Source organism: Apodemus sylvaticus, chromosome 3 (genome assembly GCF_947179515.1).
Source record: "Apodemus sylvaticus chromosome 3, mApoSyl1.1, whole genome shotgun sequence".
Taxonomy (NCBI): Eukaryota; Metazoa; Chordata; class Mammalia; order Rodentia; family Muridae; genus Apodemus; species Apodemus sylvaticus.
In genome coordinates this window covers 114342676-114590360 of record NC_067474.1, presented here as the reverse complement: position 1 = coordinate 114590360, position 247685 = coordinate 114342676, and the positions used below count along the sequence as shown (strand labels likewise).

The window sequence follows — 247685 nt, the reverse complement described above, 5'->3', positions numbered from 1 at the left end:
AGAGCTGTTGTATAACAAAACTTTTTCTGGGGAGAGGCAGCACTCGTCTACTCACCCTAGATGGTGAGCCTGTGACAGACCAAAGTCTGTGTTACAAATCTGCGGGGAATGGTTTCCCTGTTGGAAGTGTTTCAGCTCTGAAAGAGAAAGGTATCCTAGCAGTCTAGAGCCAAGGAGTACCCCAAAGTCACACTGTACAACAAACCGCACACAAGGGATTATGGGGAAAGACACAGGAGGGTGGCTGCCTTTGCTCAGAAGAGAAACAGCAAAGAACTGAGCAGGAAGCTGGCTTTGTGGAGGGTTTCTTGGAGGCAGAGTTTTCCAGACTCTGTATTTCCAGGGTGGGGATAGGTGGGACTTAAAGTCCTGAGCTTGGGGTGGGCCCAGGGATTGATAGATTTTGAGCTTGTTAATTGGGTTTTCGAGTTTAGGGATTGTGGATTTCAAGTCAAGGATTGGTAGGTTTTTTTTTTTTTTTTGTATTTTTTATGTTTTACGAGACAGGGTTTCTCTGCGTAGCCCTGGCTGTACTGGAACTCACTTTGTAGACCAGGCTGGCCTTGAACTCAGAAATTCGCCTGCCTCTGCCTCCCAAGTGCACCACCACCGCCCAGCTGATTGGTGGGGTTTCAAAACCTGGAAGTAAGGTCAGACTTTTTGACCCTACAGATACCACCAAAGTCCAGATTGGCAAACCAATGAGTTTAATTGGTGTTATTACTAATATATGGGTGAAGGGTTACTCACAGGAGCAGAAACGACAACAGCTGCATGACCAAAGCCCACCCAGCACAGGCTTGGAGAGCTTCCTGTCAATGACTGATCGGGTTCGGCTGGTTTCTGCTTCTTCCAGGCAGCTGGTCTGGTCTCAGTCTTCTTTGTGGCTGGTCCCGGCTTACTCCAGCATGGAGGGGCCTAGTGAATCTGGTCAGTTATGAGGATTTGCTGAAGCTATTGTGAGTAGTTTACCTTCCCGTTTAAGAAGCTTCCCAGCAAGATGGAATGTTTTTACATCTGGAAGGAAATTGTTAAACAAGAGCCTCAAGGTTTCAGCCCTAGTTGAGGAGCTATGTGCAGCCAACAGAAGGAGAGTCAGCTTTTTCCCAGGATAGCTCTGATAGGGCACCACACCCATGGGCGCTCAGTCTAACACCCAGGTACAAGTCCGACGCTAATTGGACTCAAGATGGATAGATACAGATAAGTGATAAGTAACATACATATCAATAAGAATTGTAAAATATTTGAATTTGAGAGAAAAGGGTGGGTCAGCCAAAATGATTCAGGGTGTGGAGATGAAAAGACATGATGAAAATGTACTGTAATAAATAATAAATAGCCTGTGATATCAGATTAGATTTACCCAGATAATCTGTTTTGCCCTATAATGTGTAATATAACAGTTCATGGAAGTGATATTCACACTCACAAGAAGAGGACAATGAGCTGGAATCTGAAGAACAGAGGTGGGAGTGGGGAGGGGTGGGCCCAGGGATTGAGTCTATGTAGTCTTTAATTCCCCATTCCTCCCTGCCCTCCCAGACTGTTCTTGGAAACCACGATTCTCTCTTCTATGAATTTAATCAATTCTCAGAGAATTGGAATCACACATTTTCTTTTTTCTTGTCTCAAATTTATTTCAGTTAGCATAATGCTGTTAAGGTTGATCTTTGTCGTAATATGGCAACATACTCTGAAGCAGACAAATACCGTGATCATACTGGCATGTTGAGTAGAGCTTACTGTAGCTATTGTAGTTGAATAAAAGGAAACCATTAAGTGAAACCAGCTAGGCAGGCAGAAAACTGGTAGGCCTGCTACTGAAGACAATAGAGATGGCTGAGGTGAGTAGAACTCAAGACATTTTTAGAACAAATCAATAATATGTAATGGTTTGTAGATGGTAAGTAAAATGAATGGCATCTCCCAGCAACTTGGGGTTAGGAATATTAAAAAGACAGAGCTGTGGGTTGTATATTGTATGCGTGTGAATTAACTTTTGGACATATAAAGTTTGAACTGTCAGTCATGTACCCAAGGAGAAATAACCATAAGGTGTTAGACACACAGGTCTGAACTTAGGAAAGAAACTTTGCCAAGTGTTATAAATAGTGTATCAGCATACAGTATATAAATTACATTTGAGGACATGAGAATGGATGAGATCTCTGAAAGAAGAGAAGGCTTTGTAAAGTGTGGAGGCTGGGAGGAAGGTCCACTTTTGAAAGAAAATTTATTTACTTATTTATTTATTCATCATTCATTCCTTCATTTATTTATTTATTATTGTGGTATATGTAGTGTGTGTATGTATGTGCGTGCGCATACACACACACACACACACACACACACAGAGCATGCATGGAGGTCAGGGGACAACTTTGGATGAGGGTCTTTAGGTGCTTTCTACCTGTTTTGACTGAGGCAGGGTCGGTCTCTCCTTGGCCTAGAACATTGCCAAGTATGTAGGGCTACCCTGCCAGTGTGCTTCCAGGCCTCCGCCGCTTTCTGTCACCTGACTCACCATTGCCAGGATCGCAGGCACATGCTACCTCATCAGGTGTTACAAGGGCTATGGGATCAGAACTCAGGTCTTCACACTTGGCCATCTCCCAAGCCCTGGAAAGACAATTTAATTAGAACCACTGAACCAGCATCAAGAAGAGCCAAACATGTTTTTAAATATACTATTTAGCATAAAACCTGAGGTAACAAGTTTGGGTTATATTCAAAAGCAAGGGAGATCTAACTTTTTAAAACTTATTTTTATGTATGTGTTAAGTGTATGTACGTGTACCAAGGTTATGCAAGCACCCTCAGAGGCCAGAAGAGGGCATCAGACCTTATAAACTGCCTTATAAACTGCCTGATATGAGTGCTGGGAATAGAACCTGAGTCCTCTGCAGGAGGACTGTGTGACTTAACCTTTGAGCCACCTCTCCAATTCTGAGATCTGTTTCTTGAGAAAACTATGTGGCTTTGGAACATGTTTATAGCAGAATTCCCAGATTTAGTTAGCTTCAATCAGTGAAAGCATAGCACTTCTGAATCTCTCTTACTTACATATAAATGTATGCAGCACATGGAAGGCAGATTAAATGTTGGGTAGATAAAAATATCATGTTTGGTCCAAACAGTGTTCATTAAAGAAAGTTTTTCTTTAATTCTTCACAAACAACTTACACTCCTATTTTTATGATTTAAGGAAATTTATTTGCTGTAATTATTAAACTTTGTAACTGAAACAAGTAGCGACTAATAGTATATGAAATTTATAATAAAAAGGATGTATGCAGAATTACGGTGAAGTGCAGTTACCTTATGGCATTAGCCCTTCAACATTTACTTAATACATGGTTCATATACTGAACAAATTATCAAGGTAAGAAACACAGAAAAAATAATTCATTAGCATGTCAACAAAGCCTTAGATGGCTAAAGCATAACTCCACATTGTGGAATTATTGTTATCTGATGACACCAAGAGATGGCAGGGCAACCATACTTTAACATATATGATCTCCCATTTAACACGAGAATGATGATTCTTAATCCTTTTCCTACTGGGCAGTTCTACTAGGCCTGCACAGCATTCTTTTAATTAAAGCATGCATACACACACACACACACACACACAGAGAGAGAGAGAGAGAGAGAGAGAAAGAGAGAGAGTAACAGGAGTCAGTTATCATTTCCTATAAGAATTTTTAAGAATTTATAGCAGATATGCGAATGATTTTATATAAATCCAAGTGAATACTTAATTGTTGCAAATGTCAGTTTACTCCATTTGTTAAACCATTGGATGTTCCCAAATTCAGGCTTAATTAATTTATCGCTGTCTAATCTATCTGAGTTTTTCTAAAATAGCAACTTCATATTGAACTGCAGACATTCAGCAGTTTATATATTATGTATGTAAGCTACAAGTTGTATCTATATGTTATCAAGGTATTTGAATTTTTAATTTGACTACGGTTAGTGACACTTAGAGAGCGTCATTCTAAATGGAAGCTTTATCCTGTGCCAAAACAGTTGAGTTTTAATGCATGTTTCACTATTGAGAGATTACTCATATGGCTGCATGTGAAAAGTCCTTAGAAATGATGAATTGGATTTCTTCCTTTGAATTCATTTTTGGAACTTTCTGTAAAGCATATCAGTCTAAATTAATTTATATAAATATTTGATGTGCAAATATTAATATTTTAAATGGCAAAAGATAAGGTTTTTAAAAATACAGATTATAAAGGACATTTTTCAGAAATAATAAATGTGTTTGGTATCCTATCTCATCAGCGTTCTCAGCTCCTTGTTAGATCCTAGGGGAGGCTAGTAATACCATTGTCCCAGACTGCTCTGAGTTCTTACACCTGGAACCAATGAGCATTAGCTTATATGGCACTACAGGTAGAATTGCATTAAGGATTTAGGGATAGGGAAACTACCCTGGATGGCCCAGGAGGACTTATTGCAATCACTTAGTGTCTGCCCTTTGCAAAGAGAAACCCAAGGTAACTGGGCTGCCACATTAGTTTGCTGTAGCCACATGCCTGACAAAACTACTTTAGGGAGGAAAGGTGGTTTTGGTTCATGGTTTCAGAAGCTTTAGCCCATCATGGTGAGGAAGGCATAACTGAGGTCATGGTAGAAGTGAGTGTGTGGCTAGAGTTCACAGAAGGATGGCAGACAAGAAACAGAACTAGCCAGAAGTAGCAGTGGATGTAACCTTCACTCTTAGTAAACTGCCAGCTAGACCACACTTTCCAAAGGTCCTCTACCTCTCCAAACAGTGGCACAGTCAGGAACCTCATGGTGCAAGATTATGAGCTCACAGGGATATTTTAGATTTAAACCATAACAATTATAGAAGAGAAGGCAATATGACAGATCTGTGATGTAGTCACTGATCAAGGAACATACACAGCCCCCAAAGGCTGAAAGAGGCAGGAATGCAGCCTCCTCCAGAACTTCCCAAAGAAACACAGACCTGCTGCGCTTTGAAATCTTCCCAGTGAAACTAATTTTGAACTTCTAGTCTCCACAACTATGAGGAATTCAATTTACTTATTTATTTTATGTAGCTGTTTTCAGACCTACCAGAAGAGGACATCCGATCCCATTACAGATGGTTGTGAGGCACCATGTGGTCAATGGAAATTGAACTCAGGACCTCTGTAAGAGCAGTCAGTGTTCTTAACCACTGAGCTATCTCTCCAGCACAATTTATTTGTTTTTAAAGGAGAGAATTTTTGGCAACTGTTACAGCAACCATAAGTAAGAAGATTAACAAGAATAATTTACTTTTTTGGAGGGGAACAAGCCAAGAAACTTAGATTCCTATTCTCCAGCAGCATAAAAAATTGTGACTTTAGGTAGCTAAAGAAACTGAATACCACCCACCACCACTACCAAGAACAACAAAGCCATAAGGACTTAGCAATAAATAAACAGCAAAGAAATATAAATCAAGAATAACACGTAGCACACATACAACAAAGATAACAAAAAAGAATAAGGAAAACCACAGAGGTAGTTATTCCTAAATAACTCATTTGCTTAAAATATGTAAAGAAGGTAAAAAGATTTTTTTCCCGTGAAATTTCTAAAAAGTATTTTTTTATTTATTTACTAGAGAGAATTGGCTCCATTTTCCGAATACCAGTACCCTACCTCCAGATACCCAGGTCTCACTGCAAAAATAACACAACAATTGAAAACCAAGACAATGCCTCTTCCAAAAAACATCAGTCCACAGTAATGTTCCTGGAAGAAAGCAAGTCAGAGGACACACATGACGATAGACTCAAAAGAGAAATTATAAGTATGTTCAAGGAATTGAAATAAGATATGAATAAATGTCAGAATGATGCCCTCCCCAAACATGGAAAATAGTTGAATTAAAAAAAGACAATTCAGGATATTAAAATACAATTCAATGAAGAGATAAAAATTTTGAAGAAAATTCGAAACAAAATAAAGCTTTAAAAAGCTCAGTTGGTCAAATAAAAAGTTTGTTGGAAAGCTTCCTCAACAGACCAGAGCACATGGAAGGGGAATATTAAGATATAAAGACAAGGTAGAGAAACTGAATTATTTAAAGAAAATGGTAACTTTACAAAATGAATGGAATTTCCAGACACTATAAAAGGACAAAACCCAAGAATCACAAACAAACAAACGAACGAACAAAAAGCAGAAGAAACACACACACAAAGACACAGAAAATATTTTCAATGATGACAGAAGAAAATTTCTCAAATCAAAGGTAAGGGTTGCCTCTTCAGGTTCAAGAGCACATAGAACACCTAATACATAGGGCCAGAAGAGAAATTCTCCACAGCATTTGACAGTCAAAACACTACACATACAGAACAAAGATTTTGAAAGCTGCAAGAAAATGTTACCAACAAGACAGACCTATTAGAATAACAACGAATTCTCAAAAGAGATGCTTAAAAAGTCTTGGGCCAATGTACTACATGCTCTCAAAACCTATAGATGCTAGCCTAGACTACTACACCCAGAAAAACAACCTGTAATACTCTAAAGAGAAAGAAAAACTTCCTACAATAGAAGCAGGTTAAAGGAACTTATGACCATCAAGCCAGCCCTACAGAGAATACTGGAAGGGATACTTGAGACTATAAAAAGGGCAAGCATGCCCAAGGGTGACAGGGAAACAAAATAAAATAATGTTAAGTCAGCAATTAAACAGAAGAAGGACTAAAATACCATAAAATCAACAAGATGACAAGAGCAAATGCACATCTTCAACATTAGCTTTGAACATTGATAAACTCACCTTCCTAATCAAAGATCACACATTAGCAGACTGGATGAGAAAAATTAGCATCTATTATATTCCTGTCTCCAAGAAACATGTTGCACCAAAGACAGAAACTATCTTCAAACAAAATGTTGGGCAAATATTCTGTCTGAATGAAACCAGGAAACAAGCAGGAGTTGTGATTCTAACATCCAACAAAATAGTCTTCAAATTAAAAATCAGGAGAGATAAAAAGGTCACTTCATACTGATCAAGGGAACAATCCACCAAGAGGACATTACAATCCTAAACATATATGCACCGAACTTGGTGCGCCCAAATTTATGAAACAGATGCTACTAGACACAATGCAGCACATCAGCACCAACACAGTAATAGTAACTGACTTCAACACCCTACTTTCACCAATGGACACATTGTATAGATAAAAAATAAGCAGAAATAATAAAGCTAAATGACATCATATATCAATAGATCTAACATATTATAGAAAATTATACCTAAGTAGTAGAGAGGACACTCTTCTCAGAAGCCCATACAACTTTCACTAGAATAGACCATTTATCAAACATGTCTCAATAAATATCGGAAAATTAAAATACCTCCTGGTGTTTTATCTACTCACAATGGAATATTATCAACAGCAATAGAAACTCCAGAATTTATGTTGTTTATGGAGATTGAACGATACAGTACTGAACGGATCGCTTTACCGTACTTAATGGATTTTTGAGTGAATCATAAAAGAAAATTTAAAAAACAAAACCAAAATTTCTAGAACTGAATGAAAATTAAAGTCCAAACCTGACAAACTCCATGGGATACAATGAAGGTGCCCTAAGAGGAAAGTTTACAGTTCTAAACGTCCACATCATAAATCCAAACTTGATGATGTGCCTTAAGACCTTGGACAAACAAAAACTTCCAAACACCCAAAAGTAGACAAATAGAACTAATCAAGATCAGACAAAAAATTTAGGAAATAGAAATATAAAAGGAGAAGAATCAATGGAATGTAGTTAGTTCTTTGAAAAGATTAATATAGCTGACAAACTTTTACCAAGTTTACCCAAAGAAAGAGAAAGAAAACAAAAGCTTGAAAACTTAGAGATAAAAAGAGAGGCATCACAACAGACACCAGTGAAATCAAAAGGACTGGAGGAAACACTTCAAAAGTCTGCATTCTAATAAGTTACAAAACCCAAAGGAAATGGAATTTTTAAATTTATATGAGTGTTTTACATATATGTATGTGCACCAAATGTGTGCTAGTGTCTGGAGGCCAGGAGAGGGTGTTGGATTCTCTCAACCTGGAGTTGAGAGATGGTTATCAGCTACATGTGGGTGTTGGGAACTCAACCCAGGTCTTCTGCAAGTGCAACAAGCACTCCTAAATGATGAGACCATGAATGAATTTCTTAATGCAGATGACCTACCAAGGTTAAATTAAAAAGAGATTAATTTTTGGAAGCAGGTTAATAACAGCAACAAGATTGAAACAACAATAGGAAGTCTCCCAACTAAGAAGAAGCCAAGGAGCTGATAGACTCCCTACAGAATTTTACCATGCCTTTAAAGAACTAAAATAGATGCTTCTCAAATTATTTAATTAAATAGAAAAGGGGAAAATGTTTCCAAGTTCTTTTTAAGAGTTCAGCAATACACTGGTACCTAAATCAGATAACACACACACACACACACACACACACACACACACACACACACACACAATGGTAATCTAGATGATGAACATAGGATGCAGAAAGTCTCAATTAAATGCTTGAAAACTAAATTCAAGAACATATCAAGTCAGCTGCATCCCAAAAATGTAGAGATAGTTCAAGACATGTAAAAACATAAATGGACTCAAGGACAGAAACCACATAAAAATCTCTAGATTAAGAAAAGGCCTTTGATAAATCTAACATCCATTGACAACATAGTCTTGGAGAGACTAGGAATGAAAGGAGTACATCTCAAATAACAAAGTCAATACAACAAAGTCATGCCCAACAGTATACCAAACAGAGAAAACCTCACACAATTTCCATTAATACTGGGAACAAGGCAAAAATATACTCTCTCAATGTCTGTTCAATATAGTTCTTGAAATATTAGTTACAGCAGCTAGACAAGAGTGAATAAAAGGGGTCACCATATGACCCAAATTTTCATCTCTAGCTATCTGTGGGAGAAATGAAAACCTGCATTTATATAAAAACTTCACAGGCATTATTAGTGTAATGTAGTGTAATAATTGCTTTAAAACACTGGAAACAAGACCAGCAGATAAATAAATAAAATGTGGCACAACTATACAATAAAATATCATTAATAAACTATTAGTTTTATATCTATCTGTCTGTCTGATACCTATCTATCTGCCTCATTTTACATGAAACTTTAGTCCTTTTGTCAATCTAGAAAAATGAAAGAAGAAAGTTATGGCAATTTTTAACAATTTTTAAGAGTCTGAAGTAGGGCCAACAAGATATAAAGGTATTTCTGCCCATCCTGATAACCCAAGTTCAGTTACCAAGATCCACATGGTAGGAGAAACTGACTCCCAAAACTAGTCTTATGATTTTAACATGTGGGCTGGTCTTTCTCTGTCTCTGTCTCTGTCTTTGTCTGTCTCTCTCTGTCTGTCTCTCTCCCTTTCTCTCCTGTAATAATATTAGAATATCTGAAATAAAAACCCTACAAGAAAAGAAAGATATTAAAATAGAAGCTCAAAGTCGGGAACACATTCTTTTAGGCTGAGAAAAGGCCTACAGTTTCATGACAAATGAGGCATTTTAAATATGTATGTTAGCAGTTCCGCCTGTAATGCTTGTTCACGATCTATCTTCTCTGATAGGCTATGTGAGGTGAGGGCCGAAATAATGTCTGACTTATTCACCTCTGCATAGCAGTATCTAAAGCAATGTTCTGCACATATTAGATACACAGTAAGTACCAGATTAATTGACCTATTGCATATTACATCAGATACAGTAATAGAGAGCTGTAGGGAAAGTGAAAAACTGAGAAGAGCCACCTTAGGTTTCCCTTTCTCTTTCTAAAGCTTTCCTATCCCTTCATGGTCAGTTAATGTTATAGTCTGTCCTCCTGCCGTTTCACATGTATTGCATGAATTTTCCTCAGGGAGACTTACCCCAGATAGGCCACCCAGGACAGATCAATATACAATAACAAGAAACCTAAGGAGTTTTGGACCTTGTAGTGTCTATTCCTGGTTGTCAACTTGACTATATCTGGAATGGACTACAATCCAGAATTGGAAGGCTCTCTTGTGATACTAATCTGGAGGCTGAGAGGTACAAGTTTCTGACCTGGATCTTGGCATGGAGATCTTGAGGCACAATGGCTATGAATTCCAGATTAAGACAGGGAGATCTCTGAGTTCAAGGTGTGGTGTCACACACCTTTAATCTGGGCCACACCCTCAGCTGGAGACCTACACAAGGACATTGGAAGATTTACTCACTCTCTTCTTCGCCTGCTTGCCGTGTGGGACTGAGCAACTTCTTGAGTAGGAAAGAAAGGGTTTATTTCATCATACTTCCAGGTAACAGTCCATCACTGAGAGCAAGCGAGGCAAGAACTCAAGGCAGGACTAGAGGCAAAAACTAGGACAGAGATCACGGAGGAATGCTGCTTGCTGCCTTTCTTTCCCTAGCTTGCTCAACTTGCGTTCTTTTTCTTATACCATCCAGGACCATCACTCCCAAGTGATCTGCACCCTCCCACATTAATTGTTAATCAAGAAAATGCCCTACAGAACTACCTACATTCCCACCATTCGACCGAAATGAAGAAAAGCCACAACTTAGGTTTTAAAATGTAGTTAGTTAAGAAATCCTTCTGTATGTATCTTTCAGAAACCTATGTCATTTTCTTGGATTTGAGATGGAAATGTAAAATTCCATATATTTTCACCATGTACCAATGAAGGGTGCATTGCTTAGGTCTATTTCCATGATCCTTTCTGAGGTCGAATCCCCACTGCTCACATCCACTAAGGGACTTTGGAACCATGGTCACATCTGGAGGAATAGCTGAGAAGGGCCAATTTAGAGTGGTCATATTTGCAGAAAGACACCACAGGTAGCAGGTACGTGAGCAGAGCGCTACTGAGCTTACCTTATAAGGATTTAACTAGAAGATCACACTTCAGCTGCCCTTCAGCTTAATCTGGTGGATCTTGATTATAAAGGACAATAAAATAAGGACTGTGTGTATATAAAATACTAGGTAACTGTGAATTACATCTAAAAGAAATGGGAAACATAGTTTAATTTTTGAAGGCTGAAACAATATTCCAGATCCTTTTATATCCAGGTGCTATCTTTACTACTGTTATTTTGAGAACTATGTAAAGTAAAAGAATCCTCCCCTCCCTGCCTTCTAGTGATCGAAGTGACTATGAGAGCACTCAACCACTGAGCTGAAGCCACAGTTCTGTAAGTGTCTAAGTTAAAGTCCACACTGACTTTAATTACAAATAAAGGCAGGTTATAATTAATTAAGGTAGCTGGGTGGTGGTGGCACACACCTATAGTACCAGCACGCTGGGAGGCAGAGGCAGGCAGATTTCTGAGTTCGAGGCCAACCTGGTCTACAGAGTGAGTTCCAGGACAGCCAGGGCTATACAGAGAAGCTCTGTCTCGAAGAAAAAACAAACAAACAAACAAACAAACAAACAAACAAACAAACAAAAAAGAAAAGAAAAGAAAAAGAATTAAGGCTACCTGTTCTTGATTTCCCTAGATAGAATAGCTACATTTAGCAAATACAAATCCACCAAAGCAGGCCAAAGCAGGCCAAAGCTTGTTCCATTAGACTGGGCAACTATTACTAGTTCCTGGTCCTTAAATTCTCTCCCCCACACAGATCTTACTTATTTCCTTTAAATCAGCGCATTCATTTACTTCATTTTCTTCAAGGTATGATGTAGTTCCTTCTTCTTTTCCTTAGGAATTAAGCAGGCTGGATAGCAACAATAGAGATTTTACACCATATTAAAGTTAGCCATATATGTAACTACATCTTATAACTACATCTTATAACTACAGTCATAAAGAACTGCAAGCCAGCACGTTTTAAGAGAGAAGACTTGGTATTCATTTGAGCAGGAACTGTTTTCATGTAGTTTCCATTCAGACAAAGTACACAGTTCATCAAAGGAGCCTTGTTAGTAGTCAGAGCTTAACAGAGTTGAAAACTCCCCCTTCTAATATGCACTCACCCCCTAGTGGCCAAAATCAGAAATACAGTTTTATTTTCCTGGTTTATACCCAAAATATGATTAAATATCAAGTTTCTGCTGTATATTTAACCTACACAGATTTAAGAGAAGGACATTAGCTTAAAAAAAACTTTGTCTATACCAACATCTAGTAGAAAATCAGGCAGTGATTAAGTACAGTAATTTAAGACCTTCTTACGGTAGTATATGAAACCTAACAAATCAGTTTTAAAATATCAAAACTATGGAATGTTAAAAGTAAAAATAAAATTTAACTGAGATGGAAATACTAAGATAGTGAGCCCCTACCCCAGCTCCAGCAGAGCAGAGAGGTCTTGTGAGACAGGTCCTGCTCCAGTGCTCCATGGTCTTTTTCTTGAGTCTCCATGTTTATGAGATAATACTTCATGAGACCTATTATCTGATTATAAAACCCCTATACTACTTTAAACAAATGTAGCAACTTTATTATATGTTTTTAGCATCATACACAATTTTCTGTAACTCAGTATGAGGTGACATGAGATATATGGCCACAGCTGTTGAACTTGTAAAGCATTTGACAATAAACAAAATAATGGTATATTTCACTACTTTTAATGAGACATCCATCTGAAGAGTTTAAGCAGTAAGGTAATGAAACCATCTTACATATATTTAAATTAATGGTCCAAATTCCAAGGAACATTTAAACTATGTGCTTGCATATAGTAGGCAAAATAATAGTATCTGCTAGATGGTACTCATATTTCCAAGCTGAGACTGGCCAAGTACTCTGTTACTGACAGTTTTTAATTGCTTGTTGTCATTTTTCATGTCACACACTGCCTCCTTAACTGCTACATATGCTTAATTTTGACTGTTCCAGTGTAACCTCTGTGAAAAGCAACCTACAAATAGCCAGTGGGAAATATGCTTTTGGGACAAAATATCCCCGCAACTGCCAACAGGTTTTAGCTTCCTATCTCACCAAATACCTTTCTTCAGTTCCACTTTACCTTTTAAACAATTAGATCCTAAAATAGCTGGGTTTGTATTTATATTGTCTTTTAGTTTTTTTTATAAGACAAACCAAAAGCTTTGAAGAAGTCATTGAATATTATTTTTAAATATCTTAGCTATAGTTTTCTTTTCATCAAAAAACAAAAAAGTACTTACATTTCCAACTCAATTAACAAGACAGTCACATACTTTTAAAACACTATTTATATTTTAATAATAAAATATATAACATGGACATAAAATATAAATGCATAGAAATGAAACAGATTATTAAGTATACCAGTTACATGGAAAAGCATGTAGTTAATAAATAAAATATTCGATCTAGAATACTTCTTAGTTTGATAGCTCCAAATGGAATTATTTAAGATACAAGAGAATACACACAACAATATATCCATTCTTGTTGTTCATTCAGGGGCATCACATGTTGACAAACCTGCATAAAAAAACAGAGATCTTTTATTTTTGATAATTTATTGTTATTTGCTCATTTTCAATACAACATTTCTAGGCCTAGTATAATAAAAAAAAAATCTGTGAAACTAGGTACTAGGTGTGCACACCTGTAATCCAAGCATTCAAGAGACAGGAAGATATCTGTTAGTTCAAGGGAAATCTGGTGCTCTACACAGCACATTCTAGGTCAGCCAGGGTTCCCCAGTGAAACTATTGCCTCAACAAAGAAAATAAATCCCTGTGTGCACAAGTGTGCACATATTCATGTGGGTGAACATGATACATGCATGCACATATGTGTAAGGAAGAGGCCAAGCTTAATTGTCATTCCTCAAACACTGTCCATCTCAGGGAGCCTGTCTGGCCTGTTTCTCTTCCTAGAACTAGGCTTACATGCTATGCAACTTACAGGGTTCTGAGGATGCACAGCAGGTACCTTACACACTGAGTTAGCTCTGAAGCCCATTTCCTAAGTCTTCATTGGAGAAATGTAAAGAATAATCTAGTTTTACTTTTTATCTTTAAATCACTCAAGAAGGTTGTGGAATTTCACAGAAAACATGGGTGAGGTTGTAAAATATACACTAGTAAGCTTTTTCTCTGTTCCTTCACCAGACACTGGGGATCTGCTGATCCATTCTTCCCTTTCAATTTGTGACCCCATCAGAAAGACAGAGTCTGCTACACTAAGATTATAGCTATTTCTGACTCTTGACTTAGTTGCTTATTTAAAACTTAGAGGTGTTCCATTTCTCAGGTAATATTGAACAATCTTAATAGTATAGATAAGTATAGTTTGGGTTATTAAAATAACTTATTAGTCATAATATTTGGCATTTCTCCATATGTTTAAAAGTGCTTTCATGCATATAATTTTATTTTTGTGAAGGACTTAACCAACCTAATGATATTACTTTAATTTTACCCTTAAACTGGACAGAGCTGGCAGATGGCTCAGCTGATGAAAGTGCCTGCCACGGAACAGGACCCTGGAACACATGTGGTTTCCTTACAAGTGTCCTCTTACTCTGCATTTTGTGGCATGAATGGGAATGGATGCATCCACATGTGCACACACACAATGTAAAACAAATTTAAAACAAACTAGAACAGAGAAGGTTAGATGACTATCCCATAGTCGCTCAATCAAACAGTGACAAGACTGAATTAGAAGGAAAACCTAGCCAGACATAGTGGACTAAAGACCAGGAGTTTAAAATCAGTCTTGGCTACACAGTGAGTCTGAGGCCAGCCTGGGTTAAATGAAAAAATAATCCAAAGCAAAGTAAACCCCGATCTCACTGCCCCTCCTATAGAAGAAACGGGGTACTTAGTGCTATGAATGCCATGCTTAAATAACTTTGCACTTCATTTCAGGCCACAAGTTTATTGATAGGTAGCATTGATAGTAAGTGATTTCTTTCCCAAAGGCTTTAGTTAGGGAGCAACACTTACCATTGTAGATCTGGGTGCCACTTCTACTGCAAAGATGTTGAGTCCTCTGTTGTTGACGCAGTTTTTACTCAGTTCATTATTGATGTGAATAATCACTTTGTCATCTGACTGTAGAAAATCAAAAGTTTTTTAGTTTTCAAAAATAATACAGATATAAACCTGAGAATAAGACCTGAGCATCTGTTTCTAGAATGCAGTCCATTACAAATTCACACAAACCAGCTCAGTGCTTCAGGTTTCCTTTTTTGTTTTCTTTCATTAGATATATGCTTTATTTACATTTCAAATGTTATCCTCTTTCCTGGCCTCCCCCACAAAAAATCCCATAAGCCATCTCCCCTTCCCCAATCAACCCTCCCCTGCTTCCCTGTCCTGGTATGCTATAGTGTAGTGGAATTTCCTTCTAAATGACCACCAATGATATCAGCAGCTTTCTTTCAAATGAGTTTTAATTTTCCCTTTGATTTCATTTCCAGACCACTGTGGACAGTAAGAGCAAGTTAGCTCATCCTTGGCTTACCATAGCAACAATGTCCATCTTCCACTTCTATTTTTCTAGCACCCATTCACTTGGATCCCACCTTCCAGCCAAGATGCCTGAAACGTCCATGTAATTGAGATCCTTTCTCATCCACTGACTCAATAAGCATGTGTCCTGGATCCACTCCACCATTGATTTTGACTTTCCTAGTAATCCTTTGTACTGTCCCTTCCCCATGTTTTTCTTCTGTTTGCTTTGCTTCTAAAAATTATCTCTTAGTACATCTAAACCTCAGACAAAGCTAAAGTCCTACTCTGCCACCCTCTTTCCCCTCATTACACATCATCCCCAAGTTCCTTGGTTTAAACCATTACAAGACACACAAACTACTAAAACTGCTGTACATGCAAGCAGCACTCCATGGCTTAACATCTACTTATCCTATCTTCTCTCAGACAGTTTTTGTCTTTCTAAGTATCTCAATTTGAGATCAGAGTATATTTCATACTTCCTAGTGGTTTTGCTGTGTAATAATCTAATAGATTTAAAAAATAAAATCTTTTATAAAAACAAAAATTACAGCCTTATTTTGTACCTAAGTTATGCTGATTCTTCACTGATCTCCAAATTTAACTTTCATATTTTAAAATAAAAACTATGGTCTTGAGTTATTATAAATAACATAAAAGTATAATTCCAAGTTTGGTTTATATACACTAAAAAGAATAATTGCTCATTATAAATGTAAAAATATAGTAGGATGTTTGGCCGCAATGTAAGAAGAAAGATAACATTATTATTAAACTGAATACTAAAATAAGGAAAACTACCTCATAATCAATACCTTATTTTCAATTAGCAATAGTCATGCCTTGGATAAACCTCACTGGCTATGATACTGCCACTGTGCAAAACTTTAGTACCTTATTTTCAATAATTGATGTTATCCATGTGTCATAATTGCAAGTATGTACGATTATATTTTCATAGCCATCCATGACTTTAGCATCACTTCTGTCGAGGACAGATTTGCAAATGGCCTTCTCGAGTTGCCCACTGCACGCCTCCATATGGACAGCTTTGATTCTTGGCTTGCACCTTTCAGCATAGACATTGATGACAAATGGGCATGCCTGATGAGAGAAACAAACAAACACTTCGACTAGCCTCCTGGTAAAATTGTAAATAAATAAACTTATTATAAATGCTTATCCCTTAAGCTTCATTTGGCCAGGGGTAGAAGTGCTTTCCAGCAAACCTGACACTGAGACACAAGCTAGAAAAAGGGTAATCCTGTCCTAGTCAGGGCACGGTAAGAACTTGTGAGAGTTCATCATGCTACTCAGAATAGAACTTAACTTAGGTTGTAGCTTTTTGTTTTGATTTTAAATTCTAGATTCTTTGGATTAATATTTCAGACTACAATAGATTACAAATACCTAAAACTGTAGACAAAGGAAACCAACTATAAACTCTTTTGAATAGAAATCTTGTGGGAAAACTCCCACTGCATTTTTAGGAGTTATACAACTCTAACAGTTCATCAAAAACATTTTCTTTTGTTCAATGGAGAACAAAAGAAATGGCTCAATGGTTAAGAGCAATTGTTGTTCTTGGACCAAGAAGCCATGCTGGGCATCCTGCAACCGCTTGTAACTCCAGCTCTCTGGAATTCAGTGCCTCGGGCCTTTGTGGGCACCTGCATGTACATGCACATACTTGCATACACACATACACTCACACATACAAAATAAAAAGTTTAAAACCTTTTTCTTATGTTGATGGACATAGTAATTAGTATAGCCTAAGACTTGAAGGCAGGGCAGATCAGCTCAGATTCTTGAATTCAAACAATTAAATCAAGCAAGCCTTGGAATTTCTTTTGACAAACCTAAGTAAAGCCTGCTCCAAATCTCATGCTTCTCGCTGAACATGGATTAACATTACAGGTAAATGAGTTTTTATCAATTAAAAGATATATTAAAAGGCTGCATGAGGTAAATCAGGGAATCCTTGGGACTTGTTTTCTTGTCCATACCTGGGAAATGTGGACAGAGGATCTTCGATTCACTTTTTTTCCCCCTCCTTTTTTTTCTTTTTCAAGACAGGGCTTCTCCGTATAGCCCTGGCTGTCCTGGAACTCACTCAGTAGACCATGTTGGCCTCGAACTCAGAAATCTGCCTGCCTCTGCCTCCCAAGTGCTGGGATTACAGGCGTGCGCCACCACCGCCCAGCTTTTGAGTCACTTCTTATAACATGTCTTCTTTGTTAGAGGTTATGCTGCTGCTGTTTTCCCTTTTATCTTTTACTTTTAAAGACGGGGTCTTGCTATTTATTCCAGGTTGTTCTCAGTTTCCTATGCAACCCAGGCTAGACTCAAACTCACAGGCCTCCTACTTTTCATCGGCTTAGTACTTTCCCAGGTGGTAAGATTTTAGACATACATAGCATGCCATGTAATCTCAGACTTTAAAAACTACTGTCCAGACTTTTAAAAATAAAAGCCATTGAGTGCCAACCAATCAACACAATTAAGAATTTCCCACATACAAACATATGTTTCTCCAAAGACTGTCAAATTATTTATGACTTTAATACTGAAAAGTAATTCCTTGACATCATGGCCTCCTACATAAAACAAACAACAAGCACAATGTTCTATGTAGACCAACTGTGCCTGCCCAGCATTGCTCTCTCTTATAAACAACAGATCACGACTTATCTTTCTTTAGTTAGAGTGGTAGTCTCATCATCTATGCTGGGGAGAGGGTTGTAACAGTCTCATCTATGCTGGGTAAAGGGTTGTGACAGTATCATCTATGCTGGGTAAAGGGTTGTGACAGTCTCATCTATGTTAGGTAGAGGGTTGTGACAGTCTCATCTATGCTTGGGAGGGGGTTGTGATAGTCTCATCTATGCTGGGGTGTGTGGTAGTCTTATTTGTGCTGGGGATGTTTTGTCAGCTTGACACAAACTCTAGTTTTATCTGAGAAGACAAAAAGTCAAATGACAAAATGTGTGCCTTGTCACATTGGCCTGTGAACGAGTGTGTGGGACATTTTCTTGATTAACAATTGGTGTGGGAGGGCTACCCCTTGAGCAGATGGTCCTGGGATATATGAGAAAGCAGGCTGAACAAAGCATGGAGAGCAAGCAAGTAGGCAGCACCCCTCCATGGCCTCTGTCTCAGATCCTGCCTTCAGATCCCGCCCTGACTTCCCTTCAAGGCTTAGAAGTGGTAAATATGCCCTTTCCTCCCCCATTTGCTTTTGGTCATGGCTTTTGTCCCAGCAACAGAAAGCAAACCAGGACAACATCTGCTGACATGCTCTGCTGCATATGGTCTCTCCTGCTATATTTTATATCTGACTGGCACACATTACCGTGCCCAGTTTATATAGCCTTGGGAACTGTACTCAGAGCATTGTGTACTCTAGGCAATCACTCTTACCAACTGAGTACAATCCTCAGCCCATGTCTCTTAAATTTCACATAGAGCCGGGCAGTGGTGGTGCATGCCTTTAATCACAGCACTTGGGAGGCAGGCGGATTTCTGAGTTCGAGTCCAGCCTGGTCTACAGAGTGAGTTCCAGGACAGCCAGGGCTACACAGAGAAACCCTGTCTCGAAAAAGCCAAATTAAAAAAAAAAAAATTCAAATAGAGGGAATATGTTATCTATTTGATGTTATAAATAAAATTTACATCATAAAAATTTACCTTATAAGTCTTTCTTACCTATTTCAAAGGTAAGTAATCTTAATAAATGGTTTCAAATTATTTTATTGATTTAATTTCTATTACATGAAAACAAGTATGACAGAATACTGTTTATACACTAGAAGTAGCTTTTACAACCATGGTTCAAAATGTAAAATTCACAAAATATTAGGTTAAAGAGGGATATTTAAAAATTACAGAGGGCTAGAGAGGTGACTGAGCAGTTAAGAGCACTGACTGCTCTCCCAGAGGCCCTGGGTTCAATCACACGGCGGCTCACAACCATCTGTAACTGGATCTGATGCCCTCTTCACTGTGTCTGAAGACAGTGACAATGTACTCATACATAAAATAAATAAATAAATCTTTTAAAATGACAGTAACTCCACTGGGCTGTGGTGGTGCATTCCATTAATCCCAACACTCAGGAGGCAGAGGAGGTGGATCTCTATATGAGGCCAAGCTGATCTTCAGAGCTCACTGCAGGACAGCTAGGGCTGTTACACAGAGGAACCCTGTCTTGAAAAACCAAAAATAAATAAAAAAAAAATCATGGTAACCCTTCACACTCAATAAAAATGAGGTACTTAAAAGGGGGTAGAAGAGAGAGGGAGGAAGGGAGGAAGGGAGGAAGGGAGAAAAGGAGGGAGGGAGGGAGGGAGGGAAGGAGGGAGAGAGGGAAGAAGGGAGGGAGGGAGAGAGGGAGGGAGAGCACTCAGAAAGTACACTTCTGAGGAATACTGAATGATATCAAAAATAGGGATTTGGTCAAAGTACTTACATTTTAAATGTTATTTCTAGTACTACCCTTCTAAGCAACTGAAGTGTGGGCTGGAGAGATAGCCCAGCAGTTAAGAGCACTGGCTGCTCTTCCAGAGGACCTGGGTTCATTTCCCAGCACCCACATGGTAGCTCACCATCATCTGTGATTCTAATGCTAAGAGATCTGACACTTTCTTCTGACTTCTATGGACACAAGGCATGCATGTGATACACAATGATACATGCAACAAAATATTAAATATTAAATAAAGTAAATATTAAAAAGTTGACTGATATGAGAAAATTAATACCAGGTTAAGAGTATAAAGAAATCTTATTACTTAGTATGAGAGTTGAGCTCAAACTCTTAAATCCTATATTTTAAACATGACACAGGATTTAAGAAGGCCTAATTTCCCTCCTCCTTTGGACTTACAGTATTATTTAACTTTGTATCTGCTCATTACATCATTGACTAGGACATCACATACAGAGTGCTTTGGATCAGTCAGTCACTGGTTCAGTGTCTTATAAATATTAACCCAAGCAGCACTATAAAACAAACACCAAAACAAAACAAAAAACCAAGCATTCCCAACTCTCTGCAGACACATCTTTTTTATTCTCAGAGAATCTTCTTTCTCTTAGGATAAACTTCCTCTATAAATAAGATTTTGACAATTCAAGAAGCCGTCTCCAATTTAAAATAGGTTGGTGGCCTGAACTTGGGAAAGCGGGGCCTAAAAATGGGGCACACGAAAGTCTCATGCACCAGTCAACTTTACTCAGAGCATCAGCCAACTTAACCTCTGAGAGTTACGAAGAATCACACGAGTAAGATGTTCAATCAATAGGACAAGCCACACGAAGCAGAACCGCATTTTTCCGTAGAGGCATGTAAACAAATAACAGCAGCCAACAGGAATGAATAATCTGAAGTACACTCACTCCTAGCAGCTGCACCTGGGTGAGGCACAGAAGCACATTCCAAGAACAACTCCGTGTTTTTGAAGAAACTGAAGTCACAAGACTCTTGTTTTCTTGGAGTTTTCTCAGGAGCACTCAGAATTCTCCTCACACAACTCCTTTCTTGGGCAGTGTTCCAGCAAAAATATATACATTTGAATTACTAATTTCCTTCTTCACATCAAAGATCAAACTTTTTGTCTCTGATTAATCATGGTTGACAATAAGAACATTTCAGTAAAGAGCATGCTTCAGTAGAATACTGGGAAGTGCCTGGGAGTCACCTTACCCTACTCAAGCTCAAGGCCTAGAGTGTCTAGATGTAAAAGTCACGGATCAGGAGAATGCTCAAGAGCAAATACCATGGAGACCAAGGCCCCAGTCAGCACTTATGCATCTTACCTCTGTCAGCTCCAGAGCTTTATTGTAGCCCATGGAGTGCAGGGTCACCCACAGGTCAAGAGGATCTCCTTCTCGGTCATTTGCTTCCATCAGATGCAAGTCCATAAAGCCCTGCCTTGTTAATTCATTCTTCTTTGTGTCAAAGTTTTCTGTAAACACAACCAACATTTCTTCCATACATTATTTAAAAGTCCATGTGTTTAATGTCTACACTATTAATTATAAACTTTCAGTTGTCAGCAATAACAAGAAAATTAAAAGTCCCTCAAACTTGCTTTTTTTTTTTCTAATTTCCCACAGCTCAAAACAGATACCATCATAGGATGTGGTTGGGGTTGGGGGGTGTTGTTTCTGTTTTGTTTTGTTTGTTTGTGTTTTCCCCCAAGATATTGGCATACTGTAACAAATGCAAACACATTCCAAGTTAGATGAAACTAATTTTTCCAACCTGATCACTCATTAAGAATTTATATTAATATTTCATAATGCCCCCTTAAGCCCACCAGAACCTGAATGATCTTGATATAACATATCCCAGACTACTGGAGTTTGAGAAAGGGAGAACGGAAAGTGTCAGGCTTAAGGAGACTACTACTACAAGTATAGTTTCTCTAACAAATTGTTGGTAAGTCCTTGAAAAACTGTTAGATAATGAAAAATCTGTATTTCTGAAGGGAAATCTAAATATGCTTATTTAACATTATTTGTGAGTAAAAACTAAAATTGCCAGTATCTAGACATACATACATATACACACATATATATATTCATACATATACACAAACATATGTATATATATATATATATATATTTATGTGTTTAATAGCTCCTATCTACTGACCTATATATCATATGATTGTCCTGAAATAAATCTATGGATAATAAATACCATCAATGGGTTATATTTTGGCAACTTCCTACAACAAGAAAGATTTCCCAATTCCCATCTGTACTATAGTCTACAGAAATGAGACAGCATCTCTTTCCTATGCCTTATTATGAGAAAACAAAAGACATACTTGATTGACCAATATTTTAAAATGTTTTATAACTGAAACAGATTCACAGGATTTTTATGGAAAATTATCCAGATTAAATCAGAGAGAATAATAATAGTAATATACTGTCTAGTAAATATTTGATATGTATTACAAAGAAACTATTAAAGAAAATGTATCTTTAATACTATACTATGTGAGCCAGCAATAACTTGATGATGTTTTAAACTTAAAATTCTTAATTCTTATTAATTTTTCAAATTTATTATAGGGCTGGTTATAAAGCTCAGTGGTAAAGCACATCTCTAGCAGATATGGTCCTAGTTTTAGCCCTTAGTCTACCAAAAGAAAGCAGATTATACTATTAACCTGACTCAAAGAGTTACATAAGACTATGATAATCAAAACTGGTATTAGTGAGAGAACTGAATATATCCATATTACTGATAAGTAACAAAGGAGGAAAGCAACACAATGACTAAACAAGTCTTTTCAAAATGTCCCGAAACATGCAGATATCCATAATAAATCTAGGCAGAAACTTTAAACCTTTCACAAACAGTAACTTCAAAAGAATCACAGATGAAACTGTACTACACAATACTATGAAATTTCTATAAGATAACAGGAGAAAAATCTAATCTGACTTGTGTTTGGTGACAAAATTTTTAGAAACAATTTTAAAAGCATACAAACCAAACTACTGTAGTGAATCAGGCCTATAATCCTCAAATTTGAAAGATAGAGGCATAAGAATTAGGAGTTCAAGGCCACCCTTGATTGTGTAGCATGTTCAAGGCCAACCTAGGCTACATGAGACCTTGACTCAATAGACAACAACAACAACACAAACATGTTTATCTTATTTCTCTGCTATTGTGATAAACACTGGGACTAAAAGTGAGCTGGGGAGGAAAGGGTTTATTTTAGCTTACATGTCACAGCCTATCATGAAGGGAAGCCAGAGCCAAAAGTCAAAACAGGAACCTAGAGGCAGGGTTGCTGCTTGCTGGCTTTTCTTTCCCTGCTTCTGATTATCTAGCTTCCTTATAGAAGCCAAGACCAGGGGTAGCACTACCCACAGTGTGCTGGGCCCTCCCCCATCAATTAACAATCAAGAAAATGCCCCACAGACATGCCCATAGGCCAATGTGGTAGAAGCAATTCCTCAGTTGAGGTTCCTTCTTTTAGGTGTATCAAGTTGACACCTAGAATAGCTATCACAGCATACAAAACACAACCTAAAAAGAATATAATTTCTTAACAAGTTTAAGCCCTGTGGATAATATTGCTAGAAGAATAAAAATATTAATAACTGACTGGGAAAAAATACTTGCAAAACATACATCTGATAAAAGATATGCATTTATAACATACACAGACCTTTTAGAACTCAATCATTAAAAAAAAAAAAAGACAAAAATTAGGCAAGAAAACCTAGACGTGTTGTTGTCACACTGCTATAATCCAAGCACTAGGAAGGCTAAGGCAAGAGGATGGGAAGCCAGAGGCAGTCTGGGTACCTTATGAGGTTTATGGTGAACCTTAGCTACATAGGAAGACAGAAGTAAGAGTTGGGCACCAACAGAGACATCATTAAAGAAGTTACAAGTGATGGAAAATAGATACAAAGATGCCAAATGTCAAAAGATATTAGGAGATTACAAAAAAATGAGATCCTATTTGAATGCCTAAAACCTAAAAATCTGATGGCATTTTTGGTGGTGACATGTGGCACAATGGGAATGCTAATAATGGTTGGTGGGAATCAAACCTGCTGTTATAAAACAGCACTTCCTTCAAAGCTAAATACTGTCTCAGCATTCAGCTGAAACTGAACTGAACTGAAATATAAATGAGTTGAAAGCTTGTTTGTATACAACCCTGATCGCAGTGTGTATAGCGGATGTATTCAGAAATGTCCCAGACTGGAAGTCATAAGATCACCTTCAATAGGGGAATAGAAAAACTCAAACTGTGATATTTTGATATAATGAAATACTATCCAGCAATAAAGAGAAATTAACTATCAAGCCATGAAATCTGGAGGAAAACATGCAATTTAGTCATACAACACTCTTTAAGAGGTAAAATTACACAGTAAAAAGATCATTTATTGCCCAAGGTCTGGGGGATGACTACACAGGGAAAAACAGGTGGAGTGCAGGGGACTTTAAGAGTACTGAAGCCATTCTTTCTGATACTGTGATAACTGTATTTGTAGGATGAAACAGTTGTCAAAAACAGCTACTGTATGACAGAAGTGAACCTTAATAATAGTACATAACATAGCAAAACGTCCTCATGAATGATAACAAATGTACCACACTAACAGACATTGCTGATAATATACAGAAATTGGTGGAGGTGGAGTGGAAAGGATGGATCCCAGGGGTCTCTAGATCTTTTACTCAGTTCCCCAATCAATCTAAACCTCTTTTAAAAAGCAAATCTATTACTGAACAAAATAGAAATAAAAGTATTAAGTCCAAAAAAAGCATATTGAGGTAAATTTACAATGAGGTAATGTATTTTAACATCAACAGGAATGTGTAAAAATTATCTATGATGAGAAAGGAAGCCACTTAAGAACCTAGAAATTTTACATATATACATGTGTGTGTCTGTGTGTGTCTATGTGTGTGTATGTGTGTATTATGGCTGTTACTGAAGCAATTATGTCCCCCAAATTATTTTCAGTGCAATAGTTTTAAGAAACATTTGATTGCATAAAGTCTGTGGTGTTGGAAGCCGATTGTCTGGGTCTGAAGCCTAGTTATGAAGCTGTCATGCTTACTGGTTAAGCTACTTAATCGCTTTGGTTCTACATGCTTAGGTGTAAAATGAGTGCTGTTCCAGGGCTACTTGACAAGCTGGTATATTAGCTTAGGTTAGCACCTGGTACATGGTGAGCTCTCAAAACAGTTGATGCTAAACATCAAGCCTGCTAATTAAATAGACTTTATTGACTAATAATTTTGCATAAGAAAATCTTAATTAGGGGCTGGGGAGATGGCTTAGTGGAAAAACATGCTTGCATGAAGATGGTAAATTTGAATCCCAGTACCCACATATAAAATCTGAGTATGGATATGTGCATGCCTGTAACCCAAGTACTGGGGATAGGCAGCCAATAGGAGGCTTGCTGGGGCCTCCCTGGTTTCCAGTCTAGGTCCCAGCTCATTGAGATCCTGTCTCAAAGCAATAAAATGAACAGAGATAGAAAAGAACACCCAACATCCATCCCCCTCTGACCTCTTTATGTGAATGCATAAGCATGGGTCTACACACACACACACACACACATACACACACACACACACACACACACACACACACACACACAGAAAACAATTTTGATAATGGTTCACTTCCATTGAAATAGAATAATGACAATTATTATTCTAGAAATAATAGAAACCTTAGAAATAAAAAGCTGTACTAAAGTCACAATATAATTATATCTTATAGATAAAACTGTACTGTATATATTATCAAGTTAATAGAAGTTTAATATTAAATAAAATATAAATAAAAATATTTAATAAATATTTTTATTAAAAATAAAACCTTTATAGTAGTATCATATTTTTACCCTACTTACTGTTAGAAAAACAGACTCTTACCTAGTTCACATACTTTACAAATTTATACCATCATAAGAAACATACATTATGCCACTCCAATGATGGCCAGTTCCTCTTTCCACATTTTTTGTTCTGTAATGTATAGTTGGCTATGGCTTTCGGGTTTTCCCCTTTGACTTTTCAAGCTTTGGCTTAAGCATGCAAACCTTACAGTAATCTCAGATGCTTACTAAGTGACAACTGATTCTGCCTCCTCAATGATGTTCCATTGTGCTTTTGGTTTCTATCTCACCTTTGATGGGCTTTCCTAATTGAGCGCAAATTAAAAAAAATAGCAGAGTTTTGTTGTTGTTGTTGTTGTTGTTGTTGTTGTTGTTTGTTTGCTGACAAGGTCTCTCAATGTGGCCCTTTCCTGGAACTCTACAATGTAGAGCAAGCTGGGGCCCAATTCACAGAGATCCTCCTGTTTCTGCCTCCCACATGCTGGGATTAAAGGTGTGTGGCACCATGCCCAGTTAAGAATTGTTAACATGTATAAGCAACTCTCTGGAAATCTTTTAATTTTTTTTTTAAGTGAAACTAACTTGTTAACTCTTTGTTGCCCTTTTCAGAACCAGTACATAGCCTAGTGATACCAAGTACTGGGAAAATAGTTTCCTTTTTTTAAAAAATACAGGTATCCTTCATGGGTGGACAATGGTTTCTTGAGAAGGCATGGGTTATTAAATAAAAATCTCAGTGTCAAGTATTAGACATCCTCTCATGAGTTATTTATTGGTCAGGGGAGCTCTAGAGGCCCCTAAAATATCATGGGCTATTGCCACTTATGGTGGTTTGAACGAGAATGGTCCTTGTAGGCTCATGTTTGAATATTTGGTCCCCAATTGATGGAACTGTTTGGAAAGAATTAGAAAGCATTGCTTTGTTGGAGGAGCTATGACACTGAGGGTGGCCATAGAAATTTCAAAAGCCCACACCACCCTCAATCCCCCCAACCTCACTCACTGCTGTTGGGTCAAAATGTGAGCTCCCAGCCCTGCTATAGCACCATGTCTACCTGTCTACTATGGCACGGACTCTAACCTTCTGGAACCATGAACCACAGACTAAATGATTTCTTTTATAAGTTGCCTTGGTCATGGTATCCTATCACAGCAACAGAACATAACTAAGACACCATTGCCATTTATTGTCTACCTTAACTAGATGTTAAGACCCTATTTTTGAAGACACAACTTTTTTTTTTTTTTTTTTTTTTTTTTGGATCCAGAACAAGGAGAAATCAATTTGGAACTTACTTAGAAAATTGTTCCCTGCTAGCTAGCATGCACTGTGCCAGAAGGTATTACATAGGCTACTCTACTAGGGAGGGGGAGAAAAACCATCAGTGGTCTTACCAGTAGTACCTTTGAATGCTGTAATACCAATTTTTGCAGGCAAGATACTCCCACTGATACAAATGTGGCATGGACATTATGGGAGTAACCAAGGACTTTATTACTGGATTTGAGGCCTGCTCCACAGAAAGGAATTCACTTGTTACTATAAACTTGTTAAAAGTCCACGGCTTAGAAGATAAAGCATAGACCCTAGCAGGGAATCTACTACTGTTGTTTTAGTAAAATGGACATGTTATCAAAACTGCCTCCTGAATATTTACTTTTATGCCCATAAACTTGTGTTGTTCTCAACCCTGGCATTTCAACAGAGAAACTTTCTGTAACAGGCAGTAGTTAATACAGAGCCTTATAACTGATTAAAGTACTTAAGTGATGTCACAGTACATCAGGACTGTTAAGCCTTCAGGGAACATCCCCATTCCAAGCAATACTCAGAGGACATGGTGGAAGGGACGGAAAGAATCTAAGAGCAAGAGGATGGAGAGGAGTTCTTCCTTCTGGACACGTGCTCCTGCACTCCTGAATTCATTGTATGTGCTTACCTTCCTTCATAAGACCAGCACGAGATCAACTCAATAAGAAGTCAGTATTCCAGTAGGCAGAACTAACTGGCCTCAGTAGAGAAGAAGAGAAGGAGGAGGAAGAAGGAAGAGGAGGGGAGAGAAGTAGGAGATAGAGAGGAGGACGAATAGGAAGAAAAAGGATAGGACATGAAGGTAGGAAGGAGGCATGTTGGGCGTGTATGGGTATAGATATGGATGAAAACCATTGTATACATATGGTGGAAACTTACGGATTCTTTGGAAAGTCAGTTGGATAGTGTTTTGCTGGGGCAAACACATGTAGGGACATTTTGTTAAAGTGGACACGGGTGTGAAAGGTTAAAGCAGACTCGTGGAAAGAATGTTTCACTGAAGCAGACAAAAAGGATGTTCTGCTAAAGCAAGCACGTGAAAAGGACACATGATGAAGTAGTTTTTGCTAACAACACACATGTACTGGTCTGCCTTACACTGTGTAGTTGAGCTCCATTTGTCAGGACTCCATAGGAAGAAACACACCAAAAAACTCTGTACTGCAGTTTCTTGCTGATTAGATGCATGTGCTGAAGCAAGACCTGAGACAAGACACGTGCTAAGGCAAGGCACATGGAGGACACGCAATGTTTGGATAGGACTTGATGACACAGTGACTGAGAGAGAGCTTGTCTTGCTGGTACAGCTAGCTGTACAACACTTGTGTGTCTCAAGTCTTCGCCGATCTTCACTTTCCTGAGAGAGGCTTCTCCTGATGTCACTCCAGGTCCCTCCTGCTGACTGGAGCAGAGGCTGAGGCCTGGCTGTCTCTGCTAGGTCATGTCTCTGCTGTTGCTAACCCAACTCTACCTAACTGGACTGCTGGTGTAATGGTGAAGTATTTGCGAATAGATTGAGCTGCCACTGCCTGCTAACCTGTGAAGTAAACTGCTGATTTCCAGATAACACAGATGGGAGCTGCTCCATAGAACCTTTCTAAACAAGTCCACTTCCCCCACCCCCTTGCATCCTTTCTTTGCTACTACCTCTGGTGGGTGGTGAGCTACAATGGCTAGGAGGTTAAGGGTTTAAGAACCATCATTAAAAACAAGATTGGAAAAAATTAAAATTACATATACATGTACAAGTTGTCAAATAAATAAATATTTTAAAGTTTTAAAAATATATTTTAAGCCCCCAAAAGATGAAATAATCTTTTATTCATATCTTTTAACAAGTATACCAACTATCACTTTAGGAAAAATAAATATTCAAGTTTAAAAAAAAGAGACTTACTTTTTAAGAAAAATTATTTGTATGTGTGTTTGTGTGTGTGTGTTTGTGTGTGTGTGTGTGTGTGTGTGTGGTGTGTGTACCTGCATGAGTTTATGTGCACCATGTGAGTACAGATGCCTGTGAAGGCCAGGAAAGGATGTAGAATGCCTTGAAGCTGGAGGTAGCTGCTTGAGGTGCTGGGATCTAACTGAGGCCCTGGTAAGAGCAATAGGTTCTTTTACCCTCTGAGCCACCTGTCCAGGGCCCCCCACTATCTTCCATGTTATAATACCTTCCACAAAGGATCTGGCTTGTTTCTGAGAATGAGGGTGCCACACTCTTCTATCCCTCTATCAGAAAGGGACAGCACTCACCTCTGCAGACAGCCCAGGCATCCTCATCACACTTCTCACCACTTGTTCTCAATTCGAAAAAATTGTACTCTTCAAGGCTGATCAGACCATTGCCATCTAGATCAATCACTTCAAATATCTCTGACAGGGTTGACCTAGAATGGTAAAAGTTGAAAATTATTACTTTTAAAACAAAACATCTAAAGAAAGGAACTTTTTAAAAATGTGTGTGTGCGTTGCCTACACATATGTCTATGTACTATTGCATGCTTGATGTTGGCAAGACCAGAAGAGGCCACTGGATCCCCAGGGACTGAAGTTACAGAGGGTGTGGACTACCACATGTGTGCTAAGCCTTGAACCCAAGTAGAAGAGAACCCAGTGACCTTACCACTGAGCAATCTCTCTAATCCTAAAGGCAGTTTTTTGAAAACGAGTTTCAAAGGAAGTAATAATGGCATTGAAGAATTTTTTCTGAGTTATATTATATCACATCTTGATTTGTCTATGGCCAAATCCCATTGTGAGTATCATCTAGGACACAGGAAAACTTATGGGTTAGACTTCAATCTGACAGTCATCAAGATCAAGAATAGAGGGAATAACTCAGCAGTAGAAACTTTGACTGCTAAATTGAGAGTGCAGCTAACAACATCTACCTTTAAAGGCAAGGTTTAGTGGAGAAGAACCTAGTAGAGGCATACATTTAGTATGGACAAGTGCATAGAACCTACATATTAATGATAATCCTAGCCTTGCAAATACAAAGTCATTCTTGGTTACTTAGTGAATTTTAAAAATATATATTTACTCCTCGTGGCATGCTTTGGTATATGTGTACACATGGAATGAGTAACTCAAGGTAAATAATATATCTATTATTGTACATATTTGATTTTTATCATGAGAACATGGGTGAAATCATGAGGTATTGGTCTTTTGTTCCTCTTCCATATTTTTAAGCACACTACCCATCATGCTGTGGTAAGATGCTGAATTAAAGCAGAAGAAAGGGATGGGAGTTGGCCAAAGAACATAGGTAAAGGCAGGTGACTGATTTATATTCTATATTGCATGGCAGTTCTTGCATTGATAAAACTTACCTAAACTCACTTGTAAGAGATAATTCCCCTGTTTCATCTCTATGTACAAGTTGAGCTTCTTCTGTTACTGGTTTTGTTTCTTTTTTTAGCCTACAGCCAGTTGTGGAAGGAATTAACCAATAAATTCCTGGCTCTAGTTCACCAGTCCATCCAAACACCTTTTATCAAAAGAATTAAAAACAATAAACAACAAAATCTTTTTTTTATTCGATATATTCCTTATTAACATTTCAAATGATATCCCCTTTCCTGGATCTCCCCTCCCTGAAAGTCCCATAAGCCCTCTTCCCTCCCCCTGTTCCCCAATCACCCCCTACCTGCTTTCCTATCCTGGTATTCCCCTATACTGCTGCACTGAGCCTTTCCAGGACCATGGGCCTCTCCTTCCCTCTTCTTTGGCATCATTTGATATGTGAATTGTTTTTGGGTATTCCGAGCTTCTAGGCTAATATCCGCTTATCAGTGAGTGCATACCCTGTGTGCTCTTTTGTGACTGGGTCGCCTCACTTAGGATGACATTCTCCAGGTCCAACCACTTGCCTAAGAATTTCATGAATTCATTGTTTTTAATAGCTGAATAGTATTCCACTGTGTAAATTTAACACATTTTCTATATCCATTCCTCCGTTGAGGGATATCTGGGTTCTTTCCAGCTTCTGGCTATTATAAATAGGGCTGCTATGAACATAGTGGAGCATGTGTCCTTATTACATGCTAGAGAATCCTCTGGGTATATGCCCAGGAGTGGTATTGCAGGTTCCTCTGGTAGTATCATGCCCAGTTTTCTGAGGAACCACCAGACTGATTACCAGAGTAACAACCAAATATCTATGTACCTCCTAGGAGCTTGCTGGAACCTCAATATTTCTTATAAAAACCAGGGACCAACTTGTTATCATCTTAACTCTATATATTCCAGTTGTGGATAATAGCTAAGTGCAGTTACTTGTGTTATAGTACACAATAGCCACCAAATAGTGCTAAAATATTACTTTCAAATCCTATGTATATTTTAGGCCATCCTGGAGGTTCATAAACAAGTTACTCATCTCAGTTCTAGATTTAGTACTCTTCCTGACGGATTATCCAGTTGCTCATCTTAGTTCTAGATTCTTTCTGCCTGATTATCCTAGAACCACAATCACTCTGAGGTTGGCATCAAGCTCTATTTTGATAGAATAATTGATTCAGTGTAACTAAGATCATTATGAAGATTAAACTACCAAATCCATGCTTTGGGTATGATAATTGTTTAGTCTGGCCATATATGGGCTGACATATAAGAGCTAAAAGATATCTAACCAGGCATGGTGGCTCACATGTTTAATCCCAGCACTTGGAAGCCAGAGGCCAGAACTATGAGTTTAAGGCCAGCCTGGTCTCCAGATTAAGTTCCAGGACAGCAAGAGCTACACAGAGAAACACTGTGTTAAAAAACAAACAAATGAATAAACTACATATATTTATATACAAATACATATATATACATATATATATAGTATATGCACTATTATGCACATTGCTACTTCCTAATGTGTGTTATCCCATAAACTCCCCTCCCTGCCCAATTACACTGGTTAAATGCCACTATGAATGGCAAGTGGAAAGTTCTGAGGTACAAAACTCTCCTTAAGGAAAAGAACTGTGATGCTAAAAGTACTGGTAAAAATCCTTTGTAACTATGACATATTACAGATGCCCAGAAGCATATAAAGAGGTGCACAGAAACTCAGTTGCAACGCAGCCTTGCTGTGAATGATTGTTTTTACACATGCAATCTTATAAGAGAGTCATTTTACCCAAAATCAAACTGGAAAAGCTATTGTTTCTGACACTGCTTTATCTTGAACTTCACTTTGTAGTCAGCTCTGAAGAAGAGCTTAGTAAAAATGTTAACTTCTGCCATTTTATGTGGTTCTGGCAATAACCACCCTGCTCTGTTAGGAAGCTTCCAATAAATACTTTGGTATAACATTCCATCAGGAAAATGTTTGTCTGTCGCTGGCCCAATATAAAGATTAAATATGATATTAAAGTAAGTTTTTGGATAGTATTATTTCTGTGCTTGTGTGGTAGATTGTATTTTTTGTAGTCTTTATAAAATAGTCACATGTGTATATCTACTACCATATTTGGCCTCTGAGTAAATACACAATTAGAAAAGACCAGAACACCTCAAGGGCAACATATAAAAGCATTTAAAATCATTTCTTTCCATCAGACTATTTTTGAGCTCTGTAGCACGAGTCAAGCCCAAGGGTAGTGATTTGGAAGCAGTCCTGTTGTCTAGTAGAAGTGTAAGTAAGGCAAACGCCAAAAGCAATGTTTCCAGGAGCTGGGAACATGTGGACAGTGAGGATGATCTAATGGAACTCTTTTTATTGAATACAACAAAAAATATTTGCATGAGATGCATTAGGGCACTTAGTCAATCAATCCTCAATCCACCCCTCCCAAAAAAAACCCTCAGAATATAAGAAAAAGACATTTATAATTAATGAAACATATATAGTAGCATAATGATTATGCTATTATATATGCTTTCCTATTTTACATATACTTGCCTATACTTTCAGTAGAGTACAGAAAATTTGAGTTTAAATACTAGTGAACAGCTATTTTCCTCAACTTGATTTTATATTACATTCTTAAACATTAAAAAAAAAATATGTATACTTCTCTGTTTCGTAGTTCGGTAAAACACATGAGCTGTGGCTCTGCTGGATTCTCATTTTTCTTAAGAATATACAAGGCTGTGTCAACCGATAACCAGGGGGAACGTTTTCCTAGAAACACACACAACATCATCACCAACAAAACCCATCTCAGGTCAGGCAAATACTACACAATCTTTTAAGCTCTTTAATCAGTAGATTTTTAAAAAGAAATATACATTCCATTTTCATATACAAATATCTTAATATCTATAATATGTCACTACTATATTTAATTTTATGAGAAACATTCTCTCCATACTCAGTTTCTGAAAAGAATAATTTCTTGTAATCATCAAAGATCCATTTCAAGGGGGCCATGTCCCCATGAGAGAACTCTCACTTAGCATGTACGAGGCCTCGGGTTTGATCTCAGTATGTTCTTCTTAAACAAAGAGCAACGAAAATTAACAGCTGAGGTACAAGACCAAGTCAAACCCGAAGTGAAAGCAAAGCCTTTAATGAAGGAAGGGTGGGCCCAGTGCTGACCCTGCCCTGGGTGATCACAGGAGAAACAATCTGTATCCCTAGATGGACAGGTCACACAATGTCCTACTTAAAATCCTCTGCGGAGATCAAGCTGAAAGTATGTTGTACTGCCAATAAGAAAAAGTGGATCAACTATAAAAACTTATCAGACCTGAGAGCATGTCACAACTAAACAGCTAAGGCCCTTTCCAAGGGAGACAAGGTGACAGCAGGGCTGCAAGCCCTGGGTTTTCTATGGTGGAGCCCAGCAGGAGGTGTTAGGAAAGAAAGAAGGCCTAAGAAATAAAGGGAGAGGATTTTTCAAAAGCAAGAAAGGCAACAAATCTAAGACTCTCTGAGAAGTCACAGAAGATAGATGGCAAACAGTGTACTAGGCCATAACAGAATCAATAACAAAACTCAGATACATATTCAAAAATCATATGCTTGAAAAATCATAATAATAACCAAATATTTTCACTTCTAAAATTTCATTTCTCTTAGTTAAAAAAAAAAAAAAGTTCTCATTATAGCGGAAATCTCTTACAGTTTATATTCTTATGATCATCCCCTGACAACTTCTTGTTTACTCCTCCAGGCCAGGCCACTTACATTCTAAGATTGATTTATTTTATGTGTATGCCTGTCTGCCTGCATGAGTTTATCTGTACCACATGTGTGCAGGAGCCAGGCCAGAAGAGGATGTTGGATTCTGTGGAGCTGAACTTAGCAGCTGCTGTGAGCCTCCTTTTCCATGCTGCGATGGAAGAGCAGTGCATGCTTCCAGCACTAGTCCATGTTTAGCCGCACAGCCCCCAGTCTGTACCCCACACTACACCAGAGCCTCTGACTGCATCATCTGGAGTGCTCAGCCACCTCCTCTGTCCTTCATTTATCCATCCAGGACAACAATGCTTGCTCCATTGCCTCCTGTGAGAGGGCAGCAAAAATGGCTGCCCTCTCTGCATTCACAGTCCTTTACAACATAATTAGACTGCTTCATCAAGAGATAAAGTTTACTTTTCAGTCTTATTGATTTGGACTCTGGGACTTAGGAATAACAGAACTTAACAGAAGTAACATTGTGTAGTTCTGAGAAATCAGCTATTAGGACAATATTCTATGCTTCCACTTTTTTTTTCCCTCCTCAGATTCCTGTCACAATATAAGAAAGTAAAAAAGTACATGCTTGCGTGGTTCACTGGAGGATGAAAGATCATATGGGGCAGTCAAACTGTCCCAGATGGGACTTCACATATAGGGGAACATAGACAATTGTAAAGGCAGTCATTAAGTAACCTGTCACTGACTGCGACCTGAATGGACCCTGCCCAGAAAGGCCCTAACTGGCTCAGACTAAAGTATCCATCTAGCAGTCCAAAGGATCCATAAATGAACCAACTCTTAATTGTTTTAAGCCATTGAATTTGCGAGTATTTTAATTTGTAGCAGTTGATAACTGACATACCTTCTTTAAAATTCTTCCTTCTTAATGAGTCATGTACTTAAACAACTCCATTGGAATGGCAGTCAACACTTCTCAGAACACAATCTTTCTATGCTTTTTATTTTCTCTTCATTTTTCCTTTTGGGATGTGTGTGTGTGTGTGTGTGTGTGTATTTGTGTGTGTACATGTATATACATCTGGAGAGAGAGAGAGAGAGAAAGAGAGAGAGAGAGAGAGAGAGAGAGAGAGAGAGAGAGAGAGAGAGAGAGAGCGCAGAACTTGGACCAAGACCGACTGACTGACTCACGCTTCAGGAGGCTTGGTGACCCTAAACTCACTATGTAGACTACCCTGGCTTTGAACTTGGGCCAGCCCTCCAGCTTCAGCCTCCGGAACACTGGGATTGTAGGTGTGTTCTGCCATCATCACTCCCTTTTTTAGACAATGTCTCATTGTGTATCCCAGGACAACCTGGAACTCATCCTCCTGCCTCAGCATCCCCAGTGCTGAGATTATGAGTGTTCCAGTATGCCAGTTCCTTTTACTGTTTGCGCTTTTATTGCTTCTTCTACTAAAATCTAAGTCCTTGAGAGTAGGTAGGTACTTCAGTCTTTTATGTACTTGAATAAACTGACGGTTAATACCTAGGAATCTCACTAAATATGTGGTGAATATATTAACAAAGGAACTTTCTCCACGAGACTAGAGGACGGACACGGAGCTTGCATGGCCTCTGCGTCACTCATTAACTGATGCTGTCATTATTATTTAAAAGATGTAACAAAAGAAACAAAACCTGCCAATAAATAGGCAATGAATTTTACAATTAAAAAAAGAAACACAAATGGTTAATAACTATTTTATAATTTTATGTCCATTTGTGGTTTTGCCTACAGGTATATTCCAGAGGGTGCTGGATCATCTAGAACTGAAGTTGCAGACAGTTGGGAGCTGCCATGTAAGTGCTGAGATTGAACCAGGTCCTCTAGAAAAGCTGACAATGTCTTACCTGCTGAGCCATCTCTCCAGCTCCATAACTATTTTTAAGAGTTCAATATACCTAAGCCATTGGGCAAATGCAAATTAAAGCTTCTTAGAGAAACTAGCTCACTCCACTTAGAATGGCTCTCTCCAATACTAGAGAGTTTGTGGCAAGAAAGGACTCCTGTAGTCATTGCTGCTGGGTACAAATTACTTAAGCCATTCTGAAAAGTAGTTTAGAGATTTCTTAAAGAATTAAAAATATAACTACCATTTAACTTTCTTTCCTACTCTCGGACATACAGCCAGAGATCTCCATGCCCTACCATAGATACTGGTCCCCATATTAACTGCTGCTTTATTCACTAGTGCAAAGAATTGGAATCAGCCTAGATGTCCATCAACAGACAAATGGATAATGAAAATCTGGTATGTGTTTATGCATATATATGAGTAACTATTCTTTAAAGAAAAATGTAGTCACAAAACTTGCAGGCCTGAGAAGTTTTTTTCTTTGCAATATTTTCAATATCAACATTTAAAATTAAAAATAAAATAAATAAGTCTTTCCAGAACCAGGGGCCACTCCTTCTTTCTTCTTGTACCTCATTTGATGTGTGGATTATGTTTTGGGTATTCCAGTTTTCTAGGTTAATATCCACTTATTAGTGAGTGCATACCATGATTCACCTTTTGAGTCTGGGATACCTCACTTAGTATGATATTCTCTAGCTCCATCCATTTGCCTAAGAATTTCATGAATTCATTGTTTCTAATGGCTGAATAGTACTCCATTGTGTAGATATACCACATTTTTTGCATCCACTCTTCTGTTGAGGGATACCTAGGTTCTTTCCAACATCTGGCAATTATAAATAGGGCTGCTATGAACATAGTAGAACATGTATCCTTATCACATGGTGGGGAGTCTTCTGGGTATATGCCCAGGAGTGGTATAGCAGGATCTTCTGGAAGTGAGGTGCCCAGTTTTCGGAGGAACCGCCAGACTGATTTCCAGAGTGGTTGTACCAATTTGCAACCCCACCAGCAGTGGAGGAGTGTTCCTCTTTCTCCACACCCTCTCCAACACCTGCTGTCTCCTGAATTTTTAATCTTAGCCATTCTGACTGGTGTAAGATGAAATCTTAGGGTTGTTTTGATTTGCATTTCCCTAATGACTAATGAAGTTGAGCATTTTTTAAGATGCTTCTCCGCCATCCGAAGTTCTTCAGGTGAGAATTCTTTGTTTAACTCTGTACCCCATTTTTTAATAGGGTTGTTTGGTTTTCTGGAGTCTAACTTCTTGAGTTCTTTATATATATTGGATATTAGCCCTCTATCTGATGTAGGATTGGTGAAGATCTTTTCCCAATTTGTTGGTTGCCGATTTGTCCTCTTGATGGTGTCCTTTGCCTTACAGAAACTTTCAGCAAAACCAGAACGGGGAAGTGGGAAGGGGTGGGTGGGAGGACAGGGGAAGAGAAGGGGGCTTACGGGACTTTCGGGGAGTGGGGGGGCTAGAAAAGGGGAAATCATTTGAAATGTAAATAAATTATATCGAATAAAAAAAAGAAAAAGAAAAAAATAAATAAATGAATGCTTATTTCTAGATAAAGTTTAACACATAAGAGACCCTAAAGACTCCATTAGAAAACTTGTAAATTTAATAAAAACTGTCAGTAAAGTAGCAGTATACAAGCATACAAAAACCAGTAGCCATCTTCTATACTAATAACAAACATGCTTAGAAAAGAATCAAGAAAACAACCAGTTCACAATTGCCTCAGACCAACAAGAAACCCTAAAACATACCTAACCAAGGGGCAAAAGGCCTCTACAATGAAAGCTTTATTTTTTTTAAATGAATATTATTAGTAAAAAAAATAATTGCAAATAAATAAAAACTTCTTTGTAACTTTAAAACAAAAGATACTAAAGACAACACTGAGAGAGGGAAAGATCCCCCCCCCCCCCCCCCGTGGCTACTAACTGGAAGGCCACATTAATACCTTACCTACAGTAGTCTGCAGACTCAAGGCAATGCCCTCCTGACCTGCAATGCCATTTTTTACAAAACAGAAAGCACAATCTTTGTTTTTCTACATCCTTTGTTTACATTCAAAATGATTTACCCTTTCCTGTGTTTCCCCACTCCCCATGAGTCCCAGAAGCCCTCTTCCCTCCACCTGTTCCCCAATCAACCCCCTCCCACTTCCCTGTCCTGGTAATCCCCTACATTGCTGCATCAAGCCTCAGAAAGCACAATCTTAAAGCTCACAGAGAAGCATAAAACATCCTGGACAGAGAAAATCCTGAGCAAAAAGAATACCTCTGACAAGGATGCAAGCAGAACCGTTATAAACTGCTGGTGTGAGATGCGAACCAAGACACACAGGGAAGTCAATATGGCGGTTCCCTGTGACTCTCAGACTAAGCCTACCATTTGACCCACACGTGTGTCCAATGACAAGAACAGATATATGTAGTATAAATACACATGCAAATACACAGAGGAAAACTCGTTTTTAGCTGTAAAGAGCAAGGTTATGTTGTCTGTTAGGTAGTTAAGTATAATTGGAGATAATCATAAGTGAATTATCATCTCTTTTCTCTTAACTGTTGCAAGATTTTAATAAAAAGCTATTATTAGTTTGAATGTGTGTGAGAGAAAAAAAGACTTGGAGAGGGTCACATGGCAGAGGGCCTGTGTGGAAGTCACAGGCAAGTCCATGGAGTTGGCTCTCTCTCCACCTTTCCAGGGTGGAAGTTTACACTAAATGCTGGGCATCAGGCTTGTGAGGAAACGTCTTTACACGCTGAGCCACACCAATACAGTTCCTAAATCTAATACAGACACAGAAGAACCTGTATGTATATATGTCATACAAGTAGAAGATAAAACTGCTTAAGGTAACAAAAGGAACTAGAGAGAAATGGAAAGGAAAGAAGGAAATTTGAGGGGGGATTTCTTTAATGTATAGAATATTTTCATCAAAATATTCACATGTAACTAAACATATATGAAGAATAAATGTAAAAACTCAAAACTAAATGAAACCATACATTTTGTCACAGAATATTTTCTTACCTAGAATGAGAAAATACAAAGTATTTTTAGGGAGGATATAACTTGGTATTTAAAAATAAAAATAGATGAGTCTTGTGGCATACTCCTTTACTCCCAGGTGGATCTCTGTAAATTCAAAGCCAGCCTAGTCTACAAAGTGAGTTCCAGAACATCCAGAGGTTTACAGTAAAACCCTGCCCACAAACAAACAAACAAACAAACAGGAAATATGAACTTGCCTTCAACTTGACTCAGATATAAAGGCTTAATTGTTAGGAAAAGCACAGATCTCTGAGCTATGTGCATTTTGTACTGATGACTAACGACTTCACCATCTTCTTCTAAAAAGAAGCAGCCTTTTGACTGTGCACACTGCCAATCCTGAAACAAAAGGAAATGATTTCAAACAGTAGTTATTAAATGTTCCAGCATGCGTACTGAAGAGAAGCCAAGGGATGATCTAAAGGAAATGTCCAATAGAAGGAAGCTATTGCTGTCTGGGAGTGTACAACCATAGAAGATAAAGTCCAGAAATGAATAAATCAATCATTATTATTAGTGGTGTGTGTGTGCATGCATGTGCGTGCATATTAGAATCTGCATGCATATTTGAGAGAAAGAAAGAAAGAGAGAGAGAGAGAGAGAGAGAGAGAGAGAGAGAGATTATTGTGGCTAGGTTAAGAAAGAGAATACACACAAAATTACTATACTCCCAGTTCCAAAAAGAGTGCCTAGTACAATGTTGTTGCTCAATAAATATTTGATTGGTGGAAGGCAATGATATAAACTGAGCAGGTGACAACAAACAATTATCATTTCCTATATTCTATTTTTAAAAATATTTATTTTTATTTCTTAAAATTATGTATATGTGTATGAGTTTATGCCAACAAGTACAGTGCCTGTGAAAAGGAGAGTGACAGACACCCTGCAGCTGGAGCTGCTGTCAGTTGTGTGCAGCCTGATGGGAGTGCTGGGAACCAAATGTGGGTCATCTGTAAGAGTAGGATGTGCTCTGGGAACCAAATGTGGGTCATCTGTAAGAGTAGGATGTGCTCTGAGAACCAAATGTGGGTCATCTGTAAGAGTAGGATGTGCTCTAGGAACCAAATGTGGGTCATCTGTAAGAGTAGGATGTGCTCTGAGAACCAAATGTGGGTCATCTGTAAGAGTAGGATGTGCTCTGAACAGCTGAGCCATCTCTGCCGCTCTAATCACCATTATTTAGAGGATAAAAAGTTAGGAAAATGCAACATGAAAGACAATTACAAATATACATCTGTCCCAGTCCAGGTGAGCTCAGCGTTAGGAGCATAATAGTAATGAAGAAGGATTACTAAAATGAAGACAAAAAGGGAAAGGAACAAGAGTCTGTACTTAAAAATTAGTTACACAACAACCCACATAGCCATTTCAATTTTGGTAAGCAGAAATGAAAGTTTATAAATTAAAGTTTCATTGATACTAAAAATACACTGAAAACAGGGCCTGGTAGGGTCCCCTGAAATCCTGCCACTCAGGGGCTAGAGCAGGACTGTGCTCTGAGACAAGTCTGGGTGCAAAACCTTGTCTGAAACTTTTTTCTTTTTTTTTTTTTAAGAAAAGGGAGGAGGGGGATCTGGTAAAACTGTCAGCTGGCCAAATCCCTTCACTTCACAGAAATTAAGTAAAATTTGAAAACACCACATTGGGCACATAGTACAAGACAGTTTACTGAGCTATCAAAATTTGTCATTACCATAAATGTGTGGAAATGCTTTTCACTTTAGTTAGTGAACTCATTAGAAGACATATTTCTGTACTTTTCCTTTTGATCTCCAAAAACTAAAGTACTGACGAGGACTGAAGTGACTTTATAATAAAATTCTGACTACTTCTCTGAAGGATATTTAGATATCTGTAACTTCAAGGAATTAATAACATTGATAATGATTCAAAAGATCCACATTAGACATAGAGTAATAACTCACACTATGCACAATGAAAAAGCAAGACTAAAAATTATTTACATCAAGAATACTTGCTCACTCTCTTCTTTTCTTTTTAGCTCCAGCTGTCCTAGAAACTACTGTGTAGGCCAGGCTTCCTTGAACTCACAGACATCTGCCTGCTTCTGCTTCCCAGAATCGGGGACTTAAAGCCAAAGGCATGGGACACCACACCTTAATTGCAAAAAAATCCTTAAATGCAAAGCTGTGCTAGTGTATATTTATATAAAATTTTTATTATGTAAGTAATAATTTCTTTTGTTTTTTTGGGGGGGGTTGGTTTTTTTTTGTTTTTTGTTTTTTTTTTTGTTTGTTTGTTTGTTTGTTTGGATTTTTTTGTTTTTTTCAAGACAAGGTTTCTCTATGTAGCCCTGGAACTCACTCTGTAGACCAGGCTGGCCTTGAACTCAGAAATCTGCCTGCCTCTGCCTCCCAGATTGCTGGGATTACAGGCATGTGCCACCACCACCCGGCTATTTTAAATATATTTATATATTTAAGACAAAATTTAGGATAAAAAGTCCCTATAATTCTGCTAGCGTATTGTGATTATAAGATAATCTTTTCTAATACAAACCTTTATAGAAATCAAGTTTTATAGTATAAAAAACGCCATGTTCTTCTGGTTTTTAAAATTTAATCCTCCCCTTTAATCCCAGCACTCGGAAGGCAGAGGCAGGTGGATTTCTGAGTTTGAGGCCAGCCTGGTCTACAGAGTGAGTTCCAGGACAGCCAGGGCTACAGAGAGAAACCCTGCCTAAAAAAAAAAATAATAATAATCCTACATAAAAATATTTGCTGTTGAAAAATAAAGTATTAGACATTCAGTTCATTTCCAATTTCTCATCAGCAAAAAGTAATCTTCACATGAATACTGTTTTATTTAAACATTTTTCTCCTAAAAAAATAATTTCTCTAAAAAGAAATCCTAGAGAAAAAGTATAGTTTTAAACCTATTAATATGCATCCCATAATTATAACTTGCTTCCGTGGCATTATGCTATTTTTATAAGACCACCAGTGGTATAAAATATAATAATTTTGTAATAAAACTTGGTGAAACTATGTTATGAAAAAAATTGAGGATTGTGGAGAAAGATTTTCTAATCAGAGCATGGGAACATAAAACAGTGTTGTGCTTATTTTATATGTCAGATGTGACTGACAGCAAACAATGGGATTTTAATAACTTTTACATTAATTAGAATTTCGATTATACTTTCAGAGATTAACATTCTGCCATGTTTTTAGTTTTTTGTTTCTTTTCATGTGAACTGCCTATTGATCTCCTAGTTTCAAACTTATATTGCAGACTTGGCAATTTCTTATAATATTTTAATAAATTATTTTAGATATCAATACCTTTGTAAGCACTGATGTATCTACTTGTTATTTTTTATTTTATGCTTGGTTATTTCTCAGTTGATGTAAATCCACCCTTTTTGGGTCAGCACCTCACTTTATAGGCAACACTAGCCTTATACTTACAGCAATCTTTCTGCCTCATCCTCTTGAGTGCTGATATAACAAGCATGAATTACCACATTTATCTAGTATTTTTTAACTTTCTTTTTATTATTATTATTGTTTTATAATTTATTGGATATTTTAATTTTTACATTTCAAATGTTGTCCCCCATCCCGGTTTTTCCTCTGCAAGCCCCATATCCCATCCTTCTCCCCCGCCTTAAATCTGGGTTAAAATTTTTGAGAAGGGTGAGTGGTCCCATACCTCAACCAGGGGCTGTGCATATCCACTGGATATGGTCTCTACAGGTTCTCTCTCCCCTGTGTTGGGTATCTCAGCTAATGTCATCCCTGTTGGATCCTGGGAATCTCTTGCTTCCCTGGCATCTGGGACTTTCTAGTGTCTATCCCCAGTTCCCCACCCCCTACTGTTACACATCTCTGTTCAATTTTCTGACCCTCAAATCAGTTTTGATTACAGACTCTGTTCCATCAGGTGTTCCTTAGGAATACATGCTTTAAATTTACCTACCTGCAGTGGTAAAGGATAATAAAAATTACATAATATAGGTTGAATATCTCTATCTAAAATCTTGTGGGCCAGAAGTGTTCCAGATAATGCTTTTTTTCTTCAAGTTTTGGAAAATCTGTTTACACATAACATAGTGTCTTTGAGGTGAGACCCAAGTCTAAACATGAGGTACTTTACCCATAGCCTAAGCATGTAGCACACACCTAATGCCCAAAGTACAACCATCACATGAAGTCAGGTGTGGAGCTTTGTCTTGTGGTAGCATGTTAGTGTTTGCAATTTGGGGGTGGGGTTGGATAATTTTAAATTTTGTGTTTTCACATCAAGGATGACTTGAAAAGGCAATTAGAACATCCTTTTTGGTAGATAGGAGAAGCCTCAAAAACAACATGGCAAGGATGATGATGGCATAGTTCTCAGTGACTTCAAAGGCCTCTCTCTAGTAGCACTAGATTTATTCTGGGTTCTGCTTTATTTTGCATTTAAATATATGCCATAACTATTGGGCATGGTGGCTTTGCTATAATCCTAATACTTGGCAGAAACAGGAGGATGGCAGCAACTTTGAGGCCACTTTGGAGTACAGAGTTCCAGGACAGCCAGGCCTGCACAGCAAGATCCTCCCTCAAAATTAAAGACACCAACAAAAGCACTACCATGATTTCCTAAAGTAGGCTTTAAACCAAGTCTCATGTTTATATTATAATCAAATCATCTGCAACATAAAATATACACAGTGAATTGTAGAATGATGGACCATTATCATTCTGAATGACCTCAACACTTAAGGGCTAGAACAAACTTAAGTGTTTCACTTTTTTTTAATTTAAAAAGTGAAAATGTTGGAAGTTAGTCACATTTTTTATATTTGTATCATAATCATGTGCATAGTAGCACTCCATATTTGGGGGGTTTGCTCCCTCCTTCCACTGGGGAATTAAACTCAAGTTGCCAAACTCTTACCTGCTGAGCCTTTTGAGCACCCTAAAGGAACTTTTCTATTTTAATTCACTGTGTTTAGTATATTAGAGGTTAGTGTGATTTGTGCCATCAGGAAAACTAATGAAAGAAGTTGTCTGTGGCAGACAGCTCCTTTGCAGGCCGTGCTGTGGGCTGATAGATGACTTTAAAAATCTTGCTGAGAAGGCTAACATTTTTATCAGAGACCTTTCCCAAGTTCCAGTTCTGGAAAAAAAAGCTACAATAGAAAATAATTTGTAAGTTTCAAAAAGAGGTTGGAAGACTGCCAACCTCCATACAGAGGGTAATAGGACTGGAAACAACAGGGAAAGTTATACAAAAGTAAGGAAAGTGCCACATGATTGACACCAAGTGAACACTAGTGAACAGTAACACTGTTCTGAGCAGGGCACATCACTAGGATATCTTGGAGCAATACCATTTAAAAAGAGACACTTGGTATCTTAAGATCTACAAAACTTATTACACACATAACTCTTATTCAATTTGAAATTTTTATTTAAAACAGGACTTTCAATAACACAAAGGGTTTTTTGTTTGTTTGTTTTTGGTTGGTTGGTTGGTTTTGGTTGTTATTTTATTGGTCATGGAGCCAGAAATGTTATGAATTAAAAGTTAAAAAAATACTAAAAATTTGCCTGAATTATTCAATAAATCAATTTGAATGGAATGTAGACCAGGTTGATAGTTTTAGCTTTTATGAGAGAAGAAAAGTACACTGATTTTAACATGTTTTTACAATAATAGAAAAGGAAATTCTATGTGTGACATTTTTTTCCACAAATAAAACAGCTTGTAATTCTTAGAGTGGGCATGAGGTGGTGCTAGATTCTACCAATTCAAGAGTTTTCCTATAAATGCAAACAACTGTTATTTCACTGTGGTTCACAGATTTTACTTATTTCATTCATAAGAAATAAGACAATACTAAAGGCACAAACTACAGATTTTAAATTTTAAAAAGTGATCAAAACAAACATACCAATTAAGTTACATCTTTCTGGGTCACTCTGGTAAACCCTGTCCTCACATGTAATTTTACATTATCAGCAATCTAGGTGAGCAATAGTTAGTAAGTGGATGTGCCACAGATCACAGCATGACCAAGATCCTTATGTCACATTTTTATCGGGAGATATTTGCTTTCATTGTGTTGAAGAAGTAGATAAAAAACATTGTTAACCTTTTTGTTATTTAAGAATACTTAAAAATATAAAAGGTTAAATAGATGATTTATAAAAGAAAACTAATATGGATTATCATTTAATTGACAGATTAAAGTGCTTAATGTTTTGAAAAAGAAACATAACTGGTACTTTGACCAAAATTAAGACTGAACCTCTTTCAATTTGTTTAATATATCTGTATACATGATTAGATGATATATATTGTTTTATAGAGAAATTTGTGTATATATTTCATATGCATATGGATTATAGACATATAACATCTTGTAAATACATATATCTTGATGCTATATATGTGGTGTATTATAAATATATATATATATGTGTGTGTGTGTGTGTGTGTGTGTATTTGTATGTGTATGTGTGTGTGTATATCATGTACCTATCATATAAAATATATTTCTAAGATACATATTTAGGCAAATCCCAATTAGGAGTATGAATATAGGCAGTGTTACATCTCTGAGGATACAACTGCTGACTGTGGCCTACTCTAATTTCAGTCATGCCCGATTTTATAGCAAGGAACTTAAAGCTACTAGTCTCTCAAGAGAAAATTCTTGACATTTCTTGAACATTACAGACCATAACTAGATAGAATTCAGGATTAAAAAGAGAAGGGTAATGCAGTCTTGAAGTATGACCAATAGAAGCCATGTATAGACAGTCTCTGTAAAGTGCTTATTTTCCTCCTGTAATTCAATTCTTTTATAAATGTATGGATATAGGATGTACAATCTGACTGCTCAGCATGGTGCCTATAGTTCCAGATACTCAAATATCTGCTTGATCCGGCAAGCTAGAGGACAGCCTGGACAAACACAGCAAGACCATGCCTTTAAAAGTGAACAAAAGCATAGAAGAAAGGAAGAAATGGTGGAAGGAAGGAAGGGAGGGAGGGAGGGAGAGAGAGAGCTGGAAGGCAGGCGGCAGGACAGGGTTTTAACTCTGGCTTCTGCTTGCCCCGCTGCAACAATTTCACACGTTTAAGCTGCTCGCCTTCTGTGCACTTTCGCACTTCTGTGTTCCATATAGACCAAGGTCACCATCTGGCTTAGAGTACTTGAAAAAGATTAATTTCGCTGTCTTATTAGTAATTTATTTTGAATTTTCATAACTGAACACTCACTAGAATGGTTATAAATGTATATAGCATCCTAGTACGCCCAGCCCATCCAGCGCTGGGGAGAGAAGCAGGAGGAACAGGAACTCAGGGCCATCCTTGATGACACAGTCTGCAGCCAGCCTGTAACAGGCTGTCACAGAAACCCAAAATAATAATAATTCTGGCTCACTTTATCTAAGAAACACCAGATAGAAAACAAAGAATATTGAAAAACACAAGGTAAGCATTTCTAAAAGAAATTAATATTTATATTAAAGTCATGGATTAAAAAGTTGACTCAGGTGAGTCAGGTGAGTCTCCCATTTCCATTCACAACCTAATACAAAGATCGCTTTCCTTCACGTAGACTTTCACTGTCTCATTTCCATAAAAAGAATTGTAGTCATGTCTTAGCTCTATAATACTTTCTGTATTTAAGAGACTATGTCCCTAGTACTATACTAAATGCTTTGAAAAAGATTTACATCTCTTAAAATACATAAAATAAAATTATTCCCAAGTCCCAGTTAAGGAAAGTCAGACTGAAAAAAAGAGGCTATTAAACTTACTCCATTTACATAATCATTAGGGGAACAGCCAGGATTTACTCTGAGGTCTGTTCATCCTGAGCTTGGAATTGATGAAGATCAATTCTAAGAAGACTCTTTTTACAAAGTATCCAATCAATAAATATTTATTATAAGAATCGTCATAACGATGAAATACTATGCCATACTACCTTGGCATATGACAGCTTATAATTAAATGGAAATTTTTAATTCAAGGTCTGTATTTTGAACTAAGAAAAATAATCGACACAATTTACTTGATTAGAAATTATTAGGTGGTGATGCCAGCATTCAGGAGGCAGAGGCAGGCAGATCTTTGAGTTCAAGGCCAGCCTGATCTACAGAGCAAGTTACTAGGTAACCAGAGCTACACAGAGAAACCCTGTCTTGGGAAAAAAAAAAAAAGAAAGAAAGAAAAATAATTATTTGTTGCATTGAAAAAAGTAATTGTATTTATATGGTTAATTTATATTATTTAATCTCTACATGATGACTAAAATATACTTTAGAATTAGGTAAATCATAATTAATCAAGCTAATATTTTAACATTTACCTTAATTATAAAATACCAAAAGGTTCAATTGGTGAAAACTAATATTGTTGGAACATGAAATCTGTGTGAGCCTACTGGACAGGCACACCAAATTGCTTAGGGTGTATAGAATCCTAAACAGTCAGAGGAAAATTCCTTAGAGATGATGTTTTAAAATTTTAATATAGAACAAATGTCACTGTCTAGCAATTTAAAGATATAAGGGACTTCAGAGTTCAATAACAAATACAGAGTTGTTATTTGAAACAAGAATGCAGCTCTGGAGAACAATCAGTTCAGTTCTCTAGCAGCAGTTAGAGTGTGTGGTCATAACCATTTCCCCCCTTCACAGAGGTCTCCAGGTGCACATTCTTAATGTATCCTAGCACTTTCCAGTTAATGTTTTATATTTCTGTAGCTATTATTTTCTGCTGAAAGAAAACTAGTAAAAGTTGAGTCTAGAAAGGGAAAACAAAGGAAGAAGATCAATATTAACACTCTACAAATATTGACTTAGCAAAGTGACTTTCTGGTCTTTCTCTCACAGGAATTGATATTGAATCAATGATTTATTTAAGAAGCTTCTAAGGAAAGTATTTGCCAAACAAAAAAAATTTTACTTGCTAAGGTCCACAGTTAATTAATCTATTTATCAATTTCAAAAACTCAAGAGTCACTATTTTTAAACTAAAGACCTTATATATAATAATATTCTTACTCATTATTTTTACTTTAAAATATCACAACCAGGGTCAGCAAGATAGCTCAGCAGACAAAAATGTCTACAGACAAAGCACACATCCAAGTTCCATCCCGGATCCCACATGTTGGAGGGTAAGAACCTACTATCACAAGCTGCCCTCTACCTCCACATGTGTGCCACGGATGCTCCTGCTGCCCCGCCACACAGATCAATAGACAGACAGACAGACAGACAGACAGATAATATCTAATTTAAAATATTACAAATAGAGATGCTACATTCTATAGAAAAAACTCAAATTAGTTCACAAACTCCATTGGTTCCCTGTAGACATTTAATGATTATTAATAATCTTAAAGTCAAATACTTTTCAGAAAAAGTTGTATTGTTCATTTAAAGTACTATACCTTTAAGTTTGGCTCAGTTAGCGTTGATTCTCGGTTATTGTTAGCACTCATGGTCATTGTGAAGGAAACAGATGTTTTGAACTTTCTAGTAGTTGACAGTAAGGCATGGCTTGAGTCACCTGTAAAGAGTAATGTCATTCGGTAAGCAGAAGCAGTGTATTTCTTTTTTTTTTTCTTTTTTTTTCTTTTCTATTTTTAGTTTTTCAAGACAGGGTTTCTCTGTGTAGCCCTGGCAGTCCTGGAACTCACTCTGTAGACTAGGCTGACCTCGAACTCAGAAATCCACCTGCCTCTGCCTCCCAAGTGTGGGGATTACAGGTGTGCACCACCACCACCCAGCTAGTGGTATTTCTAAACACAGTGTCACACTGTCTATGTATCAATGTCACTCTCTCTGTTCTTCCTATTTAAATGCAATCAGAGGTTTTATACTGACCAGGCTTTAATGGTTCTTAATTTATGTGCTACTAATATAAGATTCTTTATTTCAATATGTCACCTTTTAGTCTGAAATTTTAGTTTTAATAAAATATAATGAGCCTAGCCAAGTAAAGTTCCATAATAAAAATTTTATTCTAGTAGATTTTTACTGCTAGGAAAGTCTAGAAATGGTGGCTAATTCTTGGATTCTCAGTTACCTTATCATTGATAACCTGAGATGAAAGGACAATTTTGTTTGAATTATGAGCCACCATTTCTGATGAGGAAATTATTCGTACTGAGAGTAAATACCTTTGCTTGAGAATGTTTCTTGGTCATTTTTTCTTATGATTCTAGGTGATGGCTTTGGTGCTGGTGACAGAGCCCTTTCAGGGGACCCTTCGATGTGGCTTCCAAACTGTTGACGCCTCAGTTTACTGTCAGCCTCCAGTCTTTCTAGTGTAGTCTTGAGACATTGCTCACTGGTTGTCATGTATAATTTACAAAACTAAAGGAAATGGAAAAAGTCAGCTGTGGATAAAACGCTATGTTTGGTAGTCCTATATTTGGGAGGCAAGGGAGACAAATATACATTAGTAGGCAAGGAGGAGGCTTGTGCTGAAACGCATTTCTTACTTTACTTGGTGCTCATGCTAGTTTCCTGAACCAGACTGCCCAGCCCCAAGTGACTTACTGAAATGTAGCCATCAATCAGTGAGGTCACACTCTGAGTCAAAACAAATGGTACACCAGGAGAGGTGATATATATATTTTTTACAAGACACATAGACTTGCATTTGTTCTAAATAATTTTTATGAGTGTGCCACCATAGAAAAGGGTCATTTCTGAAGGGAGTCTCTATGCTTGTTTGTATACCTGTATGTGGGTGTATATGCATCTTAACTTGGTTGTACAGACAGAATGGCCCTTATTCAAAATGCTGGGACCAAGAACATTTTGGATGACTTCCGATTTTGGAGCATTTGCTGACATATAGTAGGATATCTTGATGATTCTGAGTTACTTAGGAAAATCACTTATGTTTCATATGGTGCATATACAAATAGCCCAGAGGGAATTTTGTCCACTATTTTTAGGAGGTTTCACATGCACTCACACATGGTATTTGGAGCATTTCATATGTTGCACATTCAGATTTGGGATGTTACCCTACATTATTTTTATATCATCAGTTCATAATTGTGGAACTCAAGAGGATAAATTGAAAGTATAATGGGCATACAGTACACAACTGTGTCCTTGAAAATATTAAAATAATAGTCATATAGGGACTGGAGTTGATCTTCATGGTACAGTGTTTATCAGGTATGAGGCCCAGGGTTGAATACAACAATAATGAGCCACTTGTTGGATGATGTCTAATCATTTCACAATGTATGTATAGGTCAAAAGCATCTTTGCATACACTGTAAATATATATCATTTTCTCAGTTATGCCTTAGCAGTGGTGAGGAAAATTAAAATTCCCTACAGAGCATGCAAGTTTATATCAATATGGACTTATCTACCTTAATGTAGTCAAACTTTCCATTAGCATTTACATCAGCCAAATTTATTACAGCATTTACTTCTTCCTGAGTCATCTTCTCACCTCTCTAAAAATAAAATAAGATTTATTTTAAAACAAGTAATTAATGCTTTGCTATTCAGTGATTGAATTAGTCAATAATTTACATATTCATAAAAAATATGTTTTTCATTTATGATAGTTTCATTATGTAGTCCTGACTGACATGGAAGTTCCTATAAAGACCTGGCTGGTCTGTAACTCACAGAGATATGCCAGCCTCTGTCCCTCATGTGTTGGGATTAAAGGCATGGGTTACAGGGCTCAATTGAAAATAAATTTTAATCCCTTCTACAAATAAGTTTGGATATGGTTTCATTGTAAGTCAAAATGAGAATTATATTAAGAAATAATGAGATTACATTAAATAAAATTTCACAAACATTTGTGAAAATATGCTTAATTTCCATTTTAAAATTTATATTACAGAGTCTGTAATAATGAATACTATAGTAAAGTAATAAGATCTTCTAAAAGTATTCAAGAAATAAAATAAGATGAGCTTGGTGATACACACCTTTAATCCCAGTGCAGGAAGGCAGAGGCAGGAGGATCTCTGACTTCAAGGCCAGCCTGGTCTACAAAGCCAGTTCCAGGACATCCAGGGCTACACAGAGTAACCTGTCTTAAAAAAAAAAAAATAACAACAACAACAAAAAAGAAACAAAATAATTTCTAATCACATTTATACTAACTTTCCTTTACTAATCACAGGAAGGACTCATTATGGATGGTCCAAGTTCTGAGCAGTAAAGAATTACACAGGTATCACAGAGACTGAAACACAGGCTCAATGTTTTACTTCCCGGTTTATTTACAAAGCACTTTTAATGCTTTATAAATACTACATACCACTATTTGAGAGAATACTTACTTTAATGTGGATTTTGGCAGCCAAAGCTTGACTCCAGTTGCTTTACAAATCCCCACAGTATAAAAGTCTCCCAGGTCTTACCTTTGTTAGATAGTTATGTAGGTCTGAGTGTAGAATAGCGCCATCGTCATTTATATCTAACTTTTTAAATGACTTTAGCAATTCTGCTTTTGAAGTAGGTTTTTCCTTGCTTAAAATTATACAAAAATCATCAAAATTTAGTTTGGCAGTTTGAGGAGTCCAATACTTATTAATGGTCTTTTGGGATGGATTTCTTCCTGCATGCTGAAGAGCTGGCCAATTAAAAAAAAAAAAGGATATGTTACTATAACATTTGGAATGATATTTGAGTATTCTTTTTCTTCAATCCCCATTTATTTTTAAGCATATCCAATATATGTTAGTACATCACCATTGTTGTTGATTATATAGTTAATTAAATGTATGTTTTAGTCTCTAAAGCAAATATATATATATATTTGTGTATATATATATTGTGTATACACACACACACACACAAACTAAAGAGAACTATCAAAGATCAGCTTTGGCACCAGAGGGTACACTGAGTCAGGCAGCAAGGTGTGGCATCAACAATTGAAGTCAGTGCTCATAGCAGCTGACCAGGGTCAGCCCTATTAGGGCTGACAGGAATTGGTCCTAATAGCGATCAATGGGGGCTGCTGCCTATGGCAGCAAGTGATTAGAGAAAAACATGGGGGCACAAACACACACACACACACAAACACACACACACACACACACACACACATACACGAGAGAGAGAGAGAGAGAGAGAGAGAGAGAGAGAGAGAGAGAGAGAGAGAGAGATTTTCTAAGAACAATCACCACAAAAGCATATTTTTCAAAAACAGATTAAAATCATTACATGAGAGGAAATTACAACAGGATTACTGATTATGTGTACCTTTTTTGAAACTCACTAAACAATTCTCATCTATCTTTTAACAAGCTGACTGTAACCCCAAAGCAATAACGCTTCCGCCATAGATTAACAAAGTTTAAGCAGACCAAGTCTATCGCAGTGACATTCTCCTGGGTCTTGGCTGACAATGATCTGTACTTACGGAGGAACAGAGTAGCGTCTATGCCTCATTTGTAAAGTCTTGATCAGCTAGGCTGGTTAATCATCTGGTCTGAGTTCTTATACCCATAATGGAATTATTTATTCTTTATTCATAATCTATTTCATGGTGCACACCCAAAACCTGTTAAGACATCCCTAGATCATAAGATCAAGGAACTCAGGCAGGCCCAACCTGGAGAGAATGCTTTGTGTGATCATTAACTTGCCCCAAGCTTATTTTTCTTGCTGCTACAATTCTGTGCTTGCAATAAAGAACGCTGCCTGCGCTCCTTTCTCTGACGCACACAGCTCTTGCCATTCTGTAAGAGGCACATGCTAGTCTTGAGTCTAACTTTAAACTTACTTTTTTAAAAAGATATATTTACTTTATCTATATGAATACACTGCTGCTGTTTTTAGGCACACCAGAAGAGAGCATCGGATCTCATTACAGATGGTTGTGAGTCACCATGTGATCACTGGGAATTGAACTCAGGACCTCTGGAAGAGCAGTCAGTGCTCTTAACAGCTGAGCCATCTCTCCAGCCCAACTTTAAACTTTCTATCAACTACCCCAACTTCCAAAAATTATTTAAATCAAGCCAACTTCCTAAAACTACTTAAATCAGATTAGGAATTCCATAAAATCATTAATTCATCTAAACAGCATTATCTCAAAAACTTTCATCTTCCTTTTGAGCAAGTTTCCCAAAGAAACTTGATCTGTTGATCTGTGGAAACTTGCTCAACAGAGTGAGCTATCACCCAGGAAGTAATCACATCAGATTGTGAGGTTCTCCCAGTTTCCACTCACACCAAACCAATAAATGAGAAATATGGCAATGACAAACTTGACAAGGCACATCAGTAACAAGAAGCAATCCTGGGACAAAGTCTCTGGGGCCATGCCTTTCCAAGTTGAACCCATTGTAGCCAAGCAACACAGTTGGCTGTCTCCAGGGAGCACACTTGTCCACTGAAGTTCTTCCTGCACGGTGTCTACCAGGGACTTGATATATTAGTGGCAGAACTGAATTGTTTTCTTCTTCTATCTGTTTTCAACCTACATAACTGTTATCTGGTTTACTTAAGGGCATTATTTTTTGAAGCAGGTTCTCACACTGTAGCCCAGGCCAGACTGGGACTCATTTAGTACATCTGGTTCCACCTTGAGCTTGATTTGATCCTCTTGCCTCTGCCTCCGAAGTGACAGACCTGCTGGGACTAGCCCTTCACCTGGCAGTTCCAGCTAGTTATATAAGAACTTTTAGAGAACACACAGTTCACTGAATTTTTTCGAGAGCACATTTTTAACCACAAAAAGCATAAATGAGTAGTTTTTCAGAATGGACAAATATTTTGATGAAGGGAAAAACTCATTTGAGAATTTTAATGTCAACAGGATGTAGTAGCTAAAATGCTCACCAAAGCTAGGTAGTAAGAGTTCCAGACAATCAAACATGTTCCAAATGTCAAATATATGCACAAAAGTATCCATTTTTAGGGCTAGTGAGATGGCTCAGCAAATGAAGGGATTTGTCACTAAAACTGACAACCTGAGTTCTCCCTCTAGGATCCACACAGCGGAAAGAACCAACTTCCATAAGTTGTTCTCTGACTTCTATCAGCTTGGGCACGTGCATGTGCACACAAAGAAGCACCACACAGGCAAGCGTGAGCATATGTGAACACAGACACATACTTAATCAAACATACTAATTTTAGGAAGCATCCATTGTAATTATGACTCTGTTAGAAATCAAAGAAAGCTGATAAACCTTGAAAAGAGTATCACAGAGACACTACCATCACATGGTTTTCATTTCTAACTGTATCTATGTCTGTAAAAGAGTTACAACCTCTGAAAGGATCTGTTTATTTACATATGTCACACAATACTAAACACAATTATAGACACTTTGTTCAGTTGAATACAAATGATATAATGATTTGTGAATGAACTTCTACATATTACTTTTATAACTATCTAACTATCTATAATGAACTAATGAATTTCTGAACCACCAGAAGGGAAAAATGATTAAATTTCTAAAGCTATGTGTTTTGGATTGTGCTACCAACTTTTATTATAAAACATTTCTAACTATTTTGGGTAGGAATATATAATATATATGTGTGTCATAAATCAACATTAAAATGATTATCTGAATTTTCTACAATTTAATCTAATACAGTTTAGTAAATAAGGCAATTCAGAGATATATCCATAAAGAAATATAAACTAGATCAACATAATAAATACAAATATTTGAATTAATTATTGGGCACTCATTGCACAAAATAATATATAGGGTGACTTTGTTTGTCCAGAGAAACAAACTTTTTTGGGTCCAAAGTTCTGTGATATAATTGCAAATTCTACATCTTTTAAAATATATTACAGCTTATATAGTTATTCTTGCAGTTATTATCATTATTCTTATTACTATTATTATTATATTATTTTTATTTGTATGTATGCCTACATATGCATGCAACAGCAAAAATATGGAGTTCAGATGACAACTGTAATTGGTTCTATCCTTCTCCCACGTGGGTTCTTAGGACTAAACTCAAGTCCTCAAGCTTTATGGCAAGCACCTCTACCTAGTGAGTCATTTCTCTGGCCTATGTAAAGTCTCCATGTTAAGAGTAACATTGCTACTTGTAATGATGACTTCTGCTTGAAGAACTCACATTGACAGTGTGTCAGTGTACTGCACTTAGAACTGAAACACACTAGAAGGGAAACAAGAATCACAGTCAACAGATTTAGGTTTTTAATATTATTTATTGTTGGCTGTGTGTGTGTGCAAGTGCATATGTGTGTAATTTATTTTCTCCTTCCACTCTGTGGGTCCCAGGGATGCAACTCCTGTTGTCAAGTTTGACAGTAGATACCCTTAGCCACTGAGTTATGTCATGGTCCTGTGAACAGCAGTTTTCATTGTAGTACCAATCATTGTCTGTCTACTTACAAGACCTTTATGGAAATGGAGAACATTGCACTTTTTTTTTCACATTTTGGATACAGAAAAAAATCATTATTATGCTGCCCTAGGAATAAAGAAAAAGTATTTGCCTAGTATGTAAACAAAAATGTAACCATAATTCATCTGCCAACAGAATTAGAGAAGTGGCACATGCATTTAGGAATGCATCCCCAGTCAACTCAACCAACTAGCATGGGAAATAAACGAGAACCTAGATGAAGCAGTAAATTGAAAGCTAAAAATCTGTTGGAGAAGGAAATTATTTTGGTCAAGACTTAGAAAAAACATCTTACAACGAAACAGAACCTCAGCAAACATCACTTGCTGCTATCTCCAGTAACAAAAGAAATGGTTGTCCTGTGGTCCTTGTTCATGCTGTGTCCATCGTCCCCTCCCCAGGTCAGCATCTCATACCTCCTGTTTAGAAGATCCATCTCCACTATAGCTCAGGCTGGCCTCAAACTTAAGATAATCCTCCTGCTTCAGCTTCCTGAGGGCTGGGATGATGAGCTGTACCTTCATGCCTAACTACTATAATTACCACCTAAGAGTCTTCTAGATGCGGGTTTTGTGGGTTTTTTGTTTTTTGTTTTGTTTGTTTGTTTGTTTGCTTTTCTGAAATGCTGAAGATTGGCCTCCAGGCCTGTGCAAATGTTCCTACCACTGAGCTCTATCACCAGCTCTAAAAACTATTAAAGATAATTGTCTCAAAATAAAGCTAATTATGCCAAAATATGTACTTAGAAGTAGATATCTCTACATCTGAGAAGAGTTTACTAAGTATAGATGTTTAAAGACTGACATCTATATATTAATCTTTTGTTTAAGTTTTTCCATGTATCTGTAATGTATTGTGCTACTGTGTCTGACTCTGAATGGAAATGTCAGAGCATTTATGTTATGTGCTAAGGAAATATACAGGGAAAATAGCAGTAAGAAGGACATATCCTATGCACATTATACCTTTGTAAACGCTATCGTTAGCCCAACAGTGTGACAAAGAACAATCCACTTTAAACCAAAACTACATGTAGCACTGGAAATGCTAAAACCTACCCATAATTTCACAGGATCAGCAGTATCTAATTAACACATTTTAATTAACAATTCAAGTACTACACTAAAGCAAGGTGTGCTAAAAGTTTTCAACTTAACAAATTCATTGTCTATTTTCAAAAGAACAAAAGCTTAAGTACTTTAGCAACAGCATCAAATTGGAATTTTAATTAACTGGATTTCTGCCTATACTATTTAATATATGCCAGTTAAATACAAATATTTAAAATTCAAGATGAAAGTTTGCTAATTTTAAAATTGCTTACACTACGTGCATTTGTTCTTAAACTACTTAATAAAGGTCTTTTATTTAGATAGCAAATATATTTTAATCTTGTCAATTTTTTAAACATTCCTCCAAATGAATTTTCTCAGAAAGATCATATGCATAAAAACCTAAGACATTTCTACAGAAACATAGCAGAATTTTAGTATAAGGAAATTAGTTCTAATGAAGGCAAAGAGTTCCATTTCTTCTTCTCATGTTAGCCTAGATAAAACTGCCAAGAGTCACATGCATTCCCTGCTATCACCATTTACCACTTGCTCCTGACTGAACACTGAGAGTACCCAGACCTCCAATAGCCTTGGAAGAATCAGACTCAGTGATCTGGAGGACTTTTGCAACCAGAAGAATTTTAAAATCTGATAATGGGTAAAATAAGAAATGAAACTACCCAACTCTTAATTCTCTTCTGAAACTTCATTCATCTCTGGTTATTTATTTTTTACAGTCATTAGACTCAAGTTTAGCATATTCATTATCTTTTCTTTAATGCCGGTCAAAATTCAGACTAGTGGGTGCTGGATAAATGGCTCAGTGATTGAGCACTGGCTGCCTTTTCAGAGGACTTGGGTTCAACTCCCAGCACCTACATGGCAGCTCACAATTGTCTGTAACTCTAGTTCCAAGGGAAATGCATATTCATGCAAGCAAAATACTTATACATAAAACAAAAGAAATAAATCTTTTTAAAAATAGTTTTTAAAAATTCAGATGAGTAAGACAGAAATGTTTTTATTTCATTATTATAAATATAAACCACATACCAACAAATAAAAACAGCAACAAGACACAAATCTGCCTGAATTCCCAGGGGACTGCTGACACCAGGGACAGCTAAGTGTGACCCTACCTCCAAGCCCTTGACTGCTAGGTCCCCTCAGGACACACCCAAAAGCAATGAACGACACCTACCTCCTCCGCTCTCCATTTTTCTAGCTCACAGCTCTGCAGGCATGCTCTGAGGCCTGCTGGCACCAGTGACAAGGAGATGAGATCCCCCTTATCCCAAATTCCCTACCTGCCAGGTCCCTCAGGAGCACGCCAATCAGCAGTGAGCTGCACCCTGTCCCCTGTGCTCCATTTTTGAGCCCCCAACTCTGCCTATATTCCTAGAAACCTGCCAACACCAGCAACAAACAGATGGCTAAAGATCAACTTAAGAACACAATAAACCCTTCAGGTTTCCGTCTGCACCCAGAGCTGTTCCTGTACCACAGCGCTCCATAACCAAATACCGCTGGGAGAAAGCTGATCTCCCAGGAGTGCTGGCCCACCTGTGAGCACAGGTAACAACACCACTTCTGCTCAAATTCCTGGCCCAAGAGGGACTAGCCCAGAATCACCAAGACACAGGAACCAAGGAACATCCAAAGACAGGATCCTTCAAGTTCCCCTCTACACACCAGACTGACCCTGCGCCACAGCTCTCCATACCCAAATTCCTCCCAGAGAGAACTTGTCTTCTACGAGTACTGAAACACAGGCTTGCAGGACTGGCAAGCCAAAGTCAGAGACAGCAAGACCAGATAACCAGATAACCAGAGATATCCAGATGGCGAGAGGCAAGGGCAACCCTACCAACAGAAACCAGTTCTCCACCACAGCAAGCCCCAGATACCCCAACACATCAGAAAAGCAAGACTCTGATTTAAAGTCACATCTCATGATGATGATAGAGGACTTTAAGAAGGACAAAAATAACTCCCTTAAAGAAATACTGGAGAACACAGGTAAACAGGTAGAAGCCCTTAAAGAGGAAACACAAAAATCCCTTAAAGAATTACAGGAAAACACAACCAAACAGGTGAAGGAATTGAACAAAACTATCCGGGATCTAAAAGTGGAAGTAGAAACAATAAAGAAATTACAAAAGGAGACAACCTGGAGATAGAAAACCTAGGAAATAGACCAGGAGTCATAGATGCAAGCATCACCAACAGAATACAAGCTAAAGAAGAGAGAATCCAAGCTGCAGAAGATACCATAGAAAACACTGACACAGCAGTCAAAGGAAGTACTAAATACAAAAAGCTCCTAACACAATACATCCAGGAAATCCAGGGCACAATAAGACCAAACCTAAGGATAATAGGTATAGAAGAAAGCGAAGATTCCCAACTTAAAGGGTCAGTAAATATCTTCAACAAAATTATGGAAGAAAGTTTCTCTAACCAAAGAAAGAAATGCCCATAAACATACAAGTATTCTACAGAACTCCAAATAGATTGGACCAGAAAAGAAATTTCTCCTGTCACATAATAGTTAAAACACCAAATGCACAAAACAAAGAAAGAATATTAAAAGAAGGGGAAAAGGTTAAGCAACATATAAAGGCAGACCTATCAGAATTACACCAGACTTCTCACCAGAGACTATGAAAGCTTGGAGATCCTGGGCAGATGTTATACAGATCCTAAAAGAAAACAAATGCCAGCCCAAGCTACTAAACCCAGCAAACTCTCAATTACCATAGATGGAGAAACCAAGATATTCCAGGAGAAAAACAAATTTACACAACTATCTCTCCACAAATTTAGCCCTACAAAGGATAATAGAGGAAAACTACAACACAAGGAGGGAAACTACACCCTAGAAAAAACCTAGAACAAACTCAAAAGAAGATAGCCACACAAACATAATTCCACCTCTAACAACCAAAATAACAGGAAGCAACAATCACTATTCCTTAATATCTCTTAATATCAGTGGACTACCTTCCCCAATAAAAAGACATAGACCAACAGACTGGATACATAAGCAGGACCCAGCATTTTGCTTCATACAGGAAATGCACCTCAGTGTTAAAGACAGATACTACCTCAGTGTAAGGGCTGGAAAACAAATTTCCAAGCAAATTCTAATATGGAATAAGATCAACTTTCAACCAAAAGTTATCAAAAAAAGATAAGGAAGAACACTTCATACTCATCAAAGGAAAAATCTACCAAGAAGGACTTTCAATTCTGAACATCTATGCTCCAAATGCAAGGGGACCCACATTCATAAAAGAAACTTCACTAAAGCTCACAGCACACATCATACCCCACACAATAATAGTGAGAGACTTCAATACCCCACTCTCAGCAATGGACAGATTATGGAAACAGAAACTAAACAGAGACATAGTACATGGTTTTAACAGATATCTATAGAACATTTCATCCTAAAACAAAAGAATATATGTTTTTCTCAGCACTTCATGGTACCTTCTCTAAAATTGACTATATAATCAGTCACAAAAACATCCTCAATTGATACAAATATATTGAAATAATCTCATGCATCCTATCTGATCACCACAGACTAAAGCTGATCTTCAATAGCAACAAAAACAACAGAAAGCCCACATACACATGGAAACTGAATTATGCGTTTACTCAATGATAGCTTGGTCAAGGATGAAATAAAGAAATCAGAGACTTTTTAAACTTATGGGACACAATGAAAGCAGTGCTAAGAGGAAAACCTGTAGCTCTGAGTGCCTCAGAAAAGAACCTGGAGACAGCATACACTAGCAGCTTAACAGCACAACTGAAATTTCTAGAACAAAAAGAAGCGAACACACTCAAGAGCAGTAGATGGCAGGAAAATATCAAACTCAGGGCTAAAATCAACCAAGTAGAAACAAAAAGAACTACACAAAGAATCAAAACGAGGAGAGCTGATTCTTTGAGAAAATCTTTCTTTATTTTTATTTTTCTCTCTGTCTGTCTTTCTTTCTTCCTTCCTCTCTTTTTTCTTTGGTTCTTTGTTTTTTGCCAAATATAGTCTAACAGGAGTCAAACTGAAAAAGGAAACTTCAGTTAAGAAAATGTCTCCATAGAGGCAGTCTGGGATCTCACAGCACAGCTTGCTCCTGTGGTACAGAGCTTAGGTTCCAGTCCTGAGGACTCTGGCGAGAGCCCTGAGATCTCTCCACTTCCGGATCCAGATCAGCCTGGGCAGCAACACCACATCTCCAGGTCCTGCAAGAGGCAAGAGGGGCTTCCGGGTGGCAAGCGGGGAGAAGTCGGTGTGCTCCGGTGAATCCAGCGGGCCCCAGCAGGAGCCTTCAGGTGCCTGCTTTGAGATCTGAACAGCCTGGGCCACAACACTCGGTCTCCAGGAAGTGCGGGAGACCTGGTGTGCACCCAGAGGCAGTCTGGGAGCTCACAGCACAGCTTGCTCCTGTGGCACGGAGCTTAGGTTCCAGTCCTGAGGCCTCTGGCAGGAGCCCTCAGATCTCTCCACTTCCGGATCCAGATTAGCCTGGGCAGCAACACCACATCTCCAGGTCCTGCAAGAGGCAAGAGGGGCTTCCGGGCAGGCAGCGGGGAGAAGTCGGTGCGCTCCGGTGAATCCAGCAGGCCCCAGCGGGAGCCTTCAGGTGTCTGCTTTGGGATCTGAACAGCCTGGGCAACAGCACCCTGTCTCCAGGCAGTGCAGGAGGTAAGCTGTGCTTACCACCTGGGAAGGGGCAGCGTGCACTGGTGAGTCCAACATTGACAAGACCAACTAACACCAGTGAGAACTAGATGGCAAAAGGCAAACGCAGGAACGTCACTAACAGAAATCAAGGCAATATGGCAACATCTGAACCCAATTCTCCTTTACCAGCATGTCCTGGATACCCCATCACACCAGTAAAACAAGATTTGGATTTAAAATCACTGGTCATGATGCTGGTACAGAAACACATGAAGGACATACTGAAAGAAATTCAGGAGAAAATGGATCAAAAGTTAGAAGCCCTTGCAAGAGAAACACAAAAATCATTGAAAGAAATCCAGGAGAATACAAAAGCCAATAATAAGGAAACGCAAAAAACACTTAAAGAAATACAGGAGAACTTTGGTCAACAGGCTGAGGTCATGAAAGAGGAAACACAAAAATCTCTTAAAGAATTACAGGAAAGCACAAACAAGCAAGTGAAGGAGCTAAGCAAAACCATCCAGGATCTAAAATCAGAAGTAGAAACAACTAAGGAAACTCAAAGGGAGACAACTTTGGAGATAGAAAGCCTTGGGAAGAAATCAGGGGACAGAGATGCAAATATCAACAACAGAATACAAGAGATAGAAGAAAGAATCTCAGATGCTGATGATACCATAGAAACCATGGACTCAACAGTTAAAGAAAATGCAAAATGCAAAAAGCTTGTAACCCAAAATATCTAGGAAATCCAGGACACAATGAGAAGACCAAACCTAAGGATTATAGGCATAGATGAGAGTGAAGATTTACAACTTAAAGGGCCAGCAAATATCTTCAATAAAATTATGGAAGAAAACTTCCCTAACCTAAAGAGAGAGATGCCCATGAATATACAAGAAGCCTACAGAACTCCAAACAGACTGGACCAGAACAGAAATACTTCCCGTCACATAATAATCAAAACACCACATGTACTAAACAAAGAAAGAATATTAAAGGCAGTAAGAGAAAAAGGCCAAGTAACATATAAAGGAAGACCTATCAGAATCACAGCAGACTTTTCACCTGAGACTATGAAGGCTAGAAGATCCTGGGCAGATCTCATGCAGACTCTAAGAGAACACAAATGCCAGCCAAAACTACTATATCCAGCAAAACTCTCAATCACCATAGATGGAGAAACTAAGATATTCCATGACAAAACCAAGTTTACCCAATATCTATCCACAAACCCAGCCCTACAAAGGATAATAGGAGGAAAACACCAATACAAGGAGGGAAACTTCACCCTGGAAAAAGCAAGATAGTAACCTTTCATCAAACCCAAAACAAGTTAACCAATCAAATTTAAAAAATAATGTCAAAAATGACAGGAAGTAACAATCACTATTCCTTAATATCTCTTAACATCAATGGACTCAATGCCCCAATAAAAAGACATAGACTAACTGACTGGATAAAGAAACAGGACCCTACATTTTGCTGCTTACAGGAAACACAGCTTGGGGTCAAAGACAAACACTACCTTAGAGTAAAAGGCTGGAAGACAATTTTACAAGCAAATGGTCTCAGGAAACAAGCTGGAGTAGCCATTTTAATATCAGATAAAATTGACTTTCAACCCAAAGTCATCAAAAGAGACTCTGAGGGACACTTCTTGCTGGTCAAAGGAAAAATACAACAAGAAGAACTCTCAATCCTGAACATCTATGCTCCAAATGCAAGGGCACCCTCATTCATAAAAGAAACTTTATTAAAGCTCAAAGCACACATTGCACCTAACACAATAATTGTGGGTGACTTCAACACTGCACTTTCCTCAATGGACCGATCAGGAAAACAGAAACTGAACAGGAACACAATGAAACTAATTGAAGCTTTGGACCAATTAGATTTAACAGATATATATAGAACATTCTATCCTAAAGCAAAAGAATATACCTTTTTCTCAGCACCTCATGGTACCTTCTCCAAAATCGACCATATAATTGGTCACAAGACAGACCTCAACAAATATAAGAAGATCGAACTAATCCCATGCCTCCTATCAAATCACTATGGAGTAAAAGTGGTCTTCAATAGCAACAAAAACAACAGAAAACCCACATACACATGGAAACTGAACAATATTCTACTCAATGATACCTTGGTCAAGGAAGAAATAAAGAAAGAAATTAAAGACTTTTTAGAACACAATGAAAATGAAGACACAACATACCCAAATCTATGGGACACAATGAAAGCAGTGCTAAGAGGAAAACTCATAGCCCTGAGTGCCTCCAAAAAGAAAATGGAGAGAGCATACATTACCAGCTTAATGACACACCTGAAAGCCCTGGAACAAAAAGAAGCTATTTCGCCCAGGAGGAGTAGAAGGCAGGAAATCATCAAACTCAGGGCCGAAATCAATCAAGTAGAAACAAAAAGAACCATACAAAGAATCAACAAAACCAGGAGCTGGTTCTTTGAGAAAATCAACAAGATAGATAAACCCTTAGCCAGACTGACCAAAGGGCACAGAGAAAGTATCCAAATTAACAAACTTAGAAATGAAAAGGGAGATATAACAATGGAAACTGAGGAAATCCAAAAAAATCATCAGATCCTACTACAAGAGCCTGTACTCAACACAACTGGAGAATCTGGAGGAAATGGACAATTTCCTTGACAGATACCAAATACCAAAATTAAATCAGGACCAAATAGATCATCTAAACAGTCCCATAACGCCTAAAGAAATAGAAGGAGTCATAGAAAGTCTTCTAACCAAAAAAAGCACAGGACCAGATGGTTTCAGTGCAGAATTCTATCAGACCTTCAAAGAAGACCTAACACCAATACTCTTCAAATTATTCCACAAAATAGAAACAGAAGGAACACTACCTAATTCCTTCTACGAAGCCACAATTACGCTGATAACAAAACCACACAAAGATCCAACAAAGAAAGAGAACTTCAGACCAATTTCCCTTATGAACATCGATGCAAAAGTACTCAATGAAATTCTTGCCAACCGAATCCGGGAACACATCAAAACGATCATCCACCATGATCAAGTAGGCTTTATCCCGGAAAGCAGGGTTGGTTCAATATATACGGAAATCCATCAATGCAATCCACTACATAAACAAACTCAAAGAAAAAAACCACATGGTCATTTCATTGGATGCTGAAAAAGCATCTGACAAAATTCAGCATCCTTTCATGCTTAAAGTCTTAGAGAGAACAGGAATTCAAGGCCCATACCTAAACATAGTAAAAGCAATATACAGCAAACCGGTAGCCAACATCAAACTAAATGGAGAAAAACTTGAAGCAATCCCATTAAAATCAGGGACTAGACAGGGCTGCCCCCTTTCTCCTTATCTTTTCAATATTGTACTTGAGGTACTAGCTCGGGCAATTCGATAACATAAGGAGGTCAAAGGGATACAAATTGGAAAGGAAGAAGTCAAACTATCATTATTTCCAGATGACATGATAGTCTACCTAAGTGACCCAAAAAACTCCACTAGAGAACTCCTACAGCTGATAAACAACTTCAGCAAAGTGGCAGGTTATAAAATCAACTCAAGCAAATCAGTGGCCTTCCTATACTGAAAGGATAAGCAGGCTGAGAAAGAAATTAGGGAAATGACCCCCTTCACAATAGCCACAAACAGTATAAAGTATCTTGGGGTGACTCTTTCCAAACATGTGAAAGATCTGTATGACAAGAACTTCAAGACTCTGAAGAAGGAAATGGAAGAAGACCTCAAAAAATGGGAAAACCTCCCATGCTCATGGATCAGTAGAATCTATATAGTTAAAATGGCCATTTTGCCAAAAGCAATATACAGATTCAATGCAATACCCATCAAAATCCCAACTCAATTCTTCACAGAGTTAGAAAGAGCAATTATCAAATTCATCTGGAATAACAAAAAACCCAGGATAGCTAAAACTATTCTCAGCAACAAAAGAAAGTCTGGGGGAATCAGTATCCCTGACCTCAAGCAATACTACAGAGCAATAGTGTTAAAAACTGCATGGTATTGGTACAGTGACAGACAGGAGGATCAATGGAACAGGACTGAAGATCCAGAAATGAACCCACACACCTATGGCCACTTGATCCTCGACAAAGAGGCTGAAAACATCCAATGGAGAAAAGATAGCCTTTTCAACAAATGGTGCTGGTTCAACTGGAGGTCAGCATGCAGAAGAATGCGAATTGATCCATCCTTGTCTCCTTGTACTAAGCTCAAATCCAAATGGATCAAGGACCTCCACATAAAGCCAGACACTCTGAAGCTAATAGAAAAGAAACTGGGGAAGACCCTTGAGGACATCGGTACAGGGAGAACGTTTCTGAACAGAACACCAATAGCGTATGCTCTAAGAGCAAGAATTGACAAATGGGACCTCATAAAATTACAAAGTTTCTGTAAGGCAAAGGACACCATCAAGAGGACAAATTGGCAACCAACAAATTGAGAAAAGATCTTCACCAATCCTACATCAGATAGAGGGCTAATATCCAATATATATAAAGAACTCAAGAAGTTAGACTCCAGAAAACCAAACAACCCTATTAAAAAATGGGGTACAGAGTTAAACAAAGAATTCTCACCTGAAGAACTTCAGATGGCGGAGAAGCATCTTAAAAAATGCTCAACTTCATTAGTCATTAGGGAAATGCAAATCAAAACAACCCTGAGATTTCATCTTACACCAGTCAGAATGGCTAAGATTAAAAATTCAGAAGACAGCAGGTGTTGGAGAGGGTGTAGAGAAAGAGGAACACTCCTCCACTGCTGGTGGGGTTGCAAATTGGTACAACCACTCTGGAAAGCAGTCTGGCGGTTCCTCCGAAAACTGGGCACCTCACTTCCAGAAGATCCTGCTATACCACTCCTGGGCATATACCCAGAGGATTCCCCACCATGTAATAAGGATACATGCTCTACTATGTTCATAGCAGCCCTATTTATAATTGCCAGATGCTGGAAAGAACCCAGGTATCCCTCAACAGAAGAGTGGATGCAAAAAATGTGGTAAATCTATACAATGGAGTACTATTCAGCCATTAGAAACAATGAATTCATGAAATTCTTAGGCCAATGGATGGAGCTAGAGAACATCATACTAAGTGAGGTAACCCAGACTCAAAAGGTGAATCATGGTATGCACTCACTAATAAGTGGATATTAACCTAGAAAACTGGAATACCCAAAACATAATCCACACATCAAATGAGGTACAAGAAGAAAGGAGGAGTGGCCCTTGTTCTGGAAAGACTCAGTGAAGCAGTATTCGGCAAAACCAGAACAGAGAAGTGGGAAGGAGTGGGTGGGAGGACAGGGGGAGAGAAGGGGGCTTACGGGACTTTTGGGGAGTAGGGGGCTAGAAAAGGGGAAATCATTTGAAATGTAAATAAAAAATATATCGAATAAAAAAATGTAATCAGCTAAAAAATAATAAAAAAATGAAAAAAACAAATAAAAATGAACAATCATCATGTATAGGTATAAATTATGCAAAAAAAAAAAAAAGAAAAAAGAAAATGTCTCCATTAGATTGGAGGCAAAAGATCATTGAGTATTTTCTTAACTGATGATTTACTATTGCAAGAGTCATCCCTGAACAGCTGGAACAAGAAATAGGTCTACACAAGATAGTAATTCTATTCCTTCATGACCTCTTCTTCAGTGCCTGCCTCCAAGTTCATGTTTGATTTCCTGTCTAGCTATCATTCATAATGTACTGTAAGATATAAGATGAAAAAACCTCTTTCTTCTCAAAAAAATAGAAGTAGTCTACCTGAAGTGCAGAGGAGAGTAGTGTTTCAGTGGCTATTGTTAATGGGAAATGGAGAGTTGCTATTAAATTAACATTACATTTTAGTCATGCAAAATGTACAAGTTTAGGGTATTCCTGACACAATATTGTGCCTATAGTAAATACTGTAATATTCATTCATAAGTTTACATAGTAGAACTTATGGTAAATGCCCTTATAAAAATAAAAAATTCATAATTAGAAAAAAAAAGAACCAAAAAACCAAGAGCCAGGGAAATATGGCACCATCAGAGCCAAGCTGTCATATTACAGTAAGCCCTGGATATTGTATTTTACATGCTGTAAAAATGCATTTTATTTTATGTATTTTGATTAATAAAATTGTTCAAGACCTGAAAATGGAAAGAAAAGCAATGAAGAAAACTCAAACTGAGGGAATCCTGGAGATGGAAAACCTAGGTAAGAAAACAGAAACTACAGACCCAAGCATCACCAACAGAATATAACAGATGGAAGAGAGCCTCAGGCATAGAAGATATGATAGTAGAAATTCATAGATTAGCCAAAAAATGTTATATCTAAACAGTTTCTGACACAAAACATCTAGAATATCTGGGACACTTTTGAAAAGACCAAACCTAAGAACAATAGGAATAGAATAAGAGATTTCCAGTTTTCAGGTCCAGAACATATTTTTGACAAAATCATAGAAGAAAATTTCCCTAACCTAAAAAAAGAGATACCTAAAAACATAAAAGAAGCTTACAGAACACTAAATAAATTGGACCAAAAGAGAAAATCTTCTGTAATATAATAATCAAAACAGTAAAAATAAAATAAAATAAAATGAAATAATAAAAACACCAAATGTACAAAACAAAGATATTAAAAGCCACAAGAGAAAAAGGCCAAGTAGCATATAAAGTTAGATCTATCACAACTACACCTTACTTCTCGGGAGAGACTCTAAAAGCCAAAAGGGCCTGGCAGATGTCTTGCAATCTCTAAGAGAGCCTAGACTAGTACATCCAACAAAACTTTCCATCACCATAGATGAAGAAAACAAGATATTCTATGACAAAACTAAATTTAAACAATATCTACCCACAAATCCTGCCCTACAGAAGTTATTAGAAAGAAACCTCCAACTGAAGGAAGTTAACTACATCCAAGAAAACAGGGAACAATTTTATACCAGCAAATCCAAAAGAAGGGGAGCACATGTGTGCACACACACAAACACACACTACTACCACCAACATCAAAATAACAAGAATTAGCAATCATTGGTCTTTAATATTTCTCAATATGAATAGACTCAATTCCTCAATAAAAAGACATAGACTATCAGAATGGATTAAAAATCAGGATCCATCATTATACTGCATAAACACACACACACACACACACACACACCTCAACATCAAAGACAGATATTACCTTACAGTAAAGGGTTGAAAAAAGATTTAAACCAAAATTAATCAAAAGAGATGGAGGATACTTCAAACTAATCAAGGGATTATGTATCAATTCTAAATGTCCATGCTGCAAATGCGAGGGCACCCACATTCATAAAAGAAACATAACTAAAGCCAAAATCATGCACTGAACCACATATATTAATAGTAAGAGACTTCAACATTGCACTTTCACCAAAGGACAGGTCATCCAGACAGAAACTAAATAATGTAAAATAATGGAACTAACAGATGCTATGACTTAATTGGACCTAACAAATATTGATAGAGTATTTTACCCAAATGCCAAAATACACCTTCTTTTCAGCACCTTCTCCAAAATTGACCATATACTTGGTCACAAAAAATGCTCCACCATGCCACAGGGCACATGTTCCACTATATTCATAGCATCCTTATTTGTGATAGCCATAAGCTAGAAACAACCCAGATGTCCCACAACAGAAGAATGGATACAGAAAATGTGGTTCATTTACACAATGGAATACTACTCAGCTATTAAGAACAAGGACATCATGAGTTTTGCAGGCAAATAGATGAAACTAGAAAATATCATCCTGAGTGAGGTAACTTTGGCTAATATCCACTTATTAGTGAGGGCATGCATGGTATATTCTCACTAATATGCAGATATTAGCAAAAAAAAAAAAAAGTACAGAATACCCAGGATACAATCCACAGAACTCAAGAAGGTTAACAAGCTGAAGGGCCCAAGTGAGGATGCCTCAGTAGCACTTGGGAGGGAGAAAAAAGCTATCACTGGGGGGTGGGGAGACCTGGGTGGGAGAGGGGACAGGGAGGAGAAAAGGGGAGCATGATCAGGTTTTGGGTGGGGGAAACAGGACTGAGGCCCTGAGGGCCAGCAGAAAGAATGGAAACAGGTAACCTTTGGGAGGTAGTAGGTGAGGGGACCCTCTAGAATGTATCAGATTTGGAATACATTGGATGAGGATTATCAGAGATTATCCTAAAGAAAGGACCTTAGATCAAATGCCCTACTGTGGGGAGAGGAGTCTTGTAGTGCCACCTCCAGCAGAAAGATAGGGTATCAAGTAGATGGATGGGGTTGCCTTCCCACAGTCAAAAACTCTGTCCCAGAACTGTTCCAGTCTGAAAGAACAGCAGGGACAAACATGGAGAAGAAACTGAGGAAAAGGAGGTCCAGAGACAGGCCCCAAGTGGGATTTAGTTCAAGCGGAGGCCCCAAGGCCTGACACTATTTTTGATGCTATGGTGTGCTCACCAAAAGGGGCCTACCATGACTGCCCTCAGAAAGACCCAACAAGCAGCTGAAAGAGTCAGATGCAGATATTTACACCCAACCAATGGACAGAGCTGCTGACGCCTGTACTTGAATTAGGGAAAAACTGGAAGAAGCTGAGGAGGAAGACCCTATAAGACCAGCAGATTCAACTAACCTGGACCACCAAGATCTCTCATTGAGCCACCAACCAGGCAGTATATAGCAGCTGTTATGAGTCCCAACACATATTCAGCAGAGGACTGCCGGGCCTGGACTCACTCAAAGAAGATGCACCTAACCCTCAAGACAATGAAATCTCCAGGAAGTGAGGAAGTCTGGAAGGATGGGTGTTGGGGTAGGGACATCTTCATGGAGACTGGGGAAGTGGGGAGGGGAAGAGGTATGGGATGTGGAACGGTCAGAGGGTAAACCAGGAAGGGGATAAAGTCTGGACTTTAAAAAAAAAAAGATTAAATTTAAATAAATAAATAAATAAATAAATAAATAAGGCTTGGAGAGATCAGGAGATACAAGGCACATATCTAAACACAATAAAGGCAATATATAGCAGGCCAATAGCCAACATCAAATTAACTGGAGGGAAACTTGAAGCAATTCAAGTTGGGACATGGCTCTCCAGTCTCTTCATATGTATTCAATATAGTACTTGAAGTTTTAGCTAGAGCAATAAGGCAACAAAAGGAGATCAAGGGAATACAAGTTAGAAAGAAAGAAGTCAATGTATCGCTATTCATAGATGATATGATAACATACATAAGTGACCCCAGAAATTCTACAAGAGAACTCCTACAATTGATAAATACCTTAAGCAAAGTGACTATATACAAAATTAACTCAAAAACTCAGGAGCCTTCTTTTATACAAATGATAAACGGGCTGAAAAAGAAATTCAAGAAGTATCATCCCTCACAACAGCCACAAATAATAGAAAATATCTTAGTGTAACTCTAACCAAGTAAGTGAAAGATCTGTATGACAAGAGCTTCACATCTTTGAAGAAAAAAAATTGAAGAAGATGTAAGAAGATAGAAAGATCTCCCATGCTCATGGACCAGTATTAACATAGTAAAATGGCCATCCTACCAAAAACAATCTACAGATTCAACACAATTCCCATCAAAATTACAACACAATTCTTTTTTTTCTTAAAATTAATTAATTAATTTATTTATTTATTTATTTATTTATTTATTTATTTATTTATTTTCATGTATATGAGTACACTGTTGATGTCTTCAGACACTACAGAAGAGGGCATCAGATCCCATTGCAGATGGTTGTGAGCCACCATGTGGCTGCTGGGAATTGAACTCAGGACCTCTGGAAGAGCAGTCAGTGCTCTTAACCACTGAATAATCTCTCCACCTCCCAACACAATCCTTTACAGACTTTGCAAAACAATGGTCAACTTTATATAGAAAAACAAAAAACTTGGAGTCATATGAGTAGAATCTTAGTGCACTGAGAATACTCCAAAAGATACAATCAGCTGCATGGAGGAGAAATCCAGCACAGCCTGCATCCAGAGTTGATCGGAGCCACAGAGCTACATACCAAAATACAATTACAAGAGAGTGGGTCTCGGCTGCCATCTTTGCTCCTATAACTGTATAACATATTGGTAGGCAGGGACTACCAGAGTAGAGGATCGCTTGGGACACACCTCACCAGGATTCCACCTGCACCCAGGAACTCGGCAGCACCACAGAAATTTGTGCCAGGGGAAAGCAGGTCACCCAGGGTTGCTGACATAGGCCTGCAGGCACTCCGGAGGGGTAAGCAACAGTCAGTGACAGCAGGACCAACTAACACCAGAGATAACCAGCCGGCAAAAGGCAAATGTAGGAATGTTGCTAACAGTAATCAAGGCAATATGGCATCATCTGAACCCAATTCTCCCACAACAGCAAGTCCTGGATACCCCAACACACCAGAAAAACAAGATTTGGATTTAAAATCACAGGTCAAGATACTGATGGAGGGCTTCATAGAGGGCTTCAAGAAGGACATAAATAACTCCCTAAAGAAATACTGGAGAACACAAGTAAACAGGGAGAAGCTCTTGACAAACTAAGGGAAAAACACAACAAAACAGGTGAAGGAATTAAACAAAGTCATCCAGGATCTAAAGGAGGTAGAAACAATAATGAAATCACAAAGGTAAACAACTCGAGACATAGAAAACCTAGGAAAGAAGTCAGGAGTCATAAATCCAAGCATCAACAACAGAATATAAGAGATAGAAGAGAGAATCTCAGATGCATAAGATACCTTAGAAAGCACTGATACAACAGTCAAAAGAAAATGAAAAATGCAAAAAGCTCCTGACCCAAAACATTCAGGAAATCCAGGACAAAATGAGAAGACCAAACCTAAGGATTATAGGTATAAAAGAAAGTGAAGATTTCCAACATAAAGGGCCAGTAAATGTCTTCAACAAAATTATAGAAGTAAACTTCCCTAACTTAAAGAGATGCCCATGAACATACAAGAAGCCTACAGAACTCCAAATAGATTTGACCAGAAAAGAAATTACTCCCGTGACATAATAATTAAAACACCAAATATACTAAACAAAGAAAGAATATTAAAAGCAGTAAGGAAAAAAGGTCAAGTAACATATAAAGGTAGATCTATCAGAATTACACCAGACTTCTTACCAGAGACGATGAAAGCCAGAAGAGCCTGGATTGATGTCATACAGACCCTAAGGGAACACAAATGCCAACCCAGACTGCTATATCCAGCAAATCTCTCAATTATCATAGATGGAGAAACCAAGGTATTTCATGACAAAAACAAATTTACACAGTATCTTTCCACAAATCCAGCCCTTCAAAGGATAATGAATGGAAAACACCAACAAAAGGAGGGAAAATACACACTAGAAAAAGCAAGAAATTAATCTTTCAACAAACCCAAATGAGGATAACCACACAAACATAAAAATTACATCAAAAATAGCAGGAAGCAGCAATCAATATTCCTTAACATCTCTTAACATCAATGGACGCAATTCCCCAATAAAACGACATAGACTAACAGACTGGATTCATAAGCAAGACCCAACATTTTGCTTGCATACAGGAAACACATCTCAGTGTCAAAGATAAACACTACCTCAGAGTAAAAGGCTAGAAAACAGTTTTTCCAAGCAAATGGTCCCGGGAAACAAGCTGAAGTAGCCATTTTAATATCCAATAAAATAGACTTTTAACTAAAAGTCATCAAAAAGGACAAAGAAGGACACTTTATACTCTTCAAAAGAAAAATATACCAGAAAGAACTCTCAATTTTGAACATCTATGCCCCAAATACAAGGGCACCCTCATTCGTAAAGGAAACCTTACTAAACCTTAAAGCACACATCTCCCCCCACATAATAATTGTGGGGGATTTAAACACCCTACTCTCTTCAAGGGACAGATCAGGGAAACACAGGTAAACAGAGACACAGTAAAACTAACAGAAGTTTTGGACCAAATGGATTTAATAGGTATCTATAGAACATTTCATCCTAAATCAAAAGAATATACCTTCTCAGCACCTCATAGTACCTTATCCAAAATTGACCATATAATTGGCCACAAAACAGACCTCAACAGATATAAGAAGATTGAACTAATTTCATGTCTCCTATCAGATCACTATGGAGTAAGGGTGGTCTTCAATAGCAACAAAAACAACAGAAAGCCCACATACACATGGAAGCTGAACAATGCTCTACTCAATGATACCTTGGTCAAGGAAGAAATAAAGAAAGAAATCAAAACCTTTTTAGAATTTAATAAAATTGAAGGCACAACATAGCCAAATTTATGGGACACAATGAAAGCAGTGCTAAGAGGAAAACTCATAGCTCTGAGTGCCTCCAAAAAGAAACTGGAGAGAGCATACACTAGCAGCTTAACAGCATACCTGAAAGCTTTAGAACAGAAAGAAGCTAATACACCCAAGAGGAGTAGAAGGCAGGAAATCATCAAACTCAGAGATGAAATCAACCAAGTTGAGACAAAAAGAACTATACAAAGAATCAACAAATCCAGAAGCTGGTTTGTTGAGAAAATCAACAAGATAGATAAACCTTATCCAGACTAACCAGAGGGCACAGAAACAGTATCCAAATTAACAAAATCAGAAATGAAAAGGGCGGTGATGGTGCACGCCTGTAATCCCAGCATGCTGGGAGGCAGAGGCAGACGGATTTCTGAGTTCAAGGCCAACCTGGTCTACAGAGTGAGTTCTAGGACAGCCAGGGCTATACAGAGAAACCCTGTCTTAAAAAAAAAAAACAAATCCAAAAAACCAAAAAAAAAAAAAAAAAAAAAAGAAAAAAAAGGAAAGAAAAAGAAAAAGAAAAGAAGGAAAAACAAGAAAAGGGGAGAAATAACAACAACAGAAACTGAGGAAATTAAAAAAATTATATCCTACTATAAAAATCTATATTCAACACAACTGGAAAAATTTGGATAAAATGGATAATTTCCTAGAGAGATACCAACTACCAATATTTAATCAGGATCAGAAAGACCATCTAAACAGTCCCATAACACCTAAAGAAATAAAAGGGGTCATTGACAGTCTTCCAACCATAAAAAGCACAGGACCAGATGGTTTTAGTGCAGAATTCTATCAGACCTTCAAAGGAGACCTAATACCAATACTCTTCAAACTATTCCACAAAATAGAAACAGAAGGAACATTACCCAACTCATTCTATGAAGTCACAATTTCACTAATACCAAAACCACACAAAGATCCAACAAAAAAAGAGAACCTTAGACCAATTTCCCTTATGAATATTGATGCAAAAATACTCAATAAAATTCTTGCCAATCGAATCCAAGAACACGTCAAAACCATGATCAAGTAGGTTTCATCCCAAGGATGCAGGGATGGTTCAATATACAGAAATCTGTCAATGTAATCCACTACATAAACAAACTCAAACAAAAGAACCACATGGTCACTTCATTAGATGCTGAAAAACCATTTGACAAAATTTAGCATCCTTTCATGTTAAAGGTCTTGGAAAGAACAGGAATTCAAGGCCCATACCTAAACATAATAAAAGCAATATACAGCAAACCAGTAGCCAACATCAAACTAAATGGAGAGAAACTTGAAGCAGTCCGACTAAAATTAGGGACTAGACAAGGCTGCCCTCTCTCCATATTTATTCAATATAGTACTTGAAGTTGTAGCTAGAGCAATTAGACAACATAAGGAGGTAAAAGGAATACAAATTGGAAAGGAAGAAGTCAAATTATCACTATTTGCAGATGATACGATAGTATACTTAAATGACCCAAAAAATTCCACCAGCAAACTCCTACAGCTGATAAACAACTTCAGCAAAGTGGCTGGATATAAAATTAACTCAAGAAAATCAGTAGCCTTCCTATACTCAAAGGATAAACAGGCTGAGAAAGAAATTAGGGAAATGACACCCTTCACAATAGCCACATATAAAGTATTTTGGTGTGACCCTAACCAAACAAGTGAAAGATCTGTATAAGAGGAATTTCAATTCTTTAAAGAAAGAAATCCAAGAAGACCTCAGAAGATGGAAAAATCTTCCATGCTCTTGGATTAGCAGGATATATATAGTAAAAATGGCCATCCTGGCAAAAGCAATACACAGATTCAATGCAATCCCCATTAAAATCCCAACTCAATTCTTCATAGAGTTAGAAAGAGCAATTCTCAAATTCATCTGGAATAACAAAAGCCCCAGGATAGCTAAAACTATCCTCAACAGTAAAAGAACTTCTGGGGGAATCAGTATCCCAGACCTCAAGGAGTACTACAGAGCAATTGTGTTAAAAACTGCATGGTATTGATACAGTGACAGGCAAGTAGACCAATGGAATAGAATTGAAGACCTGGAAATGAACCCACACACCTATAGTCACTTGATCTTTGACAAAGGAGCTACAACCATCCAGTGGGAAAAAGATAGCCTTTTCAACAAATGGTGCTAGTTCAACTGGAGGTCAGCAGGCAGAAAAATGCAATTGATCCATTCTTATCTCCTTGTACTAAGCTCAAGTCCAAGTGGATCAAGGACTTCCACATAAAACCAGACACACTGAAACTAATAGAAAAGAAACTGGGGAAGAGCCTTGAGGACATGGGCATAGGGGAAAAGTTCCTGAACAAAACACCAATAGCTTATGCTCTAAGATCAAGAATTGACAAATGGGACCTCATAAAATTACTGAGTTTCTGTAAGGCAAAGGACATTGTCAAAAGTACAAAATGGCAACCAACAAATTGGGAAAAGATCTTTACCAACCCTACATCTGACAGAGGGCTTATAACCAAGATATACAAAGAACTCAAGAAGGTAGACTCCAGAGAGCCAAATAACCCCATTAAAAATGAGGTACAGAGCTAAACAAAGAATTTTCACCTGAGGAATATAGAATGGTGGAGAAACACCTAAAGAAATGTTCAACATCCTTAGTCATCAGGGAAATGCAAATCAAAACAACCCTGAGATTTCACCTCACACCAGTCAGAATGACTAAAATCAAAAACTCAGGAGAAAACAGGTGCTGGTGAGGATGTGGAAAAAGAGGAACACTCCTCCACTGCTGGTGGGGTTGCAAGCTGGTACTACCACTTTGGAAATCAGTCTGGCGGTTCCTTAGAAAACTGGGCATGATACTACCGAAAGACCCTGCTATACCACTCCTGGGCATATACCCAGAGGATTCCCCAGCATGTAATAAGGACACATGTTCCACTATGTTCGTAGCAGTCCTATTTATAATAGCCAGAAGTTGTAAAGAACACAGATATCCCTCAACAGAGGAATGGATACAGAAAATGTGAGATATATATATACACACACACATACATACATACACAATAGAGTACTATTCAGCCACTAAAAATAATGAATTCACGAAATTCTTAGACAAATGGATGGAACTGGAGAATATCATCCTAAGTGAGGTAACCCAATCACAAAAGAACAGTCATGGTATACACTCACTGATAAGGGGATATTAGCCTAGCAGCTTGGAATACCCAAGACACAATTTACATATCAAATAAAGCCCAAGAAGAAGGAAGGAGAGGCCCCTGGTCCTAGAAAGGTTCAGTGCAACAGTGTAGGGGAATACCAGGACAAGGAAGCAGGAAGGGGTAGATTGGGGAACAGGGGGAGAGAAAAGGGCTTATGGGACTTTCTGGGAGGGGGAATCCAGGAAAGGGGAAATCATTTGAAATGTAAATAAAGAATATATCAAATTTTAAAAAAAGAAAAAAAAGAGAGAGAGAATACTCCAAGAAAAAAGAAGGAAAGAAAGAAAGAATGAAAGAAACAAAGAAAGAAACAAAGAAAGAAACAAAGAAAATAAAAGAAAAGAAAAGGAAAGGAAAGGAAAGGAAAGGAAAGAAAAGGAAAGGAAAGGAAAGGAAAGGAAAGGAAAGGAAAGGAAAGGAAAGAAAGAACAAAAAATCCAGGATAGCTAAAACAATCCTGTACAATAAAAAAAAAAAAAAAAACTTCTGGAGGTATCACCATTCCTGATCTCAAGCTGTACTACAGAAGAATCGTAAGAAATATTGCGTGGTATTGGTATGGAAACAGACAAGTTAATCAATGGAATTGAATTGAAGAGCCAGAAGCAAATCCACACACCTAAGAATTCTGGATTTTTGACAAAGAAGCCAAAACTATACAATGGAAAAAAGAAAACATCTTCAACAAATGGTTTTGGTCTCATTGAATGTCTTCTTGCAAAAGAATGCAAATAGATCTATAGATCTATAGATCTACAGATCCTGCCTAAAACTCAGGTCCGAGTGGATTAAAGACCTCAACATAAAACTGGATACACTAACCCTGATAGAAAAGAAAGTGGGAAATAGCCTTGAATTCATTGGCACAGGAAATTTCCTGAATAAATCACCAATAGCTCAGGCACTAAGATCAACAATTAACAAATGGGACCTTATGAAACTGAAAAGCTTCTGTAAGGCAAAAAAAAACTGTCAAAAGGAGCAAAAAAAAAAAAAAAGCAGCCTACAAATGGGAAAAGGTTTTCATCAACTCCACATCTGACAGAGGGCTGCCATCCAAAATATATAAAGAACTTAAACTAGGCATCAATGAACCAAATAACAAAAATTAAAAAATGGGGTACAGCTATAAACAGAATTTTCAACAGAGAAATCTTTAATGGCCATGAAATATTTAAATGTTCAACATCCTTAGTCATTGAGGAAATGCAAATCAAAACAACTCTGAGATTCCAGCTTACTCCTGTCAGAATGGCTAAGATCAATCCTGAAGAGGATGTGGAACAAGGGGAACACTCCTCCACTGCTTGTGGGAGTGGAAACTTGTATATCCACTTTGGAAATCAATTTGGCAGTTTCTCAGAAAAGAGGAAACAGATCTACCTCAAGCCCTATCTATTCCATTCCTGGGCATATAACTCAAAAGAAACCCGCCATCCTATAAGGACCCCTGCACAACTATGTTCATAGCAGCTTTTTTCATAAGAAACAGAAACTAGAAACAACCTAGATGTCCCTCAACTGAGAATGGACAAAGAGGATGTGGTATTTACACAATGGGGTATTATTCAGCCATTAAAAACAATAGCATGAAATTTGCAGGCAAATGGAACTAGAAAAGATCATTCTGAATAAGGTAACCCAGACCCAGAAAGACAAACATAGTATGTCCTCACTTCTAAGTGGATATTAGTCATAAAGTACAGGATAACCATGCTACAAACCACAGACCCAAAGAAGCTAAGTAAGAAGGCAAGCCCAAGAAGAGAGAGTAACAAACTTGAATCTCACTGAGAAGGGGAAATAGATTAGACACTGGTGGCGGATGAAAGGAGGGGACTGGATTCGGGACAGGACGGGGATGGAAACAGAAGAAATGAGGAAGGCAGAAGGAGAGAGTATTAGGGGAGACAACTACACTTCGGGAGGCATCTCCGGGATGAGCTAGAAACCTAGAACAACGAAAATTCCCAGGAATCTGTCTGTGATGGCAAACCTAGCTAAAAATCCTAGCAATGGGGGTTATATATGGAGCTGGAATTGATCATCTCCTGTAGCCAGGCAAGAATTCTAATGCAAGATGAGACATCAACCCAGTCACAAACCCACAATTTTTCTTGCCTACAGGATGTGCAGGGGTAGGTGATGAAGCAGAATTTGAGGGAAGAGTCAGTCAAGTGACTGACTCCCATACCATGAGAGGGAGCCCACCCCTGACACTATTGATGATATTATGCCATTCCTGCAGACAGAAGCCTAGCATTAACATTGTCAGAGGGGCTTCACCCAGCAACTGTTGAAGCTGATACAAAGACCTACAGTCAAACACTGAGTGGAGGTTGGAAAATCAATCCTGTGGAAGAAGGGGATGAAGGAGTGAAGGAGACAGAGGGGCCAGACACCAGAAGAAAACCTAGAGTCAGCTGACCTGGGCCTATGGGGGCCCATGTAGACTGAATCACTAACCAGAGAGCCTGAACAGGGCGGACCTAGGCCCTCTGCACATATGTAGCAGACGGGTCTTCATGTGGGACTCCTGAAGTAGAAGCGGGGGCTGTATATGACTACATTGCCTTTGGATCCCTTTCCCCTAACTGGGCTGCCTTTTCTGGCCTCGATGGAAGAGGATGTACCTAGTCTTGCTGTGGCTTGATATACCAGGGCTGGTTGATGTCCATGGGAGGCCTCCCCTCTTCTGGGAAGAAAGAGAGGAGGGGATGGTGGAGGAGGCAGGGGAGATAAGAGGGAAAACAGGGGAGGAGAAAAGGAAGGAGAATTTACATTTAAGAAATTTTTAAAGGAATAAAACAATGGAAATAATTCAATTGAAAAAACAGCAACAATACCAACTCTTAAGTACTAACTTATGGAAGCTTTGAACACACAATCCCATATATATATACATATATATATGTATATATATATATACATATACAGAGATTAGATAGATAGATGATAGATAGATAGATAGATAGATAGATAGATAGATAGATAGATAGATATAGAGGAGAGAGGAAAAGATACCTATAAAATTTGGAAGTCCCTAGAATATGCAACTACATAAACAGCTATTGTTTCTTAAAGGTCTTTTGCTTGTCTCACTGTGAAATTGGAATGATTTGATGATGTAATTTTAATTCAAACTTTTCATTCTATTAACTTCAATAAATAAGGGAAAATGTTCAACTTCAAAATATTTACCTAGATAAAGTTGATCTTTAGAAATAATGTTTTCCAAGCTGCTTTTGAAGATAGTTAAGTAGGCGGCTCTACAATTCATATAAAATACCTCCTGTTCCGTTAGAGGGAATGTCTTTGTTCGAGGGCTCCCCGAAAGCACTGACTTCTGAGTACCCAAAGCTGCATCACTTCCAGGACTGCTGGCCATTCTGTTAGAAAATAATGAAAAAAATTTAATTTATTCGATTTAAATCACCTAAAATGCAAATGTGCCACCATGGGGGAAGGGCATACTAGGTATTCAAGTTTTATATATAGAATAAAAAAGATAAATATTATAACATCTCTATGAACTTATATGTTAAGTAGAATAAGTTCTTAACAACTGATTTCTAATTATATACATACACAAATTATATAATTTTCCAAATATACAATGTATATTGATGTTGGTCAATGTATATTGATACAATGTATAATGATGTTGTATAAAACAAAAGAATCAGAACAAAGACAATGCACACTTGCATCATCTCAAAATAAGACTTCAGGGGAGACTTCACAGGGTTGTTAAGATTACATCAGTTCACAAATATGAAACATATAGAATACCTCAGGACACATACATGCTAACGAAAACACACATGGAGTGAAATTCCCCAACAGTGAGATTTTTTATGCAAATCAACTGCAGTTGGACCCACCCTCCATAGCAGGATTAACTACCATTTCATTCACATTTCTATAATACAGCTCATGTCAAATCACTGAATATTTGAAGTTTCACTGATTACAGTGGACTTTCTATAGTTCCTTTACTAGTAATAATATTTAGGGTCAATACAGCACATATGTTCATAAGACATCAATATACAATCAAACATCTTATTTGATCCTTTACTACACTGACCAGGTACTTTTTGTCCATTTTACAGATGATGAAATTGAGGGACAGAGATGTCACCCAGTCAACAATAAGTTGTGAAATTTCATTAGTTTCTTCTTTTAATGTGGATGTAGGTTTATTGAACAAAGGCTACTATGCAGTGCAAAATTGTTCTGGTGGTCTAATGGCTTCCAACCTTACTTTATCCTGCGTTGGCTTCTAAAAATACATTCCAATCTAATAAATTGAATAGTTCAAGTTGAGCAATAAGATGACACAGGTAGGGTCCCCTTCAGGACTCATTGGATTCTTACTCAGGAGGCCTAAAACACTGGCACCTTCTTGAATTATGTAGGTCTTTTACACTTGGGAAAGAAAGATAATAATCGCTTATCATGGATGAAGTACCCTATTTATAATACACAGACCGCCTGCCTGACACTTTCATATTACACCAGATTTAGAAGGACCCCATAGGGATGTGGTGTCACAGTCTGGTTACTGCAAATTGGTATCACCATAATTAAACATCGGTTTTAAACACATATGCGTGCACACCATCTCACAAAAGTGAAAGAAAACTATTCCAATAAGGAAGAACAAGCACTCAGTTTGCAGCAAGCAATTTAAAAACATTTTTAAGGATCTTCTTCAAATGCTCCTTCCAAATAGGGTTATTCTCACAGGAAAATCCCAGGGCAGAAATGTTCCAGAATTCTATTCTTTCCTTTCCTTTGAAGAGAGTCTAAACTGAAGCTTAAATAGATGTATAATTGCACCCCTAGGGCATGGAAACCACCTTTTATTTAAAATTCTAGCCTAAGTCTGAGACAGGGGCCTGGAGAGTATTGCAGCAAACGGCTCCATAAATAACCAGGCACACAATAAGCAGGAAAAATAAACGGTTAAAAGCGCCTAAGGCGTCTAAAGGGCGGAGTGAAAACAAAGCCATCCAGTCACCATCGCTGCTCTGTCTAACAGTCACAACTAACGCCATTCAAGCTCTCCGCGTTTTCTGTGTTCCTCTGGCCACAATGCTACATTCCCTTGTGTGTTTCGCGGCATGCACTGGCTCTTAGGAGGACACTGAAGTAAACGTAGCAGATGGGAGAGCAGAGTGAGGAGCGGAGTGAGCGATAGAGCAAGAGAGAGGGCTGGTTGCTACCTAATTTCAGCTCACAAACCAAGAAGAGCAGCCAATTTTCTTTAGTAGTTCCGCGAAACCTCTCAGCGCAAGCGACAGACCTCCGCCTTTTTTAGATTACCATAGCAACTACACTTCTCCACCACCGGAAATAAGAGGCAGAGCACCTTCCAAACGCTCCGACTAGAGATCTGTGGACCTTTGACCGAAAGAGAACAGTCCGGTATTGTAGCTTATCTGTTGCGAGGCTGGTTTATCCAGAATAGGGAAAGAGGTTCGTGTGCTGCACGCGGCTGTGGCTAGATAGGTTATGGCCTTAGACTCCCTGCACCCCCATTTCCTTGCACACGTTCGGGCTCTTTCTCGCGCGGAGACTGTTTCCGGCGAGCTGCATTCGATGTGACACTTTATCCAAGGCTTTCAACGCGGGCTTTTTATGCTTCCGTGTTTGAGGTTTCTCAGTTGGTTCTATCCAGCAACGGAGTCCCGAAATGCCGTAGGTATCCCTTCCCTAGATGTTGCTGTTTTACGGGCCCTCTATGAGCAAAAAGAATATGCAGGAAATGTATGCGGCTCCATGGTCACCTTGTCTTTTCTATTTCTATAAACTTGTCTCTGTTGACAGCGTCGGGATGCTTGGTATTCCTTACCCACCTCTACTCTTCCAACACTTTGACTCTCAAAACCTCCATCATTGTGTAAGCTGTGGACTAAATTTGAGTAATGTCTAACTTGAAATAAATTAGGGTTAACAGACTGAGAATAAAACAGTGTATTAACTAAATATGTCTCGTGGATTTGTAGAACTTTTAAATACTTGTTAGGTATTTGCGTAGTGAGTTCATTTAAAGTCGGGAAAGATTTCATGCACTGAATGGATTTCTTAAGATTCTCACTTAGCAACTCAGTAATAAGTTATTTACTTTTCTTACTTATAAAACTAAGCTTGTATTGGATCATCTTTAACAGCCCAACCCCAATAATGTGATTACGGAAAATGATCATAGTAGAGATGAGTCTTGTGTTAATATGATCTTGTATTCTCCTACCTTTTGGCTACCCTATATAGGATAAATAAAGCACAGTTAGCCATTGTACAAAAAGTTTTTTTAAGAGTCTTTAAAGAATTTGAGGGAGGAGGAAGGGCTAACTCTTGGCAATACTTCTTTGGCTATCCTTCCCCCCCTCCCCCCCCCCCCCCCCCCGTGCCAGGCTGATTTAGGTACTTCCTGGTACCTAAACATTTTCCTGCTTTGAGTAAAATGCAAAATAAAACATTAACGAGGGATACTTGTGTTAGATGTGACTGACATTTAAAAAAAGGACCTTCAGAAATAACAATATATTTATTAATGTATCATTCTAAAAAGATTTGTCTTTTACTGCATTAGAAAATTTTCTGTTATCACATTGCTGGCAAAAATGATAGAACAAAAAATAAGCAGGAAAAGAATGAAAATGAATTTGTTGTATGAACTATGTTCCTTATCTGCTTATAGAATCGAGGAACCAAAATCTATTAAAAGTAGATTTTTTTTTTTTTTTGGCAACTGGAAACTTGAATGTATCATTAGATGTTATTATATTAGAAGAGTTTTCATGTATCTGACAATAAGTACATTGACATCTCATGTATATCAGTTGTGTTGGTTTGTCCATTTTTTCTAAAAAGTCAAAACAAACAAAAAAGCAGGGCTTGTATAACCCAGGCTGATCTTAAACTCACTTTGTAGCTGAAGAAAACAACAAACTTCTAACTCTCCTTACACCTTACCCAGTGCTGGGATTGCATACTACACACTATCTGTGCAGGGCTGGGGATCCAACCTAAAGCTCTCTGTATAGTAAGTGAGTACTGTACCTAATGAACTACATCCTAAACCCAGTTTTACTGCTAATGTGTTTTAGCAAAGAAATTAAAGGCCATCTTAATAATTTAATGTATGTAGCGTAGTGGTCCTCAACCTGTTGGTTCTGACCCCTTTGGAGTTTGGACAGTCCTTACACAGGAATCAACCAAGACTGTCGGGAAAACATAGGTATTTACATTATCGTAATAGCAAAATTACAGTTATGAAGTAGCAATGAAAATCATTTTATTAAAGGGTCACAGCGTTAGGTTGAGAACCTCTGCTTTAGTTAAAGAGTTCCAACTTAGTAAGATGCTTTATTTTAAAATGTGATAAACTATAAAGTCAAAGTGGTACTAATACAAATAGTCTTCTTGAGAACTTCTTATGAAAGATAGTTAAAAAATTTTATAAAGTTTATGAGTGTTTTGCCTGCATTGTATGTATATGCACCACTTACAAGCCTGGGGTCCAGGGAGTCCAGAAGAAGGTATCATATCTCCCAGAACTGGAGTTAGAGATGATTGTGAGCCACCATACAGTTGCTGGGAACTCAACCCCAGTCTTCTGTAAGGGCAGCAAGTGCTCTTAGCATCTGAGCCATCTCTCCAGCCAGAACTGGAATGATTTCCAGTGATGTTGAAATGATCAAGTTTTGGTATACGTTTGCAAGGCTGTGTGTATGATGCAGTTGTAGAAAGCTGTGATATGTACCCGCCCATAATTTTCTTGAAATTTGACTGGAAGATACATTTAGTTCATTTTTTTCTTTTTTTTTTTTTTAATAGAGGCAGTTGGGGGGATTAGTATGGCCTGAATGAATCTAAAATAAGGGGAAAGATACAATAGATAGGATTTTAAAAAGTCACTGAAGGAACCGATTCGTGGAAGACTGCATACAGCCTTTAAGGCTTAAGGACATGCAAGATAAACATTTGGTTTTGGCTTATATATGTATGTGCTAAGATTTTAGCAAAACCAAAAGATTATGTCCAAAAGCAGGGACGTGGCATAAAATTAATTTTAATGCTTGCTGCATGGGGGAAAGTGGGCTAGAGAAGGAGCCATCAGGGTGTGTCCAGTCATGTTGATGATGCTGTTTCTTAAATAGTGTAATGAAATCTTTGGTTACATTAATCTTTAGTGTAATGAGTACTTGATTTTTTTTAAGTGGAACATTTGTTTTTCAGTAGTGGGAATCACCATCAACTTAAGTTGTTTTTTGTTTTGTTTGTTTATTAGATTTAGAGATTATCCATCTATGTTCTCAGTAAGTACAGTTTCTCTGTCATCTGTTAGAGCCTTTGGCCTTTTCTTGAAAAGAGAAACTGGTGAATCAACTAATTGCTGCTCCTATGCTCCTAATTTCTTTAGTCTGTCCAAGCAAATGAACTCCTGTTTTTGTAAAGCCAGAGGCAGCATGATTAGTCTAAGTTACAACATTGACTATTAGACTTGAAGTGGAAAAATCACTTGGACTAAAAAAAAATCAGGGTTTGAATCCTCATGAATAACATAGTTGATCAAGAATATTAAGTGACTGATAGAGTTGATGTTTAAAAAAAAAATCATCCTAAGACAGATGTGGTGGTAGTACCTATAACCACAGTGCTTTGGAGCTAGAGGCAGGGGGATAGATCAGGAGTTTAAGGCTAAAATCAGGCTCAGATTCGGCAGTCTTCTGCTGTATATGTGTTGGGGTGGGGGGGGGCTCATTTCAGCTGGTGTATGCTGCCTGGTTGGTGTTCCAGTGTCTGAGGGACCTTGGGGGTCCAGGTTAGTTGAGATTGCTGGTCCTTCTATAAGGTTCCCTCCTCCTCAGCTTCTTCCAGCTTTTCCCTAATTGAACCACAGGGGTCAGCAGCTTCTGTCCATTGGTTGCATGCAAATATCTGCATCTGACTCTTTTAGCTGCTGTTGGGTCTTTCTGAGGGCAGTCATGGTAGGCCCCTTTTGGTGAGCACACCATAGCCTCAGTAATAATGTCAGGTTTTAGACTTCCCCTTGAGCTGAATCCCAATTTGGGCCTGTCTCTGGACCTCCTTTTCCTCAGGCTCTTCTCCATTTTTGTCCTGTAGTTTTTTCCAAGAGGAACAATTCTGGGTCAGAACTTTGACTGTAGGATGGCAATCCCATCCCTCACTTGATGCCCTGTCTTTTTGCTGGAGGCGAGCTCTACATCTACATCGGGGCTGGCTTGCAGTCCTGTCATCAAGATGGGAAACCTAGCAGCATCCAGGCAGGCCTGATGCTGGAGAAGCTGAGGATTATACATCTTGTTCTGGAGGCAAACAGACTGGCTGACAGTCAGGTAGGAGGAGGGTCTCAAAGCCCACCTGCACAGTGACACACTTCCTTAAACAAGGCCACACCTCCTAATAGTGCCACACCCTGGACCAAGTATATTTACACCACCACAACTACCATCCATCTCTAGACTTATCTTGATCTTGTGAGACTGAAACTACTCTAATAAACAATGATTTCCCATTGCTTCCTGCCTTTAGCCTATCAGAGTCACCATTTTATTTTCATGTCTCTGAATTTGACTACTGTTATATGAATAAAATCTTCAGTTTATCCTTTTGTAATTGTTTGTTTAAGCTAGGGCAATACCTTCATCTATATTGTAATAGGTGTCAAATTTCTTTTTAAAAATTAAAATGTAATTACACCACTTCCCCCAACCCTTCATATGGCCCCTTTCACTCCCTTTCAAGTTGATGGCCTTGTTTGCTTGATTATTATTGGTATACACACATGTACATATAAATACAATCTGCTGGGTCTGTCTAGTGTAGTTTACTTCAGACCACTAATAACCACTGAGAGGGAGACTTAACTTCTCCCAGGGATGAGTGCCCTAATTGGCTAGCTAATGCAAAATAGTCAGGCCTGACTGATATCCACAATAGGTACCACATTTTGTGTATTAACTCATCTGCCACCAGCCACTTGGGCTGCTTCTTCTGTTTTGCCATTTGAAGACTGGTGCCTTGGTTCATGCATACTTGTTCATATCCTGGCTTTCAGTCCAAGTTGAGATGGAGCCCCTTAATCATATGATAATTCTATCATAACTGCTTTGAGGGACCATGATGTTCACATAGTGCCCTGCTGGTCAACATTCTCATCAGCAGTCTTCCCAGGCTCTTGTTTCTCTACATCTTTGCCATATTACTTATTTGGTATCTTGTTTGTTTTCTTCTAATGCCATCTTAGTAGTAGTCGTCGGTAGCCTGCAGAACCTCATGGGGTTGTTGTGGATGACTAGTGACCATTTGTTCATGCGCTTGCTGCTCATTCTTATGTCTTTAGAGACATGTGTATTCAAATCCTTTGCCCATTTCTTATAACCCTCCTTGCTTTCTTTTGTTATCCTGGGCTGTCTTGATACTTACTATGTAGCCCCGCCTGGCCTTAAACTCTGGATCCTCCTGCCTTGGCCTCCTGAGTGTCATAGTTATAAACATATATCACCCTATTTGCTTGCATGGGCCTTTTTTGTTGTTTGGTTTATTTATAATCAAGAGAGTAGCCTTAAGAGCCAGTTACTGCTTTAGAACTTCTAGAAAGATCCTTGCATCTAGTCAAATTTTACCTGTTCTTCCTAATTTGTCTCATTTATTTCTGCTCTGTTCCTGTTGACTTCAGAGTAATGTATTTAGTCATTTCATTATATCAGTTGTTCATGGGTAAAGGAATACTGGTTTCAGCTGTGCATGCTTAATTTAGTAATTGGTAACAATGCGTCCAATTCTGATCAAAAGGTAAGGATAAATTATCATAAATTCTAGTAAATTTGTTTTTCATTAAGTGATGTGCAATTTTCTCTCGCGTGGTTGGTTTGAACGCATCAATAATAAACTCTGAGACACCAATGATGAATCAGTATCAGTATTTTCTTTTTGAAAGAAATCAAAGCCCTTCTTCATGCCAACTAACCAGTAACAAACCCAGTTTTGAATTCTCCACTTTGTGCTTGCAGTGTCTTCTGTACTTCTTGGCTTTCTTTGAGTTTGAATCTGTGCCCGCCTAAAGGCTGTCTTGTGACTATGTCTGTCACAACAGCTTTGTATTTATAGAGCACAAAAATTATATAGGGGAGGGAGGCAGGGATATTATATGAAAGTCTTTAACAGTTTTACCAGGGATTAAGTCTCTGACTTCAGCTGACCATGACTGACAAGAATCATTGTTTATCAAGCAGTACCCAATTTTAGTGTTCAGCATTTGTGGTGGATATTCATTTATAAGATTGCTTTCAGCCTATGTACTGTTTCCAGCAAATGATTATCAGAACACACATGCATTACTCTGGGCAAGGGATATGAAAGAGTACATAATGTAAGATTACAGTAACACATTAGCTTAGTTGTAAAAGTTGATTGCATGGGAAATCCAAGGCATTGCCAAGCTACACAAACAAGCACAATAGGATAGCAGCCCTCAAGATGGATTACTAGCTTCGGCTATGAGCCCCAGAAAAGATTCAGGTCTCTTAGCATGGGAAAGATGCTTTTATCACGGACTCATTACCACAGATCTGAGTTTCCTCTCTGAAAACATGTCACAATGAGCAAGTTGCACAAACTTCTCTATAGGCTGAACTAAGTAATTTCTCACATATCTTCTCCTGTTGTCTATTAAATCTTCTTAGGATACGTATTACCAATTTACTTACTTCTCTATTATCTCCAGTAAATCCCATCTTTAGACTCTAAACAAACAAAATAGATTTTAGCCTATTTTAACTGACTTTTGTGACAGTTTAACATTTCCTTGGTCTTATAGATCCATTATTATCTAATCTGAAAGCTCTTCAAATCTAAACACTGAATTGCATTTTCTAAGAATTAGCCAATGATAATACAGCAGCAATATTTTGAGCAGTATCAGGGTAAGATTTATGTTCTTATAAAAGCCATTGTCACAGCATTTAAAAACAAAGAAAAATGCCCTTGTAATTTCCTAGGATCTTTATGTATTTTTAGGAGAAAGTCTATAAAACAGAACACAATGGAGTCTTTTACAGAATGCTTTTATTTTCTAATTCTTGAGGTAATTTCTTTCTCAGAGATCAAGAAGTAATTTTAATATTGCATTTGGAAAACCAGTTTTAATTTATATTGACCTTTTTCTCCTTTGAGCATTTAGCCTACAATCAATAAAAGGTTGATGACTGCTCTTTAGAAGGCAGCTGTATGGAATAAAGTATTATAAATATTCAACTTTCCTTTCTGAGCACTGTCACCAACAGCTGGGCATCCCGTTTAGCAGAACAGATTTTACCCAGAGAGAGCCTGGCACGTTCCTGAATCAGTGTAGTGAAGGAAACAAGAAACAGTTTCTTATGGATTGGGGACTTAGAAAGACATGGAGCATCTGTTCCCCTTTTAGGTCATAGTCTGTTTGCTCTGAATCATGTCCAATGCTAGGATAATGTGCAAAGCTTTGCCTTACAAATACCTGTACCACTTAACACTCTGTTCCCACAAACAGATTTTCCAGTGTCTCTATCAAAGATATTTAAATTGTTCCACTGTTATGTGTAATTTTTCCTCATAATATTTTAATGTAGATAACTGATTTTTTTACTAAAAATTTGTATAATAAAAACTAGTCTGGGAATGTGAATCAGTGGTAGAGATCTTACCTAGCAAGTACAAAGGCCTGGTTTTAGTAACCAGTACCACCACTGAAGAAGAATAAAACTTTAATATTTAAATATCAGGGTAGTTCTTGTATATAAGCTATATATAAAGAAATGATTCATTTAAATGTTTAATCAGGATCCCATATTAAAATAGGCTACTAGAAATAAATTGATCAAATAAAACCATTAAATCCAAATTTATCATCATATATATTTTTTTCCCCAATGTTGCATTTAGTTTTAAGAAGTAGTATAAAGGGGCTGGAGAGATGGCTCAGCAGTTAAGAGTTCTGACTGCTCTTCCAGAAGTCCTGAGTTCATTTCCCAGCAACCACATGGTGACTCACAACCATCTGTAATGAAATCTGATGCCCTCTTCTGGTGTGTCTGAAGACAGCAACAGTGTATTCATACATAAAAATAAATAAATCTTTAGAGAGAGAGAGAGAGATGCAGTATAAAATTTAGTTGGTAAAAATAAATTGTTTTCAATTATTTCTATTTAATCCTAAAATATTAGTCTAAAATAAAGCATGTCAAGTCTAAAATTTCTTTAAATATTTTATTTTCAGAGTTAAAAGATCGCTGAAACTGGATGATCAGTTTGAAGAAAATGTAAGTATTAGTTTAATAATTGTGATTGTAGGCTGGCTGTAGCACATGCCTGTAATCCCATCACATTTAGGTGAAGGCAGGAGTATGCTGAGTTCAAGACAGTCCTCAGGTACATGGCTATCTGGGTTAAAGAAAGGGAGGAGGGGCAGGGCAATAGGGAAGAAGGAGAGCATTGTGACTGCGTGATTAGGACTGTCTGTGTAACTTTCTCCTAATGATTCACCTAAGTATAACATTTATCAAAAACATGACCCAGTTTTCATTGATAGAATGTTGTCTGCATACAAAGTATTTTTCTAATATAGCATGTCAAAATTTCCAGTCAGCATGAAATAGACATATGAGAATAAATTAGTTTACAGGAGTTTACTACTTAAATGTATAAGAAACATGAAGTTGTAGAAGTAATTTAATATATTATTGCCTAGTAAAGTAATATCAAAACATCAGTGGCATTATATCAAAAAGTAATAATTTGCCTCAGCTATGTTGGCATAAATTAAATGATAGAGTACTACTAGTATATAAATTTTACCATAGTAATCACAATAAAAATAAAATTGTACTGTTGGTATACTTTTCTAAATCTAGTCATAGAAGATTACCAGTGCCAACATGTCACAATGTACACTAGCTAATAATCTAACATATTTATTATTTCTCTAATCGTAAATGTAAATAATTAGTAAAGAAATAAATTAAAACAAAATGCTTGTTAATAAGTGAACTTTTACAAAATTCCATGAGTCTGCCACTTCAAGAAATGAGTTTTAAGCTGGGCATAGTGGCATGTGTTTTGAATCCCAGCACTCCAGTGGCAGAGGCATGTGGGTCTCTTGAGTTTGAGACAAGTCTTCTCTACAGAGGGTGTTCTAGGACAGCCAGGGCTACATTGAGACACCCAGTCTTGTTGGCAGAGCTGGGAGGAATGATTTCTCTTTGGAAGACTCATTGGTTTTAGCAAAACAGAAAACCATTTTAAAACCTTACTGAGTGTTTTTTGTTTTAATTATACAAAGGTGGCAAAATACTGCAATGGCACTAAAAACACCATTAAAGATGTAATTAGCAATTTAAAATACCATTATCCAACTTGTGTGCAGAAACAGCTGCGACTGTAATTCTGCATCTGTCTCTCTGGTCAGAATGGCATTTTGGTAGATGGGTAGTCCAGCTTGAAGTGAAATAGTTCTTTCCTACCCCAAAGCTGTTTTTTGGGAGATAGACGCAACATCTGAGAGGGAAAGCGACCATTGTGAACCCATTCCTTTTGTGGGGCACAACTGCCTGCGCTGCAGGCTTTCCGTGTGTGTTTTCTTCAGATGCGAATGCATCCAAGTCAGTGTCACAGGAACTATCATGTGTTGGAAGACAAATGGCTATATTTGTTCTGGGTCTATACTTTTAAGCCAGTTATCTGAATATTAACTCAGTTTCTCTACTTACTATTGATTTATTCCTATTTTCTGGTTCTTCATGATTTAATCTGGCTGGACAGGTTGTATATCTTAGGCCACTTGTCCATGTCCAGACTATTTAGTCTGCTAACACAGACTCATTCATTCAATATCCTAAAGACTCATTTTATTTTCCCAAAGTCAAGGGCTTAAGCATCACTAGTCAGGAAATCTGAAATGCTCTTGATTTTAGAATTTCTAGCAGTAAATATGAAGTTATATTTCCTTTGTCTTTTGGTCAGCCTCTTGACTTTCTAAGGATAATGTTTATTGCATGACTATGTCCCTCCATGGTCAACATGGATACTTCCGTCTTCCCTTTCTTGGCCTTCTGCCAGGGACCATGCACACATCACTCAGTGTATTCACCGCACTTGTCCTGCTTGGGCTCAGTAACATAAGTTTACAGTGGTGTTGCAGTACAGAAATGAACTTCCCTTTCTCTTAGCCCCTGTGCTATCACACTTACCGCTACAGCAGGCAGGTCACTGGCTACAGATACTGTGAAAAAAGCCTCACTAATGGGTCATTTTAGAAACCAAAAGCCCAGAATTTTGAAAGGTTAAGTGTTTTCGTGCATTCATTTGTGGATAGCAGCACAGATGGGTGCTTAGGGGAATGTCACTAAGATGTGCTTATTTGACAGCTGATTTGCTCTACCAAGTATTCTCCTTTATGTTCATCTATCTCTAAGAACCTATGCTTACAATTCTTTTTTTTTCTCACACACAGTCATCGTACATGGCAGCTGTAACTGATTCACAGTGAAGGGTGACTGGCGTGTGAAGCTAGTTGTGTTCCCTACAATCAGATTTCCAGTAGAATCTTTTGTTACATGTTATCCAAATCTTGCCTTCCTCTCTAGGTCCTTCTGGCCCTGGTCTAGGCTATAAACTCTCTCCACCACATTCCTACTTATACTCATTTCCAGTCTCCCAGTAGAAAGAGACTAAGACTTTTGCCTGCCTACTAAAACCGAGCCTTGGGCTAGTGAGATGGTAACATGTAAAGATAGTAGCCTCATAAGCATGGTGAGCTGAGTTCAATTTGTGGAACCCATGTAAAGGTATAAAGATCCAACTCCAAAACATTATCCTGTGACCTTTACATATGTGCCTATACCCACATATGTTCATACACATAATAAAAAATGAAAATGACTCCCATGAAACATTCTTAAATTAGGAATTTCAAAAAGATGCAGCCCTTTGCAGAAAAGTCAGCCTTTATTAGAGAAAGTGTGGCAGTTCAGTAGACTATGTATCTCGTGTCCTGTCCCCAGCGTTGTTCAGATGACAGACAGAAGTGCTTGTGTGCAGCTCCCACACAGCTTGTGTTTTGCTTGTGTATCTGCGTACACAGTCCAGGCGTGAAGCCCTTTCATTAATATATGCAAATCTTAAATATTTATATTAATAAAAGCATTTAATATATAGGGTATATCATTTGCATACATCGGGTGTATTTGACCTCTTGAAGAAATTCAAAACAAAAGTGTTATCCAAAGGAAAAAATAATGTCACAGTGCCCAGGGTTGGTGGCAGTTACTTGGGAGTTGTAAATCTGTATCTCCCCTATTGCCTATCACACTCAGTGATCAGGAGAAGTCCCCCTCTGTCTTTGCTCCAACCTATTTAAGAGATTCCCTCCTGCAAGATGCAATGACTTGTGGCAAAGAAAGTATATTCCTAAAATGGAAAGTAACTTCACAATCCAAGACACACACACACACACAGACACAGACACAGACAGAGACAGACAGACAGACAGACAGACAGACAGACAGAAACAGGGAGGGAGAACACTAAAGATTGTGAGAGTGGAGCCTCAGCCAAAGCATGTAGGTTCTGTGGAAATTTTCTTGAGACTCCGTTGTTTGAATGACACTTTTAGAATTCCTTTTCAATTACTTTTCTCACAAAGCTAGAAGAGAGGGTGTAGCCTGAGACAGGGCATTATCGTCGGCCTCTGCCCTACATGCCCATCCCACTTTATTCATCGTGGTAGATAAGGAAAGAAACTCAAGTCCAGACAGATTTCATGTCACAGTAGGAAACTCCTGAACAGCAGGACCATTATGTGAGTTCTCAGGACTTGAAGGTCTTGTTCCATATACGTGGCTATTTTTTTGGTCTAATGACTTAAGTATCCCTTGACTCTTTATTCTCTTGAAAATTTTGGTTTACGTTATCTTTCATAGCTGCCTAAATGTATTAAACATTTTAAAATATTGTATTCATTCAATGTAAAAAGTATTTAATAAACAGTATCCATATGAAAAAAAGATTGAAAAATTGTATATGTGTGTGTATGTATATGTAGGTATGTATATGTATGTGAGTATGTGAGTATGTGCATGTGAATTCAAGTGTCCTCGGAGAGCAGAGGCTTCTGTACCCTCTGAGAGCTGGAGTTGTAATTGTGTGCTGCTCGTTGTAGGTGCCAGGAACTCACTCTATAGACCAGGCTGTCCTTGAACTCAGAGTTTTGCCTGCCTCTGCCTCCCAAGTAAATAAGTGCTGGGATTAAAGTTAGTCTTAAAGTTAGTCAAAAGTAAAGGCCTTTGGAGGAAAATATAAGAAAACATCTTTGTGAATCTATAGGAGCCAAAAATTTCTCAAGGCATAAAAATTAATATTTATAAAAGAAAAGTTAGCAGGATCTTTCAGAAGTGACATGCCCAGTTTTCTGAGGGACTGCCAGACTGATTTCCAGAGTGGTTGTACTAATTTGCAACCCCACCAGCAGTGGAGGAGTGTTCCTATTTTTCCACATCCTCGCCAACATCTGCTGTCTCCTGAGTTTTTAATCTTAGCCATTCTGACTGGTGTAAGGTGAAATCTCAGGGTTGTTTTGATTTGCATTTCCCTGATGACTAGTGAAGTTGAGCATTTTTTAAGATGTTTCTCCACCATCCGAAGTTCTTCAGGTGAGAATTCTTTGTTTAACTCTGTACCCCATTTTTAATAGGGTTATTTGGTTTTCTGGGGTCTAACTTCTTGAGTTCCTTGTATATATTGGTTATTAGCCCTCTATCTGATGTAGGGTTGGTGAAGATCTTTTCCCAATTTGTTGGTTGCCGATTTGTCCTTTTGATGGTGTCCTTTGCTTTACAGAAACTTTGTAATTTTATGAGTTCCCATTTGTCAATTCTTGATCTTAGAGCATAAGCTATTGGTGTTCTGTTCAGGAACTTTCCCCCTGTACCGATGTCCTCAAGGGTCTTCCCCAGTTTCTTTTCTATTAGCTTCAGAGTGTCTGGCTTTATATGGAGGTCCTTGATCCATTTGGAGCTGAGCTTAGTATGAGGAGACAAGGATGGATCAATTCGCATTCTTCTGCCTACCACTCCTGGGCATATACCCAGAGGATTCCCCAGCATGTAATAAGGATACATACATGTTCCACTATGTTCATAGCAGCCCTATTTATAATAGCCAGAAGCTGGAAAGAACACAGGTATCCCTCAACAGAAGAATGGATGCAAAAAATGTGGTATATCTACACAATGGAGTACTATTCAGCCATTAGAAACAATGAATTCATGAAATTCTTAGGCAAATGGATGGAGCTGGAGAACATCATACTAAGTGAGGTAACCCAGTCTCAAAAGATCAATCATGGTACGTACTCACTAATAAGTGGATATTAGCTTGGAAAACTGGAATATGCAAAACATAATCCACACTTCAAATGAGGTACAAGAAGAATGGAGGAGTGGCCCCTAGTTCTGGAAAGACCCAGTGTAGCAGTATAAGACAAAACCAGAACAGGGAAGTGGAAAGGGATGGGTGGGAGAACAGAGGGAGGGAAGGGGGCTTATGTGACTTTCGGGGAGTGGGGAACCAGAAAAGGGGAAATCATTTGAAATGTAAATAAAAACTATATTGAATAAAATTTAAAAAAAAATAAATAAATAAAATAAAAAAAAGAAAGAGGAAAAGAAAAGTTAATAAATTAGATTTTATTAATGTTAATTTTTTCTATTGATTCAGAGATCACATTAAAAACTGAAGAGACACAGTGATCTTTTTAAAATTTGAAATATATTTTTGTTTTATATTGTTTAAAATAAAATATTTCAAAATGAAAAATAGATGAAAGAAAATGAATAGGCAGGATATGGATTGAGAAGAAATATTTGTCATGCATGTATCTGACAAGACTTATGTGCAAAATAGATAAATAAGAGTAAATAAATAGAAAAAATATAAAAATTGACTGAACTGTTAATCCCACTGAATGAGAGTAAAGACAACTATCTAAATTCTTTGGTCAGATTATGCAAGCTTTATTTTCTGTCAGACAGTGCTATCTCCCTAAGACAGGATTTGCAAAAATATCTTCAAACATAGGAGAAGGTAGGGTTTATATAGCCCCGAAAACTGCAAGACTAGGGGGTTTTTCAAGTGTTGGGATTTCCTGAGTAATTTTGGTCACATAGGAACTTGGTTGAGCATTTCAATATTATTTGACAGAATATTTTATATCAGGAGTAGGTCACGTTATAGGGCGTTAAACATGTCAAATTCCAGAAAATGTGTCAAGACCTAGTCAAATCCATAAAGCTGATTTACATAAAACAGAAATGAACTTATTTTGACCTGAAGTCCAGCTGGTCCATCAAAACACTTAACAAAAGAAAGTGTTTAGATAATTAGCAGACACTGATTATCAGGAGAAGGATGTAGAATCACAAAGCAATATAACCATTCCCCCAACTAGAACCCAAAATAAAGGGCAGCACAACAAAACAATTTTGTGTTTCTCTAATGTTCATCAGCATGGCTAAGGCAAGCAAGCAAAGAGAGGTTGGTGAAAATGGGGACAGTTGAAACGGAAGTTTAAGTGATGCACACATTTTGGGAAGCTGTCAAACTAAATATGGGTATATATATATATATACTCTCTTATCCATCCTGTAACCTACCAATTCACTCTTAGCCCAATAAAGTAAGAGTCATAGATACACAAAAGCTGTGTAGGTGAGTGTCCTTAGCAACTTTCTTCCTATCTTAAGCTCACATGTCCATATAAAAGAAAATGGAAAAGCAAGTTATGGCATAGTTAAACAAAGGAATACTACCCAACAATGAAATAGCACATTATTAACATCTCAAGCACAAGTTAAGCAGAAGCCAAATAAACAGGTCATATGCTTCATATAGAGGAAGCTCTCAGGAGGCAGCAGCTGTGTGTAGTTGCTGATTTTGGGCTGGGAGGGGCAGAAGCAAAGGTGTGATGAGCATGCGTAGCTCAGCTAGAGGCATGTCCATGTAAACTGTCGGAACAAATCAAGTAAAACAAGATCTGCGCATGTTATGTAAATCATACTTCAGTAACTAAAAAAAATGTATTGAATGGACTTCACAACATTCTAGAAAAATAAAGGGATTTTTTGAAAGTATGATTAGAAATTACCATGAACATATTCATTAAAAAAATAAAAAGCTTCCTGAGGATTATAGTGTGAGATAGTAATAGTACAATAACATATATTCTTTGTGGTGCTTGGAATGCCTTTAAACTTAAAGATGGTAGTCTGGTTTCTTTAAAATTATGGAAGATGGGCCAGCAAGGTGACTCATCAGATAAGGGTTGTAGCTAAGGCTTACAAATAAAGTTCCATGTCTGGAATCTTCATGGCGGAAGAAGAAATACTATCCTGAAACCTACATAACGTAAACTAAATGAATAAATGGAAAAAATAAAATAAGCTGCAGGAGACAAATTAACATGCTGGTGGCTGTCCCACCGCCCGGCCCACAATGCAGATGCACTGAGAAGCTGAAGCCGGGAGGGTTTCCGTGAGTAGGAAGTGGCCTGAGCCACGAGGTGAGTTCCAGGGTGGCCTGTGCTACCAAGGAAGATCCTGCATCACAAACCCATAAACAGGCCAGTAAATAAACACAGTGCAGCACCTTCTTCAGCTAAAGGGTTGTTTTTCTTTAAACAAATGCTACATTTATAGATAATTAAATTCATAGATCTTAAGGGTACATTCAATGTTTGTTGGTTTGGTTTTTGTTTGTTTGTTTGTTTGTTTGTTTTTTTTTGGTTTTTGTTTTGTTTAGTTTTGGTTTGGTTTTTTAGTTTTTTGGATTTGGGTTTTTCGAGACAGGGTTTCTCTGTATAGGCCTGGCTGTCCTGGAACTCACTCTGTAGACCAGGCTGGCCTCAAACTCAGAAATCCGCCTGCTTCTGCCTCCCATAGTGCTGGGATTACAGGTGTGCACCACCACCGCCTATCTCATTTAATGTTTTTAACAATGTATAACCCAGGCTGGAGAGATGGCTCAGTGGTTAAGAGCACTGGCTGCTCTCCCAGAGGTCCTGAGTTCAAATCCCAGCGATCACATGGTGGCTCACAAACATCTGTAATGGGATCTGACATCTTCTTCTGGTGTGTCTGAAGACAGTGACAGTGTACTCATATACATAAAATAAATAAATCTTTAAAAAAAAAAACCAATGTATAACCCTGTGTATCAAAGACCTTATCAAGAATGTTTCTGTTACCATAAACCTAATGTATTTCTCTCTCTCTCTTTCTCTCTCTCTCTCTCTCTCTCTCTCTCTCTCACACACACACACACACACATACACACACACACACACACACACACACACACACACACAGCACACAGTCTGTGTAGCCATAGCTGTTCTGGAACTCACTGTATATAGGCCACACTAGCCTTGGCCTCCTAGAGATCTGCCTACCTCTGCTCAGCCCCTCCCATTGTGTACATGTGTGTTGATATTCTTCCCTTGACATCCCTATATGCTTTTGTACCCTGTAGCTACAGTAAAAGCAACAACAAAATCCCAGTGTCTCTAGCACCATTAAGAGTGATAATTGTGGCAGCTGATAAATGGTAGATCCCAAATGAAAATCACAATTAGTCTTCAGAGTTTCCTAATATAAATTCCAAACTAATACTGGTAATATTCCATAATTATATCATAGATGGGACATTCCAATAACCTTACCAACCATTATTATATAATGGGATTATTATTAGTTTACTATTAATCCCAACAGGCATAATGACACATATGTGTAATCCCAGCACTGATGAGGCTGAGGCATAAGAATCCTGGATTCGAGACCAACCTGGGTTATTAGCAAGATCCTGTTTCAAAAAGAAAAAGAGACAAAAGGCTGATCTTCCTTCTGCTGTCTTTTCTGGTTATCTGGATAATCTGCATAATCTGGATATTATCCTGGTTAACAGGATAGTACCTGTTTTAAGTATTCTAGTTATAGTAGTTAATAGTTCATAATAATAATTTTATATCCCATTTTTCACTGTAAAAGAACCCTTAGTTAGTACTTTCCAGACTGTTTATAACAGGTACAAAATCAATAAAATGCAGGCACCTTTTTGGTTGACCGTGCTTTAAACAAGGTGACAAAGCGAGCTACAATTCATGAAGGATATCAAAGGCAAATACTGCATCTATTTGAAATTATAGAGTGAGCATTGATTTTTTTCTTTTTTAGCAGAAAGATCTATGCTCGAATTTTAGTTTTGCTAAGATAAAAGGCTTGACCTCTTAACAAAAAGTACAGTAGTAGTGATTGGGCTGATAATAGACTAAATCTTATGTCACTCTTTCTTTGTTTAGTAGTAGTGTTAAATATTTCTAAGGTGTCAGTAAATATTCGAAGCAGACATAAATTATAAAAGTAGGTTAGTGTCTACCACATTTTGTTTGCAACCTGAATCCTTTGCCTTTTCTAGCTGACTCTAATCCTCTCACCTTTTCTTTGTCTTTTTTTTTCTAAAAAGATCAATAAATGGTACTCATCCTTGCTGACCTCTTAATTGGTAACCCAGTCTCTGTTAATCCCTTCCCATGATTGGAGGTAATGTGTAAGTCCCTTGGAACTTGGAGGACAGCAGAATGGAGTTCTCAGAATACTAGGATTGCTTGTTCTGAATTGGAAAAGAAGCCCTTGGAGAAGTTTGTGCACACGGCAGGGCAGTAAACTAGGATGTGTGATTGCTGTGGGATGCTTTGGTGAGACAGTAGGCAAGGCAGAGTCTCCATTTTCTCTGTGTGTGTGATAGTTCTAGATAAAACATTTTTTAAGCAACAGAAGTGACTGAGAAGAAGATAGGGGAGAGGAGGGAATTGTTGGTATTAACACATACATGTATACACACACACACACACACACACACACAAACACACACACACATTTCCTAGAAGCTATAGAACTGATGTCAAAAAGAAATATATTATCTATAGTTGCAATGTTTAGACATTTGGCAATTGGATAAAATAATTTTTGGTGAAAATAGGGAAACAGATGGACATAAACGTACAATAGACTAGTAACTTTCATTTCTTGTACATACACAGTGAAATCATTGTAGGCAATAAATTCTTGGAGAAGTTGAGTAGGGCTTGGGTAAATGTCATGGTTTATGACTGAGTACATATAAACAGGTGAGAACTCAATATGGAGAGGTAATGGTAACTACCTGATAAAGAGACTTAGAACCCTTTTCATCCCACAGGAAGGATTGCATTAGAGACATAACAGTACAATAGTTGGATTTATAAAGGTATTTTTTAAAAGATTCTGCTTACAATTTTGGCAACTGCAGATATATAAAATAAATGCCTTTGTTACCCCCAAACAATGTTAACTATAAAAAAATTTTGACCTATAGTTTCTCGGACAAATTTACTTTTAAAGGTGACACTGCTATGGGTGCATTAAAGGACACTTGACTATAGAGATATATGGAATTGTTTGAAGACAGCGACTAAGCTGAAATTGTTCTGAGCCTTGAGCCCTTTTCTTTATGCTCTTAGTTTATCCTGTGTGCTCAACACTCTTGATTTCAGATCCTTCGCCTGTCTCGATTTTTTCTGAAACAGGGTTTACTGTTTCTCAAGGTGGCCTCATCTGCACAGTGTAGCTAAGATGTCCTTGAACTTCAGATCCTTTTGCCTCCTCCTCCTGACTGCTGAGCTTTATAGGTATTCACCATCGTGCCCAGATTAGTCTTCCTAGGGATTGGACCCAGGCTCCCTTTCATGTCTTTTCTAGTCTGGTTTCAGCCCCAGTCTTCCCGCTCATAAGAAGCTTTCTGTAACATGTTACTGCAGCCCAGGTTGACAGTTCCTTCTTTTTGAATTTCTCACAGATATATTAACTTAAAACCTCATCTCAGGCTTGTTTAACTTTGTATGGCAGTCTTTGAAGCCATAGAAATTTATCTTTTTCTTTTAAAATCAAGAAAAGGGGGGAGGTGAGAAGGAGGGAGAATGAGAATGACCTCGCATGTATGCCGGGTCGTATGTATAGAAGTCAGAGAGAATGTGGGTGTAGGTGTGCAAAAGCTGGGATATGTGTGGAGAAGTCAGAGGACAGCCTTAGGTGTTGGTCTTCACCCTCTGCCTTGTTTGGGACTGATTCTCTTGTTTGCCACTGTGTTTGCCAGGCTACCTGGCAAGATTCTGTCTTTCAGGGATTCTTTATGTCTACCGCCCATCTTGCTGTAGAAGAACTAGGATTGCAGACATGTGCTGCCATGTCTGGCTTTATGTGGATGTGAGAATCTGATCTTAGGTCCTCTTGCTTACCGAACTGTCATTTCTCCATCTACCAACCTGTCATAAGAGGGCTGGGATTACAGATGGGTTTTATTTCATCTGGCGTTCTATGGATTACAGAAATGTGAGCTCAAGTCCTTGTGCTGAGTTATCCTAGCCCCTCGTTATGTTTCCTTATTCATATTAGTTGAGTGATCAATGAGCGAAATGGAAAACAAGGCTTAGAGGAATTGAGAGCAAACAGTTAAAAGAGTGATCATGGATATCTAGAGAAAGTTGTGTTGTTCCAGCCAGATGCTTAGGAGGGTGTACGTAGTAGTCTCACTTGTTTGCACACTGACTTAATTATTCTTAAGCAGAACACAGACACAAAAGTGGGAGAGGAAAGCAGTGAACTTATTTGGATTTTCCTTCTTGATCTACGTAATAAGTACCTCTGAGAGTTTTCCCCTGAGAGTTTTCCTGATCTGGCTTCCTAATTACACTTCACATTACATATTGCATATAGCATTGAGAATGTGCTGGCCAGACTCCTCATCTGTAAAACTGTTGGGACACATATCAGAAGTTAGCAATGCTTCATGTTGATAATCTTAATAATGTCAATGTATCAAATTGAGATTATTGTACAGATCTGAAGTAGCTAGCTCATTTGAGAGGAATACTGGTCACTTTGAAGGTGGTAAATGCATTCAAAATCTAAAAGAAAGAACAAGAAAAATGGTATTAATTTGAGTTTTCATGAGTTATTTAAGACATTTTCAAAGACCTGTAACTAAGTACTTCTCTTCCAAATTATTATTTATTTCTAGTCATTTAGTCCTTCAAAAATCATGAGGAAGAGAAGTATTACAACTTATTCTCCAACTACTGGAACTTGTCAATTGAGCCCATTTCCTTCTCCCACAACCCCCAAAGAACAAGAGCACAGAAACGGACCATCAAATGGTTAGTTGAACTCTTTTCCACTTATGGTAAGATTTTTCTAGTTATTGGTTAAATCAAGATTTTGATTTAGTAATATATAGCTCTTATTGCAGCTGGGTTTTCTCTCTTCTCAAGGAGTTTAACATAGAAAAGGCTAGAATGTAAATGTTACTTTGGACATAAATGTAAACTTCGTAGGCACTTATTTTAAAATGCCGCTGCTGTTCCCTTACCATCCCATCCATTAAGTAGGAATTATGGCCTGACTGCCTTCAGCTACTATCAATTATAATGGTTACAGATATGCCCTTAACAAGCCATCCATCATGTGCATAAATTAAAGGACATATAACTCAGATATTGCCACACTGCAGTTTAAGAGGAATACTTCTAAATGTTATTTTTATCCATACTGTCCATTTAACTTTACCCACATTTAGTAGTTTATATAGTTTATCTTTATTGTGTTGCATGCCCTTATTTTAAATATTTTTGTTTAAAAAAACTCAAAAAAATTTTCATATAGGATAACCTACCTATATAACCTAATTTTTATGTAAAAAAATTATTCATTTAATTTTGACATATTTTTGTTGTTCTCTAGTAGTTTATTGCTAAGATCTATATTTAAAGTCACAGGTCTCAATTTCACATCCTTAATTTTTTTATATTGTAAGAAGTCATGAATCAGTGACATGTCATTCTCTGAAGTATAAAATTTTAAATAGGCTCAAATTTAGTAAAATGTATTTTAGATATGCTGTGACTAACCTAATTCATATTTTATTGTTTAACACTTATTAGATATGAAGCATATGCTAGAATCTATATAGAAATTAGTCTTATTTTACCTAATTTGTTTAATGAAATACATTAAGCATATTGTTTTTTAGTCTCTGATTTTAAGTTAACCAAATACTTTTACCCTAAAACTTAATATTATGTTTGTTTTCACAAATTTATATGAAAGTCTATATATTTCTCTCAAGTTCTATAGTTTTTATATAGCAGATATATCTTCTTAATTAAAAAAATAGCTTAGAGATTGCATATATCTATGAAAATCTCAATAGATTTTAACTAGATACATATTCAATTTCCATATTGAAATTAAATATGGACTTAAGGGAACATTCCTTTTGCCCATAAAAAGATTGGTCACATGATTTCCTTTGACATTTATGTGAGTAATTATCACATTATAGGTACTAAGTATGCTCTTTTTTAAAAAGTCAAACTGCAAGGGTTTCTGAGGTGCAGGCACTATCTAGTTCTTGACTTATATGATAACTACTAATTCATTCCAGTTATTAATTAAAGTGACATATGTGTTTAATTTACTCTGATAGATGTATATGTATATTTACACACATACACACATAACATCACATCACATATAGAAGCCTCAAAGCAGAAATTTGTTAAAGTCCTGAATGAAATCACATTATAATCATACTCCAATCCCAATAAGTCATCTGTATGGTTTGGAAATAAGAAAGCCTGGGGCTAGAGAGATGGTTCAGTGGTTAAGAGCACTGATTGCTCTTCCAAAGGTCCTGAGTTCAAATCCCAGCAACCATGTGGTGGCTCACAACCATTCATAATGAGATCTGATGCCCTCTTCTGGTATGTTGGAAGACAGCTACAGTGTACTTACATAAATAAATAAATCTTTGGGCCAGAGAGAGCAGGGCCAGAGCAAGGAAAAAAAAAAAAAGAAAGAAAGAAAGCCTAATTGTTATCAGATATAATAAATTCCAAATTAGAAAATATAACTTAAAAAATAATTTAAAATTCTGATGAAATCAGGACCTCCTTTATATTTCCCTTTTTTAAAATATTGTTCAAAATCTAATGGGGAATTTTAATAACATCTAGAAGATGTTTTATTTCTCTTTGCTTCTTAATCTACTTCATATTAGACCCCAAATCCATTTACTTAGACTTTGCAATGTTCAAGTCTCCGAGCTCGAATGTGGCAGTCAGAGGGCAACTTCTGCACATAAATTCTTGCCTTCCATCTTACTTCACTTGTTTCTGCTGCTGTGCTGTGTTCTCTAAGCTGGCTGGCATGTGAGCTTCAGAGCCATTCCCTTGTCTCTACCTCCCATCTTTGGTTACAAATGTGCACCACCACACCTGACCTTTTGCATGTATTCCTGAGACAGAACTCAGATTGTTGGGGTTGTGTGACAAGCACTTTTACCCACTGAATCATCTTCTCAGGCCTGCAGACCCTTACTGGGATTTTAAAAGCAAGTCATCAAGTACCTACCCATGTTTCTTCCCATGTTTTAGCAGCTCTTGTCCTCTTTCCATACTTAGTCTTGCGGTGCCCTTTCTGACTTTGAATGTTTGGTCCTTCTGCCTCCACCTCAGGAGTAGTAGGACCGTGAACGTGCACCACCATCCCCAGCTCAGGTTAATTATTTCATGTAACTTGTTTAAAACAGTAGCTGGCCCTAATAGGTGCTGTATGTTAAACATTGTCGCTATCATCATTAGTTGTGCTTCCAAGCCTTATCTTAACTGAAAGCTTTTTTCATTAGTTAAGGAAAAGTTCCCCTGAATTCAGAAACTTCAAATACAATTCTGAATGTAGTCCATATTCAGTTATGACACACTAATAATTAGTGTTTTGTAAAAACTGTTCTTAAAATGAGTCAAGAACACAAATGTTAAAAACATATATGTAACCTAGAAAGAAAACTGCTGATGTAATGATGTGACTCCTTAGCCCTTTGTATATATTGGGGTGCTGTTGTTTGGTTTGTTTGGTTTGGTTTGGTTTGGCTTGTATTTTCAAGTCAGGATCTTTCCTTGTAGTCCTGCTGACCTAGAACTCACTCTATAGACCAGGTTGGCCTTGAACTCAATGATCCGACTGCCTCTTGCCTCCCAAATGCTGGGATTAAAGGTGTGTGCCAACAAGCCAAGCATAATATTGTGCTTACTTTTTAAGAAGAATATAATGAAGAGAAAACTATTAACTGAAAAATGTTATTTTGGATGTTATCTACAAAGTCCTATTTAGCAAGTGAAAAGTACTTGAAGACCTAAGAAAACTAAGAATTTTATTGGTCCACATATTATTTGGCAGTAATAAAAATATTTAGAAAGGCATTGAAAACCTAATAAAAATTCTACTAAAATAATCTAGACTGTCACTGGCTTCTGAGGATAATGAATTACAAATTAAGGAAGCAATCTTAATATTTGATTTTGGAGCTTTACTGCATATAGATAGCATAGTACCAAATTCAGGAAATTAATTTTTGGTCAAGATATTTTTCCTTTCCTACCTCCCCTTGTCCCCCCCCCCCTTACCTCCAATTCACCTTTTAGCAATCTAGTTCATCCTTTTGTTCTTGGCTTGATTCTCTACGCTGTGTCAGGCCATGCATGTCAGACTAGCCTCAATCCTTCCCACTCTGTCTTTCAAGTGCTGGAATTACAGGGAGCTAAAATTCGGCAAGTCAGTCGATTAAAATTTGGCAAATTGTCTCCTTAACTTTGTGTTCTTTTCCCATACAGGAACAAGAAAACCGAGTAACTTGAGCTCACCTGTAAGACAGGAGTGCACAGTAAAAGGCAGTGATGGGTGAGCTCGGCTTCAAAGTCATCTTCACTGAATATTGTTGAGAAAAAGCTGGACTCACTTTCAAGTGACAACTTAAGAAGTCATTTGTCTTTATAAATTAATAGTTTATTAGTGGGCTGAGTTATTCTATCTACATTTATTTTATATGATTTTCTTTTTTAACACTGTTGTTAACAAAAATGTTTGTGGTGTCTTGCAGTGCTCATGTGGTGGGAGTATATAAAGCTTTACTTTTAATATTCATTGAGGGCTGGTGGATAATAGACCGATCTTGGGTCAAACTAAGGAAACCTCCAGTTTAGGGTCGCGTAGGGAAGAGTCAGAGTGCTGTAAGCCTCGGGAGGTGAGGCAATAGTGTGCAGGCTCTACGCCCGGGTTATGAAGCACCACCAGCCACGTTCACACTGCCCTGCCACCAGTGCCTGTGAATGGAAGAGGTGTCAGAAAGCCTGTTTATGTATCTCACACGGGAGTGACTGAAAGTGGCTCATGTGTTCATCTCATTACCAAGTGATTTCTGTGTGCCATTTTCTGTGATGCAAACTTAAGTTAACCCACTTGGAGCTCATGGTCTTCTGTTGTAAGTTAGCATATCCTCCTCAACTTAGAAATTAGTTGCACTGGAAAATTTTTTCACGATCATTTATATGAAACTTAGATGTATTTTCCATTTAATAGTGTTAGAATCTGTAGTTTAAAACCTAAGATCAGATGTCTTTTATTTCGTAATGTAAATGACGAGTATTAGTTACTGAATGCTGTGTAAAATACTGTAGGAAAGTTAAGTCCCTGGGAAGCCTTGCGTAGTCTCCTACTGCACCTTATTACTTGCTTTCGGATTTCCTTTCCCTAACCACAAAATCCCCCCTGCCACCAAATATAGTCAAATACTATATTTGTACAGCACTGCTCTTGAAAATTCTTTATTGCATTTATCTATTGAGTGTATTTGTGTGTCTGTGTCTATGTCCTTGTATATGTGACTGCGTTAGGGGAAAGCATTTGCCAGTGTGTACTTGAAGTTCAGGGGATCTCCTCCAGGACTCCGTTCTCTCCTTCCATCTTGAGGGTTTAGGCCTTGAACAGGGATTGAAGCCATCAGACTGTTGGTAGGGACCTTTATCTGCTGAGCCATGCTACCAACCCTGCAAAGGGTTTTTGCTTCTTTTTCCTTCTCTCTCTTTTTTTAAATAAATGTTTTTAAAAGATTTATTTTTATTTTACATATATAAGTGTTTTGTCTTCATGTGTAGAAGTTCACTTTGAGAGTAGAGGCCAGAAAAATCCTCCAGATGTCCTAGAACTGAGGTTATGAATGTGAGCAGCCATGTGGATTCTGGGAACTTAACCTGAGTTCTCTCAAGAATAGCAAGTGCTCTTAACCACTGAGCTATCTCTCCAGCCCCATACTTTTTCTAATTAAGAATCCTAGTTCCTTAATGAAGCCAGTCTTGACTAGGTTTTAAGAATTTAACCATTAAAATAGGCAACATATATAAATAGCAAAGATCTGAAGTCATGTAGGAGGATGTGCAGTAAAAGCAACAGCACTTAACAATTCTAGATCACTGATACCAGTGTATTTGAAAGGAGATGGGTGCTAAGCTGGGTCGATCTCTGATACAACTGTAAATTGAAGCAGTTAGAAGTGGAAAGACTTGATGCCGTAATGTGTAGAGGAATACCAGGACAAGGAAGCGGGGGTGATTGACTGGGGAAGGGGAGATGGCTTATGGGATTTTCGGGGGAGGAGGAAACCAGAAAAGGGGGCGACATTTGAAGAATATACCTAATTTTAAAAAAAAAAAAGAAGTAACAGTGCACAATGGGAGAGGAAAGGGTTGACAAAGCAAGCCCAAACCACAGATGGCTTAAACTGCCTTCATTTCCTGTACTTTACTGCCCACCTCTTCCTTCTTCTGAAGTCATTATGTCTTTTTTTTTTGATTTATTTAATATATATAAGTACACTGTAGCTGTGTTTAGACATACCAGAAGCAGGAGTCAGATCTTGTTACAGGTGGTTGTGAGCCACCATGTGGTTGCCAGGATTAGAACTCAGGACCTTCTGAAGAGCAGTCAGCGCTCTTAACCGCTGAGCCATCTCTCCAGTGTAGTCATTATGTTCTTAACAGTGTTTCCCTTGGCAGTTTGCTTTCAGGTAGCAAGGAAGCCCCAAAACCTCCATCATGGGTCATTTAGGAATTGGTTTACGTTTATTTAATTCATTAATTCAATAAATTCATTAATTAATTAACTCATAATATCTTAAAACCATACCAGTTAGTGTTAAAATTATAGAATTTAAGTGGCGACGCTACTTTGAAGTGCTAAAAATAATGCATATTAAATATTTTTCCACTTTAAAATGTTTTAAATTCTTGTATGAGATCTATTTTAATGTTTTAAAGATTTCTTATTTTGGAAAACCACTATAAAAATTGGATTCTTTTTAATCGCAAGTTAAATGGAACACATTTATGAATTAGTTCTAAATGATCTTAAAATATTGTAGCAATATTCCCCCATTGTTTTTTTTTCTTTTGTGCAAAATATCATGCAGTGAAAAAAGGCATGGAAAAAAGAAGGTTCCTGTTCCCAGACTGTTCTGACTCTTATGAGGCCCGCAGAGGCTGTACGCACCACACCACAGTAGCTTATCTGTCTGCACTTGAATTTTAACTATGATTTTCATTTCAATTCAGCTACTAGAAAAGTATGAGTGTGACTTATATTTCTGTTATACTTTGTTGATATATATTATTAGAGAGTAAGGAAATTAAAATTAGAAAATAACCTAAAACAATTGCAACAATGAAGAAATTATTACATTATCTTTGGCTTGTTTATTTGATAGTATATCATTCAGCACTTAAAATTACACATTTAGGATGTGTGCACTTCCAAGAAGTTAAACAGCTATAGTGGTCGATGCCCAGAATTCTAGCACTCTAGAAGTAGAGGCAAGAGAAGTGCTCCATATTGGATGCCAGCCTGGTCTACAAAGCTATTCCAAAGCCAACCAAAGTTACATTTTGGTATCCTTTCTCAAAAACAAAGACACTCCTATTCCCAAAAAAGTTTGTTATGTTAAGAAAGCATGATTTAAATCAGTGGTTCTCAACCTTAATGCTGTGACCTTTTGATACATTTCCTCATGCTGTGGTAACCCCATAAAATTATTTTCATTGCTACTCTATAATTGTAATTTTATTACTATTATGAATTGTGATGTAATATCTTATATGTGACCCCCTCCAAAGGAGTTACAACACACAGGTTGAGAACCACTGATTTATACTTACAAAAAAAAAAGTTTAAATTTAAGCCACTGTTTTTTCTTTTCTTCACACTAAACTATGCAAGCCACTATTTTTAAGCTTCACAGTCTGATACCATGGTAAGCAAGTGAGCTTTGAAATATTAACTCAAGAAGGCATGTATGGAGAGGAAAAGACATCTATCTCTTTCCACTCACTCAACGGTGGGAATGAAGAGGGGGAGGGGAGAGCAGGGTCTTTGGAGGGTGTTTGATAACGTACATGTATTGTGACTAACTAGGAATGGCAAAATGACAGAGGAGCACTTACATGCACGGCCCCTTTAACAAGGAAAGAAAGGGTGAGCTAACCAAATCTGTCTCCTGGAGTAGAAGCACTGCTCTTTGACCTGACACACTCGCATGCTTATTCTCAGTTATTATATTTGTTTTTTATTCTTAGATTCATGATGTTGCTATCTAAAATTGAGAGATCATCAGAGAAAACCATGGAGATAATGAAAAATTTAACTAGTATACAGGTTTGTACTTTTTCTTACATATAATTTTCATGCCTCCACTATCTGTTTTGAAAAAGGAAAGAGTCCTATATTTAAGAATTCACTCCAGTTAAGAGTTTTTAGGGTATATAATTTATTTCTCATGGTAAGCTCCATAGTTGTAATATGTAATGGTTAACTATAATATTTTAGTTTTAGTTAACTTTTCACATTTAAAAGTAATTTGTAGATTATGAGATTGTGTTAGAGGATATATATATATATGCTGTTTGCTGAGGGCATTCTTTCAGAACAACATTTATTTATTTGTTTCTTTTATTGGATATTTATTTTTTCTTTTATTGAATATTTTCTTTATTTACATTTCAAATGTTATCCCTTTTTAGGTCTCCCTTCCGAAAACCCCCTATTCCATTCCCCCTCCCCCTGCTTCTATGAAGGTACCCACCCACCCACCTGCCTGCCCGCCCCTCCCGCCTTCCCACTGGGACGTTCCCCTATACTGAGGCATCAAATCCCCTCAGGCCCAAGGGCTGCTTCTCCCACTAATGACCAACAAGGCCATCCTCTACCACATATGTGGCCATAGCCAAGGATCCCTCCGTATGTACTCTTTGGCTGGTAGTCCAGTCCCTGGGAGCTCCAAGGGTCTGGCCAGTTGATACTGTTGCTCCCCTCCCCATGGGGCTGCAAACCCCCTCAGCTCCTTCACTCTCTTCTCCAACTCCTCCATCTGGGACCCCGTGCTCAGTCCAATGGTTTGCTACAAGTGTCTACCTCTGTATTTGTCAGGCTCTGGCAGATCCTCTTAGGAGACAGCAATATCAGGCTCTTGTCAGTAAGCACTTCCTAGCATCCACAATAGCATTCAGGTTTGGTGGCTGTATATGGGATGGATCCCCAGGTAGGGCAGTCTCTGGATGGCCTTTCCTTCAGTCTCTGCTTCACTTTGTCTCTCTATCTCCTCCCATGGGCATATTGTTCCCCCTCACCCCCCCCACCCCCATCTAAGAAGGGCCAAAGCACCCACACTTTGGCCTTCCTTCTTCTTGAGCTTCATGTGGTCTGTGAATTGTATCTTGGGTATTCTGAACTTTTGGGCGAATAACTACTTATCAGTGAGTACATGCCATGTGTATTCTTTTGTGACTGAGTTACCTCAACCGGGATGATATTCTCAAGTTCCATCCATTTGCCTGTGAATTTCATGAAGTCATTGTTTTTAATAACTGAGTAGTACTCCACTGTATAAATGTACCACATTTTCTGTATCCATTCCTCTGTTGAGGAATATCTTGTGGCTATTTTGTATATGCTGCTATGAACATAGTGGAGCATGTGTGCTTATTACATGTTAGAGCATCTTCTGGGTATATGTCAAGGAATGGTATACCTGGGCCCTTAGGTAGTACTATGCCCAATTTTCTGAGGAACCACCAGACTGATTTCCAGAGTGGTTGTACCAGCTTGCAATCGCACCAGCAATAGAAGAGTGTTCCTCTTTTTCCACATCCTTGCCAGCATCTGCTGTCACCTGAGTTTTTGATCTTAGCCATTCTGATTGATGTAAGGTGGAATCTCAGGGTCATTTTGATTTGCATTTCCCTGATGATAAAGGATGTTGAACATTTCTTTAGGTGCTTCTCAGTCATTTGAGTTCCTTAGTTGAGAATTCTCTATTTAGCTCTGTTCCCCGATTTTTTAATAGGGTTATTTTGTTCTCTGGAGTCTAACTTCTTGAGTTCTTTGTATATATTGGATATTAGCCTTCTATTAGATGTAGGGCTGGTAAGACCTATTCCCAATCTGTTCGTTGCCATTTTGTCCTATTGACAGTATCCTTTGCCTTACAGGAGCTTTGCAATTTTATGAGGTCCCATTTGTCAAATCTTTTTTTTCTTTATTGATATATTTTTTAATTTACATTTCAAATGATTTCCCCCTTTCTGGGTCCCCACTCCCCGCAAGTCCCATAAGCCCTCTTCCCTCCCCCTGTTCCTCCATCTACCCCTTCCCACTTCCCTGTTCTGGTATTCCCCTATACTGTTGCATTGCGTCTTTCCAGAACCAGGGGCCACTCCTCCATTCTTTTTAGACATCATTTAATATGTGGATTATGTCTTGGGTATTCAAAGTTTCTAGGCTAATATCCACTTATCAGTGAGTGCATACCATGACTGATCTTTTGAGACTGGGTTACCTCACTTAGTATGATGTTCTCCAGCTCCATCAATTTGTCTAAGAATTTCATGAATTCATTGTTTCTAATGGCTAAGTAGTACTCCATTGTGTAAATATACCACATTTTTTTTTTATCCATTCCTCTGTTGAAGGACACCTGGATTCTTTCCAGCTTCTAGCTACTACAAATAGGGCTGCTATGAACATAGTGGAGTATGTGTCCTTATTGCATGCTGAAGAATCCTCTGGGTATATGCCCAGGAGTGGTATAGCAGGGTCCTCAGGAAGTGTCATGCCCAGTTTTCTGAGGAATCGCCAGACTGATTTCCAAAGTGGTTGCACCATCTTGCAATCCCACCAGCAGTGGAGGAGTGTTCCTCTTTCTCCACATCCTCGCCAACACCTGCTGTCTCCTGAGTTTTTGACCTTAGCCATTCTGACTGGTGTGAGGTGAAATCTCAGGGTTGTTTTGATTTGCATTTCCCTAATGATTAATGATGTTGAACATGCTAAAAGTCTTGGAAAGGATAGGAATTCAAGGCCCATATCTAAACATAGTAAAAGCAATATACAGCAAACCGGTAGCCAACATCAAACTAAATGGAGAGAAACTTGAAGCAATCCCACTAAAATCAGGGACTAGACAAGGCTGCCCCCTCTCTCCATATCTTTTCAATATAGTTCTTGAAGTCCTAGCTAGAGCAATTAGACAACATAAGGAGGTCAAAGGGATACAAATTGGAAAGGAAAAAGTCAAACTATCACTATTTGCAGATGATATGATAGTATACTTAAATGACCCCAAAAACTCTACTAGAGAACTCTGACAGCTGATAAACAACTTCAGCAAAGTGGCTGGCTACAAAATCAATGCAAGCAAATCAGTAGCCTTTATATACTCAAAGGATAAGCAGACTGAGAAAGAAATTAGGGAAATGACACCCTTCGCAATAGCCACAAACAGCATAAAGTATCTTGGGGTGACTCTAACCAAACAAGTGAAAGACCTATATGACAAGAACTTCAGATCTCTGAAGAAGGAAATCGAAGAAGATCTCAGAAAATGGAAAAATCTTCCATGCTCGTGTATTGGCAGGATTAATATAGTTAAAATGGCCATCTTGCCAAAGGCAATCTACAGATTCAATGCTATCCCTATAAAAATCCCAACCCAGTTCTTCACAGAGCTAGAAACAGCAATTCTCAAATTCATCTGGAATAACAAAAAACCCAGGATAGCTAAAACTATTCTCAACAGTAAAAGAACTTCAGAGGGATTCAGTATCCCAGACCTCAAACTTTACTACAGAGCAATAGTGATAAAAAAAAAAAAAAAAAAAAACTGCATGGTATTGGTACAATGTCAGGCAAGCGGATCAATGGAATAGGATTGAAGACCCAGAAATGAACCCACACACCTATGGTCACTTGATCTTCGACAAAGGAGCTGAAAGCATCCAGTGGAAAAAAGATAGTCTTTTCAACAAATGGTGCTGGTTCAATTGGAGGTCAGCATGCAGAAGAATGCAAATCGATCTATTCTTATCTCCTTGTACCAAGCTCAACTCCAAATGTATCAAGGACCTCCACATAAAACCTGACACACTGAAACTAATAGAAAAGAAACTGGGGAAGACCCTTGAGGACATGGGCTCAGGGGAAAAGTTCCTAAATAGAACACCAATAGCTTACGCTCTAAGATCAAGAATTGACAAATGGGACCTCATAAAAGTTTCTGTAAGGCAAAGGACACTGTCAAAAGGACAAAACCGTCAACCAATAGATTGGGAAAGGATCTTCACCAACCCTAAATCCAACAGAGGGCTAATATCTAATATATACAAAGAACTCAAGAAGGTAGAACCCAGAGAACCAAATAACCCCATTAAAAAGTGGGGTATGGAGCTAAACAAAGAATTTTCACATGAAGAACTTCAGAGGGCTGAGAAACACCTTAAGAAATGTACAACATCATTAATCATTAGGGAAATGCAAACCATTTGTCAATTCTTGATCTTAGAGCATAAGCAATTGATATTCTGTTCAGGAAATTTTCCCCTGTGCCTATGTGTTCAAGGCTTGTCCCCACTTTCTCTTATATTAGATTCAGTGTATCTGGTTTTATGGATTTTATCAAATGCTTTCTTGGCATCTAATGAAATGATCATGTGGCTTTTTTCTTTGAGTTTGTTTATATAGTGGATTACATTGGTGGATTTCCTTATACTGAACTATCCCTGCATCCCTGGGATAAAGCGTACTTGGTCATTGTGAATGGTCGTTTTAATGTGTTCTTGGATTCAGGTTTGGGAGAATTTTATTGAGTATTTTTTCATTGATGTTCATAAGGAAAATTGACCTGAAGTTCTCTGTTGGGTCTTTGTGGTTTTAGCATCAGTAAAATTGTTGCTTCATAGAATTAATTGAGTTGTATTCCTTCTGTTTCTATTTTGTGGAATAGTTTGAAGAGTATCAGTATTAGGTCTTCTTTGAAAGTCTGATAGAACTCTGCATTAAACTCATCTGGTCCTGTGCTTTATTTGGTTGGGAGTCTTTTTAATGACTGCTTCTATTTCTTAAGAGGTTATGGGACTGTTTAAATGGTTCATCTGATCCTGATTTAACTTTGATATTTCGTATCTGTCTAAAAAAAATTGTCCATTTCATCCAGATTTTCCAGTTTTGTTGAGTATAGGCTTTTGTAGTAGGATCTGATAATTTTATTAATTTCCTCAGATTCTGTTGTTACATCTCCCTTTTCATTTCTGATTTTGTTCATTTGGATACTGTCTCTGTGCCCTCTGGTTAGTGTGGCTAAGGAGTTATCTATCTTGTTGATTTTTCTCAAAGAACCAGCTCCTGATTTTGTTGATTCTTTGTATAGTTCTTTTTGTTACTACTTGATTGATTTCAGCCCTGAGTTTGATGATTTCCTGCCATCCACTCCTCTTGGATGTATTTGCTTCTTTTTTTTTTTTTTTTTTTTTTTTTTTAAGAGCTTCCAGGTGTCCTGTTAAGCTGCTAGTGTATGCTGTCTCCAGTTTCTTTTTAGAGGCACTCGGAGCTATGAGTTTTCCTCTTAGCACTGCTTTCATTGTGTCCCATAAGTTTGGGTATGTTATGCCTTCATTTTCATTAAATTCTAAAAAGTCTTTAATTTCTTCATTTCTTCTTTGACCAAGTTATCATTGAGTAGGGCATAGTTCAGATTCCATGTGTATGTGGGCTTTCTGTTGTTTTTGTTGCTATTGAAGACCACCCTTAGTCCATGGTTATCTGATAGGATGGACTGGATTATATCAGTCTTCTTGTATCTGTTGAGGCCTGTTTTGTGACCAATTATATGGTCAGGTTTGGAGAAGGTACCATGAGGAGCTGATAAGAAGGTATATTGTTTTCTTTTAGGATGAAATGTTCTATAGGTATCTATTGAATCCATTTGGCCCATAATTTCTGTTAGTTTCACTGTGACTCTGTTTAGTTTGTGTTTCTATGATCTGTCCATTGCTGAGAGTAGGTTGTTGAAGTCTCCCACTATTATTGTGTAAAGTGCAATGTGTGCTTTTAGCTTTAGTAAAGTTTCTTTTATGAATGTAGGCGCCCTTGCATTTAGAACATAGATGTCCAGCTTCATTCTTGGGACCATTTGCTTGGAAAATTGTTTTCTAGCCCTTTACACTGAGGTAGTTTCTGTCTTTGACACTGAGGTGTGTTTCCTGTATACAGCAAAATGCTGGATCCTATTTATGTATCCAGTCTGTTGATCTATGTGATTTTATTGGGGAACTGAATCCATTGATGTTAAGAGATATTAAGGAATAGTAATTGTTGCTTCCTGTTATTTTGGTTGTTAGACTTGGAATTATGTTTGTGTGGTTATCTTCTTTTACGTTTGTTGAAAGAAGATTACTTTCTTGCTTTTTCTAGGGTGTAGTATCTCTCCTTGTGTTAGAGGTTTCCATCTGTTTTTCTTTATAGGGCTGGATTTGTGGAAAGATACTGTATAACTTTGGTTTTATCATGAAAAAAATGTTTCTCCACCTAAGGTAAATAAGAGTTTTGCTGGGTATAGTAGCCTGGGCTGGCATTTGTGTTCTCTACGGGTCTGTATGACATCTGCCTAGGTGAGAAGCCTGGTGTAATTCTGATAGGTCTGCCTTTATATGTTGCTTGACCTTTTTCCTTTACTTCTTTTAATATTCTTTCTTTGTTTTGTATATTTGGTGTTTTGACTATTATGTGACAGGAGGAATTTCTTTTCTGGTCCAATCTATTTGGAGTTCTGTAGAATACTTGTATGTTTATGGACATTTCTTTCTTTAGATTAGGGAAGTTTTCTTCAGTAATTTTGTTGAAGATACTTATTGGCTCTTTAAGTTGGGAATCCTCACTCTCTTCTATACCTATTATCCTTAGGTTTGGTCTACTCATTGTGTCCTGGATTTCCTGGATGTATTAAGTTAGGAGTTTTTGCATTTTGCATTTTCTTTCACTGCTGTGTCAATGTTTTCTATGGTATCTTCTGCACCTGAGATTCTCTCTTCTATCTCTTGTATTCTGTTGGTGATGCTTGCATCTATGACTCCTGATCTCTTTCCTAGGTTTTCTATCTCCAGGGTTGTCTCCATTTGTGATTTCTTTATTGTTTCTATTTCCATTTTTAGATCCTGGATGGTAATGTTCAAGTCTGTCACCTGTTTGGTTGTGTTTTCCTGTAATTCTTTAAGGGATTTTTGTGTTTCCTCTTTAAGGGCTTCTACCTGTTTACCTCTGTTCTCCTGTATTTAAGGGAGTTAATTATGTCCTTCTTAAAGGCCTCTATCATCATCATGAAATGTAATTTTAAATCAGAGTCTTACTTTTCTGGTGTGCTGGGGTATCCAGGGCTCACTGTGGTAGGAGTACTGGTTTCTGGTGATGCCAAGTAGCCTTGGTTGCTGTTGCTTATGTTCTTGTCCTTGCCTCTTGCCATCTGTTTATCTCTGGTGTTAGCTGATCTTGCTGTCTCACACTGTGGATTGTCCTTCCTGCAAGGCTGTGTGTCAGTACTCCTGGGAGACCAGTTCTCTCCAGGAGGAATTTGGGTATGGAGAGCTGTGGCATAGGGTCAGCTCCAGGGTGCAGATGTTAACCAGAAGGATCCTGTCTACTGCTGTTCCTTGGTTCCTGTGTCCTGATGGCTCTAGGTTGGTCCCTCTTGTACCAGGAATTTGAGCAGAAGTGGTGGTCTTACCTGTGCTCACAGGTGCGCTGGTATTTCTGGGAGACCATCTCTGGCAGATTGGTGGCACAGGGTCAGCTCCAGGCACAGATGGAAAGAGGATCCTGTCCCAGGCTGTTCCTCAGGTAGCAAATCTTTGGAGTTTAAGGCCAGCCTACTCTACATAAAGAAATTCTATCTCAAACCTTTACTACTCCCTAATCTGACAGAAAACAAAATTAGTCATTATAGAGCATGTAATGCGTAATGTACCAGGAAAACTCAAAATTCCTTATTTAAGATATTTTAAATAAAGAAGACAATGTATTATATTTCTTTTGCAAATAATCTCTTAATTGTAAAGAACTTACTTGATTCATTAAAAATAATTTTCTTTCAGGCTTTGGAGGGCAATAGACAACTTGAAGATCTCATTGGTGTTTCCCTAGTACCGTGCTCCTTAAAAAGTGAAGCAAAGAAAACCAAAGAACTAAGTAAGAAAAATTTGTGTATTTTTTAAAGATTTTTTTTAATTCATGTATTTTATGTATATGAGTATTTTGTTTGTCTACCAAACAGAGGGCATTGGATTCCATTATAGACAGTTGTAAGCCACCATGTGGGTGCTGGGAATTGAACTCAGGGCGTAGGGAAGAACAGCCAGTGGTCTTAACTGCTGAGACCTCTCTCCAGCACCTGGATTTTTAATGTTAAATTTTAGAGATAAACCTTCCAGTGTTTCTCAAGTTTCACACATATCCCAAAGCTGTCCAGATGGAAGTACTGTTAGCATCTTTAGAAGACTTGTGTTCTTTATCAGGATGTGTTGCTTTATGGCTTTCTCTTGAATTTGGAAAAAAAGATTGCACAGAGGAGGAGACTGCTAGCAGGCTTCCTTTACACTGGGCTCCTTTTCCAAGTAAGGTAGTAAGAGGGAACATCATTGTGCTTGATACCTATTGTCTCCATTGCTTTGATTATTCTTTTTCTACTGTTGCTTTTTCCAAACAATTAGACTATTAGTTCATATTCCTTTTTCGTTTGTTCACAGCACAGACTGTCCTGGATTCACTGTGTCCCCCAGGCTGTTCTTGAAGTCACAGCAATGCCCTCTTTTTTTTCAGCCTTCTGAATGCTGGGATTACAGGTGTGCACTAGCCACACCCAAGTATTCTATGTAAAGTCTTGAAAAAAAAAAGATTGTATGTGTTTGTGTTTGAGATTATCTATTCAATTGTGCACACCTGTGTGCAGGCATGGAGTGTTTTATAATACTGCTTGATCTTGTGAATCAGTATTTCTTCTTGAGTCCAAGACTTAGATTTTGTCATCTAGGCTGGACACCAGCACATCTTAGGGATTTTCCTATCCTTAGTCTACTTGAGATGGGATTCAGTCATGTACAAGATTCCCAGCTTGGTAAATGAGTACAGAGACCCAGATTCTAACTCTCACAATTGTTCAGCATGCTATCTCAAGCACTGTGCCATCTCCACAGCCCTTTATGTTACTTCTTAATGTGAGGGTGGCTTTGTTTTATTTTTTTCTCTTTTAGTGACAAAAGTAATAAAACAAAAGCTGCTTGAGAAGAAAAATTCAGGAATTCCTCCCAAAGGTAAGCTCATTACATGAAAAAATGTTTTCATGGGGCTGGAAAAATGGTTCACCAGCTGAAAGTCTTTGCCACTCCTTCAGAAAATCTGGTTTTGGTTCTTTACAGCCTATGTGGGCGCCTATAACCACCTAAAACTCCAATTTCTGGGGATTTGGTGCCTTCTTCATACCTATACAGGCACCAGGCACACATGGTCTTCAGACCTACATGTAGGCAAAACATTCATGCATGTAAAATAAATGTTTTTTTTTTTAAGAGAAGTGCAGGGAAAAAAGATGAGTACTTTTATGATCATTTCATGAACTACGATCATGTGTGTATGTAGATATTTATCCATTTTTAATTTTTTTCTAATTTAGTGAAATATAAGTACTTAATGTATGTCCTATTGACTTCCTGAATTCTATCGGTATATCTTGTAATGGCTTCCTTTTCGTCTCTCATTTCATTAATTTGAGTGTTGAGGCTTTTTTGTTTTTTTTTTTGTTTGTTTGTTTCATTTGTTTTGGGGGATTTGTTTATTTTTGGTTCTTTTTGCTAAGGATTTGTCAATTTTGTCTATCTTTTCAGAGAACCGGCTGTCTTATTGAGTCTTTATATTGCTGTTGTCTTTTCTTTTTAACTTTCATTTCATTAATTTCTGCTCTGATCTTATTTCTTTACCTCTGCTTTTTGATTTGGCTTGTTCTTGTTTTTCCAAGGCCCTAATCTACATCATTATGTTATCTATTTGACCTCTTTAACTTTTTAAAGTAGTTATAAATTCCCTTAATAGAGCGATTTTCATAGGGCTATTTGTATGTGTTTTTAATTTCATCCAATTCTTGGAATTTTTAATTTCCTTTTTGATCCCTTCAGTGATCTGTTCATCATTCAGCAGTGTGCCATCCAATCTGTATACGTTTGTATAGGTTCTATAGCTTTCATGTTGACTTGTAGTCTTATCCCTTTGTGGTCAGATAGCTATAAGAAATTATCTCAGCTTTCTTTTGTTGTTAGAACTTGATTTGTATTGTAGTATATAATCTATTTTAGAGAAAGTTCTATGTTATACTATGAAGAATGTATATTATTCAGTGTTTGGTTAGAATCTTCTGAAGTGGTACTCTGATGAGTCCAGCAGGCTCCTACAGGAGCCTTCAGGTGTCTGCTTCGGGATCAGAACAGCCTGGGGCACAGCACTCGGTCTCCAGGAAGTGCAAGAGACCTGGTGTGCACCCGGAAGCAGACTGGGAGCACACAGCGTGCTCCAGCACGGAGCTTAGGTTCCAGTCCTGAGGTCTCTGGCAGGAGCCTTCAGATCTCCGCTTCGGGATCCAGAACAGCCTGGGCTGCAACACCACATCTCCAGGTCCTGCAAGAGGCAAGAGGGGCATCCGGGAGGCCGGCTGGGAGGTGTCAGTGTGCTCTGGTAAGTCTAGCAGGTCCCTGCGGGAGCCTTCAGGTGTCTGCTTCGGGATCTGAACAGCCTGGACCACAGCACCTTGTCTCCAGGCAGTGCAGGAGGTCAGCTGTGCACCAGAGGCCACCTGGGAAGAGGCAGCTTGCACGGGTGAGTCCAGCTTTGACAAGACCAACTAACACCAGTGAGAACTAGATGGCAAAAGGCAAACGCAGGAACGTCACTAACAGAAATCAAGGCAATATGGCAGCATCTGAACCCAATTCTCCTTTAACAGCATGTCCTGGATACCCCATCACACCAGTAAAACAAGATTTGGATTTAAAATCACTGGTCATGATGCTGGTACAGGAACACATGAAGGACATTCTTAAAGAAATTCAGGAGAAAATGGACCAAAAGTTAAAAGCCCTTACAAGGGAAACACAAAAATCATTGAAAGAAATTCAGGAGAATACAAAAGCCAATAAGGAGGAAACGCAAAAATCACTTAAAGAAATACAGGAGAAGTTTGGTCAATAGGCTGAGGTCATGAAAGAGGAAACACAAAAATCTCTTAAAGAATTACAGGAAAGCACAAACAAGCAAGTGAAGGAGCTAAGCAAAACCATCCAGGATCTAAAATCAGAAGTAGAAACAACTAAGAAAACTCAAAGGGAGACAACTTTGGAGATAGAAAGCCTTGGGAAGAAATCAGGGGACAGAGATGCAGATATCAACAACAGAATACAAGAGATAGAAGAAAGAATCTCAGATGCTGAAGATACCATAGAAACCATGGACTCAACAGTTAAAGAAAATGCAAAATGCAAAAAGCTTGTAACCCAAAATATCCAGGAAATCCAGGACACAATGAGAAGACCAAACCTAAGGATTATAGGCATAGATGAGAGTGAAGATTTACAACTTAAAGGGCCAGCAAATATCTTCAATAAAATTATGGAAGAAAACTTCCCTAACCTAAAGAGAGAGATGCCCATGAATATACAAGAAGCCTACAGAACTCCAAACAGGCTGGACCAGAGCAGAAATACCTACCATCACATAATAATCAAAACCCCAAATGTACTAAACAAAGAAAGAATATTAAAGGCAGTAAGAGAAAAAGGCCAAGTAACATATAAAGGAAGACCTATCAGAATCACAGCAGACTTTTCACCTGAGACTATGAAAGCTAGAAGATCCTGGGCAGATCTCATACAGACTCTAAGAGAACACAAATGCCAGCCAAAACTACTATACCCAGCAAAACTCTCAATCACCATAGATGGAGAAACTAAGATATTCCATGACAAAACCAAGTTTACACAATATCCATCCACAAACCCAGCCCTACAAAGGATAATAGGAGGAAAACACCAATACAAGGAGGGAAACTTCACACTGGAAAAAGCAAGATAGTAACCTTTTCTCATCAAACCCAAAAGAAGTTAACCAATCAAATTTAAAAAATAATGTCAAAAATGACAGGAATTAACAATCACTATTCCTTAATATCTCTTAACATCAATGGAATCAATGCCCTAATAAAAAGACATAGACTAACCAACTGGATACATAAACAGGACCCTACATTTTGCTGCATACAGGAAACACACCTCAGGGTCAAAGACAAACACCACCTTAGAGTAAAAGGCTGGAAGACAATTTTACAAGCAAATGGTCTCAGGAAACAAGCTGGAGTAGCCATTCTAATATCAGATAAAATTGACTTTCAACCCAAAGTCATCAAAAGAGACTCTGAGGGACACTTCTTGCTGGTCAAAGGAAAAATACAAGAAGAAGAACTCTCAATCCTGAACATCTATGCTCCAAATGCAAGGGCACCCTCATTCATAAAAGAAACTTTATTAAAGCTCAAAGCACACATTGCACCTAACACAATAATTGTGGGTGACTTCAACACTGCACTTTCCTCAATGGACCGATCAGGAAAACAGAAACTGAACAGGAACACAATGAAACTAATTGAAGCTTTGGACCAATTAGATTTAACAGATATATATAGAACATTCTATCCTAAAGCAAAAGAATATACCTTTTTCTCAGCACCTCATGGTACCTTCTCCAAAATCGACCATATAATTGGTCACAAGACAGACCTCAACAAATATAAGAAGATCGAACTAATCCCATGCCTTCTATCAAATCACTATGGAGTAAAAGTGGTCTTCAATAGCAACAAAAACAACAGAAAACCCACATACACATGGAAACTGAACAATATTCTACTCAATGATACCTTGGTCAAGGAAGAAATAAAGAAAGAAATTAAAGACTTTTTAGAACACAATGAAAATGAAGACACAACATACCCAAATCTATGGGACACAATGAAAGCAGTGCTAAGAGGAAAACTCATAGCCCTGAGTGCCTCCAAAAAGAAAATGGAGAGAGCATACATTACCAGCTTAATGACACACCTGAAAGCCCTGGAACAAAAAGAAGCTATTTCACCCAGGAGGAGTAGAAGGCAGGAAATCATCAAACTCAGGGCGGAAATCAATCAAGTAGAAACAAAAAGAACCATACAAAGAATCAACAAAATCAGGAGCTGGTTCTTTGAGAAAATCAACAAGATAGATAAACCCTTAGCCAGACTGACCAAAGGGCACAGAGAAAGTATCCAGATTAACAAACTTAGAAATGAAAAGGGAGATATAACAACAGAAACTGAGGAAATTCAAAAAATCATTAGATCCTACTACAAAAGCCTATACTCAGCACAACTGGAGAATCTGGAGGAAATGGACAGTTTCCTAGACAGATATCCGACACCAAAACTAAATCAGGATCAAATAGATCAACTAAACAATCCCATAACACCTGAAGAAATAAAAAGGGTCATAGAAAGTCTCCCAACCAAAAAAAGCACGGGACCAGATGGCTTCAGTGCAAAATTCTATCAGACCTTCATAGAAGACCTAACACCAATACTCTTTAAACTATTCCACAAAATAGAAACAGAAGGAACTCTACCCAACTCGTTCTATGAAGCCACAATTACGCTGATACCAAAACCACACAAAGATCCAACTAAGAAAGAGAATTTCAGGCCAATTTCTCTTATGAATATTGATGCAAAAATACTTAATACAATTCTTGCCAACCGAATCCAAGAACACATCAAAATGATCATCCACCATGATCAAGTAGGTTTCATCCCAGGGCTGCAGGGATGGTTCAATATAAGGAAATCCATCAATGCTATCCACTACATAAACAAACTCAAAAACAATATGATCATCTCATTAGATGCAGAAAAAGCATTTGACAAAATTCAGCATCCTTTCATGCTAAAAGTCTTGGAAAGAACAGGAATTCAAGGCCCATATCTAAACATCGTTAAAGCAATATACAGCAAACTGGTAGCCAACGTCAAACTAAACAGTGAGAAACTTGAAGCAATCCCACTAAAATCAGGGACTAGACAAGGCTGTCCTCTCTCTCCATATCTTTTCAATATAGTACTTGAAGTTCTAGCTAGAGCAATTAGACAGCATAAGGAGGTCAAGGGGATACAAATTGGAAAGGAAGAAGTCAAATTATCACTATTTGCAGATGACATGATAGTCTACTTAAGTGACCCGAAAACCTCCACCAGAGAACTCTTACAGCTGATAAACAACTTCAGCAAAGTGACTGGTTATAAAATCAACTCAAGCAAATCAGTTAGTTGCCTTCCTATACTCAAAGGATAAGCAGGCTGAGAAAGAAGTTAGGGAAATGACACCCTTCACAATAGCCACAAACAATATAAAGTATCTTGGTGTGACTCTAGCCAAACAAGTGAAAGATCTATATGACAAGAACTTCAGGTCTCTGAAGAAGGAAATTGAAGAAGACCTCAGAAAATGGAAAAATCTGCCATGCTCCTGGATCGGCAGGATTAATATAGTTAAAATGGCCATCTTGCCAAAAGCAATCTACAGATTCAATGCAATCCCCATCAAAATCCCAACTCAGTTCTTCACAGAGTTAGAAAAAGCAATTCTCAAATTCATCTGGAATAACAAAAAACCCAGGATAGCTAAAACTATTCTCAACAACAAAAGAAATTCTGGGGGAATCAGTATCCCTGACTTCAAGCAATACTACAGAGCAATAGTGTTAAAAACTGCATGGTATTGGCACAGTGGCAGACAAGTGGACCAATGGAATAGAATTGAAGATCCATAAATGAACCCATATACCTATGGTCACTTGATCTTCGACAAAGGAACCAAAAACAGCCAGTGGAAAAAAGATAGCCTTTTCAACAAATGGTGCTGGTTCAATTGGAGGTCAGCATGCAGAAGAATGCAAATTGATCCATTCTTATCTCCATGTACTAAACTTCACTCCAAGTGGATCAAGGACCTCCATGTAAAACCAGACACACTGAAACTAATAGAAAAGAAACTGGGGAAGACCCTAGAGGACATGGGCACAGGGGAAAAGTTCCTGAACAGATCACCAATAGCTTATGCTCTAAGATCAAGAATTGACAAATGGGACCTCATAAAATTACAAAGTTTCTGTAAGGCAAAGGGCACTGTTAAAAGGACAAAATGGCAACCATCAAATTGGGAAAGGATATTCACCAACCCTACATCTGATAGAGGGCTAATATCCAATATATACAAAGAACTCAAGAAGTTAGACCCCAGGGAACCAAATAACCCTATTAAAAAATGGGGTACAGATCTAAACAAAGAATTTTCACGTGAAGAAATTCGGATGGCCGAGAGACACCTTAAGAAGTGCTCAACATCATTCGTCATTAGGGAAATGCAAATCAAAACAACCCTGAGATTTCACCTTACACCAGTCAGAATGGCTAAGGTCAAAAACTCAGGAGACAGCAGGTGTTGGCGAGGATGCTGAGAAAGAGGAACACTCCTCCACTGCTGGTGGGGCTGTAAGATGGTACAACCACTTTGGAAATCAGTCTGGCGGTTCCTCAGAAAACCGGACATGACACTTCTGGAGGACCCTGCTATACCTCTCCTGGGCATATACCCAAAGGATTCCCCGGCATGCAATAAAGACACATGCTCCATTATGTTCAAAGCAGCCTTATTTATAATAGCCAGAAGCTGGAAAGAACCCAGATGCCCCTCAAAGGAGGAATGGATACAGAAAATGTGGTATATTTACACAATAGAATACTACTCAGCAATTAGAAACAATGAATTCACAAAATTTTTAGGCAAATGGTTTGATCTGGAAAATATCATCCTAAGTAAGGTAACTCAGTCACAAAAGAATACACATGGAATGCAATCTCTGATAAGTGGATATTAATTAACCCAGAAGCCCTGAATACCCAAGGCACAAATTGCATAACAAATGACTCCCATGAAGAAGTATGGAGAAGGTCCTGATCCTAGAAAGGATTGATCTAGCATGGGAAGGGAATATAAGGACAGAGAAAAACAGGAGGGAGGTGATTGGAGAATGGATGGAGAGAAGAAGGTTTATGGGACATATGGGGAGGGGGGGATCTGGGAAAGGGGAAATCATATGGAATGTAAACAAAGAATATAGAAAATAAAAATATTAAAAAAAGAGAATTTTCTGAAGTGTCTGTTAGGTCCATCTGTGATCTCACTTAACTCACATGTTTTTCTTGTTTATTTTTTGTCGAGGTACTGATGCAATTAGGTTGTTGATGTTATCCACTGTGGTGGTTTGAATAAGAATGGCACCCAAAGGCTCATATATTTGAATGCCTGATCATTAGTGAGTGGCACTACTTGACAGAGATTAGGGGGTGTGACCTTTTTGGAGGAATCACTAGAGGTTTGGGGCTTTAAGGTTTCAGAAGCCCAGGCCAGGCTCAGTGGCTCTTTCTCTTTTTGATGCCTGCTGATCCTGATGTAGTGTCCCGACCCGCAGGACAGTTAACAGGGTTCCTTAAGCCACCTAGAAGAAAGGTGATGGGGCGACAAGACAGTAGAGAGAAGCCGAACAGCCTGTCTAGTCCAGATCAAGCTGTCAAACTTTAATTTTCACACAAGTCAATATAAAGGGAAGCATACAAGGTTTGGGAGGGGTAAAGGAGGAACAATCTCAGGGGGTTGACATCATTTCTAAGAAACAGTTTCTCATAATTTCTGGGTAAGGCTAGTTATTGCTGCTGGAATTTTGGCATGATAAAGGGGGGTCATGAGGAGGTGAAGTGGAAAGGGGTTGCTATAGTAACCTATCTACAGATGAACTTCAAAAGGAGGGGGTTTTAAGATTTACATAGGAATATTTCCTGGCATGGAGATCTAAGTGAGAATGACTCCTGGTATCGAGGTCTCCTGGCACTGAGAGCCAGGTGGGGCTGGCTCCTGGTACAGAGAGTTATTGGCATTGAGTTCTAAGTGAGGATGTCTCCTGGCAATGTAGAACTCTCAGACACCTCTCCAGCATCATGTCTCCCAACATACCATAATGGTATTGGACTAAACCTATGAAACTGTAAACCAGTCCCAATTAAATGTTTTCTTATTATGAGAATTGCCATGGTTCTGGTATCTCTTCACAGAAACAGAACATTGACTAAGATACCATTAATGTATTGGGATTCACCTGTGTCTCTACATGTAGTAGTGTTTCATGTGTGAAATTAAGTCACACATGATCAGTGCACATGTGTTTAAAATGGCAATGTCCTCTTGGTAGATTGTTGCTTTAATTCTTCCTTCTCTCTTTCAATCTTGCTTTGAAGTCTAGGTTGTCAGACATTAGCAATATCTGCTTGTTTCCTAGTTTCATTTTCTCCAAAAATGTATTTTACATTCTTTCACTTTTTCACTTGACTGGCCCTTTTTTTTTTTTTTTGAGACAGGGTTTCTCCGTATAGCCCTTGCTGTCCTGGAACTCACTCTGTAGACCAGGCTGGCCTCGAACTCAGAAATCCACCTGCCTCTGCCTCCCAGAGTGCTGGGATTACAGGCATGCACCACCACCGCCCAGCTGCCTGACCCTTTTCTTTTGTCTTGTTTTGTCTATGTGTGGTATACATACATGTGTGTATTCATTCATGTGACATTGGCTGCAGTTTGACATTGGCTGTCCTCCTTGATTGCTGTCCACCTAACATATATGGCAGGTCTCTTACTTGAAACCAGAGCTTGCCAGTTTGGCTAATCTAGCTAGGCAATTTACTCTTGCAGTCTCTGTCTTCTGTGCACAGGCATTACAGGTAAGCCACCATATTCTCCTGGCATTTACATGGGTACTGGGGATCCAAACTCTGGTCTTTGTGTTTGCCCATTGAGCCTAAATATTAATGTGTGATAGTCAAGTGTGTTCTTAGAGACAACAAACAGACGGACCCTGCTTTGTTATTCATCTTGCTAGGCTGTGCCTTTTGGTGAAGGCATTGAAACCATTACTATTCACAATTATTACTAAAAGGCATTGTAGGTGAGCCAGCATATGCTCTTGGCATTTACATGGGTACTGGAAATCCAAACTCTGGTCTTCGTGTTTGTACAGCAAGGGCTTTGCCCATTGAGCCTAAATATTAATCTATTGTATTTCTGCCATTTCTTTGATTTTTTTTTTTTTTTGGTTTTGGTTTTGTCGTGTTTAAGGTTTTTATAGTCTTTACTTGCTAAACTATTGTTCTAATGTGGTTTATTCTTTCCAGTAGCATCATGGATGAGTTTATCTTTGTCTTTGTTCCAATGAATTCCTTGAAGTATCTACTGTCAAGCACTGGACCTTGTGCATGGCACCAACTCCAATGAGTTGAAAGTAGAGCTATAAGGTGCCTAGCTGTGTATCATGAAATCCTTTAGCCTGTTTGAATCATGAAAAGTATTTCTTCTTCAATTATAGCAAATAGTTTCACTGTGTATAGTATTATGAGTTAGTTTTATGCCTTGAACATGAGGTTTTCCTCATTCCTCCAGCTCATGATTTATAGACTTGGTCTTTTCATAGGGTCTTCTATATTATGCTTATCCTTTCTTATTAATTCATCGCTGTCATTGTCTGCGTATTCCAATTCCTCTCTCTCGTCTTCAGCCCTAGTATTCTGTCCTCCTCCTGTTCTGTTCTACCAGTTGGTGAGTCACTCTGTGGAGCTTCCCAGTTGATGCAGTGAACTTTGAATTTCTTGCATTTTACTTGCCTTTTGTTTTGTTTGGGTGGTTTTGATTTTTTGTTTGTTTTTTTGTTTTGTTTTTCATTCTACTTTCATATCCTGCATTGGCTTATTTCTTTTTTGTTTTGTTCTTTTTTTTTTGTACATGCATGTAGTCTATGTATGTGCACATAGCTGTGTATGTTCATTTGAAGGCCAGAGGTCAACACCAGGTTTCTTCCTCTGTCACACTCCATCTCATTTTTTATTTTTATATTTATTTATTTATGGGTATGGGTATTTATGGTATGAGTTTGGCCTACATGTATGTGTGTATACTATATGTGTCAGTGTTCATGGGAGCCAAAAGAGTGGATTAGATCCCCTGGAACTAGAGTTAGAGGTGATTGTGAGCCTCGTATGGGTGCTAGGCTTCAAACCCAAATTCTCTGCAAGAGGAACAAGTACTTTGCAGTGCTGAGCCACCTCTCTATAGAGCCCCTCTGTATTATTTTTTGAGATGAGGCTTTTACTGAACCTGGAGTTCATTGATTTCCTAAACTGGCCAGCAAGCTCTCAGGATCTGCCTGGCTCTGCCCTTCCGGTACTGGGGATATAGACACACCACCATGCCTGGGTTTTAGTGGGTGCTGAGGATTAACTGGCTGAGCCATCTACCTGCTCCACACTCCTTTATTTCTTTTGGCTATTCGTGTTCTCTTATAATCCACTCAGGAGTTTGTGTCTTCTTTGAAATCTTTGAATAATTTATAATCATTCTTGTGAATTAAGTCTTTTGGATTTCATATAATTCATTCCCATTAAAGGGATAAATTTACTGTGGGATAAATGATTTTTGGAGAATTCATTCTGCCTTGAATTTTCATGTTTCTTGTGTTTTTGCACATCTGGAGTTAAATCTTTGGTTGGCTTCTTTTCTTTCTAAATCACAACTGTTCTTCGTGTGAAGTGTTTACAATGTAGGAGAGTGACTGGTTTGTAGTAAGGATATGGAGTTTTCTGCTAGGCTCCAAATCTAGCTTGGTTAGATCCCTCAGACCACATATTCAGGGCACCAGGCTTAATCCCTGATACTCTCCTGAAGGTAGAATACTGTTTTCAAAAGCAACCACTATCAAAGATAGACCAGCCCACTGTGAAAATAACAGCAATGGTCAAATTAAAAGCAGTCACAACCAAACCTTAGGAAGCAGAGGAGCACTGGTGGTACTGTGTGCACTGCAGTGCTCGTCAGTGTGCGTGAGTGGGAGGGCAGAGCAGTGAGACAGTGATTAGTCCTGGCTGGATGAGGCCAGGGGAGAAGAGGGGAAAGTCACAGAGGGACCAGTGAGGTCAGGAGGGGGGCGGTGTTCAAGGCAGAGTATGCAGTGTTGGCTAAAGTTAGGATGAAAAGAAATCCAGAAGGCCTCCTGCAGGAGGCTGCATTAGGAAAATTACATGCAAACCAAGCTGTTATGTTCTAGAAAATCTATCAAAAAAAAAAAAAAATGGGAAAAGACAGTCTTGAAGTGGGAAAAGAGAGCAATAGAAGATAATTTTTTCCTAAGAGGAAGCAAGAAGCCCTAGCCGACCCCTGCACACTAGCCCTTTATGCTCGGCCGAGCCTAGGTGAGCATGAAAAAAGGACAGCGAGTCCTCTGTACCTGCAGCTCCCCCCACCCCATGGCTAGCCATCATTGCCTTCCCAGTCCATTGCCACCTCAATCTTGGATCTTGGGTCTAAGCATAATCTCAGAGTCCTCTCTATTCTTGGGGATACTATAACCTCAAGGATGACACAGATATCTGTAGAAGAACTGACCTCCATCTCCTGAGAAACTGGAGGCAGGGGCAATATTGCCTCTCTATAATCGACTCTTGTCTAACCCATAGCATAAGAAGTGATAACAAACCAACTCCAAAATTTAAGTTCTCTTCAAGTCTCCTCCGGGTTCCTAATTTTTATCACCCCACAGTGTGGATGGGGACCCCAAGGGTGAACAGGAGGCTTCGGACATAGGAGCATGGCAGTACTTACTAAGGAATACCAAGTGTATTGGGGACTTGTGTCTGTTCCTCTACAGACCCTGGCTCTCAGCAGATCCCACCTTGCTAATCAGTGAGTTGATATGATTCAGGTCCTTCCTCATGGCTTTGAAGGATATTGATGGCTAGGTTTCTGCATATAGTCCCAGGATACTGGCTCTGAGGTTTCTGTAGGTGTGATCGGTAGAGGGCCTGGAACCACCAAGCCACTAAACGGCAGTAGTCTTTTTTTAAATGCCATACTCGGGCTGCTCCTACTGACTGTTACTTTGGTCAGGTGCCCAGCAGAGACCTCCTTGTTCTTTATGACCAACAATACTCTGTTGTGTGTAGAAGAATGAGAATTTTAAGATTATGCCATGAATGTCACTTAGTTTCTGTAAGCTCTTGACTAGTCATATTTTAGGCTACCATCCTTAAGTACAATCAACTACCATTTACTGAATACTGGTAATTTCTGTGTTCCCAGTCCTAGGCTCAGCAGATCTTTACAGCAATATTACAAGATAGTTATTTTCACTGTCATTATGGACAATAAACAAATACACAAAATTCATTAACTTGACCAAAGACACTGGCACTTAAGTTACAAAGCAGGGACTCATCTAAAGGTCAGATGGCTCAGAAAGTCTGGCCTTTCCATGACTTCATGTTTCTTCCAAAAACAAGTGAAGTCAGCTGATCACCCCAGTTTTCAGATTATACATAAATATAAATTGCACTGGATCAACCAGTCTAATATGTTTGAGTGGGCTTAACTTGAATAGTAACCTCAGTGGAAATACCAGATTCCAGTCAGATACAGAGGCCAGCTGCATTACACAAGGGTAACAACCAGGGCAAGATGCCTCCAACACTCTTGCAGAGAGAGGGGGAAGTGGGCTCCTATGTCTCCCACTTGCACTATGCCATAGGATCTCACACAAGGAAGCTGTTCACAAGATTGGGGTCTCCTCCCCTCCTTCAGCTTTTTATGGCTTAAATGCTGTATGTCACAGATTGGCTTTCCTAACCTGACAAGATTTAAATTATAATGTGACATTTATATGTTTATTATTTCCCTAGAAGTCTTCTATATTTTCTGTGCCGATGATTTATTTTTTTTAATCCACTCTTTCTTAAAAGTATTAATAATTAATTAAAGCTGGCATTTATCAAATTTTGAGAAATAAAGGAAAAAATCTCAGGTACTTAGTTAACAAAATTATTACATTTAATTAATTTCTTGAGGGGTATACTGTGTTGGTGTCTTGGGGATCAATCTCAGGGTATCAGGTTTTGGCAGCAAGGCCCTTCATTATCTCACTAGCCCTCAAGTAATTCCAAAGAACTTTCCAGAAGTATTAATACACGACTAAAAGCTTTAGGGGGTTGGATAGTATGTCATTCCTTTCAGTTATACACTGCACCTCAATTCTCTATGCATTTATGCAGGAACAGCCTCCTAGCTATTGTGTTATTTTTAGACATACAAACTGACTTGTTCATTGTCAGGCTTCTACGGGGTTGGATTTCTTTCATTCATAGAATAAATTGTATCACTAGATCATATTTTGGAATTTCCAGTAGGCATTAGTTATTTGTTGTGACTTAAATGGAAACTTAATTTAAAAACCCAATTTCTACCTATCTACCACTTATTTGCATTGATAATCCTCCATTTGCACTTGGCACCAGCTACAGTGGTTCTTTGTGTTCTCTAAAGGCCCTTCACTTCACAGCTCACAGCCACGTACTTCCTTGGAGTTTGAATCTAAGCTCTTGCACTTTACTGGGGGGAGGGGGCGTCCTCCTTCACACACCACACACCCCCACCTCCCCCCCCCCTCCTCCCCCGTCTCTGGTTCGTACTATGCATATTCTCAGTTTGGGGTTTTTGTCATTAAAGTTCTTAAAGATGGTACACATATAACGCAAACACATAAGCAAACACAGAATTTTTCTTACTGAATCAACAGCTCTCATCTCTTCTTAGAACAGACTGATTTAAGAAGCATTTGCTAATGCCCCAGCGTCTCCACGTACCCCCTGTGCGCTCCTTTGGAGAGTGTGCTTTGACTCTTATGAAGATTTTCTACTTTACTCTTTTTCTCTTATTATCCAGATTTGTTTAAATTTTAAGACATCTTGTGAATCTTCATAGCATCATAGTTTCTTTTAATCAACCCTTATGTTGGGTACTGAATGTGTTTCATTTCTGTTATCATAAAAATGGGAACTGATTCACTTTCAACAGCGTGTACCTAAGGTGGCATTTAGGATGATGATGGCATTTCCTCTTAGAACCCTTCCGTTTCCTCCAAGGTTTTCCTAGAATAGTTAAACAGGCAAGTGCAAGGGAATTGCAACATTTCTGCTGTCCTCGCCCTCCAAACCTTAGTGGGGTCCCTTCACTCCCTTGCAGCCGCTCCTGCAGGGAGAGGAGGACCCAGGGACACTCCAGGGATAAGTAAGTAGGCACTGGGCAGGGCCCTGGGAGGAGCTGTCAACGAATTAAGAGAAACCTGAAGAGGTCACTAACCCTTTAATAAGAATAAGACCTGTGAGTCACAATGCCTTGCTAGCCAGGCAGTGGTGGCACACGCCTTTAACTCCAGCACTTGGGAGGCAGAGGCAGGCGTATTTCTGAGTTCAAGGCCACCCTGATCTACAGTGAGTTCCAGGACAACCAGGACTACACAGAGAAACCCTGTCTTGAAAAAAACCAAAAAAATAAAAAAATAAAAAAAAGAATGCCTTGCTAGATTATGTGAACAACAGGCTCTCTTCTGCTAAACTCAAGGTTCTTGAACAAAGGAAGACTTCTTTTGGTTACTCAGAATATAGACTAAGTTCACTTTCCTTAATAATATTGGATTTATGACTATTAGGAAAATAATGAAATGAAAGATTCCTTTTCTGTTAAATTTTGATGTGAATTTTCTTAATTATTTTAAATTCGTTATGCTTAAGATCTAAGACCTCTAGCCAGGGGGTGGTGGCGTATGCCTATAATCCCAGCACTCTGGGAGGCAGAGGCAGGTGGATTTCTGAGTTCGAGGCCAGCCTGGTCTACAGAGTGAGTTCCAGGACAGCCAGAGCTATACAGAGAAACCCTGTCTCAAAAAAAAAAAAAAAAAAAAAAAGATGTAAGCCCTCTGCCTATTCAGTGGTCTGAGACTGATGATGGAGTCACACTCTGATCACATGGTGAGGCATGAAATGTATTTGCTTTACACAATCAACCTACTAAAAACAACCTCATACAGATATTCCTTAGTCAATAGAGGGCATTCTTTAGCACTTGGCATTTTCATTTTTTCTAGAGATATTAAAAAATGCCCCCATTGTTTGTCTGTGACAAGGACTTCCAGTAAACAAAATGTTTTTGAAAAGAATGTAAGCAAAGTGTAGAGCAGCTGCCAGGATAGGAAATCAAGAGACTTAGTTTCAGTCCAAAACACATTTTATGTTTTGAGAATAATTGTGTAGGTTGCAGAATGCATATTTCAAATGCTGCATATCCATCTGAACTTTACAATGTTCAAAAAAGTTGATTGTTTCAGCTATTTGTAAGAGAAACTATTTCAAAACTTCTAGCTCTGGTCTTCTGAAAAAAGCCCAGACTGTGTTTTCTTTAGTTAACTTGCATTGTAAAATTCATGTTGGCTCCAGGATTCTGAAGCTAATACATCCTTTAGGCTACAGGAGAAGCTGACCCCTGTACTGACACCACAGAGCAGTTTGATGTGGTCCTGCCCTTTCATTCTGGCCACCACCAAGGGATTTTTAACCAAATGTTATACTTATCGCAATTCAGTCTTGAAAAAGTATTCATCATCTTGGCCAAATCATTTTCCTTCTTGAAAGCTACTGCCCTTTGGCATTTCATCTTTTACCTTAAATATTGAGCAGCATCTTATTTTTTTTCTCAGATATTTACTTTTAAAAGCACTCAGATCTGAGTTTGAAGATTTTCCTTTTCCTGGATTTATTTGGAGATAGCTGTTAATTCTGGCATCACGGATACTCATTAATGTGCATCTCAGTTCTTGGTCCTTCACGTGGACTCGCTGTCATGCGTGCTGTTCGTGGGTCAGACCTCTCTGTCCACAGAGTTGCTGTTCTTGCCATACACCCCTTCACCATTGCCTGGGGACTCCTACTGAGTGCCAAGAATGCCGACTTAGGATTTGTCTTGGATGTAAGGAAAGCCAAACAGGGTTAGTACTTTTCAAAGCCTTTTACATAATTTTCTTCCATAATTTAAATTTTTATTCTTTACTTAAAGAATGATCATTTTTCTTTTGAAAGAAATCTGTAGCAAATGTTAAAATTATACTTTTGGACTCACTTAATAGCAATTATGTGTTTAAAAGGTATAAATAACTTGCAAGCAGACAGTACAAATATCCAGGTGTTCTTATGTGCTGATGACAACAAAATTGAAAGGAAAGACTGTAATAATTCTGACTGGTTTTCTCTGCAGAAGATATTGATTATTTGTGTGTGGTGAGAGATTTGGAAAATTCAATTAAAGGAGTTGTGCAAAGGTTTCATAAATTTCCCTTCTACAGCGTGTACACAGACATTGTTGCCTTTTAAATCAATGCAGCACTTCACAATATATTTTCTTTGAAACATAAAAATAAATAACATTTAAACAGTTCTGCTTACTACAGAAACAAATTTTATTTTCTGTGAAGCATTTAGTCATGTGCTACCACTGACTCAGATCCATTTGCCAGCTGTAACAAATTTTATAGACACTTCCCTGGAGACATAGCTCACGTACTATGAATTTTCAAATGAACAAATGGTGAAGAAGGGGTGTCAGCAATATAAAAATTGATCAGTTAAAAGATAAAAGCATAAGTAAAGAGATTTGTATGGTGGCCTTAATAGGTTTTATTAAATAAAAATACTATAAAAAGACAGTAATGACTAGACTGAGAACTGACTGTTCTTGAGGAGGAGAAGAATTATCCTGGCACATTTATAGAAAATGGTTTTTTGTTGCCTGACAGGTGAACATTTTCCATTTTAACCCTAAAAAGCAGTCAGAAAAACTAACCCCATCCCCAGGACTCACATCAAACTGTTCAGTGGCATACATATTTTAGACACATAAGTAACAACGTATATTTGCATTATTATATAGCTAATTATGTTAGGTGGTTTGCTGTCTATCAAAGTCTCAAAAGAGGAGGGAGGTCATTTGTATTCACACTTGGTTGCAGCCCACGGAATGCCCGGGCTCCTGCTGCTTTCCTTCTCAGAAGCTGCTTCTCTTCCTTCTCAGCCTCCACATTTCCTGCTAATCTCACTGTAAAGTCAAACAGGGCGTCTTCTGTGAAGCTCACCACTCTGCTAGGTGAAGCACAACTGTTTCATGTTAGGCTCCTGTGATCCTTGTCAACTGTTAACTGTGTGTAGTGCATTGTCACTCAGATGATTGGCCTTCTTGTGGCCTCAGCCAGAACCTGAAGAGAAAGAGCTAGGGTGTAACTACAGTAGAGCACCTACTTAGAACCCATACCAAATGTCCCGTAAGCAGTACAATGAATGAGTGACTGGGTGGATAAATGTCTAGTCTAAGAATTTGTAAAATATTATCTATCAAAACTAAATATATTACAGCACAAGAAGTGTTGCCTGATTCTAAGAATTATCTAAACATTTTCAAACACAAATTTTTTTGGTTTTGTTGGGTTGTTTGATGTGTTTTGAGACAAGGTCTCACTATGTAGTTCTGGCTAACCTAGAACTTGCTGTGTAGATTAGGCTGGCTTCAAACTCACAGAGATCCATTTGCCTCTGCCTCCTGGGTGCTGGGATTAAAGGTTCAAATGTTTATGGTTGCTCTATGTTCCTCATTAACTTAATGTTTACAGCATGCCTGTTATGAATTAGTCTTCTGGCCTTAGGGATGCCAACAAAACAACAAAATATGACGGACCTCCTCCTGCCCTCAGGAACATAGAGTCCAGCACAAAGGACAGGTAACCATAGTGATGTGTAAAAGAATAGTAACAGTATCATACTGATGCCTTTGGTATGATGTACAAGCCAGATCACCAATTTCCTGCTATTATCATTTTAAGATGTATATTCTGAAGTAGAGCGTATTAGATGTTGAAATAAAAATTATAAAGCCCAACCTTGTTTATTATGTAAAATAAAAGTTTTTTAAAAGATTTATCTATTTTTATTTTATGTGTCCAGGTGTTTTCTTCACATATGTAAATGTACCTCATGCATGCAGTACCCACAGGATACTGAAGAGGGTGCCCAATCCCTTAGAGCCAGAGTTGCAGATGGTTGTAAGCTGCTGTACCTGGGTCCTTTAGAAGAGCAGTGTGTACTCTTAACTCTCCAGCCCCCAACTTTATTTTAATCTCACTTGATTTGATATTAACGTTGTATCAGATAGTGTGGCAAGCTATTTTGAATTTTTTTCTGAAAAAAAATTTCTTTTTTCATATAGAACATCATCTTGACAGCTTTGAATTTCTTAAAGCCATTTTGAACTGAGGTAATGTCTTGCTTTTCTAACTCAACTAATCTTGTTAAATTTCACTGTTTTGTTCATGTAAAAGCATTTTACTTACATTGTAAAAATTAATTTGTTATAGCTTTCTTTTAAAGCAATTATATTGTTTTATAAAGCAATTATATTGTTTTATAAAGCAATTATATTGTTTTATAAAGCAAAAATTATCTTGTCTTTCTCGTATCTAACTGTACCATAAAGACAGTCTCACCATGCCATGCTAGGATGGGTTCAGAACATCACTAGCTAGAATAGCCTTCTTGCTTTGGGCATTTCCTTCATCTCATCCACACCTCTGGCTGGCCCTCACCCTGGTCAATAGAGCTTCCCTCCCAAGAGTAGACACAGCCTCAGGGCCTTGCTGTTTCAAGTATAGTTACTTCATCACTTCTCCCTCCTCAGTTCTTCTTCCTGCTTCCTTTCTAGGGTTTATAGCACTTAACTCAGCTAAAAAATAAAAATAAAAAAATAAATAAAAAACTCAAAACACATTCAGAAGTGCTATTATCTAAAAGCATTTTAGATGTGGGGACAAAAACATTTTTGAGCTATACTAACTCACAAAAGTTCCGACTCTTGGTTCTAGGTTCTGGCCCGCTGCACAGATACTGTGACTCACTGAGGGTCACAGCATCAGCTTGGAGAAACAGAATGTCCAGAGGGCAAGCCTCTCTGGCACAAAAGCATTAGCAATTAACATGGATCAGGTCGTAAAGCATAGCGGAGTCCCCTGAAATCCATATGGAATCTAACCTTGAACTCCACGTACTGCCCCAAACTGGAGGCAAAACTTAAGCTTAATTTTTCAGTCTCTGAAGACCACAGCCTGGCCTAATGTTCATGACTGCAGCTGGACTGGCGAGGACAGGGGAGTCTCCTGACCACGAGACAGGAAGCACAAAGGCCCATGAACTTGAAATAGGCAGTGATAGCGAAACTACACATGAGAAAGAATGGTGTGTAAAATTAATGACCTATAATATCAGTAAAATGTAGGCCAGTAAATGTTCTGGATTCTGCCTTTCATGAGGTATAGAGCCAAGGAAAAGTTGATAATGGTTATAAACACTGCTTCCTGCTCTGAGCACCAGTGAAGCAAAAGCAGTATTAGAAAATTCACAACAGACATACATCGACATGGGAAAGTGTGACAAGGTAGTTAGAGACCGAGGCCTTCAACCAGCTCTAGCCTGTGTAGTGCACACAGCTGTAACCCCAGCACTGGTGCAGCTGAGGTATATGCCTGAGCTTTATAGCATCGAGGATGTCTTAAAGGTAGGTGGGACTCTGCTGCTAATTTACTTACATTACCTCTGTCCAGGAGCACTTACAGTCTAGTGACAGATGCCATGTGCTTAGCAGATGGGTGAACTGAATATTGCTCTTGGTTTCTCCTTTTTAAAAAAGACAGGGTTCCTGGTTCTGGAAAGACTCAGTGAAACAGTATTCGGCAAAACCAGAACGGGAAACTGGGAAGGGGTGGGAGGGAGGACAGGGGAAGAGAAGGGGGCTTACGGGACTTTCGGGGAGTGGGGGGGGGCTAGAAAAGGGGAAATCATTTGAAATGTAAATAAATTATATCGAATAAAAAAAAATTAAAAAAAAAAAAAAGACAGGGTTCCATGATCTAGCCAGGCCTGACCTCAGCCCTCCTCCTTCACCTTCCTAAGGGCTGAAATGATGGGCTTGTACCAAACATATCTGGCTCCAAAAACATGGGCATTTTTGATAGGTTGTATTAATATTCAGAAAGAAGTATGTAAGCACAAAAAAAAATTAGAAAGCGAAACTAAGAGAAAGGGTTCTGACAACACAGAGAATCATCAGGCTCAGATAATCAGATAATTTCTGCTCAGCAGCAGAGATTGTAAGACAGCAAGTGTCTCAAGAATGCCTTAGAATATGTGGTTACTATGAAGAGGGAACACTGCCACAACCTGCTATACCATAACAGAAATCTTACTAAGTGTCTTGCTTGATCCTGTATATGACCTCAAAATCTTTTTCAGTAGGTCTCCCAACAACCAGTTGACTAACTATTTTTTTCAATGTTGTGTCTGGTGTAAGAAGAAGAAATAATAGCTTTTTAAAATGCAAAGATGTTCAATGCCCTCTCTAGCACTTAGTTTTGGCCTATACTTGACCTAGGTTCCCCTCATGCTGGGCTGTAAGTGGGAATTGAATTATTAGCCTAACTAGTATCTCCTTTGTGGTAACATTTTAATGAGAGCTTTTTCTCTCCTTTCTAGTGTTACCTTCAAGTCTGACAACTGTGCCAACCTACCTGGATACTAGTCAAGCCATAAGAATGCAGACCAGCCTGAAGTAGAGTCAGTGAAAGACTTTTACATTTGCAACCCTCTTAAAAGACAGGTAGACAATATGTTGATTATTCTAAATAGGAAACAATAAAGGCATCCACTGTGAACTGATTTGTGTGCAAAAATCTGTGTATATGCTGTGTGTGTGTTTGTGGGTGCAGGTATATATTTACCATGGCATATGTATGGAGCTCAGAGGACAACCTCAGGTGTCAGTGTGTTTCCATATTAAGACAGGGTCTCTTGTTCAAATATATACACCAGTTTATCTGTGAGCTTGTGAGCTTGCAGTGAGGGCTGGGAGTCTATGCGCATGCTACTGCCTCTGACTTTATATGGGTTCTAGCAATCAAATGCAGGTCTCACACAGAGCCATCCCCCAGCCCACTACTGTGCATGATTTCTAACTGCTGATGAAAACAAAGGAAAGAGCCACACGCCTGTAGGAAGGTTTCAGTCAGCAGTTGCTGCTACCTTCCCTGACACAGTGCTCCTAAATGAGATTCTCCGTCACCACTAGGAGTCCCCAGTGGGACACACTGAATAGGAATCTGTCATAGTCACCACACCCCCACTTCTTGGCAGCTGTTGAAGGAAGCACCTGCTGGAAGCCCCTTAAGGTATGTAGACAAAGGCATCTAAATTGTGTTTTCAGTGGGTCATACTGGAGTATCAAAATCCTCTCAAATGTATTTCTCATATTTCTTTACACAAAGTAAAGAATGTTGTCAGAAGAGCAGACAAATCTGTGAAGGTGAATCCTGCTCAAAAGACTCAAAAATGAGCAAATGGGAGTTTCTCAATGTCTAAACCAAGTACCAAATTGTATGGCAAATAGCATTTAAATCATTCCTTAAGTGATGTATGAGATGTATGTTAATTTGGAAATTCGTGATGATGTAATAACTATCTTTTATATCCCAACGGCACTTAGAAGAAATGCACTCACATTGCATGAACAGTGTCTGCATCTGCCTGATCATATTTAAAGCACAGAAGAAACGTGTGTAATTAATCTGCCCAGTAAATACCAACTTGTAGCACTAGGCAGGTGCAAGTCTAGATAAAATTTCTTGCAGCTAATTTAAACTTTCTGCACACACCAGCAGATAACCTCAATGTAAATAATACATTCTCCTGGACTCTGAGCCTTGCAGTACAGGAGTCTTGACTTATGTACTGTGTGCCACAGATGTTTCTATATACTTTTAACATTTCTGGTTAGAATTGTAACTCTAGTTTTGTAGAGTAATATACTTTACTGGAACTCACAATTATCCAGGTGAACCAGCAACCAGCTTTCCCATGTACAGTTCTAGCTACTTATTAATTTACAGGTTATTTTATGTCTATTGAAAATTTAGAAGTGTGTTGAGGAACTGGTGTCTTGGATGTGGACTATTCCACTCTAGGGACCATTGTTTGTGCTTACTGAGAAGATTATTGTGACCAATGTAAGATTTTATAAATCTAGAAAACTGAAATGAACTATTAATACAGACATCTAAATATAAGTTGGTTTTAAAGTAAATTCAAACTTCAATGAATGTAAAGAAAATACCTTTACTATTGGGCAAGCGCATGGTCCCTTCCAGGGACCATGTTTGAAGCATTAGCTTAGATGTGTGATTCTCTGTGGTTTGTGTTACAGTATACCATCAGGATAAAGAGGGGAAGGGGAGTCATCCCTACAACCTGGGTTCTAAAATATTTATACTTGACCTGAGCTGCAAGGAAAGAAATGCCTTGGCACTTGCACTAAGGCTTGACAAAAATACTCTAACATGTTACTTGAGTCTATGACATTTTGAAAATAAAAGCCTTGAATGGAAATGTGAAACAAAAATTAAGGTTAAAAAGAACTCATTTTTCACTTAGAAACATTTCAGATTGATATATTAAATTTTTTAAAAGTTATTACTATAAATGACATTGGCACTAAGTAGTAGTTCAATCAACTATTCAACCTAACTGCCTTCTAAGTTTACAGGAACTGTTTAAGCAAGATTCTTTTTATATGTGTCTGTGAAATATAAAGAATACTTACTGATATGTCTTCAAGTAAAATGTTAATAAAATATAGTAATATAAATTGTTCTAACATTGAAAACTAGGGTGCAAGGTAAAACATTTTATAAAGTACCCTGAATTTGAGAGTAAAGGGTTAAGAAGTGGGTTGGTTTCAGATGTAATGAGTTATGTAGGTATGTGCTTAAGGAGGTTACTGTATGTTTGACTTCTTGATACACTGAGCATTTGCCTTTCAGAACAGCTGGGTCTGCTGACAATCACTTCCCAGTTCTGTTCACTGTAGATCAGATGACTCTCGCTTTATCACCCTTAGAGGCCACATGAAGGACAAAGCAGAAAGATCCACATACAAAACTAATATTTATATGGAGGGAGGGGGAGAGGTGGACCTGGTCCTGATCCTCTACAAAACAGAAACCACTTGAGAACGGGAACCATTATGTTCCTCCCCACATTCTCGAGCTGTAATCTGTCCATCTTTTGGTCCCTCCATGGAACAGTGGGCTGTTTGGCCACCTGGACCTATAGAAGTACTTTGCTTCCTCCCTGTGGTTTATGATTTGGACAGAAAGGAAAATGATTCTGGAATGCTTTATATGGAATGAACCTACACCCCATTCTCTTCATTACCCAAGTCCATGAGGAGTGGAGAAAGCTGCACTTCCAACAATGCCTCTTTCACTCTAAAGTGTATCTGAAAAGAATAGAACTTCATCTTGACAAGGAAGAAAATGAGGCTTCTGATCTTTACTTAATTTAGTATCAGTATCTATTAAAAGATCCTATATCCTGATGTTCGTTGAGAGTCTGAAATTTTCAAGGGAGGATCTGGTGCTTTGGAAGCTACCTACAGCAAGCACAAAGCATACTTTGTCTGACTTTAAAAAAAAAAAGAATTGTTTATTTATTTATTTATTTATTTATTTACTATATGTAAATACACTATAGCTGTCTTCAGACAGACACACCAGAAGAGGGCATCAGATCTCATTACAGATGATTGTGAGCCACCATGTGGTTGCTGGGACTTGAACTCAGGACCTCTGGAAGAGCAGACAGTACTCTTAACCGCTGAGCCATCTCTCCAGCCCCCTGACTTTGTTTTTTAAAACAGGATTTCATGTAGCTCATTCTTGTCTCAGACTCATGCTGCTCCTGCTTGTAGCTCCCAAGTGCTAAGACGACCAGTGTGTACCAGCAGGCCAAGCTCATGTGCATTCTGACTGGTTTCTACTTGACATGAGTTCCTGAATTGCATTGCTCATTGTAACTCTTCTTTAAAGCTGATGGGAACTTGGTATGGTTAGACTAACTCATCTGGAAAAAAAGATGTATTTTTCTTGACAGAATTTATGTGCACAACAAACACTGAATCTGGCATTACATTATACTTATTAATACTTTTATTTTGGAGTTGCATTACTGAATTCCTGGGAAGTTAATGGAAATCAGCATTTTTGTGTTAAACTTAGATACATTATTATTAAAAGAAAAAAAAAGGTTCAAGTAAAAGCAGCCAGCACTCTGCGTGCTGGACCCAGTAAATGCAGATAGTGGTCATGGGCAATAGGGCAGTGACACAGTGATACTGCCTGCTGGTTCTGCAGCCACAAAGCTGCCTCTCCGTGCTGACCTTGCCCCTGAAGTCCTCGTGTACATTTGCCTTGTCAGACTGAGAAATACTTACTTTCTAGCATCAGCCTATTGTAGCCAAGCCCAGAGCCCAATTCTGTGCACCACTTTAGCATATGCCATTTAATGCTCTGGTGACTATATTATGAAAGAAATACACTCAAACGAGGCTCGTGGTAAAGTGACTTTAATTTTTGTGAGAGACTAAAGAAACAGCTTTCCTATGACAGTAAAACACAATACATGATTTTTAGGAGTTGTTATGGGTGAAGGGATAACCCTATCAACAGGACAAAGCCAGTGTGAGGTTTGATTTGAATGCATGTCAGTAGAAACCTTAAACGAGGTAACAGAAAGGGAGATGGAGTCCTTGGTATGGTAGTTTTAGATTAGAATGACTCTAGAAATTTACAACTAATTACCATGAGTAACTAAAAAGACTTCAAACTTCTTAGATTTATATTCAATAAAAGTTCTTTTTTAAAATGGCATCAAGAGATTCTACATTCTTGGAAACAAGAATACCCCTTAATCTATAAGCATCCAATTTTGCATATGCAAGAATGCATATTCAAATTTAAAATAGCATAATGTACCTTCTCACTAATTAAAAAAGTGTTAATTCCCTGAGATACTTCTAAAGATATATGTATATGAATATATATACATATATTTTATACATATCAGTATGATATTTTCAAGCACACCAGAAGAGGACATCAGACTCCATTACAGATGGTTGTGAGCCACCATGCGGTTGCTGGGACTTGAACTCAGGTCCTCTGGAAGAGCAGCCAGTGCTCTTAACTGATAAGCCATCTCTTCAGCCCAGAGATACAACTTCTAAATGAGATGTTTCTCGCTTGTATCCAAACAAGTCAGGTGCTTAATTCTTCCAATAAATTCATTTTAAATTTATTAAAGCACACTTTGTCTGACTTTATTTTTTAAAACAGGATTTTTATGTAGCTCAGTCTAGCCTCAAACTCATGCTGCTCCTGCTTGTAGCTCCCAAGTGCTGAGATGACCAGTGTGTACCAGCAGGCCGAGCTCACGTGCATTCTGATGGATCTTAAATTTTAGAACTACATATAAAATATATAGTTTTTAAAAGTTACACTTTATAGAATACATTCCATTATTAAATATTGGCGTAGAGGACACTTTTTCCTCTGTTTCACATAGCCTAGGCTAGCCTCAAAATTGCTATGTATAGCCAAGGATGACCTTAAACTCTAGGTACCCCTGCCTCTACCTCCTCGTACTGGGATTGCAAATGTAAGCTACTATGACCAGCTGGGGCACTTTTTTTCTCTTATTTTACTATTTAAATATCTATGACTATTACCAAAATCACAACATGCTTTACCAAAAAAATAATTAGAAAACAAATGCTTTGGTCTTTGTATAATTTTGTGTAAATAACAATACCCTTTCACCCTTTCTTTTCCTATAATTCCATGATTCTAAAGATGATTATGTTCACTTACACATAACAAAAAGATTGTGTTTGCTTGGGAATGTAGCTAGTCAATTTTCTTCCGATTTCTTCCATTTTTGGAATCCCACATGATTACAATATTAAAGTATACCAAGAAGAATACAAAGTTTACACAGGACACAAAACATATAAGTACAGAAAACAAGTCTGGTAATTTCTGAGGAGGGTCCAGTGTAACACTCAAAATCGTCAGAAGGACCATGGTGATGACTGAAGAAAGAAACTGTAAGGAAAAACAGAGTATCACTGAGTGGTACAGACAGTGCTGCTAGGTGTGCTGGCTGCTTTGCTTGTCAACCAGACACAAACTACAATCATCTAGGTAAAATAGAACCTCAACTGAGAAAAATGCCTCCTTCAGATGACCTTGGCCATGTCTATAGTGCATTTTTTTGGTTAAAGCACATGTGGGAGGGTCTAACACACTGGTGGTCATGTCACCATGGGCAGGTGAGCCTGAGTGTGTGAGGTCATGATGAGAAGCCGGTGAGCAGCACTTCCCCAAAGCTCCACGTGAGTTCCTTCCCTGGATATACTATAACCCAGATACATAAGCCAAATAAACCCTTTCCTCCCCAAGCTGCTTTTGGTCGTGGCCTGTATCACAACAGAAAGCAGAAGACAGGTTAGGAAACATTGATTTCATAGCTATATATTAACAGAACTGAAGAGAGCTGAAAGAATGTATAATCTGTCCTATAGGCAGATCTCAGCTTTGGCCGTATGTTGGAATTATCCGACAGACCATTAAAAACCTCCTTGCATATGCATAGGCCATACCCCCAAGCAATTAGAAATTTAAGGATAAGGGGAAATCATTTGAAATGTAAATAAATTATATCGAATAAAAAAATTTAAAAAAAAAAGAAATTTAAGGATAACCCTTAAATATAAATACCTGTTGCCAAAGCTCTTCAGAGGGTTCCCATATGAAGCTAAGCTTAAAAAAAAAGCTTTTTAAGTGTCATTTTTTTTAAGTGGGAGATTTTTTTGGGAGAGGGTAGGAGTACCCCCATGCCGTGTGTCGTGTGTGTGTGTGTGTGTGTGTGTGTGTGTGTGTGTGTGTGTGTGTAACAGAATTTGCTGAAGTCAGTTTTCTTCTTCCATCACATAGGTCTTCAAAGTTGACCTTGGATTTGGTGGCAAGTATCTTTACCTGCTAAGCCGTCCATCTTGGTGGTCCCAGAACCTGTCTTTTTAATGCATATTTTATTGCCTATATATGTACACCTGTTTGGGCACATAGTGTGTTCATGCACACGAGAACACAAGGTTGACTTCAAGTATCTTCTGTCACTCTCATATTTGCAGAACTTCAAATGCACCAGTTAGTCTGGCCAGCTAACTTCCTCCAAGGATTCCCTATTTCCCACCCCACCATGCTCACCCAGCTTTTACAACTTCTGAGAATCTGAACTCTGGACCCTAGCTTTTACAACAAGCACTTTACTTACTGAACCATCTCCCCAGCCCAATGTACATTTTGGTAACTAAAAACACTTTTCTATGAACACTTGGTATCCCACAAAGTACTAGGGAGAAGCTAGTGGCAGCAATACTAAGTATATCCTCCATGCTCTTAGCCATTGTGGCCTCACATAACATTAATCTGATTCCAGCCTGCTTGGATTTAATTTAGACCAAGTTCTAGACCTTTACTGTCCCAAATGTCACATAACACCAAAACTTCATCTTTCAACAAGTATGGCTTTGTCTGTCTCTGTCTCTGTCTCTCTGCCCCTCTCTCTCTCTCTCTCTCTCTCTCTCTCTCTCACATCTGTATAGTGGGCTACCTAATTCTTTACTCCCAAATATTTGAGTTGCCAACTAATTACACATATTTATAAGCATAATTTTAGAAGTTACTTAATTAGTCCTCATTAAAAATTGATCTTATGGGAGGCATAAGATTACACTATTAGACAATACAATTACACTATTAGACAATATTCCAAAGGCAGCGTTTCTTTCAATGGCCAATGATTGCATAATGAAAATGTAGTACATGTGCACTATGAAGTACTATTCAGCTGTTTAAGAAGTTGAAATTTTGGGGGCTGGAGAGATGGCTCAGAGGTTAAGAGCACTCACTGACTGCTTTTCTGGAGGCCCTGAGTTCAAATCCCAGCAACCACATGGTGGTTCACAACCATCTGTAATGGGATCCGATGCCCTTTTCTGGTGTGTCTGAAGATAGCTACAGTGTACTTACATATCATAAATAAGTGACTGTTCTTCCAGAGGTCCTGAGTTCAATTCCCAGCAACCACATGGTGGCTCACAATCATCTATAATGGGATCTGCTGCCCTCTTCTGGTGTGTCTGAAGATAGCTATAGTATACTCATATACATAAAATAATCTACAACAGCCATCTACCTGTAAGACAGTATGGTGTAACAGTGGCATGACTGCTGTGGAAGTAACCAACCTCTCTCTGACTGGCTCTGTCTGAGATGGAACCAATAGGTAACACTGCTAAAGTGACCAAGAACCTGAGACAAAATAGGTCATGAACCTACAGGAAAACACACTATGATTCTGCTAAAGGAATACAGCAATACAATAAATGGCTCCTGATCATATTCTACTGTACTCATAGGTTAATACCTCATTGAGCCCTTCTTCAAAGAAACAACTTCTTGCAGTAGATGAGATCATAGAAACCCACCACTGGACAATGCAGCAAATAGAAGACTTGGGAGCAATCATTCATAAATAGGATATCTTGCCGACTACCAAACCTCCCAAAGCTCAGGCTTTAAGAGGTAAAGGAGGCAGAAAGGTAACTCCAAGAAAACATGTCTTCCAGACACAATGTGACTGACACACATGTGAACTCACAGAGCCTGTGGCAACATGCACAGGGCCTGCACAGGTTCAAACCAAATGTGTCTCAGCACTGAGAAGGGGAAATGAACAAGGGTTCTCTCCCCTAACCAAGAAGCTATCAGCAACTGATACCTACTGGCAAAAGAAAAACCAATTTTCTCCAAAGGAGTCTCACTGAATATGTTAACCACACTTCAGGGCAGGCTACATGCCAAGTAGTAGTTGGCAAACATAAAACAAACTCATTATTTTTGTAGACTTTTTTCTCATTTTGTTTTGTTTGGGTATTTTTTTGTCTTATTAGTCTTTTGCTGCTTCATTTCCTTTTGTGTGAATAGGGGTTGTTTTGTGTTTCTTTTAAAGAGTGATAAAGCTGGGTGGGTAGGGAGGTGGGGAAGATCTGGGAGGATTGAGGGAGGGGAAAAACATGATCAAGAAAGAATGCAGCCTAAATACCAGGCGTGCTCAATATGCCTGTAATTCTAACCCTTAGGAGACAGAGGCAGGAAGATCATCGGTAGTTCAAAGCTAGTTTCATATACATAGTGAGTTCAAGGCAATCTTGAGCTATATAAAACTTTGTTTCAAAACAAATTGCATGTCAAAATAATACTGTAAAAATTGTTATATTATTTAAGGCAATCTGTATATTCAGCAACATTCTCCTTTAAATTTCTAGTGGCATTGTTCAAAGAACAGGGAAGGGGGGCTAGGAGAGAAACCCTAAACTTCATATAAATGCACAAAAAAATAAACAAGTAGACCAATGGAAAGAGGACCCAGAAATCAACCCAAATATCTGCAACCAACTCATCTTTGGCAAAGGTGTCAAAAGTCAACATGGGGAAAAAAACTCTTTAGAAATGGTGTTGGAGACCTGGATATGCACATGTAGAAGAATGCAATTTTATCCATATCTTATCCTTGGTAAAAATCAATTCAGAATGGATCTAAGACCTAAAACTTTGGAAATGAAAAGGAAACAGTCACCAAAGTAAAAAGAAGGCCTACAGGTGGGGGGCAGAGAAGATTCATATTTATAATACATAAAAAACTGCAAACATAAAACATAAAAAAAATCATCCAATAGTGAACCAAACATTCAGATCTCAAAACAAATACAAATGGCTAATAAATATTTGAAAAAGTCTTCAACATCTTAAGCCATCAGATTAATGCAAATTAAAACTCCTTTATGATTGTCATCTTTCCCTAGAATGACTGTCCTCAGGAAAATACATGACAACCTGTGGGTAAGACTGTGGGACAGTGGAGCGCATACACTGCTGGTGGTGAGAGGAACTAGAGCAGCCACTAGAGAACTGTGTGCAGGAGCGCTAAAAACAACTACAAACCAAAGCAAACCTATGTCATCTACCGCTTACACTCCTGCTCTATGTTCCAAAAGAATGAAAGCAGGGATTCAGTGTTTTGTACACAGATGTTCTTAATAGTATTATTCACAATACCAAAATCCACCTACTGCTCATTAATTGATATGGGGGAGGGGGTAACATATTAATGCAATATAATTTGGAAATAAAAAGAAATCTAAATAATAATATACGATTAAATAGTGATATAGCATAATGACTGTGCCATGAAAGAAACCAGTCATGAAGACCACATTTTATGATTCCATGTCATGGACCCAACTGTGTCCCACCAGCAAGATGACTCAACAGGTACAGGTGCTAACTCTGTCAAGCCTGACAACCCCAGATCTACCCCCCTGAATCCCACATGGTGAAAGAACTGAACTGACTCTTACAGGTTGTCCTCTGAACTCTACACAGGGGCTACAGGCACACACACATGTACTCATGCACACACACCAATACATGTAATAACAAGAAATTCACACATTGGAGCCTGAACCCCTTAATGTGACTATACTTGGACTTTGGCTTTTAGAAAGGCAATTATGACTCCAATCTGTATAATGAAGGAAGGGAGAGGCTGTATGAGGAAAAGCAAACTGGAGCTATGGCAGTTAAGAGCGGCCCAGCCCCGATGGCCAGCGCCTCCAGACTGCTGACAGTCAGCCTTCCCTGTTACAGAGCCTGAAATGACCGACATGCCCTTAATATGCAACATTCAGAAGAGGCACGTGACACACAAAAAGCAGATTAATACTGTCCACACTGGAGTTAGCAATGATGCTATAATGAGAAATGACTGCCACTGGGTAGGGACATTTGGGGGGAGGATGATTAAAACTCACCTAAAATTAGATGATAATGATAGTTATAAACGCCTGTGTACTTAACCCCACTAAAATGTGTAAGTTATATGTGTGCGTTATAGAACACATCTACAGATGTCTTCCCAGAATTGTATGCAAGGTATAAATGGCCTTTCAAGTCTATGATCCTAACACTTAAAAGGCCAAGGCAGGAAGAGCAAAGTTCAAATCCTGCAAATGCTACATAGTAAGTTCCAGACTAGCCTGGGCTACATAATGAATGTGACCCTATCCCAACAAAAACAAAAGTTCAATAATTTGAAGAAAAAAATAGTAATATGCTAAATTAAGAACCCGTAAGATGGATCAGCAGGTAAAGGCACTTGCCACCAGGCCTGAGTTCAGTCCCTAGGACCCACATGGTAGAAGAAAACAGCCAACTCCCAAGAGTTACCCTCTGACCTCTCCATGTGTTATTAGGTGGGTCCACATGCAAAAATTAAATGTTAAAAGCCAAGCTGCCGCCTAACTCACCAACCACTGCATGATTCTGGGAAGACACGTAAAGCCCGGAAGGAGCCTCCTCACAGAGGCCGCAAAGGACTGCAGCTGCAGCTTTTCTTCAGAAGTGTTTTCCGACATTGGAAAGAAAGTGGTACAAGCTATTACAAACGCCATCACTGTCACAACTGAGGGCAGTAGGAGTTCATCCTTTAATAGAAGAGGCAGCATGCTATAAAGGAAAATAAAAACAGCGAAAGCATCAATAGTTATGGTGTAAATTTTACAATGACTGTAATAATCGTACTGGAAATATTATATGGAAATTGGTTCGACTCACCTAAATGTTGAAACTAGTAAAAACCAGGTTGACATGAAAGGAATTTCAGTTAAAACTAAGCAAACGGGTCTAAAATGACAAGAAAAGGCATTTTAATGTTACAGAATATAATTCTGCCCCTAGCCTGGAAAAAATAAATATACTCTACATGTCTAATTTTCAAAGTTAGTTTAAAAGGTAAAAAGTTCTCCATGTGACTACTCAGAAGGTGTCGACTTCTCCACACCGTCTGGTCAACAACTGCTTGACTAGGTCACGAGCAAACACTCCTTCGTGTGCCACATGAACAGTGCCTTGACGAAAAGAGCAGAGAAAGCATTTCCTTCTATTTTGCAAACACAAAGTGACTCCTAAGGTAATCATTTTCAAACTTGTTACATGTTCCTCAGCCAGTTACAAACTAAAGTTATGACAAGCAGGATTGCCATGGAAATGGAGAAGGACAACAAAGGGGTCAGGTGAAAATATTAAACTAAAAGAAAGATGAAAGCTGAATAATTACAAGCTACGTGGGAAGGGCAAGGCCACAGAACTGCAAACACGATGCTGATGAATGGAGCCGCCACTTTTCTGGTGTCCATTTACCACAGCCTTTGTCGGATGCTTTCTGGATTTGACTGCATCCATGCTCAAGGAGAAGCAGGCTAGTTAGAAGCTCTCCGCCCTAGTTCCACAGCTGACACTTAACCATGTGACTCATGCCAATGATTAATTTCACTGTTCTCTGCAAGTATCCCTTAATATTTATTTTTAGCATTACAAAATAAAGTTTTCTAAGAGTGACAACTGGTGAATTACTGTTGCCCTTAATCTCCACCACCACCATCCCTTTGTGTTTAAACAGGTTCCGAAAAGCGTGAGCATTGTCCCTCTGTGTTGGTTTGAATGAGAGCATCGCCTATAGGCTCAGGTGTTCATACGTGGTCCCTACATGGCTGCACTGTTTGGGGAGGTTTAGGACATATATATGTAGTGTTGCTGAAAGAAGTATGTCATTGGAGCTGGGCTTTCACATTTAAAAAGGTGTGACCATCAAATGTGCTGTCCCTGCTTCGTGCTTATGATTAAAGTGCTCTGAGCTTGACACTCAGCCGCCACGCCTGCCTTCTCCCTGCTTCCCACCATGATGGTGATGGATGACTGTCCCTCTGAAACCATACGCTATATAAACCCTTCCTTCCATTAGGTGCCTTGGTCATGGCGCTTTTTCACAGCCACAGAAAAGTAACTAACAGAGCTCCTTTCTAAAAGGAATGGTGTTTTTCTTCATGTCGACTAGTATATAAGATTTAAGCTTGGAGCCGGTGGTGGTGGCGCACACCATTAGTCCCAGCACTCAGGAGGCAGAGGAAGACAGATTTCTGAGTTCAAGGGCAGCCTGGTCTACAGAGTGAGTTCCAGGACATCCAGGGCTACACAGAGAAACCCTGTCTCAAAAAACACCATAAACAGACAAACAAATAAAAGATTTAAGTTTGGCACTGAAAACCACTGGTTCCTATTAAGAAGTCACACCAGAGGAGTTTCACTGCAGTGCTTTGAAACGCTAAATCAGAAGGGGTTATCAGCACAAACATAGAAAGTACTCAAGAAATAAGGTTTTCTGAGTCTTTCTTCCCATTTACTCTGTCAGTATGTAATTACCAAACCAAGCACTAATAAAACTGTATTACATGTAGGCATTGCTCTGAAAATAATAAATACGGACACTACTCAGCTCTTAACCTCGAGGTGTGTCTAGGTAGCACACCCGCTATCCTCAGGGCCTCACGCCCTCTCCTCTTCATCACAGAAAACATGCCTGGCTCACCATTCCCTCAGAATAAAAACCAAGGTTTCTAGTAGCCAGTACAAGGTCCTGCAAGACCTGGACTATGGTCGCCTTGTAAGTGGTAAGCCCTAACCCAGGTGTGCGCTTCAGGGGCTAACACGCACACCCATCTGAGATGACCGTGCAGTCGCTTATGCCGCGGTGCCTTCCTCAGAGGCAGCATGGAGCTCTCTGCACAGGGCTCCACCTAAGAAAAGCAGAACCACTTCCCTCATCTCCCTGGTAGGTCCTGGTTTATCCTGGTATCTTCCACACGGCCACTGAGAGCACCAGGTAGGGCATGGCGTAAGGCAGCAGACAAATGAGACTGAACGGGAGGATGCAAACATCCCGTGCTATTCTAGGCTTATACTATTATAGTATAACACAGATACATGCACCAAACTATTATAGTATTAGGATAACACAGCCCCAAAATTTCATCCAGTTTTTTTTTTCTATGAAGAATGGAAAACTGTAATGTTCTTTAAAAAAATTAATCTCTATAAGGATTGCAAGGGGGGTCTGAAACCTTCATCTACAGGCTGTGGTGTAGGGGAGCAGAGGGCAAAACAACAGAACACAGCGTATGAAAGACATCATGAAGGTAAATGGAGAGAGTGAGGCTAACGGGCGAGATGAGGAAGTGAATGAAATACAAAAGGCAACGAGGAGAATCAAGAAAGCCACTTTGGGGGATGGATTTAGTATAGAGAAAATATGAAGACCTGGAAGACATGAGCATATGTCAATAATAAGTTTGTCAACTGTTTTGATTTAAATGTGTTTTATAAAGTAAAATTAAAGCATTTTCCTTCTGAGAATGACTAAGATAAATATATTCAAAAAATATTTTACATTTAAATTAACATTTTATAAACATCCTTATATAATAAACATTATAATAAATGTATAGTTCCAAGATTTCTACTTACAATGATACCAAGAGAATGGACTTTTCGTGTACTTGGAAAGAAAACAGAAAGAATGACAGTGCACAGCTCACCTTTAAGAAAGAAGAAGGTGAGACAGATTCAACAGTGTGAAAATGTATCACTGCAGTTACAACTCTAAATAAAACACCCAGTTCAAAGATTATAGTTACTACCTGAAGGTAAAAATCAAACACAGAATACACATATTACGTCACTAACTTTAAGAGTGTGAATTTAAAAAGCCAATAATAACTATTGAGCTGGTGAGAGGTTGTCGTGGGGATAAAGGTGCGAACCACCAGCCTGACGACCTAAATTCAAACTCCAGGACCCAGGACCCACATGGAGGAAGGAGAGAACTGGCTCCCACAATTTGTCCTTTAATCTGCTGTGGTACAAGTAAAGCCTCCCACCCCAAAAAATATTAATTAAATAATTGAAAAACAAACCAAAACTATTAAAAGGCTATATAGAACCATCTAAAATGGTTCTGAAACTCAGCTACTAATAAATAAAACTACCAAGTACAGGAGATAATACAACGATCTAACCTCATCACTTCTTGGAATTTGGAAAACTACCTAAACAGTATGAGGCCAGCAAGATGGCTCAGCCAGTAAAGGCCTGTGCTGCTCAGCCTGATGAGGTGGGTACCACCTCCATGACCCACTTGATAGCAAAAGGGAACCAACACCTGTAAGCTGTCCTCTGCTTTACACACACACACTATGGTGTGCACACACAATGCATACACACACACACAAAGTAAAATAAAGGTAAATTTGTTAAGTATGACAGACAAAAAAGATCAAAACAAAACAGATCTATTGTAGTGTTTTTAAAAAGCATGCCCCAAGAAACATAGTAACTGTTTTATGAAGTCCAAGTATGCCCAGTGAAACCCAGTGTTTTATGAAGTCATCTGTCTGCCTGTGTGGATCTGGCTGCTCCAGCACAACGTAGACCCTACACATCACTGTGAATGCACTGATACTTCCTACTGACAGCAGCCTTCCCCTTTGCTCCATTCTGCTTTGTCAATGCTGGCAAAGCAAGGTACATGTCAGATGGACCAGTACCCTAACCTAACTGGCCCTGCTACCTCTCACAGTAACTGTCTATCACCTAATACCCTTTCAACCCCCCACTGCCTTCCTAGTACAAGGAAATCTGGACTCCTGTGCAATCTGTCATTCCTAAGGCATCAGTTATTGTCTCCTTCACTCGACTTCACCCCAGCCACTTACCCTCCATGCTTTAAACAACCCACATGTTTCCATTATCTCCTCTTCCCAAACCTGTTTCTGTACCTGTCCTACACACACCTCTCAACCAAACATCTGACATCTTCTGAAATTCTCCCCGTTTTTTATCTTTTTCTCACCTATCCCTGGCACACAGAAACAGACAGGGACACATGCAGCATCCATTCCCAGCCTGCTCTCTGTCCTTCTATAGCTTAAGCTGTCTTCTGCCTTCAGCTGTCTGGAAGTTCCAAGACTTGTCTAGCTTTACAACGCTGACTGAAATCCCACTTGTTGATCAGGTCTACAATCCATCCTCCAAGATCTCTCCCTTCACCACCACATCACAGACTTGGTCTGTACCAGCAAAACAGTGCCACCCGCTCAACAGCATTAGACGGACATGTTCTTACCACCTTAGTGACCCTCATTAACCACTCAATACAAAGCAAAAAACAAGAGTTCTCGAAGTGAACTAAAGATTCTGGTTGCTCAGCCTAATGCCTAATACAGCATTTGCAATGGCAGTGTTCAGTGTGTCATATGATCAGGGTTTTGTTCTGCAGCCCACTCAGTCCTACCCCAAACAAGAAAGTCATTACTGATATCTTTAAAAATGTCAGTTATAGCAAGTATCTTAAGGAAAATGAGAAACTTACCAGAGTAAATCTGAATCCTTTAGAAGAGGGCTGAACTGCCAACTTTATGCATGCAGGAAGCAAGCTCAAAAATGTACAGCAAAAGCTAAAAAAAACAATAAAATGTGTTTGACTTAGAAATCTAGCTAAAACAATTACTTTTTAAAGTAGAAAGATTATATTACTTAACAATCTAAGATGATCTCAGATTAAACTATATTATTTATTAAATTTTAAACTAGAATGTGAATAAAGCATTCACATTCAAATATATATACACTTTTGTACACAATTCTGACATAATACAAAATCAAACAATACTAAGCATTGTATATGTTATTAGCATTTAATATCATGCATGATATATCATGTAATATGTACATGTAATAGCATGTATCATAGTTGCAGGTCAATTACCAAACACTAGAAAGTAAGAAAACACTATCAGGCCTAAGGAGACAACACTGTATTTTCAACACAAATATTCAAAAACTTTACTCCCAGGAGAGTCCTGGCCCTCACTCCACAAAAGTTAACGATCTTTTTTAACTCCAGAAAGAGCCAACCATAAGAGAGTGTGTTGTGGTTTAGTCTAATATTTGTATTATGTTAATTGGGTCCCCAAAATTATAAGAGAATCCACACATAAGACGCTGAGGGTCCCTGCCCCCAGTTGGTTTTGATTGGTAAATAAAATTTCTGGTGGTCAATGGCTGGACAGGGAGACAGAGGCAGAACTTTTAGCATTCCCAGACAGGGACTGAGGGGACAGAGAGAGCCACCATGCCAGGAGAGTAGATGTCAGACCTGAGAGATGCCAGACACAGAGCATAGCCCGGACAGAGGTGTTGGTGAACTCAGCCCAAGAGGCCTGGGTCTGGGGCAGCCAAGATAGAATATAGGATTTAGCAAGTAATAATTCAGAAATATTAGAGGGGAGAGTGTGTTAGCCATGTGGAGATTTAGAAGTGGCCCAGCCATTGAGCTGTTTAAGATATATTAAAATATAAGGCCATGTGTGTGTGTCTTTCATTCAAGAACCCAAACACTGGGGCAGGTAGTGAGGAATGTACCAGCACCCAGGTCGATTTAAATAGAGATTAATTGGCTATTACTTTACAGTTGGTGCCCAATGTGGAGCTCAAACCCATGACTCTAAGATTAAGAGTCTCTGACTACTATTATTACTACTACTCCTACTCCTACTCCTACTACTACTACTACTACTACAGGAGTGAGATGTCCAGCTTCTCTTAGATGTGACTGATGAGTAAGGAGGAGAAAAGCTAGACACAGCCACTTCAGCACTGTGACAAACAGCCCATAGAGCCTGAAGATGGATATATGTCTCAACACAGAACCTCACTTCCTCAATTTGGGTGGTTCTGTGACTTGTAAGTAGTGAGGCTTCAGTCCCCAACCTCCCTTTCTGCGCACTTCCTGAGAGGGTGGGCTACAGGGTCTGTTCTGAGAGTCAGAGCCCACAAAAAGGCAATCCTCATCTGCAACGATGTCTGCAATGGTGAGTCTGTCCTGGGGGCTCAGCAATCACCTGGAGCCCTCCTGATGGTCAGCTCCATTTCCTTCCCAAGATATCCCTGAGGTCTACCTTCCTTAACCAGACCCCCGCAACTCCTCACAACTGCAGTAGCCAATCCCTGGGATAAACTCACACATAAACAATAATCTCTAACTTGCTCTATGTTTTCTGGCTGAGGTTGGCTGCACACCTATAAAAATCCTGATTCTTTAAAATAATATTAAATCATATTTAATGTATGTTCTAAAGAAATCATATTTAATGTATGTTTAAAGAAAAATGGGACAAATGTTCACATAAAATAATTTAAACTGGAAAGGGGAAGAGGGGGAGCAAAGGAGAAGAAAAATCTGGGCATGGTGGTTCACACCTTTAATGCCAGCTGGGAGGCAGAGGCAGATGGATGGATCAGAGAGGCTAGCCCAGGCTTCAGAGAAAGTTTCCTACCAGCCAGAGCTACACAGAAAAACTTAGTTTTGGGGGAAAGGGGTACAGTACACAGAATTTTATTGTACTAAATAGAAAGTCACTAATAACCAGCTTAGATAAATACCTTAGTACTGTAGTATTTTTCAAGAGTGGCTTATAAAGTACTATATATAAACTTTGTTAGTTACCTGATTGCTATCTGGGTATGATGAGGCAAAATGTCCTTAATCTTCAGAAAAACATTAAGGCTGCACCAAATATTGGCTACTTTATCCTTTAAAAAAAGATTTGTTAGTTTTACATTTTGATATAATTGAAAGAAATATTAAACCCCATGAAGTACAGCCTATAATCTCCAGGTAATAAACTTTCAAGACATGAAACTTTCATTCACATTTATAAGAAAGTATATTAAACTCTTCAAGCACTAAAAATATATACTTACAGCCTTAAGCATTTTTCTTTTTTGAAATGCAGATTATGAAAAGCATTAGTAAACTACAATCTACATTCTAATAAACATTTAATATTTTTCAAAAAACAATGTAAGCAAAAAGCTCCCCAAATTTATAAAAATAAATATTAGTTACATTTGCCTCATTTTATTACAAATTTAACTTCCTGTCACATTATCTAATAGGTAGTAACAATGACAACACTAATTGCTAATAAATCAAGAAGTTTTAAAACATTAGCAATTGTGCTCAGCTACCTCAAGATGAAATTTGCTATTTCAGCTCCCCAGATAATAGAATCTATCCTCTCATAGCTGCAAATCTCACAGTGGTGCAGGCATGATGACATCAAGAGAGTGATGGCCTCTAACAAGTGTCCCGCCCACTTCCTCTTCCGAGTCAAAGACCACATGTAGCTGGTGGGACTGGCGATACACTATGATACTGACACCTGACACCATGCCATACTTAGCATCATGGACACTTTCTGAAATTGAAGATGCAGCAAATAGCAGGTAGTTTTTGTATTCAAAAAATAAAAAGCAAGTTTTTCTTTGCTGTTTAAGGGTATTAAGATTTGAAATCACAACTTTGCCACATAGCAGGTCTTTGAATGCCTGACCTCAGTTGTCTATCTGTATGATAGGGACAACCTCCATTTTAGAGCTATAGGGATCGTGAAAAACTGTGGAACAGTCGAGCAATGAATGATGCTAGCCACAATGGGGATTATCAACAAGATCTATTCACCCCTCTACCTTCACAACAATAAATATAATACCTAGTCTCTTCCCAGGTTCTTGTCCCACCCTCTTGTAAATCCACTAAAAATAGTTTATAGAAATTATCTCCTCAAAACTTAGAAATGCTTTCTAATTCTTTTCAAATTCTTTTCAAAAGAAATGTTATTCAAAAGCAAATTATCTATAAATATGTTGTCTCTAAGTTTATTAAAAGACCTTTTGTTCCAGAAATAAATGGTTTGTTTAGCTTAATTACTAATTCTAAATGATCAAATTATTCATGCAATAAAAGTTTAACAAGAGTGATTAAACTAGAATTAAATGAAAGGTCCTCATTAAAAATTACTACAGATGAAGGTTATATATTTCATAAGAAATGATGAGATCTTTCTGAGGCATACAGGATTATCATTTTAACAAATAATTGTGGCAAACTAAGAGGAGATCATAAACCAACACAGTGGCAGGCTTGTTAACTAAGACAGTGGCTGCGGCATCTAATGCTCTTCTATTATGGACCAATCTGACTAGAAAGAATATACAATTGAATCATGGACCTAATTATGGCAAAAACATTACATATTCATATAAGGCACTAAAAAATGCCAGATACTAGATGTAATTGCTAGGGGCAATGTAGAGCTAGGGGCACGACATTAGATTACATAACTGACTAGAGGAGGAAACAGAAGTTGCTGTTCCTGGTGTCTCCTACACAGGCTCCCCAAGGTTACAGAGGAGGTCAGCATAGAAAAGGATGGGTCCATTCAATCATACCTCAAACAATCCACGATCAACAGGGAAGAGTCTTCTTACAACCTGCAGGGCGTGCTCCCTTTCTGTCAAGAACGGCAACCAACACAGGAGGAAGGAAGCCACAACAGTACAGCCTATCCTAATCAACAATGCGAACCTAGAACAAAGAGGCGGGTGGGATGCAACAGCTACAAATGTAACAGTACTGTCTATCAATACTACCAAGAGAGATTTAAAATGGGACACCACTCACAACACAGCTGAAAATTTCACAACTGTTAAAAGACTCATTTCTCCAGCCAAGGACCCACCAATATCCTGATTAGCATTTAGCATAGATGCAGGGATGCAGCCATAAAGAGGAGTAGGAATATTTCTAATAAGCGGATAGCGTGACAAGCTCTAAAGTGACTGCCCTCTACAGCAGTGCTCTGGCAAACCTGCCCACACTGCCTCCAAAGTGTAAGCTGGTCAATCAGTCCTGTAGTTATAAAGATTTAAAAGAATACAGAACATAGCTCAACAGCTTTCCTCCCATTCACCCATGGCCAGCACATTTAGGAGAAACCACCAAAGCCAAAGACCACCTTCCTCCAGATAAGCATGCAAATAAATTCTCTGAAAAATTTTAAAGCTATGCTTTAAAAGTTACTTACCCCTTTCCTTTGAGGCCTTTTTTACAACACTTGCCAAGTAAAAAGCAAAAAAATGGTAGGGAGTGGTAAAGTTCCATCTGTTTATAATTTAGAGCTAAGCAAAATGCCAATGACCCTAGCAGGTCCCAGTCACAAGAAACTCCAAGAATACCCCACAAAGCAAAGCCTAGACTCACAGAATTATATATGTTCCCGTGTCAAGGAAATTAACTCAATAATTAAGAGACAGAGCTTACATTGTATAGAGCATATTTCTTATGTGATTTAAAAATAACATATATGTACAATGAAAGCTTACTTCTAAATAGGACCTGAAAGCATTAAAGTGATGACAAATGTCTACAAAGAATATATACAAAGCAGCCTTGAGTATACTAAATCGCTGTTCCACAGCAACTCATATGTTAAAGGCTATAAATATAAATATCATGGCCTAGTTCTTTTAAACTACCTCACAATAGTATTATAATAAAGTGCCAAATCTAGAGAATAAAACTATTCTGGTAGCAAGTTTAATTATGACAACAAAATTACTGCTGTCCCTGTATGCTGCTTTTATACTGTGTGTCAATCAGATAAAGAATCAAAAGAAAAAGGGGAGGAAGAGAAAGAAAATTTTAATTAGAATTTCAAAATACGTCTAAGAAGACAAATAGAATTGAGGTGTTGATGGCAAAGACAGAATAGTTTTCTATAAAGCACAAAACAGAAGGCAAACATGCATAAAAGGGACATAAAAAATAACAACTGGCTAATAAGATCAGAAAGGAGACAAGCAAGAAAGTTATCAAGGAAATTAGAGGAAGAAAATGAATGAACGAATCCACAAGCTGTCCAAAACAACCAGAAAGAGCACCTCCCTGTGCCTAAGGAAGTCACTGCACTGTTAGAGCCCACACTGGGGTAACAAAGAGGGTAATGAGGACCGGTGAGGTGGCCCAGCGGTGAAGGGGCCTTTGACCAATCCTGATACCTCAGCTTGATCCCTACAACCCATGTGGTGGAAGGAGGGAACCAACTCCTGCAAGGGGCCCCCTGATCTCCACACGCACACCCACATATACACAAAATAAATGAATGGAAAAAACAGTAATTATACTACTAGCAATAAATACAGTGTTCAGCATCTCCAAAGGATTATTATAAGTGTTTTACAAATCCTAATTTATTTAATTCTCAAAGCAAGCTCACCAAGTAAGAGTTAGTGTTATCCCAATTTAAAAATAAGGGAACAGAGCTAGAGAGGTGATTAAGATCCCTAGTTCTTCTTCCAGAGGATCTGGGTTCAATTCCTAGTACCCAGATGGTAGCTCACAACTATCTGTAACTTCAGTTCAGGGTATCTGTCACTCTTACACAGACACACATGCAAATAAAATACCAATGTACATAAAATAAAATATAACTTATTTTAACAAATGGAAAAAAATGCTGGGTATGGTGGTACACATCTTGAATACCAGGACTAGAGAGGCAGAGGCTGGTGTATCTCTGAGAGTTGGGGTCAGTCTGATCTACACAGCAAGTTCTAAGATAGCCAGGGCTACATGGAGAGACCCTGTCTTAAACAAAACAAAACCACACATAAGGGAATAGAATTCAAATAAAAATAAGGAAAAAATTACCATTTAAAAAGTACCCCCACAAAAATTACACAACTCAAAAGCTTTAAGATTTAATTCACACCTGACTTTTTCAACCCTATCATGTGAGAAGAGTTTATATAAGTAAGTATACTAGCATGTATGGCAACAGCAGCTGGCAATGCTATATGCAGTGAGCCTAGATCATAATTTGTAACTGGTCTCATGTCTAATTTAATAAAGGATACTGAAAATGTCCATAGTCGATAAGAATAAGACCTGGATACAGCAATATGCATAACGCAATAGCAATCTGTGAAGAAAAGCATGGTGGATAAGAGATCATTACTTCAGCAGTCTGTGCAGCTACATGGTAAAAACGTCCCTCTTCCTGAGACACTGGACTCCCTTAATCAGAATAGTCCACTTCACAAGTCATTATTAGTCATTAGTCACTTAGTTATTAAGACACTAAAGTTTTCATGGAGGCAATCGAGAATATTTTAATAAAAAGTAAAATTGCTGAAAGGAACTTTTTATCTGTTTGTTTGCTGACTCTTACTATGTAGCGCTGGCTGGCCTCAGACTCACAGAAATACACCTGCCTCTGCCTCCCACAATGCTGGAATTAAATATGCCTTCACCACCACACCCAGAAAGACAGTTCTAATCTAATGATTGGCTATGTAATCAATCTACGTAAAATTCTCGGGGAAGGAGACTGTGGACAGACACACAAACTTTCCAAAATGCCTTTTAGCTGAGTCCCTGTCACAAGCCAGCTCAAAATTCTGATTTATGAGCTTAGCTATAAGTGCAGCATGGTGTGAGTCAAAGGCATGGCAGTTCTGAAGTTCAATTCGTTCTGGTATCACTAGAGAGCACTTACAGTAAGCGCTGTAAGTTAAACTGTTGTTTGTTAAATGCAAATGAATCAATAGGAGATAAAATATTCATTATCCTATGTACTCCCAAAGAGTGGGGCTTCCTCAAAGTCGATCCTTAATAGGCGAGTAATGACACACTCATTCAGAGATGAACTGTCAAGCCAGGTTAGCAGTTACCTTTCTCTTAGCTGAGATTTCTTTTAAGGAGTAACAGTACAAGAGCACCGCGGGGATGTAAATGAGCAAATCAGCAGCGAGAACTGAAACACAAGCAGATGAGATGGGGTCATCAGGCTCCAGCAACCCTCTGTCACCATCCTCCTACAGCCTCCACCGTCCTCCTGTGTCTCCACTGTCCTCCCACAACCCCCACTGTCCTCCCACAGCCTCCATCATCCTCCTGTGCCTCCACCATTCTCCTACGGCCCTCACCATCCTTCTGTGTCTCCACCGTCCTCCCACAGTCCCCACTGTCCTCCCACAGCCTCCTTGTTCCTCCCACAGCCTCCACGTTCCTCCCAAAGCCTCCACCATCCTCCTACAGCCCTCACCATCGTCCTGTGCCTCCACTGTCCTCCCACAGCCTCCTCGTTCCTCCCACAGCCTCCACTCCCAATGCCTATGCCTGGTTATAAAGGCTGCATCACTAGCCAATGTCAGAGTCGTGCTCCTGCTGCTTTGACTTGGGCATCAAATGAAAGTTCAAGGAAAGCACAGGAAGACACAGTATATTCTATCTATATACTCAAAATGTTCTGCCCAAAAGAACAACTTGAAGGAGAACCTTTAGTGCTACTAGTTATAAAAATATATAAACTTTTATTAGTTAATGCATAGAAAAAAGTTGGAGAAAGTCTCATGAACATTATTTTACCCAACAGCAGGATGAAGCCTTGTGCTTCATAATGAGTTCTAGACCAGCTTTGAGACAATACAACATAGCAAAACCCCATCCAAAAAGAAAAAGAAAAAGAAAAAGAAAAAGAAAAAGAAAAAGAAAAAGAAAAAGAAAAAAAAGAGCTTGAGAGGCCTGGGTAAGGAAGAAAGTGGAACTACACACAAGGTAGGTGTGTGTGTGTGCACACGTGCGAGTGTGTGTTCAAGCATTGGATGGGATGGTGGGGAATAACAGAACAGGGACCAAACAAAAAGAAAAAAAAAAAAACAGTAGTCATTTTAGAACAAAGGACAACAGTGCTATCTAAAAAGTCTGTTATCCTGATACAAAAAAGAAATTTTTAATGCCTAGCACTTTCTTTAAGGCTGCCCTAAATTCTGTAACCCCTGGAAATGCAGACACTAGTTTGGATGCTGTGAACCACAAGATGAATATGCAGTCAAAAAAGGGTTAAAGCACTGAAAGGAGAAGAGATGTGAAAAGGACAGACAGACAGACAGACACAGTTCACCTCCTGGGCCTGAGAATCTATCACAGTTGACCACACTGCACCTAGGCTAATTAACAACAATAAGTGTGAGCTAGAATGGTATCTTAGTTATGTGATACTTTTACAGAAATCAAAGCTTGTTAATTTCAGTCTCCTAGAGAAGTACTCAATGATACTCAATAAACTTTGTTGACGGGGATATAGGTCAGTGGTAGTGGCTTGACTAACATTTTAAGTTCCTTTGTTTAATCCCCAGCACCCCTCAAAAAGAGAGGAGGGGGTGTCTTAGTGGATTGTTTAATGTACAACCCACACGATGTATGAAGGATTGCCTTAAGAAGGCTGAAGGAGCCTAGGATTAGTGCACTGAAGCAGCAGTATAAACAGTTACAACTTCAGTCTCTTCCTATCTGTCCTATGGAAGTTTCCCACCTCATGCACCTTGGTAGTTTCCTCAGCTTTAAATAAGAGTAAGACTATTCACTTCAATTGATTTCTCATAGGATCATGTGATACAATAAACATGAAATACCCATATTTACTCTTTTACTCTTGGCTTACAGGTTACATATACTTTTAATCTATAGCATTTACATATATACATATGCATAACTATAAATTTCAAATCCATTAGAACAATAGGTGGCAGCACTCAGGAGGCAGAGGCAGGTGCACCTCTGTAGATTCAAGGCAATCCTGGACTACATAGTACGTTCTAGAACAGTCAGAGCTACATAGTGAGACACTGTCTCAAAAACAAACAAAATAAGAATAAGACTTTATTCAATTGAGTACTTTTATCAATTTACCCCAATTATTATTAAGAACTGAAATTCTGTGCCAGGGCCAACTGCCATTTTACCTGTGGTGCGCATGAAGAGCTTGTGAGCCCGGCTCTCATAGCCCCGAGATGTGTGCAGAGCCACCCAGTCTGGGTCGATAAACTCTGCCCTGCAGACCAAACATATACACATGCACTTTATTCCTCTCAGGTTTAGTAACTGGGACATCTGAAAACACAGGACTTTAAGAATTATCTGTTGTGATAATAGGATCAAAACTGAAGCTTTGCTCCTTGTATTAATCAGGTAAATTCACTGAGAATATACAACAGCAGCTTCTCTGCCCTGCTCAGCTTCCAGTAAAACCATGTAAAGTGCAGATGTCTGACCTTCGCCAGCCTAGTAGAAAGCACAATCTGATGTCGCATTTCATTATTGAAAACATTCTCTTCAGGTACCATAGCAATGCCTTTAATAAACATATTCATCATGAATTTTATTAAAACTCAGCCATTATTATTGGTAAATGAAGCTTTTCAATCATAGATAATACCCCAAATACTACAGAGTATATATAACCATCATTAAGTTTAGGTGCTTTACTTTCGACCCATGACAATTTATGTTATAAAGCATAAAACAGTTAAAAGTTAAAATAATAAATCATGGCAAAGTAAAGAAATTCCTCCAATTTTTCCTGACACTTCAAGTCTAAGAGAAACTGTGCTACAGAAGCCCTCATCAATGAACCACTTCATTTAAAAAGTGGAGACGGGGAGCACCAATCATGTACGTTTTTAACTAAGCAGAGCACTTGAGAGGTCATTGGGACCTACAGTTTTGGCTACTCCAGAAAAATAAAAGCTGTCTTATATTAGACACTGCTCATGTGCAGTAAATGTAGCCTGTACTAACAAATGTAAGTCTTGCATTCTTTCTAGCATGTATGTACACAAGCTACAGAAATGTTCAAATTCTGAAAGAGATTCTTAAGCTTGTAAATGGTTGAAGTTACAAACAATAACTCTTTAATACGTCAAATCACATCTAAGAGCATAAATATTCAGTTATATTAAAAAAGAACTCACACATATGCACATAAGAGACTATGATAGGCTGTAAGAGGTGGGTAATCCAATCCCCAGTACTGTAAATTGTTATCACTACTGTTAAAATACCTGGAAAAATAAAAGGCACAATTATCAATATTCAGGACATAATTTAACATCGTATGCCATTTAATTAAATTATACTTAATGGTTTAACTAATTAAGACATTAACAATTACCCTATGACATCAAATACAAATGAGGCTGCCCCAGGTCCCTGGGATTTAGTGTTGCTCTATTCTTATTAGACTTTAGTAAATCAATTATACTCACACAACAAAATACATGCAACAAGGCAAGTCGTGTCTGATGCTGTAACAATTTAGAAAAACAGCACTTTTAATGCATAATCTTAAAAACTTGAAGGCTAGTTTCGAAGAACACATGAAGACATGGCTTATGGAAAGAGGAAGACTTTATATAAGAGTCTGTGAAACAACCGGGAAACGTGGTCTAGAGTCCATAAAGGTGCTGGATCCTCCACTTTAAGATGTGAAGGAATTATAAAAAACACCACTGTGCCTCTGAGAGGAAAATTAAGTTTATATGAATATATTTCTTAGTTGTGTCCTTTGTAGCTAAGCAACTCCTTCCAACCACTTTACTCTTCAGTCACAGGAGCAATTTACGACCGTAGTGGTTTGAATATGTTTGGCCCAGGGAATGGTACTATTTGGAGGTGTAGTCTTCGAGTAGGTATGTCATGGTGGGTGTGGGCTTTAAGACCCTCTTCCTAGCTGCCTGGAAGCTAGTCTTTTCCTGTTTGCCTTTGGATGAAGATGTAGAACTCTCAGCTTCTGCTGGACCAAGCCTGCCTGGACAATACTGGACTAAACCTCGGAACCTATAAGCCAGCCCCAATTAAATGTTTTTATAAGAGTTGCCTTGGTCATGGTGTCTGTTCACAGAAGTAAAACCCAAACTAAGGCAGAAGGTACCAAAAGTGGGGTAATGTGTGATAGGCCTGACCATGCTTTTGTTTAGAAGAAGGTGGATTTTGGGACTTTGGATATGGAAAGCAGTGGAATGCTTTAAATGGGGCGTAATGTGCTATCCTAGTAGGAAAATGGAAGACTTTGTCACTGACAGTGATTTGAATTGTGCAGACCTGGCCTAAGAGGTTTCAGTAGAGAATCTTAATATGTGGCCTAGAAACTGCTTTTGTGGTATTTTGGTGAAGATGTGGCTATTTCTTGCCCTTGTCTGAAGAGTCTGCCTGAGGTTAAGGCGAAGAGACTCAGATTAATTGCACTGACGAAGGAAGTCGCAGAAAGGCCATCATAGACTTTGTTCTCTGGTTAAGTCTCACGAAGAGCATTTTAAACAAGCACAGCAAGCTGAGAAAGGGAAAATATAAACTATATGGTTTGAGTATTAAAGGGGCAGCAGGAAGTGAAGCGGGGCTGAATCCTGTGTTCAAGGATATTACTCTGAACCAAGGGGCCTTGGGGCAAAGACAAACAGATCTCTGAGACAAAGGACAGCCTAGAACAGAGCAAATTCTGGGTGAATAAAAACTTAAATCCGGGCTTGGTGGACCACACCTTTAATCCTGGTGCTTAGGAGACAGGCATGAGTTCAAAGTCAGTCTACAGAGCAAGTTCCAAGGCAGCTGAAAAACAGAAAGCTGGTGATAATGTACAGAACAAGGGGGCCATATTCTAGCTCCAGCAAGCAGCAGAACTCAGCAGCTTCAGCCACGTGGCTCTGCTTTAGAGTCCAGAATAGAAGGGACTACTAGGACAATTGATGCTGCTTAGCTGGAGCTAAGAAATTAGCAGTGATTAAGAAAAGATCAGCAACACTGAGGTGAAATCTGGGAAGTGTTTTCTGAGAGCACAAAGAAGCTGTATTCCAGAGAGAGCCAATGAGAGTCACCCAGTACTGGTTTTGAAGGCATGAAGGCGCCATGAAGAACGGCTGAGGCTCGGCACTGTGAGAGGCCATGGCAGGCCATTGGTGAAGGTGCAGCCTCAGCTGTAATTGAAGGCCCAGGACTAAAGGGGTCATGGAAAGGAGTTGAGGCTTGACACTATGAAGGGAGCCTATGAGAGGCTATTGGTAAAGCCTAGTTGCAGCAGAAGACCCCAGTGTACTGGAGATGCTAGTACCAGGGGATGACCATCAAGAACAGCAGAGCAGTAGAATGGACCAACCAGAGCTAGACCACTGAGGTAAACATGTAAAGCTGTCAAATTACCACCTGGCAAAACCTAAGTACTTAGCAGTAGCTCTAATTTACCATTAGCCACCAAACTACTAGGATGGATACAGCAGTGGGAGATCAAGTACTTTGAAGATTACATTTTGACCAGAACAACTTGACTCGGTTTCTAGCTTGTAAAGCAAAGGCTGCTCCTCATTCACCTTAACCTTTAGATGCACTACAATTGGTGAGTGACAGAGGTGCTGAGATTAACAGCAAGCTGTCAACATGCACTCACACATCAGGGAAGAAGGGACAGGACGGTTAAGGACTATGCTCCCCAATCTTAGAGTAATTCCTAAGAAAGAGAGTCAGATTTCTGAGTTCGAGGCCAGCCTGGTCTACAGAGTGAGTTCCAGGATAGCCAGGGCTATACAGAGAAACCCTGTCTTGGGGGGTGGGGAGGAAGAAAGGGAGTCAGGCTGGTAGGCACACGGCCAGTAATCACAACTGCTCAGGATGGTAAGACAACAGAATTACCACTCCAGGCCAGCCTGGACTAGAAGGTGGGACTGTCCCAAGGAGAAGAGAAAAGAGAAGCATGGGAGAAGACAGCAGAGTCCCCAAGCGCAGCGGGTGGTGAGAACTGCTCATGCGCTCCCAGGCTTAGTTACCAGGAGTGGGACTGATCCAATCAGAGGGCCCAGGACAGGTGGCCTTGGAGGAAGTGTGTGGCTGAGGGGCTCGTAGGTTTCAAAAGCACAAGCCAGGCCCAGTTCTCTCTCCCGCCTGGAGAAACTAGAAAGGGAGCATGAAAGGAGAAAAGATCTTAAGGGCAGGAAGAGGGGAAGGAGGAGTGGGGGGCTGGAGAGATGGCTCAGCAGTTAAGAGTAAGTATTGCTCCTGGAGAGGATGGGGATGGTTCCAGTACTCATGTGAGAGGCTCACACCTGCCTCTAACCCCAGCCCCAGGGATCTAGCACCATCCTCTACACTCAGTCGTGTACACTCACTCACACACACACACAGCACCATCCTCTGTACTCAGTCGTGTACACACACACACACACACACAGCACCATCCTCTGCACTCAATTGTATACATGACTCCCACACACACACAGCACCCACACACAGACACGCACACAAAGTTTGAATTCCTTTTCAAAGGAAAGGGTAGTGGAATATGTAAGGCATGAAAGCAGAAAAGGGCTCGAGAGAAAGGGAACCATCAGGAGGCAAAGGGGGACACGTAAGGGCTGTGAGAACAGGCATGCGTGAAGTGCCTCAACAAAGCCCTTGCTGACCAGTGAAGTATGCTCATGATGCTGTTTTTAGCTTCTATCCATCCAAAGGGGTTTCCAAGAGATATAGCGTTCTCGTATCAGACTTGTAGTTTAGGGCGTGGCAAGATACCTCCATAGGTAAAAATGCTTGTACAAAGCCTGACAACCTGAATTTGATCCCTGGAACCTAAGACCAACACCACAGAGCTGTCCTCTGACCACGCTGTGACATGGGTGCAACCCATATCGTCACACATGATAAGAATAAATACAATTTAAAAATGTTTACAAATTAGAAGTTTTAGCTTAATAGCAAAACCTAGTTAACTGGGTGTGTATATGGATAATTTTCAGGACTGTGAAACTTCAAAGATGAGATCTGATACAAAAAAGATGAATAAAGTGGTGTTTGAACAACACCATATGAAGAAGTACCATCATATAATCTACATTAACTATAATAAACAATAATAAAACCAAGCCAAAATTACCCGTACCATTGTTTGACTGGTAAATTAAGGGTAATTTCTTGCCAGTGTCTCTGAGCTTCATAATCACCAAACATAGGCGGTTTTCCAGCACCTAGAATGAAAAGCAAAAAGAGAATAATAATGAACTTTTAGCATACTGCGTGGAATTTTTTTTTCCTTATAAAAATGTCCTATATTACAGGGATAACACAAGCTAGACAAAGAACGCAGGACTTACCAAGGTCAAAGATGAGGCCTGAATCCAGTACCGTAAGTCACCAAGTGACCCCATGATGAACAAGTTCCTTACCCTCCTTAAGCTCAAGAGCCACACAGCCTACTGAGAACCACTACAGCAGATACCAGATGGGTGAGCACCCAGTACAGAGCCCAGCAGAGCAGACACTCAAGAAGCAGGGCCACTGGAGCACCACTCAGTCTATTAGTAGTACAGTATGCACGATTGGTTTGGTTTGGTTTCTTCCATTTTAATTTGCTAGCACAGCTTTAATCTCAGCACAGAGGAGGCAGAGGCTAGATGATCCTCATGAATTCAAAGCCAGCCTCGTCTACACAGTGAGTTCCAGAACAATCAGGAATACATAGTGAGACTCTGTAATAAACAAACAAACACTCACACACACACACACACACATCATTGTTGGATGTGTGTGTGTGTATGTGTGTGTGTGTGTGTGTATGCATAATGTATAGAAATCAGAGGATGACTCTCAAGAAGTGGGTATCTCCTGCTACCTTATGAGATCCAGAGATGAGACTCGAGTTGTCCAGCGTGCATGCAAGCATCTCTACCCAATGATTCATCTTGCCAACCACCATGTTTACTTTGACTTCATGAGAAAAACTGCTACCAACACAGTGGTTTGTATATGAAATGTCCCCCAGAGGCTCACGTTAGAGCACTTGGTCCACAGCTGGGGGAGCTGTTTTAGAAGGCTGTGGAACCTTTCAAAAATAGATTTGAGGGGCTGGAGAGATGGTTCAGCAGTTAAGAGCACTGACTGCTCTTCCAGAAGTCCTGAGTTCAATTCCCAGCAACCACATGGTGGCTCACAACCATCTGTAATGGGATCTGATGCCCTCTTCTGATGTGTCTGAAGGGAATGGCATTGTACTCACATTCATCAAATAAATATATAAATCTTTAAAAAAAAAAAAAAAGAAAGAAAAAGAAAAAAGAAAGAAAAAAAGAAATAGAGTTGAGGAAATGGATCGATGGGGCAGGACCTTAAGGCTTGCTAGCCACACTCTACTCCAGGCCTCTTCTCTTCCCAATGGGGATTCAACGTGGGCAGCTTTTTCTCATTGCCGCCACAGTGCCTTCCCCACAGTGACTTGCCAACCCTCAAACTGGAGGGCAGATAAACTCTTCTGTGTGGTCTCATGTAGGTATTTGGTCACAGCAATAAGAAAAGTAACAATGCAAATACTTCAAAAAAAAAGTATGATAAATTAACTACAAATATCTGCCTTTACAAACTGAAAATAAAAAACGTAAGGTTGAACACAGAATTAAAAACAGGCTATGTATTGATAAGGGTCAGACTGCTATCAAATGATTTATATAAAAACTCAAAAGCTAATGAGATATCTCAGCAGCTAAATCAATCTGCCACCTCACCTGAGGTCAATCCCTAGACCACATATGGTGGAAGTGAGAACCAATTACTCAGTTGTCCTGACTTCCACACACCAAGCACTGCACACACAATAAGTAAGTAAATGTTGCCTGTAATTTGTTATCTTCAAAGTCATAAATAAGGGATAATAAACCTTTAATAACTAACATGTATGTCTAGTGCTAAATACAATGATCCCATGAACTAAGTGTTATAATTTCCGTATTTTGAGACTGGGGAGAGAAGAAATAGTCACTTAAGTAGTAGAAGCATGTTCTGGATCCCAACCACAGGTTGGCTCTAAAACACATTCTCTTTTTTTAATCTTTTTTTAGGAGTACATTTTTAATGTTTTTTTTTTTTTTAATGTGCAATGGTGTTTTGCCTCAGTGTCTGTGTGAGGGTATCAGATTCCCTGGAACTAGAGTTACAGATGGTTGTGAGCTGCAATGTGGGTGCTGGAAACTGAATCTGGGTCCCCTGGCAGAGCAGCCTGTGCTCCTAACTGCTGAGCCATCGCTCAGCCCTCCATTCTTCACTGCTACCCTGTCAGTCACTCCTACCCTGTCACTCCCACCCTGTCACTCCTACCCTGTCAGTCACTCCTACCCTGTCAGTCACTCCTACCCTGTCAGTCACTCCTACCCTGTCACTCCCACCCTGTCAGTCACTCCTATCCTGTCAGTCACTCCTACCCTGTCAGTCACTCCTACCCTGTCAGTCACTCCTACCCTGTCAGTCACTCCTACCCTGTCAGTCACTCCTACCCTGTCACTCCCACCCTGTCAGTCACTCCCACCTTGTCAGTCACTCCTACCCTGTCATTCCCACCCTGTCAGTCACTCCTACCCTGTCAGTCACTCCTACCCTGTCACTCCCACCCTGTCAGTCACTCCCACCTTGTCAGTCACTCCTACCCTGTCACTCCCACCCTGTCAGTCACTCCCACCCTGTCAGTCACTCCCACCCTGTCAGTCACTCCCACCCTGTCAGTCACTCCCACCCTGTCAGTCACTCCCACCCTGTCAGTCACTCCCACCCTGTCAGTCACTCCTACCCTGTCACTCCCACCCTGTCAGTCACTCCCACCCTGTCAGTCACTCCCACCCTGTCAGTCACTCCTACCCTGTCAGTCACTCCCACCCTGTCAGTCACTCCCACCCTGTCACTCCCACCCTGTCAGTCACTCCCACCCTGTCAGTCACTCCTACCCTGTCAGTCACTCCTACCCTTTCACTCCCACCCTGTCAGTCACTCCTACCCTGTCAGTCACTCCCACCCTGTCAGTCACTCCTACCCTGTCAGTCACTCCTACCCTGTCAGTCACTCCCACCCTGTCAGTCACTCCCACCCTGTCAGTCACTCCTACCCTGTCAGTCACTCCCACCCTGTCAGTCACTCCCACCCTGTCAGTCACTCCCACCCTGTCAGTCACTCCCACCCTGTCAGTCACTCCTACCCTGTCAGTCACTCCTACCCTGTCAGTCACTCCCACCCTGTCAGTCACTCCCACCCTGTCAGTCACTCCCACCCTGTCACTCCCACCCTGTCAGTCACTCCCACCCTGTCAGTCACTCCCACCCTGTCAGTCACTCCTACCCTGTCACTCCCACCCTGTCAGTCACTCCTACCCTGTCAGTCACTCCTACCCTGTCAGTCACTCCTACCCTGTCAGTCACTCCTACCCTGTCAGTCACTCCTACCCTGTCAGTCACTCCTACCCTGTCACTCCTACCCTGTCATGGCCATGGAGATATAAATCTCCATCTGGCAAACAGTAAGCACCTATTGAACAAGCAGTTTACCACTGAAATGTGAGGAAACCCAAAAAAGTACAATAGAGTCACAGGTTTTTAAGTCAAATCAAAATCAAACTAGCTATATATACTTCTAATCTAGTCAAAAGATATGTCACATTGAATAATGACAGACCCTGCTCACTGAAATCTAACCCAGATTTAGTAAAGGTGTTTGTATTTGCTAGCTAGATTCTACCAATGGCAGAATTTCTAAGGAGACGATCTATAATTATGGGGAAAGCAGACTAACAGTTCTATACACTATATGTACACATTTATAGACATGTACATGTGTATAGACAGGTACATGAGTAACTGGCACAAGAAATGACCCAGAGTTCAAACACACTTGTACATATGCAACTCTCTGTCTCTCAGAATGTGGTGACCTAGTGCCTCTCAACGGCACCTGGCAGAGTCCCAGTGACTGCTGATAGAGCAGAGACACTGGTGTAGTTAGTGTGACAAGCAAGGCTTCTAATTCAAGCAATGCGAGTCCTTCATTTCCCACTTACTCAACACTCAGCACCCATGTGTGATGGCAGACTGACTATGCTGAGGCTGTTGAATACAAAGGCCATGTACTAGCTCTTGCCCCCAAACACATATACGGTGTGGCACTTTATAACTTCTGTTCATTGTTTACTCTCTAGTCTCTATGTAACTTCTATCCTTGCTGCCTTCAAGAATCACCTCAGAGGACCAGGGAGAGGGCTCTGCGGGTAAAGTGCTTGACACTAAATCCTGCTGGTCTGAATGTGATCCCTGAAACCCATATAAAAAGCTGAATACAGTAGCGTACATCCATAGTCCCAGGATCTCTAAAGCAAGGGAGGAGGTAGAGAGAAGCATCCAGAAGCCTTTGGGCCAGCTAGCCTGAAACAGTCAGAGCAACCCTTCTTAATGAGGGAGTGGGGGAGAACACACTCCCTCAAGTTGTCCTCACATCTGCACTTACACTCGCACACAAAGTAAGTTCTTTAATCACCTCAGGGTTATGGATGTATCCTAGATAGAATGTGCGTAGCATGTGCAAGGTTCAAAATAAAATAAAATAAAATAAAATAAAATAAAATAAAATAAAATAAAATAAATAAATAAAGTTGAGTGTAATACAAGAATCAAACATTATCAATGAATGAGGCAAGGATGATAGCACACACCTTTATTTCTCTACTTGGGAAGTAGAGGTAGGAAGATCTCTGTGAGTTTGAGACCAACCCTGGCTACTTCAGGCCAGCCAGTCTGATAGTGAGACCCTGTCTCAAAACAGGGGTGTATGCTTATAATCCGAACATTCAGAAGTAGGAAGGCAGGAAGATCAGAACTTCAAGGCTGTTCTTGAGAACACAGGCTAGACTAGTCCAGCCTAGGCTACACAAGCCTTGTCTCAAAGTACAAAAAAAAAAAAAATCATTTTAATCCTAATCCCCCATGAGCCTCCCTTACAAACTAAAAAATAAATGGTTAATTAGTAACCTCTCATAATATGTATAATTTCTATATCATGTTTGTCATATAGCTATACTACTTCCTATGTGATAGCCAAGTATGAATTTTAGTTATTGGAAACAGAAAAATTTGTTTTCCACAAATCAAAGTAAGCATCGTGTTAGGCATGTATTAATCTTAACATATACTCAAACAAAGAGAAAAATAGAGAAAAAAACAAAGAGAAAAAAAAGAAAAATAATTTTTTCTAATAATTTCTTAAAGGAAAAGAATTCTTCAATAAGTTATTTACATTTTTTACATGTGTTTGTGTATGTGAATCAAGTTCAGTGAATACAACCACTGAATATATAGTTTCTTTGGGAAGACAAAAGGAGGGTTTCTTTTCTTATTTCAATGCTATTAGGATAATAAATTCAGAAAACATTTTGGTAATTCCCTATACCTGAAGAAGAAAAAAATCAAACTATCTAGATTTCCTAAAACTACTCTAGAAATCGTGCAGTAGATGTGGAAGAATTTATTACTGCTCTCTAACAAACAGAAGAATGGATAACGACTCTCTTCAGGGTTGGGAAACAAGTTTTTATCCAGAGTCTGACCTACTTCAATAAATTCAGCTGACACTGGCTATGGAATTAGTACATAAGTTTTTAAAACTGCTAAAGTGCCCTCAAAGCAACTCAGAAGGACAGCCCAACTGTGCCTGTGGGAGCTTCACTCAGAAGGGCAAAAGGATTCCTTCCACAGTGATTAAGTCTGCAAAGTTACTCACAGGAGAATGAGAACCACACGAAGACAACACACCGACCAACCAACGTGCACTCACAGAATGCCGGCTCTGTCACAGTCCCAGGGAAATGCAATTAAGGAGCACTAAAAATGTTCACTTTATTAAATGCTAACTTACTCACAATGGTGCTTAAATATAAATAAGCAGTCTGCCAACAATGTATACTTTACAGTAAGCTTTAAACTTTCTAAGAGAAGAGTCAACTGCAGTTTTTTATGAAGTTCTTCTCTTCTTTCTGGTAAGAACATGCAACCTTTCACAAATAGGAGTGATTAAGCCAAATGAAATCTATCAATTAAATCTCATGTTGTCATGGTTTTTAATAAATGATATTTTGCAAAAGCTGATTTTTTTAAAATGACTTTTTCCTTAGCTACCAATATGATTTGGGGTCAGAGTCAGGGGAGATAACAAAATTTAAATGTTGTTATAATACTTTAGGTAGAATGCAAGAGGCATTGTAAATCTCTGAGAAATGACAAACTAGTACTTAATAAAAACCTGTCTATTCCCCATAGCTTATGTCATGTAACATATAATATTCAGTATCTTACTTCTGTGAAAAAGCAAGACTAAAAACAAAATGGGGATAAATTTTAGAAGAAATTAAATTACAATAATGTATTTAAGTAGTTTCCTAAATGATGCACACATTTCAAAGGAAGAATAATTCAGTAAAACTGAAGAAAGCTCACCTGAATTGCTATACTTTAGTGTGACAAGGATTTGGACATGCTACCCAAAGTACAGCCCACGATATAATGCAGATGTTAGGCTGAAGGAATCAAGAAAAACAGCAGGCAGAGACAGGTCTCTCTCTAACCTTTCCCTAAAGCAGGTCACAAGACCATCAAGCAAAAAGTGTTCTGGTAAACTCTCTGTGAACCAACAATGGCCTTGGACTCCTGACCTTTCTGCTTCCACCTCCCCAGAGCTAAGACTATTGGTATGCACCAACGTGCCTAGCTTATGTGGCATCAGGGATTGAGCCTGTCTTCTCTTTTCTAGACCTACAGCAAAATACTCAGGATTACGGATTTCTTTGACTTCACATCTCCTTAGGAAGCTGCTAAGTTCTGCTGCTATAGTTAGGGAACTAGGAGGCTCACATGGCTCCTATACAACCCCTTTGTTCTGTTTGTTTGTCTGGTGGTTGACGTGAACCACATAGCCAGCTCCATCAAACAATACTCATAATAAACTTGGTGAGCATGCAGTGGCCACCGCACATAGATAATCCCATTTGCCTCTCCTCACCCAAATTCTAGGATGCTTCTAGAACTGGCTCCTAAAACAAGTCTGATCTTATGTCCTTTCTGCCCTCACAATCAGTGTGGCTGTCAGTCTGACCCGCTTGTCTCACCACACACACACTATTCTTCCATCCTTCTTGCTTTGTGTTATGTTTCCTTCCTTCAGAATGTTCTTCTCACCCATTTTCTGCCTAGTAAAATCTTTTAGACTATATTAAATGTTGCACTCAGATTTTCTCATCTGAATTAGAAAATGTCTACTGTTCCAAATCCAGTCACTTTAAAAGTGATATATATTTACATACCCACGCTGCCCACCAAGATGTTATCTTCTCTAGGAAATATACCATTTATCATTCTTTATTATTAAAACCTTAATAAATACCAAGATCTCTTTTTGGCTCCACAGCAAACAATAATATTTGGAGGGTTTGTTCTTTAGACAAGCTCTCATATAAACCAGGCTGGCCCTAAACTCACTGTACAGCCAAAGCTGGCCCTGAACTCCTGACCTTCCTGCTTCTACCTCCTGAGTGCTAGGATTACAGGTGTGTGACCACATCTGGCCAAGTTCAAAGTTGAATAATCTACTGTGATGATCGATAGAGGTGAGGCATGACCATGTGCTGACTCTGTTCCTACATGAGAGAGCACAGTTCATACTTCTTATTTGAATTAATCCCTCAAGCAATCTGCTGAAGTATTTACTGACACTCCTGCCTTGTTTAAAAGCTCAGAGAAATTAAATAACTTCCCCAAGACTAGGCAACTAATAGGTAAAATAACTAAGAATTGAGTCCATGTTTTACTGCACAACATTCAAGCAATTTTAAACTTTCTCAAAAGTACGAATTTATCTGAGGGGCAGGATAGCACAAACCAACATCCATGTTTGCATGTACGGGCTATCACAATGACTCAGCAGCTGTACCATCACAACACAACCCCACAGTTTAGCTGAGCTGGTCAGGGGCTCCTCTTCCTCAGAAACCTCAGAGAAGAGTCACGCAAGCACTGACTGGAATCAAGTGATCACATTTGAACCCTGTCGTCATTTAATAATTATCTTGGATTTTTTATTTTTAATTTTTTTGATATGTATGGATATTTTACCTGTATGTATATCTGTATACCACATATGCATGGTGCTTATGGAGGCCAGAAGAGGATGTTGGATCCTCTGAAAATGAAGCCACAGCCTGTTAGTAGCATCAAATTGGTGCCAGGAGCCAAACCGAGATGTCTTGAACCATCTCACCAGGCCACTTTAGTTCTTCTTCAAAATTATATTCAGATGTGTTATTCCTGGCGAATGATCAGTGCGGGCTGAATGTCCTGTGTCATAACCCTCCCTGCCCAGGACTGCCCCATTCTGTGTCTGTACATTTGTCTAGTCCCCATCTTCAGTGTTCTGTTAAACTCTAAAGTGCACGGTGCCAGTCATCGTAAATGCTCAACATGCACTTGCTACTACTTCTATCATGTCTCTTTACCTCTCACCTTTTTCCTGCCATTTTTTCATTACCAGAAAATTCTACAACCAGATTGCCTAGATAAATGTAAAACCAAAACTCCAGCCATTTCCAAAAATGGCGGTGCTGAGTTACACTGGATCTTTGTTCTCCCCAGGCTACTTCTCCACAGATACACGCAATCAATTTTTCATTTTTTCCTCCTGCTTTTATTCCTTTTGAAGACTTTTCTTTTTTAATGTTTACGGTCACTCTAACACTACATGCTGGTAGCTGTAGTCTCTTCGGTGTCCCTCCAACCCTTCAGTCAGACGTCTTACCTCAAACCCGCTCTGGTGTGTTTTTCATCAGTCGCTTCTGTTACCCTTGTACCTCAAACATAACTTACGTTATCACGGCTTACAATGACTGACTGTAAGGCTCTGCTCCACTGTTTCCTTTCTCAACCTAGTAACCTGCCTCTCCACCACAAACATCAACAAACACAAACCCTTGACTCTGAGACCATCTTCAAGGACTAACTAGCTGAAGACATAATTACACCTCAGTTTGTCACACTTCAAGCTAGAGTACACTTTGTCTTCTCATATGCCACAGTATATTTACCTCTTAAACTTTTTCATTATAATTAGATGTATATATTTCCTTAATCATAACAATAAAAACTCAAATTCTTCAATTTTAGTCAAATAGGACTATTTCCAAATCTTTGAGAGAGGAAGGGTGCACTACCTGAGTAAGAACTGAGAGAAACCGTCCACCGCACCGTGAGTCCTATCAGGACCACGACTGTCATCCAGGACCACATCTCCATAGCTCTTCAAACTCAGCGAGGAAAACAAAAGCCAGGGCCGCAATGCTTCCTCCAAAGTCAGCCACTTGTCTTCTCACAGAGCTGTCACCATCCCTGCAGTTGGGAGCTTGGGAGGATTTTAAACGATGCTTTGCTTTGGAACAATAAAAACATGTCTTTATAGTCTAGGGATCAAACAGAAACAACCAAGATTTAACCCAGCATAGCACCCCAACAAAGAACACATGGAGCCACTCAGAAATGTGGGGAGGTTTTGGAGAAGTGGGCTGGGAGGGTTACAGAGGGCTCCTTACCCCCTGGATTGAGATATATACTGCAAACAGTGGGCGCTTCTGTAAAACACGATGCAATGTGTCTAACGATAAGACAGACAAGGCTTGAGGGTTGTTTTGTTTTGTTTAATGGCAGGCTTATTGGAAGCTGCTCTCAGGTGGGTGAGTTCACTGGCCCCAAGGACCAAAGTCAGGGAAGTCGCCAAGGGGAAAGGGCAGGGGGAGAGGGGAGGGAGGGAGAGAGGGCCTTCTGTTCTGGACTATAACCTACAGGACAAAATAGCATTTCCCCTAAGATTAGCTATGGTTAAGGTGCTTATCAAGGTGACAGACAGCAAACTGAGAGTGATAACAACTAGGTTAGATGAACTGCCCTCTGTTCCAGATCATCTGATTTTCTAGGTGCTTCTTAGGGAAATTTTTAAAAAAACAAAAACAAACAAGCCTTTTGATAAGTTGAAATGTCAGCCTCATGAACCTACAAAAGCTAAAGCTGAGTAGGTGTCATGGCGCCACAGCTTGCCAGAAGCACAGTGGTGAAGACAGCTGCATGACCGATGGTCACCCAAGGCCAAAAAGGTTTCTCTAGCAACTATGGAGTAAATCTAACTCTAGAACTAACAAGGAGTTATACATTCAAATGCATTCAAAGCACTGTTCTTAAATGTATGTGTGTGTGAGGGGGTTGGAATCAAGTGTGTGCTCACTGTCAAGAAGACAATAGATAACTAACACTCTTCAGTTTTGCATGGGCCTATGAACGATGGCCCATTTAATAGACACGTTGATTATTAGTAAGAAAACGTGATAGGAGTATAGTCCAGTGGTAGGTCCTGGGCTCAATACCCAACATCAATACGTAGATAAACCCTGAGGCGCCCGTCTATGAAAATGAGAGCTGCCCAAACACAAACGGGTTTCTCAGGAAGGACACTCCTCAAGGTCAACCAAGGTCAAACAGGAACTGGCTGACTATCTGATGGTAGCATTTAGATGTATAGACAGGATCTCACTATGTTGCCTAGACTGGCCACCAACCTGGAATCCTCCTGCCTCAGATTCCTAAGCACTAGGATTACAGGGGTGTACTTATAGGAATCTTTAAGATTTGTGTGTGTGTGTGTGTGTGTGTGTGTGTGTGTGTGTGTGGTGTATGTATATGTCCACAAAAGTGCAGGTGCCCTCTGAGGCCAGAGGTGGCAGATTACCTGGAGCTAGCATTTCAGGCAGGTGCTAGGAATCAAACTCAGGTTCTCTACAATAGAAGTAAGCACTCTTAACTGTTAGACCACTTTCGCAGGCCCCCCAGAAATAACTTTAAGAGTCAAAATAAATGACTAATTTTTAAATTTTAATCAGTGTCTCCCAGGCACTGTTGACACTTCTACAGAGCCTCTCTGATGAACTAGTTCTTCTTACATCAATCATCAATCAAGAAAATGAAGTCAGGTATAGTGGCACATGCCTCCGATCCCAGCATTTTTGAGGCAGAGGCAGGTAAATCTCCAAGTTCAAGATCAACCTGGTCTACAAATCGAGTTCCAGGACAATCTGGGCTACACAGAAAAACCCCACCTTGAAATAATTATTTTTAAAAAAAGAAAGAAAAGCACCACAGTCTTGCCAACAATCCAGTCTGGTGGAAGCATTCTTTTAATTGAAGTTCTTTTCAATTAAAGTTTCTGACTCTAGCTTGTTGAACTGACTGTAAACTAGCCAGCACACCTATATGGTGCCACAAATTAAGAAAAAAATTTTACCTAAGGGGATGTAGGAAGGGTAATGTGGAAGGGGGTTTTCTGGAGAGGTCTTGTGAGATGCAGTGAATATTGTTATTTGAACTGAACAACAGTAAAAAGATGTGTGCACTGGGTAATTAATGAGCAACAATTTCCAGTACAGTTATGTACAGTATGGTTCTGCAAGCATGTATTCCAACAAAAGAACTTAGGAGGAAATGCCATTCACTTGTTATTCAGAAAAAAAATTGCTCTGCGAGCAAAGGTCATCTCTAGTCATTTCAATGTCCTTCCATCCTTAGAGCACGGACCCACTTGACTAGAGAGGATGGTGGGGATGGACAAATGCCGGCAGGAGAAGGGAGGAGAGAGTGAGGGATACTACAATTTCGGAAGTCCTGTGTGATATTCAGTGAAACACGGGGTCTCACCGTGTTGCTCTGGCTAGCCTAGAACTCTCTAATGTAGAACAGGCTGGCCTGAAAACCCGAGATCTGCCTGCCTCTGCCTTCCAGTGCCACCACACCGGCTATTTCCCCCTTAAACTGTGACTGCTGTGCTACCTGCAAGAACAGCTCTGCAACTTTCTCATGTAGCAGGCACATCCCGACAAGAGGCCAGGCCACCATGTCCCAGACTGCTTCTTTTTCCTGCTAAGGTACCCTCCTCGGGACATCCGCCTCGGGAGGGACAGACCCGCAGGACGGCGGGGACAGGTTCGCCGGGGCCACTCCGGCCAGGCCGCGTCACCTCTGCAGAACGGCCGCTGGCCGAGGGTCTCGGAGGATGGGCGAGGCCTCCCAGGAAGCCCCCGAGACGCCCGCTCGAGCGGACCTCCCCAACACTGCTGCCTTCAGACCTCCGCCACCCTAAGCTCTTACCAAGCTCTGGTCTCCGGAATTGGCGCCCGCAGAGAACTAGCGAATGCGCCTGCGCACTCACAGCCCGAGGAGCACGCGCGCCCCCAGCGGCCCTCACGGGAGCGAGCCCGTAGGCGAGGGGGCGGAGTGATGGGCGGAGTCATTGCGGGGGTGGGCAGAGCCAGGAGAGCGGGGTTGCCCAGTTTCGGGGCGGGGTGCAAGCCCTGGAATTCGAGAAGCTTGACGGCCGGGGTTAGGTCAGGGGCAGGTGGAAAGCCCCTTGCTCCTCTTTCCCGGGACCGCGGCCAAAGCTCGAGCGGCTGCTTAGCCTACGGATTCCTGTGAGGGGCGGCTCCTGCGCGCTTCGCAGTGGCGAGCTGTTGGCCAGTCCTCATCCCGAGTGGCAGGTCTTCCTCCTGGGCCAGTGCCCTCCAGCAGCTACCAAGCCAGGCCGCTTTCTTAGAGCTAAGCAAAGACTACTTGTCTAGTAAAGGCTGGGAAGTTGCTTCTAGTGAGAAACCGTTTCTAGAGGCTCTGGGTAGGGCCTATGAGCAGCAATAGCCACTCATTCTCGACATTCTCACCCCTAGGGAGGCTGAGGCAAGAGGATGGAGAGTTAGAGGTCAGCCTGAGATACATAGCAAGACCCAGTCCCCGACCCGCCAAAAAAAAAAAAAAAAAAAAAAAAAAAAAAGAAAGCTCCTTCCCAGAATAGACAGTGCATGCCACCTCAGGGAACTTGAACCAACCGTTCCCACATTTGCCAAAAATAATATTCCCCTCCATCCCTCACACCCTGCTTTTGAATTGTGCCATTTTGTAAACACCAACTCCAACATAAGTAAAGACAAGTATTTATGTAAAATAAGTATTTCTAGGACTGCTTTACTTGCTTGGAGAGGGAAGAAGAGAGAGAGAAGTATGTGTTACCTGTGTGTACTTGAAGAGGTCAAAGCCAGGTGCTGGCGTCCGCCATCCCTCCCCGCCTTACTCCTTTAGACAGTCTCTTACTCAACCAGGAACTCACCTGTTTGACTACACTGGATGGCCAGTAATCTCCAAGTATGTCTGTTGGTCTTTGCAATATGAGTCAACTTGACTACATGAGATCCTGTCTCAAAAGAAAAACAACTACCATAGAAATATGGCAAGCTATAAATCTCTGCTCTCATAAAATTTAATTCTTTTCAAAAAGCATTCCCCATGCAAAAATGATAAAAGGCAGCCAAATGAAGTGCATACTGTCACATTAGTGATGTACACAATACAACCCACAGGAGTTAAGACGAGACTTGTGTTCCGTGTAAACTATTAACTGCTAGGAAAGGCTTCTTCCTGAATGAGCCACCTTAGCTTTGAAAGAAACATCTAACGCAGGTAGATAAAGCCAAGAACATGGGTGTCTGAATCCAGACAATAGAAATAGTTGACACCAAAATCGTGCCAACTGAAAAAGTACAGAACATTTCTGTAACCACCAGCGTACACGTTGGTTAGTGAAAGGTGGTGTTATGAGGAACTCCAGGCTGTGGTGATGAAGTGATCCGTAAGGGCCCATTACTGACATTTAGCAGGGACTAGAGTGTATGCAGTGCTGGGCTGGATGGAGGAAACTTAAACTAGTGATAATGGATGAGTCAGAGGGAAAGATTATGGTTTGACAACGGTGAGAACTAGGAAGGGTCGATGGGACAGGGGATGTGTACAGGTCTTTGTAATGTACAAAGCGTGCAGGAAAACAAAGTGAAAGGAAAGGTTATTATGGGATGGGCCCCAAGCTGTTGTGTTGGGAAGCTTGGAGTTGGTTTGGAAGAAGATGCTACACTGTAGTAAATTTGATGGGATGTCAACATAACAAAACAGTAATACTTGTTTGCTACTTGTGAATGAGAACCTAGGAAAGTCGCTGGGGCTAAAGACAGACAGAGTAGTTGTATTTGCTGAAGAAATTAGGGAAATAATGGAGAAGGAAAATAAACAGCTGTACTGAAGTGAGTATGTGTTTAACCTGCAAGGAGGAAGATGAGCTGACGAAGTCTCTAGCATGCTTACACATGTTGTCTGAAGCCCAGCACATTGCAGGCTCTTTTATATGAAACTTCTTGGGAACAAGAACCATGCATGGCAAACCAAAATTCATGTGTTAGTGTGTTTAAGCTTCTGCCAAATGAAAGATGAATCATTGCTGGGTTGTGTCCCACTGAGACCAGAAGAAAAAGGCAAGCTACTATTTAAACTAGTAACAGTAATAAAACATGTAATTCCAAAACATGAACATGAAAACATATATCAAAGTGATAAAAAGTTATTAATGTCCTCTTCCTGCCTCTCAAGCCAAATAGTTTCTGACCCAGTATTTGTCTTAGAGTTGGTAAACTGTTTATTGCAGTAAGAGGAGTGTCAAAGCCTCCAATTTATAGCTGACCTGCCCCAGCATTGCCATCTACAACTTGCCTAGTCTCTTGCTCAGTAGGTACTATCCTTCCCCTCCGAAAGTGCCATGCCTAAAAATAACAGAAGCTAAATAAATTCATTTTGAATGATAACATTTACCATCAGAAAAAAAAAGATAAGATTTAGCACAGTTGTTAAGCAAATCCATTTTCAGACATAGAAAACAGTAAGTAGTTAAGCACTGTTATCTAGGGGCTGGAAAGATGGTGCAGCAGTTAAGAGCAGTTGTTGCTCTTCCAGGAGACCTTGGTTCAGTTCCCAGCACCCACACAGTGGCTTAGAACACAAGCATGAAGACCTGAGTTTAGATCCTCCACACCCACATAAAAGGCCAAGAGCGGCCCTGCATCTTGACTGGAGCCAGGAAATTACTGGGACCTGCTGGGATGGCCATCAGCCTAGCCAGAATACAGCCCCAGGTTCAGTTCTCCCTTGTCTCTAGGGAGTAAAGTGGGAGGGAATAGAAGAGAGTACTCAACACCTAGATGGAGGCTAACAGTCTCATTATCTGATCCTTGAAAAAGAGGGTGGGGCCCTCAAGCCCTTTCCCATCAAAGCCACTTGCTACTTGAGTTTTCAGCATCTCTGCATACCAGCTCTCCCTCAAACCGTGTCTGCTTCTGGGGACATAGCAGTTGACTACAGACTCCCTAGTTTGTTCCTTGTCACCAGGCCGCTGGGATAGTCAATAGGTTCCCTCTCAAACTGACACCCACACTTAGGTCTCCAAGACAGAAGTATCAAATGAGTATCTTCTCCTCTGCTGATCCCTGCCAAAAGGTAGATCTCTATGTCACAGGAACCCCAAAGACATTCAAGGCTTGGACATATCCTGTGGGTAGGACTGCCAGACTCTCACCAGGGCCATCTGGTTTACCTTTTGGATGAGGTTTCCACTTCCCCTCCCCAGGCCAGGAGCTGCACAGCCCAGCTCTGTACTGTTTACTGATTATTGCTTAGTTGACTTCATGTTTCCTTTCACTATTCCACTGTCTTATCACACGCTTTGTGGGGTGTGTGAGTATGCATGTACACGTGGGGAGTGTGTGTATATGCACATGTGGGTAGGGTGAATTAGGAGGGGTGTGTGTGTATATGCGGGTTGTGAGTTACTGTGTGTGGGGTATAGGTGTATATATGTGGTGTGTATATGAGTGAGAAAGGTATGAATGTATGTGTATATGTGTGTGAGTATGTATATGTACACATGACTGGGGTATGCACATGTATGTGCAAATATGCACATGTTGGGGGTGAGGGAGGGGTATGGGTGTGTGTGTGTGTGTGTGTGTGTGTGTGTGTGTGTGTGTGTGGTCTGTGTGTGACTGTGTAGGGGGTAAGTATATATGTGTGAAGTGTGTATGACTGTGGGGGGGGTAAATGTATGTGTATGTGTGTGTATCTATGTTGTGTATAAGAAAGGAGGGTGTGAATGTACATGTATGCGTGGGGTGTCTTTGAGTATGGGGTGAGTTTTGTGTGTATATATGGGAGATATGAGTGTATGTGTATGTGGGGAGTGAGTGTATATATGGGGGTGTGACTGTGGGTAGTGTAAGTCTGTGTATATGGTGGGATGAATGAGGAGTAAGTGTGTGTGTGTGTGTGTGTGTGTGTGTACCTTTCAGATTCCAGAAGATGCTCTAATACAGTGTCTTAGTGATTGTTACTGATTAGTTGCTTGATTTGTGGGATTTCATTTGTCATTTTGCTCCTGCATTTATGTTTCCCCTTTTACTATGTTCTTATTATTTTTACACCAGTTTTATTTTTAATAACTGAAAATAATATCAAATCCCTTCAATATGTAAATGAATAAATTATGTTGTACTGAGAATACTACTTAGCAAAATAAATCAGTGATACCCACAAACCCAGGTTAGGATCACAATGATTATTTCTGGTGAAAATAGCCACACACAAAAAATGGTCTTGTAAAAATTGTGTTAATTCATTTACATTTCTAGAAATGATATCACACGATAGTGGCAAAATCAGCCACTCCTGGACTGTGGAGAGAGGATGGGGATGGAGAAAGTAGGCTACATCAGTGAGCACACGAAGAAGTTATGAGTGACCGACCTGTGTACTCATTTTCAGATAAGAGAAATATATCAAATTGTATATTTGAAGTATTAGGCAGTTCATTATATACCAATTTTATTTTAATAGTGCTATTAAAGTTTCAGGTCCAGGAACTTAGATCCAAGACAGTATACTGTCTACTAGAAAATCCACTATATTCTCCAAGTCAGAGACAAGTCTGGTTCAGCAGATAGCCGTTAAGATAAGATTACTTCTTCCTCAATTGAGCCCAAAAAGAGACGTAGAGAAGGAGGAGGAGGAGGAAGGGAAAGAGGAAGGGGAAGGGGAAGGGGAAGAAGGAGGAGGAGGAGGAGGAGGAGGAGGAGGAAGAGAAGGAGGAGGAGGAGGAGGAGGAGGAGGAGGAGGAAGAAGAAGAAGAAGAAGAAGAAGAAGAAGAAGAAGAAGAAGAAGAAGAAGAAGAAGAAGAAGAAGAAGAAGAAGAAGAAGAAGAAGAAGAAGAAGAAGAAGCATGAACAGAGACAGATTAGAAATAAGCAAGTTTTGATGTACATATCTGCTTGAGAGAGGGTTAGGGCAATAGTGAGGGGGAGAGAGTGTGTGCAGAAAGCAGGGACAGCATTATTCCAGGTCCAGGGACAGAGAACACTGACCAGCACCCAGACAGCCTGGTGAGCAGCCAATCAGGAAGGGGCAGGTCTTCTACTGTCCCTACTCCCTTTTTTTTTTTTTTAAAGATTTATTTATTATATGTAAGTACACTGTAGCTGTCTTCAGACACTGTTTCTTCTCTCTAAAGGGGGGGGGGGCTTGCTTATTTATTTATTGTATGTAAGTACATTGTAGCTGTCTTCATACACTGTGTCTTCTCTAAAGGGGGGGCTTGCTTATTTATTTATTGTATGTAAGTACACTGTAGCTGTCTTCAGACACTGTTTCTTCTCTCTAAAGGGGGGGGGGCTTGCTTATTTATTTATTGTATGTAAGTACACTGTAGCTGTCTTCAGACACTGTTTCTTCTCTCTAAAGGGGGGGGCTTGCTTATTTATTTATTGTATGTAAGTACACTGTAGCTGTCTTCAGACACTGTTTCTTCTCTCTAAAGGGGGGGCTTGCTTATTTATTTATTGTATGTAAGTACACTGTAGCTGTCTTCAGATACTGTTTCTTCTCTCTAAAGGGGGGGCTTGCTTATTTATTTATTGTATGTAAGTACACTGTAGCTGTCTTCAGACACTGTTTCTTCTCTCTAAAGGGGGGGCTTGCTTATTTATTTATAGTATGTAAGTACATTGTAGCTGTCTTCAGACACTGTTTCTTCTCTTTAAAGGGGGGGAGGCTTGCTTATTTATTTATTGTATGTAAGTACACTGTAGCTGTCTTCAGACACTGTTTCTTCTCTCTAAAGGGGGGGCTTGCTTATTTATTTATTGTATGTAAGTACACTGTAGCTGTCTTCAGACACACCAGAAGAGGGCAACTGATCTCATTACAGATGGTTGTAAGCCACCATGTGGTTGCTGAGATTTGAACTCAGAACCTCCAGAAGAGCAGTTGGTGCTCTTAACCACTGAGCCAGAACAGTTAATAAGACCTGACTCTTGAAAGCCATCCTCTGCACAAACATGCACATACTAGATAGATGATAGATAGATAGATAGATAGATAGATAGATAGATAGATAGATGATAAATAGCTGGCCAGCTAGATAAATAGATGATAGATATAAATAAGTGAGATTTGAAAAGATCCTCAAATATGGGCCTGGGGCTGGTTTCTAAGCCAAAAGGATAAACAGACTGGAACTGGAATGAGACAAAAGACTCTGGATATAAGCAGGATGACGGAAATTATTAGCATTTATAGTGCACCTCTGCTGCATGGAGGAATGGGCAAGAGCTCCTCCTGCTGCAGCCTGGAAGAGACCTCAAAACAGCAGCCTGAGGAAAGGTGTCATGTCTAAATCATCACTACAGGCACTAAAGATGGCTGCCAGATCAATGTCTCAAGTTCACGGGCTACTGTGGTAGAAAAGAATGGGGGAAGGAAAGATCATGAAGGGCTCTACCCACACTGGTATTGGGTGTCCCTCCTGTAGGAGGAGTGGCAGGTCTGGCCAAATAAGTGGGGTGTTCCTTCTCATCAGGTGGGACTCCTACCCTACATTAGTTAGCCCGTCCAGACAGAGGCAAAGAGGATCAGAGGGGAGAGCCGGGAGCCAGAGACTGAGGGTTAGGGATTGTGGGGCTGTTTGGTGTGATGGAGGGTAGAGGAGTAACCTTGAGCAAGAGCTCTTAACCAAGAGCAACCTTGTCTGACAAATGTTAAGAGGCAGAAAGACAGGAAGTTGCAGTCCCTGCAGCAGGTGGGGAAAGGCTGGGCAGATGTAGGGCAGTTCGGGCTGCCACCACATGTGTATTAAGCCCCAAACACCTACTTTATCATATTAGATAAAGTATCTAATAACATATCATATAACATATTAGATCTTATTGTTATGACTCTCAGTGCTGCAGAGGTGACCAGGGCGATGCAGGGAAGCTTGGAAGGAGGCACAGCTCACCAAGAACTCCAATGTAGGGGCAGTAACAGCAGTGGGGATGGCAAGGGCGGCACTTGTCGGGCCTCCACACATGCACAGCCACACATGTACACAGATGGGTTTATTTACATGCTTGGGACATGAGTTTCAAACCAGGTTTTTCAAAGTTTTTATAAATTTAAACTATGAAAAGAATTAGTCATTCTAAGAGCACACACTACTCCTTCTGAGGACTCAAGATGTTGGATGACTCACAACCGCCTGTAACTCCACTTCCAGAGGATCTGACACTTCTGACCTCTGCAGCACCTGCACACACACACACACACACACACACACACACACACAACTAAAATAATTCTTTAAAAAAACAATTTAAATAAAGCCAAGCTGTTGCTACCTGCACAGTCTGCTTGCTCAATAATCAGACTCAGCTCTGTGCCTTAATAGTCAGGCAGTGGTGGAGCACGCCTTTAATCCCAGCACTTGGGAGGCAGAGGCAGGCAGATTTCTGAGTTTGAGGCCAGCCTGTTCTACAGAGTGAGTTCCAGGACAGCCAGAGGTACACAGAGAAACCCTGTCTCAAAACAACCACCACCAACAAAAATATCAAGCCACATCTGTAAAAGCATAGCTTTTAGATTAAAGATTTCTTAATGCCCTAAAATATCAAAGAAACAGTCTATCTTTAAAACTGAAAAATGATAGTGAATGTTATAAGATTATTGGTATATTTTTAAATTCTATTTATTAGTCTTTTAGCCTTAATGAGCTACAGCACTCCAGGATTCAGCATATTAAGGTCTGGCAAAGACCTAAACAAGATAAATAAATAGTAAATGATTTAAAAAGCAACTTTCTATTTCAAATCATCTGTCCCTCATCCAGTTCTTGGCCCTGTGACATGAGACTTTGGAAAACCCCAGTGGGTTCCCTCCAAACTCAGACTCTTGTGTCTAAGGAGAGAAGACTGTTGGGCTTGTGGCAATGTGAAATGAGAGAGGGAAAGAAGCCAAGGTCTCCATACCTCCTTCTAAAGCAGACCTCCATTTTTCTAACTTTCTTCCACTAGGGCCCTTCTCCTAAATGTTTCACCACCTCTGAGTGGAAGGCACATTTCAAATTCAATTTATAGCATCTATGTAGTTACAAGAATAGGAAAGCTAGAGTCTGACAAGAAGGCACAACCAGTAAACTCACTTTCCCACAAACCTGCTGAACTTAGTTTGATCCTGAATCCCACATAAAGGTGGAAGGAGAAACACATAGACACACAGACACACATGCACACACAGACACACAGACACACACAGATACACACACACACAGACACACACACACACACACATACACACATTGACTAGTTTTCTGTTGCTATGATAAAAACACCATGACCAAAAGAAACCTATAAAAGAGTTTATTTTGGCTTACACCTCTAGCCATGGTGACAAGAGTAAGTTTGTTTTGGTTTGGTTTGGTTTGGTTTGGTTTGGTTTTTTTGTTTGTTTTTTTGTTTTTGTTTTTTTTTTTTTGGGGGGGGGTTGTGTGTGTGTGTGTGTGTGTGTGTGTGTGTGTGTGTGGTTTTTTGGTATTTTTCGAGACAGGGTTTCTCTGTGTAGCCCTGGCTGTCCTGGAACTCACTGGAGACCAGGCTGGCCTCGAACTCAGAAATCCGCCTGCCTCTGCCTCCCAGAGTGCTGAGATTACAGGCGTGCGCCACCACTGCCCGGCCGAAGAGTAAGTTTGTATACCACACACATAAACAGAGAGAATGAACTGGAAATGTCACAGGGCATTAAACCCTTAAAACCTGTCCTGGACCCAGTGATTTACTTCCTCCAGCAAGGCTGCCCCTCCCCTACAACTTCTCCAAACAGCATCACCAACTGAAGACCAAATCTCAAACACATAAACCTGAGGGGACAGTTATCATTCAAACAGGCACACATATCGATAATAAATACAATTTAGATAAAATAGGAGCATTGGATATAGGCATGCATATGTACACAATAAAGAACACAAAATGATAGGAGAAAGTCACTTATGAGCTCAGGAGAGGGCTTGGAAGAAATCAACCCTCAGGGATAGTGGTGCAGCCCACTTGATAGAGGTTACCCCACCATTCGTGAAACCCTGGACTCTATTCTGAGCACTGAATAAGCTGGGACTGGTAGCCATGCATATAATTCTAGCACTCTGTAGGTAGAAGCAGGAAGAGCAGAATCAAGAGTTCAAGGTCAACCTAGGGACTCAAATTTGAAGCTAGCTTTGGCTACATAATACCATGTCTGAAAGTTGGAAAGAAATGAGAATGGTGGGAATGAATGAATGAATGAATGAATGAACAATAAACCTTGTGGATATTTTGTGTGGAATCTTAAGATTCCAGAACTCTTCTAGTATTTTTGAGTAAAAATTCTAGGGTTATAGTGGTATACCACAAACCTAGTGCCATGTTCTAGAATCTTGAGGAAATATATTTCTATTATTTATATAACTGGGCCTATGATATTTTGTTGCCTAAAACCATAGTTAATCTTATTGGAATTATTTTTCAATTATTTATATTTGTATTTTATATGTACTGGTGTTTGGCCTGCATGTGTGTCTGTGTGAGGAAGTTGAGTTCCCTAGAGCTGGAATTACAGACAGTTATAAGTTGCCATATGGGTGCTGAGAATTGAATGTGGGTTCTCTGGAAGAGCACCCAATGCTCTTAGCTACTGAGCCATCTTTTCTGCTGTCTGCACTGATTAATTCAAACTTCCTCACACAAATTATCTTTTTTCTTTCTTTGAGATAGGCCCTTGCATGACACAGGCTGGTCTCAGCCTTGGTATGTAGTCTAGGATAACATTGACCTTCAGCTCCTAAATGCTGGAAATAAGGAGGTACCACAATGTCTATCTACAAATCATGCTTTAAGAGTAGCTGTTAGTCTCTCCTAGGCAATTCCATTCACTAAGAACACAAGCCCTTTCTATATACATTCCAGACATCCTGATTTCTAGTGAGACCCATTCATCTGTTCACAATAGTTCCTTGAAATAGATTCTCTTTTCCTGTTAGTAGAGCTTCCTCGGTTGACCTTTGCTTGTCTTTGCCCATCCTTCTGAACTGCCAAGTCTCATCACACCCTTGCCCCCTCCAGGGCATGTGTCACCTAAATAGTGCAGAGTTAGAGTTAACTACATCCTCAAGAACCGTGCAGGACTTGACAAAAGTCTATTGTACACAGTTCACTTGACCTTCAAAGTGGCTTTGAAAGAATGCTAGATGGACATTATTAACCCCTTCCTACAAATGAAAAAACTTGAAATCCATTTTTACTATAGTGTGGCCCACAAAACTCTCACTTTGAGTAGCTGAGTCTACTGAAAACACACAAATCTTCCTTGTTTTTACTACTGAAGACTGAACCTAAGACTGTCTGCATTGTAGAGAAGCACTCTACCATTGAACTATATTCTAGCCCACTAAAATAATGTTCTTATTTTGGGTTTTGTACTTGTGCTATTTTTTAATAAATAAGTTAACAAATTTTATATTTATAATGCCTTTGTGTAGATCTGAGGTTAATAAAACTAATTGAAATCTCTGGGGTGGCGGCGAGTTAAGGGCCTCCCATATTCTATAAAAATAGAAACCCATTTTTATAATTGCTATATTCCTAACTCATCCTCATTTTTTCCTCTTAATTGACTAATTTTGAGATGTTGTCTCACTGTCTGTGGATGGCCTGGAACTCACTATGTAGACTAGGCTGTCCTTGAACTCACAGAAATCCCCTGTTTCTGCTTCCTAAGTACTGGGATTAAATGCATATACCACTCTGCCTAGCTTTTCTGTTTTTCCTCTTTTCCTTTCTTTTCTTTTCTTTTCTTTTCCTTCTTTCTTTCTTTGAGATGGGATCTTGTTATGTAGTTTGAGTAGACTCACTATGTAACTGAGGTAGGTTTGAATTCATGATCCTCTTAGAGTTCCAAGAAGCAATGATTAGATATATATGCAAATATGCTGGCATCCCTGGCATAGCCCTGGTTTTTCACTGTCCTTAGACCCAGGCTGGGAATCCAACCTGTATCAGACACACTAGAAAGTACTCTGCCATTGCTCATACCTCAACTTCTAGGCACTCATGTTTTTGTAATTCTATAAATATTTTATTTGTATCTATGTGTGTGTGCTTGTGTGTCTGTATGTGCACCATTTAAGTGCAGGTGCCCACAGAGGTGCGAAGGCAGCATTAGATCCCTTGGAACTGGTTTCAATGGTCGTGATACACTCAAAAATGACCAATTTCAATAAACAGTACCTCAGTCTCTACTCAGTTCCTGTCCAAGTCTCATAAAAGGCCAGTAGGCAGGACAATATAGTAGTGAGAAAAATCTGTTAGATCTGAGGGGGAAGGCCACACTGCATCAGCTTCTTTCCTCTCCCCCCCTCACCAACACGCTGCCCGGTGCATCCCCAAGGTCCTGCCAAATCCAGTGAGGCTGGCAGGAAGATTAACTAGCCCCACCTGTCAACTGACACCCAGTCAAATCATTTTAAAACAAAACTTTCCTCCCTTGCCTTTGAAGTGTTGTATTCATCTCATAATGTAAATTTTCATTTAGTCCATTTCTAAAAGCTGCCAAAGTTTTAACAGTTCTAGTGCTGCTCAAAAGCCCACAATGCAATCTTTTCTAAAACTCAACATAATTTATTAACTGTGAACCCCCATAAAATAAAAAAGCAAGGTGCCTGGAGAGATGTCTCAGAGGTTAAGACTGGCTGCTCTCCCAGAGGAGGTTCTGAGTTCAATTTCCAGCAATTACACGGTGGCTCATAACCATCTATAATGAGATCTGGTATCCTCTTCTGGCCTGCAGGCATATATGTGCCACAGAATACTGTATACATAATAAATAAATCTTTAAAAATTAAAATAAAAAGTAAGATACATACTTCCAGTATAAAATCACATAGGGCAAACATTCCAAACATCCCAAGAAAATATCAAATTGAAATAAAAACTCAGCAGGAAAAAATGCATCATGCAGTTCCATGTTCAGCATCTGGGACTCGTGGTGGAATCATCTGGTTTCTGACAGCCTTAAGTAGCCCTTCCCTTCCAGTTCTATCTGAATACAATCGGCTTTTCTCTTGAGCCAGTACTATCACATAGCTTTCCTAAGTGCATAGCCCACAGTCCTAACATCTGAAACATCCTAGAGTCTCCGTTGCAGGTTAGGCTTTCCCTCCCAGGCTCACTCACTGAACCCTCGTGATATTCTTTCAGGGAGGCTGACCTGGCCAAATGTTGCCTTGCCTATGCAGCTTTCTGGAAGATCGATGGTTTGATAACTCATAGTTTGCATGTCTACAAAATTAACACCATGTAGATGATTTCTCAAGTTCTGCTGGCAAGCTAAAGATGTATTCTGTCCCCTTCTACTATAACTGCAGTAACCCTCATGTGCCTTGCTGGATTAACCTAGATTCATTTCCCTAGATGACTGTTTTCCAATTGGAAGACCTGCAGTGGTTGGCCTGCTCAGTTATTGGAAGTTTCTTCCTTTCAGAGGAATTTACATTTTTACAATCTGGGACCTTCCATGAGTCAAGTCTTGTCCTTACTGGAAAACGTAATGTTCTTTCTTATTATACAAATATATTTAACAAGTACAGACGTTAAATTTCACCTCACTCAACTTGTCAGGGCATGAGTTGACTTCCAAAATAAAACAGGATCTCTACTCCATTTCCCACAAGTCTTTGCTCTCCTCTGAAACCTCATAAGTCCAGCCTCCATTGTATGGTTTTGCTTGGCATCCTGGTCTTCTGATCTCAAATCAGAACAGGACACTAAATTCTGTGTGTAACATTCAAGGACTTCTCTAGCCTGAAATTACAAATGCAAATGAAGAATCTTGTAGTGACGCTCATCCCTGTAATGACACCAGTCTGTGGTAGTAATTTCCTGTATTAGTTACTTTTATAATTGCTGTGATAAAATACTGGTCAAAAGCAACTTCAGGAAGGGTTTATTCTGGCTCATGGTTTGAGGGTACAGCCCAGAGTGATGGAGGAAACATGACCACAAAAGCACCTACAGATGTGGCAGTGGGAGAATGCTCACATCTGCAGATGTGGCAGTGGGAGGCTGCTCACATCTGCAGGAGGCAGTGTGAGGATGCTTACATCTCTGCAGATGTGGCAGTGGGAGGCTGTTCACATCTCTGCAGGAGGCAGTGTGAGGATGCTTACATCTCTGCAGATGTGGCAGTGTGAGGATGCTTACATCTCTGCAGATGTGGCAGTGGGAGGATGCTCACATCTGCAGATGTGGCAGTGGGAGGATGCTCACATCTCTACAGATGTGGCAGTGTGAGGATGCTCACATCTCTGCAGATGTGGCAGTGGGAGGATGCTCACATCTGCAGGTGTGGCAGTGGGAGGATGCTCACATCTCTGCAGATGTGGCGGTGGAAGGATGCTCACATCTCTGCAGATGTGGCGGTGGGAGGATGCTCACATCTCTGCAGATGTGGCGGTGGGAGGATGCTCACATCTGCAGATGTGGCAGCAGGAGGATGCTCACATCTGCAGTTGTGGCAGTGGGAGGATGCTCACATCTCTACAGATCAGGAAGCAGAGAAAGGGGCAAAGTGCTCAGCTGGCTTTCTCTGTCTTCTCTTTATATCACTCTAGCACCCCAGCCCTTGGGATGGTACCACCTACATTCAGAGTAAGTCTTCCCTCACAAACTGGAGATAAGTCTCCTAGGTAATTCTTAGTCAAGTCTATTGTCTAATCAAGTAGACAATAAAGATGAACAGTCACAATGCTGCAAGGAAAAATAATCTATTTTAAAATAAATAAAATATCTGTTGGTATTTGTGTGGTTGATTGGAATAGCTGTCCTGAAGAGTAAAGCAGGACAAAGGGAATTATTTCTCTGATATCTAAATGCTGTCCTTGAGGATTTCTTCCCACCCCCTTTGAGCTTTTGAGACAGGATATTGTGTAGTCTAGGTTATCTCTAGGTAGCCAAGGTTTATATTGAACTCCTGATCTTCCTGCCTCTGCCTTTCAAGTGTGGGGATTGCAGGCATGCACTACCATGCCTGACTGAGGACAATGATTCTTAGTCTGGAAAAATGAATTAAGAGGTAAAGATGTTAAAGAAGTTTAATATCAATATGAGTTCAGGGTATCCTTTACTAAATCTGAGAGGAAGAAAAGAAGAAAAACAGAAAGGGAAGGGAGAGAAAGGGAGAGAGGAAGGAAAAAATAAGAAAACATTATTTTTTTTTTTAGATTTATTTATTATATGTAAGTACACTGTAACTTTTTTCAGACACACCAGAAGAGGCAGTCAGATTTCATCATGGATGGTTGTGAGCCACCATGTGGTTGGTGGGATTTGAACTCAGGACCTCTGGAAGAACAGTTGGGGCTATTACCCGCTGAGCCATCTCACCAGCCCAACATATTTCTTAATGTATGTTTTGGATCTGGTTTCCGTGTATCCTTAAAGGAATTTTAGACTATAATTTAATCATTGTTGTGGATTCTTAAGGGATAGAAACTTGATCCCATTATGAGGTTGAGAAGTGAAACTTTTGGGATGGAGAGATAGTTCAGCAAATAAGAGCAGCTGCTGCTCTGGCAGAGAACGTGAGTTCAGAACCCAGCACCCACAACAGGCGTCTCACAGCTACCTACAACTCTAATTCCCGGGGAATCTGACCTTCTTCTGACCTTCTCAGTTATCCACACCCACTTGCACACAGACACACAGGCACACATATACATACAAATAAAATGAGTATTTTAAAAAATATGAACCTGACTAGGGTTAGATAAGTTCATCAGAATAAAGCCTGAAGGATCCTGAGTATTAGAGTCCTAAAAAAGGAAGGAGACAAGGAAACACATACACATGTACACATATACAAATACATACACATACATACACATACACACATATGTATACACACACACACACACACACACACACACACACACGCACACTACTGTCTCTTGTCATTCAATATCTTGCATTTCCTCAGGACTCTGCTGGCCCTGATATAAAGATCAGATACAGCCTTGTATCTCTACAACCATGCGCTAGAATAAATCCTTTTTTTTTTTTCTAATAACTTTCCTTTGTACTAGTCTATGATATTGTGTAATTAGGAACAGAAAATGTGCCAACATACCTGTACCAACATAGCAAATAATAATAGTAATAGCTGACTGGCCTGGCTGCGAAGGTGAAGCACACTCCCATGATCCCAGTTGTTTGTGAGGCTGAGGCAAGAAGATCATAAATTTAAGGCTATCCTGGGCTAGAGAGTGAGTGGAAGGACGAGATTAGTTTGCACAACTTAATGAAGACCCTGCCTGAAAACAAACACACAAACAAAAACCCAAAAACCAAACCAAACAAACAAACAAACAAAAACAGTATAAGAAGGCCAGCTGTGGTGACTCCCACTTTTTTTTAAGCCCTCACCCTCAGAAGACAGAGAAAGTTGGATCTCCATGGGTTCCAGGCCAGCATGGTCTTGTAACTTCAAGTTAGCCATATAAAACCTTCTCTCTCAAAAAAATGTGTGTGTGTGTGTGTGTGTGTGTGTGTGTGTGTGTGTGTGCTGGGGCTCTATAAAGCTCAGCAGAGTAGAGTGCTTGGCTAGTACTAACAAAATAAAATATGTATAAAATATTAACAAAATCAAGTTCGACCCTATAATAGTGAGCATTCCCAGCTTGTAGGCTATTGTGTTACAAAACCATTTCCTACTGAAAGGATCTAGGGATCCTAGGAGAAATACCAGACTACAGATATAAAAAAGAAAAAAACAAAATTAAACTCAGAACCTTTTGTTATATAGCAAAAAATATGGTCTAAGCAAACACTTGTAGGGTTTTGTCAAAAGGTCCTGGTAGAGGTCAGGGGTAGAGCGTTTGCCTCAGGTGTGTGAAGCTCTGGGGTAAAATGAAGATACTGTTGCTAGCTGTTCCAGTTAGCACAGGTATTACAATGGATCCAGACACAGCAGGCAAGTATGTCGCATTCTCAAGTGTGAACAAAATGATCAGCTGAGCTGGAGAGATGGGTTGGTGATCAGGAGTTCTCTGCTCTTTCAGAAGACCTGAGTTAGGTTTCTGGCTCCTGTCAGGTGAGTAACAACTGCTCTGTGAGTAACCACAGTTCCCGGGCATCTTATGCCCTCTTATGACCTCGGTGGGCAGCTGAATTCATGTGCACATACACGCAGACATACACATATTTTATAGGAAAAAGAAATTTTTTTCTTTTTTCTTTAAGAAAAGGAAAAGTGAACATCTATGGAGAAAGAAAGCAAACTCATTATTTTGAAACCTGCTAAATAACATAAAGAAGAAGCTATTTTTGTCTTATCTAAATGATTACACTAGATTGAAAATAAGATATCAACCTAAATTGAAAACTCAGTCAACCAAGTGTTTTGTAAACGATAATGATATTTACTTGGGAATAGCAGAACACTGCTGTCATTCATAGTAAATTGTGGGAATATTCAAAGAGGTGGAAGCCAGGGGAATATGTTGAAAACAAAATGACTAGGCTTGGTGAGGTAGAAATTCCTGGTTTCTTTAAAAATTCAGTTGTGTCATGTGATGTTTTTCTGGAAGCTGTCTTGTGAAAGGATGTTTTGCTGAAGCAGGCATGTAAGAGGGCATATGACATTTTGCTGGAGCAGATGCTTGATATGGGGCATCATGTTTGGAAAGAGTATAATTAGAAACCCACAGACAGTGAGCGGATGCGATTGCATGGTTACATCATGCAATGCTTCATGGGTCATGGCTATGTCATGCAATGCTTCACGGGTCTTCACTCACCGTGCAAATCTTCACTAGTCTTTGCTGAGCTTCCCTTGTAGTGACTTTGTAGAGAGAAACATGCCAAAGAACGTCTCGTGGTATTCTGGCTGCTTCCAGGCTGCTTGCTGCTATTTCCACGGACTCATGCTGATTTGGTGAGCCCCGGGGTTTCTGCTGGATTGAGCAGTTGCTACTGGTTTGTGGGTTTTTTTTTTTTTCCTATTGGACTGGATTGCTGATATCCTGACAATGAAGTTTTGAATCACCCCCAGAGAACTGCTTCTAAGCAGGTCCACAACCTCCTTGTCCTATTCATCATATTTCTCTCAGACCTTTGGTTAGTGGGCTAGAAGGGAGGTTGAAACATTAAAGAACCCACTAAAGTAGGTTTCAAAAAAAAATCTAAGCCTATATCTTAGGGATGGAGAGATGGCTCAGTATGTAAGGAAATATTATGAACCATAAAAGGGACTATGTATATAATGTAGAAATGATACCAGGATGTTCATTTATATTTAATTTATATCCATTCATTTATATTTCAAAATATATAAGATAGAAAAATATAAAACTATAAAGAACTCCAGATAAAATTTGAGATAGAAATCTAAGTTTAATAAAATCCTGTGGGCCACCCAAACACTGGAGTGGAGGCTCTCCCTAAAGGTGTAACCGGATGGTGGTGTCCATTCCCCAACAGGATTGCCTTGCCTAGTCTCAGTGGGAGAGGATACACCTATCTGACAAAGAAAAACTTGATGCCCCCAGAGTGAGAGGACACAGTGGTGTCACCCTCTCAGAGGAGAAGGGGAGGGGCTTTGGGGGGAGGGGCTGTGGGTAAGGGGCTGAGAGGGAGGCAGCATTTGGGATATAATTAAATATAAATTAAAAAATAAAATATGCTCCTACATCAAATAAATAAATAAATAAATTCTAAGATTTTTACCACATTTTTTTGTTTTTAGAGACAGTGTCACTTTGTAGCCCCTATAGGGGTGGAACTCATTATGTAGACCAGGCTGGTCTTGAACTCAGAGTTCTGCCTTTTTCTGCCTTTTGAATACTGAGATTAAAGGAGTACACCACCATGCCCAGCTTACACATCTGGCCTATTGCTCTGCTTTTTTAAAGTTCTTTAAAAATATAAAATGGTGCTTATATCTTTACAAAGAGAAAGAGTTCTTTAATGTGAAAATATAATGTCTTCACTGGTTCATGCACCCCAAACCTCTGGGGAGTATCACAAATCTGCACCTCTTTCTCTCTCTCTTACCCCAGGGTTTTGAATTTAAATACATGATACACAACTCAGCCTAAGATAGTTTTGGAGAACTATAAACACCTATAATTCCTGATATAAGTTCCAGGGTCAGGTCAGTGTTCAGACAGGTGTGTGATGACGATGTGATAACACAGATGCTGTTTTATGGCTTTGGCTCCAATGTCTTTTACAACTGGGTGAACTGTCATACTCTATTTTGTCGCACACACATCCAGATCAGCTTACAGCTGTCAGGGTACTTGTCTAAAACTGTCTTTGAAAATGAAAATTTGAGCTAAATATAAAGGAGGCAAACTGTTAGTAAGAACTATTCAACCCAAAGTGTCCCTGGGGGAGATGGTAAAAATTCCATTTTAAAATCGTTTAAGTCAAGAGGGCTGGAGGTTATGACTTATAAATTAACATTAACTAATTATATATGTGTGTGGGTTTGTAAACATACCTCAGCACATGCATGGTAGTCAGAGGCTAACTGGCAGGCGTTCTAAAGAGTCAGTTTTCTCCTTCCAACATGAGGATTCTGGGGATGGAACTCAAACCATCAACTTTGGCAGCAAGTTCTCTCTCTTAACTTGTTCAGCCCATCTCCCTAGTCCATAAAGTCAGGTTTTGAAATAAAATTATATTTATACAAAGAGTCTGGAGCAAGGACATGACTGACTGAGCAGGCAAAATACTTGACACAATAACAACACAAGTTCAGTTCCTGGAACCCCAAAGGTGGAAAGAGGGAGCTACTGAACCACCTGGCCTCCATCTTGAACCTGAAAGCTATCTAGGCTCATCTCTGTTTATGATTAAACCTCAGTTTCTCAAGGACTGGACTATTCCCCACCTGGAACCTTAACTACAAATGCCTCTGTACTGTCTGTTCCAGGAAATGGCAACAATATTTTTGTTTCAAAAAGTTGTTACAACCATCTTGCTACCCACCTTTGTTTCAAAAGGTTACTATAACCACCTATTGTTCTGACTAAGTTATGTAGCTCCTGTAACCCTCCTATTTGCCTGCCAAATTCCCCACTTGGAAACCCTCTTCCCCTAACAGATACATAAATTTGTACAATCTTGCTGATGCCCAGGGACGATCTCTTAACTTACCTTTAAGGGGAGTCAGCCCTGTACAGCAATGGGAAATAAAAAAAAGCTTGCTTTAATTTTGCTTTAATTGGCCTTGATGGTTTTGAGCCTGTGGTCTTTCCCCTTCTTCTGTTACCCTGTGGAATTAACAGAGCCACTGCATTCCTTGCATACTTTGAGCTGATTGCCAAGATAGGGCCACAGAGTGCTAAATCCTATTGAGAGAGGGAGAGAGAGAGAGAGAGAGAGAGAGAGAGAGAGAGAGAGAGAGAGAGAGAGGAGTTATTCTCCAAAACAGAACCCCATGAAATGCAATTTTGATTCATGAGGTACTCGGCGTTTTCCTCTCCAAAGAACTCTGCAGAATACTGTACTTTCCATGAAATGCACCAAAGCTGGCAGCTGGTTACATTAAATGCAATTTGAGCCTAACATTAGGTGCCACACACCTGTAATCCTAGCATTGGCAGGCCAAAGCACAGGAGCACTTCCACCTCAAGGTCAATTTGAGCTTTGTATTGAGTTGGCTAGTCTGTGGAGGGAGGGAGGGAGGGAGGGAGGGAGGAAGAGAGGGAGAGAGAGAGAGAGAGAGAGAGAGAGAGAGAGAGAGAGAGAGAGAGAGACCCTGTCTCAAGCTAATCCTGGATTTAGTGAAGTCCTTGGTTTCTTAGCCATATGCATTTATCAAGTGTTCCGCCCTCCCCCAGCATCAGGGGTGGGGAAAGCCTTTCCGAAAGGTACCCTCCATGGTCTTTTTTTTCTTCCTACCTTTCTTTTCTTTCTTCCTCCTTCCATCCTTTCTTGGAAGGGGCATTTTTGAGACAAGGTCTGACACATTGAGCCTCCTGCTTCTGCAGAGGCTGCAGGCATGCACCACCGCCCTGAGCCTCTTCTGTATTATCCTTGTTCCCTAACTTTTGTGAACTCCTCAGTCCCTTCCAGCTGTTTCCCCATCCAGGTTTGATTTCATTTTAGATTGCTTTTCTTTGGTCCTTCTTTTGTTTGAAATTGTCATCATCGTCGTCCTTGTTGTCATCATCATCATCTTTCTACACACACACACACATTTTCTTTGAATCCTGAGAGCTAGGATATTCAAACAAAAATTTGGAAGACCTTGTCTTTTTAATAAAGCTCTCCACTTTTTCTGGCACGTTTGTCTTACTTGGAATTAATAAAGTTTTGCTAGTTGTTTAAATAGATTAAATGTCACACCTTCAATAGAAAAAGAAGGCTCCACGTAAGTGACCTATTTTTCATCTGTGGTTTGGAAAAAGGCAAGATTAGCATGGATATTGCATTTTCAAGGACCTCACCACTATTAAATAGACTGTTAAGTGCATTTTATGGCTGAAGAGTCTGTTCCCAGTTCAGTCCCCAAGACATGTTAAGTTCATCTGCACCTGCTCCATTGAACATTCACTGACTCAGACCCTTCCTGCACTGGCATGTCTATGCTCTGTATCTTTTAAGTACATAACTCTAAATATTTTAGGATGAGTAAATGTTACTCAATAAAAGTCCCAAGGATGTGTTGTCCCTCCAGAAACACACACTGTTGGCATGCCTCAGAGACGCACAGCCTTTGCTCCATTAGCTCCTGTGTCTTAACTGCCAGATGCTGGAAAAACAACACAATCTCCCATAAAATGAGATTACAAATCCTATTTAAACCAAAGAAAGCAACCATGGCTGGTTAAAGTTCCATCCCTCACGTCGTCTCAATTCATTCTCAGGGTTTGGGACTGTGACAGCAGTTAATAGCCAGTGCGCCAAAAAGGGTTGCTAGCATACTCTGTATCCTCACAAATAAATTTAGGTTGACTGGTGAAACAATCAAACCAAGAAACACGCTTGCAGCTGGACTTGGTGGTATGGGCAATCTCAGCTCCTAGGGGGAGGCGTCAGCAAAGAACCTAGGCAGGTGTGAGGCCAATCAGGGCTGCAGAGTCAGATTTTTAAAAAAGGAGGGGTGGGGGTGGGGGTTCTAGAGGGAGGCTCAGTGGTTAAGAGCACTAGCTGCTCTTCCAGAGGCACTGAGTTCAATTCCTAGCAACCACATGGTAGCTAACAACCGTCGGTAATGGGATCCAATGCTCTCTTCTGGTATGTCTGAAGACACCTAAAGTGTATTCATATGCATAAATTAAATAAATACTTGTTTTTAAAAGAGGGCAAAGAAAAAAATTAAAACCCTGAAATCTAAAAAACAAGCAAGCATCCACCTAGCCACTTGTGACTTTGTTTCTTGCTTGAGATAGGACCTTACTTTGTAGCTGAGGCTGAATTTAAGCTCCATTTAAAGTTCTAAAAGCAACCCCTCTGCCTCAGGGTCAAGCCCTCATTTTGCCCTTTTTATTTAAGTAGTTTTGAACACAAAAGAAGCCATCCATAGATAAGTCCAAAAGCAAAAACATAAAGATTCTTCTTCAATTTGAACATTTTTCTGTTCCCTCCCCATCACAGAAGTAATGCCTGGCAGAGAATTTTCTCAGAGGCACTACTTACTTGTCTGCTTCTAATTCCCTCGTCATGCCAGACGTTTGGTCTGGTACAGACAGTCTCCATCTAATTCAGACACACATGCAGAGCAACAGTGAACAGGGTTCTTCAGCTCGAAGAGTCACAAGCTAGAGATGTTGATCTTGTCACATTCTCCCTGGGAGTAAAGAATAGGGAGGAGCTGCCCACCCGGAGGCTTCCTGCATCCTGAATGCGTCCCTTCTTTCGAGTTCTCCCCCTTAGTCTTCTATGAAGCAACTCTAGTGGCCACACTAAATACAGGGAAGGTCTCTTTCAGGTCCTCCTCCTTCTGCTGAGCTAATGAGACACCTGTGAGATTCTGAAGGTGTGTGTTGTGGGGTGAGTCCTGTCTTACCCAGTTGCCATTCCTACAGTCTGTTCTATACTCTCATTCTGAAGGAGTTCAGGGCAGACTAGGAAAGCGACTAGACTTCCTGATGGCAGCTTAGAGTGTTTGGAGGAGAAATGTTGGGGATGTATGGTGGAGGTTATCTAAAGGGAACTTAGAAGAGAAAGTGGGGAGAACCCCTTGGCCAAGCCAGCATTTCAGACTCCTAGACTTGACTTTTCCTGTGTTTTAGTTCGGGTTTTACTAATGAGAACAGACACCATGATGAAGGTAACTCTTGTAAGGACAACATTTAATTGGGGCTGGCTTACAGGTTCAGAGGTTCAGTCCATTATCATCAAGGCGGGAGCAAGGCAGTATCCAGGCAGGCATGGTGCAGGAGGAGCTGAGAGTTCTACATCTTCCTCGGAAGGGCAGCTAGGATGAGGGTTTTAAAGCCCAAGCTCACAGTGACACACCTACTCCAACAAAGATAGTGTCATTCCCTGGGCCAAGCATATATAAACCATCACATCCTATGTCAAACATACAAAGTTGTTACTTTCCTATCCTCCATGGTTTGATCTTCTCTTTCTTGGTCACCCCACCTCCACTGTCACCCACCTCCACTGTCACCCACCACTGTCACTCTCCACTGTCACTAACCTCCACTGTCACCCACCATTGTCACCCACCACTGTCACCCTCCACTGTCACTAACCTCCACTGTCACCCACCATTGTCACCCACCCCACCACTGTCACCACCTCAACTGTCACCAACTCCACTGTCACCCACCACTGTCATCCACTACCATCTTTCACTTATTGAAATCTCTCACCAGGGGATTTAGAATATCTAATCAAGGTCACACACTTGACTGAAAAGAGTAGAGACTCACTCAGAAGTGACTGTGACCCATGCAGTACTCCAAGCACCCCTTCCAGTTGAGGGGGATATCCTGCCCTGACCATGACTGGTACGATGGGAAACCAGTCAGTCCCCACCTCCCAGGCCTCTTCAGCTGCATTGTGGGGTGGATAAAAGTTCTGACTTTGCGAATGCTTTCTCCATGTATGCTCCCTTCCCATAGCCCAGGCTCTCCCATGGTCCTATTGTGTGTACAGAACTCAGCTGGCCTTGCAGGGGACCTTGGGTTCTAGAGGTTCCCAGGCTGACAGGGAAGCTGAGAAAAAAATGGTCACAGTACTTCCTGTGGGGTTTTCAGAGGGGTTGTGTGTAGGATTATCAGTAGGGCTGTGGGTGGGGGCTCAGGGTAGTATGTTTTTCTTAAGGACACAACGGCCATGAATTCCATCCCAAATACTAAATTTACATCAGCCCAGAGCCAGGTGCTAGATAAACTGCTGCCAGATAGAGGCAAGGATCTACTAGCTTAGGTGCTGCAGATCAGGGCTCCACGGGGTCTCCCTGCCTGCTCTTGCTGCTCAGAACGCCCCCGCCTGTTTTTCTCTATTCTCTCCTCCTCAATGTCTGCTTTTGTCTCTACCCATCGCAATTTGTTTTCACTTTCAAGTTACTGTGGCATAAAGGCCAAGGAAAAACAGTATTTCATATTCTCTAGATTATGGGTAAATCATTCACTCTGAGTGCTTGTCATGCTTGCTTGTACATTATAAATTGAGAGGTAAAAGGTCAAAGGTAATGTCTACTTTCTTTTTTCAATAATGGGTCTTATAAGATTAGGAATCTAGGGGGCTAGAGAGATGGCTCAGCGGTTAAGAGCACTGACTGCTCTTCTACAGGTCCTGAGTTCAATTCCCAGCAACCACATGGTGGCTCACAACCATCCGAAATGAGATCTGACCCCCTCTTCTGGTGTGTCTAAAGACAGCTACAGTGTACTCATATAAATTAAATAAATAAATAAAATAAATAAATAAATAAATAAATAAGATTAGGAATCTATTAAGGTTACAGGGTATTAAAGAGTCAGATCTCACATCAATGAGAACAAGTAATCTGAACAGGATCTCTCTCACTAATGAGAAATAGGATATGGGTACCAATGCCCATCTCAGGAAACCCTCCAGATGATGGATGCTCTGGGAAAAAGACAAAGATCTGGAAGATGTTCCCATATAGCTCCTTTGACTTACAATGGACAGTTATTAGCAAAGGCTCCTCTAGACTATGCCCTTACCCTTTGGGATCTCTTTAATCCACAGCCCTTGAGAAAGGGCAACATTAGTACTTTTCTACTCACTCGCCTGGCCTAAGTAACTCTCCACAGATGTGATCAGATTCTGGCATGGTGTCTTAGGGTTTCTATTCCATCATGACCAAGAAGCAAGTTGGGGAGGAAAGGGTTTATTGGGCTTACACTTCCTTCCACACAGCTGTTCATTACCAAAGGAAGTCAGGACTAGAACTCAAGCAGGCCAGGAAGCAGGAGCTGATGCAGAGGCCACTGAGGGATGTTTCTTACTGGCTTGCTTCCCCTGGCTTGCTCAGCTTGCTCTCTTATAGAACCCAAGAATACCAGCCCAGAGATGGTACCACCCACAAGGGGGCCTACCTCCTTGATCACTAATTGAGAAAATTCCTTATAGCTGATTCTCATGGAGGTATTTCCTCAACTGAAGCTCCTTTCTCTGTGATAACTCCCCCCTGTGTCAAGTTGACACACAAAGCCAGCCAGTGCACATGGATTGAGAGTTAGATAGGCTTGCTGGGTGAAGCTTGAGCAGCTCCAGGTCCTTGTGTTGCCTAAGAACTTCACAATTTCCTCCAAGTGTTTTCAATAAAGGAAGCACTTTGAAAGCCCCAGAAGCAACAGTGGTGTGCAAGAGTTGTATCAGAACCCACTCACTGCTGTAGGTCAGAACAAGAAGCGGTGTGAAGTCAGACTGGTATGCTTTGAGCACCTGGCGGATTTTCCTTCTAGGTTCTAGCTTCCTACTGTTAAAGGGGGGTGGGTTGGTTTTGTACCTAATTTCATTGCTTCCGGTGCTGCTTTTCTACCTCGGGCACCACCCTTCCAGGCCTGTTCATGATGGACAGCCAGGTAATATCAAGAGGATGAAGGATGCTGTTATCCTAGTGGCCAAGAGTATTCTGGCAGAGGTCTATGGGATATACCATGAGCCCTTCAGTCTTAAAGATCATTAGGACTATGGCCACTTTTCTTCTCAATTATATACCCCTCACCCTACCAGGAATGGTTTTAGCCCTCTCCCTGTTAAGAATCCTCCCACTCTGTGACTGCTTCCTGTGTTGAAAGTGCTATGATGATGAACCCTTGGCCTCATGGTTGTATAGTAAGATACAATGGGGAAAGTGGATATGAAAAGCCAGTTTCTGTTGAAAAATGGTCATGGATACAGCCCCGGGAAGTATAAGAAATCTTGCTGGCCGAATTTAAAAAGATCCACAAGCTATATGTAACTTGTTTCCATTGAGACATTAAATTTTGGGTCAGGTCACAGATATGAAGCTTAGATAAACAGCAGTCATCTCCCACAAAGGCCTCCAGCCTGTTCTCTAGGTACCAGGTAGGAATGTGATGGGCACCAGAGGCAAACCAGTGAGGGAGCACCAATCCTGTCTATCAGCTGTGACTATCAAGGCTAGTAGCCCTAGGTTTGTGGAAGTTAGAGTCCATTAAAGACTTTATCAAGATGGTTTCTATGATCTGTAGTTATCTGGGGCTAAAGAATCAGCTGTGATTAATAAAAGACCAGAAGCACTGAATTGAAACCTCTACTTTACTGAACAATTAACTCTGTTAAGTATACTGACTAGGTTTTTTTTTTTTTTTTTTTTTGGTTGTTTTCTTGTTTTTTGTTTTTTTGTTTTTTTGTTTTTCAACTTGACACAAGCTAGAGCTTTCTGGGAAGGGGACTCTCAAATAAGAAAATGAATGACCCCTTCACACACACCCCAGATTGGCCCATGAATTTGCCTATGGGGCATTTTCTTGACTGATGCTCAATGTGGGAGGGCCCTGCTCATCATAGGCAGTGCCTTCAATGAGCTGGTAGTCCTGAGTACTGTAAGAAGGGAGGCTGAGCAAGCCACAAGGAACCAGCTAGTAAGCCGCATTCCACCATAGCTTCTGCATCAGCTCCGGCCTCCAGGTTCCTGCCCTGAGTTCCTTTAGTGAAAGAGTATGACCTGAGAAGTGTAAGATAAAAGAAACCCTTTCCTCCCCAAGTTGCTTTTGGTCATGGTGTTTTATCTCAGTAATAAAAACTCGAAGGCATTAGGGTTGACAGATAATCTGTGATTGAGAGAAGACTAGCATCATTGAGGTGAATCTTCTGATGCATATTTCCTCAGGGTCAGCCCACAGAAACTGTAGTCAAAGAGAGCAAACGTTGCCTCTCATGCTAGCAGATGAACTTGGCAATGTGTTAAGAGTCTCTCCCACAGTGAGACTGTGTTTGGGTGACATAAAAGCTGCAGGAAGCACCAGGACAGTAAGATAACCACCAGGGACAGCAGCACATGTAGAGTGGACCTAGCCTGAGTCTATAGGATGAGATATGAGTGTTGGGGAGGGCAAACCCAGGAAGTGGAGCCCTCCAGGCCCTTTGGATCCCAGAACATCAGGAGTGAGTCCCAGATGTCGGACACTGAGTCCTGATTATAACTCTGACCTGGTTCTTGACTCTTGGAGGTGTTCTAATTGTTTCTCTTGAACTGTTTGCAAAGAACTACTACTTGGGGGATTTCTGGATAGGTAGGTAGATAGGTCCTAAAGTGAAGCAGATAAATCTTGGCTCGTGACCTTCCCCAGGCACAGCCCCTGGTGATTTGTACACTAAGCTAAGGATCTGGAGACTGCTTGCCTCTGTCTCCAGCTCTGTGACTGATCCCTCGATCATGAGAGACTGTAGCAGAGCAGCACCCATTACACAGCATGTGCTCAATGGACTTGTGAGATGGGCTTCTGCCGTCTCCCAGAGCCTGTGTGGTTGTCACATACTAGAGGAGGAAACTGGGAGAAGGCAAGGGACTAAGCCACAAATGGGTTCAGAAATCACTACTTAGTCTGACAGAGTAGAAATGTCCATCCATGTAGAATTAAAGGTAGAGAAAGGGCAACCTTGACCCAAGACTTCTCTGTCTTCCTCCATCTGACTTTAGATGGGGAGATTCACAACTCCCCATCTGAACAATTCACAACTAATTCCAAGATTCCTCAAAAATTTTCTCTCAGTTCTCTGAGAACACTAAGACCTAAGCATGTTTTGTCTCACAATGTTCTCTAAAGCTCTCTTTCCCAAATTAAACTGATTCAGCCTGACTCTGTGACTTAGAGAAAGGAGGACAAAACAGCCAATGATCAAAGGCCAGTGATCTGTATCTGCTACTTATACTCATTCAAAACCACTGCCCAGTTATATTAAATCACTTTACGTGCTATGTAAAGACTGTCTTGTGTTCTCTGTGAGGTTTCCCTGGGAATTCTCCAAGCCTGGTAGTTTGACAGGGGGTATTAATTTTTTATGTATCCAGTTTTATTGAGCTAGTGTTACTTAGCACTATCTTCCAAGCCAAACCACTGCCGTGACATCAGCTGTACCAGCTCAGGAAAGATCCCCAGGACCAGACTTGTTGATTCTTGATTTACTAATGTATTTACATCTCATAAGATGCCTGGATGTTTTTCCAGAATAGAAAAGAAATCTGGAAAGCTTAAGCAAGTTATAAAGGCCTGGGCAAGATATGGAGAATATCAAAGTCCAATACATTGATATCAAACCTCTGCTCAAACCAATGGTTATTGAACTATTACTCTACATGACAAGGACTAACCTAAAGAACAAAAAAAAAAGTATCTAACAAAAGTTTGTTTGGCTTTTACTCAAATTTTATCTAAATATTACATAGTAGTTAAAGTACCTGACCAATGTAAATGACCTTCTGGATGTTCGATAACTATTCTTAGAGACCATCCTGATGTGGCCAGAGGATTAAGGCAAGAATACTTCTCCCTTGTTCTCCAAGGTCAAGTAGGTCTCAAGAGACTGTGGAACATATCTCAAAATGTCCTGTAACTGTGTAGAGCCACCCGTTCTCTTGTTTGGGGAAACCATGGATATCCACCTGGTGAGCTTTGGCCAGCATCCAGTCCATAAAGAGGAGGATCTGTACAGAGAAAAAGTTACCTCTATGCTAGCAAGTGAAGCTGTGGTCAAGTAAGGCTTTTGGCTTATCCTCACATACATGGAACAATTAAAAACACTAAGACTAGAGGGGACAGACATTCTTCTCAAACCCCTGAGGGCCAGATCCACAACTATACTTAACAGTAAAAAATAAAAGTGATTAATTTTGGCTACCTGCATGGGCATAAACCCCCGTGGGAATGTACAACCACAGAATAAAATGATGGGTGTGTTTCTTTAATAGTTTAGGGATTGTACTCCTCAGGCATTAGGCTTTAAACAAGATGAGATATTGTTTAGACAACTATTTTGCTAATTATTTCCTTCTCGGTAAGAAAAACGCTACCTAGATATATTGCCTCAATTCAGCACTGAGGTCTCTGCTGTCACAAAAAAAAAAAAAAAAAAAAAAAAAAAGGGAGGCAGGCTCATTATTGTCTCTAAATGATGGTTAGATATCTTCTCTCCACCTCTCAGGATGTTGGAATGGCTGAAACTGTGGTTCTCAACCTTCCTAACGCTGTGATCCTTTAATCTAGTTCCTCATGTTGTGGTGATCCCTCAACCATAAAATTATTTTCATTGCAATTTCATAACTGTACTTTTCTACTGTTATGAATAGTAATGTAAACATCTTAGGTGACCCCTGTAAAAGAATGGTTTGACCTCCCAAAGAGGTGTCCCAAAGACACACAGATTGAGAAACACTGGTAAAGATGATTGTGAGCCACTACGTCAGTGCTGGGAATCAAAACTTAGTCCTCTGGAAGAGCAGCAGAGTGATCTTAACCTCTGAGCCATTTCTCAGTTCCTATGCTTTTTATTTATTTATTTATTATAAAGAGGAACTTACCAAATGAGTTGCCCAAACTGTTCTTGAACTTACTCAGTCGCCCCTCCCCTTCTAATAAATACTAGAACCAAACACAGGACATCCCAGCCACTAACCATTCTGTCTCCAACTCAAGTAGATTTCCAAGTGAAGCCATGGTCAAACAAGGCCTGACCCTATGGGGTGTCACCAGAACATGAGCAACTGAACTAAAGGGTTGGAGCATTAGGAAGATGCAAAGCCACAGGTTTTTGTTTTGTTTTGTTTTGTTTTGTTTTGTTTCAAGACAGGGTTTCTCTGTGTAGCCCTGGCTGTCCTGGAACTCACTCTGTAGACCAGGCTGGCCTCGAACTCAGAAATCCGCCTGCTTCTGCCTCCCAAGTGCTGGGATTAAAGACGTGCACCACCACTGCCCAGCCACGGCTTCTTTTTAATACTTTAATAAAAAATGTTTTAAACAATTTTTCGCTGTGTTTTTAACCAACGGATTCACAATAAATAATAGTTGTGTTAAATGAAAACTTCACTGATCTGGATCTTTTGGAAGACCAGCAAGTGCTTTTATCAATTAAGTCATATCTCTAGCCCTCTTTCTTCATTTTCAAAGCTAGTTGCATAGTATCTCCAAATCTTCCCCTTTGCCCATTCCTCTACATTGACCACTGTTAACACATCTCCCCTGACTCCAGGTGTGTTGTCTGTGTGCTAAGGATCTAGATTAAGCTCCATCTAGAACGTTCTTTCTATGGCTGAGGATAAAGCTCATTTGGTAGGTGGCTTAGGATGCAGGAAGCCCCCTGGGTTAGCACAACTTAAGTGGGGTCTTTTAGAAGACAACTGTAATCTGAACACTCTGGAGGTAGAAGCAGGAAGATCAGAAGTTCAAGGGCATCTCTGACTATACAGTAAATTCAAGCTCAGCATGGACTACAGGAGACACAGTCTAATAAAACAAAGAATAACAAAGTCCCTTTGTTATGCAACATGTTTGTAAGTTATGAGATTAAGGCTGTGGACATCTTTAAGAGCCTTTTACCCTATCTTCCATTTAAAAAATACACATAGTGGGGCTGGACAGATGGCTCATTGATGAAAAGACCTGAGTTCAATTCCCAGAACTATTACCAGAGGGCTCTAAACTCCAGCTTTAGAAGATTAATGGCCTTCATGCACACACACACACACACACACACACACACACACACACACACAAACACAGATGTAAAGATAATAAAAACATATCTTTAGAGACTGTGTATATAATGTGTGTGTGTGTAAGGCCAGCAAGATGGCTCAATGGATTAAGGTGCTTGCTGCCAAGTCTGACAACCTGAGTGATTCCTAGAACCCACAAGGTGGAAGGTGAAAACCCTCTCTGTGAGATCGTCCTCTGACCTCTACCCAGACACCACGGTTTGTTCATGCGTGCATACACACACAGATGTACACACATATACACACACACAGAATACATTCTTAAATACACACAAACACACACAGGCCCACTCATACACTAAATACACATACACATACACACATACATGCACACATATACCCTCACACACATGCATATGAACACATTGACATAGATGCACACACCCATACACTCACACACATACATACTGAATACATATACACCCACTCAATACATACATGAATAAAAGTAAAAACCATTTTAAAGAGTTATTATACAGGGGCTGGCAAGATGGCTCAGCTATTAAAGGTGCTGTGGCCAAGCCTGCTGACCTGAGCTCCAACTCTAAAATTTCTACAACGAAAAGAAACAAATTGACGTCTGACTTCCACCTGTGCATGAGAGCACACACAAGCACACACATACACAAATAAATAAATAACAATTTTTTTTTTTTAGAAAATTTAAATGGAAAAGAAAAGAAAGTCTGAGGATGGCAAGGCAGAAGGACAGAGAGAGCTCAGGATCCTAACGGCGTTGCGAAGCACTGGCCTCTGCTCTGCAAGGCTTGCTTCACATAATTAAAAGTTGTCATTGCTGGAGTCACAATTAATCAGACCAGCATTACTCACAGCCGAACACCCTGTGGCATAGTTCATTGTGAGGGACTTTAAAGAGCTGTGCCAACTGAGATGCGTTTGAGGCAATGCTACCTACTCTGTTCCTGCTGATTTCCCCCGAAAGTACCAAACGGTTCAGCTGCCGACCGACCGACCGCTTGCTCCTGTCACCTCCCTCTCGGGCTGCTTTCTGCTCATCGCTTCCATGGACGTTCACGTGCCTCTCCTTGCTTGTCCGAGTCCACCTTTGCTGGCTAACCTCTGCTTTATGTGTCCTGTTAGCCCTCTACCTGCCCGCAGGGACAACAGAGCCAGCGCCTGCCTTTCTCTTCACTGACTCCCATCTACATTCAGGACCCTGTCAGAGCCCAGCCTCCCCATGTTCAGGTCACCTTTCCTTCCCTTGGCCCTTTTATCCCAGGCGGATTCTTCCCTCATGGAAACCAGATGGTGACCAGTAGCTTCAGGTTCACCTTTTACCAACTTGGCAACATTGATGGAAAGTGTGTCCCTCTTACATTAGGTCCATAAAAAGACCTGGCCTCATCTCATTGGCCTAAACTGAGCTAGGCATGGGCTCCCCAGCAACTGCTTCTTCTTCTTTTTTTTTTTTTTCTGAGACAGGGTCTTGCTAAGTAATCCTGGCCTAATACTCGCTCACTATGTAGCTTCCAACTCCTGGCAGTCTTTCTTGAATACAAGATTGTACCAGTTTGCTACTTATTTTTTTTTTCTTTTCAGTATTGGGAATTGAATGCAGGGCCTTGTGAGTGTGTTCTACCGCTGAGCTATAACTCCAGCCTCATCTCCAGTCTTGCAAGTAGCACTCAGGATGAAGAAGAGAAGGTTTTGCAAGAAAACTGAGACTCTGAAAGTAGAAAAAAAATGGCACTAGACAGTAAAGTCATGCTGCTCATGGTCCCGAAGGTCGAGGGAAACCAACAATCTTCTGTTTTCAGACAGGGTCTTACATGATCAGCAGTTAGTTAATTATCCTGCCCGGACAACAGAAGGAGCTTAAGGCTTGCCGGCCAGCTGAATGAGACCTTGTCTCAAAGTCAGAACTGTAAAATAGACCAGGATAGGGGCTGGAGAGATGGCTCAGTGGGTAAGAGCACCGACTGCTCTTCCAATGCTAATGAGTTCAGGTCCCAGCACCCACATGGTAGCTCACAACCATCCGTAAAGAGATTTGATGTCTAAAGACAGCTACGGTATACTTGCATATAATAAATAAATAAATCTTTAAAAAAAAAAATAGACCAGGATATAACAACTGCCCGTCATGGACCAGTCCTTAGGTTCAGTCTTTACTATGGCAAACTGAAACAGATTCCTGGAAGGTACTGGAAGATAAAGGGGGAAAGGCTGATCTCTGGGTACTGGGTTACAATCAGGTAGGACACAGAAGTTTGATGCACTCAGTATGGTGACAACAGATAATGACCACATGCTATAAACTTCAGCAAGGTAACGAAAGGATTTTAAATGCTTTCAACATGTAGAAATAATATGTTTAAGGAGATAGCTGTGTTTAACCTGACAAACAGTGCATGCCACACATGTGTGTCAAGACAGCACAACAATATGTGTAATATTATCTTACCATGTTCCAGTAAAAAATCAATTGAGTGTATAAATACCATTACATGTAGGTATAAGATGAAAAAAGGGGCTGGAGAGATGGCTCAGCAGTTAAGAGCACCGACTGGTCTTTCAAAGGTCCTGAGTTCAAATCCCAGCATCTACATGGTGGCTCACAACCGTCTGTAATGAGATCTGACTCTCTCTTCTGGTGTGTCTGAAGATAGCTACGGTGTACTTACATATAATAATAAATAAATCTTTAAAAAAAAAAAGAAAGATGAAAAAACAACAAAATAAAACAAAACAAAAAGAGCAAGAAAGATGAAAGATAGGGTAAGAAGATAGGATGGTTCCTAGAGGCCTGATGGGCCAGGGCCTCAAGGGATCCAAATCAAGGTATTTTAAATCAAGGTGAAGTGGGTGTCAAGGATAAATAGATATATGAAAAAACACATATGTGAAAGAAAGAAGAGTTACACCTATATTTTTCATAAATAAAGGGGAAATTGGGGGCTAGGCTTGGTGGTGCAAACGTAACACTATCATGTAAGGCTGAGGCAGGCACATAATGTTTTTTAATTGTGTGTGTGTGTGTGTGTGTATGTGTGTGTGTGTGTGTCGGGAGTATGGTATGGGTGTCTGACTATGAGCACAGGCAGGACACAGTGCATGTGTAAAGGTCAGAGAACAGCCATGGGGAGTTGGTTTTCCCCTTCCACAGTCTCAGAGGTCAAACGCAGGTGTGCAGGCTTTGCAGCAAGCTTTACTTGCTGCACCATATTACCAACCCAAGCTTAATTAATTTAACCCAAGCCTTAATTTTATGGCCAACCTGGGATGTTGTGTTAGCTGATTTTTATTGTCAACATGACACAATATAGTGTTGTCCAAGAAGAAGGGATCTCAATTTAGGAATTACCTGGATTGGACTGCCTTCTGAGGAAGTCTGTGGGGCATCACCTTGATTGCTAATTGATGTAGGAAGGCCCAGCTCACTGTGGTAACCGTGCCCTAGGCAGGTGGGCCTGCTCTATGTAAAAGAGCTAGGTGAGCAAACTGGAAAGCAAACCAGTCAGCAGAGCTCCTCCACGGTTCTGGCCCCTAGCTTCCTGCCTGGGGTTTCTGCCCTGACTTCCTTTGATGATGGACTGTAACCTGGGAGTGTCAGCCCGACAAACCCTTTCCTCACCAAGCTGCTTTTGGTCAGAGCTTTTTCTCACCCAAAAGAGCTCTCTCTCTCTCTCTCTCTCTCAGAGAGACAGAAAGAAGCTAACAGAATAGCTGTGTAGAAGTTTAAGGAGAGACCGAAGTAAGCTCTATTTCATGTTTGACACAAATTAGCCTTCTCTTCCTTCCCTGTTTGAGCCTCTCCCACCCCATAGTCCTTAGGGCACGGAACATGAGTGTTAGCAGATGATGCCTGGCCAAACTGTGCCCCCTAAGGCAGAGGGCAGCCGAGGCTCCTCTTGGATTCACCAACAGTGAGTTTCAGTGCTCATACTGGCATCTCTGGAGATCCAGAAAAATGAATCTCATGACAGTTGCTCCTGACTGTGGCTGCTCTGTCTTCCATGGTCTTGGTGCTCACTCATCTCAGCTTCCTCGTCAACTCAAACATATAACTCAGCCCTATGCAGCAAACTTAAATTAACTGTCGCCTTATTTTGTACTGAGGAGAAAAGCAAGCATGATTGAGATTTGCCCCAGGTGACTCAGCTGGTGAGTGACAGGACTGGCCAAGAAGTCAGATTTATTTTTTTTCCTTCATGTAGCCCTGGCTATGCAGGAAACCAGGCTGGGCTTGAACTCAAAAGTCTAGCTCCTGATTGCTGAGATTAAAGGTATGTGCCACCACACCTGGCACCATTCCTCCTCTCTGTCAGGTGTTGTCATATGGGACATGAAGGAAACTTGGGTGGCAGTGACCATTCTGTGTCATGTAACATAATTTGGAGAGTCTAAACCTTTACATGGTCTCCAATCTGACAGATATTTTGGAGGTGCCCCAAGTAGATCACAAAATGTTGTGGAATGCTGTCCTCCAGGAGTGGGGTGGCCTTTGACCTCTTGATATCACAGGAACCGTGATTATTCAAATGAAGTGCTTACAAGATGGCACCCATTAACTAGTGGAGTGGGGGAAGAGGTGATGAGGCTCCCCCAAGATATACAGACAATGAATGGTCATGGGTAAGAATGGGTGTGGTTCAGCCATCCCCTCTCTCGTGGATGAAATGGTGTGCTGGCTAGTTTATGTCAACTTGACACATACTAGAGTCATCTGAAAGGAGGGAACCTCAGTTGAGAGAATGCCTCCATGAGATCCAGCGTAGGGCATTTTCTTAGTGATTGATGGGAGAAGGAACAAGCTTATGGTGGATGGTGGCATCTCTGGTTGGTGGTCCTGAGTTCTATTTAAAAAAGCAGGCTGAGTAAGCCATGGAGAGCAAGCCAGTAAACAGCGCTCCCCCATGGCCTCTATGTAAGCTCCCACCTCCAGGTTCCTGCCCTGCTTGAGTCCTTGTCCTGCTTCCTTTAGATGGACTATAGTATGAAACTAGAAGCCAAATATACCCTTTGCTCCCCAAGCTGCTTTGGTCCTGGTGTTTTGTCATCGCAACAGTAACTCTAACTAAGAGCAACACCGTGTCTTCTTATTGCAATAGCAGCTGCATTGTGAGGAGTGCACAGACATGTAAGTCAGGTTGCACCATCTGAAGGTAGGGTGTCCATGGCAGTGGTAGGGACTCCAGATTGCCACTCTCTTCTATGTGGTATGGGGGGACTTGCCTGCTTGATCAACAGGCCTGGGGGAACCTCCAGAATAGCTGACAGACTGGAGACCATGTTAATGTTCATGAATGAATGTAGCATACTTAGGTTAGGACTGTAAGCAGGCTGAAGTGTCAGTTGGGTAATTTTTGCTCTGGGAGGAATTCCAAGGAGAAAAGGGGCTGCTGAGGCTATCCCCCATGCTAGCCTCTGAATGGGCAGATGAAAGTGAGCTGGTGGCTGCTTATAGCTGAGAAGTCAGAAGGGAAAGAATGCACAAATTAGGCCTGCACTAAAGAGTTCTTCCTAGGGCAGGAGCTGAAGAAAGGACTCGGCAGGGAAAGGTGCTTGCCGCCAACCTGATGACCTGCGTTCGTTAGCCAGAGCCCACATAGTGGAAGGAAACAACCCTGAAGTGTTGTTCTCTGGTTCCGTGTGCATGCTGTGCCACTTGTATACCCTTCCTCCATGATAGACAGATAAATAAATAATAAATAAATAAATAATCCTCTCTGGACCCGAAGACTTGGAATTATCTCAATAATTGGACTGTGAGAAAGGAGAGGGTGAGGTAGAAGTGACGTAATATACCTCTATTATGCCCTTCGATACGGAGGAAAGGGAAATCCATGAGACACTGTGCACCTGGTGGCCTTAATAGTGGTTAGGGATATAAAACTATGGTACTCACAACACCGTGCTTCTGAACTGCTTGAAATGATGAGAACTTTTATTTATTTATTATTTTTTTTAGTATAGAGTTTATTTAGGGCATGGGGAGGGGAGTCAACAGGGTAGAGGCAGAGAAAGGGGGAGAGAGAGGGCAGGGAAGGGAAGGGAAGGAGAGAGAGAGAGAGAGAGAGAGAGAGAGAGAGACGCAGAGGCAGCCATGAGCACGTGGAGAGAGGGGACAAGGGACAAGGGGGCAGAGCAAGAGCACAAAAGCTGACACGGACTTTTAAACAAGGGATGAAAGTCTCTCATGGCCTGCCTCAGGAATCTGTGAACTACAAATACAGGTAGGTCAGGCTGCTAGCTTTGGATGGAGAGGAACTAAAGAGTAAATTGTCCCTCCTTCTTGAGAGAATCTGAGGGAAGATTCTGAGGGAACCTGCTGCAGATTCTGAGGGAAGTCACACCCAAGCGGACTGGCTCTCAGGAGCCATGAGAGATACTTGGTCATTGGCAGTTGAAGTTCACATGGACACCAGGGACTGAAGGACAGCAGAGAGAGGACAGACATTGCTGAGGGAAGCGAATATGAGAGAGATAGTATTTGATGGTCAGTTCATTGGGCTGATAGACCTTTGTTCACTGGAGAGTTAAGAAAGAAGCTAATTCGCCAGGTATTTGGGGACTGGTGTGAGTCTTTAATTTCAGAAACAAAAATAAAATAAAACAAACAAAAACAAACCTAAAACACACTTTCTTCTAACTCACTCACAAATAGACCACACAGGTAGCCTAAGGAAGCCACTCAAACACTTACACAGACTCATTATCAAAAGCTACAGATCAAAGCTACAATCATAAAGAAAAGCCCAGGACCAGGGGGATTCACAACTGACTTTTATCAAACATCTCAGGAAAATTTAATAACAATTCTTCTTAACTTGTTCTACAAAATACAAAGTGAAGAAGCACTATCAAATTCTTTCTACAATGCCAGTATTATTTTGATATCAAAACCAGGAAAATCACAAAAGCATCAACATTAACTACAGACCAATTTCTATGATGAACATAGATGCAAAACTTCTCAACGAAATGCTTGCAAATCAAATTCAGAAATGTATTAAGAAGATCATACAACATGATCAAGGGAACTTCATCCCAGAGTTGCAAGATTTATTTAATATACTTAAACTAATAAGTGTAATTATACCATATAAATAAATAAAGTTTTAGAACAAAACCACATAATCACATCTGTTGATGCCTAAAAAGCATTTGAGAAAGTTCAGCATGTCATCATGATAAAAGTCCTGGAGACTTTAGGAATTAATGGAGCATACCTCAAAATAATAAAGGCTGTCTACAACAAACCCATAACCAATGTTATATCACATGGAGACAAACTAAGACCATTTCTTCTAAAATGAGGGCTGAGACAAGAATGCTGTATTAACCAGGGTCATCTAGAGGAACAGTGCTGATAGGATGAACATATATATAAAAAGAGGATTTATTAGATTGGCTTACGTGATATGATTCAGAAAATCCAATAGCTATCTCACATGGGCCAGGCTGAGAATGCAGTGGTTGCTCAGTTCACAAGGCTGCGCCTCTCAGCAGTCCCAATATGGTGTAGAAAGCTTGTGGGTTGCCTGCATCCTGACGCTGGTGGTATTCAGCCACAAGATGTTGGTTCTAATACTGGTGAAGAAATGCTGCAGAAGCAGGATCTATGAACTTGCTGTTAAGAGTGAATGCAAGGAGTTGGAGAAATGGCTAAGTGTGTTGGGTTAGCTGTGTCTCTGTCCTGTCTCTCCTACCTAAGGCATCCCCTGATTGACTTTAATAAAAATCTGATGGCCAATTAGCTGGGCAGGAAGTGGAGGTAGGACTTCCTAGGAGGGTGAAAGGAACTCTGGGAAAGAGAAGGAAAAAAAAGGTCCTTTTGGGAGGAGACATGGGAAGAGATGGAAGTGATCACAGGAAGGCACAGCGAGGCATGTGGCTGGATGGGGCTAAGTGGTTGGTAGACCAGTTAGTTGAAAGTCTACCCATTTAAGGCCTAAGGCTTTAAAATATTAAAAGGTCTCTGTGTGGTTATTTGGGGGAAAACTAGTTAAGAAATAATTACTGCTGTATTGATTTCCAGCATTAATTAATATATTAACAAACTGATTTAGATTATATACATCAGTGGTTAAGAGAACTCCCCATGCTCTTGCAGAAGAGCAGAATTCAGTTATCTCCACTCACATAGGAACTCACAACCACCTGTAACTCAAGTTACAGAGAGTCCAACACCCTCTTCCTGCCTCTGTGAACACCAGGTACTAACATCGCGCACATATATACATGCAGACAAACACTCACGCACAGAAAATAAAAATAAAGATCTATCTCAAGTAAAGTGAATAGTGTCTTCTTGTGGGGCCAGAGTTCCCTACTTCTTCCCCACTCTGCCTTTTAGCCCTTTCTCCTAGACCGTCTCCATTCCATCGTGACTCCTGCTCACCTGCAGAACCATTCTCTACCAGGGACCTACAGCTGACACACTTAGCAGAGTCCCAGGGTGGACAACAGCAGCAGAAGTAGGAAACACTCACCAAACGAAGACCAGACCGGATATCTATAACAAGGAACACTTCAAATGTCCTAACTCCAGATGCCAAAGTTGTGTTTTATAAAATAAAGAGAGAAGGAATATGTTTGGTGGATGAGCAGTCAGATGTGAGGGAAAGGGGTGCCTCTGTGGGCCCATGCTGAGGCATCCCTTCCCCCAAGGGACCATCTGTATGGTATAGAATAGAATAAAAGAGTTTATTCAGGGGAGGAGGAGGGGGAGTTGAGGGAGGAGAGAGAGAGAGAGAGAGAGAGAGAGAGAGAGAGAGAGAGAGAGAGAAGGAAGAGGAAGAGGAAGAGGAAGAGGGTGGGCCATGAGCACTTGGAGAGAGGGGGTGGAGGGGAATGGGAGAGAGGAAAGCAGGAGCAAGGGGACAGAGCTGAAGCAAGAAGGCAAGAGAGGGGGGGGACAGGAGGGGCAAGCAGCCCCTTTTATAGTACACACCTGGCTGTTGCCAGGAAACTGTGGGGTGGAGCTTAGACAAAATGCCAACAGCTTAGATCCCATTGCAAAAACACAAACATGAACAATTAAGACAATATACCTCTTCCAGAAGCCAGCAGGCCTATTATAATATGCTCTGAGAGAGTTAATTGAAGCACAAGACAAGAATTGCAAAATAAAAATTATGAGTATGAAAGGGGGGGAGGGCGCAGAGCAAGGGGGAGAAGAGGAGGGGGAAATTATGAATATGATCAATAATCTTAAAGAGGATATGAGTGAGTACCTTAATCAGAACATAAACAGTTGAATAAAATAATGAAAACATTTCAAAACATGAAAGTACTTTTTTTTTTCTTTTTTCTTTTCTTTTGAGACAGTTTCTCTGTGTAGCCCTGGCTGTCCTAGAACTTACTCTGTAGACCACGCTGGGCTTGAACTGAGATCCACCTGTCTCTGCTTCCCAAGTGCTGAACTAAAGGCATGCACCACCATTGCCTAGCTACAAAAGTAGACTTTAACAAAACAAAACAAAAAATATGGAATAACAAACAAACAAACAAACAAAAACACCTGAAATGAAACTGGAAATTAAAAACTCAGAGGCTGTCAAACCAACCCCTCAGGGGTCAGCTCAATGCTCCTCAGAGATGCTGAGTCTTTGCATGGGTGGTAATTAACCCAGAGACCCACAGCTGGACAATAGAAGAGCGCACCTTGGAACACTCAGTCCTAAACAGGATGACTTCATCAAGCCTCATCCCTCAAAGCTCGGGGGGTCTATCCGGAAGAGGAGAGGGAAGGACTTCAGATGGGTAACTCTGAGGAAATGGGGTTTTTCAGACACAGCAGGACTGGCATACCCAAGAACTGACAGAAACTGTGACGGCACCCACAGCACCTCCATAGGCTCAAACCCAAGTCCAAGCACTAAGAAGGGGAGGTGGACACAAAGCCCCCGCCCCAACCAAGAAGCCATTCACAAGTGATGCCTGATTATGAAAGGAAAAATTAGTTTTCTTCAGTGGAATGTCACTGCATATATTGACCACACTCCAGAACAGGCCCCACGTACAAGACTAGTTGGCCAATACAAAATGAGATTTTTGTTTCATTTTATTTTGATATTATTTGTCTTAGTGGTTTTTTCTTTTTTGTTTTGTTTTTTCTTCCTTTGGCTATAGCATGATGTAGCCAAGACCCAGTGTGCATTACCCTTTCTTTTCTTTGTTTTGTTTTTGTTTTTGCTTTTGCTTTGGGTTTGTTTGGTTTGCTTTTTTTGTCTATTTGCTTGTTTTTGCTTCTTGTTGTTTTGTTGTTTTTGAGAGAAAGAACAAGAAGTTAGGTGGATGGGGGGGCAAGAAGAATCTGGGAGGAGTTGTGAAGGGGAAAGAATATGATCAGAATGCATTGTGAAAAATTCATTTAATTTTGAATTAAAAAAAGAAAGGCATGCAGACAGACAAGCAAAAGTTTTGTTTGTTTGTTTAGGGTTTTTTTGTTTTTGTTTTTTGGGGTTTTTTTTGTTGTTGTTCTTGTTCTTTTATCTGGGCTGACACCAGAAGATGATGCCTGCATTCGGGGTGGATATTCCTGCTTCTTATAATCTCATCAAGGGACTCCCTCACAGGTGTTCCCAGCAGGTCGAGTTTCACTTGATTCCAGAACTAGCCAAATTGATAACCCAGATTAGCCATCACAAATTACTCCTTGTCAACTTGACACCCAATCAAAGCCCCTCACGTCATGTTTAATTTCCAAATGAAAACAGACATGATCATCATTCTTCCTAACATGGAGAATACCTCATGAACAACTGAAAGCACATTATATTTTTAGAATAGGTGGCAAAGCTTCTTGTAGAATGCTTAGTTACTGTCTGAACGATATTACATTACATGATAAACATCTAGAGAACAGAAAATACAAATGTCTGCTTACTATGCGAATGTGTACAAACTTTTTTATTTTTTGTCTGTTTTGGGGGGGGGATTGTTTTCCTGTTTTTGTTTTGTTTTTTAAGACAGAATTTCTCTATGTTGTCTTGACTGACCTGGAATTCAGTATGTAGACCAGGCTGGCCTTGAATTTGTGAAATCCTCCTGCCTCTACTTCCAGAGTGCTGAAATCAAAGGCTAACACCACCATGCCCTGCCTCACAAGTAAGCTTCAATAAAATAAGGCAGAAAGAAAGACTCATGCAATCACAAACTTCATTTCTGAACTGGTCACATGACCTCATCTGGTATTTATCACTGCTGTTTCTGTCCCCCATTCTATACTTCCGCACTCAGCATCTCTTTGTTCCTTCACTGAAGTACTGACCCATATTCTCATCCCTGAAGGATCCGAGCCCTTTGGCATCCTGGCTGAACAGGGTTGTTATAATTTCCTGTTGCTCTTGGTCACAAGACATGGTAACTCCAAGACCTGCCCTAAAGGATCTCCTGCATTCCAAACATAATCTCTACCTCCATTTTGGAGAAGGAGTCCAGTTCCCCTCCTGTATTCTGGATCAATGAGCCCCCCAACACTATTACTCTTTTTTTTTAAGTCTTTTAAGAGTATCAGAAACTCAAAGTGGCCAGGGGGGAGGCTGAAGCTTCCAATTCGATTGAATATTTGCTTTGTCTCCTGGAAGAAGCATTCCCTGCTCTGGAACCAAAAATTTTAGAATATCAGAGGACACGGTTACAGGAACAGGAAGGAAAACTTTTTTTAATGGGTCATAGGGTGACCCATCCCCTAATGGGACATAGAAAACCATTCCCATGTCCACACTTTAATTCCTAGGCCTGTGAATCCTGGCTTTGGGAGAAGCCATACCATGTATTGGATGCTGATTCCAATCATATACCACTTTCTGAAGAACCCGGCTCCAGACCTCCTGGCTGCTAACTAACTGGTATAACTGTAACTGTTTCCTTCTTTTTAAATTTTATTTATTTAAGGTATGAGTGCTCTGCTGCATATACATCTACAGGCCAGAAGAGGTCATCAGACCCCTAAGAGGTGATTGTGAGCTACCGTGTGGTTGCTGGGAATTGAACTCAGCACCTCTAGAAGAGCAACCAATGCTCTTAACCACTGAGCCATCTCACCAGGCCCCTGTAACTGTTTCTTAAAGAGGCTATTCAACTGTTCTTTCGAGCCAGATGTTTGGGGTTATGAGGTGCTTGGTAAGAGCAGTAGATTCCATGAGCACATGCCCGTTGTTGTAATTCTTTGGCTGTGAAGTGAGTTTCTTGGTCAGAAACAATGCTATGTGGACTATCCTAAGAGTGAATAAAACATTTGTTAAATCCATGGAGTTTCAGTAAAGGCACTATGTACCTGAAAGGCAAACTCATAATCAGAGTAAGTATCTGTCCTACTGAAGACAAAACGCTTCCCTTTCCATGAAGGGACGTGGTCCAGGGTAGTCAACCTGCCACCAGGTCACTGGCTGGTCATCCTGGGGAATTGTGCTCTATCAGGGGCTCCGTGTTGGTCTCTGCTGCTGGCCGATTTGGTACTCAGAAGCAGATGTGGCCAGCTGGTGACTGAAAGTCTATATCCTCAGGCCCATGCATAATCTCTGTCTCTGCCACCATGGTCGCTTTGATCACAGGTCCACTGGCAATAACAAGGATGACTGGGAAAAGAGGCTGGCCACCCATGGAACAGGTTTTCTTATCTGCTTGATTACTGAACTCCTCCTCTGCTGATGTCATTTTTTGATGAGCATTCACATGGGCCACACTTGGAGAGAGCTATCCATACATTTCTTCCTCAAATGTCTTTCTCACCAATTTTCTAGTCATGATCCTTCCATTCCCTGGTAACCTAGCCAAACCATTGTCTACAACCACATATCAGTATATAATCACACATCCAGCCATTTCCCCTTCCAAGAAAAATATATGAATGTGGAATGATTTAAGTTCTGCCCCATGTAAGAATTTCTCTTCCTCAGTATACTTCAGAGTTGTCCCAGAAAGGGGCTGAGTGCTATAGCTGTCCACATCTAGGTGGCACCTGCACTTTACTCTTATTCAATATACTGCTTAAATCTTAGCTACAGAAATTAGGCAGGGGAAGGCCATGAAATGATACAAGTAAGTAAGGAAGAAAAACTGTCCTTATTCACAGATATGATTCTATACTTAAAAGACCCTATAGATGCAGGGTGTGGTAAAGCAAGCTTTTAATCCCCAACTCAGGAAGCAGAGAGGTAGGCAGATCTCTGTGAGTATGAAGCCTGGTCCACATAGTTAGACTCTGTCTCAAAAGCAAAACAACACAAACAAACAAAAAGCATCCTATAGAATCTACTAGAAAACTCTTAGATTTAATAAACACATTAAAGTTTCAGGATAAAGTCAATATATGTGTTTATTAAAGAAAAGGAGGAGGAGAAGAAGCTGTATATACTAACAATGTACTCATATAAAAAAGAAACAATAGGAAAAAACTGGAATAAACCTAACCAAAGAAGTGAGAGATGGACACAATGAAAACTTCAAGACATCGACATAGGAAATCAGGGTGGAGTGATGGTACACCAATTGAGAGTATCCGCTGGGCTCAGCAGTTAAGAGTATTGACTGTTCTTCCAGAGGTCCTGAGTTCAAATCCCAGCAACCACATGGTGGCTCACAACCATCTGTAATGGGGTCTGATGCTCTCTTCTGGTGTGTCTGAAGACAGCTACAGTGTACTTATATACAAAAAATAAATAAAATCTTAGAAAGAAAGAAAGAAAGAAAGAAAGAAAGAAAGAAAGAAAGAAAGAAAGAAGGAAGGAAGGAAGGAAGGAAGGAAGGAAGGAAAGGAAGGAAGGAAGGAAGGAAGGAAGGAAGGAAGGAAGGAAGGAAGGGAAGGAAGGAAGGAAGGAAAGGAAGGAAGGAAGGAAGGAAAGGAAGGAAGGAAGGAAGGAAGGAAGGAAGCACGCATCTGTTGCTCTTTCGGGTATCCAAATTCAGTTCCCAGCACCCATATCAGTGGCTCACAAGGCCCTGTAATTCCAGCTCCAAGGGATCCATCCAATCCCCTATTCTGTCTTCTATGGGCACTTGAACACACATACACACACACACATACACACACACTAAATAAATAAAAATAAATCTTGAAAACAAAGTTGAAGAAGATTCAGACTATTGAAAGACCTTCCACGATCCAAGACTGGCAGAATTAATATCACAAAAACAGCTGTACTATCAAAATTTATATACAGCTTTAATGCAATACCCATCAAATTTAAAAAATTTTTACATTTGTTTGCCAATTGTGTGTGTGTGTGTGACCGCACATGTACATGTGTATGCATGTGTGTGCAAGTGTGTGTGCATGTGTGAATGTCACGTGAGAGAGAGAGAGAGAGAGAGAGAGAGAGAGAGAGAGAGAGAGAGAATATGTTCCATGTCACGTGTGGAGGTCAAAGAACAACCTGCAAAAGTTGTTTCCCTTTCTTGGAATCAAACTCAAGTCATCAGTCTTTGTCAAGTGGCCACACCTACTGAGCCATCTTGCTAGTAGTTTTGTTGAGCTCCTAGGTGGGACTTAATCTTTATGAGGTGAGAAAGGCTCTGCCGGGATCTGAATGATTGACATTGACTTGTATATCAGATCCCTATTGTGCTAAAGCATTCCGGACAGTGATGAGAAAAACAAAATAAAATAGAAAAAGGAGTCTGCCAGGGTCACTGGAAAACAAACATAACAACGTTTGGCTCTAGCCTAAGTTCCTAAGAGACAATTAGGAGAGGGCCAAGTGAGTGCTTGTGAGATCCTGGGCCTTTTTTAAACTCGAGAAAAAGCTAGTCAAAGGTATAAATGGCAGGGTGGGGGGAGGCTGGAGAGATGGCTCAGTGACTAAGAGTACTAACTGCTCTTGCCAGAGGTCCTGAGTTCAATTCCCAGCAACCACATGGTGGCTCATAACCATCTGTAATGGGATCTGCTGCCCTCTTCTAGTGTAGTCATATAAATAAAAAAATAAATAATTTTGGGGGTGTTTTTTTTTTTTTTTTTGGATTTGGTTTTTTTCGAGACAGGGTATCTCTGTATAGCCCTGGCTATCCTGGAACTCACTCTGTAGACCAGGCTGGCCTCGAACTCAGAAATCTGCCTGCCTCTGCCTCCCAGAGTGCTGGGATCACAGGCGTGCACCACCACTACCACCACCACCACCACCACCACCACCACCACCACCACTACCGCCCAGCAATAAATATTTTAAAACAATATCAGCAGGGAGGGTGAAAGGACTATGCTTATTCCTGGAGTGGGCAGTAATCCCCTCCAGAAAAACCTGTATTACTCTCCTGCAAGAAGGTATATTGGAGTTAGAGAGTGGGCTAGCCCAGGGTCCTTTCAGCCTGATGTCATCAGTGTGGGAGGACTGTCCGACTGGGGTGGTTTGTGCAACTCCCCAGGTGAAAGTTTTCCCTTGACCCTAGGCTTGCGGGAGCAGGAAGAAGGAGTCTCACCTTGCCTCTTGGAGGTAGACAAATGCATGTTGCTCTGTTGACAACACCTTAGGGTGAAGGATTTAGACAGCTCACAGAGTGGGCTGGATAGCACAGAGCAAACTGAGAAAGTAACTCCCGCCCACATCTCTGTATCCAATACTGATCTTCTGAGACAATGGTAATGGACCCAAGCAAAGGACTCCTGGGGGGTTGGGGGGGGGAGATGAGTGGGAGACAGGGTTTCTCTGTGGCCCTGGCTGTCCAGAATTCACTTTGTAGACCAGGTTGATCTCAAACTCACAGAGATCCACCTGCCTGTGCCTCTAGAATGCTGGCATTAAAGGCATGCGCCACCATGCCCATTGTTTTTTTTTGTTTTGTTTTTTTTGCTTTGTTTTGTTTTGTTTTATACTGTATGGGACTAACATTTTTCTTTAGTATCTCTTCAGATGATGACTCCTGAGACCAAGTAGCATTTGCTTAGTGTGATGGACCCTCAGTGAACCTGCTCACACTTTGCAGGAAGATTTCATTATCTAGATGACACGATGCTAACCCCTGAGTGCTTTACAGAGTTGGAAAAACTGTTGAAAGACATGCAAACACACTTAAAGAAGAGGCAGCAGGAGACCAAGTTACAAAGGGTGCAAGGGCCAAGCATGGGCATCACAAGTGCTTCATGGTTGGGTGTTGAGTGACTTTTCTGAGGAGACTTGAGCAAAAGTCTACTAATTCCAGATAAGGAACTAACAAAAGCTCAAAGACATGATTCCCTTATAGTCCAATTTGGTGAACAAATGAGTCAATTGGGACTGTTTATCTGAATGTAAGGGAGGTTTACTTACAGAAGTATAGATGACTCAAAGATGACTGACTATGTTAGCACAGGACCATCTCAGCCTGAGTGAGGACTCAGAAGAACTGCATGCCCTGTGACTTGCAGGTAGCTTGACTCGGAACAGCCTCCTCTAGGCAGCTCCTCCACTTGGGGAGTCTTTTGTCTTTAGCAGCTACTAGAGATTATTCAACCTTAGAGAGTAGCCTTGTGACTCTTGCAAATTTCAGTTATATCCTGAGACTTGGGAGTTGTTTACTTTCTGGGTCTTTTAAGTTTTGTTTCTGCCTAAGTCTAAGAGCTGAATATTTCCATTCAAATGAGAACATTGCAAAGCATTCAGTAAAATATAGCTGATACCAAACAGGATGAGACAAATCCTACAAGTGTTTTGTGCCTGTAAACTTTAAAACAACCATTTAAAAGGTGATTGACAGTACCATGAGGTTGTGGGGAAAAGACACTCAGGAAAAAAATCCCGGTATCAGGAGTGGGGTTCCTCCTCACCAGTCACTGACCAGGAAGACCCCAGGAGGCCTGAAAATGAGACAGACTGTTACCACTGCAGTTAGCTGCGTATGGGAACATATTGTAAGACCCTATTGCTGAATGAACTGTGTTTTTCGATCACAAGACATAGAAAAATCAAGCTGGTGGTAAGTTGGAAGCTTCCTCCCTGCTTCTGAGCTTTTGCAGCCCTGAAGGATGCTCTGCAAGGTAAGGGGAGAATTGTCACCCATGATCCAACATGGTTTTGGACTTGGAATCTACACTGTCAACATTCCTGGCAGGACGTATCATGTCTGCTGGTATAATAGTGGCATGACTATTATTAGTGTAACCCATCATTTATGACTGGTTTTAAGGCCTGCTCCACAGATGGAAGTTCATGTTTGGTACAGTGGATCAAAAGCCCACGCTGGGAAGACTGGAGGCCCTAGTGGGGAAATTACTTTTTTTTTTTTTTTGTCTAAATGAACACAATATGCCTGTCAAATTGCCATTAAATACTTGTTTATACCCACACATTATTGCTGTTATCAACTTTGGTCAAGGACTTCATTTACTGTGGATAGCTGTCTTTGAAGAAACTCGAAACTGGTCAAACGCATGAGTCTAAATGACTGTTGAATGCTCTGAGCCCTAAAGGAGACATGCATATCACTCCCACCTCAGCTCAGGGAGCCTTGAAGAGAGAATGAACTGCTACTGCACATTCTCCTAGGGGCCTGACACGGTCCTGATCTCTTGACCTCTCAACACCTGTGATTGGAAACAGCAGACTCACACAAGGCAGGGCCCATTAGTGTTCTGTTTCTTAAGACTGGGTCTCACTATATAGTCCTAGTCAGCCTGAAATTTGCACTGTAGACTAGGTTGGCCTCGATATCACATGATCAGTTTGTCTCCACCTTCTAAGTCCTAGGCTTAAAGGATTGTATCACCACGCCCAGATATTACTTGTTCTTTTTATAAACTTCAGGGATAACAGCAAGCAGAACCCTATGACTGAGGAGAACAACTATAACTTACTAAAGCCAGTGGTTCTTCAGACTATTACAGAGGACATTGATTCCAGGAGACATTGTATGGATTACATCACTAGTAGGTGGGAGGTCTAGACCTTCAGAGAACTAGAAAGATCACAAGAAAACTCTATGAGAATCAAAAGCTAGCAACAAATGTAGTTCAGTGGTAAAGGAGTTCTTAGTATTCCAAGAATTAAAAAGGAAGGGAAGGGGGAAAAGATGAAGGAAGGAAGGAAGGAAGGAAGGAAGGAAGGAAGGAAGGAAGGAAGGAAGGAAGGAAGGAAGGGTGGAAGGGTGGAAGGAAGGAGGGAAGGGTAGAAGGAAGGAGGGAAGGGTAGAAGGAAGGAAGGAAGGAAGGAAGGAAGGAAGGAAGGAAGGAAGGAAGGGTGGAAGCGAGGGAGGAGAGCAAATTTAGCATTTCAAATATTGCCGCAGGAGGCTGGGTGCAGTGCCTTTATTCCCAGCCCTTGGGAGGCAGAGGCAGGTGGATCTCTGTGAGCTCTGAGAGAACCAGAGCTACATAGTAAGACCCTGTCTCAAAAAAACAAAAAACAAAAAAAACAAAAAAAAAAAAAAAAAACCAAGGCAAAACAAAAGCAGACAAAAGGAAACAAACAAACCCTGGCTCAAGAATCAAAATAAAACAAAACTTAGGCAGCAGGGTCCTACTTTGTAATTTGTAAAGTGAGACCGGTCTGAAAGACAGACCAGAGAAGGGGTGGGCAGATGATCAACCACGTGATGAGGCAAACATATCCACATGTTAATGGAAGCTTGATGAAGACTGAAAATTCTTGGTACAAAATTGCTTCACCTTTCCTGTGCATAAAATTTTGCACAGCTAACTAACCCTCCCAGAACATTTCCAGGCTGTTTTAACTGCCTAAGGGCCGCTCGGGTGTTTCTGCCTTCCTCCTCTCTCCCGCTCCATATAACAGCATACATTCAGTGACCAAATGGCCAAGATGAACCAATGTGCCATGGCACTGAAGTAAGGGTGGCTGGCCTAAAGTGTCTCCACAGACTGTTACTGTGGGGTCCATGTGTGCAGACTGCGGCAAGTCGAGGAAGGTCTCACCTATTGTTAATCATTTGTTTACATCCATTTATTGTGTACATACACACACCCAGGGGAGCTTGCCAGGACATATGTATGAAGGTCAGAGGACAACTTGTAGGAGTAGGGCCCTGGGGTCAAACTCAGGTTATCGTTGTTTCTACCCCCTTACCCCCTTACCCCCGCACCCCACTTCTGCACCCTGGCTCTCTGGATGTCCTGGAACAAGCTGTGGAGACCAGGCAGTCCTCAGACTCACAGAGCTCCACCTACTCTAGCTGTACTTCTTGAGTGCTGATTAAGGCATGTGCCACCACGCCCACCTCCCTTTGTTTGCACAAGACCTCACTCACACTGTAGCACGATTCCAGCTTCCCCAGTGCCTGGATTGCTGGCATGAACAACGTGCTTGCTAAAGAATCCACATTTTTAAAGGAGATGCTTTTGTCTACTTGCGTCTCCAACCTTTTGGACTCTATCAACCACAGAAAAACATTCCTATAGTTCTGATGGGAACAATCCTGTTCCTGAGATAGAGTCAGTGTGAGAAATGGCTTCCTTGAGCATGGCTGTCTGCTCAGTGGCCTCAGAAGGTAGAAGAGCTATGAGATTTCTCTGAGATATTCTCTTTCCTTCCTTTCTTCCCTTCCTTCCTTCCTTCCTTCCTTCCTTCCTTCCTTCCTTCCTTCCTTCCTTCTTCCCTTCCTTCCTCTTCCTCCTTCTTCATTTGAGACAGGGTTTCTCTGTGTAGCCCTGCCTGTCCTGGAACTCTCTCTGTAAACTAGGCTAGCCTCAAACTCACAGAAATCTGCCTGCCTCTGCCTCTTAAGAGCTGGGATTAAATGTACCACCTCATCTGGCTTAATTAATTAATTTTTTAAAAAAATACTTTAATTTTATATGAAGTGAGTATGCTGTCCATATGGATTTATATGCCCCGTGAAGGTGCTTTTGGATGGTTGTGAGCTACCAACGTGGTTTCTAGGAACTGAACCTGTGTCATCTGTAAGAGGAGCAAGCCCTTTGACTGCAGGATCTTCCCTCCAGCTACATTTTAAAACAATTTTTACTTACTTTCTTGGCTCACACTGTCTTTGATGACTCTATTTTATTGTTGCCTTTATAGTATATACCTAAGTTGTACAACAAGACTGTTTTGTCTACATACACAAGGTGGGAGGCTTAGTACAAGGTGTTTAATCTACACACACAAGGTGGATTGCTTAGTACGACCAAGCAAGAAGAGCATTGATCCTTTTGACTGGCACTCAAGACCTGCACCACAGACCTGCAGAAGGTCACTCCTGCGAGTGTCGCCTTGTGCGTTAGGATTTCAACACAGGAAATAGTGGGTTTGTTTGACACAGTCTTTCACTATATAACTGGGCCTCAAACTTTCTGCAGCCCAGATCCTCCTGACTCAACTTCTTCACTTCCTGAATTTAGGAATTGAGCTTCTATACCTGTCTCTTCAAGGTTTGGTCTTTCTTTTTTTCTTTTTTTCTTTTTTTCTTTTTTTCTTTCTTTCTTTTTTTCTTTCTTTCTTTTTCCTTTCTTTTTTTCTTTCTTTCTTTTTTCTTTCTTTCTTTCTTTCTTTCTTTCTTTCTCTCTCTCTCTCTTTCTCTTTCTCTCTTTCTCTCTCTCTTTCTCTTTCTCTCTTTCTCTCTCTCTCTCTCTCTCTCTCTCTCTCTCTCTCTCTCTCTCTCTCTCTCTTCTTTCTTTCTTTTTTGGTTTTTCGAGACAAGGTTTCTTTCTCTGTGTAGCCCTGGCTGTCCTGGAACTCACTCTGTAGACCAGGCTGGCCTCGAACTCAGAAATTCTTCTGCCTCTGCCTCCCAAGTGCTGGGATTAAAAGCAGGCACCACAACTGCCCGGCAAGGTTTGATTTTTCAAAGGAATAAAACCACTCAGCAAATTTCGGGTGGGGACTGAGAGGCTGAATGTAAATGCTCCCTAGCCCTGAGCCCGGACCCTCGGCCTGTTAGCCCTTCACGTGAGACAACACAGCCTACAGATAACTCAGCCAGAAGTTGATATCAAGCTGTTTTGTGTCCTGGACAGTGTTCCTGTCCTTTCTTGTGATGCCTCTTAGGCCGGTCCACGGTCACATGCCTTCTCTTGTGTGTCCAAGGAGTTGAGAAGTGGGGACAGGTGTCGTTGATTTTTCTGAAGCTAGCTTGTTTCCTATAAAAGCTCAGCTCTTAACCACTGAGCCATCTCTCCAGCCCCCAAACTGTGTTTTATACCTTTTGACTGCAGAGCAACCTGGTGGGCCAGGTGTTATGATGAAAATTACATCTCATGCATGAGTTAAGATTCCAATATAGGGATCTGGAGAGATGGCTCAGTGGTTAAGAGTACTGACTGCTCTCCCAGAGGTCCTGAGTTCAATTCCCAGCAATTGGGAATCACAACCATCTGTGGTGGGATCTGATGCCCTCTTTTGGTGTGTCTGAAGAGAGTGACAGTGTACAGTGTACTCACATACATTAATTAAATAAAAAATTAAACCTTTTTTTAAAAGAAAGTTCATCCTCTTTAAAAAAATATTCCAAAGTAGACAAATGACAAAAAATAAATACAGTGGAATTTACAGAATGGGAAGGATTTTTTCCAACTACACATCCAATAGAGGTTTAATAACTGAAATATATAAATAACTCAAAAAGCTGGATATCCAGCAAACAAATAACACAATTTAAAAATGGGACACAGAGCTAAATAGGGCTTTCTCAGAAGAGGACACCCAAATGACTAGAAAACACTTTAAGAAATATTCAACATCCCTAGTCATCAGAGAGATGCAAATTAAAACTACTTTGAGATTCCATCTTATACCTGTCAGAGTGGCTGAGATCAAAAACACAAGTGACTCCAAGACCTGACATCCTCATATACAGACATAAAAGCAGGCAAAACAACCAATGCACACAAAATTTAAAAAAATAAAATAAAAGCAAACAAACACAAGTGACAGCTCCTGGTGGCAGAAAGTATGCCAGAGTAACCAGCCAACATCTGGTTTGATTTAAGGCCCAGTCCCTGAGACAAAACCCATCCATACCCGATGCTGCTTGGGTAACAAAGAACCTAATGCCAATTAGAAGTCTTTACTCCAGATGGCTGGGGGCCCAGTCAAGTATTTGGGAACCTAGGTATGGCCTCCGTTGTCCTGAAGAAGAGGTTTTTAAAAGCCAGAGACCTTGTCTTGGCAGCTGCAGTGCAAGCAGTTTACAGCAAGCAGTTATAGCAGAAGCTAAGGTAAGTTGTTAGCTGGAGGAGGCTCTGCACAGACAGTTTTAACAAAGGCGGACGGGGTACGTTACCTAGGACACCCTGACCTTTGGTTCCTAGAGTTGGGTAGTTTTCCATGGGATTCTCCATCAAGGAGGCCAGATCCTAATTAAGCCTGGAATGGCTCAGCAAGCATATAGGATGGAGCAACCTCTGCACTATCTCGCCCCCCAACACACACACACACACACACACACACACACACACACACACAATGAGATTCTGTCATACTCACAGATCACTGCCTTGCTCTGCCATTACCACAGAAGCTTCTTCCTGCGGGGAGCACACAGAGACCCACAGACAGACAATGTGCACAGACACTGAGCCTTAAACTGGATGTCTCCATCAAATCCCTCCCCTCAGGGTTCAGGGAACCCTGCAGAAGCGCTAAATGGAATGAATGGAGGAAACAAGGCCTTCTAAAGACTGTACCTGAAGCATGAATGAACTCACAGAGCCTGCAGCAACAAGTGTATGCGCTTGTGAATGCCAAGTTTCAAATGTGGAGCTCAGAGGATCATCGTGTGGTGTTGGTTCTCTCCAGAGGTTTAGAGGATCAAACTCAGATCCCCAGACCTTCTGGGCAGGCTCCTTTACTCACTTAGCCATCTCGTCAACCTTAAAATTATGTTTGTAACTTATTATTATTATTATTATTATTATTATTATTATTATTATTATTTGTGTGTGTGTGTGTGTGTGTGTGTGTGGTGTATGTGTGCCATAAGTTTTGAAAGTCTGGTTTTTTTTTTTAGCCATGGATTCTGGGAATATAGAAGTCAGGTCTCGAGCTGGAGAGATGGCTCAGGAGTTAAGAGCACTGACTGCTCTTCTAGAGGTCCTGAGTTCAAATCCCAGCAACCATATGGTGGCTCACAACCATCTGTAATGGGATCGGATGCCCTCTTCTGGTGTGTCTGAGGACAGCTACAGTGTACTCACATAAACAAAACAAAAAATGAATATTAAAAAAAAAAAGAAGTCAGGTCTTCTTTTTTTTAAGATTTGTATTACATATAAGCACACTGTAACTATCTTGCTGGGATCTGAACTCAGGACCTTCAGAAGAATAGTCAGTGCTCCTAACTGCTGAGCCATCTCTCTAGCCCTGCAAGTACTTTTAACAACCACCTCTCCAGCCTCATCCTCTGGCCCCCGCTTCCCTAGTACATCACCACAGTGTTTTATGCAGTGCTCACAATGAAATCCAGGATCCTCTGCCCTGCCTGTGCTAGGCTGGCGTTCCACCCACTGAGCTACAGGGGGTTGTTTGTTTTTTAGCAGCGTGTTGGCTCTGAGCCTAGGCAGACCTCAAATCCACAGCAATCCTCTTGCCTCCTGCCACCTCTGGCAGTACAGGTGTGTCACCACAGCCAACAGTGCCACTTCACTTCTGTCTCATTGCCCTGTTATGTCCTTTCACAGGTAGATGACCAAGCTGGTTCTCATAAGCTAGCATTCGAACTTTGGCTTAATCTGATCTAGTCTCGGCGGGGACTTCCTCTAGTGAAATTTCAGGGTAGACATAGAAGAAAAGAATGCCAAAATTTCTCTCCCCAGACCAGAGCTCAGCAAAGAGATACAGGCACATGTCCTTGTGCTTGTGGAGAACGCTATCATATCTTTAATGACTATTGTCAAGACCTCTCATCCACAAGACTGAAAAATATCTTCAAAGTGAGAAAGTGATTTACCAAGCAGCACCACAGAGTAAATTGCTTCACATTTGTTAAGTTGTGAGAACACAAAAATGATCCCTAACTCAAACAGATGGGGAAGACAGCGGTCCCAGCAACTTCATTTTTAAATATGAAATGTGACAACTATTTGGTATATGTTATCAGAGAAAAAAAAATAAAGGTGGCCTCATAGAAATGTGACCACCACGACAAATCAGCAAAACTGCAGAGCAGTGAGCTGTCACCATCATTAAGCCTGCCAGATTCATCAAAGTAAATCTTCATGTTCTGATTCTTGTTTTACAAACACGGAAACAGACACGGAGAGGCTAGCTGACTGTGATTAAGAGCCAAGTACAAAGAAACCAGCAAGCCAGGCTGTTGTGAGGAAAACCCACAATCCCAGTGCTTGAGACTGCAGGAAAGTCATCACAAGTTCAAAGTCACATTAGGCTACAGAGTGAGAACCCCCTGTCAAGAAAGAGAGAGGGGGGAGAAAGGGACGGAGGGAGGGAAGGACAGAGAGAGATACATAGATAGATAGAGAGAGAGAGAGAATCAAGATTTGACAATAAAACCATTAAATCCAAAGCCCACATTTTTCCTAGCCTTTTTCTATATTTCAACTAATAAACCCCTACTGGCAAAGAAAACAATGTAAAACACAGTAGATATCTCTCAGATGATGTTTTTAGCTCTTATAATTAAGACATTTAATAAAATGGTTTCTTAAATTTCATCTTCTTTAAGGTAAGAATATTTTAAGGCAACATAAAAAAGCAGCAACCTATTAAACTTGTAAACTGAATAAGCTACACCTGGCTGATGCTTCCCGAGATGGAAGGCAGCTTTCTCACCGTTTCTTCACACCTCTAGAACAGGGCCTTCTGGGTGGTAGAAGGGACACTCAGCCTCCCAATGTACATATTAGCAATGTCTTCACGGAGCCAGAGATTTGAATGACAGATGGCTTAGGATGACAGATATCTTAAATCAAGACAAAAGTGAAATCAAAGTTTAAAAAAAATCTTTAAATTTTTAAACAGTTACTCAAAAAGTTTAAAAAAATTGAAATGATAGTTATGATACTATAATTTCTGTCTTTCAGCTAAATCTTCAGTGGTAGTCTTCAGCACTGGCAAGACAGCTTATGTAGTAAAAATGCTTGCCCAGAAACACAGCAGAGGTCGAAAAGAGAAAAAAGTTGTCCTCTCAGTGCCTCATGTGCACATTGCATGAGTCTCCTGTCACTTCACCCTCCTCTCTCTCTTACACACACACACACACACACACACACATGCAAACATGCAGACACACACACACTGACCACACTCATACACACACACACATACATATGCGCACACACACATACACACATATATACGCACGTGCACACGCGCACTCACATGCACACATACACAAATTAAATTTCCAGCTTGGTCTACAGAGTGAGTTCTAGGACAGCTAGGGCTACACAGAGAAACCATGTCTCAAAAAATAACCAAAAAAAAAAATTAAATTTAAAAATATAGAAAGCTCTCCACCACAGCGAATATAGAGTCCATAAAATACTTTGAAGTTCAATGTCACAACTAAGGCTGGAAATTAATCATGTCTTTTAATCCAGTCTATCACTTCTTGCATTGTTTCCTAATATCAAGAGAAACTTTATTGTAAGGCCCCAATTCCTGAAAATAAATAAATAAATAAATAAATAAATAAATAAATAAATAAATAATAAAGCACGTGTTTCACCCTGGCTGGGATTCCAGTAGCCAACACTTTTGTGTGGGGCTCAGTGACAATGCAGAGAAGGAAGCTAGCAGAGCTATGCAAGGCTGAGATTAGTAGGGACCACACAAACGGAGATACAAATTTGTGCAAACCTCTATCAAATGGTTGACACTCCCTCACATTAGTTTGATCCCAGTTAGAAAGCAATGACCAGATAAGACAAGATTTTCCTCTTGCTCTGTGTTGAATGACTTGCATGAATATCTTCTAAAGATACCTAAGTTCCTACTTTCGTAAGTCAAATGTCTTTAGTGAGCTGTAAGTAAGAGATGACTTTAGGGAGTGACATGACACAGGGTCTCAAATAAACAAGACTGGACTTGAACATGCCAGGCATGGGGCAGGTCTTGAATTCTTGGTCCCTTTGTCCCTCTTGGGTGCTGGGATGACAGGCATGCACCACCACACTTGGCTCCAAAAGATGACTTTTAGCCAGGGACAAAAAATGAAAGGGCAATTTATTTAAACTTCTTTTTAAATTTTTATCTTATGTATATGCGGTTTTGTCTGTCTGTCTGTCTGTCTGTCTGTGCAGATGTATGCATGCATGTTTACCATGTGTGTGCCTACTGCCAGCAGAAACCAGAAGAGGGCATTGGATTCCCTGGAACTGGAGGTACAGACAGTTGTGAGCAGCTGTGTGTGTGTGTGTGTGTGTGTGTGTTGGGAATGTAACTTGGACCCCTGGAAGAGCAGCTGGTGCTCTTAACTGCTGAACCATCTCTCCAGCCCTATTGAACTCTCTACAAATACTTTTTATCTGAAGGTAGAGAGGCACAAAATGCTAGCAACCATTCTGTGAGACTCGTTGCCTTTGTGGTCCACATGGATTCTGGAGAAAGGTCCCCAGACCATACTGGGACCCACCCCCACCCCCACCCCCACCCCTACCCTGGTTTTACTGTAGTTGCCAAACCACAATGGATTCTTTGTGTTTCTAGGTAAAGAATCCCAACATATACTGGGACCACCTTTCCTATAAAGACTTGAGTAAAGAGCTCTCTTAAAGCTATTATCCTTTTCCCGGGAAATAAAATAATCTTTTGAAACAAAGACTTTCAAGTAAGGATGCTCTAAATTCGATGGACTGCTATGTGAGGTGGTGGTTTTCTTTTCAGGGAGAAAGCTGAAGCACCCACTGGCTGAAACAGGCAATTGCAGGGGGCTCCCTCTACAAGGGTGCAGAAGTAGCTGCTGGCATTTCAGGCAAGAAATCTTTGGCTGATTTTTATGGTGGCAGAGAAAACATACTCAGAAAATCCAATGAACAGCTCATGTGTCTTACACGTTTTAGATCTCTAATAAATGCTTTTTAAAATTCTTCATCTAAAAAATTAACAGGGTGTTTATAAAAGCATTTATTATAAAGAAAAGGACCAGAGAAAAGGATGGAAAGAAAACAGTCCCTCCAACTCTCAAGACCTGGATTGAACTGCTCAGGGACTCCAAGCCCATCCATGCTTGAGGTCAAATGCTTCTGATCTGAATGCACCCCCCCCCCACCTTGTGCCCAGCAGTGTTAGGTAGTAAGGGGTAGTCAGAGAACCAGAGAAAATGAATAGCTGATTCATTGGTGCTCATGGGTGACCTCAGAGAAGGAGCGGCTAACCTAAGTTGGAAGGTTGAGGAAGGCTTCCTGGAGGAGGCGCTGTGTTCAGAGCTTAAGTCTGAGAGCAAAGAGAAAACTTAGCTCCTGAGGTTGTAGTCGTGTAAAATTCCCCATGAACCGGCACCCGCACTTTTCAGAGAAGGAAGTAAAGGGTGTGCTTTTGAAGAAGACTGAGTCTTGTCTACCATTTGTCCAGAGGAGTGGGAAAAGTCTTGAGAAAAAAAAGAACCAAAAGTTGCTTCTCAGGACTCTTCTAATGCGGAGTCCCTCTAGGCTGCACCGGCACGGGCCACGGTGGAGTGTGCTGGCTTCTTTCTGAGATCTCAGCCACTGCGGAGCATGGCTTAGGTGGTAACTTACCTGCGATGCCAGCTGCGGCTTCTGCTGCAAGGTTACCTCTGGGATAAAGTGCCTCCCGTCGGCTGCCTCCCGAGCTCAGCGGGACAACGCAGGACCCAGCCAGGGGGCTTGTGTACCCTCTCCAAGCCACCTTCACAGTGGGTGCCTTTCCGCGCTGGGAAGTCTTCCTAAAACACCCCGGGTCTCTCTCCCATTTACACTTCTAGGCTGGGGAAGCTGGAACCCTGGAGGATGATGTGTGTGTGTGTGTGTGTGGGGGGGGGGGGTGATGCTCAGAAAGCAGGTGGCGGACACGATGACATCCACTCCTGACACTGCAGCGAGGTGGCGGGGCTGCCTGCCCACCCACCGGACCAAGAAAGCTTCTGGCCTAAAGTCCCTGCGTTTTTCCCTCTTAATTCTCCGGGAAAGGTCAAGCCGCCATCGATCGGGGCAGAGCTATCCAGTGCGGTACCCGAGGCCCCGGTCCCCGGGATGCTAAGGAAAGACACCCGGGGTGGAGGGAGGCCCCAAGGCCCAAGTCTGCGGCCTCCCCGCAGCTGCTCATGCCTGGCGCTTCTCTTAGCGTTTTTTTTTTTCCCCCTCCAGCTTTCCCACCTTCGTTTGCCCCAGGTTGCCTTTGGGAAAGTCACGGAGTCTTCTGGAGCGATGGACGTAGGTGTAAAGGAGAGGACTCCCCTTGGCACTTGCTGTAAAGCCGGTATTCTAGGTGTGAACTTTGGAAGAAAATGCTGTTCCCCTTGGTTCCCGGCCCTGGTGGGATGGAACTGTATGCAAAAACATAAAGTCCTCTGGGAAAAGCAGCGTTTGGCGTCGGTTTTATGTTGAAATCGGGGAAGTGGACTAATTCTTCACAAAATGTAGGGAAATATATAATTCTTAGGATGATTTAGGGAAATTCCGAAGTAAAACATCATGTGGATAAATAAAGCCGGAATGGTTGTGCTCGTCCTACGATGCTTTTCAAATTCTGTTTGGTACAGAGTCCTATTTGGCTAGCTTTACCCCAGAGCGCAAAGAATGGCTCGGATATTCCTCAAAGGACATGGGAAGGGGGCGGCGGTGGAGAGGAGCAGGCTGGAGGTGCCACCCAGCCAGCAGCTGGAGGCGGTGAAGGGGAGTGGTCTTTTAGGCGTTTTGGTGATTATCTTTATGTCGCCTCCGAATCCAGGCCTGGAGTTAATGGGCTTCTGTCAGCGCAGGACTTCGATTTCCCTACTTGCCCGGGTCAGTTAGTGGGAGCAAACTCTCTAGCGGGAAAGTAGACTACAAGGCCAGAGAGGAGTGCCCGCTCAGCGGTGCCAGTCGGAGGGTGGGTACACTCCTCCCAGGGCACAGGGCGAGGTCCAGGACGGTTGAGACTGAGATCTTGAACAAGTCACTCTGAGCTAGTCACAGGGGCCTGGGACTGGTTCTGTGTCCCATCCTGGAAAACTCTTGCACACATGATATTGAGACGCAAAACCAAAGCGAACACACGGGTGTTTGGAGTAGAAATGTTGGTCTAGAGGCCATGGGGGCGGGGAAAGGAGAGAGTCTGGCGGTACCGTGGGGCACTTCACATTTTATACACCTCCCCAATCCTCAACTGACACAACCCTAATTCTGTAGGTAGAATCAAACAATTGGAAAGATTCAATAAAACCAAAACCAAACACAGGCTGCTTGACCAAAGTTAAAGGATATACCTGGTTGGGGTGCCTTCTGCGAGGCCTCTCTCGCGCTGCTGCCTTCCCACCCCCGCCCCCCACCCCGCCCCAATTATTTGGGTCCTGCTGCATCCTGCACCTCCTGGGAGTTGCATAGACTCCTGTCTCTGTAGCTGGCTTTCTTTCAGTTCACTTTCTCTTCGTGTCAGTTTCTCAAGGCACTCGCTTTAAAACGCAGCCCCCTCCCCCGCCCACACACACACTCGCTTTTCATTCTCTCGTCGCTACCAAGGTTCTTCCCATGAAGCCGTGTAAAATAAATAACTTGAAATGTAATTCTTAATTGCTTCCGAGACAGTGTTTCCCATCACTAAATTTCACTGATTCGTATTTTCTAGGACAAATTCGCCTAGAGACCCTGTCCCTTTCAGGACACGGACCAAGGAAAGCAGCTTTTCAGAAATTCGACCTGGTGGTTCCAGGACCTGAGGATGAAGGATAGTGTCAGGGGGCTTGGTTCAGAGCCTGACTAGGAAGAGGTCTGGGGAGGGGTGGGGGGCGAGAGACTGAAGGTCTAGCGTTGGATCTTCAAAAACAGCTCGGGAGTTTTCCATCTGTTCGTCGCCCCCTACAGGCCACATCCGCCATCGCAGCTACATTCTGTTCTGCTAGTTAGTACCAGCATTTCACTTTTTTTTTTTTTTCCCCTGAATCTTCAGAATCCTCCCCGCATTCCCCGCAAGGGACTGGGTGAGAGCCCTATTCGAGAACTCCACCCTGGGGTCATACTAGGAGCCCCAGGCTTTGAGAGTGAATTGATTGTCTGGAAATTTGTGCCCGAAGAATCGAGGGCTGCTTAAATCGGAGGCTAGCATCTTCCCCTTTAAGCCCAACCTGCTTCCTTTATTTATGCTCTTCTTTTTTAATTTCTCTCTTTTTAAAAACAAAAAAACTGTAATAAAAGATAGGTAGCGATCGCACTGTTTTAAACCTCCAGTTTTAGAGGGATTTCATCGCCTTTTATCACAAGTGTCGAAAAACATCAAACCTGGGTTTAAAGCGTGCTCCAACCTACAAAGTGCTTGAGTACATTTATCTACTTTTAAAAAATTATTATTATTATTATCATTATTATTATTATTAACATTTCCTCGTCTTCTCTAAACCTTCACCATTTAAAAGGTCTAAGCTCAATTCCAAGAGTGTAGCTGGGCTCTACTCTCCCGGTATCGCACCAGGACTTTCAAAAACCACTGGCTGCTGGTGTTTGGGCATGAGAGCTCCTATCCTCCAAATACACGGGAAAGAAGCCGTTTGTTGTTCGAGCGAAAGAGGCTGGAGGGGAAGTTGCAGCGGTCTCTACACCGCGCCGCCTAATGCGTCGCTGGAAAAGGCCCTGCAGATCTCAAGCGGCAGCTTGTGTCCGAGTGGCACGCTGCGTGCCCAGGCTCGGCCGGTATTGCTGCTATGCGCGGAAATATGAGCGAGTAATTTTATAAGTAACAAAGGATCAGGGATGGAATGAGGCCCCTGTTATCCAATGCCATTTAGAAGCCTTGCATCAGCAGCTTCTTGAGGCTAAAAGTGAATTCAAGAAGCCCTGCCTTTCTCTTTTCCCAGGGGTGCCAGCTAAATTTAGAAGTAACCTCTGTGTGTTTGCACAAATCGTGTACCATTTGCTGTTTGTGTAAAAACCGATTAGCCAGACACAACTGTGAAACAACTTGTGACTTTTATAGCTGCAACGCACAAACCAATTTAGATCCGTTTAGTTTTCCTTGTAAAAGGAGATTAGAAGGGACCCGCCCGAAGTAAAGCTCTCCTCGCTGAACGTTACAGTAGCTTCTTCGGCAGGGCTCATTATGAGGTTCTTGTTTATCAAGTTAAAAACTCTCACCCCAGCAGCCTGTTTTATTTTAGGACTCCCGCTCTCGGCAGAATGTTTACTCCGGACACAATAACATTTATCGTTTACCAGGAAAACAGAGTCTGTGTTTGCGAGGAAGTGTCTTTAAGAGCGACCCCCAAGACCACGCTGATCGCCGAGAATAAGGCTCTGCTTCCAAGTGGGAAGCGAGGAGTGGACACTTCTGACAGTGCTGGGTTTTACCTACAAGACACTCTCAGGGTGGAGTTGACATCTCTGCTACCTATGATTCCGGAGTTAAAAACTGATTTCGCATAAGTAATTGTAACAGCTAATTAATTACAAAATAATTAGAATTGATGCCGTTTGAGGATATGCTGGTGGTGGCCCAACAAACCTCATAGGTCTAGACGTTTGTTTCATTTTTACGTTACCTAAAGCATTGAAACAGATGAAATGCATACCTAAAATAATCTACAAGGACATTTTCCTCTCCTCGCCACCCCCCACCCCCAAAAGCCTAATCTAGCTAAGGTAGAAAAGGGGTGGAGATAACATGCACCTGTTTTTAGAAGGGTATTTATTATGATACCTTGGCCTTCTGAAAGGCTGGAGAGGAGGGGTTACGTGTTCAGGAATCTTCCTGATATCTAGTTATGTGAGCTGATTAAAAAAAAGGGGGGGGATTTTTACTTGATATTTTTCTGAAAAAAAACAAACAAACAAACCCTAAGATCTATTGCCTATCATCGAAATGCTGATACTATTCCAATGCAAAGGCTAAAATGCTACCATGTGAATTTAAAAATCAATGAAATTTAGCATTTCCACTTAAGGGATGAAAAGAAATTCCAAAAACCCAAGGTTTAAATGCTAGAATACAAGATGTTTGGAATTTTGTTCTTGGAAAGGACAGGTCAAATGACCAAAAAAACCTCCTGCTAAGTTTGCCTACAGGGCTGTATTCCTCCAACGTTCTTTAAAATGAACAAGACTGCTTTTGCTTAGATTTTTAATGACAGCATACTTTGCAGGACCTGCCAGTCATTCACAGTGGCTTGATGTGAATGGGATTTTCATCCTTATTCTGGCTTGATGTGAAAAGTCACATATTAATATGATTTAAATTAAGTATGCGCCTTCCATTTTCAAACGCAAATGTTTCTAAACCCAAAATTGTGAATTTGCAAAGTTTGAAAAGGTCACTACTTAAGATTGCTAGATTTTTCTGGGGCAGACAATGCAAATTCCATTGTAAAATCTTGCCATTTGCTAGACACCTAATTAAAACACTAGACTGAGCATTTTAAAAATTTATTTACAAAATTGTGTACAACACGATGGAATAACATTTAGAATACCATATATATTCATTCATATATAAACAGACTTTTATAATACAATGACACTTCGCCTTTTTGAAAAATTTTTTTGTATTTAAAATCTCCCAACGTCTTTATACATTCTTTCTCTCAGATAAAACTGCGGAGAGTGAACCTTCAAAAAAAATGAAAGTTCAAAGCTCTAAATCTACTGAATTGCTTTTTCTTTTCTTAAAAAAATAAAAACCCCAAAAGGAAAGTCAATGATTTTTATACAAATATGTACAAAGAATTTCCCTCCCACCCCCACAGTACTGAGAGCACAGGCGCCGTCGGGGTGCATTTTTGGAAATTCGGTTATCAGTTTTACCTGTACGCAAAGTTATTCCCAGCGGATGCGTGTTGAGTTTGCTCCGCCAGCTAGGTGAGCGAGGGGATGGAGGCCGCCGTTGGTCGGGGTTGGGGAGTCGGGGGCGGGTAGCAGAGTCCAGGATTGGGTAGAGGGACCAGGGCCAGGGCAGATGGACCAGGATCAGAGAGGGCGTACAGCCTGGAAGAGCAGGCTGCTGCCAGAGGCCGCCGCCCGGCCCGGCCAACCAGCTCATCACTATTGCGCGGGCCACTTGGCTTGCACGGCGGCGGCGGCAGCCGCGGCGGCAGAGGCTGCGGGCTGCAGGAACTGTCCAGACAGTGGCACGCTCAGAATGGGCGCGATGGTGGCAGTCGTCCTGCTCAGCGACAGAGGTTGGTGCGTGGCCATGAGCGCAGCGGACTGCACAGTCCCGGGCGGCCGCAGGAAGGACTGGGCGGCGCCGCCGCCGCCCCCACTGCCCCCGCCACCCCCGGCTCCGCTCGCGCTCCCGCCACCCCCAGCCGAGCCCCCGGGCGCCGCAGGTCCCGCTCCTATGATGTTCTCGATGCTGAACGACGGCCGCGCGCTGGGCTCCGACTTGATGAGCGACGTGGTGCCCGCCGTGCCCGCCGTGCCCGCGGCGGCCGCGGCGGCGCCCAGGGTGTTGAGCTGGAGCTGAAGGCTCGGGCCGAGCTGCGAGCCGAAGGCGGCCGCTTTGCGGCCCAGCTCGCCCGAGGGCAGCAGGGGCACCGCGGGCGGCAGCACGGGCGCCACGGGCGGCAGCGCGTACGGGTACTGGAGCGCCGCGGCCGCCGCCGCCGCCGCTGCCGCCGCGGGGTGCGAGTAGGCGCCCGCCGCCGCCGCGGGGTGCAGGCCGTAGGGGCGGCCGTAGGGTCCTGCGCCCGCCGCCGCAGCCAGGCTGTAGGCTCCGAAGCTCTGCATCATCAGCGCCGTCTGCTCGCGCAGGTGCTCCTGCTGGTGGCGCTTGAAGCGCTTCCGGCGCCGCAGGAAGCTACCGTTGTCGAACATGTCCTCGGACTGGGGGTCCAGGGTCCAGTAGTTACCCTTGCCCGGGTTGCCCGGCTCGCGGGGGATCTTGACGAAGCAGTCGTTGAGCGACAGGTTGTGGCGGATGCTGTTCTGCCAGGCGGGGAACTTCTCCCGGTAGTAGGGGAAACGGTTGCTGATGAACTCGCAGATACCGCTCAGGGTCAGCTTCTTCTGCGGGCTCTGGAGGATGGCCATGGTGATGAGCGCGATGTAGGAGTAGGGTGGCTTCACCAGGCTGTTCTTGGGCTTGTTGGGGGTCAGACCTCCCGTCGCCCCGCCGCCCGCGCCGGGCCCACCGCCGCCTGTCACCGCGTCCTCGCCGCCCTTGCAGCCGTCGGCCTCCGGCGCTCCAGTGTCGTTTCCCGGCCCGGTCGCCTCGGTGGGCAGTGCCAGGGCTTGCGATTGAGACTGGCCGTGATGAGCGCTCGCCGGTGGCCCTTCGTCCGCCTCGTCCAGGCGCAGGTCCGGAGGCCCCGCGGGGCTGTCGCAACCGGTGTCGCTGTCCTTCTCCTCCAGCCCGTCGTCGCCCTCGCCCACCACATCGATGTCCACGTCCTCGGCCGTCAGCACCGTCTGGCCGGACATATCGCTGGCGCTGCCGCTGCCGGAGAGGGTCATCCCTCCGCGGGGTTGGTGGCGGCGGCCGGGAGCGAGCAGAGAGCGAGGGCGGCCGCGGAGCTTAGGGAAAGGGGGTGCGGGTGCCCCCCGAAAGAAAGCTGAGGGGGGAAGACAGGGCACAGGTAGCTCGGAGCCCGCTCGGGTCAGCTCACACCCGGAGGCCTGGCATCGCGCGGTGCGGGCGCTGCGCTCCGCAGCCGCGCTCCGCGAACTCTTGCGGTCCTCGACGCTTCTCTACTAGGAGGAGGCTAATGCTCACGACCCCGGAGGTTTCTCCACGCCGCACCCCCTCACTTCGCCAGCCTTCCTCGACCTCTGGTTTGGGCGTGGGGTCCAGCAGCGGTCCAGGCAAGCGCGGGATGCCGGGCCCCAAGCAGCTCAGGAGGGCGCGGGCAGGGGCGACCGCGGGGGTGGAGCGGGGGGTGACAGGGAAGCCAAGCCCGGGTAGTCGAAAGTCCCGTTTTAAGGACTGGCCTGATAGATTACTTTCTACTTAAAGATCCTGAGGGAGGCGGGGCCACGTGACCGCGCGTGACGTCAGGGCCGCGGTGGAGCTAGCCAAACTCAAGTTGGTTCAGGGAATTGTCAACAAAGGGACGACAGAAGCGCAACTCCTCACCGACTAGGCGCTAGCATCCCGCGGGCCCCGAGGGCTCTTCGGGCTGTTGGGAGACCCCTGCCCACGCTGGAGCCAGGCGCCGGGTTCAGGGAGGGCGTGAGTGGGGGGGTGGGTGGGGGTGGAGAGGGCGTGGGCCTAAGAGTGTCCTCAGGACTGTAGGGCTCCTTTCCACCCTGCCCTCTCCGTCCCCTGCATTTTTCTGCCTTCCCCTCTTTGCTAATATTATTTAGACCAACTGGCAATGTAAAAAAAAGGTTGTGATTTTTCTTAAAAGAAAAAACTTACTATTTTGATTTGCTTTGGGGTTTTGTTTTTTATTCAAGGATTAAGGGAAGACATCCGGCTTCCTTTTGCTAATTAGGCTTCAGACCCCCTCCTGTTTCAGGATTATTTCAGAGAAAAGACATCTGCTGATGTACCTCCCATCACCCCCAAATCTAACTACTCAAGTCTTTCCCTAGGTTTCTGGGTTCAACGCATATATATATGTTGACGCCAAATTATATATATATATATATATATATATATATATATATATATATATATATATATATATATACTCAACGATCACAACACCATCGGCTGGGGTTTCCCGAGGTCAGAGAATAGGTATCGATTAACCTATTAGGATAGTTGCAGAGAAATAAAAAGGACGTAAAATATCAGGGAACCTATAAACAAAGACGCCATAACTGGCTGTTGGAGTTGTTAAACGACTTAGCACAGAAAAAGTCGGAAATGAGCTGGAAATGGAGCAGGCATTGGCAGCGGCCTTGGGTAAGTGGAGAGGGTTGGGGAAGAGGCGTTGGGCCTTCTTGGTATTAGACGTGGCGCACAGACTGGGGCGGTTGGGAAACACGGGTGAGCTGGCGAGGACTTCCGAGCGGAGGGCGCGACCTCCAAGGAACCACAGTATCCCAGGGCATGCTGGCGGGAGTGGGCTCGCCTTTGCTGCTACGTAATGTTGGGTTATCTCTTAAAGTACAGACAAACTCTCCAAGACTTAACTTCTGTAGAAATCTGCGCCAAAGAAGAGGCCCCGGAGATGTGTCCAGCACATGTGAAGTTCAAGGAATGTCAGCTATGGTAGGAGAGACTTGAAATTCCCAGAGATACTGGGGTGAACTTTCAAGTAACCCAGGGTCAGCGCCTGGAGCTGCTGAGGTGAGTGGACTCGGTATGTCCGAGGGGAGCTGGCCTTCCCAGACCCGAGTGGTTCGAGGTGACCTTGCTTGTCCCGACCAACCCCACCCCCTCGCTCTTAGGCCGCTTCTTTGTCAGAGGAGAGCACTTACCGATTGTAGCCCTCTTGAAATCGGATTAATTTGTGTGCTGAAGGCCTGGAGGGAGGACCTATGAGCCCTGGGTTATAAGAGACTGAGAGGAGGAAGTCAGGAAGGAAACAATTTCTGTATTGTTTATGGAA

General features: G+C 40.3%; 4 protein-coding genes and 1 pseudogene across 13 annotated transcripts; 1 reads left to right on the top strand and 4 right to left on the bottom strand.

The window, feature by feature from the left end:
• Positions 1-13281: 13281 nt before the first annotated feature.
• Efcab7 (EF-hand calcium binding domain 7) lies at positions 13282-82388 on the bottom strand. 4 transcript variants are annotated; one of them, XM_052176833.1, is made up of 14 exons: positions 82325-82388; positions 80149-80336; positions 51636-51847; positions 50622-50708; positions 49404-49599; positions 48672-48790; positions 39439-39580; positions 33198-33307; positions 30522-30679; positions 29440-29573; positions 21291-21439; positions 16365-16574; positions 14961-15068; positions 13282-13485 (listed from the first exon to the last, which is right to left on the bottom strand). In XM_052176833.1, the coding sequence occupies exons 2-14, from the start codon at positions 80333-80335 to the stop codon at positions 13411-13413; spliced, it is 1887 nt and encodes a 628-aa protein (XP_052032793.1). In that variant the 5' UTR covers position 80336; positions 82325-82388; the 3' UTR covers positions 13282-13410. The 4 variants fall into 4 exon arrangements, with proteins under 4 accessions (XP_052032793.1, XP_052032792.1, XP_052032790.1 ...); XM_052176832.1 differs by having other exon boundaries at positions 82279-82372; XM_052176830.1 differs by lacking the exon at positions 82325-82388 and adding an exon at positions 82179-82272.
• Positions 16233-16357, bottom strand: LOC127681997 (uncharacterized; annotated as a pseudogene).
• A 127-nt stretch (positions 82389-82515) lies between the features above and the next one.
• On the top strand, positions 82516-139092 carry Itgb3bp (integrin subunit beta 3 binding protein). Of its 4 annotated transcripts, XM_052176835.1 has the most exons (9): positions 82516-82653; positions 90236-90278; positions 102124-102259; positions 105773-105839; positions 109562-109640; positions 117401-117494; positions 118556-118615; positions 136595-136642; positions 138910-139092. In XM_052176835.1, the coding sequence occupies exons 1-8, from the start codon at positions 82649-82651 to the stop codon at positions 136639-136641; spliced, it is 531 nt and encodes a 176-aa protein (XP_052032795.1). In that variant the 5' UTR covers positions 82516-82648; the 3' UTR covers position 136642; positions 138910-139092. The 4 variants fall into 4 exon arrangements, with proteins under 4 accessions (XP_052032795.1, XP_052032794.1, XP_052032798.1 ...); XM_052176834.1 differs by lacking the exon at positions 136595-136642; XM_052176838.1 differs by lacking the exons at positions 102124-102259; positions 136595-136642.
• A 3723-nt stretch (positions 139093-142815) lies between these two features.
• On the bottom strand, positions 142816-181044 carry Alg6 (ALG6 alpha-1,3-glucosyltransferase). Of its 4 annotated transcripts, XM_052176828.1 has the most exons (16): positions 180975-181037; positions 179563-179609; positions 178001-178188; positions 168887-168971; positions 164937-165026; positions 163929-164017; positions 161856-161938; positions 161040-161104; positions 159209-159394; positions 158574-158709; positions 156787-156872; positions 154651-154735; positions 152748-152818; positions 150003-150071; positions 149696-149894; positions 142816-144368 (listed from the first exon to the last, which is right to left on the bottom strand). In XM_052176828.1, the coding sequence occupies exons 3-16, from the start codon at positions 178080-178082 to the stop codon at positions 144171-144173; spliced, it is 1524 nt and encodes a 507-aa protein (XP_052032788.1). In that variant the 5' UTR covers positions 178083-178188; positions 179563-179609; positions 180975-181037; the 3' UTR covers positions 142816-144170. The 4 variants fall into 4 exon arrangements, with proteins under 4 accessions (XP_052032788.1, XP_052032786.1, XP_052032787.1 ...); XM_052176826.1 differs by lacking the exon at positions 179563-179609 and having other exon boundaries at positions 178001-178246; positions 180975-181044; XM_052176827.1 differs by lacking the exon at positions 179563-179609.
• A 62703-nt stretch (positions 181045-243747) lies between these two features.
• On the bottom strand, positions 243748-246022 carry Foxd3 (forkhead box D3). The gene has a single exon (XM_052175581.1). It carries the CDS (start codon positions 245638-245640, stop codon positions 244228-244230), a length of 1413 nt encoding a protein of 470 aa, XP_052031541.1. The 5' UTR covers positions 245641-246022; the 3' UTR covers positions 243748-244227.
• Between the last annotated feature and the right edge of the window lie 1663 nt (positions 246023-247685).

Coding starts and splice junctions, on each gene's coding strand:
- Efcab7 (XM_052176833.1), bottom strand. CDS start 80,335: ATGGCCAGCAGTCCTGGAAGTGATGCAGCTTTGGGTACTCAGAAGTCA. Junction 39,581..48,671: donor TAACTGAGCCAAACTTAAAG/GTATAGTACTTT, acceptor CTTTTGTTTCAG/GATTGGCAGTGTGCACAGTC. Junction 29,574..30,521: donor TCTCTTACAAGTGAGTTTAG/GTAAGTTTTATC, acceptor TTACCATTCTAG/GTCAACCCTGTCAGAGATAT.
- Itgb3bp (XM_052176834.1), top strand. Junction 102,260..105,772: donor CAGAAACGGACCATCAAATG/GTTAGTTGAACT, acceptor TTTCCCATACAG/GAACAAGAAAACCGAGTAAC. Junction 105,840..109,561: donor ACAGTAAAAGGCAGTGATGG/GTGAGCTCGGCT, acceptor TTTTATTCTTAG/ATTCATGATGTTGCTATCTA.
- Alg6 (XM_052176826.1), bottom strand. CDS start 178,082: ATGGAGATGTGGTCCTGGATGACAGTCGTGGTCCTGATAGGACTCACG. Junction 158,710..159,208: donor AAAGGCCTCAAAGGAAAGGG/GTAAGTAACTTT, acceptor TCTTTGTTCTAG/GTTCGCATTGTTGATTAGGA. Junction 152,819..154,650: donor AAGGATTCAGATTTACTCTG/GTAAGTTTCTCA, acceptor TCTTTCTTAAAG/GTGAGCTGTGCACTGTCATT.
- Foxd3 (XM_052175581.1), bottom strand. CDS start 245,640: ATGACCCTCTCCGGCAGCGGCAGCGCCAGCGATATGTCCGGCCAGACG.